Source organism: Tenrec ecaudatus, chromosome 3 (genome assembly GCF_050624435.1).
Source record: "Tenrec ecaudatus isolate mTenEca1 chromosome 3, mTenEca1.hap1, whole genome shotgun sequence".
NCBI lineage: Eukaryota > Metazoa > Chordata > Mammalia > Afrosoricida > Tenrecidae > Tenrec > Tenrec ecaudatus.
This window is the reverse complement of record NC_134532.1, coordinates 112780144-113063436: the sequence shown is the minus strand read 5'-3', so window position 1 is coordinate 113063436 and position 283293 is coordinate 112780144. Positions and strand designations below refer to the sequence as shown.

Here is a 283293-nt window from a genome sequence, read left to right as displayed (position 1 = left end):
GGGTCTGTGACTTTCTTCAAATACATGTTTGGCTGGGGGAGGGGGGGGAGACACGGATTCGTTTCAAAGCTTACAGTCCTTTTTGCCTGCTTTGCTTCCAAACGAACAAGGGGCAGTTGGTGTCCACGCTATATTGGCAGAGGGTCCAGAGGCCCTGCTTCCCTGGCTCCGAGGGATGGGGCAGCCTGGTTCCAGTCTCCATACCTGTGTCCCCGTCAGATAGAGCTTGTGACTGTGTTTGGGGGAGAAAGAGGGAACAGGGTCCATATTCATTCTCTGAAATGAGAGGAATGAATTCGGAAGGTCGTGCTTCCACTTACTGTCCTTAAAACACATTGAGCGACATGAACTGTCAAATAATCCAGTTTTGTGAATTATATGCACATTGGCTTTTCTAATAGCCTTCCCAACGAGATGAGGGCAGGATGCTGGTGCAGGACTGACTGCCGGCTGCAATATGGAGCAGAGTGGGGCCCTGGGCTTCAGGGCTGTCGGGGTGCTGGGGCTGGTTTGCATTGTGACTCTTCTTTCCGAGGCACTGGGACATGACACAGGGCTAAGAACTGAGTAGGTGGTGACAGCGACCCCTCTTGTGCGCTAAATGAGTATTTGTTTAAATCTCTACCTTTTCAGGTGTTTGCTCATACCAAGAGTATACATCCTTGAAACCTAATTTTAAATGCTTTATATTATTTGGCTAGAAAGTTCTGTTTTCATAAATGATTTTTTTATATAAGATTTTGGCTTTCTAATTAAAAAAAAAAAAAGCCTGTTTTCCCAAGACAGTCAAGTTCTGAGGAAATGGAACAGGGTCTTTGGAGGGTGGCTAGATACTGTGTCCCCTAAAGGAAGAATGTAAAGCCCTATGACTGTTGGGTTTGGGCTTTCCCTGCTGAGTTCTCTGTACTAAACAAAAGAAAAAACACTGTCCTGTAATGAGCCAACCTGTGGGGAACACTTGATTTCTGTGTTTCTTCCTACGCGCTTGCCTCTTTTTCTAAGATCCGGAAATCCCTCTACTCAGATGGGAGAAGGAAAAGAAAAAAAAAAAAAGCCCATCATGGTGAGAATCTACCATGAAGCAGGCACTTGAGGGTGGTTTGCTTTTTATTTAACTCTGCCCACCTGGGTCAGGTAGCTCTCAATAATCTCCTAGGACACAACGAAGAGCATTCAGAGTCAGAGAGTAAATGTGGGGCCAGGAACACAGGGCTGAACCCAGGGAGGTCCAAGACCATCATTCTCCCCTTGTGCTAAAAGATGTCCCTTGTGGAGAATTCTGGAAAAGAAGAAGTTCCTCTGATGATCTCTTATATAGGTTTCATGTTCCTTGGGGATCAGTTGAGGCTAAACCATGTATAGCCCACATTTAGAAAAATTTCTAACTGTAGTCTTTAATTTATAAATATTGTATATACTCGAGTATAAGCTAACCCAAATATCCACCAAGACACCTAATTTTACCACAAAAAACCATAAGAATGTGCTGGACAATCACTGAAGACAAGGGGTACACAAGCAAATATGCTGAAGAAAGCTGATGGTGCCCAGCTGTCGAAAGATATAGCATCTGAGATCTTAAAGGCCTGAAGATAAACAACTAGCCATCTAGCTGAGAAACTACAAAACCCACATGGAAGAAGCACACCAGCCTGTCCTGACTCGATTGACTTGATTGCTGAGGACAAAGAGGGTGCACAAGCAAATGTGGTGAAGAAAGCTGATGGTGCCTGGCTATCAAAAGACACAGTATCTGGGATCTTAACAGCTTGAAGAAAAATAGGCGGCCATCTAGCTGAGAAACAACAAAGCTTACATGGAAGAAGCACACAAGCCTGTGAGATCACTGGCATTGAAGGGGTCAGGTATTGGGCATCAAAGACCAAAAAAAAAAAAATCATAGCATTGTGAATGAGGGGGAGTGTGGAGTGGGGACCCAGGACCCATCTGTGAGAAATTGGACATCCCCTTGCAGAAGGGCCACAGGGAGGAGACGAGCCAGTCAGGGTGCAGTGTAGCAATGATGAAACATACAACTTTCCTCTAGTTCTTGAATGCTTCCTACCCCACACTATCATGATCCCAATTCTACCTTACAAATCCAGCTGGACCGGAGGATGTACACTGGTACAGCTAGGAACTGGAAACACAGGGAATCCAAGACAGATGAACCCCTCAGGACCAGTGGTGAGAGTGGTGATACCGGGAGGGTGGAGGGAAGGTGAAGGAGAAAGGGGGAACTGATTTCAAGGATCTACATATAACCTCCTCCCCAGGATGGACAGCAGAGAAGTGAGGGGAGATGTTGAGCAGTGTAAGATATGACAAAATAATTTATAAATTATCAATGGTTCATGGGGGAGGAGGGAGTAGGGAGGGAGGGGAAAAATGAGCTGATACCAAGGGCTCAAGTAGAAAGCAAATGTTTTGAGAATGATGAGGACAACAAACGTACAAATGTGCTTGACACAATGGATGGATGTATGGATTGTGATAAGAGTTCTATGAGCCCCCAATAAAATGATTTTTAAAACTTTGCTGGAAAAACTCAGCTTGTACATTAGTATATAGAGTGTTTCTCCTTGCATTGTTCAGACTTTATATTACTAGTTCTTTTATGGCTGTCATACAGACTGGGTGGATTCAAACAACAGAAATTTAATGTCTCCATTCTGGAGGCTAAAGATAATAATAATACAAAACCAAACTCACTGCCATTGAGTCAATTCCAACTCAAAGTGCCACCATAGGTCAAGGTAGAACTGCCCCTGTGAGTTTCCAAGACTAACTCTTTACAGAAGTAGAAAGCACCATCTTTTGCCCACAGAGTGGCTGGTGGTTTCAAACTACTGACCTTGCAGTTAGCAGCCCAACGTATAACCACTCCACCACCAGGGCTCCTTCTAGAGGTGAGAAGTCTTCCAAATCCAGCATAAGGGCTGAATAATGCTCGGCCTGAAGGCTCTAGGTTTCAGGTTCTCAACCTCCCTAATGCTGTGGCCCTTGAAATATGGTTCCTCATGTGGTGCCCCCCCCCCCCAACCATAGAATTATATTCGTTGCTGCTTCATAACTCTCATTCTGCTACTGTTATGAATCGGGTGACTCCCAAAGGGATCGCGACCCACAGATTGAGAACCACTGCTCTAGAAGATCTTTTGTGTCTCTTAGCTTCTGATAGCTGCAGGTGTTCTTTGGCTTGTGGCAGCATAACTCTAATCTCTGCTTCCATCCTCAAAGGAGGATCTCCGTACCCCTGCCCCCATATGTGGAAAGGACACCCCTCATAGTGGATTAGAATCCCCATCCTCTAAGCCGGCCTCATGTCAATTTGTAACATCTTTGAAGACCTTATGTCCAACAGGTTCACTATCACACATGCTGGGATTTCAAGACAACTCTGAGGAGGGAGAGATAGAATTTAATTCATATAACCCTATACATGATCTGTGGTGAATGAGCCAAAAGCCCATTACCCTCTCCATCCCTTACCCCTTCCACCTTCTCCAGGAGCCTCTGCCAAGGTCAATGGCCTGGTCATTCAGGGCCTGAAGGACAAATGAGCACAAGTACGTGCAAGTCTAGACAAAGTCATTGTATTTCCCTACTAACTAAGCTAGCCCCCAGATAGGAATGACCTGTCTGTGTAGTGGGGGAAGGGGGAGTCACAAAGATTGGGGTAACACCTTCCAGGGTTTTGAGATTCACTTCTAACAACAAGAGTTAAATTCAGAGTCAGACACAGGCTGTGCAGCAGCCTTCCCAAGAGACCTTGGAGCAAGTCTCCTGCTCTGACTATATATAATGCAATTTCCCAGAGCACCAGAGAGCAAATCCAAATGATGCGTACAGTCCCCGAGGAGAAGAACTTAAAAATAGGTACCTATTTTGCAAACGGCGCTTGCTCGGTAGGATTACTGGAATAAGCAAACGGACTTACGTTTCAGTTCAATCTAGGGTGCCATGATTTTGGACCTTTGGTTGAGATACCAATTTGGGATATTCAGTTGTCTTCTTTTGAGACGATAACGTCACGGACCTTCCCACAAGTCCCAGAAAAGTTCATACCTACAGAGAGTATGTGATGCAATTAGTGGGTGGCCAAAGGAACCCCGAAGCTCATCTGTGGTCCCACATTAAGAAACCTCTAAACCAAAAAAGCCAAACTTACTGCCATCAAGTCGAGTCTGACTCATGGCAACCCTATATGACCCTGTGCACAACAGAGCGAAACACTGCAGCACACCATCCTTACAATGATTCCTATGACAGAGCCCATTGTTGCAACCACTGTGTCCATCATCTCGTTGAGGGCCTTCCTCTCTTTCCCTGCCCCTCCTCTTGGCTGAGCATGATGTCCTTCTCCAGGCCCTGCTCTCTCCTCACAAGAGATCCAAAGTATGGAAGACCATGTCTGACCATCCTTGCCCCTAAGGAGCATTCTGGATGTACTTCTTCCAAGACAGTTGGTCTGTCCTTTCAGCAGTCGGGGTACTTTCCATATTCTCCAGCACCACAAGTGAAATGCATCAGTTCTTCCCCTTCCTTATTCAATGTCCACCTTTCACATGCATATGAGGCCATTGAAAACACTTTGGGCTGGGTCAGGCACACCTTAGTCCCTAAAGAAACATCCTTGTGTACAATACACTACTGAGGTCTTGTGCAGCTGATTTTACCTAATACAGCTCTTGCTATCTTGACTGCTGCTTCCATGAGCATTAATTGTAGATCTGAACAAGATAAAATCCTTGATACCTTCAATCTTTCCTCCATTTATTGTGTTGTTACCCATTGGTCCAGTTGTGAGGATTTTGATCTTTCCATTGAGTCATAAATTATGCTGAAGGCTGCAGTCCTTGAACTTCATCAGCAAGTGCTTCAAGGCCTTACTTCCAATTAGCAAGGTCATGTCACCTCTACATCACACGTCCTTAATAAGCCTACCTCCAATCCTGATGCCACATTCTTCATATAAACCAGCTTCTCAAAAAAATAAATAAACCAGCTTCTCTGATTTGCTCAGCACACAGATTGAACAAGGTTGCCACCATGGATTATAATACCTTTTTGTTTTAAATTAAATTCCAAGGAAGATGATTTCAGTGATAGAATAAAATTAGGGCTGAAACCCAGTCAGGTAACTAACTGTGAGCAATATAATCTTATTCTGTTAGGATGTAGTTTGCTCATATATAACTTCTCTTCCTTAATTCCACATTCAATTCTAGGTTCTTAGGCTCTGTAAAGACATGGCTTTCTGTTTACAAGAGTAAGCCTTCTGTTTAGTGATTCAAATAAATTCCTGAAGTTTGTTTTCAGGACTTCTGAAATTTTACAGATTAAATGTGTTAGGTTTCTCGGGTGGGTAGTACATCAGCTCTTGGCTTTGCACAAGAAAGAATTCATGCTGAAGCCTGGTTGGTAATCCAAGTGGTTTTTTTTAATAAAGAATGGATGAAGTTGCAGGTTTTACAGTCTCAAAAGAGTACACGCTATTTCAGGGAAGCATGCCAAACTGCGCGTAAGCCACCCTGGGGCTCACCACTGAGCACAGGCAACCTCATGGGACTGCGCGCCCCCACGTGGTGACCTGAAGCAGAGAGACCTCCGCATGGCTGAGTAGGCACAGGAGAATAGTCCAAGGGTAGAAGGCCCTAAGGGGCCAGCTATCCTGCCACCTAGGTATTAGCCTCTGGCTGGGGAGGCTTGGTTGATGGTATTGGTCGACCCCATTGGCTGAATTAAGCCCTCCAGGGTGAGTCATGAACTGAGTGCATCGCCTGCTGGCCCACCATGCCCTGGGGATGACACCCTTGCTCAGAGCAGCCAATGCACTGAGAGGGTTGTAGAGGACCACATTCCCTCTGACCCATAGCGCTATGGGAGACAGCACTGGGGATGCTGTGTGGACGTGCTCTGGGTCTGCCCCATGCACAGCGGTGTGAAACTCGAAGGGAGTGCAGCGGGGCAGCAAGGGGAAAATAATTAAGTCCCCAAGGAATCCTGAAAATTGACTTCTGCCTCGGGGGACAAGGCTTGGCACTTCATCAGACCTGATTGGAAAACACTCAGAAGGTCTCAGGAGACAGACCTGGATCTCTCTCTCTCTCTCTCTCTCTCTCTCTCTCTCTCTCTCTCTCTCTCTCTCTCTCTTTTCACCTTATGTCTATCTATATAAGATAATTAGGACAAAAAATCCCAAGGAGGGGACATGGGAGAGGAGGGGGTGGAGCAGGGGAGCAGAGAGCCAACAAGCTCAGGGATAAGGGAACAATAAGAGATATAAATTGATGCTGGAAAAAAATTGATGCCGAGGAGGGGCTATAATGCCTGTTGGAGTTTGATCAAGTGCAGTGCATCCAAGAGGAACTACTGAGAGCTGACTGGAAGGTGCGCATGACAGTGGGACAGGAGGAAGGGGAAAGGAAATAGAGGAAAGAAGGCAAAGGCTATTTATAGAGGCATAGCTATAGGCATGCATGGTACATATGTAAATATATTAATTTATAATGAAAGGGATAGAGGGCAATGATCATATATTTATAGGTTAAGTATTAAGGTAGCAGACAGACTTTGGGCCTCTACTCAAGGCCTCCCTAAACACAAGAACACTTTGTTCTAACAAGGGCACTCTTTGACACTCATCTTCCCAACATGATCAATGAAGACAAAATGGGTGCATAAGCAAATGTGGTGAAGAAAGTGGATGGTGCCCAGCTATCAAAAGATATAGCATCTTGGGTCTTAAAGGATTGAAGTTAAACAAGCAACCATTTATCAGAGAAGCAAATAAGCCCACATGGAAGAAGCACACTGGCCTGTGTGATCATGAAATGTTGACGGGATCAGGTATGAGGTATCAAAAGATCCAGAACAAATAATTATATCAACGTGAAAAAGGGATTGGAGTGGAGATCCAAAGCCCATCTGTAGACAATTGGACATCCCCCCACAGAAGGGTTACAAGGAAGGGACGATTCAACCAGGGTGCAGTATAGCACTGATGAAACACTATTTCTTTTCAGCTTCCTCCTGTCCCACTATCATTGGACACATCATTCCTCTAGTTCCTGAATGCTTCCTCCCCTCACTATCATGACCTAGTTTTACCTTACAAATACTGCTAGACTGGAGTACACACATTGGTACAGATAAGAGCTCTCACCATATGGAATTCAGGATAGATAAAATCCTCAGGAACAGTAGTATAAGTAGTGATATCATGAGGGTAGGGAGGTGGTGGGGGCAGGGGTGGGGAGGGAGAGAAAAGGGAAACCCATCACAAGGTTGGAGATATAGCCCACCCCCCCGGGGCACAAATAACAGAAATGTGGGTGAAGGTAGACAACGGACAGTGTAAGACACAAAATCACAATATTATATAATTGACCAAGGACTCATGAAGATGGGAGGGAGGGGAAAAAAGAGGAGCTGATACCAAGGGCTCAAGTAGGAAGAAAATGTTTTGGAAATGTTGATGGCAACATATGTACAAGTGTGCTTCATACAATTGAATGATGCTCTGTTATACAATTTGTAAGAACCCCCCAATAAAATGATTAATAAAAAATAAAATTTGAAGACCCTGTTAATATTTCTGGAAAACTGAAATTTGTACTGTTGCATATTAATAACTATCTAAGAATTTTCTCATGTGAGGATGTAACTAGATGCTTTGTTAAATTGAAATCTGTGCATTGGGTTTGAAGGTAGAGGGAAGGAACTGAAGCTACCAAAGAGAGGGGATTCAAGGAGAAGGGTCGAGGAGGGAATGAAGTAAACATAACTCAGTAGGTTTGGGAACTCTGAAACAACCTCTTATAGTGAATTTCTATTGTGATCCAAATTAATTTAGCATTCTGAGAAGACGGATATTAGCAAGTGGTAAGAAAGCAAAGAAAATTGCTAAACAGAAGGAAAAGAGATTGATAATAATAATACAGAATGAATTGGAAGTGTCGACTAGCCCCACTTAATGATTCTGTTGGACAGGAATTAAAATCACCTCTAATTGTCATCCCTTCCCTGGTTCTAACAGCCTTTACCACCTTATTTTGTGGAAGTCTTTTTGTGAATTAAATTATATGTAATATATAATATAATTATATATATAAAGGAATATTCTGTTACCAACAAATTTGAAAACCTACAAAAATGGAAACACATGACCTGCCCAAAGGCATGCAAATGGAAGTAAAAATTTCAACAGATTCATAATAAAAGAAGAAATTGAACAGGTCATTAAAGACACCCAACACTAACAACAACAAAAATTTTTACCATATGTGCAATAAAGAGCTGACACTAATTCTTCTCAAACTGACCCAAAATGTCATAAAGGGTGTAAAACTCTGGAATTAGTTTTTTGGAAGGAGCATAACCCTGAAATAGATGCCAAAATTCTAGCCATTAGAATTCAATAGCATGTCAATAATATCCTGGTCATAATATATCATGACCAGGTGAGATTCATATCAGGCATGCAAGGATGGCTCAACGTTAGAAAAACAATCCATGATCCACCCGACAAATAAAATGAAGGAAAAGAAACACATACTCACATCGTTAGATACAAAGAAGGAGTTTGACAAAATCCAGCACCCACCCACTCTTGATAAGCTTTTAAAATAAGAATGGGCAGAAATTCCACAACATAAGTAAGGGCATATAAACAAAACCAAAGGAGCCCTGGTGGCTTAGTGGGTTACAGGTTGGGCTGCTAGCTCTAAGGTCAGCAGTTTGACTCTACCAATGACTTTCCAGAAGAAAGTTGAGGCTTTCTGTTCCTATAAAGATTGACAGCCTCAAAAACCCAAAGTGGCAATTTTACTCTGTCCTCTGGGGTTAGTGATAGTCAGAATAGACTCAATGGCAGTGGGTGAGATATAAAAACCAATAAACAATTTTAGTCTCAATGGAAACGGAATGAAACATCTCCCTTGTGAGGTGAAGTCTTGCCATCCTCGCTTCCAAGAAGCATTCTGGCAGTACTTTTGCAAGAGTGGTCTGTTTGTTCTTTGGAATTCTGGGCTTTCACTATTCTTTTCTAGCACCTTAATTCATATTTCTCTCCCCCCCCTATTCAATGCCCAACTTTTACATACATATAAGGCCATTGAAAATACCATGACTTGGGTCAGGTGCACCCAACATCTCTGCTCTTAAGCACATTAAAGAGAGCGCGTGCAGCGGATGTACTCATTGCAATGCATAGTTTGATCTCTCGACTGCTGTTTCCATGACCACTGATGTGGTCCGAGCACGATGAAATCTTTGAAAACTTTAATCTTTTATCCATTTTCATGGTGTTTCCTATTGGTCAGCTGTGGGGATTTTGGTTTCTTTACATTGAGCCGCAAACCCCACTGAAGGCTATAATCCTTGATTTTCATCAGCAAGTGCTTCAAGTTCTCCTCATTTTCAGCAATCAAAGTTGTGTGATCTGCACATTAAAGGTTGCTAATAAGTTTCCTTCCAGTCCTGATACTGTGTTCTTCCTATAGTCCAGCTACTCTGATTACAGCTTACGATACAACCAGTACACACACCATTCCTTATTTGAAACCACACAGTGTGCCCTTGTTCTGCTTCTTGATCCATGTTCAAGTTCTGCCTGAGAACCATGAGTGCTCTGGAATTCTTATTATTCTCATTGCTTCTTCTGGCAGAACCATCAGTTCTTGAATCATGTGCATCTGTAAACATATGTTCATAATGAGAATGTGGAATGAAACTAGAAAAATTTCAAATAATCAAAAACGAAACACATAAGAATTGATATCCTATGCATGAGTGATCTGCAGTAGACTGGGATTGGCTATTCTGAGTTGGATGATCACAATGTTTACTATTCCTGGAAAGACAAATTCAAGAGGAATGGCATCACATTTATCATCAAAAAGAACATTTCAGGATAGATCTTAAAGCACAATACCTTCTGTGATAGGACAATGTTTACACAAGGAAATCCAGTTACTATGCATATTATTCAAATTTATTCACCAACCATTAATGCTACTGAGGAAGAAATCTACTAACTTCTTCAGCCTGCAATTGGTCAAACATGCAATCAAGATGCATTGATAATTATTGGTGTATGGAACTCAAAAGTAGGAATCAAAGAGGAAGGATAAAAGTTGGAAAATATGGTCTTGGTGATAGAAATGAAGCTGGAGATTGCATGATAGAATTTTGCAAGACCAATGACTTCGTTGTATTTCAATAACATAATTGATAACTATGTGGGCCAGTGGTACTGAAGAAACAATGGTGCTGAAGGAAGAAGTTCAAGCTACACTGAAAGCATTAGCCAAAAACAGGCTACAGTAATTGACAGAATACCAATTGAAAGGTTTCAACAAGCTGATGAAGCACTGGAAGCTCTCACTTGTCTCTGCCAAAAAAGTTGGAAGACTCCTACTTGAACTGACTGGAAGAGATCTATATTTGCACCAATTCCAAGTAAAGGTGACCCAACAGAATGCTCAAATTGTAGAACAATATCATTAATATCACATGCAAGGAAAATTTTGCCGAAGATATCCCAACAACTGTTACAGCAGTACATTGACTGGGAGCTACCAGAGATTCTGGCCAGATTCAAAAGAGGATTTGGAACAAGGAAAATCATTCGCTGATGTCAGATAGACCTTAGCTGAATGCAGAGAATACCAGAAAGATGTTTCCTTGTGTTTCATTGACTGTGCCGAGGCATTTGACTGTGCGGACCATTACAATCGACGGGTAGCCTTGCAAAGAATGGGAATTCCAGAACACTTCCTGTGCTCATGCAGAACATGTATACGTGGATCAAAAGGTATCTGTGAGAAAAGAACAAGAGACTATTTGGTTTGAAATTTTGAAAAGGTGTTCTTCAACCCATATGCGAGCAATGAATCAAAATCTAGTTTATAAGAAGAATGTGGCATCAGGATTGGAAGAAAGCTATTGACAACCTGAGATATGCAGATGGTACAACAGTGCTTGCTGACAGTATGGATAACTTGACAATGATCAAGGATTGCTGCCTTCAGTGTGGATTAGAACTCAATATAAAGGAGACCCAAATCTCCATAATTGGAGGAATAGGTGACATCATGATAAATGGAGACATGGTGGAAGTTGTCAAGGATTTTTGTCTTGCTTGGATCCACAATCAATGTTCATGGAAGCAGCAGTCAAGATATTAAGAGTTGTATTAGGTAAAATCACAAAGTTTTGAACATTGGACTTTGAGGTTTTGCCTCCCAATGAAACTTAGATTTTTCAGTGCCTCGCCTTCCTTGGTCACCTCTTCAGATGTATCATGATGCGGACATGCCACTGGAGAGGAAGAAGGTGGCTAATATGGAAGATGGCCAAGTGTACCAATTGGTCACCCGGGGCGTAATGGTTGAACGTGGTAAGCGAGTTGGTGTCCTGGCTGATCTCACAATCTCATCTTGGAAACGTTGGTAGGGGAATAACCATCGTGCCAACTTTTAGAGTTTAAAGTAACCCCAGTGAAAATTCTTGTGGCTGCAGCTTAGATTTAGGGAATGTTGATTAAAGGCTAGGCATTGTCCTCTTTCCTTCAGTCCTTCCTCTTGCTGCGATTGTTGTTGGCCTTTGAGTGATCTTGTCTTATGGTGACCTCATGGTGACCCAAAGGCTGTCCAGTCCCATGACTAGTTATAGACAGGTCTGTGGGGATCCACCGAGTTTTCAATGATTTTCGGAAGTGGTTTGCCACGTCTTTCTTCCTAACCTATCTTCATCTGCAAGCTCCTTTGAAACCTGTCCAGCATCATCGTACCAAGCAAGCTTCCACAGTCAGATGGATGAGCTGTATCTGCGATGCAGTGGCCACCATAGAGTTACCATTTCTATCCCAAGTTCACATGAGGAGCACAAAGGTTCAGAGAGGATATAAAGTATATAAAAATGTAGACACGGGGCAAAAGCAAAAAAAAATTAAATGACATAAACTTGATGAAAAGAAAAATGACTAATGGAAAGAAACTTAAGGAGAACAAAATTGACTAATGGAGCCGGGCAAGAAGACAGCATACATGACATTTCTAGGTCCTATTTCCCCTATGCTTTGCAGCCCCATTTTAAGTCATACGCCCTTGTCTGTTGCTGTTCATTGAGTGTGCAGGGGGAGGGTGTGGCGGTGGCCTGCCAAGCAATTATGACCCAGCTGGACAATTGTACTTTTGCTAATGGAGTAATGTGACACCACTCTTGACAGCAATGCAATAAGTATTTAAATAATGTGGGAATATTGTTACCAACAATCCGGGCCAAAGCCTAATGGAGTAAAGTAAGGGCTTTAGTAGCAGAGTGAATGATTTTAAATTATCACTGGGCCTTTCATTCAGTGGTTTTAAAAAAGTCTCCTGCTTACTTTTTTCAGTCGTCTCTACCTTTCCTACCACTATCGGGTGTGTTTTGTTTGTTTGGTTGGTTTGGCCAAACTTTTAAATTTAGTATTCAGTAGCTGTTTAACACATACTTTTAATGGTCTTAATGGGGCCGGTGGGGGGGGGGCAGGGAGTTGTTGGCAGGAAGCTCTTGCAGATCCCCCAGGACCTACTATCGTTTTATGTACCTATGGAAAATCAGGAAGTCTTCCTCTATCAGGCAAGAAAGCTGCAAAAGTCATTTGGGAAAATTCATCCCTAAAATGTAGCAGATAAGCTGAGTGGGTTCGTATTTAAGATAGCGTCTTGTTGAGGAGAGGCTGTTAGCTGAATGAAAATATGGGCAACTGTGGGCAACGTAAGTGCAATTCCATCCCGCATCATGCAAGAGGTGGCTTTTGTTTGCTTGCCTCTTGTTGCCATTGAGTTGGTTCAGACTCGGGTGGTCTTATGTATAACAGAATGAAATATAATCTGGTCCTTTGCCATCCTCACAATCTTTGATACATTTGAGCTCATTCTTGCAGGCATGAATCAAGCCATCTCAAAAAGGGTTTCCTCTATATTTTAATAGCCTTCTTTCTTACCAAACATAGCCTTTTCTGATACTGTTCCGAGTCAGCGAGTTGGTTCCAAGACATTGTAACCCTAGGCCGAGCAGAGGGCAATGCTGCCCGGCCCTGCACCATCATCACAGCTGTGTAGTTAAGCCCGTTGTTGCAGCCACTGTGGCAACACCTCCGGCTGAAGGTTCTCCTTGTTGCTGTCCCTCTACTTTACCGAGCTGGTGTCTGTCTCCAGGAACTAGTCCCTCCTGATAACATGTCCAAAGAACAGGGGAGGAAGTCTTGTCCCTTATGCAGAGCATTCTGATGGTACTTCATCCAAGACACATTTGCTTGTTCTTCATTCCCTATTCTTTGCCAATACTAGAATTTAAATGTGTCAATTCTTCCCTGTCTAGCTCGGGTATAGATATAAGGTCATTGAAAATGCCATGGCTTGGATCTGGTACAGCTTACTTATCAGAGTGACATCTTTGATTTTTACAATGTTAAAGTGGTCTTTGTGGGAGGAGATCTGCCCAAAGCAACATATCTTTTAGATGTCTGAGCTGTTGTTTCGTCTCCTTTTTCTTTTGTGTTTCTTTTTCTTTGATAAATTGCTGTTTCTTTAGGCATTATTGATTGATTGAAGTAGAATAAAATTCTTAACAACTTCAGTTTTTTTCACCATTTATCATAATGGTACTTTTTTATCCCATTGTGAGGATTTTAATTTTTTTAATTTGGCTATAATTCATAGTGAAGGTGATGCAATTTTAGATCTTAAGTGTTTCAAGTTACCTTAATTTTCAGCAAGTAAAGTTATGCCATTTGCCTCTCACAAGTTATAAATGAATCTTCCTTTAAATCCTGACACTATGAACTTCATGTAGCCTAGCTTCTCAGATTATTTATCAGCATACAGATTTAATAAGTAAGGTAAAAGATACGATGCTGCCACAATATTTTCCAGTTTTAAACCACTCAGTATCTGCTGGCTCTCTTCAAACCACTGCTTCTTGATCTATATTTAGGTTCCAAAACCAAACCCAGTATCTTCAAGTCAATGCCAACTCCCAGTGAGCCTATGGGACAGTGTACAACTGACCCACATGAGCACTGTCAAGTGTTCTGGAATTCCCATTCTCCATAATATTAGCCATAATTCCTTATGTTCCATCCATTGAAATATCATCATTAAAAATAAAACACAAGAAAACCTCTTTTTTGTTTCTCTGTATTCAGCCAAGATCCAGCTGCTACCAGCAAAGAGGCCCTTGATCTCACACCCCTTCTGAATCTAGCTTGATGCTCCCAGTTGATGTATGACTGCAATCACTTTTAAATTAGCTTTAGCCAAATATTGCTAGCAAGCACTATCAATGAGATCATGTTTCCACACCCCATTTGATCATTTGGTTTTGGAATGGGTTTAAATATAATTCTCTTCCAGGTAGTTGATGTGTCTTCCACATGCCTTAATATAGACTAGGAGTCAGCACTTCCAGGTAGGATCCATTTCTTTTAAAAGCATTGGGGGTTTAAGGTGCTGTTAATGTAAGGTGTCAATGGCTACTATTTTATTTTTAATATCATTTGATTGAGGGCTCTTCCAAATCTTATGACAATTGATCATTCAATTGAATTAAGCACACTTGTACATATGCTGCCACCAACATTTCCAGAACATTTTCTTTCTACTTGAGCCCTTGGTATCAGCTCCTCTTTGTCCCCCTCCATCCTCCACCCTCCCACCCTCATGATTCCTTGATCAATTATATATTACTGTTGTTATTTCGTGTCTTACACCATCCGTCGTCTCCCTTCACCCACATCTCCCTAGAGGATAGGCTATATATCCAACCTTGTGATGAGTTCCCCCTTTCTCCCCCACCCATCCCCCTACCCTTATGCTACTGCTACTCTCACTACTGTTCCTGAGGGTTTTATCTGTCCTGAATTCCATGTGCCAAAAACTCTTGTCTGTACCAAAGTGTGTACTCTAGTCTAGCCATATTTGTAAGGTAGGAACTGGTTCATGGTAGTGGTGGAGGGGGAGGAAGCATTCAGAAATTAGAGAAATGATGTGTTTCATTGATTCTACACTGCACCCTGGTTGAATCATGCCTTCCTTGTAACCCTTCTCTGGGGGAATGTCCAATTGTCTACAGATGGCCTTTGGATCTTTTGATTTCTGATACCTGATCCCGTCAACACCTCATGATCACTTCCATGTGGTCTTATTTGCTTCCATGCTAAATGGCTGCTTGCTTAACCTCAAGACTTTAAGACCCCAGATGCTATGTCTTTTCATTGCTGGGCACCATCCACTTTCTTCACCATATTTGCTTATGCACCCATTTTGTTTTCAGTGATCGATCGTGCAGGGAAGGTGAATATCAAAAAGTGCCAGGTTATTAGAACAAAGTGTTCTTGTGTTTAGGGAGGCCTTGAGTAGAGGCCCAAAGTTCATCTTCCATCTGCTATCTTAATTATTTAACATATAAATATATGTACATTGGCCTCTATACCTTTCATTATAAATTAATATATTTACATATATACATGCCTACAGCTATACCTCTATAAATAGCTTTTGCCTCCTACTTCTTTCCTCTATTTCCTTTCAATGGCTACTATTTTAGAGGACAAGACAAGCAGGCATGCTGAAGATCATAGCTGATAACTTGTTTAAAATGTATCATTCTGAATGCAGCTGACTCTGATCCTCCACGTAGCTGTGTCTTGAGCACCATATCTCTCTCTCATTTAGGATGGCTACCCTTAAGGAAATGCTGGTTGCATCCATGGCAGAAGAGGCGATGGTTCCAAACAAGCCCATCACTGTAGTTGGTAGTTGGTATTGGACAAGTTGGTATGGCATTTGCCATGAGCATTCTGGGAAAGTCTCTAGATGATGAACTTGTTCTTGTCGATGTTTTGGGAAATAAACTCAAAGGAAAAATGATGGATCTGCAGTGTGGGAGCTTATTTTTCAGACACCTAAAATCGTAGTGGCTTGAGATGACTGTGGTGGCCAATTCTCAGACTGTGGTGGTAACGGCAGGAGTTCGTCAGCAAGAGGGGGAGTCGTCTCAGTCTGGTGCACAGGCATGTTAATATCTTCAAATTCATTATTCCCCAGATCGTCAAGTACAGTCCCGACTGCGTCCTCATTGTGGTTTCCACCCCGTGGATAGTCTTACATACATTACCTGGACACTAAGTGGATTGCCCAAGCACCATGCAATTGGAAGAGGCTGTAGCCTGGATTCTGCTAGATTTTGATATCTTGTGGCTGAAAATCTTGGTATTCATCCCAGTAGCTGCCATTGGATGGATTTTGGGAGAACTTGGCAGTTCAGTAGTGGCCATGTGGAGCGGTGTGAGTGTGGCCAGGGTTTCTCTCCAGGAACTGAATCCTGAGATGGGGACAGACAAAATTGGAAGGAAGTGCATAAAATCATGGCAGAAAGTGCTTGCTAAGTCATCAAACCAATGGGATACCCCAACTGAGCTATTGGATTAAGTGTAGCTGATTTTATTGAACCAATGCTCAAAAATCTCTCCAAGATTCATCCAGTGTCAACAGTGGTGAAAGGGTAAGTGGCATTGAGAAGGAAGTCTCCCTGAGGCTCCCATGTATTCAGAATGCCCAGGGCTTCACCAGTGCTATCGCCCAGACACTGAAGGATGATGAGGTTGCTCAATTCAAGAAGAGCACAGACACTCTGTGGGACATGCACAAGGACCTAAGAGACCCATGATGCCTGAGTTCTGTGCCATAGAAATGAAAAACTACAATGGGATTGACACGTGCCTTTAGTTATTATCCTTGTACATGGATCACAGTTTGTTTTCCTCTTCCTAAATATGTTAATTTGGGCCCCAAAGATTAAAGCACATGCTTTACTTCAGGTTTATAGTATGAGCCCTTGGAAAATAAAATTAATTATTGTAGCATGAAAAAATTTTATAATTCTTTAATTTAGAAATTTAGTAAGAGAAAACTAACAAATGATGGTTACTTATTGAAGAGGTGAATGTGAATTTACAAGCTTAAAATACCTAATGAAAGGCTTGGCAAAAGTATTAGAATAAAGTGCACTTGAAATTAGCAAGTCACCATTCACCTTTACAGAAAAAACTAGAATGGATCATAAAACAAATAAAGAAGACTCACTATATTTGCATCACACTTTGGAAGGAAAGTATAGGGTTTATAATTGCTAGTGTGTAGACAACAGTTAAATTAGAAATCCAGAAATACACAGATTTGTCCATTATGATTGGCATATGAAACTGCCCGCTTAGTAGATAAAAAATGATTGAATATAAACATCTAATACAAAGGAGGGAGAGAAAAAACAAGAGAGGATCTGGCCTAGAGATCAAAAGACACCACTAACAGAAGATTCGGAAAACTGTATTCTATAACTCCATATTTAATAGCTCAAACCCAGCACTTCAGGTTGAGTTTAGTACTGGTAATAAGACTGTCACTCCTTCCCCACTTGATTAACTTTCTTTTTATATCACTAATAATGGAAATCCCCCCAACCGAATTATTGCTTATCTGTTCCTGTGTTAGATTCGCTTTGCTGAGGGCATGGGAAATAGGAGCAGCCTTGGTAGTGCGATGGGCTAAGCGTTGGACTGCTAACCAGAAAGGGTTGGCTGTTCAAATCCACCATCCAGTCTGCGCGAGAAAGAAGCGTCCTTAAAGATTACAGGTCTGGAAACGCTATGGAGCAATTCTACTGTGCCCTATATGGTCACTATGAGTTGGAATCATATTGGTTGCAGTGGGTTTGTTCGTTTGGTTTTAGACTTCTACCGAGTCCTAGGGATGCATCTGGCTGCTAAGCGCTGGATCCCGTGAAGGTTCACATTCTGCGAAACCCTAAGGAGCTATGCCACTGGGTTCTCTGGGATGGTTTTGATTCAGAGTAGACTCCAAGTAACGGGGGTTTTCTTCTCTCTTCTTGCCCTCGCTCCTCTTCCCCTTCACCCCTTCTCTTTTGCTACCGGAAACTCTACAGTCAACCCTTCTGGGAGAGGTGGTAGGCACCTCACCTTTCTTCTACTAGTGTTCGAGACCGAGTGACCCCTGGACACTGTTTACAGCTTTCGCTGCAGCACCAGGCATACTGTAGGCGATTTGTTTGTTAAACTGACTGACTCTAGGTAAGCTGGCGGCCCATCCGAGCGCAAGCTCTCTGTTGTTAGCATGTTTGAGCAACAGCGGTTGCAGGGTACAGCTGAACGCAGGAGACTATCTTCCCGAAAGTTCGCCCTGCTCCCCACACCCCTCCAGCCACGTCGAGGGCGAGTGCGGGCGGGTTTCGCCTGGCCGCCGCTGATTGGAGGAGGCGTGGTCTTCCACGGGGAGCGCAGCCAATCCGCGCCGCCTTCGCCGCTCCCTCCCAGCGCCGACCTTCCTCCGCTGGGTCGCCTGAGGCGGCTTTAAGAGGCGGGCGTCTTCCCGGGAGGGCCAGACGCTGGTGCCAAGGCCATGGCCGCCCCGGGACCGGCGCAGCGTCCTGCCGAGGACCTACCCTGGCCTCGGAGCCTCCTGCACGCCCCGCTGGGGCTGCTGCGGCTGGACCCGACCGGCGGCGCGCTGCTGCTGCTCGGGCTGGCAGCGCTGCTCGGCTGGAGCTGGCTGCGGCGGCACCGGGGGCCAGGCATGCCCCCCGGGCCCGCGCCCTGGCCCCTGGTGGGCAACTTGGGCTACGTCCTGCTGCCACCCTTCCTCCGGAGCCAGACCTGGGTCTTCCGCCAGATGAGGGCCGCAGGGCTGCAGCCCGGGACCCTGAGCCCGCATCTGTTGCTGACCCACCTGGCCCGCGTGTACGGCAACATCTTCAGCTTCTTCATCGGCCACCACCAGGTGCTGGTCCTCAGCGACTTCCACACGGTGCGCGAGGCGCTGGTCCAGCAGGCCGAGGTGTTCAGCGATCGCCCGCGGCTGCCGCTGGTCTCCATCATTACCAAGGAGAAGGGTGAGCGGAGCCTCGCAGCCGGCGCCCAGTGGGTCGCGGGGTGCGGGAGCGCGCGTCGAGCCGGAGGGGATCCAGGTGCGCTGGCGCCCTCGGTTAGCCGTCCCTGCCATCGGATGGGGCCGCGCCCTGCCTGCCTTACACCTGCACCCTGTGCCCGAAGGGTGTTGGAGGCGGCAGCTGGCGCCCAGCTCCCAGGTGCAGGAATGAATTCATGGCTTGTGCCGATTCCGAGGTCAGAATTCGAAGGAAACCCACCAGGACCTTTAGGGAAGATAATGGACAAAAGGGTTTGAAGCCAGGTGGCATCCTTATAGGGGTCCTTTCTCCTGTCCAGAGCTAGGCCTCGCTCTTCAGTGGGCCCTCACTGCCATCGGGTCGTTTCTGACTCATAGCGACCCTAATAGGGCAGGGTGGAACTGCCGCTGGGTTTCTGAGACTGACTCTTTTCAGTAGAATGCCTCATCTTCTTCCCACGCAGTGATGGAATTCTAATAATTTAACAACCGATTTGCTGCCCTAATGACTATTTTAAGTATTAAAAAAACGATATCCCATAGGCAGTTTATTATTTCATATACTTAATATGTAAACAAGAACAACAAAAGAGGGACCCTAGATTCTAAGAGTTTAAAAATATTAATAAAATAGTAAATAATACCAGACACCCCCTCAAAAAAATCAGTACAACTGTTATTTAAAATATTTTCATATTGATTCATGATTGGCATCCTCACTTGCAATAATTTTCACTTTTATCCAAGCATCATCAGCTATGTGATTTATCCTTAACCATTTTTTCCCTGTAGGAGGAGGAGCCATTCTAATTAGACTAATAGTCCTCTGATCTATTGGAAACAGCTGACTTCTCTGAGCATTTTCTGTTCATCTTTGAAAAAACCCTTTCTGCTTCTGCTGAACTTACAGCAGCTGTTTTGACAAGATTTTTAGCACTTTGAACACTTGCATAACTCAGTGTCTCATGGGAATTTGGGTTGACAAAGCTGAAATGGATGGCAGCGTGTCAGCTGGTTATTTGGCACTTTTTCTCTTTATGTTCTGTTTGTTTATGGAAGGAAGCAACACACAAGGCAATACATAGGTAGTATTTTATCAAAAGTAGAATAAGCTTTATGGAATGAATAAATATCACAAGCATAGTCCCATCTGCATTTTTATCCCTCTGGACGGAATGAACTTTACTACAGGAGCGTAGGAAACCCTGTGGCACAGCTGACCGTTAATGAAGAGCAAAGAATGTAAATTTGTGACTTCCACATTGTATGGCCACCGCCCACCTTATAGAGAACCCTGATTCTACAGGCAATTTTTTTCATGTTTTTAATCATTTTATTGGGGGCGCATACAACTCTTATCACAATCCATACATATATCAATTGTGTCAAGCACACTTGTACATTCATTACCCTCATCCACAGGACAATTTAACAACCCGTTCGCTGAACTCAACCAAAAATTAGGAACTGGTAGGAACCAGCTGAATCTCATCTCTCCTCATACGAGCTGCTGGTGGTGAGAACTGCTGAACTTGCAGTTAGCAACCTAACACATAACCCTCTGTGCCCAGGCTAGAGAATTCTGACCATTTGGGGTGACTCTCACCCACTAGTAGTATCCGTTTAAATGCCTTTTCCTCAAGGAAGCTTGTTGTTGTTGTCTTACTCCCCTTCAGATAGGTGAAGCACCCTTGTTAGAGCCGCTTTTCTTTCACTGCACCTATCAAAACTGGTTACCAACGAGTCACACATCATTCCTCCAGTTCATGAATGCTTCCTCTCCCCCCACTACCATGACCCAGTTCTATCTTATAAATCCGGCTAGACCAGAGGACACACATTGGTCTAGATAAGAGCTCTCAACACATGGAATTCATGACAGATACACCCCTAAGGACAGTAGTGGGAGTAGTGATATTATGAGAGTAAAGGGATGGTGGGGAAGGGGGAAAAATGGGGAACCCATCACAAGGTGGATATATAGCCCCCCCAGGGGATGAATAACAGAAATGTGGGTGAAGGCAGACAATGTAAGATAGGAAATAACAATATATAATTGATCAAGGATTCCCTAGGGTGTGGGGGGGGGAAGAGTGTACACCAAGGGCTCAAGTAGAAAATTTTTTCCGAAATGATGGCAACGTATGTACAAATATGCTTGATACAATCAATGTATGGAATGTCTTAAGAGCTGTAAGAGGCCCCAATAAAATGATTTTTGTAAAACCTAAAATACAAACGGAGGTGACATCATTTTGTAACCTTGGGCCTGCATGCATGTGGCTCAGGTGGGGGAGTGGGAGGAGCAGAGCTTGGCCCCGCCCAGCAGCTGGAGGAGGACCCTCGAGCTGATTCCGATGGCTAGGGACGAGTGGAACCGGCGCTGTGTGTCTCCAAGACTGTAGCTTTCTCCTACTGGAGGCTTACCAAAAACACAAAACAAAACTCACTGCCATCCAGTCAGTGCTGCCTCATAGCGACCTCTGTGGGTTTCCAAGACTGTAACTGTTGACCGGAGTAGAAAGCCTGGTGGTTTTGAACTGCTGATCATGCAGATCACAGCCCATTTCATAACCACCACACCACCAGAGCTGTGTGGAGGCTTAGAGGGGGCGAGTGATGAAATCTGTTTATTTTCCAGTGAGTGTTTGGAGTACTATGATTATTACTACTACTATTGGTTTAAAAACCTGATGCCAACCTCTGTCCTTACCAGATTCTGCAAAGGCTGTATCTCCATGGCACATTGCAGAGATAGGAAGTAGCAGAGTTTTAGGTGATAATTACATGTTGCACTCTACAGTGTGCCAGGACAGATAACGCCTCTGTTGTTCGAGGTGGCAGGCTCCGGGTGAAGACTGGCACCCAGGTCACAGGTTCCAAATTCTGTAACTCAGTTTGGATGATTGTGATGAAAGGACATAGTATTGCGACACTGACTCTAACAAAGGTGCCTGACCAACCTGAGGGGGGGGGGGGGAGCTTCCCTGAGGACAGGCATTTAAACTGATGCCACGTGTGGATGAGAATCACCAAGGGGAAGCATATCCCTCACCCTTTCCAAAATGGCCAGAATCCCCCAGCCTGGGCTCAGTGGGTTATGCATTAGGCTGCTAACCGCTACATCAGCAGTTCTCAACCTCAGCTGCTCATACGAGCAGTGATGGGTTTCAGCTGGCTCCCACTGGTTCCTGATTTTTTTTATTGTGCTTAACTTGTTAACCCCTGGATGCCCACTGCAGAGCACAGAGCAGGCGGTCAACGACTGGGTGTGTGCACGCACGCACGCACTTACTGCCCTCATGACAGCATCATTTGTGTTGCGTACCTGTCTCTTCCTCTAGGCTGCTTGAAGGTAGGAATTCAATTCTTTCAAGTGCTAACATCACAGTGCCCAACTCCTGACACAGCACATATTTATCAAAAGTTTCTTAATGGGCATGTAATCTGGTCAGGAATTCATAATAAGCCAGGCTCTTACTTAATAGTTGGATTCGCTGCTTGTTATTAGTTCTCACTTTGCTTTAAGAAAAGGTCCCTGGGTGGCATCAGCACTTTTGTGCTTGTCTGTTCAACCTACAGGTTGGCGCTTGAGCTCACCCAGCAGGGCTACGGAACTAAGGCTTGGCAGTCTGCTTCTGTGAGGATTACAGCTAAGCAAACACTCATGTTGGCCCCGTGTGCTCTTTAACACACGGGAATCAGCTTACCAGCAATGGGTTGGATTTTGGTAAGAAAAGAGCTGGGAGTCTGGGTCACTGGATTCTTCACCTTCTCAAGGGAAGCGCCTTGCCTAAGGAGCCGCAATGGTTAGGCAGTGCTGCTCTGAGATTCTGGTACAGGTGTGGTGAGTGAATGTGCTGTGTAGGAATTCGTGAGAGTTTAGGGGATGTTGTTGCTAGTTGCCATCGAGTTGGTTCCAACCCATGGCAGCCCAGAGCACAACACAGTGATCCATCGCCTGGGCCTGCACCGTCTTCACCATTGTACCTGCGCTAGATCCCATTGTTGCAGCCACTGGGCCATTCTATCTGGCTGAGGGCCTTCCTCCTCTTTGCTGCCCTTCACCTTTCCATACACGATGTCCTTCTCCCAGGACTGGTCTCTCCTGACGTCATGTCCACAATATGTAAGAAGTTTCCCCATCCTTGCCTCTACGGAGCTCTCTGACCATACTTCTTTCAGGACAGATTTGTTGGCTTTTAGAATAGTGAGTAGATTATCTGGATAGGACAGTGTAGATAATGGAGGAATCTTCTTTCAAGGAAGCTTTTTCACGTGCAAAGAATAAAAGGGAAGAATGTTCATTTCAAGATGCCCATCAGAAGGTGAAGAGCAGACATTGACTGGATGACAAGGGGTTCATATAGAAAAAGAATGGTGGTAGCAAATGTACAATTCTGCTGGGTGTGATTGAATTACGGGATGACTTGATATATGTATTAATCCCAATGAAAAAACGACTCTTCCTCAGCCTGAGAAAGAGAAGGCACGCTACCGAGCTTGGCAAGACCCTTGAGGGCACCTGGAATCGCCTTTGGCTACAGTTTCCAAATGCAAACGACGAGTTAATGAAATGGCTCAAAAACGGGACATGTAGACCACATGTTTACTTGTAGTTCATTGACTGTGCAAAGACATTAGACTGTGGATTTTAACAAACTATGGAGCACCCTGAGAAGAATGGGATTCTAGAAGACTCAGTCGTGCTCCTGTGGAACCTGCATCTGGATCAAGGGGCAGTTGTGCAAACAGTGGGAGGGAACACTGCATTGTTTGAAATCAAAGGTGGGCACCAAGGTTGCTTCCTCTCACCATGCCTGTTCAGTCTGAATGCTGAGCAAATAAATCATCAGGGAAGCTGGATTACATGAAGAAAACTGTGGCATCAGCACTGGAGGAAGCTTATTAACAACCCGCCATAGGCAGGCAGCACAACCTTGCTTGCTGAAAGTGAGGAAATGAAACGCTTGCTGATGAATTCAAGGATATTCCATGTGGATGACAGCTAAATGTAAAGAAGACCAAAATCAAAGCATGTCTTCGATGGTGCTCTTTGGTCTAGAGCAGGGATGTCAAACTGGCAGCCCACGGGCCGCATGGGGCCTCCAGGTAATTTTTTTTTTCCTCCAGGAAATGTTTTGTGGCCATGATGCTCTGAAATAAAATGAAAATAGAAAAAATTGTTATGAAGAAAATAGCCCTTAGGGGAGATCGAGGCAATACCTACCATACACACAATTCCCTGGTTAACCCTTTAACTACTGAAAACGAGTATACAGGTGACCAGTGCCTTTGCTGGGGGCCTGTGGAAATATCTAAATGCCTGACTTGGTTCTGGTGACATTTGGAAATTATGAATCTGCCACTCTCAGTGTCAAGTCATGTAAACAGATCCCAATAGTGAAAAGGTTGAAAAAAACGCTCTGGGTTGTGCTGTTATGAATCACACCTAGCGGCAGCACTGGTTAACATTTTTAGTGGGAAGCCATTACGATTGTGCATCAGTTTGTCAGCTGTCCAACATTTTGTGTTTTTTATTAGTTACTTTGTTATATTTTCTGGTCACAACATAAGAGGTAAGTGAAAACTAGTAGGAGGAAAGTGCTGGCAAATTTCGGGTAAAGGAGAATAATTTTAGTTGTATAAATACATTAAATAAATGTTTAGATAAAAGCAATTATATAGTGTTTTAATCACTCCATATTCATAAAGCCTCACTTCAAAATATAAATTTAACAAAATTTGTAAATGTGATGTGGCCCACGTGACTCGTGCCCGTTGCATCGAATGGCCCACATTTTAGTTGGGTTTGACACCCCGGTACAGAGCGGTGGTTCTCAACCTTCCTAATGTTGCCACCCTTTCATGCAGTTCCTCATGTTGTGGTGACCCCCCCAACCATAAAGTTATTTTTGTTGCTACTTCATAACTGTAATTTTACTACTGTTATGAATCAGGCGACCCCTGTGAAACAGTCGTTGGACCCCCTACCCCGCCCAAAGAGGTCATGACCCACAGGTTGAGAACCACTGGTGTAGAGGGTTATGCCTTAGGCTGCCGACCATAAGGCCAGCAGTTCAAAACCATCAGTCATTACATAGGAGAAAGATGAGGTTTTCTATCCTGTCAAGACTTAGTCCTGCAAACCCACAGGCACAAGTCTACCCTGTCCTATTAGGTCGCTTTGAGTCCGAATCAACTCGTCTACCCTGTCCTATTAGGTCGCTTTGAGTCCGAATCAACTCGTCTACCCTGTCCTATTAGGTCGCTTTGAGTCCGAATCAACTCGTCTACCCTGTCCTATTAGGTCGCTTTGAGTCCGAATCAACTCGTCTACCCTGTCCTATTAGGTCGCTTTGAGTCCGAATCAACTCGTCTACCCTGTCCTATTAGGTCGCTTTGAGTCCGAATCAACTCGTCTACCCTGTCCTATTAGGTCGCTTTGAGTCCGAATCAACTCGTCTACCCTGTCCTATTAGGTCGCTTTGAGTCCGAATCAACTCGTCTACCCTGTCCTATTAGGTCGCTTTGAGTCCGAATCAACTCGTCTACCCTGTCCTATTAGGTCGCTTTGAGTCCGAATCAACTCGTCTACCCTGTCCTATTAGGTCGCTTTGAGTCCGAATCAACTCGTCTACCCTGTCCTATTAGGTCGCTTTGAGTCCGAATCAACTCGTCTACCCTGTCCTATTAGGTCGCTTTGAGTCCGAATCAACTCGATGGTGAGTTTTGTTTCATTTCATGAACTTCCCACAGGTAGCCTGAGAAATCTAGTGTCCATTTCATGGCGGGTCCTGTTCAGTGGGATCAGGTGTTGCTCTCTCTCACCGTCCATTCTTGGTGTCTTTTTGCAGGAATTGTCTTTGCACATTATGGTCCAGTCTGGAGACAACAGAGAAAGTTCTCTCATGCAACTCTTCGCCATTTTGGTTTGGGGAAGCTTAGCTTGGAGCCCAAGATCATTGAGGAGTTCAAGTATGTGAAAGAGGAAATGCAAGAGCAGGGTGGAGACCCCTTCAACCCTTTCCCCCTTGTCAACAATGCCATCTCAAACATTATTTGCTCCTTGTGTTTGGGCCGGCGTTTTGACTACACCAACAGTGAGTTCAAGAAGATGCTTCATTTCATGTCGCGAGGGTTAGAAATCGCTCTGAACAGTCAGGTGCTCCTGGTCAACATCTGCTCCTGGCTGTATTACCTTCCCTTTGGACCCTTTAAGGAGCTGAGGCAGATTGAAAAGGACATCACCACTTTCCTTAAAAAAATCATCACAGATCATCGAGAGTCCCTGGATGTAGAGCACCCTCAGGACTTCATAGACATGTACCTTCTCCACATGGAAGAGGAAAAGAAAAATAATAGCAAGAGCAGCTTCAACGAAGATTACTTATTTTATATTCTTGGGGATCTCTTCATTGCTGGGACTGATACCACCACCAACTCTTTGCTTTGGTGCCTTCTGTATATGTCCCTGCACCCTGATGTACAAGGTAAAAACCAAAAACTTTTCCTTCCCTCATGGTAAAACCCAAGGCAGGATCAGCAACCTGGAGGATTCTGGGCTGAGCAGTGTGCGGCATCTTTAGGCTGGGAACTGAAATGGAAAGCCACTGCACTTCACAGGAAGTGGCAAGGCATTAGCAGGGAAACCCCACGTTTCTGGACAGCAAGGTGTCATCACTCACTTGCCCTGCTTTAAATAAGAATTCACAGGTGTGACTCTGGAGAACCCAGCTTTAGAAAGGGACACTGTAGAGCTGAAAGGCATCATAAGGACGATGGGAAGCCATTCGCCTGGTTTTGAAAATGGAGAACAGAAACCAAGAGCAGTGGTGTGACTGGCACAGGATCACATAGCTAGTTTCACCACTTCGTGCCAGTAGGTAGTGATTGGCCCTGCCGGTTCATGGTGGGTGAGTACAGGGAAGGATGATGTATGAGGGTGAATCCAAAAGTATTGCTACAAAACCACAGAAAGATTTAAGAATAAAAAATCAAAGTATGAAGCTATTGTTTTTCAATATACTCCTATCCTCGAGGGGTCTCGATCTATAGTTTCCATCTCACTAATTTTGCCTCAAAGAATTCTGCACTCTCTGGTTCACAGCATGTGAAAACAGCAGTCTGGCACCCCCAGAAAGCCAAACTCACTGTCATTTGGTCGTTTCCAACTCCGCGGCCCCATAGCACTGTCCCTATGGGTTCCAAGGTTGTAATGGTTTACAGGAATACTAAGCCTGTCAGTTTCTCTCTCTGAGTGAGTAGGGGTTTTGAACTGCTGACCTTGTGATTAGCAGGGCTAATTTGAACACCCTCAGAGTCCCAAATTGTCGTCTTGTTCAATGCTCTTTGGGAATAAAAAAATCTAAAGGGGCAAGATCAGGCTTTAGGATAGATGAGGCAAGTTTTCCCATCAAAATTCTCCTCCCACAGCCCTTGGGACCCTGGAACAATGAGCAGGTGCATTGGCACATTGGAGGGAAGAAAGGTTGCTTGATGCAATTTTCCTGGTTTCTTTCTCACCAATGCAATTAAAAAATATTTTTAACTTTATAATAAGCCCATGATTGTCCTTTGTCCTTTAATAAAATCTATCAGTATTATTCCCTTTGGAATTCTAAACAGACTCTAGAGCCTTCTAAGCTGACCTCTCTGTCTTGAAATTTAACTGGCCCAGTAGCTCCCTTTAGAAAGCCACTATTTTGAAGGGACCTCTTTTTGGAGATAGATGACTGAGACTAAAGCAAGTGTGTAACTGAGAAAACATGTCTGCAGCCATCCACCGATCATGGAGACAGGTGTAAACATGGTCAGTTTGGAATAAACCTGTGCGTGTGTAAAGGGGGACCCTCATGACAGCACTGTTGTGACTTACCCTTGTATTCATTTTTCATTGCCACTGTCACAAATCGCTGCTGAGCCAACCCGGATGTCGTATCTCACAGCTTGTTAGAAGTTTGGTACAAGTCCGGATGTTCGTAGAACTATTCCTTTCTGGGGCCTGTAGAGGGCAGTCTTTCCATTGCTGTTTCCAGTTCCTAAAGGTCACCCCAGTACTTGTGAGCTCGTGGTCCTTGACCTCGGTATTCCAAGCTAGCCGCGTTGCCCCTGTCAGACAATTCTAGTAGTCGTACCCCCCTCTGACTCCGATGCCACTGGAAGGTTCTCTGGTTTTAGAGACTGACCCGTGGCATGAGATTGGACCCATCTCATGGCCCTTCATTTAAACATACCTACCAAAACTCTTGCCGTGCAAAGGACAAGGTTATGTACATCTCCAAGGTGTCAAGATGCTGTCTGCCGCGGATGGCCTTGTGCCTCCCTAGATTACTTAACTGTAGATGACAACAAATTAACCCAACATTGATTTGCTTAAAATGGAAAGCATGTAGTCCCGCATACCCTGATAGCAACCCTCATTATCAAATACATTGCATTACCCTTCTATCATCTAAACTCAAATGTGACCTACCATCACTTCTAGCCTGTTCGTCACATCGACCAGCCTGGTACCCAGGGGGAGCAGCATACAGCAGCAGACTAAACACCAGAGAGATCTTTGGAATCACCTGGGCTATCACCCGTCCTCCCAGTCTGCTTAGGAAATCGATCAGTATTCATAGTAGAAACGATTTAGGGTGCTCTTGAGACTAGAAGGCTCTCTTATTCTTCTACAAACTCAGAGTGGCACCTAATGCCCGGGACTGGCTCTGTCCGCTTGGGTTATTTGAACCAAGCGTTATTTCCCATCATTCAGGCTGAATCAACCGACAGACAGACAGACACCGGCAACTTGCAGTGTTGTGCTTGGTGGTGATAAGGCAGCATGCACAGGATGGCAGTCGCAGCTCCGCTGGGTTTTCACCTGATTCTTTTTCTTTCAGAGAAGGTTCATGAAGAGATTCAGAGAGCCATTGGTCCCGACCGAGCCCCTTCGCTCACTGACAAGGTGCAGATGCCCTACACGGAGGCCACCATCATGGAGGTGCAGAGATTAACTGTGGTGGTGCCCTTCGCCATTCCTCACATGACGTCAGAGGAAACGGGCAAGTCCAGGTTCTTCCTCCTCCGACTGCGCCGAGGGAGCACAGCGCCCCCCTCCCGTGGCGATAGGGAGCACAGGGTGGGACGCTTGCTCAGCTCGAGCCAGCTGAGGGTTGCGCATTGCATTTTGGAGAAGCAAATGCGAGCCGAGGGAATGCGTCAGAGCTGAGCTGACGTTGCGTCGCTGCTTTGCCCCGTAAATAGCTCTCCTCGCCTTCAGAACACACACTGGCAAAACAAACTATGGGGCTGTTTGTTGGCAGAAATGACTCCAGGATTAACAAACACGGGTGCCTTCTGTTTGGAGGACAAAAGAGTTGGCCTAAATATGAAATTAAGGATTTGGGCTGGAACCGTTCCTACTCCAAGTTTCGTTCTTCTGTAGCGGAAGCATAAAGATTCTATAATTAGAAGAACCCAGCTTGGTCTGTGATCACATCTGCTCATGCCTTTGATATACGTCCAGCCGCCCAGCCTCCCTCCCTAGGAACCAAGGATTCATCCTCCTCAGGAGACGGCCCATTCTATTGTTGCTTGAACATTGTCTTAGGCAATGGCTTGGAAGAGGCTTTGGCTCTGGGAGCAGTTTCTTGGGGACAGAGTAGGTCGCACTGTGTACAGTAATGCTCGGGCGCTGTGTGCCAGCGGGAAGGAGGCAGTTTCCTTTTTTGTTGTTTTTCACCGCACTTTACTTTCCTTCCCATATTATTTGTGACCATAAAAAATGATGTTAAACTGCCAAAATAGCGGATGCAAGTATTAGGAATTTGAATCCTTAGGGAATGTTTTCCTGGAAAACATTATCACTTCTGTTTCAGGGTTGGTTTTTTTTTCAGTGTGCTGTTTCCATGGTAACTAGGTGGGAAGCCACTGCAAGGATGGTAGTATGAGAACCACTCTTCCCACAAGGCGGGTATTGGTAGATGGGCCCCGCCCACCACAGGGAGGTGTGGCCGGGTGCTTAACTGCACTCTGGGTGACACCAACCATGCACTCCATCTCAGGCTGGGTACCTATCGGAGCCCTGTGTGAGATTCCACTTGATAAGACCTTGCCCTTGTCCCCAAGGACCTGAGCCTTTAGTCTCAGTAAATTAAGGTGCTAGGTGTATAACTAGATTTTCTTGCCTTGTTTTCAGATGACAATGGTTAAACTATCCTGTGAGTTGAAATCCAGTTCGTGGCAGTGGCTTTGATTCTGGCTGACAGAGAACTACTGGTGAAATCCTGGTGACTGACCCTGTGGTGTTTGTCCATTTGTTTCAGTGCTCCAAGGATACACCATCCCTAAAGGCACAGTGGTTCTGCCCAACCTGTGGTCAATCCACAGAGACCCGGCCATCTGGGAGAAACCAGACGACTTCTGCCCCGGTCGCTTTCTGGACGATCAAGGACAACTTATTAAAACAGAAATCTTTATTCCCTTTGGCATAGGTCAGTTGCCTTTTTTTAATGAATACCATCGATAAAGCAGTAGAACTGAAAGAACCTTTTAGTATTTTATGTTTTAAAACTTGAGTCTATCTTGGCAGGCTGGCAAGAGCTAAATTATTTAGATAATGTAGGTCCATCACTGCATTATTTCAGATTTTAGAAGCAGAATGAACACAGATGGTTATCAATTCTTAAATATTACTAGAAATCTTTCTTTCTGAGTGGCCTGGTGATTTGGGGGACATTGTCAGACAACCGTGGACTTAGGAGTAACCTGTGACTTTTTTGCTGGGCTGATAGGTGAAAGTGTTTGTTCTCTAATCTTGCCAGTCCCTCTTTTAAGATGCCTACATCAGTGCTGGTATAGAGGGTTATGAGTTGGCTGGTAACTGCAAGGTTGGCAGTTTAAAACCACCAATTGCTCCGAGGAAGAAACATGAGGCTTTCTACTTCTATGAAAAGTTATAATATCGGAAACCCCTAAGGGCAATTCTACCCTGTCCTATAGGGTCACTGTGAGTTAGAATTAATAATAGGGTTATTTTGAGTTTGACATTAGGATAGTGGGGGTGTTTCTCTGGAAAAGGAGGTTCCAAAAATTCTTTCTCCCCCACCCCACTCCCCATACCCACACCTCAATCTTCCAGGGAAGGGCAAATAGAGGACAAGGAGAAACAGTATCAGCTGCCACATTTGATCTGGTCTCTAGTTCCTATGTGATTCCTGGGTCTCATCCTGTGTGGGATGAGGCTAGGTTTTTATGAGTAGGGATAAAAATGTGAACCTGTTACTCAGAAAAAATCCAGATGAGTATGTATGATGGGAGGTCATGTGGTCTATTTGGAATTTTTATTAAAACTATATTAATCTGTGGGTGAAAAACTAGGTTTTCTACCCTGTAGAGAGTTACAGTCTCAAACTCACAGGGGTGGTTCTACCCTGCCCTATGTAGGGCTGGCTATTTGAGTCGGCATCAACTCCATGGTGAGTTCGGTTTTGGTTTTACCTGCATTTAGACGTTCAAATGGAGACATTGCATGTAAATGTGCTACTTAAGGGGACAGGAGGAGGGAGCGCATTATAACCCTCTCTTGTGATCTTCCCTTTTAGGGAAGCGGGTGTGTATGGGAGAGCAACTGGCAAAGATGGAATTATTCCTGATGTTCGTCAGCCTAATGCAGAGCTTCACATTCAGCTTGCCTGAGGATTCCAAGCAGCCCCTCCTGATCGGAAGGTTCGGTCTGACTCTAGCCCCACATCCGTTCAATATCATTGCTTCAAAGAGATAGAAAAAGTCTCCCCAAGGAAATGGGGAACAGATCCTCATGCACCTGTCCCTTGGAACAGATTGTCCGTTTGCCTTTGACCATGACAATTCAGTGGATCTAGGTGAGACTCAAATTAAGGAGAGACTGAAAAGTGCAGTGTCCACCAGAGCGGTCACCGCCGAGGGTTCCTCCGCGGGCCACACCAGCCGCTGGATGAAGGCTTGCCTGTCATTTCAGAAACGGGGGCCCGAGCACTGTTCGGGAAGCGGGGGATCTGGATTAGCGCCCCAGTGGCTTCCGCCGATGAGCATTTCTTCTCTCTGTGCCTCAGTCATCCTCTCTGTAAAATGATGCTTACATCACTAGCCGCCTCTCCACCTCTCAGCACCGAGGGAGCACGCCTTGGACCCTCTCTGACCTTGCCGAGCACCACGAGGTTCTGAAAGGAGATTGCGAAGACTGCTCATGACCTGTGGGTGCACACGAGTCTGTTCCGCTTTGAATACTGGCTCAGTGCGGAACAACGGGGTTTGCATTTTCTGGTGGACTTGAAATGTGGAAATAACTGCGTGTTTTTACAACTGTGCTTTCTTAGTCCTCATCCTCAACGTGATTTTGATGCTTTTATTAAAATTTTAATAAATTGGCATGCCTCCTTCCCTGAAGTTTTTCTTTGTTTTCTGAATGGCTAAACATTCTCATTTACCCGATGTTCAGTCAGGAAGTGGAGGGGGCAGTCGATTTCCACAAAAAGGTGTGGTTGATTTGGCTCGGCTCACAACACACCATGTACCATCCGCTCAATGGCCCAGTCCATTGTAGAAGCCACTGGGCCTTCCAGTGTAGGAGTACTTGTCTTCAGACCATCAATAGGAAGGACTTTCATTGGCTGATTTTCTAACTAGATTTCCAGGTCTGTCTTCCTAGTCTCAGTCTGAATTCTATCCACCGTGAGCAACCCTGAAGGTATTTCCAGTGCAGCTGCATAGCTTCTAGCGGAACAGCACAAGAGTCGCCACGTTATGACAAACTGACAGATGGGTAGCAGCCAACAAAGATATACCATATATACTTGAGTATAAGCTGATCCGAATATCAGCTGATGCACCTAATTTTACCACAAAAACTGCATTAACCATGTGAGGGGGCTTCCTAAAGTTCAGTGAAAACTGCCACTCTCTCTCCCATTTTCTGTGAGCATTTTAAAGCCCCTTTGTCAACACAGTCTTTCGGGAGGAAGATGAGTTACAAGTCCACAAACCAATCCCGTCAGAACCCACTACTCAGAGGACTGGCTCATAGCCCAAGCTGCTTATTCCCCACTCTTGAAGGAAGCGATGGGTCCAGCCAAGCCTATTGTGACCAAGTCTTGAACGTGACTCCTCTCGTATACTGCATTTCAGTAAGAAGGTCTTTCTAATATCTAGACCCCCTTTGTTCTTACAGACAACCCACCCCCTCCGCCCCCTCTTAAGGAGCCCTGCTCTGACAGTGGGTTATTCATTGGCATGCTACCAACAAGGTTGTGCCAAGGAAAAAAGACTTTCTACTCTTCGGAAACCTAGAGGGGCAGTTCTACCTTGTCCTGTAGTGTCGCTATGGGTCAGAATCAACTCCACAGCAGTGAGTTTGTGTTTAAGTCGACTTCCTTCCTCCCCCCCCCGCCACCCCCGCACACACAGGTAACAGATCCCATTTACGTTCTCCATCCTCTGAGAGAAAAGCCTTTGGTGAGGGCCCCTCCCCTGCCAAAGTGGACTCCCTAGAGAACTCCCCAATCTTATCCCCCAACTTATTTCCCACCCAGTTCTCATTGCTATCTGCATTTGCTTTGTTCCTGAAGCCCTTTCCCCAGCCCTTCTCCCAGCCCCTGCCCACACAGGTGGAAAGGGTTGGTTCCCTTTGTTCAGCATCTTCAGGCCCAGGGCGGTGCCTTGCCCAGAGCAGCACTCAGTACACAGATCCGAGAAAGGGGAGTGAAGAGGCGAGGCCCTTGTGTAAGGACCTTGAAAGCTGGAGAGAGGCTACCACTAACAAACCTGCCACGGCTTCCTCTCTTCCTCAGAACACCGGAAGCGATAGCAGGTTACATGACAAGCTCAGATCTGCAGTTCTGCCACGTTTGTTTGGCATGCATATTGTGTTAGGTCAGGTTCCCTAGGGAAGCAAAACCAGGGATGCTTGTGTGTGTTGCATACAGAAAGATTTATATCAAGAAGTGGCCTACATGGTTGTAGAAATAGGTAAGTCCAGTCTGGTTCAAGTCAGGCTTCACCGGACTCGTGGAAGCTGATGAAGAGGAAGCAGGATGATGAGCAGAGAAGCACACGGGAGGCACAGGCTGGTGGATGAGGAGGTTGCTTGAATCCAAAATTAACTAAATGAATCCACTATTGGTAGTCTTATGGTTCCGGAGATCAACCAACGAAACAGCAGGAGATTAAGCAACCAGACGCAAGATCTAGCTCCCGCAGAAGGTGAAGGGCCAAAGAGGATTCAACTGCTGGGTCTCTCTCTTATACAAGACGTTTATGGCACCAAGGAGATAGCATCCTGCTGAGAAGCAACTGACAGCCCTTCGCCTTATCTAGAAGGAGCCCTGGTAGTGTAGTGGTCACAAATTGGGCTGCAATCCGCACAGTCACTAGTTCAAAACCACCAGCAGCTCTTGGGAGAACCCTATGTCAACAGTTACAGTCTCAGAAACCCACAGGGGGGTGACTATGAGTCAGCATTGACTCGATGGCAGAAGTGAGAACCCTTACCCAGAAGTGTCTAGTTGACAACCTCTACAGGCTTTATCACAATTGAAATGATATTTTGTATTCTTATCAGTTGTCCCCTTTGTATAAGTATTTGAATGCATCATCAGTTTTAACACACAGATGTTGTTATTAGCTGCACTTAAGTTGATTTTCACCTAAGAGTGACCTCATATTGACAGAGAACTGTTCCATAAGGGCTTCTGGCTGCAATCTTCACCAGGCCTGTGTCCTGCAGAAATGCTGGGTGGCTTCTAACTGCCAGCCTTTCAGGGGTAACAAAAGGAAAGAACAGGCTTGGTGTTTTCCAAGCTGAAAAAAAAGTGGGGGGAGGGGGAAATTCAAGCCACATGTTGCAATATTGAAAGAGTCTCTAGATTTAAAAAATATGGACTAACACATGAAACATCAAAAGAAGATAGAAGGAATCCAGAGTCATTGTACTCAAAAGACTAGAGTACAGGTCATAGCACGTGATCAAGAACCCATGGAGCTGAAAGAAGAATGCCAAGTTATCCTGAAAGCATTGGTGAAAAACAAGGCTCCAGGAATTGATGGAATATTGAGATGTTCCACCAAACATGCAAAGCTAGACACAGTTGCTTGACTCTGCCTAGAAAGTTGGAAGATCAGGTGAGATGACGGGAGGAGACTCATGGCTATGTCCATTCCAATGGTGTACATTTTCAAACTATCAATATCATATTCAAATAAAATTTTGTTGAAGATCATTCAAAAATGTTTTCAGTGCTAGATGGACAGTAGACCACTAGAAATTCAAGCTGGATTTCGCAGGAATATCATTGCTGATATCAGGTGGATCTTGGATGACAGCAGAGAATGTTAAAAGGATGTTTACTGGTGTTTTATTGACTATGAAAAGGCATAAGACTGGGTTGTTGTTAGGTGCCGTTGAGTCAGTTCTGAGCCAAAGCAACTGTGTGGGCCATAACAAACAATGGATAACATTGAGAGGAATGGGAATTGTGTTCATGTGGAACCTGTATGTAGACCAAGAGGCAGCCATTAGAACAGAGTAGTTTAAATTGGAAGTAGTTTAAAGTACGTAGCTTAAATTCAGTACAGGTGTGTATCAGGATTGTAACCTTTCACCATACTTATTCCTTCTGTATGCAGAGCAAATAATATGAGAAGCTTGACTCAGTGAAAACAAACATGGTGTCAGGATTTAAGGAAGAGTCCTTAAGAGCCGTTCATAAGTAGATGGCTCAATCTTGCCTCCTGAAAGTGAAGAGAACTTGAAGCATTTGCTGACATAGCTTAAAGACTCTTAGAGTTCAGTATGGATTACACCTCAACATGAATGAGGAAAACACAAATCTTCACATCTGGACCAATAAACATTGTGGTAAACAGAGAAAAGTTTGAAATTGCCAATGACTTCCTTTTACTTAGCTCTATAATCGGGACCCAAGAAAGCAAACATCATGAAACCAGATGACACACTGCGCTGAGCAAATCTGCTGCAGAAGACCTCATTGAAGTGTGCAACTGCCAAGCTGTTTCCTTGAGAACTAAAGTGCCCCTGGCCCAAGCCATGGTATTTGCAATCACCTCCTATTCGTGTAGAAGCTGGACAGCAAATACAGAAGAACCGATGCATTAGAGTTGAGATACTGGTGAAGAAGATTGAAAGTGCATGGCCTGTCAGAAGAATGCTCAAAGCTACATTCTTGGAAGAAATCAAAGATGGCGAAACTTTGTCTCATGTACTTTGGGCATGTTATCAGGAGAGGCCAGTCCCTCGAGAAGGACAGCATGCTTGGGTCAGTGAGGAAGAGGAAGACCTTCGGTGACACAGGGTGCGCAACAGTGGATTCAGACATAGCATTGAGTGTGAGGCTGGCACAGCCCAGAGCAGCGCTTCCTCCATGGCACAGAGGGCAGCAGTGAGTCCGCATGGACTCGAGGGTACCTATCAGTAATAAACAGTAGTAGTAGCCTTTCCTTATGGCATAGTTCCCTAAGGCATATTCTTATTAGAAACCACGGAAAGACGATCTTTGAGACAATCCTGCTAACTTGACCATGACTGTTATGTAGGAAGTGTCTTAAAAGGCCTCACGGAACATTCATGTTCCTCTGTGCCCAAGAGGACACTCTCCAGAAACAGAGTGATCTGCGTGTCTTCATGGATTGATTTGTTTATAATAAAATGTCTTCAGTAAATTATGTTTGGCCATCTTAATTCTTGTCACACTTTTGTAACATTTCTAAATATTGAAAGTTTGTTTTGACCCCTTCCTCATACGACGCCCAGTTTCCCAAGGTTTGAAGAAGGCGCCAATGGAATATAGCGACTAGTTTATTCGGAGCACCAAGGCATGCCTCAGCACATAGGAGACCACTGACCCAAATCTGGGCCCAGCAGGCGCTACTGTGAAGAGGCTTATGTTTTATAAAAGGAGCCCTGCCTGGTGGCATAGGGGTTATGTCGGTCTGCTAACCACAAGGTCAGTAGCTCAAAACCACCAGCTGCTCCTCAGGAGAAAGAAGAAACTTTCTGCTCATAAAAAATTACAGTCTGGGAAACCCACAGGGACAGTTCTACCCTGTCCTCCCATCCAACTCCTAGCAGATCTAACCCTGCTGAGCTTCTGGGATCAGACGAGCTGGGGAATGTTCCCGGTGATATGAACGTACACTATGCTGTCTTCTAGGGTCACTATGAATCAGAATGGAATAATGAAAATGAATTACATGGTATAAAGGGGTGTGCTTTTTTTTAAGGAAACATTTTTTAAAATAATTTTATTAGGGGCTTATACAACTCATCACAATCCATACACACATCAATTGTATAAAAGCACATCTGTACATTCATTGCCCTCATCATTCTCAAAACATTTGCTCTCCACATAAGCCCCTGGCATCAGCTCCTCACTTTTAACCCTCCTTCTCCGCCACCCTCTCCCTCATTGAACCCTTGATAATTTATAAATTATTATTTTGTCATATCTTACACTGTCTGACGTCCCCCTTCACCCACTTTTCTATTATCCATCCCCCAGGGATGAGGTTATATGTAGATCCCTATAATCGGTTCCCCCTTTTCACCCCACCTTCCCTCCATCCTCCCGGTATTGCCACTCTCACTACTGGTCCTTCAGGGCTCATCGACCTGGATTCCCTGTTTTTCTGGTTTAAAGAAACAGTTTTATTGGCATATGAGAGGGTAACCACCCCCCGCAATGGAATTTTTTTTCAAAGCTATGTGCTTAAATATTTTTCTAAAACAACCTTATCACCTTTAAACCTTCTCCGTTACCTTCAGGACATTTGTCAAATCTGTGATTCCATTCTTGGAAACATTTTTCAAACCCATCTGTGTGAATGGCTGACAGCACCTCCCTCGTTTTTTTCTTCACCTCTTCTATGTCATCAGATTGCTGTCCTTTCATGTCTCTTCATTCAGAGTGAGGTCAGGTGAATCCGGCGCATGGGGCAAGAGAGGAAGGCTGCTTTTTGCCATTAACTGGTGCACCCAGATGGCTGTGTGAGCAGGTGTACTGTGGTGGCGGCAAAACCAGTCCCCTGTCTGCCACAAATCGCACTCTGTTATGCAATCTTTTCAGAACCTCTAAATAGAAAGCTTGATTAAGTTCTGATCTGTTAGAAGCAACTCCAAATGGGCCACAAATCAACATTTTCATCTATTTGGGAAGTGGACAAAAATCTAGAACAAGGTTTGTCATCAATTGGCATTTCACCCTTTTTGAAACAAGAAGACCACTCATACACTTGAGTCTTTCCCATAGCACTGTCCTTGTAAGCTGTGTTCAACATCACAACAGTTCCTGTGGCATTTTTCCAGAGCAGGAAACAAAGTTTCATGGCCACACACTGTTCTCCTAAATTGGCCATCACAAAAACAAGGTTCAAGTGAAACTGTTTTTATGAAAAAATTCACTGTGACCAGAGAGAACCTTCCCAGATGACGCCACTGGGTGCACTAATTCTGAGTGAGTTTTTCAATGCCCACCTAGTGGGGAAAAATGTATACTATGATAGCTCCACTCTGACCAGCACAATTCTGGGTCTTTGGGGGTACCCTCTTGTATAACACTTATCCTGATGCATCTTCACAAATGAACATACCTGTGCAAACAACACACAACTCAAGAAAGGACATAATCAGCACCCTAGAAGTTCAAGTGGGACCTTCTCTACCAGCACCTACTTCTTCCCAGAAGCATAAATCAATCAAATAACAAAACTCACTGATATCGAGTTGATTACAACTCATAGCAACCCTGTAAGACAGACAAGAATTGCTCCTGTGAGTTTGCAAGACTGAAACTCTTTACAGGAATAGAAAGCCTCCTCTTTCTCCTGCGAGCTGCTGGTGGTGTCCAGTGTACAGCCCAATACATCCCAAGGGCTTCCAAGAAGCATAGCCTACAAGTTCTTCATTACACACCCTGTGGTGCTTTTTGGAGAGTAGAACATGTAGACCTGGACTGCTTGGGGGTCCAGTCAAATTCCATTCCCATTTGCTGTCAAGTTGATAGCATGCCAGGGATGTCAATGGCTGAGTGCTCAGAAGTAGATCACCAGGCCTTTCTTCCAAGGTACCTCTGGATGGCCTCAAACCTTCACTAGTTTCATTAGCAGCTGAGCAAGTTAACCATTTGCAGTACCCAGGGACTCAGTGGTCAAGTCACTGCCTTTAGATCTAATTCCTATTTATACAGAAACCTAGTTTCTGTTTCTAAGTTTAAACAGCAAAAACAAATAAGTGAAGACCATTCCTACACTCCTCCTGCCCTCCCCCACAGTCATTTCACTTATTTTTATAGCTTCCTCTCAGAATGTCTTTCTTTTTAAGTTATTTTACTGGGGGCTCATACAACTCTTATCATAATCCATTCATATATCAATTGCATAAAGCACATTTGTACATTAATTACCCCCATCATCAGAATGTCTTACATATGAATCATGCTATTGAGAGGAAATTCATTGTGAAGATATTATCTTTTTAAAATAACGACTCACTAAGCAGCGTTCTATCATGCCAGAGTACACAGATGCATCTGGACTCCGTGTCCTCCAGAGTGTACACAGTGTATTGTTGTCAGTGTATGAAGGAACAGAAAGACCTATTCAACAAACAGTGCTGGGAGCATGATGTACTTTGAAAACATCTTGCTGAAATAAGTCAACTGACTCCTGTACACCGTTACTATCTTGGAAACCCACAGGGGCAGGGACCTACTCTGTCCTAAAGGCTTGCAATGAGTCAGCCTGGACAGGATGGCAATCCATGAGTGAGGGGTGAGTGACAAAAGGTCAAAATCTGAATAATCTCATTCATGTGAGAAATCAAAATAGACAAATCCATAGAAAAAGAAGTTTCTTAGTGGTTACCAGGATTGGGAAGGAAAAGAAAAAGGAAGCCATTTTTCAGGAAGCATTGAGTTTCTGTTTTCAACTCAGTCACTGCCAGGGAGTCAATTCTGACACACAGTGACCCTGGAGGACAAAGTAGAACTGCCCCTGCAGGTTTCCCAGGCTGCCACTTTTGTCTAGAGGGCCATATTGTTCTCAATGCCCGCCTAGTGAGAAGAACGCATACTACGGTAGCTCTGCTCTGTAGGGTGACTAGTGATTTTGAACTGCTGTTCTTGGCTCACCGCTCATATCTTGGCAGATTCCCGCCTGATGGCCTCCCCCAGCTCTTTGTCAAATGGCACCCCCAGGTGCGCTGCAGGGTCATGCGGCAGTGGCTGGCATAGTGGGTGAAGCAGGCTTGGCCGTGAATCCATCAATGCATTGTAGATGCTGCAGTGGTGAGGGGTGCGTACAATGGAAAAGGTTCCCTCGACTTCTGAGGGATTCAAACGGCCCATGCGACAAGTTAAAACACCTGACTGCTCTTTCTCTTCATAGAGTGTGTGGCCCGCTGAGAGTCCATTGTTCTGCCTCCTTAGCACTGAACACAACTGAGGTTGTTAGTTTATTGTGCCAACCTGGCCAATAAAACACACGTGGGGTTCATTGAAGGACAGAGAGATAAATGACTTGGTGAGCCTCGCCTTTCTAGTTCTCGGGTCTCTTGCTTTGTGATGGTCGGACCAGGGTGCAGCTGCCTTAGCCAGTTCCCTGCTTTAGCTGGCAAGGCTCACTTCCTGCAAGACAATCCTGAGAAGTCACTTGAACCTACCCTGATGCAGCCCTGGGTGCTGGAGCAGCCAGGTGGAACAGCCAGGTGCTAGCGGTAAATGCTTACATGCTCACTGATTCGGCTTTCCTCCTGCAGTCGGCATCATAGTGTGTGCTTTGTGAGATGGAGGACTTTCTGGGCTGGTGTTGGGCATATGGCTTAATGTTGGACTTGTGGGGTTGGGCAGTGCTGGGTTGGGATGTTTTCTTGATGGACACTTAACCTTTACATAAAACTCTCTCTTATGTATGAGTTTCTGTGGATTTGTTTCTCTAATGTACCCAGAATAATACACCTGTAAACCAGGTCAAGCATGATGACCTCATTTGGAGATAAATGCTCATTGGAGGCCGGACACTCGCCCACTCCCCATGAGACATGCTTGCTAATAAGACACATGGAGCCACACTAGAGCCCTGGAGCTGAAGGAGCCATGTGGAGACCCCTGCCAGCACTGAGATACCTCTACCACCACTGGGTCTACAAGACTTTCCACCCACTGGTCTGTGATCTTCCTGCATTCGGCATCATTGCATGTGTTGCATGAGTCTGAAGAGGAATTTATAGACTGCTATTAGACATATGGACTAATATTGGATTTATGGACTTGGTCTGGACTCAATATTCAATTGTTCTTGTATATAAACCTCTTTCTCACACGTATGCATCTCTGGAGCTGTTTCTCTAGCCAACGCAGACTAGCACAGCCTCCTTCTCGAAAATGAGTTTTGAAAACAACCACCTGTTGTGTCAAGTTGATTCTGATCCCAGGTGCCCCCACAGGTGTCAGAGTCGCACTGCGGTCCTCAGGGGTTCTATAGCTCCATTTTCAAAAGCAGATCACTAGGTGTTTCTAGGAGCTCTGACTGGGTTATGCATTAGGCTACTAACCGGAAGGTCAGCAGTTCAAAATCACCTGCCACTCCATAGGAGAAAGGTGAGGCTTTCTATACCCCCAGGGCAAATTCTCCTCTGCTCTGCTTGCTATTGAGTCTGAATCAACTTGATGGCAGTGCGTGGGAGCAAGAGGTGCTCCTAAGATCCCCTAGGGTAGACTTGAATCCAACCTTTTGGGGAGCATCTATGTGTCGACTGTTTGTCCTACTTGGGGACCCCTAAAATTATACTCTAAAACCCAAACTAACCCAGAACCATCAAATCCCTCATGACTCTTAACCACCTCATAGCACGGAGTAGAACTGCTCCTTTAGTCTCAGACCCTGTAAACCTTTTGGGGAGCAGATGGCCTCATTGTTCTCCTGGGGGGCAGCTGGTGGATATGAACCACCGGCCTTGACACTAGCAGCTCAAAGTTTGTCCCACAACAATGGCAGGCAGGCTTTGTAAATGACAGACTTTAGAGATGAAAAATGGTAGAATTGGGATCATGATGGCGGGGGTGGGTTGGGGGAGGAAGCATTGAGGAACTAGAAGAAAGTTGTTCGTTTCATCGTTGCTACACTGCTTCCTGACTGGCTCATTTCTTCCCCGCTACCGCTCTGTAAGGGGATGGCCAGTTGCCTACAGATGGGCTTTGGGTCCCCAATCTGCACTCCCTTTCATTCACAATGATTTGATATTTTGTTCTGATGATGCCTGATACCTGCTCTCTTCGATACCTCATGATTGCACAGGCTGGTGTGCTACTTCCATGTGGGCTTTATTGCTTCTCAGCTAAATGGCCGCTTGTTTACCTTCAAGCCTTTAAGACCACAGATGCTATATCTTTTGATAGCCAGGCACCATGAGCTTTCTTCACCACATTTGCTTATGTACCCACTTTGTCTTCAGCGATCATGTTGGGAAGGTGAGCATGATGGAATTCCAGTTTAATAGAACAAAGTGTTCTTGCATTGAGGAAGTACTTGAGTGGAGGCCTAATGTCCATCTGCTACCTTAATACTAAGCCTATAAATATATGCACATATATCTATTTCCCCATCCTCATATATAAATATATTTACATATATACATGCCTGTATTTAGACCTCTATAAATGCCCTTTGCTTCCTAGCTCTTTCCTCTATTTCCTTTTCCTTTCCTCTTGTCTCACTATCATGTTCAGCCCTCATTTGGGTTTCAGTAATTCCTCTCCGTTATATTACCCTTGATCAAGCCCTACCAGGCCTCCCACACCCTCCTCACCACCGATTTGGATCACTTGTTGTTCCCTTGTCCCTGGATTTGTTAACACCACTTCCTTTACCCCCATCTCTCCCTCTCTCATAACCCCCAGAACCATTGGTCCCATTGATTTCTCCTCCAGATTATTCATCCAGCCTATCTTATTTAGACAGAGCTGCAGAGATAATAACATGCACAAAACAAGACAGAGCAAAACAAAGCAACAAGAGAAAACAAAACAACAACTACAAAAAGCCAAAGACAAAACAACAAGAAAGAAAACCCTCGTTAGTTCAAAGACTGTTTTTCGGCCTTTAGGGGTGTTTTCCGGTCAAGTCTGGCTAGACTAGAGGATGTACACTGGTACAGATAGGAACTGGAAACACAGGGAATCCAGGGCAGATGATCCCTTCAGGACCAGTGGTGAGAGTGGCGATACCGGCAGGGTAGAGGGAGGGTGGGGTGGAAAAGGGGAACCGATTACAAGGATCTACATATAACCTCCTCCCTGGGGGCTGGACAACAGAAAAGAGGGTGAAGGCAGACATCAGACAGTGTAAGATATGACAAAATAATAATTTATAAATTATCAAGGGTGCATGAGGGAGTGGGGAGCAGGGAGGGAGGGGGAAAATGAGGAGCTGATGCCAGGGGCTTAAGTGGAAAGCAACTGTTTTGAGAATGATGAGGGCAACAAATGTACAAATGTGCTTTACACAATTGATGTATGCATAATTGTGATAAGAGTTATATGAGCCCCTAAGAAAATGATTAAAAAAGAAGAAAAAAGAAGACCCCCCTCACCAAAAAAGAATAAAAAAGGGGGAGCTTAGTGATGATCTAATGTAGTCCCTAGCAGATATGGAAATGAAGGCGCCAAAAGTCAAATGAGCAGCATAGGACCTCTTAGTCCCCAACTAGAACCAATGCGTCTGATTCCACCACTTTGTCCAAGAGAACTGAGAGCTATGTGACAAATGTGAAGGCGCCAGACACTGTTAAAACTTTAAGATATGGAAGTTTATTTCAATAAAAAGCAATGCTTTGAAAAACAACAGCAACAACAAAAAGTTCTTTCAAATAACCAGGAGTTTCTTCCAGAGCTTCAAACCAGTTCATTCCAGTTGCCTCCCCCCCGCCCCTCCCCCACACTTCTCTCACCACCTCCTACTTCGTTCCACAGAGAAGTTGCCTTTCTGCCCCAGATATACTGAATCAGAATTTGTGTTTTAGCAAGATATGTAAGAATGATGTAAAGGTCTGAAGTTCAAATCCACCAGAGGCTCTGAAGAGAAATACGAGGTTCTCTGCTCCCATCAAGAGCTGCATTCTCAGGAACACTGCATAGCAAGTGAGAGTCCTGGGCACAGTGAGGTACGTGTTGGGCTGCTAACTGCAAGGTCAGGAGTTGGGAGCCACCAGCTGCTCCGTGGGAGAATGCACTGCAGTGTGTCTGTTTTTTTACTTGATTATTCATTTTATTGGGAACTCTTACAGATATCATAACATTCCACAGTTCAATTACATCAAGCAGTATTGTACAATTGCTACCACAATCCGTTTCCAAACTTTTTCTTTCTTCTTGAATAACTTGATATAGTTCCCCTTTATCTCCCCACCCCCTACCCCACAGGAACCCGCTTTCCCCACCCCTATAATCGTTGTTAGGGGTTTTTTTGTGTGTGCCATATCTTAGATGATCCAATACATCCATTCACATACAATTCTGTTAGTGGATCTATTCTCTTCTTCACCCCCTCTCTTCCCATACCCCCAGGGAACATTACTCCTGTTACTGTTTCTGAAGGGTTGTCTATCTTGACTTTCATGTACCAAAGAATCTGAAATATACAAATGAATATGCACAAATCTAGCATGATTAGTGAGGAAAAACAAATAAAGGCTATAATAGTGAGGGAGGACATATTAAAGGAATAGAGGATAGTGATGTGCTTCATCAGTGCTGTACCGCACTCTGGATTTATCGTCCCTTCTGTGTGACCCTTCTGAGAAGGACTGTCCAATTGTCTTACCAGTGGGTATGGGGTCTCTACTACATTCACACCCCTTCACATCAATTTGGTTGCTTGTTTTTTAATTTCTGATACCTCATCCCATTAACACCTCATGATCACACAGGCTGATGTGCTTCTTCCATGTGGGCTTTGTTGTTTCTCAGCTAGATGGCCACTTGTTTATCTTCAAGACTTTAGGACCCCAGGCACTATATCTTTTGATACCCAGGCATCATCAGTTTTCTTCACTATATTTGCTTATGCACACATTTGTCTTCAGTGATTCTGTGGGGAAGGTGAGCATCACAGAATGCCAGGTTATTAGAACAAAGTGTTCTTTTGTTGAGGGAGTACTTGAGTAGAGGCCCAATGTCCATCGGCTACCTTGATCCTTAAGACTTGTTTAACTGAGGATCATTTTAAGTAGAGGCCCAAAGTCCTTCTGCTTCCTTGTTTCATTTGCATATATATACATTATAAACAAATACACACTTATATATTTTTAATTTCCTCTTACCCCACTATTATGTTTATTCATCATTCACTTCGGAGTAATTCCTCTCAGATACAATTCCATTGATTAAATGACCAGAAAAGTTACACCTTCCTACTCATCAATTTTAGAACACTTACTACCTGCCATTATTGGCTCACCGCTCACATCTCTTGCCTCCCCTACTATGGCCCTAGGAACTGTTGAACCAGTCACTGTCTCAGTATGATTGCCTATCCTGCCTATCTTGCATAGATAAACAACAAAAAGAAAAAATAAATAATATAGAGATAGTCACAAGTCTAGCAGGGATCCTGACATTGAGTCAATGAATATCTGTCTGTTACATAGAGAGAGGACATATAAGCCATCAGGCTAGCCCCATTTCTTTCACAGTTACATATCCCAGGACCTGCTTACCTCATTCACCCTTTTAGTTTTCAGCATTTGTGTCCCCTAGGCGTGCATCCTAAACGTCCCCATTGCTATTTCTGCAGTCAGGATGGAGTGTTCTAGTCTGCCCCCCAACCCCCGCCAATACACATACACCCTTTATGCCTTTAGACTTTCAGTGGACCCCTTGTGAGTAACCCCCAACCAGTTCAGATGGGGTGCCAAGTGCTACCCCCACCCCCCAAGTCAGAAGTCTACAATCGGGATTCCCCAGGGGCTTTGTGGCTTCTCTCCGAGCACTGGTCTGTTGCACTCCCCTCTTGATTTGCCCCTGTGTGCCCGTCAGACCAGCTGCCCTGCCGAACTATCTTCAGGGCTGTCCTCTGCACTGCTTCTATTCAAAGAGAGGACATCACCTCTCAGACAGCAGCAGCCGAGCAGTCGTCTCTGGGAAGGAACTGCCCTGAGTAGGAACGTTGCCCTCAAGGATTAGCACTGTGCTGAGGTCTACTCTTGCCCTCCTTTTCCTGTGGCAATATAAACAATACCTTCCCTTTGGATTGGTTAGTGCCCTGACCTCCCATTGCCGTCTTTTTGCTTTAAAGACATATGAGATGAGAGGTGGGAAAAGGTGCCTTTCAGCATAGGTGCTTTCTGCATCCGTTTTTGATGACGTGTGAATCATTGGCTTTGGTCTGGCTCATGCCGGAATATCTGGCTCTCCTCCTGGGATTTGTGTGTTGTATGCATTTTCCCGTAGGCCTGTTTTGCTGTTTGGACTTATCTCTGTGGACTCATGCTGTACTTGACATTTTCGCTTGGCTAACTTCACTCAGCATAATATCCTCCAACCCTTTCCCTGAGATGAGGTGTTTCATCATTTTGCCAGTATTTTTAGGGGTGCATAATATTCCTTTTTTGTGTATATACCAGAGTTGTTTTTTTAATCCATTGATGGGAATTTAGGCTGTTTCCAATTTTTTGAGATTGTAAACTGTGCAGTGATGAACATTGGTCGCAGATGTCTGGCCTTGGTCAGTTTCCTATTTCTTCTGGGTGTATGCCCAACAGTGGAACTGCTGGGTCTTAGTGTAGCTTGATTGCCACCTGTTTTAGGTACTGCCAAATTGCTTTCCACAGTGGCTGTATGTGTCTGCAGGCTACCAGCAGTGAATGAGGGTTCCTATCTCACCACACCCCTACATTTGTTGCCTTCTGGGATTTTTCTCATCTGGCTATCCTTGTGGGTGTTAGGTAGGATCTCATTATAGTTTTGATTTGCATTTAAGTTTTGAGATGAGTCAGAATCAGCATTGGGTTTTGTTGGGTTAGGTTTAGGATTCCCCTGGGGTACAACAGTGAAACTATAGACTCTGAATGAATCAGGACGAACTGTATGAACCCTGCTTTCCCCTTGTTGTTTCCTTATTAGGTGCATGGCCTGCTAACACATGTGTGCCCACCAGAACGGCTCTACAGAGTTACCTAGGCTCATCTTCCCAGGAGTTCTCCTTCGCATCTCCTGCAGGTGTTTGAACCACCAACCTCATGGCTACTAGCTGAGCACTTACCCATCATACCATGGCTCCTAGGGCTTCTTCCTTCCCATGTACACACGAAAAAAAAATGGCTAAGAAAAGTTCTTTAAAATTAAACACAAACAACATCAGACTTTAGTAGAGGAGGGTTTTTACTCCTGTGAAAATTTGCCCTTTCGGAAGTCCACATGGGCAGTTCTACTCTCTCCTGTAAGGTCACTGTGAGTCAGAATTCGACTTGATGGCAGTGAGTTTGGTTTTCTGGGTTATGCACTGTGTACGTATGTGGCGATGGGGTAGGAGCAGGTGGCTTTGCTACCCCTGTACCTGGGGAGCCGCTCTGGCTGCGTGGTGCTTGCACGTTGGGCAGCTAACCGGAAGGTCAGCCGTTTGAAACTACCTGCTGTGAAGAATTTGAGTCTTATAAACCCAAAGGAGCAGTCCTACCTTGTCCTGTAGGGTGGCTATGCATTGTCATTGACTGGATGGCAGCGAGTGAGTGTACCTAGGGTAGACCTCAGAGATGCCCCGGAGATGGCTTCTGGGAAAAGCTCTTTATTGCTCTCTTGTGGAAGAAAAAAATACATCATTATTATTTTCAAATCAACAGTCTTACATTATTTATGGTTAAACTTGATGCGGAAGCATAAAAACCAAGGAAGAAGCAAGACTGTTTGCTAGTACAAGTTCAATGGATCAGATGGGGACAAAAGTCAAAGCAACTCAACATGATTTGAGCCTGGGCAAATGCGGCCGTGCGTGCTGACCCTCGGGGGGTGCCTTGCAGACTCAGCTTGGTTCTTCTCCAATGTGTTTTCTTGGAGTTGTACCTGATCTTATTACTGGTTTTCATTCGAATCCATTGGAAACTAGGCCGATTTGAATCCATTGGGGATGGGTCTTGAAAGTCTTAAGAGACGACATGGCCAAGTCAGAGCAACACCACACGCTGTATGGCGGAGACACTGAGAGAGTGAGAAGAGGACATTATTATTTTTGTAATTAACCATTCTAAAGATAAGAGTTGCAATGGAGTGTAACGAGAGTTTATATGGGCCTGAAATGGAATCAGTACAACTCAGCTGTATGAGTACATATTGTTTCAGAGCCAATTCATAAGAAACATAATTTAAGGAAATCAAAAGGACCCCCTTCCTTTTGGAAATTAGGCCATGAGGCATGTAGAAAGAAAGTCTCATGGGACCAGAAATTAAGCTGGTGAGTGTTGCTGGCTTGAAGGTATGGAAGCTGAGTATCAAACCAGACATAATGGGATAATGAGAGGGGACCAGGAGCATGGCAGACCTTAGACCCCAATCTCACTCCTATCAATAACTGGCCAGATGACCTCTCCAGACTTCAATCTCAGTTGCCAAAGGATTTGGAGGTGAACTCTTGGTCTCCTACTAGCTTCACGATTCCATTTTATTTCCACCCCTTCATTGAGCACCTGGGTTTTGTCCGGAACTAATAACCCAGTATCCCCTTGTCTGCCTCAACTTCTGCAGCTCCCAGATGAAAAGACTTAGGAAGTCTCCAGGCATCTCCCTCGTCCATGCCTGTCCTGCTTGTTAAAAAATACCAAACTTTTTAACAATTTGATTGATATATAACTCACATATCACACAATTCAATACTTTAACCATATTTAAGAGAATTGTACAATCATCACCACAATGCATTTAAGATCATTTTCTTCTTTCTTCTGCTCATTATTATTAGCTTCCAATTTACCCTCAGCCTCCCCAGCCATAACCCTGAGAAACTGCTAGTTTAGTTACTGTCTCTGTAGACTTGCCCATCCGGATTTCAAATAAAGATATATGTACAGAGATATATAAACATATGTGTATTAGATGTTTTGTAAACATATAGAAAACCCAATAATGATAATAAAAGAAGACAGAGACAACCCCCAAATGAAAGAATAACAGAAAATAATAAAAGCTAGAACAAACGTTACAAATAAGTCCACCGGGAAGAAGCACAGCAGCTTGGGTGATCCAAAGGTGATAATTACAGAGCTCGAATATGGTGAGAAAAGCATCAGAGCAAACATTATGAACACCCCATTTGTGGAGGGCCATGGGGGACAGTGAGGACCCCAAACCCACCTGCAGAGACTCTGGAGAGGCTGAGCCCCTGGCAGATCCGCTCTCACCACAGGCTAGTCTCTACCAGCCTTACTTACTATCAGGCAGAAACCATTGCGATCTTGATGCTGGATCTAAGTTGACATTGGCCAGTTGACCACCCTCTAGACTTGACCTGAATTTGTTCTGGGTACCAGTGTCTCTTACTGGTTCCATGACAGAAATTTCCTCCCTTCCCTTTTGAATGTTGATAGGGGTCTTTTCCTGCTTGCGCATTACTAGCATTTTTGTCTGTGTCCTATTGTGTTTCTACCCTTACCACCTCAGAGCAATTTTGCTTTCTATTGTTTTCTGGGTGGTCTCCCAGTTGTGAAGCACAGGAGGAGTGGAGGCATAATGATAATAATGGATACAAAGAGACTAGGGAATACAGGGGTGGGGCAGGGAGATAGGGAGGGAAAGGGGATTTGGGGAGTAACTAATGAAGATGGGAGTGGGGAGGGAGCACTAGAACCGATTGTGATTGCCTGAATCATCTTAGAGGCGATTTGACCATGAGTGAGAAGCAGTGTTCTAAAATTAATGTAGGGCTGATTGTCTAATTGTCCGTGACCTGATTGAACTATTGGATTGTATGATGTGCAAATTACTTGCAAATAAAACTGCGGGGGGGAAAAAGACTAGAACAAATTTTAAATGGGTTATAAGGGAAAATAAAACAAAGGTGCTAAGTTTTAATCTAACCTGCATTAGACCACTTTTCGATGCACTCTGTCGGATAGCAAGGCTGTTACATCCTGGGCAACAGGCAGAGGGGATTCGTCAGAGACTTAATCCCTGTGGCGGCTCTGCAAATAAATCCTGGCTACCGGAGAAACAACGCCGTATACTAGATGCTAGTTTGGAGCAAATACAGCCTCCTGGAGAACATTGCCCCAACCTTGCAACACGGTGCCAACAAGGCTGGGCTGTAACTGTGTCCCTGGAAACCCCTTCTCTCAGTCTGTCAAGCCAGCTCCTTCAGGATGGTGGGGGGGCATGCTAAGAGGAGTGGATCCCATGAGCCGGGGCCTTTGGCAGCACTTCATTTCCTGGGAAGTGAGTGGGCCCTGGCCTGGTGATTCTTCTTTAAGTTAAAGGAGACCAGACACCACCCCTATGTCACTCTTACTGTCTGTTTCTTGTGAAAGGATGTAAAGTCATGTTTCCCTAGGGTGATAAAGAATTCAACTGTGCTATCCTTGGTGGCCTGTGAGTTAGGCATTTGTCTGTTACTGCCAGGCCGACAGTTCAAGCCCAGCAGCCACTCTAGGGGAGAAAGACAAGGCTCTCTGCTTTCGCAAAGATTTGCAATGTCGGAAACCCTAGCTGGGGCGGCTATGTGTTGGCATGGACTTGAGACCAGGGGAGATGGTTTCTTTCTTTCTTTCTTTCTTTCTTTCTTTCTTTCTTTCTTTCTTTCTTTCTTTCTTTCTTTCTTTCTCTCTTTCTTTCTTTGATTATCCTCATGTGATAGATTTTGCTTTCTGAGGTCAGCACTTTGGGGAGCCTGTGTTCACGGAATCCCACAGTCATTAAAGCGGACGATGAAATAGTCCACTGTCCCCTCTGGGTGCGAACCTGGTGCTTGGGGCAGGAAAAACATTCTGTCTCCTTAGCAATCATACGTGCATTAACTCTGACCCAGATTGGAGAGTATGCCCACAACTCTGCATCAAGATTCGCCCAGCTGGACTGCACACCCCCACTTTCTTCACAAAGGAGTCTTTCATACGTGTTTGTCCCAGGTATGTAGTTACCACTCTGTTCCCAGGAGCCCTGGACTTCAGCCTCTCTAGAAGAAGCAGTGCCTCAGGGCTTTGCAACAGAGAGAGAGAGAGAGAGAGAGAGAGAGAGAGAGAGAGAGAGAGAGAGAGAGAGAGAGAGAGGTTTTCCTGGCAGGGGAGAGAATCTAGGTCCAAAGTAGATGGTGTTGAGGTGAGGGCTGGCCTGACAGGAGACCCAAGGAAGATCTGTAAAGTCTACTGTTTTCTGTTTTCGTTTTCTTAGCCTCAGGGGGTAAACTTGTTTATCAAGTTGTCCAGTATTTCAGGGATGTTAGAAATGTTGGTACGATATAAACCATTCTGAGGACAGACCTTAGTAGATCTATATGTATTATCTCCCCGGGCCCTTCTCAAACCAACGATAGATACTTCTTGGACATGCAAACCGTATGACGACTCCTTTGAGAACAACTGCTGGTCAAGGTTTTCAATGTCAACCTTTATTTTGCAGCAGTTAAGTTTTTGGTTACCTTTGGGTGCTAGTGAGTAAGTGCTGGACTGCTAAGCACAGGCAGGAAACTCAAGTCCACCAGCTGCCCTTAAGAGAAACATCCTCAAGGGCTGCGCTCGGTAAAGAGTTGCAGCCCTGGGAGCCCTGGATAGCTAGGGTCCCAGCGCACCAGAATGGGTTCATCGGCAGTGGGGTTTGTATGTGTGTGTGAAGCTTTGGGTTGGCCTTCCTGGGCTTTGCGGTTGTGTTATTGGAAGCAGTCACCACTTCAGGCTTTCTGCCCAGTTGCTCAACACCACAGGAGAGGCAGCAGGAACTTTGCACTCTTTCTCCAGGAAGCCAGAAACGATTAATCTCCCACAAATTGAAGGAAAATTGCAACTCACTCATCAGCCCTGCCGGTCTTCCCCCCACCCACTCCCAGCCCCGCAATCCATGTTCCACACTGCTAGCTGGAGCACAGTCTGACCTTGGGCCAGTGTGTCCCTCCCATGACAGAGCCAAGACTGTCTGCTCAGCTCCCTGCATGCTGACTTCATAAATCACAGTGGCCAGTGAGTCTTTGATCTTTGTCCTATTTTTGTTGGAGACAAAGGAGCTGCTGGGCTCTTTCCTTCTGCTGCCCTCTGATGCCACCATCACAGACAGTTCTGGGCTATTTATTTGTCGAGAGTACCAATGATCCACGCATGGGACAAATAACATTGAAAGCGGGCATGACTCCCTCCATTTCTGAGCCAGCTCTTTATTTTGGCCGCAGCACTCGCTGTCTGTGGGCTGGGTCGGTGATCCCCATCAGGCTTCCCAGAGAGAAATGAGGCACCGCTTCCAGAAAAGGGGAAGGTTCAAGTTAGGGGTCCCAGGCATTCTTCCAGGGCTCCTAAGAGCCCAAGGCCACTCTTGGGAAAAGCTGGCAGGCCTGGCAAAAAGAAGAAGGATTCTATTGTAACTGTCATCTGACAGGTAACGGGTAGGAGGAGGGACAAGAGGAGCCTCCTGCTTCTTCAGGAAACTGTCAACAAGAGACTCTTACTTGGAAAATACTGGAAAACTTTTGTCTCAACACTTCTTCCAATAACCAAGGTCACTGGAATCTGAGGAGGCTAAGTGTTTGCAGGTCTAACACCACCTGAGTGCCTGAGCCAGGATTTCTCTCTTTATAGCACACATGATATGGACTCCCTCTGTTTGAGAACGCTTAGACAATCCTGAAGTAGACTTTTAAGGATATTCCTATTTTCTAATATATATATATATATATATATATATATATATATATATATATATATATATATATATATATATATATATATGCTTTCTTGAGGAAAATAAGTCATACATCTAAAAAAGAGACCCTATTCAGGCATTCTGCTTTGCATAACATTGCAATTAGTAGATGTGACTTCATACTAGGTGCCCAAATCCACATTTGTCAAGTGGATTCAGACTCACAGTGACCCTATAGTCGAACTGCTTCATAGGTTTTCCCAATCTTCCTAGGGGCAGACAGCCTCATCTTTCTCCCATGAAGCAGCTGGTGGGTTAGAACTGCCAACCAAGTGGATAGTGATCTAATGCTTAACCCACCATGCTCGCCTTGTAAGAACCAAACTTGTAAGAACTAAAAGTTAAACCTAAACAGGCATCCTTGTATCCTACTCATCTACTTCCCTTGCTTTACCCAAAACTCCCGGCCATCAAGCTGTCGCTGGCTCATAGCAACCCTACAGGGCAGAGTGGATCTGCGCCTTTGGGTTTCTGAGATTTTGCATCTTTACAGGAGTAGACAGTCTCCTCTTTCTCCCTCTGAGAGTGCTGACTGTGTGGTTAGCTCACTGCATAACCTACTCCTTTCTAATTTCTCATTCTTTCCCCAATTGCAAGGCTTTGTGTTTCTGCCTTTGTTCGTGCTGCTTCCTCCACCCTAATTATTTTCTTCATAATTTTTCAAATTGTATAATTTTCCCTCTTTCTATTCCCATGGGGTTTGTGGATGGTTAAAAGCTAGACTCTACCAGGGAATGGTCTTTAATTATTTGGATATAATGCTCTCTCTACCTCCACAACCAGGTTGGCGCTCCTTAGCATGGGCCTGAGGCTGAGGGCACTCAGCGGCAGGGCTTCCCCCCGATTTCTATAGAATTACTGTAGTGGAGATCAAACGAAAGGGCCAGGGAACACAGACTTCACAAGGAGAATTAATTCTGTAGGAGAGACCAACACATTTGGTGGGTTTGTGGGTCTTCATTAAAATATTTTAAAATAAATTAATCAAAATGTTGCATTACAAAGATGCAGTCTGAAAAAACAACAATAACAACAAAAACCAAACTCACTGCTATCAAGTTGATGCTGACCCACAAGGACCCTGCAGGTCAGAGTAGCGCTGCCTGATGTGGGTTTCTGAGGCTGTAACACTTTACTGGAGTAGAAAGGTCCCTTTCTCCAGCACAGCTGCTGGTGGTTTCGAACTGCTGACCTTGCAGTTAGCAGCCCAACCAGTAACCACTTCACTACCAAAGCTTCTTATGATGCAGTAACTAGAAGAAAGCAGATTGTGCCTGGCTGTCCATCGGCATAGTGCCTGAGGGTCTTAAAGGCATCAAACAAGCAGCCATCTAAGCCAGGCATCAACTAAGTCCATACTAAGAAGCAACCCAGCCTGTGTGATCCAAAGATGACCTCAAAATCCAAATAGGACGAAGGGAAAGCATCAGAGTTTAAATTGTGAACACACAATTTGTTAAAGGTGATGGCGGGCAGTGGGAACCCAAAACCCATCTGCGGAGATTTAGCCAGGTGAAGCCTCTGGGAGATCCCCCCTAGGCCATCCGCAAGGTTCTTGAATAGCTTTACCACCACCATGGTACAAATATGATACTTGATAATGGGACCTCTCCCTTGACCCAACCTGACTTTGCCCTAGGCTCAAGCATTTCTCACTTGTTCCATGACAGAAATTTCTTCTCTGGCCATTTAAATATTGCCGGTGGTCGTTTCTTTCTTACTCTTTATTTGTACTTTTTATTTATTTATTTTTTTTCTTTCCATTTCATTTTATTTTATTTTTTTTAACAATTTATTTATTTGTACTTTTTAGCTTTATATAATTATTATTTTCTTCTTGCCGTTTCATTATTTATTTATTTTTCAATTGTTTCTGCCGGGTTTCCCGGTTTGTGAAGCACAGAAGGAGTGGATGCACAGAGACAGTAACAGATGCAAGGGTTTATCAGGGATGTGGGGGGGGTGGGTGGGTGAAGAAGATGAGGGGATTTGAGGAGCAAACCATGAATGCCAGGAGGGGGAGGAGAGCATCAGAACTGATTGTGCTGATGTATCCACAGCTCATTTAAAAAGTGATTGATATGAAAGTATATGACATGTGAATACTCTATCAAGAAAACTACTTTAAAAAAAAAGAAAAAGAGAAAAGATATCAAACTTGACCAAAGGTTACCAAGGGTGAAGGAGAAAGGGTTGTTGCTTACAGGGCACTGAGTTTGTGTTCATGGTGGTGGAAGTTCTACAACATGAAGAGCATAATCAATGTGCAGAAGTTGTGGAATTAGAGAATGTTTTTTGCTGTGTATATATTTCACAATTAGAAAAAATTACACCAATAACAATGAGTACAAGGAAGAAAATGTTCTAGGAAAAATGTGCTGATGATTGTACAACTCTTCTCGATATGATTGAATTATTGAACTGTCTGACATGTGGATGGTAAAAGTGTTAAAAAAGGAAAAGATATTCACTTTACTGCTGATTAGCAGTGATTTAATCTGTTTGTAAAAATATAATTACGGCTCTCAAATGATGGCTAAATTGTTGTGAGGGCAGGATTGGCACTTCCGGCTCAAAAGTTTGCCGATCCCCGGCCTAGTTGCTCGAAAGCCTTTCACTAGTCGGAGAAGCGTTCACCTCTAGGGTCAGGGGACACTCCGCATTCTCTGATCTTACTCCGTCCACCTGGACACCGCGCCCGTCTCACACATCTAGCTCTAACCGGGGCCTCAAGGTCATCTCCCCTTTCCCTTGGCCAGACCTTTTCTTGGAGCCGTGAGCAGGCGAAGTTCCCTTCCTTCTTAGCAGCAACAAGCAATACCCACCGGGCAGGACCCACACCACGCACATTTTGGATGCCGATCTCACAGTAGCCCAAAGCACAGATTTATTCCGGAGTGAGCATCGCTAGTCGATGGCAGGGAGTTTGCTGGGGTTTTGAGGAGTGGACAAACACCTTACACATCAACAACGTGCACTGCCCTATACAGGAGGTGCACGGCTCTTCCAAGGACCAGTTAGCACTCGGCCCCACTCAGGATCGCGAAGCCCCGAACACCAGCTCCTCGCCAGGCTGGCCGTCCGAAGCCGCTCCCGGGTAAGTCCCCGGTAAAGGGCCAGGGGACGCCAGGCTCGGGCGTTGGACCGCCCTCGTCCGTAGCCTCGGCCAATAGGCGGCGCGGGCCTCGAGTCCCCGCCCCCACGCGTGACGTCACAGTCTTTCGGCGCGCGGGCGGCTGGGCCGTGTGGGTCTCCGCCCCTTCGCCGTCCGTTCGCCGTAGATTCCTTCGCTGCTTCGGCCGTGTAGCCGCCGCTGCGCGATGGCGTTCGTGACCAGGCAGTTCGTGTCCTCCTCGTCCACCGCCTCGGCCACGGCGAAGAAGATCGTCTTCAAGCACGTGACCGTCATCGGCGGTGGACTTATGGGGGCCGGCATCGCCCAGGTGAGCCGCCCTGCGGGCCGCGCCGCCCGCCCCGCTGCCCACCCGCGGCGGAGGTGTGGGCCGAGCGGACACACCCCCACCGGACACCCGGGAGTTTTCACCCCGCCGCTGGCTCGTGTAGCTCAGCTGGCGAGTCAGGGCCTGTGAAGGCTCGGCCGTCTCCACCACTCCGCCAAAGGTTGGTGGGAGGTGTTGCTAAGAGCCCTTTGGAACCAGGCCTTGCAGACAGCCCCCCCCCCCCCCAACCTGCTGCTACCCGTAGCGATCCTGACAGGCCAGGCCGGAACGTCCTCATAGGGCTTCCGAGGCAGTAATCTCTTAGGGAAGCAGGCTTCCTTCCCCCCCTCCCGCCCCCCCAAGTTAGCAGCCGCCGCACTTAAGGGCGCTTTAACTGCTGCGTCACCAGGCCCCCCCTCCACCTTGTGCAGAGAGAAGCTAACATTCCACGTGCCCTCGCGGCGAGTTGCCTGGTTCAAACCGGAATTTTCTTCCTGAGACCCAGAATTCCTGCGTTACAACCTTTATACACTAATTTCTAAAACTGCCCGCAGTCTTTGGCCAGGCCGTCTGTCTTTCCCGTCTTTGCTGATTAACCTCCGCCTTGGTCGTATTTGATAGTCACTTAATCTACTCCCGTTCTTAGGTCCCTCCTCCGATTGCAGCTGCAGCGGCTGGAGGCAAGTTTGACTTTTGACCTGGTACCCTCTGTGCCAAAAACTCTGTGCCAGGCTTGGTGCTGCCAAGAGTAGGAGGGAGCTATGCGGAGGAGGGGCTTTCCCATTTCCAGAACTGTGACCCCTGTTCCAGGCTGGCTGCGCTTCAGTGTAGTCTGTTGTGTAGTTGACTGGGATACTGTAAAACTTGCATTTCGTTTATTTCTGAAGATGCACCACTCGAGAATCAAGATTTTAACTGGGCTGATTATATTCGAAGCATTTCAACCCCTTTGCAACGTGATTGCTGGGCAAAGGGCTGCTTTGCTAAGCTTTCTTGAGGGAGAGGCCTTAAATTCTGCCCTCTTAGTCGTGTGAGTTTAATTTTTCAGCATCTTTCCAACCAAGGGCTCACTTTTATGCTTGCCTTTTTTTAATAGTGCATCATTTTATTGGGGGTTCTTACAATAATCTATGCATCTATAGTGTCAAGGACATTTGTACACATGTTGCCATCATTTCCTTTCTATTTGAGCCCTTGGTATCAGCTCCTCTTTTCTCCCCTCCTCCTCATGTGAGTTTTTGATAATGTATAAATTATTTTTATATTTTACATCATCCTCTGCTGTCTCCCTTAATGCATGTTTCTGTTTTTCATACACTGTTGGGGGGTCAGAGCGGGGTTTGTATGTCGATCATTACCATCAGATTCCCCTTTCTCCTCCTACCTTCCCCCACCTCATGGTTTCGCTACTCAGTTCTGAGGGGTTTGTCTGTCCTGGATTCTGTATGTCAAGAGCTTTTATCTGTAGCAGTGTACATGCTCAGGTCTAACCTAATTTGTAAGATAGAACAGGGGTCATGATAGCTGTGAGGGAGAGGATTAAAGAACTAGAGGAATGTTGTGTGTTTCGTTGGTGCTATACTGCACCCTGGCTGGCTTGTCCCTTCCTTGTGACCCTTCTGTGAGTGGATGTCCAGTTGTCTACAGATGGGCTTTGGGTGTGGGTCTCCATTTCGACCCTCTTCATTCACATCAAAATGGTTGTTTGCTTTGGGTCTTCTTTTTTTATTTAAAGATAATTTTATTGGGGGTGCTTATAACAATCCATACATCAGTTGTATCAAGCATATTTGTACATATGTTGCCATCATTATTTTCTAGATATTTACTTTGTATTGAGTGTGTGGTATCAGCCCCTCTTTTTTCCCTCCCTCCCCACCCCCACCCTCATGACACCTTGATAAATTATAAATTATTATTTGCATATCTTACACTGACTGCTGTCTCCCTTCCCCCAAGGTTTCTGTTGTTCGTCCCCCTGGAGGGGTGTGTGTGTGTGGCTATGTGTCACTCATTGCAATCGGTTCCCCCTTTCTCCTGTCCTCCCCTCCTCTCTCCATCTTCCTCCTATGCTTTTGGTATCACTACTCCCATGACCGTTCCTGGATTCTGTGTGTTGTGGGCTCTTATCTCTTAGCTGTGTCTGTGCACATGCTCCGGTCTATCCCGAAGTGAAAGGCAGGACTGGGGTCATGATAGTGGCGGGTAAGGAAACCTCAAAGAACCAGAGGAATATTGTATGTTTCATCCCTTCCCTATGACCCCTCTGTGACAGATGGACTTTGGGTCTCTGTCCTGACTCCCCTCTTTCTCAATGTTTTTTTGGTTTGTTTTGGGTCTTCTGATGTCTGTCTGCTGACCCTTATAGACGTTTTCTGATTGGCTCTGATGAAGTGCCAAGCCCAGCCCCCCTCCCCCCAGTTCAAAGTCTATTTTCAGAATTCCTCAGGGACTTTGTTGCTTTGCTCCCTTCCTGTTAACTCTGGTATGTGGTGGGGTGGGGGTCACTCTGTCTCTGCTGCTGCCCCTGGTAGCCCTGTGGGTCAGTAAGGGTCCTTGTGTCTTGTGAGGCGGACCCTATGGTGCTCTCTGTGCATTGGCTGCTCCCAGTGGGAATGTCATCATGGAAGCTTGGTGGGTCTCTCCCCCCGCCCCTCCTCTCTCCCGTGGTCTGGGCAGACCTGCCACACTCCTCAGACTGTAACTTCAGTGCTGTCCTCTAGTGCATTCTTCTGGGGAAGGGGGTTGACATTGCTGGGATAGGGCCCAGCCCTGCACACCTCTCTGTTAGTTCACTGCTTCATGCCGGTATGGTGCCCTCCCTCAGGCCCTCTCTCCCTTTCCTGTGGAGACATAAAAATTACCCTCCCCGTGGCGGATAAGTGCCTATTACCCCCAATGCTTTGTCTTTCCCTCACTTTTTTTGGCCCCCCCCACTTTTCCCCTTATTTATGTTGGTGTGCTGTTTCATCATTGGGCTTGTTCTGCCCCTGTCTGTGTCTCTCCCTCAATCTGTAAATTATGTTTTAGGTTTTTATCCTGATCCCACTGTGTTGATTGGACCTATCTCAGTGGATTCACCTTTTAACTTTTAAATATGTAAATCTTTTCTTTCACTATTACGGGCAGCACCTAGGGTATGAATAAGATCTGTTCATCACTATACCTTTAGTTCAAATTTGTAGCTAAGTCAGAACCAGGTGCATGTGGTTCTTGTTCGGCCTTACTTCAGTGCAGTAAAGAAGGAGCCCTGATAGCGGAGGGGACAAGGGCAGCCGTTTAAACCACCAGCGGCAGAAAGAAGAGGCTTTTTACTCCTCTCTAGCGTTAGGCTCTCAGAAACGCACCAGGTGGTTCTGTCTTTTCCTGTAGGGTCGCTCTGAGTCAGAATCGAGTCTCCATCATCTATGCTATACGTAAGGTGGAGGAAGAAGCCGCTTTCACGGACAGACTCCGGACAGTAGGCTCGGGAGATCGTTTAGCTTGAGAGCACTTTTATCCCTCTATTTCACCAAAATCTCCCACATTGTGTGGGTGGACCTTGTGGGCAGGAATGGAATTTCTGTTTAAAAACACACAGCCTCTGAGGATCCTTGATGGTTCAGTCCTTAAAGGAACTCTCACCTAGGGCTCGTGGGAGAAACGCCCCCTGCTCTGCACCCATGAAGATTACAGCCTGCGAAAGCCCTCAAGGGCAATTCTCCTCCTGTCTCACAGGTTCACTCCACTCCAGCCAGGCCTCTAGCACCAACAACACACAATGGCTCAATAGCAAACAATCGCTCAGAGCCTAAGCTTGTACTGACAATAAGATATAGTGGGTGGTGTGCTTGAAGACATCAGTGGGAGAAGGTTAGAAACTGAGTAGAGAGCATTTACCTCAAGACTGCTGTAATACTGCATTCGCTGTTGACCTTTAAAAGAGGGTGACATTGCATGCAAAGGCACAGAGGTTGCTTTTGGAATCACAGGCACAAATTTCATTTTATTGCACTTGGCTGTATTTTGACTTATAGGTAGTTTGGGTTGTGTGTGTGTGTGTGTTTTACAAATTGAAAGTGTATGGCAAACCTGTTTCAAGCAGCTATACCAGCTCATTTTTTAACATCACGTGGTCACTGTGTATCTGCCACATTTTGCTGTTTCTTCGACTATTTCAAAATTTTCATAATGATAGCATACACTTGGTAGAATTATAGTGTAGTGTAAACATAACCTTAATATGCAAGGGCTCATAAAACAATGCAGAGGGCACCCATTGGGCCTCCTCTTGTTACCCGATTGCCCCTAAGCAGAGGTCAGACATGCCTCCACCCGTCATCCTCTATCCTCCATGACACCAACCCTTCCTCCCATGACACTCGATTTATATGCTGGGTTTGAAAATTCATTACAATGGCTACTCGGAACCCATAGACAATACAATTAAGAGTGTTTATTAGGAGAGTAAACAGGTTATCACATGTCAGGATCAGTAAACAGGTTACAGTCTTTGGTCCAGAGCAGCACTTCTCAGTGAGCATCCCAGTCTTTCCAGCCCTCAGCCTCTCAGCTCTGCCTCACAGGCTGACAGTCATGGTGCTGCTCCTCTGCTTGGCCCCCATGGTCTCCATGCCACAGCCTCTGGTGCCTCTGGGCTTGCCTTCTCCACATGAGACAGAGGTCTCAGGCGTGCCCGCCAGCGACTCTTCTGATGGTCCTGGCAGCTTTTGTGTGTCTGCGATGGCCCTAATACACAGAGCAATGGCTTTGATGGAGGTGTGGTTTTTGTCTTTCCGAAGAACTGTACTCTGAAGAGAACTAAGAGTGATAACGTAAGTCACCCTCTCCCGCCTTAGACCTGTTCACTAGCATAGCCAAGAATGCCCTCTAACGTGGTATCAAAGCCACAGGCATATAGCTAGAATTTGTAGAGCATCACAAAAGGGATTATGCTGAGTTTAACACCATTCATGTACTAACAGGAGTTCGGGTCGCACTGTTGGTTTCACTTTGGGCTATAGTCCGCAGTTCAAAACCACCAGCAACTCCGAGGGTGAAATGAGGCTGTTGAGACCAGTAACGATTTAAATTCTTGTTGTTAGGTGCCATCTAATCGGTTTTGACCAATAGCAGTCCTTTCAACAACAGAATGCAACACTGCGTTGGTACTGTGCCATCTTCACAATTGGTCCTGTGCCTGAGCTCATTGATGCAGCCACTGTGTCAATCCATCTCATTGAAGGTCTTGCACTTTTTCACTGCTCCTCCACTTTACCAAACATGATGTCCTTCTCCATGGACTGGTCTCTCCTGACAATATGTCCAGAAGTATGCAAGATGCTGCTGCTAAGGAGCAGCCCTCTGGCCTTAGTTTCTCTTGTATGGGTCCTTTTGTCCTTTTAGCAGTCCATGGTACTTTGAAAATTCTTTTGCATCACAATCCAAATGCATCTTTTCTTCTACAGTCTTCCTTATTCACTGCCCAACATATATATGCACGGGATGCAATGGAGACTGCCAGGGTTTGGGTCAGATGTGCCTTAGTCCTTAAAGTAACAGCCTTGCTCTTCAAGACTCTAAAGAGGTGTGTGAGCAGAGTTACCTAATGGAATACGTCTTTTGATCTCATGACTGCTGCTTCCATGAGCACTGACTGAATCAAAGTAAGACAAAGCCCCTGGCGACTTCAACATTCTCTCCATTTGTTAGCTTGCTTTCTCCTCATGAGGCCGCTTACTAGTCTGTTGTGAGGATTTGGGTCTTCCTTACGTTGAGTTGTCATTACATTGAGTTGTAAGCCTTACATTGAGATTATGACTAGAAGGGCCATAATAAGTGTCTACATCTCAACTAGGAAACCAAATATGCAATATTCACTTTAAAGCCGTGGTCCTAAGTGAACCCACAGTGTCTCCACACCTGTATAGGTGTGGTGTTGGAATGCGAAGAGATTGAGGAGAAACGATTGGCACTGATGTCAAAAGGAGCAGCAGTTCTGTCCTTACAGGACAGGGTTGAATCAGATGGACCTCAAGCATGGGAAGTTACAGGATCAGGGAAAAGATGAATTGACACAGTGGCTGCAGCAGCAGGGGGCTTGAGCTTAGCAATCAGCGGTTGTGAGAATGGCCGGCTGGCCAGGGCTTGGTTCTGTTACACACAGGCTTGCAGGGAGGCGTTATACAGCAACTGCAACAGTAACAGCCACGTCCGCCGACAGCCATCATCGTGTGTAGAGGAGCCATGCTTTCCTGGAAAGCATCTCTGTGTATCCCCTTCTGCTTGTGGGTTGGACTTGGCAGTTTGGATTCTTCATGCTGCTCTGCTGAGAACGCTCAGCAGAGCCCAGCTAGAGCAGCAGCTCTCAACCTGTGGGTCGCGACCCCTTTGAGGTTCGAACGACCGGTTCACTGGGGTCGCCCGATTCATAACAGCAGCAAAATGACAGTGATGAAGTAGCAACAAAACTAATGTTATGGTTGGGGGGTTCATCACCACATGAGGAACTGCATGAAAGGGTCGCGGGCGGCATGAGGAAGGTTGAGAACCACTGCTCTATAGGGTCGCTGTGCGTCAGTATCTCCTCCATGGCATTGAGTAAACACTCGCTTTGCTGCTTGAATGCCACTGACCAGTTAGTTGTGTTTACAGTGCAGATTGCTCCAACTCAGGGTAATGGTTATGAGTGTGGGCCCGAGTTGGACGTGGCCTGAATGCGGTGTGAATGCTGAGTATGTTAACCTGGGAGAGGTAGGTCTCCTCATCTCTAAAGTAGGAGTGATAGTAGTATTTGTAGGGATGCCGGGGGATTCACTAAATTAAGGCAGGTAAAGCAGGGTCATGGTCAGGCCACATGAGCTGGTTGCCTTGCTGATAATTGCCTTTTTTTGTTGTTCTTTTCTCTTGCCCTTTTATCACATCCACTCCCATTCCTGACTGCTGTGTCTCTCATATTGTTGAGAATAGAAACAACTGTATTCACTGTCATCCAGTGGTTGTCAACTCGGAGCGACCACATAGCACAGGGTATCACAGTCCCTGTGAGGTTCGAGACTGTAACTCTTTATAGGTTGGAAAGCCCTGTCTTTCTCCCATGGAGTGGCTGGTGGTTTTGATCTTCCAACCATGTGGATAGCAGCCCAATTTGTAACCAGTACGCCAGCAGGAGACTATTTGACTTGCTTGTTCGTTCCATCTCACTTCGTTTGGAATGGATGGTGCATTTGGGCCGGGGACCTCCGAAAAGAGGCAGGCACCTTTTATCTAAACCTCAGTAAGGCCTTAACCAAACACCTGAAGTTCATGCTGCTAATTCACATTTAGCTTCACTCCTTCAAACACTTGCTAAAGTAATTTTAATTTAAGTGAGAGGCAGTTCTGCACACAATTTTAATTTTCGAAGCGGCGGTAGCCATGCCGAGCCAGGGTGTAGGTAAAAATGTAAGCACATAGGGTCAAGGTCACTGAGTTGGCATCGACGTGATGGCAGTGGTTTGGTTTGAGGCCATTTGCGCATTTATATGGTTATTCATTTATCAACGAATTCCACCGTTTCAGACCAGCGCAGTCCTGCTTACAGTTGAGCATAGGTCATTTGTATGTTTGTATTACCCAGATGGATCTACTTTGCTTCTCATTTCTTACTTGTTTTACATAAATAAAAACCCCTGAGGCTGCAGGTTAGAGTTTTAAGTCAGGTTGACTTGTTCTCATGTGTGCTTGTCTGTTACACACGTCTGAGTTGGTTCTAATGACCACTGTATCTTAGGCCAGATAGACATGGAGGCTGGCACAGAAGCTTAGAGTTTTTAATGAACCGTGGGGAAAGCTTTTGATGTCTTATAAAGGAGGCAAAAAAGGAAGAACTTTTCTTTCTCCCTGGTCTTCAGAATGAATACTTGATAAACGTTGCCTTATCTCTTTTTTCTCCTATGGAGAGCCTGGAGCGCACTCCTCCAGTTACTGATGAGGAGGGTGTGCCTCCCTGGGAGGGGGATCCCCGGTAAACTTAGTCTTAGTGCACTACATCTTTATGAGGAAATAAGGAAGTCTGTGTCTTGCAGGGGGATATACTTATGTTTTCTCTCCCAAAGCTATTTTTGTGTGTGCCCCTCTTAAAAAGCAGAAAGTTGGCATTTCTTCTGGGGAGAGCAGCTTAGGCTGTGGAAACAATGGGGTGGCCATTCTAAGCTGTTCCTGTACTGTCTGCTGAGGACGTGCTCCTTCGCAGTGGTCAGTGCACTGAAGGCCTGCTTCTCTCTCTGTAGCTGCTGACTTTGCACCCCTCTGCCTCGCTCTGCCCTCAGTTCCACGTTTTCGGATGCTGAAGTGGAAGCATTATCAGAGTTGCTTTTCATTGTTTTGTTTTTGGCTCTATTCTTTGCCACGTGCTTCCGTGAGTTGGGAGCAGATAATCTGAGACGTTGGATTATGTGAAGAAGAATGCAGTATCCGGATTGGTGGAAGACTTATTAACAACCTGCAGTCTGCAAATGACACAACCTTGCTTGCTGAAAGTGGGGAGGATTTGAAGTACATACAAGCTGATGAAGATCAAGGTCTCCAGCTTGTAGTTAGCATTACAACTCAGTGTAAGCCAGATTAAAATGCTCACAACTGGACATTGGGTAACCAAGATAAATGGAGAAAAAAGTGCAGTTTCAAGGATTCTATCTGGGTTGGGTTTACAATCAGTGCTCCTGGAAGCAGCAGTCAAGAGATCAGAGGAAGAGTTGCATTGGGTAAATCTGCTTCATACGACTTCTTTAAAGTGTTGAAAAGCAAGGATGTTACGTGAGGACTAAGGTGCTCCTGCCCCAAGCCCATGGTATTTTCAGTTTCCTCACAAGGATGTGAAAGTTGGTCATTGAATAAGGAAGGCCACAGAAGAATTGATGCATTTGAATTACGTGGAGCAGAATAATGAAAGTGTTCTTCAAGTACTCCACGGACTGCACAAAGGACAAACAAGTCTTGGAAGAAGTCTGGCCATAGCGTTCCTTAGAAGCAAGGACGGTGAGACTTTTCCACTTGGGTTTTGTATATGTTAGCAGAGTCCAGCCTCTGCAGAAGAGTATCTTGCTGGATGAAGTGGAGGGGCAGCAAAAAATAAGAAAGACCCTCGGTGAGATGGATTAACACAGTGTCTTCAGCTTTGGCCTCAACCGTAACAATTGTGAAGATGACACAGGACCGTGTAGTGCTTTGTTCTTTTGTACATAGGGTCGTTCTGAGTTAGAACCCACTCACGGCAGCTAACACTAAGATTTGTGTTTGTCTGACAAGCAGTACGGTGGCCTGGAAGAAGTTTCAGGAGCACAGGAGATAGGCACAGTCACCTGCCTGTGAACGTGCTATTGAAGCCCACCAGTGGCCCCTTGGTAGAAAAATGAGGCTGTCTGTTCCCATCAAGATTTCCAGTGTCTGGGGTAGTCCTGCTCCTTCCACAAAGGATCACAATTTTGTCAGAATGTACTCGATGCCAGTGGGTTTTGTAAAAAAAAAATTTTGAAAAAAGAGGACCTGATGCAAAGGGCTTAAGTGGAGAGCAAATGCTTTGAAAATGATGAGGGCAAAGAATGTACAGACGTGCTTTACACAATTGATGTATATACGGATTGTGATAAGAGTTGTATGAGTTCCTAATAAAATGTTTAAAAATATTTTTTTAGAGCAACGGGGTTGGGGTAGGGTGTGATGTTTTTATTTCTAGGAGTTCCTACTCAAGAGTATGGGGTGCATCTGTTTGTCAAGAAGCGCTTACCTCATTTCCTAGGTTGTTGCTTAATTCTCTATTGGACCATTCTCTGATCTTACTTGATTTGCTGGGACAGTAGAACCATCTTCTATCAACAACATAGTAGTAGTTGTGTTTGGGGCAAATGTTGGAGATATGCCAATCCTAGACTGGAAGGCAAGAAATAAAGTCAGGGAGGTGTGTAACTCTTTGTAAGGCAGAAATGGTAGCCTGTCAGCTTTTGATTTCTCTCTGCCATGCTCTTGATCCAGCTTTACCCTCTACCTCTTCCCTTCTTGTCTGTGTCCCAGCATCTCTGCCTTAGATGCCTCGCTCTCCTGGGACCACAGGAAGTGCATTCTGCCTTCTCGTTTGTGTTGCCACCTTGCTGTGCTAGTTGTCCGTTGTTCTTAGTGAGCGACCTTCCCCTACAGAGAAGCAGAAGCAGCTGGCTCTGGAGCCCCTTGGCCTGATTTTGTGGTCCGGCCCTTCTAAAGATTTTAATACTAATTACATGGGTGATTGGAATTCATTTTCTCAGAGCTCCCCTCGCTTGCATTGCAATGAGTTCCTACTCATCGCCCAGTTAGACCAGAGCCTGGCATTCGAAAAGCACTCCAAATAAATGAGGTACTTTAGTCTGTTCAAGGCACGTTGCCATCTGCCATCTGACGTGACCATTAACTCTCCCTGCCGCTATGATACTTAGCACCAGAGGGGGAGCTGCTCTGGAAATTGGATCTCTCAGTTCCGGTCTGCTAACTGGAGATCTCAGAGGCTAAGATCATCACAGTTGTACCTGTACTACCGAACATGGGTCTTGCGTGGGAGAGATGTGCTTGTGAGCAAAATGATCTGTGGGTTTGGGACATCAGTATGGCTCTTTTGCTGGCCATCTGTTAAAACCTCAATTCATCATGTCCTGCTGGTTGTGGGTTAAGCATCCCAGCCCCCCAACCCACCCCCCTACATTGTAACTCTTGCAGCACTTTGAAGATGTGTCATGGTCAATGGCACTTCCATCCCGGGAAAGCTTTGTAGCTTTCCTCTCTGAGAAGTGCTTTCTTCTTCCTCTTTTGTCTTTCCTGGACCAGGGACTACTGCCTGAAATGTAAAAGCCTAGTATTTGGTGTCTTCTTCAAAAATGTAAGACATGGCCATATAATATAATATAATATAATATAATATAATATAATATAATATAATATAATATAATATAATATAATATAATATAATATAATATAATATAATATAATATAATATAATATAATATAATATAATATAATATAATATAATATAATATAATATAATATAATATAATATAATATAATATAATATAATATAATATAATATAATATAATATAATATAATATAATAGTAGGGGTTCCTGGAGGGATATGGTGGGGGAGAGAGGGATACTGCTGCTATCAAGGAGGTCACGAAAGTTTTGAAACTGACTGTGGTAGCAATTGTACAATATTGCTTGATGTGATTGAACTATGGAATGTTATGATATCTGTAAGAACTCCCAATAAAATGATTTAAATAAACAAAGCAAGATCCACTTTCAAACAATTTTTAAAATTAAAATACCACTTCAGCTGCAGTTTGGGTTTGTGTCTATCCAGAGAGTGTCCACCATGACCCATCCTTCAGGAATTCATAAGAAACGGAGGACACATGGCCAGCTAACCCCGTGGGGAGAGTAAAGTTATGTCACTACGTTACTGACAGCAGATGCTTCTTGACTTTCAAGTTTTGGAAAGACTTTTCATGTTTACAGTGGAGGCACCTTCTCTTCTGCTGTTTAGATGTACCGGGCACAGTACTAAAATCAGAGGCTAGCCACCAGATGTCCCTGTTTCAAGAACAAACCAGCTGGTCTTAGTGGTCCAACAAGTGCCCTTTTAGCTGGCTTAAGTGAGCGAATGCAGCTTGCGCCGATGTGACAGCAGAATTCAAAATACTGCACAAGCAGAGAGCCGTGAACCCTGGAAAATTGCCAGCCCCGAGCAAGCAGCTGATTGAGGACTCTGTTTTGTGGCTCTGCCTTTGGGAACCTAAGATGCGAGCCCTGGATTCAATGGCACTGAAGTTTTGGCGGGGGTGGGGTGGGGTTCCTGACTCAGGGCTTACTCTGGGGATTTAGAGGAAGACCAAATTCAAGTGTGGGTGGTTTGCACAACGTGGGCAGTTTTTTTCTTGAAATGTGTAGACGCAAACAGGAGGGATGCCCTTGCCCCTTTGGAGCTGTGTTGAGAAGAGGAGGGAGTGATCAGTTCTGGACCAGCTTGTATAATTCTCACGCCTCTTCTGTGCTGCTCACTTACGCTTCAGAGAAGCGGCATTAATCAGTTCTACATTCGTGGAAACATATCAACCCTACTTTTACCAGCTTGGCGTGTGTACTGGGAGGTCCAGGGCACCCACCACCTTTAATAAGTGTGCTGTTCTCTCGATCTATTTTTGTAGCTCCAAAGCACCCTGGTCTAAAAATATTTCAACTCTGGCGAAAGCTGCCTCTCGCTAAGCCTAGCAAGTCGGGGGCCGAGGAGGACGTAGTGAAATATTTTCCATTGCAGAGTTCTTGTCCTCAAGGTCTGACAGGGTGTGTAGGTCACTCTAATGCTAAACAAGAGTTTCTGAATTGGTTGGTTTAAATTAGGACCGGCCAGGAGGCCTGGCAGCAGAGTGGTTACCCGTTGGGCTGTTACCTGCAAGGTCAGCAGCTTGCAACCACGAGCTGCTCCTTAGGAGAAAGATGAGGCTTTCTACTTTCGTACAGAGTCAGTCTCGGAAACCCACGGGCAGTTCTCCCCTGCCGTACAGGATGGATGCCTACGAGTCAGAATCAACTCAGTGGCGGGGAATTTGGGAAGCAGTTTTAAATTATGCCTACCCACTCAAGCTGCAGCACCAGGAAGAGCCCTCCTTACTTATTGTGGAATTAACAGATGTCTGTCAGGGAGGCAGAACAAAAGGCCTTTGTGTGTGTCCTCTCCTCCTGACCCTCCAACTACCGTCTTCTTTCCAGAGAGTTGAGAGTGACTTGAGTAGTAGGATTGCATACTTGACAAAAATGAGTGTGTTTCATTGCCTTGCGTTTTCGACATAGGGCATTGTTTTCTGCATCAGAGGTCTTAAGCATATAAATAGTTCATAAGCATAAACAGAAGATCGTAAGACATGGATAGGTTCAGTGGTAACGGGTACACATGCGTATTGCAGCAGCAGAGTGGGAGTCACCTAACTTGGACCGAGGGGTCTTCAAGGCGCCTCCTAGAAGTGACACCCAGGCTCAGTAAATGCGGTGAAGATGGAGAATCAAGTAAAGGCTGGAAGGGCGAGGCAGCAGAAAGGCTGGGACCTGCAGGCCTCGGAGTGGTGGTGGAGCTCCATGCATCAGGCCACTGTGAGGGGTGGGCCCGAAGAGAAGGAGGGCCTTCCTGTGCCCTAGGTAGGAGCCTGGGTGTTTGTGGCCACAGTAATGTTGTTGGGCTGTAAGAAGTAACTTAGGAAGGTTTTATGTACAGCAGCGGTTCTCAACTTTCCTGATGTCGTGACCCTTAATACAGTTGCTCATGTGGTGGTGACCCTCCAAACCATAAAATTACTTCCGTTGCTACTTCATCACTGTCATTTTGCTACTGTTATGAGTCGGGTGACCCTGTGAAAGGTTCGTTCAACCCCCAAAGGGGTTGTGACCCACAGGTTGAGAACCGCTGCTGTAGCGTCTTTTAAAGAGCGCACTTGCGGACCTGATGTGCTCTTGAGTGAAACCTGCTTTCATTCCTGTTTCGTTTCTCTACATCATCAGGTGTGAGGTGTGTGTGGAGCCGCCTCTCACCTGGCTTGCAGTCTGCTTCCACTGGGAGGTGCAGAGACTGGGTCCGTCTGCCTCTGGCTCTGCCTGCAGCCCTCTCATAAAAGGTGTAAGCACATTCACAGGCTGAAGTAAATGACACATAAATCCATTTCTGAAATCACGGGAGGTCGTGCCCTATGAAGAGCATGGCCCTGCCTGGATCTTCTCTGTAGGCAGCTTATAGCGGTCTCTCTCCAGTCCCCATTATCAGTGGCCTGAATGGGAGACCAGAGGAATACAAGTCTAGGGAGTGGCTTTCTCTCCCTGTCAGCTCGGGGAGAAGGTTTTTGTCTCTTCTGTTTCTGCTTCCTCCTTCCTTGGAGATCTCCACATCTCTTGGCATCTGTCTTACCCCAGCTTTCCTCTGTTTGCTTGTTTAATCTTTTTTGTCTCTAAAGATAGTTCCTCAAAATAGACCTTACACCAATTCTGCCTCAGTAATGTAATAAAGACATTCCCCAATAGCATTATAACCACAGGCATGTTGTTACAGGTGCCACTGAGTCGGGTCTGACCCATAGCAGCCCTGTGCCCAACAGAAGGAAGCGCTGCGCCATCCTCACTATTGCTCCTGCGCTTGCGCTCATTGTTGCAGCCACTGTGTCCATCTCGGTGTCCATCTCGGTCTTCCTCTGCCCCTCCACGGTACCAAGCATGATACGAGGCTTACAGGTTAGGCTCTACAAAACCTGTTCTTGGAGGGCATACTTCAGTGTGTCATGTGTCTGTCATGTGCGTGTTGATGACATGAAGACTCCATGCCCTCTGAAAGGAGCCCTGGCGCTGCAGTGGTTCAGTGCTTGACTCTAGATAGACAGGTGGCCGGCTGGGACCCCACCAGGGGCTCGCAGGAGAAAAGACTCTGTGGTCTGCTCTCCGAAAAACTAACAGCTGGCGCTGCACCCAATATCTCACGTGCGCCGAATGTTGGGGTCTGGGGGAGGGGCGAGGTGATTGCTGCCCAGAGAGAGCAAAGGTCTGAACAGTCTAGATGAGGGAAACTGTGCACAAGGTCATGAGGCCCCCAAGGGTTTACAGAGACCCAGCAGCGTAAGCAGGTTGTGGCAGGGCCAGGAAAGACTCTCACAAAAGCCTAACTAGCAGCAGATTATTGCATCACAGTTGCAGGTGAGACAACAGATCGAGAATGGGACCGTGATTGCAACCACGTACATTATGCTAGACTGATGAGCGGACAAGACTGGTTCAGGACCCTCTGACCAAGATACGCAGGTGTGATATGACTGTCATGCCAGTACCCCAAAGTTGCAAGGCCACCCATCTCTGGCCTGGGGTCCATAAACTGAGGCTCGTGTGAGACACATGCCACTCTTTCAGTTTGTATGTATGGTTCTGATGCAAAATTGAAAAGTAAAATAAAACTATCATAGTTTCATTAGAAAAAAATGTAAAGTGCCATTACTCAGAGACGAATGTTTTCATTTGTTTGTGAGAATGCTTTAAATTGTGGTGAGGAGGCACAGGATAGCTCTGCCGTCTCAACAGTTTGCGATCCCCGGGCTAGAAGAATGGTTGTCATCTCCTTTTGAGCGAACTCTGCATTAAGGACAGGCTGTCCACATTGCTGGCTAACGGTCGGAAGGAGTCCGTGGAGGCTTAATCTGAAGGGGGCTCACGACTTGGGTTTTAGCCTTCACTCAGCTCTGCAGGAAGTCTTTTGCGAAGTGGGTGCTCAGCGTTTCGACCCTTAATACAACAGTCAGTAACACTTAATTTTGTATCTATCTTATACTGACCCACAAAAGGTGGATTTTCATTATGAGATAAACTAGCACAAAGTACATGATTTTTGTGGCTGTGGTGGCTTCACACAATGACCCTTCATGCTGGGTTCCTTTATGTGGAGATGGCCAGATTTCCACGTGTCCATCCATCTGCCCTCAGTTGGATGGACAGGCCGAGAATAACAAGAAAGTTTGGGTTCAGTTCGTTGAGGACCTTCCTTTTTTTCACTGCCCCTCTGCTTTACCAAGTGCTGCCAGTCCTTCTCCAGGGACAAGTCCAAAGTGTGTAAGGTGAGGTCTCCCCTTTCTTGTCTCTAAAGAGTACATTGGCCTACTTTCAAGACATGGCTTTGTCTTTTTAGCAATCCATGCTACTTTTGGTGTTCTTTGCCAGCGCCCCAGTTCAAATGCATCGATTCTTCTTCAGTCTTGTGTATTCAGTGTCTAACTTCCACCTGCACATGAGGCACCTGAAAAGACCACGACTTGAGTCAGGCCCACTATAGTCCTCCAAAAACATCCTGCTCTTCAGGAGGCTAAAGAGGTCGTGTGCAGAAGATTTGCCTGATGCAATGCATCTTTTGATCTCTTGACTGCTGCTTCCATGAACATTGACTGTGGATGCCAGCAAGATAAAATCCTTGACAACGTCAGTCTTTTCTCCCTGTATTTTGGTGTTACTGTTGGTCCAGTTGTGAGGATGTTGGTCTTCTTTACATTGAGTTGTAGTCCATATTGAAGACTAATCCTTGATCTTCGTCAGCAAGTGCTTCAAGCCTTCCTCACTTTGAGCAAGCAAAGTTGTGTCACGTGCATAATACAGATTGTGAATAAGCTTTCCTCCAGTTAAAGGTATATTATATAGGACTTCAATTTTGGGAAGAACTAAATTTATGTTTACATTTAGATGAATTTTTTTTATTGACATTGTCACCAAATCCAAGCACGTTACAGAAGAAAAGCATGAAAGAAGAGAAAAAAGGAAATAACTTCAAATGTTACGTTCTTGTCATTGCATCGTGAGTGCAAGTTGATTGTCTCCAGCACAGGTCACGGTCCTGTACTTTTCTAGCGGGATATAGAACACAGGTTTGAAAGTGGACAGTTTGGATTTTGGAGCCTGGTTTCACAGTGTAACTAGCTGCGAATGATCTTGGGCAAAGTGATCCAACCTCTCTAGCCTCTTTTCTTTTACAAATCTGGGATGATTTTGTAAAGTTTGATGATGATCTCAGGCAGGGGTATATGCTGGTTTGTGTGCCTGTTTTGCATGTGTAGACAGGCTGTGTCTCAAACTTCAGGCAGGAATGAGGTGTGGATATCCCTGGGCACCAGCCATGCTATGGGTACAAAGCTCATGTCTGATCAAGACGGATACATGAGACACAGTGTTGATAAAGTAAAAGTCATTTTTTAACCCAGCAAAAACAGGAAACGAAAACAACCAATTCTCAAAAGGGAACTGTTTACCTTTCCCCAGACTAGCCAAGTCCTAGATAGCTGGACAAGCATGCCCTGGCCCATGTGACATGCTGTGTTCACATCATTGCTGCCTCTGGCTTCCACCTTCCTGGGGACCTGCCTGGCTCTCAAAGCTCTGCTCTACTTCTGCATCTGACAGTTTCCTTGATGATAAACTCCCTGGACAGGTTCTCCCTTGCCCTGCTGCTGGCCCTTTCCAGGCCTTTGCCACTGGCTCCTGCTAAACTACCTGTAGCTGGACCGCCCAAGGGTCTTGATGATTCCTGCCACTCTGCTGCGGGGTGGGGGTGGGGGCGAGGAGTGGCGCCCCATGCCAGTATGGGACACCCTCCAGCTTCTGACATACACAGGCAAGCATTAGAATTCTTATAGTTTGTCAGGCAAATGGTTGGTGGCAGGAAGCTCTGTTGACAAGCTTCCTGTCTAAAGGTGCTAAGCTCCTTTCTGCACGGGCTGGTGAACCCACCACAGCTGCCACTTCTGTGCAGCAGCCTGACCAGTTCAGAGCCTGTCACTTACTGTGGGCCGACTGCTGCTATTTCTCCACCTTCAATGGTAACTGTCTTTTGGGCCTAGGGGAGTCTTAGTGCAGGGACCCTGGGTCCAAAGGACACATTCCTTGATGGCTGTAAAATCTGCTTAAAGCTCTGTGGGATTGGCCCTAATGTAAACAAAGCACTTATGGAATTCAAGGCCTTGCCCCCCCCGCCCCCCACCACCAACGTAACCATGAAGCAGCTATAGCGTTGGTGGGCTGTAAGTCAGTCAGCTCTACTGGTTGGATTTTCAAGCCAGTTGTTAGGTGCTGTTGAGTCATTCCAGCTCATAGTGACCCCTATCTATGTACAATAGAATGAATCTCGCAGTCTTAAGCTGTCTTCACAATTGCTAGGTTTTAACCCATTGTTGCAGCCTCTGTGTCAGAATCCTGTTGAGGAACTTCTTCTTGCTAACTTTCAATTTTACCAAGCAAGATATTTTTTCCAGGGATTGGTCTCATGATAACATGTCCAAAGTTCATGAGCTGAAGTCTTGGCATTCACCCTTCCAAGGAGCATTTCTGATTTCACTTGTTTTCAATACACATGTTTGTTCTGGCAGGCCTTGGTACTCTCAGTATTCTTTGCCAATATCATAGTTCAAGTGCGTGAACTCTCATCTAGTCTTCCTTATTTGTTATCTGACTTTCACATGGAGGCTATTGAAGATATTAGGGCTTGGGTCAGGTACACTGTATAGTAATTCGGAATAGTGTTTCGCAGTAATTCACAAAGGCTTTGCATAGTAATTCGCCAAGTCCTTGCATGATTGTGGCCAAGTCAGTCATTCTGTAGGAGCTGAAATGACCATATAACAATGACTCATTAAAAAAAATGACTCATTACTTGGCAAGAGGATTGTTGAGTTGATCAGAAATTGTATCAGTGAAAAGCATGTGCCCGGAACATAGTAGGTACACAGTACATAGCATCTCTTATTTTTGGTCCATTTCGCTTTGTTCTTTTTAAAGACTTAGGCTCTTTTTGTTAATGGAATATAAACTCCTTGAAGGAGGCTGCTACTTAAAAGCACTTCTGGCCCTCGGGGTTCTCAGGGGAAATAAGAAAAGCTCATTAATAATTCAGAAAGAAACCACTCCTTCTCTTCACTGCTCTGTGACTATCAATTCTTTTATTTTTTTAATAACTCATTTTATTGGTGGCTCTTACATATATTATAACAATCCATAAATCCATTATATCAAGCAGACACGTACAAGTGTTGGCATCAACAATTTTAAAATGTTATTTTTCTTCTTGAGCCCTTTGATATCATCTCCCCTTTATTCCCTCCCTCCCCTACACTATCATCCTGGAGAAACCTGTATATATTAATTATTGTCATTATTATTTATATATATATTTTATACCACCCATTCAATTCCTTGAGGTGTGTTATTCTGCCATCATTGCTATCCATTACCCCTTCCCCACTTACCTCCCCTTTCCCTTCCCCTACCCTCCTGGAATCATTACTCCCATTATTGTTTCCAAGGGGGGTTGTCTACCTTGAATTCCGTATATTAAAAGCTTTTGTTTGTACACTGCTAGCAGGATTGAGGTCATAATAGTTGGGGGAGGAAGGATTAAAGAACTAGAGGCATGTTGTTTGTTTCATCAGTGCTAAACTGCCCCCTGGATGTATTTTCTCTTCTGTGAAGCCCCTCTGCACAGGCATGCCCGGTTATCCCTGGGTGGGCTCTGGGTCTCTATTTTTACAAACCCTCTCCTTCACCTTAATGAGAGTGTTTATTTTTGAACTTTTGATGCCTGTTCTTGTCTACACCTCATGGTCACACAGGCTGGTGTGCTTCTCTGTGAGCTTTGTTGATTCCCTGCTAGATGGCTTCAAGCTATATCTTTTGATAGCCAGGCACCATCTGCTTTCTTCACCACATTTGCTTATACACCTAGTTTGTCTTCAGTGATTGTATTGGGGAGGTGGGCATTGCCCAGTGCCACATTATTAGAACAAAGTGTTCTTGCGTTGAGAGAATACTTAAGTAGAGGCCCAAAGTCCATCCACTACCTCACTGTATTGCCATATAAACATATGAACATCAGCCAATACCACTATTTTCATGTATTAATATATTTGCACATGTATATGTTTATATTTATACCTCTATAAATAATTTTGCTTCCTCTATTTCCTTTTACCTTTCTCCTGCCCTACTATCACACTCACTCCTCATTTGCCTCTCAGATAACCGTTGCTATACCCCCTTGCTGTTTATGTTAGATCCCTAGTTGTTCCCCTGTCCATGACTATTCGCTCACCGCTTCCTTTCTCCTCTCTACCCCACCCCCAAGACCAACATTGTTTTCTCCTTCTTTTGTCTGTCTTATAAACATAGAAAAAACAAAACAATGAAGACAAAATACAAACAAAAATACCCTATACATAATTTCAGGTCTGTTCGCTGACCTTTATGACCATCTTCCCACCAGTCTGGTGGGGGCTCTGGGTACTGCCCCTCCCAGTCTGGAGCTTATTTTCAGGATTCCTCAGGGGCTTTGTGACATTGTTGGTCTGTTATGTTCCCTTCTTGGTTCACCCCAGTGGGGGTGGGGATGTGTGTCAGACCAGACTCCCTCCCCATGCCGTGTCCCCAGTGTTGTCCTCTGTAGCGCTATGCTCCAGCGAGGGGACATCATGTCTTGAGCTGTTGTTGGCCTTACCGTCTTTTCTGTGCCTTAGCCGCTCCATTCAGGAATGTCATACTCAAGGCTTGGTGTGCCAGAATGGGGTCTAGTCTCTTCCTCTCTTTCCTTCTAGTTTGCTCCCATGTGGGCAGGACAGGCCAGCCCCTCTCCCCAGCCTGAGGCTTCAGTGTTCTCCTCTGTAGGGAGGGGGTTAGCATATCAGATTGGGGCCTCCCCCCCCCCCAGTCCTCTGTTAATAGTTTGCTGCCTGGGGTTAAGTTGCCCTCAAGGCTTGGTCTGCATTCTCACTCCCTTTCCTGTGGGGACATAAACAGTACCCTCCCTGTGGGTGGATTAGTGCCCCCCCCCTTTGTGTTGGGATGATGTATGCATCCTTGGCCTTGGTCTGCCCCCCATCCAAGTGCCTGTCCCTCAATCCGTAAATTATGTATGAAGTAGCTTTTCATCTGTACTCACTGTGCTGGTTGATCTCACCTCAGGGCTGGTTGGTACAGCATTTGCTGAAAGTAGAAATTCTGAGACTAATAATACTAATGGGACCCATGAATCTGATAGCAACAAGGAATCCAGTGACCAAACAGGCATTAACATTAGTGGATTTAAGAATAAAATTTCATATGTAGTACAAAGCTTAAAAGAATATGAGGGGTCCCCCACTATCATGATCCCAATTCTACCTTACAAATCTGGCTAGACCAGAGGATGTACATTGGTACAGATAGGAACTGGAAACACAGGGAATCCAGGGCAGATGACTCCTCCAGGACCAGTGGTGAGAGTGGCGATGCCTGGAGGGTGGAGGGAATGTGGGGTAGAAAGGGGGAACCGATTACAAGAATCTATGTATGGCCTCCTCCCTGGGGGATGGATAGCAGAGAAGAGAGCGGAAGGAGACATCGCACAGTGTACCATATGACAAAATAATAATTTATGAATTATGAAGGGTTCGTGAGGTAGGGGGGAGTGGGGAGGGAGGCAGAAAACGAGCAGCTGATATTATGGGCTCAAGTGGAAGGCAGATGTTTTGAGAATGATGATGGCAACAAATGGATGTATGTATGGATAGTGATAAGAATTGTATGAGCCCCCAATAGAATTATTTTTTTAATGGAATTAAAAGAGAATGGAATTTTTCCACACACACACACACACACACAAAGAATATGAGGGGAAGTGGTTGTTTTTGACGATTCTGAAGTGAAAGTTACTGAAGAGAAAGACATTTTGGATTCTCTTTCCCCATCTACGTCTCTTACATCTACTCCTTACTTGTTATTTCATAGGAAATTATAGAGCAAATGTTTTTTCCTATGTATATATATTTAATATATATTTAAGATAATATATATATTAAACAGGCCTGGACAAACATTGATAATGTTATTTACATAAAAAGTTTGGCTTAGCTTTTGAAGCTACTGGATATTACTGGTCTCTTTAGGTTTTCTATAGTGAAATTTGAATTACTGAAAACCTTGTACATTTTTAGCATTCAGTTTCTTTACTAGAGACTAGTGATGCATTCACTTTGGGGAGCAAACTTGTATAAGTTCCAAATGAATTATCTAAAATGGAAGCATTTAAAAACCTACCTTTTGTATTTGCTTTTAAAAATAAAGCGCTTGTATTTGTATTCTCCATATTTTGGAGTAATTATATGTTTATAGGTCCTGTGGTTTTCCGGCTAGGAGGCAAATTCAGTACATTTAGTTTTATAATAATATTGTGATGCCAAATCTTTAATGAACTTTATAAAAGGCACAGTCTAGAATATGTATCTACACAGTGGTGTTAATTTTGTACCTTGAATCACCTCGAAAATTGTCTCAGGAACCTGGATAGTCCTTGCCTATATCTTCAAAAGGATTTTATAAGTATTTATGAAGATGATTCTGTACTCCAGTAAAATCTTTTCAGGTCTGGACTAATTTGTATCTCTTCAGTTATTCTGCACAATCTGTATATAGTACATCAAATATAGAGGTATGACCTGAAATTTTAAAAAAGCCAGCCTGGCATGAGAATCGTGTAGCTTTGTGGTCTGGTGTGGATTGCATGGGGCAAGGGACAGGATGTCTGCATCTTGAGGCTTTCTCAGGTTCTGTGACCTGTTGAGACACACCAGTACCAGCCCTATGGAGTGGGCGAATAGAATCCAACCATTGCACAGAGATCCTGTGGGCATTATACTAAGTGTCTAATAGTTACCAGGTGTTCCTTCATTCCATTGTTCATCCATCCATTATTCAGCTGTTCACGAAGTACCGAATGGCTATTCTGGGGACAGGAGTAAGATTTGCAAAATGAATTAGGACATGGCTTCTGCCCTCCTTTTTTTTTTTTTTTTTTTAAGTTGAAAGTTGCTGTCCTTGTGTCTCTGCAGTCTGTCTGCAGAAAATGGTTACAAGGAATTTGAGTTGTTATTCTCGGAAGGTGGGTAAAATGACCCTGCTGCTCTAACTTGAAACCAGTCGATGTTGATCAGTAGCCTGTGTGTTGCTATGTGATAAACCATGAGCCGCACCACTGAGCTGCTCCAGGAAGAACTGTTTTAAGGGGAGGTGACATTTCTCTGCTCCCCTGTTTCCTTCATCCTCATGGAGGTTAGGCAGGGAGGCCGTTTGCTCTTTTAATCTGCATGCATGTGGAATATCCACACCCAAATAGGACTTTCCATTTCCCTTAAGCTTTCCTTGTGTGCTGAAAATCTGAAGTTGAAGTGTTTTTAAACTATACATACATACCTATGTATATTTGAAAGCCGCCACAGGTAACCAGTCAGAAAATACCATTGGTGCCTCTCATTAGACAAGAAATGCAAGTTCAAGCACTTGACTTCTGAACCAGACTCCAGAGTTGTCGAAACTGCTCTGATCAGCTGACTGACTGAAGTAGAGAGAACAGTGGAGCCAGGGTTCCTGCTGGTTCTTCCCAACCCCCAGGGCACCCTGGGAAAGGAGATGGGCGTTTCAAAACTCTCAATTAAGTTGGCCCTTCCGTGTACTTCTTGTGTCGTCTGGTTGTAATGAAAAAATGAACATCTCCTCACTTGGCCTCTTTGCCACGGTCATTTTGCACACGCACGTTGTTCTGCTGGAAGGTGGTCCAGAGAACCTAGAGTTGCTTTGACCCTTGTCTGCCTCAGTGTTAAGGCAGGCGGTGGGTGACTGAGCTGGCCCAGGGGCCTCCTCCTGGGCATGGGAAAGAACCAGAGGACTTTACTTCTTTATTTTTTAAAGATCATTTTATTGGGGGCTCTTACAGCTCTGATAACAACCCACACTTCAATCATATCAAGCATATTTGTACATACGTCGCCATCATTATTTCATAAACTTTTCTATTTGAACCCTTGGTATCAGCTCCTCTTTCTCCCCCCCTCACCCTCCTGACCTCCTTGATAAATTATTATTTTCATATCTTAGGATGATCGCTGTCTCTCCCCACAGTTTCTGTTGTTCATCCTGGTGTGTGGGGGTGAGGGTGAGGGGGTTATGTATTGATCATTGCGATTGATTCCCCCTTCCTACCCTCCTTTCCTTACCTTCCTCCTAACCTCCTGGTATCACTACTGCCATTTCTGTACCTAAGGAGTTTATGTGACCTGGATTCCTTGTGTCGTAAGCTCTTGTCTGTACCTGTAGATTTGATCAGGTCCAGGGTCATGACAGTGGGGGTGAGGAAACCTCAAGGAACCAGAGGAATATTGTGTGTTTCTTCAGTGCTATATTGCACCCTGGTTGACTCATCCCTTCCTTGTGACTCTTCTGTCAGGGGATGTCCCGTTGTCTACAGATGGGTTTTGGGTCTGCTCCGACCCCCTCATTCTCAACAATATGTTTGCACAGGCTGGTGTGTGTCTTCCATGTGGACTTGTTGTTTCTCTGCTAGATGGCTGCTTATTTATCTTCAAGCCTTTAAGACCCCAGATGCTATATCTTTTGATAGTTGGCCACCATCAGCTTTCTTCACCACATTTGCTTGTGCACCCATTTTGTCTTCAACTATGGTGCTGGGAGGGTACTTTAAACAGGAGTGGAGAGTTAACATTTAGGCAGAAAGTGTATGGTGTGTGTGTGCACGTGTTTGTGTGTGTGTGTATTTTGTTGTTGTTGTTAAATATATTCTGTGAGATCTGACCTTCAGTTTTGTCATAAATTCTTCATATGTACTGGAATTTTCCTAACTTCCTGACAAGCAGAAGACTGGTTAATACCTACTAGAAGTAGAGTGCAGGGAAGAGTGGAATGGGGATAAATTCTGGTGAGCTTATTTACTGAAAGATACAGGTCCACAGACTTCAACCCAGTGCTCCAAGGTCTGAATGCAACATGCCGGAATGGAGTAGGGAACCAGTGGAGAGGTCTGAGGGGCTGGCCCCAATCCCAACTATGTGGATACCTGCCCCTCCCCCCAGAAGAATTTATTTCAGAGGACAGCGCTGAATCTGCAGCTCTGGGGATGGACATGTCTGATTAGAGCACATGGGAGCAAATGAGGGGGAGGAAGAGAGTAGAGCACATCCTGGCCCACCAAGCCTTGAGGACGATATTCCCACTCAGAGCAGCCAATCCAAAGAGAAAACCACATGGCCGGCCCCACTATGAGACACAACATCCCTCAGTAACCTATAGCCCTGTAGGGTACAACACTAGACACACAGTGTGGGAATTCCGCCCCATCTGATCCTACCACAATGAGACAAAATACTAAGGGTGAGGAACAGACCACCAAGGGGAACAGGGCAACGAACTCCCCAGGGAATACCAAAAATAGACTTTGGGGCCAGGGCTTGGCGCCCCAACAGGCTCGACTAGAAAACACTCCTAAGCGCCAACAAACAGTCCTTGAACTAACTACAAACTTTTCTTTCTTGTTGTAGTTTTGTTTTTGTTGTTGTTTCGTTGCTTGGTTTTGCTCTATGTTGTTTTTGTGTATGTTATTATCTGTGCAGATCTTTCTAAGTAAGATAGACTGGATGAACAATCTGGAGGAGAAAACAACAGGAACAATACTTCCTGGGGGGCATGGGAGAGGGGGAGGTGGGGGAAAAGGTAGTGGTGTTAACAAACCCAGGGACAAGGGAACAACAAGTGATCTAAACTGGTGGTGAGGAGGGTGTAGGAGGGCCTGGTAGGGCGTGACCAAGGGCAATGTAACTGAGAATTACTGAAACCCTAATGAAGGCTGAACATGATAGTGGGACAAGAGGGAAGTCAAAGGAAATAGAGGAAAGAGCTAGGAGGTAAAGCATATATAGAGGTCTAAATAAAGGCATGTACATATGTAAATATATTCATATATGAGGATGTGAAAATAGATCTATGTGCATATATGTATAGCTTTAGTATTAAGGTAGCAGATGAACATTGGGCCTCCACTTAAGTACTCCCTCAATGCAAGAATACTTTGTTCTATTAAATGGCATTCCATGATGCTCACCTTCCCGACACAATCACTGAAGACAAAGTGGGTGCTTAAGCAAATGTGGTGAAGAAAGCTGATGGTGCCCGGCTATCAAAAGATATAGTGTCTGGGGTCTTAAAAGCTTGAAGGTAGACACGTGGCCATCTAGCTCAGAAGCAACAAAGCCCACACGGAAGAAGCTCACCAGCCTGTGCGATCAGGCGGTTTCGAAGGGATCAGGTATCAGGCATCAAAGAACAAAAAACCTTACCATAGTGAATGAGCGGGTGAGTGCAGAGTGGAGACCCAAAGCCCATCTGTAGGCAATTGGATATCCTCTTACAGAATGGGTAGCAGGGCGGAGAGGAGCCAGTCAAGGTGCAGTGTAGCAACAATGAAACATACACCTTTCCTCTAATTCTCAAATGCTTCCTCCCCAACCCCCACCCCAACTATCATGATTCCCAATTCTACATTACAAATCCAGCTAGACCAGATGGATGTACACTGGTATAGACAGGAGCTGGAAACACAGGGAATCCAGGGTGGGTGATACCTTCTGGATCATTGGTGAGAGAGGCAATACCGGGAGGGTGGAGAGTGGGGTGGAAAGGGGGAACCGATTACAAGAATCTACAACAGAAAAGTGAGTGAAGGGAGATGTCGGGCAGTGTAAGATATGACAAAACAAAAATTTATAAATTATCAAGGGTTCATGAGGGAAAGGGAAGCGGGGAGGGAGGGGAACCATGAGAAGCTGATACCAAGGGCTCAAGTAGAAAGCAAATGTTTTGAGAATGATGAGGGCAATTAATGTACAAATGTGCTTTACACAATTGATGTATGTATGTATTGTGATAAGAGTTGTATGAGCCCCTAATAAAATGATTAACATAAAAAAAAGATAGAGGTCTAGAGGAAAAAGAGCAGAGTAAAAATTACCCTGTCCTCCAAGGGGTGCTGCCTGTGGGCCATTGCTCCCCTGGGGCGCCCACCTCAAAGCTAGTCGGTTTCATCACCAGCTCCAGTAAGGGTTTGAGCTTGATTTTGGTTTCTGTGCTGGACATCCCTTGGACTACTCCGCATGTTTGGTGATTGTTAGGAGAACTCACTGCAGGCGGCATACAGTCACACTCACAGTTAGGACTTATTACAGCAAAAGTGGACAGAGCAAAATGAATGGAAGAACAAGCAGGTGAGCCAAGTTTAGTGGAGCCTGGCCCAAGCTTTCAGGAGCCCTCCCCAGTGGAGTCACATAGCCATCCACCTGTGTAAAGGCACGGTGTATGGAACCAGATAGCCTCATCTTTCTCCTGCAGAGCAGGCAGTGGTTTGAACCATCTACTTTGTGTCCATGTTTTACCCATAGCATGACCAGGGCTCATTAGCCACCTTATTTTTGGTTTTATTTTGTTTTTATAATTTTATTGGGGGCTTGTACAACTCTTACCATAATCCATACATTCATCCATTGTATCAAGCACATTTTTACATTTGTTGCCTTCATCGTTCTCAAAACATTTGCTTTCTACTTGAGCCCTTGGTATCAGAAGCCACCTTATTTGAAAAAAGAAAAGAAAAAAAGCGCTGCTGTCCAGTCAATGCTGACTCATAGCAACCGTACTTCACAGAGCTGAACTTCCCCTGTGAGTTGCCGAGGCTGTAAATAGTGGCCAGGGCAGAAAGCCTCATCTCCCATAGAGTGGCCGGTGAACTCGAACTGTTAACCTTGCGTTTAGTAGCCTAACTCATAACCCACTATGCCACCCTATAGGCCACGTTTAATTCCCCCTATAAAGAGTTGTGGCAACACATGTGGAGCATTGTCTGCTGAGAAGCCTTTCTAGGGACTCTGCTTGCATTTCTTACTGGGCGCTGCTCATGTCGACACCCAGACTCCAGAAGGTGTTTGCCAGAAAGCATGGTGTTTGCACAACCCCTTTCTGCACTATAATTGGGAGTGTTGGTGGCACTTCCAAAATCCAAATGTACAGATTCCAACCAAGGGCCAAGCTCTGACAGTTGGCCTTTCTAAGAAAAACAGTCTAGGCCTGCTATGCTCGTTTCTGCAGTTTCTAAGTTGGCCCCTGCTTTTTTACTTTGAGTGTATTGAAGGCTTAACTCTGTGTCAGGTGTTTTGAGTTGTCTGGCTTTGATGAACTTCTGTGTTGACATTTTGGAGACACGCTGACCTGGATTGGTGGGTACTCTGTCTCCGGTTACTGCTGCCTGAAATCATGGAGGGTTTCTGCTGGCGGGGGCCCCTTGCTGCTGGCCTCGGTCCTTTCTGCAGTTGTCCTGCCCAGTTGCCAGGCCTGCCTTTACTGGCAGGGCTTCCTTTTCTGTTGGTTCCCAAGTGGGCCCTGGTGCTGACTGCAATCTGAGGTTTTTGTGTTCTGTCCTGGAGGGGAGGTAGGGAGGGGGCTCCACTAGAGGAGGGTGGTTGCCATTCAAAGCCCATCTTACTGTTGGCAAAATGTGTCCCTAGGCATGCATCCCTTTGGGGCGTGAACTCTTTGCTTTGGGCCATGAGATGCACATTCTGTTTTTTCCCTCAGTTTCCTCTTTGTTTTAGTTGCTTGGCTTCAAATTTCTTACCTCTCAATGGTGGGATAGGACTATTTTTTTGCTCTGTCACCAGTCACTCTCTTTTTTATTGAGTCTCTTCATTCAGTTTAGTCAACCAGCCCCTGGCCTTTGCACTGCCAGTACCATATGGGTTCAGCAGGGGTTCTATGGAGGGCTTCTCAGACATGCCCCCCTTCCAGGATCTGAGCTTTGTGCTGGCCTCTTCAGTTATTTTTATTTGTACTAAGTCGCCTGTGTCCTCTTGCCTACGGCATGAATTGGTTTATCATTGCATCCTGCTTGGTGGTATATCCACTGAGCTAAGTGGATTATCCACTGAGCTAAGTGTAAGATCAGCAGTCTGAACCTATTAAGTTCTCTGCAAAGATAAACCGAGGCCAGGTGAGAGAGAAAGAAATGTGGAAGTTTATTCTGCGCTTCTTGGGGGGATTCACAGACTCCAGGAAGGAGTCAGAGAATCTAGCTGCCTGGGAGGACAGGGGGAGCAGAGAGGGAGAGAAAGAGACTGGAGCCCTGAATTCCCAGGCGAACTCCAAGGCCTGGGAACCCGAGAAGTTGCGCTTATCTGTGTGGAGATTGGGTTTTAAGCTGGTCAGGAGGGGAGGAGGGTGAAGCAATAAAGGGAGCAGATAGAAACTGAAGGTGGTTCAATAAAGAAGGAGGGGAGAGGATTTGCAGCTGCAGGGGGGGGGCCGGCTCTAGTGGGTCTCCTTCCATAAAACTTCCAAGGCAGGGTGGTGCTTTGATCATTCCTTTGGCTCTGAGGTATATGGCTCATTGCTCCGTGGCTCCCTGGAACTATCTGCCTTGGTCCTATAGGGGCAGGCAGGCTTTTCCTAATGTCTTCCAACGAGTACCTGACCCAACATCCCAGCCTTTTTGATGACACTTGGAGCGATGTTAGTGTATCTAACTGCTTTCTGCTGTAAGTGGGCGATGTAGGATTCAAGGCCAGAGTGTGCTGGGTCAGGCTCCATAGTCTGCAGGGGGTGTAAAAGAAGCTGATTGACAGTTAAGTTGTTTATGTCCCTTATTCTGTTCTAGAATCTGGAGCAATTTGAAAACAAGCAAACAAACAAAAACGGGTTATTAGTGACAAGAAACACATACCGCTAGTGGCTGAATGAAAGGAAGGATCCAGGTTAGGAGGGAATTTTGGAATTAAGAGAGTAGCAAGGGATTGTCTCCCCAGCAGTTTTGAAGATCTTCAGCCAATTTGGTGAGGGTCTCTGTGCTTTGTTCTACTAGTCCTGATTCATTATCATAATAACAGCACTCTTAGGAATGCTGCTCTTTTGGACCTATGGGTGGGGATTAACTGTGCTAATTCACACTAACCTTACAGGGTGAGCTGAGGAACTACAGTAACTGGAAAACAAGGTTCTGCTGTGGAAAATCCTACACATTTAATTTAAGTTCCATTGCACCAAAAGAATTGTCCGGGGTTGGAGAAAATCTGAGTATTAACGGTTATATTATATCTGAAAATTCCATGCAGAGAAAAGCCATCTACATTCTGATTTGTGGAGTAACAGACTAACTGTGGCTGGACATTGGGCAGTGACAAGAGGATGGGAGAGGGGTGAGGCTGTTTTGAATTAGTTAGGCTGTGGGAGACCGTGTCTGCTCTGTGGACTCCCTGTGTGACCGGGGAACTACCAGCTTGATGTCCTTCACATTTCCCACACTGTCATCCCTCTCTTACAATGAACACATTCATCTCTCCTTTCTCATCAACTTCTTGGCAAACAGCTTTCCATATACTTTCAAGTTTCTCTCACATTCTGGCACAGCCTGGCATTCTATAATAAGTTTCTGATGATTTGCAACTTATTCTGACCTTCTGAAACTTACTGTCTCCTTCTAAACTAAGCAATTATAGAATGTGAAAATTGTCTTACTTTTAACTGTCAGCAACGGGTTTATCAGGGTTTGGTAAACAGAGTGGTGGGGATTATAACAGCGTTTCCTGGAGTTTTTAAAAGGCCACTGTGACCACCTGAGGGGAGTCTAAAGGTCCACTGGGAGTCACCTTTACTGCACAGTACAATGGCTTAAGGGGGAAATTGGGGATCCAATGCCTGAAAACAAACAAACAAACCCACAAAGTCAAGAAAGGAAAGTATTTTCTCAGCCGATACTTTCAGTCATGGTTGGAGGTCCTTCATGACCTGGCATCTATTCAAAGTTAAACCCTGAGTGGTGGGGGTGAGGCACAGGCCTGAGTAGATAACAGCTAAGGAGATAATTGTGCCTTGGAGGGAGAGACTTTGTAATCTTTAGAAGCTAAGAACTTCTTCCATGTGGGCTTTGTTGCTTCTGAGCTAGATAGCCACTTTAAGACCCCAGATGCTATATCTTTTGGTAGCCGGGAACCATCAGCTTTCTTTACCACATTTGCTTATGCACCCACTTTGTCTTCAGCAATCGTGTCAGGAAGGTGAGCATGATGGAATGCCAGTTTAATAGAACAAAGTATTCTTATATTGAGGGAGACTTGAGTGGAGACCCAATGTCCATCTGCTACTTTATTACTAAACCTATAAATACATGCACATAGCACACCGGCCTGTGTGATCACAGGGTGTTGAAGGGATCAGGTATCAGGCATCAAAGTACAAAAAATCAAATCACTGTGAATGAGGGTGAGTGCAGAGTGAGACCCAAGACCCATCTGTAGGCAACTGGACATCCCCTCATAGAAGGGTTGCAGGGAGGAGAAGAGCCAGTCAGGGTGCAGTGTAACAGCAATGAAACAGACAACTTTCCTCTAGTTCCTAAATGCTTCCCCTCCACACTATCTTGATCCCAATTCTACCTTACAAATCCCGCTAGATCAGAGGATGTACAGCGGTACAGATAGGAACTGGAAACACAGGGAATCCAGGGCAGATGATCCCTTCAGGATCAGTGGTGAGAGAGGCAATACCAGGAGGGTGGAGTGGAAATGGGGAACATATTACAGGGATCTACATATAACCTCCTCCTTGGGGGATGGACAATAGAAAAGTAGGTGAAGGGAGATGTCGTACAGTATAAGATATGACAAAATAATAATAATTTATAAATTATCAAGGGTTCATGAGGGAGGGGTCATGGGGAGGGAGAGGGTAAAGGAGCTGGTCCCAAGGGCTCAAGTAGAAAGCAAATGTTTTGAGAATGATGATAGCAATAAATGTACAAATGTGCTTGACACATGGATGTATGTATGGATTGTGATAAGAGTTGTACTAGCCCCCAATAAAATGATAACAAAAGCAGCTAAGAACTTAAGGAGTTGAGCTATATTTGCCTTAGAACTGTCTTAAGAGGGGCTGCAGGTAAAGGGAAACAAATGCTGACAAACTGGGTCAAGGGGGATGGTGAAAAAGGCACCTTTTAAATGGAGGACAGAAAAATGGGTAGTGGAGGGGGGAATGTGGGACAAAAGAGTGTATGGGGATAACAGCTTCGTTACTGAGGCGCAGGTCCTGGAAGCGAAAGTACCCATTGGTTTCTTTACTGGTAAGGCGAGTGTTGCCGGGAGAGTGGGTAGGAGTAATGAGGTTGCTTGTAAGGAGGTGCTCTCTCGTGGCTTTTAGGCCTTTGCGATGTGTTACTGAAATGGATAAGTGAGGCTGAGATGGGAGAATTGACCCCTGGACACAATTAGGGTGCCTCCTAGCCACCCTCACTAAACTGGGGGTGATTCCAGACATTTGTCCAAAGCACCTCATCTTATTTTACTTAGTCAAGTGGCCCCAGTACAATTTGGATAACAGGTCTAAGTGGCCCACACGAGTGACTTTTGATTTCAGTATTTTTAACCAATCTAAGTAATTTCTGCCCAAGGACCAAGGGTGGTCCGAGGTTCCTTCTGTACATCCAGGCCTTCTTTTCTCTGCGCTTCTGTGCCTTTCTCTGTGTTTCCTGTTCCCCTATCCAAGTCCTCTTTGCTAGAGAAAATTCCTCCTCTCCTCCTGCTTCTGCCTCCCTTCTCATGCCCTACCTTTTCAGACCCACCTGTGCACCTCTCCTCACCCCCGACTCACCCCCCTCCCTATTCTGGCCACCTGGAGTCCCCCTAGTCTGCTTCTCTTAATCTGCCTGCCTCGCAGGAAGGATCCAAGTCTGCTCCCATAAAGGGCAGATCTACTCTGAATCAAAATCCACGTGATGGCAGTGACTTTGGTTTTTGCCCATAAAGTCACCCGTATTGGTAATCATGAGGCATCGATTTCTGGTGGCAGAGTGGTGGTTATGGGCTGCTTACGAACTGCAAGGTGGTGGTTTAACACCACCAGCTGCTCCTCAGAAGAAAGGACTTTCTACTCCCCTAAACAGAGGAAACTCACAGGGGCCCCAGTTCTACCCTCACCCATTTGGTCGCCATGAGTTGGCATCGGTTCGCAGAGAGTGAGTGACTGGCAGACTGGGATGAGGTAGGGACTTACTTGTCAAGCCCGGGCAGCTTTATTAAACATCCCCTACCCCCCAGGATTCCTCCCTCAGCCAGAGCCCTTGGGCTGAAGGGAGAGGAACTGCTCTTCCTCTCCTCTAAGTTGGCTGAGTGCCGCGTACTTGACTTTCACGAGAGCCTTCTCACAAAGTAGCCCTTGATGTCAGGAGTCTTTCTAGCATGATGCGTTGACGGTTTGTGGTCTCCCTGCTGCTGATGGGGGACTGTGGTGAGGCGGCATGGTGGGCCGGCTCTAAGGGAAGGAGGACAGTGGGAGACGGGGAGGGGCTCTATGCACGGGCTGCAGAGCATTTCATCCATGGCTGGTGTGGCAGAGGAACTGGGGGTGTCATTCCTGAGTTTCCATGGTGACACGTGCTTGGCTCCTGTGGGGCAGTGCAGGGAAGGGCCCAGAGTGTGGGCTCTAGAGCAGGACTGCCGGGGCTTGCCTCCCAGTGTGGTACTTCAGACGCTTCTCCACTTCCAATGGACATTTCTTGTCGAGCTCTTTTAATTTACATAAAGGTTCAGTTTTCAATTGATAATGTTGGTTATTATTAAGTTCACTCCTCAGCTTGGGATGGGATAGTGGGTAGAGTTCACATATCTGTTAGGCTGGGTTCTCTGGAGAATTAAAAGCAGAATGATTGTGTGTGTGTTTGTGTGTGTGTACATACACACAGCTATATAAGATGGACAGTGTTATACAGAGACAAAGATTTATGTCTAGAAAATGACACAGAAAGTAAGCAGGCAGGGGAAAGATTTATATCAAGAAAATGGCTCATACCATTACAGAAGTGGGCACGTCCAGTGTAGTCTCAAGACCAGGGGTCAGATGTTAAGCTGGAAACTTCTGACTCAAATAGCTTCTGGGGCAGATGAACCCAAGGTGAGCCAGGACCCTTACAGGCTGCAGAGGTGGATGACTCCAAAGTCAGGCTGGTGACTGGAGAGGTGAGTGAACCCAAAGTCAGGCTAGCTAGTCACATGACAAGTCCAAAGAACCAGAGGTTTACAAGCCAGGTGCGGGATCCAGACCCAGCAAAAACCAAACAAGCTTCCCCACAGTCCCCAGTTGTACAGGAATTGGGTTACACACCCTGGAGACTTCCGTTCAATTGCATCAAGGCTGTGGCCTGATTAAGGGGGTTGCACTGCACCCCAGCCCTTCCACAGCTGCTTGCCTGCTCATAGTAGATGCTCTTGTGGAGTTGATGACATTTTGTTTAGGTCACATGGCGGGGTTTACCGGGCCTCAACTGCCAAGTCACTGAGAATCTAATCTAGCCAAGTGAGCAGAAACCTGACTACCATAGTGTGGATTGTGAAACTCCCATACGGTTTCTTTCTTTCTTTTTTTTAAGACATATTTTATAAGATTTGTTCTTTTTATTCTAGGTTGCTGCAGCAACTGGCCACACAGTAGTGCTGGTAGACCAGTCAGAGGACATCCTGGCAAAATCCAAAAAGGGGATTGAGGAAAGCCTTAAGAAAGTGGCCAAGAAGAAGTTTGCAGACAACCCAAAGGTAAATTCTGTTCCTGATGCCCTTCGGGCCAGCCTTCTGCTGCACACATGCACAAAGACATTCTAGTCTTGTTGGCATAAAACTCATTTTCCTAAAGCCACAGAGCACTGCGATAGCAATCGTTAGACATTCTTCGGGGGCTTCTTAGAAAATGAGGAAAAGAGTTAACTATGGCTGGGCACAGTTTGAGGTTGAGGAGAATGTTTAACTCCTGTTGCCCAATGAGAACTTGAGATGGAATGCCAGGTTTTCAGTATGATGGAAAAGGGAGAAATAAAAAGATTTTTGTATTTGCAAACTAGAACATGATTAATAATAAACATCCTATTTACACAAAGGCTTTTGTTTGTCTAGACCATAGTGTGTAACACGTTGGGCTACTAACCAGGAAGTCAGTAGTTTGAAATCACCGGACCTGCAGCAGCCCATTGGAAGGAAAAAGAGGCTTTCTACTCCCATACAGGTTTACAGTGTCAGAAACAAATCTGGGCAGTTCTGCCCTGTCCTGTGGGGTTGCTGTGAGTCAGCACTACATGGCAGGAGCTTAGATCGTTTCTTTTGGAGAGAAGAAATCACAGGCTGAATCATTGTCTTTTCTCCGGAACACTCACAAGGTTGGGAACTCTGGCGTGCTGAGTCCTCTCATTCGATTGTCTACAGCACTTTAACTTCGTAATTAATAAGAAGTACTGGGGATTGCCACCTGTACCAGGGGCATTGTTCAATGAGGTGAAGTATCTGTCTGTTTCAACATGCCCACTTAGCAAGATTGTATTTATCTAGCGCTCTGTGCTGACCCCATGGTTATTGGATCACTTTGGCTGTGGCTAGTCTGAATTGAGATGTGCTGTATATATAAAGTAGACACCAAATTTCAAAGACTTGGTCCCCTCCAAAATGAACTATCTCAATTTCTATGCGGATTATATGTTGAAACATTAGTATCCTATATATTGAGGTAGCTAGATCAACTTGATCTTTCCTTTTGGCTTTTTAAAATGCAGCTAATCAGAACTTAAACTCACTGCCACCGTCTAGTCCGCGTCCTAGGGACCTTCCAGGGCAGGGTAGAACTGTCCCTGTGAGTGTCTGAGACTGTCACTCCCGACAGCAGTAGAATGCCCACTCTTTCTCCCTCGGAGCAGCTGCTGACCTTAGGATGATAGCCCACCTCATAACCCGTACACCGCCAGGGCTCCCAAGGGTAGCGAATAGAAAATATAACACGATAGACACGTTATGTTTCTCTTGAACATCTCTTGTGTAGTGTTGACTTTGGATGTCTTTGTGGATTATACATCTTTTGACCCCCTGGCATCTTGAAGTAAGCTGACAGGTGAGAGAGGCATGGCATCTGCTCATGCCTTGAGCAAGATCTGTTTGGGAAGCCTGGCATCACGAGAGGAAACGACGGGCTGTGGGCACTTTGAGCGCAGAGGCCATGTCTGCCTTGATTTTGAAACACCAGCTGCTCGTCCTTGATGGGCAATTACTGTTTGCTGGATCACTGAAGTTTGGCTTTATTACCCTGGTCAGCACCACTTTACAACAGATGGAGGTGCGGAGCTGAAGCTTTGCCCTGTTGTAGGAGGACACATTATAGACTTCATAGAAACTCTGAGAACAGATGTTGGTGGGCCAGTGTAGGTGCTCTGAACAAACAGGTAGGTCATTCAGTAATCAGAGCAGAGCTGACTAAGGCTTAAAGGTGGTCCTGACAGGGCAGTGCGGTAGCCAGCCGTTGGGATGGATGGTTTCCTGTCAGACATTGCTGCGGTACATTGAGATGTCATTGCCCCTAAGCAGAAAGGCAGAGGGTTTTCTTTCCCACGATTGTAGGGTGTCTGGGTATATGTTGGTCTCTCCCCATCCCTGTGCCAGCATGGCTTTCAGAAGAGGCCAGTGACTGCTCTCCTCTTCCTCCGCCCCTGCTGCAGGCTGCCGAAGAGTTTGTTGGGAAGACGCTGAACAGCATCTCGACCAGCACGGATGCTGCGTCTGTGGTCCATAGCACAGACCTGGTGGTGGAGGCCATCGTGGAGAACCTGAAGGTGAAGAACGAGCTCTTCGCCAGGCTGGACAAGTTCGCTGCTGAGTACGTGCCCCTTGGCGGGGTCCTTGCGTTTCGAGAAACTCCCAGGGCTTGGGCTTTTCTCCATCCCTGCCTTGGCCAGGGGGACCTTCTGCCACCCAGTCACTTCTCTTTCTGGGTTTTTGTTTACCGGTCTTTCCCCTCCGCCCTCTCACTCCTAATTTGCTCCTTGAGACATGGACTGCCCCAACATGGTCCATGTCCCTAAATGAGAGTGGACTTGCCTGCAGCAAAATGGAGGCATGAGCTCAGGGCCTGGTCCCACAAGAGGGAGCCGTGGCTTGTCTGTAGGTGTCTGCGGTGAGCCTCTGAGGGGTGGAACTGAAGGGAGGGCCGCTCCACCTGGACACACTCCCCTCTGCTCTGCTCTCACTATTCTAGGTTAGTTCCGAGCAGCCAGCATTAAAGAGACAGTGAATAACCAGGTCCTGGCAGAGGGAGGGATGGGAGAGCCCACCTCATGTCGGCCAGAAGCATAAGGGTTTGGGACTCAAGACCACGTGCCTGGTCAGTAAGCATGGACAAGCCTCAGGCCACCTCGGAGCCAGAGCCACTGGTGGGCTTGACTCTTGACTCTGGGCCATCGAGATGCCTGGCGGGTTTATTCATGGCCTTCTGTGGCGTGCTTGGACAGATGTGGCCTTCTTGGTTGGGACTGCAAGACTCCGATGACAGGACACGTAATGCTTTGGTAGCCACTGGGGAGCAGTGGTGAGTGAGGAGATAGCGAGCCTGCTGGCAGGCAAACCCTGTCCCGGGACCTGTGTGTCACTCTGGGGAGCGACTTCCACCCAGAACAGCATACACTCTTGATCAAGAGGTTGGCTCCCATGTCTCCAGGGAGCCCTCAGATTCCGGAGCAGCCACCACAGGGAAGGGCGTTTCTCCAAACAGCGTGACCTCTCTGCAGACACTGGTTACTCCCTTGTAGCCAGCCATAGGCTTGGGTCAGTGTGAGCGATGGAAGATGAAGGGCAGGAGGCTTGGTGTCCCAGGCCACCACTTCACTCTCTGGCTTTGGACACATCGTGTTGTCCTCCACCTTCCTGTTGCTGAGCTTCATCTGGTGTCCAGCGGAGGGATCTGGGTCGAGTGAGTTCCAAGACCTCCCTGGTGGAACACTCTGAGACCAGCTGATCTGTAAAATAGACTGTGGGTACGTATGACATGGGGTTGTTTAGAACACGTGATACAGACCACACTGCTGTGTGCCTACTGTGTGCACTTCACTATTCAAGACAGCCTGTAAGAGAGAGATGTGACGTGTGAATGCCATGCTGTGGATTGTGATCAAACTCTCAGCCTGCAGGCCCTCTCTGCTGCACTGGTCCCTCGGAATATCACCAGTTTTTGGAAGGACTAAGTTGATCTTAAATAGCTTTATTGAGATATACGTCCCCACCCCCTTGGTTCTTGTGGAAAGGGCCGCAGTGAACATTGGGTACAGTGTAGTTTGTAAGGGGCTTGTCGAGAAGCAAGCACACGAGGCTGAGGAAAAGCTCTGAACAGGAGACACAGCTGAGCACTTGGGTGAGCGCCGGTGCTCTGGAGTGGCGAGTGGGCTGGCGGGCCACACCCGAGGACCCAGGTCATCGTTCTGCAGAGTGCACTTTCCCACGCACGCCCTGGCTGCCCCTCGTTTGGCTGGCAGGTGCCTGCAGGTGTGGTCGACAAAGATGCTGATCTTGGCATTAACAGTTTATTTCCTTCCCCAAACCAAAGTCAAACTCAGCGCCATCAAGTTGATGCTGATTCATAGGGGCCATGTGGGGAAGGGTAGCACTGTCCCTGTGAGTTCTGAGACTGTAACTCTTCAGAGAGTGGGAAGCCCAGGCTTTGTCCAGCTGTCGCTGCAGCTGTGGGCTTTCTGTGTGTCCTGGGGGTGTGTGGACCTAACTGGTGTTACCAGCAGAGAAGCTTCAGGGTTACTGGCTGTAATGAGGGCGGTTTCTATCTGTTACCCCAGAGCAGGAATATCTGAAAGCTAGAAATCAGAAACCTTCACAATGGATCATTTTTCGAAAGTGGAAAAGCCTGGTTGGCCTTTGGGGAGGGGGGGAGGGTGGGGGTGTTGTTACAAAGAGGTCGGTGCCGCGGTGCACCAGAAGTGCTGGCTGACGCCGACGCTGACTGGGCTTCACCAAGTCTCCCCTTCACTTTCCCGAACACTCCTTCCTTTCCTGTTGTCTTCTGTCAGTTCTGACTCATAGCGACCCAATAGGCAGGATAGAACTACCCCAGTGCGCTTCTGAGACTGTAACTCTTTATGGGAGTAGAAATCCTTGTCTTTCTCTGACTAGTTTCAGGCAGCCAATGGTATATTGCTGGAGCCTCAGCAAGTTTAATGGTAATTAGCATTAGGTGAGTCTCTGTTTTTTTTACCCACAAGATGGCGCTATAGGAAAGCTGTGTGTAAAGATTAGCATAATGGGTTTCTAAGACCTCTTTACTGTTGTCTTAAATTTGGTTTCAAGCCGGGCAGTTCTTTTTAAATTCAAATTCTTAATGTAAAGCTATTTTACATTAAGAGATTTTGTGAGCAGAAGACATTAAACATGTATTATTCCTTCCTCCAAACTCCTGTGTACCCTTAACACTTCCCTTTTTGACAGTGTTCATTTTCTTCTGTTTTCATTTCAATCCCTGTTCTGTGGAAAAGTGAAGATTTCCACTTGGGGTAAGAGGTTTTCGTTCTTATTTACTCATCAGGGGTTTGCTTATAGGCTTTATTTTGGATGTCTGTGACGTATCTTTTCCTTCGTTAGTCTCCGTTGGAGGTTGGTGAACTCGTTTGATGAGTGCCCGGGACTCCAAGCCAAACCCGCCCCCAGGGAGTCGATTCTGATGCACAGGGACTGGACAGGGAAGTTTCGTGGCTGTACACCTGGATGGGAGCAAATTGCTTTCTGTTTCTCCAGGGTTTGAACCACCAACCTGGCAGTTCAGTGCCTAACTCATAGAGCTACCAGCAGACAGGGAGTGTTTTACTCCTTAAAGCCTAAGAGTTGTGCAGCCTGGTCATTTGGTCTCAGGCTCTTGAATGAAGAGAAAGAGGTGTCTTTCCCTTAGGGCCAGGACAACTGAGCAGTAAGCAGGCAAACGATGATGCTTCTAATCTCCCACCATCTTTCTCTCCACAGACATACAATTTTTGCCAGCAACACTTCCTCTTTGCAGATCACAAGCATAGCCAATGCCACCACCAGACAGGACCGATTTGCCGGGCTCCACTTCTTCAACCCAGTGCCCCTCATGAAGCTTGTGGAGGTCAGTGGGAGGGTCTGCTCGGGCACGGCTGCTTGCCTTCCTGCGTCCCCAGCCCTGCTTCTCGGAGTTGCACTGACCCTGCCTCCCAGGGACTGACTGCACCCGCTTGATGTCACTGGGGTGGGGTTGGGGGCAGAAGGCTCTCCTCGTGCTTGCATTTCCCGCATCACTGTCTGTCTGTCCTTTCAGAGTAAAACTCAATCTGCAGACAGGCCCTGTGTGTCGCCGGCCTGTGTGTGAGCGGCGCAGCCTGGACGACTGCTAGCATTTGCAGCCTACTGGCTGCAGAGGGGTGGGCGGGAGCAGCGGGAGAGACCGCTTGCCTGTGGAGATCACAGAGCTTGGCAGTGTCATGGTGGGTCAGTCAGCTCCAAGCTGGACATGGAATTCCCAGAGGCCTGGTTTTCTGAAGGAGCAGCTGTGCCCTCTACCTTTCTTGGGGTGAATTCTGGCCCCATGTCATGGTCTCTAGATGAGGTGTACCTTCTGTGTGTTGTGATCAAAACTAGTAAAAGCAACTCCTAAGAGCCTTGAACCACCTGACCCCAAACCAGAGTGAGGGGGGCAGAGGGCCAGAGGGAAGCTGACCCCCAGCCTTCCTGATGGGGCTGCTTCTGTCTGATTGCTGGAGGCTGGGTTATGAGGGAGATGGAGTCACAATAGACAATTTGCACCTGAAATGTGGCAACTTGCCTTTACAGGGGGTTAATTATAGGCTCTGAGGCACAGCCACTATTAAAGTAGCATTTGTTCTGAGGTTGGGGAGTTATTGCCATGCGAAGTGTGGGGGATGCTGCTGCCCATGTGGGTGCTGTGGAGCCAGCAAGCCTTTGAGGCTGGCCAAGGCGCCGGGAGCTTGGGGTGGAGACGGGGCCGGTTTCTCCTCCTGCAGCCCCTTTGCTCTGCTGTCATTCCTCCGCACCACCCACTGCACAAGCGTTTACTTCCGCCTTAACCACTGCACCTTCTCTCCAGAGACAGTCTGACCCATCTTGCAATTAAAATTGGTTTGTTCGACTCACGTTGCTCCTCAGCCTCTTCCATTTTACTCCTGTTCCCCTGGGCAACTTTTGAAGACAAGGAAGAGTGAAGGGGAGGCACACAGGGAAGAGAAGAAACCGCCTTGTCATTCAGTAGAAAAAAATGAACCAAGTGGAAGCATGGCGGTTTTCCCCTTTCCGCATCTAGGAGGAGGTGGATCCCTTTAGCTGCCACACTGCACACTGGGCTTCTCCTCCTTAGGTGCAGTTTTCAGAGACGCTTCAGATGCACACAAACACCGATGCCACTGCACAATGCTGCGAACTGTAGGAGGAGGCTGCACAAAGTGTGTGTGGGGAGGGGGAACGGGGGTCCCTTAATCCATTTGTCCCCAAACTCTCTGAAGGCCTCTCAGATGGGTAAGGTGAAGACAAAGTGGGTAGGTTTTTATCGGTTTTGTTGGCCCCGCATTGACCTGATGGTGTCGAGCACTTCGCGGACACCTTGGTTGTCAGTGACCTGGACTCAGCAAGGGCTGCCATGCTCTGGGGAAGCCTGCGCAAGTGCTCTGCTGCATGCGGCCCGTCCTGCTCGCACCCGCCCAGGCCGACTCAGGAACCCGGGGCCCGCGCCTTTACTGATGGCCGGGGGATGTTTGACTCGCCTGGCAGTTGGGACTGTCCAGGTCATCATCTGGCACACTGCTGCTTATTGAATGAATGTGGACAAACACGTGTCCCCTCTGGTTTCAAGACAAAACAGCCTTGCCCTACATGGCCGCTCACTCGTTGCCCTGGCTTGAGTTCTTTGATTCTGATGGCGGTTCTGCCCCACCTCTTGTGAACAAACTGGCACCGCTGTTGGACTGTGGAGCCCTGTCTGTGGTCCGTCTCATGAAGCTCCTCGTCTCCATCTTCACACACTCTCACACACACACACACACACACACACACACACACACCACCCTGTCAGCCTTGATTTTATACATTCTTCACTTCCTCATCACCTTAAGGTGGATATTTTGTATATAATTTGAGATCTCTACTTCTGTTCTGCAACTAACACTGTTTTTGCTGGGTAGGTCTTTCTGATTGATGTTGTCTGAAGCCCTTATTCTGAGGTGAGTGATTTGCTGACACACCATTCTCTGCTTTGCATTTGCAGGTCATTAAAACTCCCATGACCAGCCAGAAGACGTTTGAATCCCTGATAGACTTTAGCAAAACCCTGGGAAAGCATCCTGTTTCTTGCAAGGTAGAGTATGGGTAACGTGGGCAGGGGGTGGTCTTCCTTAGAGCCTGGTGGAATTACGTGAGCAAAAAACCCTGGCCACTGCATGCTTGTCAGCAGGCTCTGCTGAGTAAGCTCCATGGATGTCATCACCTGGTCTGCCAGCAGGGGAAGCTGGCTCCTCAGCCCCGTCACCGCCCCCACCCATGCCCATGCCCATGCCCATGCCCAAGGCAGTTAGGTGCTGCCCAGGGTTCCAGTGGAAAGGAAGAGGTGAAACTAGACTCTGGATCCTGGGTTTTGTTAGGTGATGATCAGCTATATTTCCACAAGTGACTTTGGTGTCCCCAGCCAGCAGCATTGGCTTCATTTGGGCCACTGGGAGCAGAGCCCTGTGTGGGCTCAGCCTGGAGGGTACATGCACCGTAGTGGGGAATTGAGGCTTGACTCAAGGGAAAGTGACTTACAGACGACGCGAAATGACGTTGGTGATGCTGTATCTCAGAGAGCGTTGCACGGTGCTTTTTCAGTAAGCAGGGCAGAGTGGAAAGGTGTGCTTGACCTCCAGCCATATTCTTTTATATACAATGAGATACCTGCTTATTGTATATAGAACCATCCTAGTTGTCTGAAGTGATAAGCTACTTATTTTGATTATTTTGAGTTTCTCTGTTAGCTTATTTCCTCTGCCAAAAACCTCAGACTCGCACCCCTATGGTCTGCAGTTCCCCTCGGGGGCAGTTGTGTCAAGAAAAGCCGTAGCTCCATAAGCCAGTCCTTTCTTTGCCTTTGGTCGTAAGCCTTGTTTGTCTGTTTACTTATGTACCAGGGAAAGGTACACCCAGCTCCAGTTGTTGTGACATGCACACTGTCGGACGCAATCTTTTCTGTCATGGTGCTTCTGCTCATGGCATCCTTTTGCTTGCTGAAACATTTCTCCTTTAGCTCGCAGTGCTGTATTTAAATCCCCAAACCACATTCGCTGCTGACCCTGTAGGTCAGAGCAGCGCTGCCCCTGTGAGTTTCTGAGACTGTACCGCTTTATGAGAGTAGACAGCTCCTCTTTGTTCTGCGCCTCACGCCACCCTGTTCCATCATTGGAATTGATCCCTGGGCGCCTCTCTCCAGTGATTCTGTTTCTCTGGGTTGCAAATAGAGCCCAGGGAGCTGTATTTTCACCAGATCCCTGGGTGATTCCAATAATCAGCCAAGTTTTAAATCCTAGGCACTAAGAAACCTGAGGATTCTTGGGAGTTCTGGCTAAGTTATTTAGGCTTTTAAATATTTTTAAAAAGTACAACTACCTAGAACAAAACTCCACACACTTTATCTGTATGTAACTACTCAGGACACTAAGTAATTCAAGCTTTGCAGTTCATTTTACTGCAAAAACAGCTGTCGGTGGGGCGTGGTTGTTTAGTTGTGCTCCACCAAAACTTTATTTGTAAAAACAGGATTTCCGTTTCCCAGCACCTGGTGAAGAAGAACGACATTGCTGTGCCCAGAACACGCGGCCTTTGTAGTGAGAGCTGCGGAAGGAGAGCACGGTGTCCAGCCTGCGCTCTGTACCCGCCGCCTGGGTTCTTACTGTGGGATGGGGGGCAGATCATGTGACCTTGCTGTGCCTCAGGACCCGAAGGCCCTGCATCATGACAATCTGAACCCACTGCCATGCGATCCATTCTGACTCACATCAACCCTGAGTACCGTTTTCAAGGCTGTAAACCTGGCCACAACCTCACCTTTCTCCCATGGAGCCAACTGGTGGTTTTAAACCAATGACCTTGCAATTAGCTGACAGGACTGTAGCACTTGGTTATTATGAGAAGTAGATTAATTAGTTTATGTAGTACTTAGAGCAGTGCCTTGCACATATTAAAATACTGAATAAATACATAAAAGATTATGAAAAAGGTAAGCCTTACCATTATACCAGTTGCATTCCTTGTAAAAAGGCTCTCCTTGGAACCGCTGTAATATATCAGTGCAGCCCTGGTGCTGCCATGGTTAGCTGCGTGACGAGTCACCGTCCTGGAAACCCCCAGGGCCACGGTGGGTCGGCCTCACCTCGATGGCAGTGGGTCGGTATTTTCTCTGGTATGTGTGTAGTTAGTGTACTACTGCGAGAGTGCCCCTTTCTCTGCAGCGTCATTTCTGAGGACAAAACCCTCACAGTGCTGTCAGAAACGCTACTTAATTTTAGCATTTCTTTCACTGCTGGTGGGTGTAAGCATGTGTGAGTGCCAGCGCTTCTTCAGTGAGGCCTGTGAGCTCTTGACTCGGGGCTGGTGGCTGTCGGAACGGCAGCCGGCCCTGCCTTTCCTATGCAGTGTGCTTCCCATTCTCGGCCATTCGACCCCGGGCTTCTCTAATTAGACGTTTGAAGCTAAAAAGCCGATTTCACTTCAGTTTTCAGTATCCAAAGTGGCCTTATTAATGTGTCTTGATTAAGTTGGCGAAGCCCATTGGTGCCCCTTCCCCGTGCTCTTGGGGAGGTGGAGGTGGAGGTCGGGACCGCTGGCAGCGAGTGTACTCACGGCCCTGTTTACAGAGTGCGGTCAGCCATCTGCTGGAGTCACCCAGGAGCTGGTCGTCTGGACTCACCTAAACAGCATACAAGGCCCGAAGGGTTCCTCACAGGCACCCAAAGGAGATCAGTAAAGCCCAGCAGCGCGTCCTCAGGAGAGGGGAGTAGGTGTCCTAGCGAGGAGGAGAGGGCAGTGGGTCGGGGTGGGATGGGGGGCTGCGGGGCGTGTTCCTGGTGCTGCCTGAAGGCTGTGGGTCTTAGGGGGTGTGCTGGGAAAGCAGCGTCTGCCTGGGTGCTCTGCCCCCGCTCGATCATGCTGGCCTGGACAGCAACGCACGCGAGACCAAGCAGGCCGAGGCCCGGAATGTCATTCTCCCCTGAGGTCTTGCTCAAGGTGGAGTGTTACTTTTTCTAGATTTCTAAAGGCGGGTCAGCGAGCAGAGAAGTAACAGGGCTGCTGTTTGCATGCCGCCGTGTGTGTGTGTGTGTGTGTGTGTGTGTGTGTGTGTGTGCCATTTGCATATTTGTCGGTGTGATCATGGCAAGAACGGATGAAGCCGATAGTAATGGCCCGATCCACAGAAGCGAGCTGGAGCGTCAGAGTGATGTGGTCAGCTCTGCCTGCCCTCGTGTCCACCCCTACCCCCTCCCATCTGCAGGAGGACCTTCTGGGTGTTTTCAGTTTGTTTAAGTGCTGTGGTTGTTGGTTAAATTGATCTATGAGATAGAAACAAGGCTGTATTGGTAATTTTAATACTACTAGCTTGATAACCGCAGGATACAAAAAAAGGGCCTTCACAGAGGAAAGCAGAAACCAAACTCCCTGCTCTCCAGTCAGTGCTGACTCATCGCGACCCAGGACAGGGCAGGCACCCCTGTGAGGCCCTGAGATGGTACAAGTCATGGGAGTAGAAAGCCCCGCCTGTCTCTGATGAACTAGATTGAACATTCACTCGGTTTATTTTTTTTCTTTCCTGAAACAGGACACTCCCGGGTTTATTGTCAACCGACTGCTGGTGCCATACCTCATGGAGGCAATCAGGCTGTATGAACGAGGTAGCTGCCTCAGCTCTGGGCTGCTGGGCAGGGCAGGGGGAGGGGCGGGATGGGGGCTATGGGAGAGGAGGGAGTGTGTGTGGTGTGGCTGAGTGAGCTCAGGCCTCACCCCTCTGGGCTCTGCCGCGCTGCCATTATGTCCCAGGGTTCCCTGGGCCATCTGTGAGAACTCTTGAGGCCCAGCCAGCCTCCATGTGTACACCCTGGGTCACCGCTTTTCCTTCAGGGTGCACTGCTCTGAAAGAAACAGCACTTTCAAACGGCTGACTAGGTGATCTTCAACACTGTAAGGTTCCGAGCCTAAACCTCGGTGAGTGTCTGCCGAGGGGTCCACAGCTGATAGAGTAGACAAGGCGTCCCCGCAGCCCTCTGCCCTGCCTCAGCCACACTGGAATGCTTCTTCCCTCCTGAGCCATAGCACCGGTTTACATCTGACACCGACAAGATGGTCCACAAAGACGAGCCTTGCTCCTTGTAGAAACACCAGGTCTGGGCATGGCCCAGGTCCACCACATGGCACCGTCCTTGTCCTCGGCCTTTCTACCTCGCTGGGCCCTGGGCAAAGCCTCCGGCCCCTTCCCACACTGGGACACCAAGCAGGCGTAATTGTCCTCAATTACTTCCTTCACCACTGGCTGGCTCCTGAGCATGTCCCTGTTGAGACACAATGTTTACACCCGCTCTTCCAGGGAGATGAAAGCACATTTGCTTTCTCAAAATCTGCTTTAAATATTAAAAACTCTGCTCTGTGGTTTATGGCAACAGTTGCCTCACTTTTACTCCAAGATCAAACCAGCACTTCTGTGTTTATCTATCAACAAACGCCTAATTACGCCTCAGAGGAAGTGTGAAGCATTTTGCCCTACCTTGAAAGGCTCTTTTGTTTTATTCCCACAATGACAATAAAATGCTACGCTTTAGAACGTAGCTTGCTGGTGATCCCCATCTCCATGATGTTTTCTCACTGGAACGCTGTCACTTTGGTATATTTTTACATGTGCCGAGCAGCCTACAGCTGGCCCAACGCCGCCCTCTTGTCCTCCGCTCCTTTGCCACAGCAGTGGCGCCTTTGTCGGCATCCTGTGCGGAACCCCTGGGAAGGGAGGCTGCCTGGCCCCACTGGGAAGTGCTCTGGGGCCCCTGTTGGCATTACTCTCAGGGTGGCCCCCCCCTCTGCTCCGCCCCCAAGGGCCAGTCGTGGGACTCTTTCCCAGTGCTCCACAGGAAACTCCACTTCCTCCCACAGCCCCCCAGCTGCCACCCAGCTGCGCCTAGGAGCCCTGGGGCAGTGGTTACATCCGCTGGTTGCTAACCGCCACCCAGCAGCTCAGAGCCCCAGGTGCTCTGGGAGAACAGCGGGCTTTCTACCCCCATGAAGAGTGACAGTGGCAGAAAGTCACAGCAGGCGGCCCTGTCCAAGGGTTGACTCGTGACTGTTTCCGTAGCTGCTCCGAGCATTACTTCCATTCTGAAGCGGGAGATTAATTTGGGCTCACCCTCTCGTTTTACGTCTGTCCCCTGGTCACTTTGGGTACATGTCTGCCATGCCTGCTTGGCGCTTTCATCCCCTCTTCCCCATGCCAGCCCAGCCATGTTAGCTTCCCCAGGCAGCAAAGGGAGTCGTGTTCCGGTCTCTGCCACCGTGTGGAGATGTTTTGGAGACATAGGCCACGCCGTGGACTCGCCTCCCACATGGGCAGCCCAGGTGGCCCGAGCCCCAGCAGCACGCGGAAACCCTGCAGGGGCTCGCACTGGCCTCTCCTCACTTAGCCTCTGCCACACTTCTGTCCCACACTGGTAATGCCTCCTGCTTGGCGTGTGGCTCTGTGGCGTGTGAGGGCATCCTTCCAGCCACGGCCCGGTCAGGTCTCCTGGATGCTGTGCGGCTGAGGACACCATGGGACCCTCCCTCTAGTGCTGCTCGCCAACTCCTGCAGTGACTGGTGGTCGCCTGGGGACCCTCGCCGCTGCCCTGAGTACCCGAGCCTCGTGGCTTCTGTGTTGTGCCTTCTGTTCGTCTCCTCACTCTGACTCAGAACAATTCTCTGCAGTTGGCGGCCTGGTTGGTCGTTAATTGCTTTTGTTCCTGTGGGTTCGAGCTCTCTTAAGACCTGTGAGTAAGCTGAGGCCTACAGTGGACGGCTGCTCTTGCCAGAGACACCCACTAGCATGGGTCTGCCCTTGGCCGGGTGGGGGGGGGGCGCTGTGGTTAGCTCTCCTCGGGGAGGCTGTGCTGGTGGCCGTCTCCCTGCCCAAGACATCGGCCATGGTTCTGGAGTGGCCAAGCAAACAGGACACTCTTGCCAGAGAACCACCTCCCTGCTCAGCCTCTGCCCCCGCCGCCATCACCACACGCCGTATTTCATCAGGCCCCACAGGAGTTTGCTCAGCGCTTCCCACCGGGCCCCTCCTCAGGCCCCCACCCTGCCGGTGCGTCTTCTGCCGGACGAGGTGCCATCTGGGGCCTCCTCGTGACACCCTAAAGGACCTCTCTGGCGGCATGTCCTAAGTGAAAGAAGTCCTGCGGCTCAGGGAGTTAGACAGTGGGATTAACCTGTTAGGGTTCAAGTCCGGCAGCCGCTCGGTGGGAGAAAGCTGCAGGCAAGCGGCTGTGTCCCCTTGCTGGTCACTAGCGTGTCCGTCCAGGTAGTGGGTGTGGTTGCCACGAATGGCTGGTAGGTGGTGCTGATGAGCCAGAGAGGTGGGAGCTGCCCCTCTTCCCATCCTGGCACCCGTGGAGAACAGAAAGCTCAGGGATGAAGCTTCTCTTTGTTGTGGGGTCCAGAGTTAGGGGACGCTGTCCCACCAACGTCTTAAGGCTGATGTGGGGTTCTGTGGGCGCGTGCTCTTTTTTTCTGAAGAGGCAGTCAGATTCCCAGGGAGTACTGAAAGAAATGTAGGCATTTAGTGCAAAGCACAGCACACGTCTAACCCATACTTGGCACCCTGATCTGCGTGTGTGCATTTTACTTCCCGATCGATGTTGCTATTGCTACTTTTAACAACTATTGTATGGTGCCCGGAACAAATATTTGACATTTACGCTGACTTTCAGGCTATTTAGATGTTTGAATGAGTTTGTCACCCTAGTTGGCATTTTTAATACAGTGGCCCTCACATGTATCTCCGAACCTGGGCCCGCAGCTTTGCCACTAGTGCAAGGATTGTCGCCACTCCCTGCATGTCGGCTTGAGTAAGTCAATTCCGTCATGCGGGGCCCTTCCCCAAGGAGCAAACCAGGTGAGAACAGACCATGTCGAGTGAGCCAATACAGGGCACGTGCTAGGCTGTGATCGGTGACCGGGAAGGAAAATAAAATCAAGTGGGGCAACAAGAGGCCTCACTGGAAGTTCCAGCAGTTTCTGTTACATATTTTATATACAAGGAGGCTTCAAAAAAGTTATGGAAAATAGAATTTAAAAAAAAGATGGGGGGTTTTTCCACGAACTATTTAGGCCCCGGTAGCCATCTCTATGGGTCACATACGTTTTGCCTATGAATGAGGCGATACTTGAGCAGAAGAGGAAGTCTGGGTTTGGGCCATGCACAGATCTGCGGGCAGAGTATTCCTCCCAAACATGGGAACTGGCTGGGGCCGAGCCAGGAGGGGGTGTTTTTGGATGTCAGCTCCAGCTCCTGGTGCAAACCCCTAGGAGACTTGGGGTCTAATGAAGCCCTCCGAGCAGACGCCATGGCTGCACTGGGGGCCACACCCCATACCTCTAGCCTTCTCGTAGGACCCTCCTCACCCTTGAGAACCCGCCGGCCTCAGTGGCAGGGGTCCCAGGGCACTCGGGGCAGCAGTCGGAGTCAGTGCTGCCCTGTGCTCACAGAAGCGCCGAATCTCATGGCTCTCCAGTACTTTCCAGGTGGAACATTTTGGTGTACCTGTCTTCAGCTGTCTGGTACCGAGAACACTTTAAAGGCTCGTCTTATTATTCTCTCCCTCCCTGCCTCTTCCTCTGCATGTGTTTCTTCTCTCTGCTCACTGCATGCTAGATAATAACAGCTCACGGATGACTAAAGTCCCTTAGAAGGTTCATGCTAAATTGGTAAAGCGGGACACCATTGACAGAACTCATATCCTGGCGAAATAGCCACATGGCAGCCGAACACCGGATACCCTAGCTTGTCGTGCATTCTTTCCAAAAATTGAGACTTTTAAAAAATGCCGCGGGACGTGGGAAAAATTATTAAAAATCGGGACGTCTGGTCACCTTATGCTAAGATTGCGAGTCATAAAGTATTGTTACTAGGGCTCCAGCTCCAACCTGCAGGTTGGTTCCCCGAACAAAACTGACTAAAGTCTTGGCAGTCAAAGGAAGGCCACAGGCAAGTTCGCTGGGGAACACGCTGCTCTCGGTCTGTATAGGGTGCTTGTGGGCTCAGTCAAACCAGTGGCTTCCAAGGGCATCTGCTAGACAGTTAAAGTCCAGTCAGAAAGGTCGGCTCACAGGGTTCTAGCAGCCATTTGGGGAGTTGCAAAGGGGGAATCCTAGAGGACACAGGATGACCCACGGCCTTCTTAGGAAGAAGCTTTTAGAAACTCGAAAGCCCAGTTGCTGAGAAAAGGGCCCAGAAAGTTGTGCTGAGGGCCTCTTCCCGTCAGGACAAATGCACTGCTTATTCTATAGGGCAGCCAGAGAGCCCCGGAGACTTTCACCGAGAAACCCGGGCCCAGCCCACCATTTTCCACCTCCTGTTGTTCCCGACGGCAAAGGAGCCTGAGCTGCCATGTTTCACTTGGTGTAAATCACGGAGTACAGAATTCTTCAGGGAAGAGCCATAGAAATCGTGCCTTTAGGAAGGTACTGACCCTAGAGCAGTGGTTCTCAACCTTCCTAACGCCGCAACCCTTTAATGCACTTCCTCGTGTGGTGGTGACCCCAAACCACAAAATTATTTTCGTTGCTACTCCATAACTGTAATTTTGCTACTATTATGAATCGGGTGACCCCTGGAAAAGGGTCGTTGGACTCCCAAAGGGGTTGTGACCGACAGATTGAGAACTGCTGCCCTAGATGGAGGAATGTGCCAAGAAACAATAGCTTCACATGTTGGTACTTTTGCTTAATAAAGGTTTTTACGATTTGATAATAAGTCTTTTTGATTTACCCTTATCGATACTCTTTCTTTTTTTACCCTGGCTGTCTTAACCAGCTCCTTTCCACCCTCATCAGAAGCAGTAGTTTGTCTCTTTTTAAAAAATCATTTACTGGGGGCTCATAGAGCTCTTATCACATTCCATACGTACGTCCATTGGGTCGAGCACATTTGTACATACGCTGCCATCATCTTTCTCAAAACTCTCCTGGCGCCCTTGGTACGGCTCCTTTCCCCACCTTCCATCCCCCATGAACCCTTATTCTTTGCGTTCTTAAGGCTTAAAACTCAAATCATTTTCAGGATCCTCTGGTTGACTAATTGGTATAGTACCAATAACTCTGCTCAGAAAATATAATTAGGCGGTATTTTAATTTCATTACCTTGAAATCCTTGGCATACATTCATATTTCATATGCTTTGAAAAATATGGTCTTTATAGATTATTTGAGTAATTCTTGCTCTTTGTATCTAAAGGTATGAAATTTTTAGGTACAAAATCCTACCTGAGTGCTTTGTCTCCCCTTTTAACTATTTAAGATGATTGGCCACTACTTTGTTTTGCAACAAAATTCTGTGTAGCCACTGATAGACTACACCCTGAAAATCTTTACAGAGACAGCCAGCCTTAGCTTTCTCCTGGGTAGCGGCTGGTGAGTTCAAACTCCTGACCTTCCAGTTAGCAGCCCAACACCCCAGTGCGTCACCAGGGGAATCGCTTTGGAAATTCCGTGACTCCTTTGCCTTGTACTTCAGAGATCAAGTCTTATGTAAGTCAGAAATCCTGACCACAGGACTTCTCTGAATGTGCCAACTACAATTCTCTAGTGGATATGGGAGGGACTGACATGATGGTTGGGAGTCATGGGAATGATGGTGGGGCCTCAATGCTGCCTTTCCTCCCAGGGGATGCGTCCAAGGAGGACATCGACACTGCCATGAAGCTGGGAGCTGGCTACCCTATGGGCCCTTTTGAACTGGTTGACTACGTTGGACTGGATACCACAAAGTTTATTGTGGATGGTAGGAATTGGAATTCTCCATTTTTCTTCTTTCTTGAGTAAGGTAGTATCTGTGAACTGTGAACTGTAACCCCACTGCCATTGAGTCAATGCTGACCTGGAGTAACCCTGTAGGACCGAGCAGAACTGCTCCCTGGGGTTTCCACGGCAGTCAGCCTCATCTTTCTCCAGCAGAGTGGCTCGTGGCTCTGCACTGTCGCCTGGCGGTTAGCAGCCCAACAAATAACCCACTAGGTCACCGGGACTACCGCCCTTTTACAAGGGAAATTCTAACAAGTCTAAGCAGACCATTCAGAATGTGCCTCTGTGCCTCCCTCGAATCAAGTGTCCCGGGAGTAGGCGGGCGAAGGACAGCTGTGATTGTGTTGGGCCCGGCCACAGAGTAGCAGCACTGAGGGAGCTAGCTCATCTCTTGTCAAGTGTCACAAAGCACCGGTGGCATTTCAGAGGGCTGGGACACGCGAGGCACTGAATCACGCGGGCATAAAGCGCCAGTGGTAGCAGCAGACTCAGATCTTAAACAGTGTTCTGGCAGTGACACGTGTCGCCGAAGAGTCCGACCAAGACACAACGGCTTCTCCATGGTGTGTTGGACCTTTGGCAAATGGGAATCTGACATTAGGGGTGCCTGAGCAGGGAGCCTCGAACCGCACCACCATGTGGCAGCAGCAGCCACCGTACCCATGGTGCGGCTGGGCCTGCCACGCCTGCCGGGTACTCCCACTGGAGACCTCAGTGGGCCCTACGGCGGACCTCTCAGTAGGTGCTCTGTGCTCCAGTCCCAGCAGACTCGCCATGGGAAGGCTGAGGCAGCCAATAACCCATGCTCCATCCTCTACCCTCTTCCTCCTCTTCACAGGGTGGCAAGAAATAGATTCAAAGAACCCCTTGTTTCAGCCCAGCCCGAAGTTGAATCAGCTGGTGGCAGAGAAGAAGTTCGGCAAGAAGACTGGAGAAGGGTTTTACAAATACAAATGATCGCCCCGGGAAGCACCCGCGGAAGCGTGTGCCAGCCAGCTGCCCGAGGGCCCGTGGGAACGCGCCATGGTCAGACGCTCCCGCACCGCCCCGCCTGCTCACTGCGCATTTTCATTGTAATCTTTCTGAAGTAATCATGTCCACTAGTTACAGGAGTAACAGATCCCTTCGTTGAGAATAATTCCCTTTTTTATTCTGGTCATTTTGGGGTTGTTCTGATAAAGCTTTGTACCCTTGGTGCCTTGGGACGGACATTTCTTTAGAATCTTTCCCTTTCGGTAAAGAATTGTCTGGTCTCCTTCCCTCGTCCAGGGAGAAGCCTTCCTCTGGGCCCCGGGCTGCCTTGAGGGGGAGTCCGGAGCCCTCGGGATGCCGTTTGCCTGTGACATGTGTCCTGTCTGAGAGCAGGGCGACCTACAGCCGCGGGCCTTGCCCTACCCCCGGGGCTTGACATGCGCCGTCGTGCCTGCTGGTACAAAGCCTCGTCCAGAGGCGGCTGGTGGGAGCACCTCCACGGGCTGGGTTTGCATGGGAGCCGCCTTCTCGGGCACTCACCCCTGCCATTGGATGACTGCTGTCTGTCTGCTCTGTTTTAACAAATCAGTGTATGCCACTCTGCCTACAAATTGGCTTTGATAAAATGTGATCTATAAAAATTGAAAATAAAATGTGTATGATTTTAATCTAAAGCTTCAGTGGTTATAAAACAAGGGTTGATCGTTGTGCCCATCTTTGGCTTGTCCTTTTGTCAAGTGTTGGCGGGCGGGGAGAGAGGGTGGGAGGAGCAACAGGGAAGGCGTTCCTGCATGGACCTGCCTGCCACGGTCTCGGCCAGCGTTCTCCCTAGTAAAGCAGTCCTAGGGCCCCACGAACGGGTTTTTAAGAGACCGCTGTGTTCTTCTGTGCCAGCAAAATCTAATAGTGTAACACGAGCTTCTTTTCATCATTGGCCTGGGAAAGGGCTAGCCCCTGGAAAGATGGCAGAACCATGAAGTCGAGGGGTCCTAGGTCACCACCTGTGTAGAAGTTGAGTCAACCTTAGAGCGAGGCTGTGACGAGAAAGTGGTGTACAAAGTTGTGGTTTCAGCCATCTCAGTCTAGAGCTGCAGACGGAACCGCCACCAACAGGGCATCCTGGTAAGATGACGGAGAATTTCCTTTCCTCTGTTTTCGGCTTGCTCAGGGGAGTGTACGGATATATATTTAACTTGAATCTAATTATAGCATAGCATCAAAGTGAACACGTTGCTCCCACACAGAGAACATGGGGGGTCATTCTGGGAAACTGGGGGGTCATTCTTCTAAAACGTTTCCTAATGAAGGAAGCACTGCGAAGCCACCAGCCTTTTCACTGATGAAGGTTACCCTGTGGGAGGCAGCACCCTGCTCACCCAGCAGAGGAGTGGCCTTCCACCGAGTACCGCCCGCTCTCCTACCAGAGCCCCTATAGGATGTGGTCCTTGTCCTGGAAACGGCCGGGCTCGCTCTTAACCACTGAAGTCCAAGAACTCGCTGGGCAGCCCAGTAGCCACACCTGCCAGGATGGGAGGGAGGGGTGCAGCAGCCTTCTTCTGATGGGTCTTAAGGCACACCTTGGACTTCCCTTCCCTCCCCAAAGTTAAAAAAGAAAGGCCGTCACATCTTTTTCTCCTTTTCAGAGTTTGTTTTCCAATGCCTCCCGTTTGGGATGCGGAGGACATTCTGAACATCTTTCTATAGAGAAGGGGACTTGGAAAGGTATGTAGGGAAATGAGAGTAAAGAGACTGGAGCGTGTCAAGGAGCTCTTTTGAAGGCCCCTCATCACGGAGGTGGGAGCGGCTTGCTCCATGCCTCTGGTCTCGGGCGAGCACTGCTGCTTCCCACAGGAACGCCGAGGATGGAAGGAATGCCTCTGGGTCATCCCGATTCCAAATCAGAGCAGCTGCGTTGGGAGCGGCTGCTCGGCCTCAGCCGGCAGCTGAAACGGAAGCTTCCTCCGAACTGCAGCGGGCGGGCGCCAGGTTTTCCTGTTCTGTGCTTTGGCCTCACTCTTGAGAAAGGAGGGTGAGCCCTGGCCCGTGCGGCTGCGCTCTGCTTCACTGCTGCCATCTGTCCTCCGTCCCCATTTTTCCTTCCTCACAAACCTCCAAGTACCAGGATGTACTCAGGAGGACACCTTGCCCCACTTCTCCTTCCGCTTAGTGGTATTGTTATTACCAAGATAGAAACAAAATTTTAATGAGGAAAAATAAAACCAAGCAATTTATGAAATACTGTATTGAATAAGGTTACATGGGCCACGGAGTATAGCTTTCACGTAGACTTCTATTACAGTTCCTTAAATAGAGTTCTCCAAAGAATTGCTTTAATATTAGGACTGAGCCCTGGTGGCGGAGTTACACGTGCTGCTAGCTGCCAGGTCAGCAGTTTGAAATCACCAGCCACTCTGCTCAGGAGAAAGACAGTTTCTACTCCCGTAAACAGTTACAGTCTCGGAAACCCACAGGAGCAGTTCCGCCTGTCCTAGCGGGTCGCTGTGAGTGCTCATCGACTCAGTGGCAGTGAGTTTTGACTTCTGATGAGGGTTTTTAAGGAGCCCTGGTGCAGTGTTCACACATTGGGTTGCCAACCACAAGATCTGCATTTCAAGCCCACCACCAGCTAGTTGGCTCCTTGGGAGAAAGACGGGGCTTTCTGTCTCCATGAATAGTTACAGTCTCGGAAACCCAGAGGCGGTTCTGGTCTGTCCTGTAAGGGCCCTGTGAGTCATGATCGACTCAGTGGCAGTGAGTTTGTTTTCACCTAACCCTTACCCTAACCCTTACCTTAACACTAACGCAAGCCCTCACCTGAACCCTCACCCTCAGTGAGTTTGGTTTTTGAGAGAGATATCTGGGTCCCTGGTAGCAGAGTGCGGATGTGCTAGGCAGCTAACCCCAAAGTCACAGAATTCAAAACGACCAGACCTTTTCTCCAAGGGAGGAAAATTAGTCTTCTATCCCCTATACAGATTTGCAGTCTGGGAAACCCTGGTGGTGTAATGTCTATGTGTCAGGCTGCTAACCCAAAGGTCGGTAGTTTGAAACCACCAGCTTGCTCCAAAGGAGAAACGGGAGGCCTTGTGCCCCTCTAAGTGCTGGTCGCAGACCCCACAGGGGCACTCCGGCCCTGCTCTGTGGGGGTCTAGGACTCGCCTGGAGCTCTCAGCAGTGCATGTTAGACTTCCCTGCTCGTAACTGACAGGGTCTGTCGTGGCTCGGACAATAACCCACAGTGATGATGTTGTCTCCCTCGGCGGTGAGGTCCGCTTTCCACACGTTTGAAGCAGCATCTGTCTCGTTCCACCTTGGTTTTAATGCGCTCTGTATTTCATCCCAAGTAGCCAGTTAATCAACCCAAAATAAGGTGTGGCGCTACTTTTACATAGCTGGCTTATAAACAAGTGATGGTAGATGCACAGTAGACTTTAAAATACCTGAGTCACAAGAGCATTGCTATGTTTTCCAAATCCATTTGTTGTGGAAATTATTTTAAAACCAGTCTTAATGTTTTATAATCACAGCTTTTGTCTTTATTTTAGCAACTTTTCCCAACACTTGCCATAATTAAATGAACCAAGGGCACTTCCTGCAAGACACAAAAATCACATCATTGATACTGATTTTATTGACTTCTTAATTTTAAATTTCTCTTAACTGTGGCTACTGCAGTATATTATTCTATCTAAGTGATTACTACTCCAGATGTAAACAGAGGTGGGTTCTAGTTCTCAGCTCAGAACTCTACAATGCAGGGGGTTGTTTCTCGTTCTGGATCTATCTGTTAAATTGGGCCTACTATTCTTTCATTGTGTTGCCGAAAACCACATGGCCGATTGTGTCCAACGTCCCTCCTCGGCGCGCAGCTAACGAGTTACAGTCCACGCTAACCTTTCACACCTGCGCGGAGCCGGCTGCAGATTGGGAACAGGCCCTGGTGTCTTTTAAAGGGCAATCTTCGAAGTTGAGCTGTTGGGCCACCAGGGCTGGAGGTGGGGTGTGTGTGTCTATGTGTGAGTGTCTGAGTGTGTGTGGCGGGGGAAGTGTGGAGAGAGAGCTGGAGCTCCCCACCCCACCACACAGCAACAGCCAGCACACAAGCCAGCAACAGCCATCTATGTAGAAGGAGGAACTTTATGTTAAAAAAAGCAATTTTACATTCAAGAAGGCTCCCCAACCCAGTCCAACTCAAGCCCGTAGATCCAGGCTAGCCGGGCCCAATGCCGGCTCACGGAGCTGCAGGCCGGTGACGCCAAAAGGCGCAGCAGGGCGGTCACAGGCTGGTTGGTGCCGAGTCTCCTGGATCCCAGGTGGATGGAAGCAGGGCAGGGTGCCAACAACTCGGGGGGGGGCGGGCACATGGGGCCACCCCTGGACAGATGGAGTCCCAGTGAAGTCCCAGCAGGGAGCAAGGTGAAGTGGCAGGCAGTTCCCAGAGGCCCTTGCTTTCCTACAAAGACCACACACCAAGAAGGTTTTCATCAAGCTACCGTTTGACAGGCTGGATTCTGCCTCTAGCCAGGAGCGCCCAGTCGGCAGTCATCCCGCCTCCGCACAGCTGCGCCTGAGCTCTTCCCGAACCTGGGCAGAGGTGCTATGTCTGAGACACATGCCGGGGTACCAGAACACTGGCGATCCGAAGGCTCACCAAGCGCAGGACCACGGGAGCTCGCCCTCCCTCCCGTGAATCGGGTTGCATGTGTGGGCAGTGGACGGAGTGGTTTAAGACCCCAGGGAAAAAGCGAGTACGTAAGAGAAGATCCCCCAGGGAGCAGGTGAACCCTTGCGTCCCTGACAGGATAGTCTGAAATGACACTAAGCAGAGTCTCCCTTTGCTGTAGGAGTCCCCACCAGGTCTCTTAATTAGTGATGGCAGACCAAGGAGTACAGAGCAGAATCACCCCAGGGCTGAAATGAATTCAAGGCTCTTGGCTCGTTGGCAAGGCGGCCGGGTGACCACGGCAGACGGAGGCATCGGCTTATCAAGGCAGGTTCCTTGCACGGCCTGCGTTCCTGAGGCAGAGGAGCCCGTGATATCTGGATGTGTGTGGGTCACCACGTGACATTCCTTCAGGTGCGCTTGCTGGAATATTCCAGCAGAAAGGGAGTCATTTCTCAAGCAACCAGGTGTGATAGAAAAAACTGGAATGAGAACTCTGCTTCCTGCTATCTCAAACAGCACTAGATGCAAACAACAAGGTTAGGAGAGAGAACCAAGAAAGTGACCCACACCGCTGCTGGCCAGGGAAGGAGTGGTTTCAAAGTGAAGTTAGGTGGCTGAGCCCAGTGCCCCAGGCCAGAGCCGTGCAGAGGCCGGAGCATGTGCTTCTGGGAAGGGGGTGGTCCAGAGTTCTGTTGTCCTCAGGGTGAGCCTTCCCTCCCGGGAAGGGCAAGGGCGAAGACCAAGCTTTCCTTCCACTGCGTGGATTTGTGGGAAAGCTCTTGTCTAGCCCTGCTCTGGTAGCATAGCGGTCACACAATGGGCCTCTAAACGCAAGGTCAGCAGTTCAAAATTACCAGCTGCTCCTTGGAAGAAAGATGGGGCTTTCTATTTCCGTGAAGAGTTAAGAGTCTGGGAAAGCCACAGCGGCTGTTCTACCCCGCCCTAAAGGGGCGCTGTGAATTGCATCAACTCGGTGGCAGTGAGTTTGGTTTTTGGTGCAGAGAGGTTTGCGCTCGTCCCTGTGATGTGAGGCCAGGAGAAAGGTGTGTCTGGTGCAGATGTGCTCAGGACGTCGGCTGAGGAGGCCCCCGCTTCACTGAGATGTGTTGCAAAAGTGAGGGACATAGAAACTTGTGTATACACACACATCCTGACTTGAGAACCAGGGCACAGGTATGTTCAAGAGAATGAGCTACCCTGTCAGCACATGGTCTCAGATGGGTTCTTGCCAGCAAGCAAGCCAGCATGGCGGCCTTCCAAGTCAGGCCTAAGGTAAGGTGATTATTAATGTCATGCCTTGATTTTCTCTGTTGTCCTCCCTTTCTTGTTACGTCTTGCATGTGAGTGGATAGGCAGTGGGGGAGGGCAGGCTGTCTCTCATTAGTACATTTAGTTTATGGCTTTTTAGAATTAAATCACAGCCAACCTAAATACACCAAGAGCCCTGGTGGTGTAGTGGTTAAGCAATTGGCTACAAACCTCAAGGTCAACAGTTCGAAACCACTCTAACCTATTTTGTAGCAGAAAGGTGAGGCTTTCTACTTCCATGAAGCGTTCCCAGCTGGGAAACCCACAGGGGCAATTCTACCCCTTCAGTTAGGGTCGCTATGAGTCAGAACTGACCTCTTGGAGGTAGTTTTCTTGGCTTGGAATCCTTAATGCTGGAGGTTGGTGAGAAGACAGCTATCTTATTCACATGATTGAATTTGCACACCCACCCCAACCCCCATGAGCCTGCACTACAGGGTCCTCTGTCCACCAGTTCAGGCGAAGGAGCCCTGAGGTGAAACAGTTAGGCACAGGCTGCTAAGAGGGTAGTGTGGGCGATGTGGTTTGATCCAGGGCTTTGAACCAATTATCTCATCTCAACCTATTCCCCACTGGAGAATTTGAATTTCCACAGTAGATATTAAATCTGAATAATACGGCCCCCTGCTAGGGCTTAATTAAGTACCCCAAACACAGGTTATATTGGAGCCACCCGGGAGCTTGTTCGAATACAGATTCAGATTTCATGCATGGAAGGTGGAAGTGTAGATTCCAGGAGGGGTCTCAAACTGGAATAACCCATTCCAAACCTTGGGTCCTTGGGAGAAAAGACCTGGTGATACATTCCCAGAAAGATGACTCGAAGCTGCCAGTGAGTGGACGGGACTCGCAGCGGCCCTGCCCGTAGAGCGTTCCCGAGGCTGCAGATCTTCACGGGAGCAGACAGCCTCATCTTTCTCCTGGAGAGCAGCTGATGCGCCTAGAGTGCGGAATCTCAGTTAGCAGCCCCGTACTCCCCAGACCATGCCTCCCCTGCAGGTCACAGCTCAGGAAACTGGACGGGTTCTGTCACATGAGGTCGCTTGGTCCCTGAGTTGGAATTGTCTCAGTGGCACACGCCAACAACCACTGGCTGCGGACCTTGCCCTGTAGTCTGAGAAGCCCTGTTCTCAGAGAACAGGCCGAAGGGGAGAGTAGAGACAGGCATCCCGGATAAGTGCAAGAATGAAAGTGAAGTTGATGTGCCTCATTCAGGCCCAAGGCTCATGAAACAGCCCAGTTTTTGCCAAGGCTTCCTGGGCAAGTTTGGAATTTTCTAGTGCCAGACATGGCCTAGCTGACCTGCATTGGGCTGCAGAGCTCGGCTGTCCCTCCTTGGGAGAAAGACGGGGCTTTCAATACTGGGAAAGAGTTACCGACTCAGACACTCACGCGGGGCAGTTCTACCCTGTCCTATAGGGTCTCTGTGAGTTGGCATCAACTCGAGGGCAGCAGCAGTCAGTTGGTTTTTTTTGTGTGTGTGAGGGCCAGACACAGAGAAGTGGCCAGTCCAGCTAATTAGAATCTCAGAAGTAGAGCAAGCTTAGCATAGGTCAGATGCCAGCACGTGCAAGCCAGGTGAGGCTTGTTACCAGGCACCTGGCTTTCGTGAGCACCGCATACCCTGGCTTTGTGAGACACCTGGAGAATCATGATGCGGAAAGATATCTCCAGACCTGGGCACAGAGGACAAGCTAGATTTCCATGCGGTTCCCCCTCTCCAACTGTGCAGGGTTCTCTGCATGCATTCACCGGGAAAGGAAGGTCTGCAACACCCAGGGCACTGTGGGGGCTCCGTTTGCCTTCTGTTGTCTCATACCATTATGTTGTCGGTGGGAGAAAAATCATGGGGCACAACAGTTGCCAGGGACTGCGCTGAGTACACATTCTGAGACAGAAGCAGAAGAGAAAATGAGGAATCTTTCCGTTCCAACCATGGCGACAGAGAGAGTGGGCAGTATTATCATTCCCATTCTTTGTATGTAATACTCGTTTTCCACATGGCAAACAATTTTCTGCCCATTTCTTCCACACTTTTAATGGAGATCCAAAAATGCAATCCATTTAACTGGCCCTATCTCGTGACTCTGACTCCTCCCACCCTCATCCCCCCCCCAAAAAACAACAACAACCCAACCAAACAAACAAACAATAAAAACCCAGACCCTTCCCCCTTTGTCTGTGTACTCCTTTGTTCTTGGGGCAAAAAATAGATTGGTTAGTCCTGGCTACCAACTATTTCCATGGGTAGAAAACGTCTGCTCTTATGTTTGTATGACAGCTTATGATCAAAGGCACTGGTGTGTGTAAACTGCATGCTGAAGGCTGAGCCTGAACCCCACTCGGAAGTTCTGATACTATTCTAGGCTCCACGTTGAATTGTAAAACCTGTCAGGTAAGTGTAGGACCACTCACCACAGGGCCAGTGCTTCATAGCCCCTTGGAGGGAGAAGGAAAAGGCCTATCTGCTCCTGTGAAGATTTCCAGTGTCTGAACCTCTATAGGGTCGGTGTGAGTCGGAACCAGCTTGAGGGCAGTGGCTTTGGTGGGCCTTTTCTCACAGTGATTCCTCTAACCTTGATGCTGACTTGATCTTACGTCCTAAGGGAGATGCCTGGCATTTTTCTCCGAGGCCCGGCAAGTGCAGCACACCACCAACTTTACCCAGAAGATCTTCACACTGGGCTCAAACAGATGGGGCAGCTTGTAGCTGAAGGGTCTTGATGCGCAATGTGTTAGTTCAGGTTGACTAGAGAAACAAATCCAGAGACACTCATAGATATCTAAGAAAGAACTTTATATAAAAGAGTAATTGTATATTAAGAAAGCATCCCAGTCCAGTCCATATCAAGTCCATAAGTGCAATACTAGCCCATATGTCTAATACAAGTCTAGACTCTTCAGACTCATGCAACACAATGACGCAGAATGCAGGAAGATCACAGGCCAGTGGGTGGAAAGTCTTGTGGATCCTGTGGCAGTGGAAGCATCTCAGCACTGGCATGGGTCTCCACGTGGCTCCTCCAGCTCCGGGCTCTGGCTCCATCAGCGTAGCTCCCTGTGGCTTTTCAACAGGAAAGGCAAGCAGAGAGAGAGTCTCTGGCCTCCAGTGAGCTATTTATCTCCTCATTGCCTCCAAATGAGGTCATCAAGCTGCGACCTGCTTGACAGGCTAAACTCCACCCCTTCACTCTTAATAGTCTCAAGTTGACACCAGATTATGTAGCTAGCACACACAGCATTGTCAGTAAAGCTCCACAGTAAGCCCCCAGTAACAGACATGCCTGACAGCAATTTGCACAGCAGGTCACTCAAGAAAGCCTGCTCCGGCCACTGTCCTGTGACCGCCTGGCAGTAAACGGAAGAGCAGGTAAACGTGCAGTTACACTCCCTCACCAGCCACATAATGCACACAATGTGGAAACACTCCTTTACCTCTTCATTCATTTTCCCACAAACTGTTCTCCATCTATTCCCCACTGATCCCTCTCTTCGATACCAGGTTTGGCTCCACTGCTTGTCTTTCAGCTGATTCAGATTTTAAAGCTGTTCACTCCCGTTCCATATGTACAAAAACCGCATCGGCCTCCTTGGCCAGAGGAGTGGCTGTCTTCATTGGGGACTCCGGACAGCTTCGTGGTGCGGGCCATCTCTATCCCCTAATGAAGTGCTTCAGTTTTTACTTCAACCAGACTCTGGGATGTTGTTCCACAGTGTATTCTCTGGCGATGGGCAATGAGAAAACATTTCCTACGCTGGACCAAATGTTTTCTAAAAAATAAAAATAAAAAAGAGAAAGCAGGGAGACGTGATTGCTGAGCACTGGTGTGTGCTTTCAATGCTGGTCACCCATTCACATCCTCGTCTGTGCAGGGTGAAGTTCACTGTGCCAGGGAGCAGTGTGCACAGGACCCAGGAGACGCCAACTTGACGCTGTGGGTTGCATTTGGCCTCTCCAAGCCTGGGACTTCCCGCTGGGCCGGCTTCCCTCCCTCTTAACACAGTGCTGGTTAGGGTCCAATGAGCCAGAGCCGGACTGGATGGCCATGAGTGAGTGTTTCTTAAAGTCCAACTTGGGATTCTGGAAGGGGGGGTGCCAAGACAGACACATGCGGATGGCAAGCAATCTTTTTTTTTTCCTCCTTTTTTCTTTTTTTACATTTTATTAGGGGCTCTTACAGCTCTTATCACAATCCATACATATACATACATCAATTGTATAAAGCACATCTGCACATTCCCTACCCCAATCATTCTCAAAGCATTTGCTCTCCACTTAAGCCCTTTGCATCAGGTCCTCTTTTTGGCAAGCAATCTTATAAACAATAAAAACCTGGCAAGGTCCCCAGGGAATGCTGAAGGTGGACTTTGGGGCCAAGGCGTGGTGCCCCAACAGACTGGACTGGAAAACACTCCTAAAGGCCAACAAATGATCCTTGAACTAACTACAAGCTTTTCTTTCTTGTGTTTTGTTCTTTGTCAGTGGTTTGTTGTTGTTTTGTTGTATACTTTTGCTTGGTTTGGCTCTGCCTTGTTTTTGTGTATGTCATTATCTCTGTAGGTGTATCTAAATAAGATAGGCTGGATGAACAATCAGGAGGAGAAAACAACAGGACTGACAGTTCCAGGGGGACATGGGAGAGGGGGAGGTGAGAAGAAAGAAGTGGTGTTAACAAATCCAGGGACAAAGGAACAAGTGATCCAAATCGGAGGTGAGGAGGTGTGGGAGGCATGATCAAGGGTAATGTAACCAAGAGGAATTGCTGAAGCCCAGGTGGGGACTGAGCATGATAGTGGGGCAGGTGGAAAGTGAAGGGAAATAGAGGAAAGAGCTGGGAGGCAAAGGGCATTTATAGAGGTCTAGAGAAAGACATGTACATATATAAATATATATATGAGAATGGGGTAATAGATCTATGTGTCTATATTTATAGGTTTAGTATTAAGGTAGCAGAAGGACATTGGGCCTCCACTCAAGTACTCCCTCAATGCAAGAATACTTTCTTCTATTAAATTGGCATTCTATAATGCTTACCTTTCCGACACAACTGCTGAAGACAAAATGGGTGAATAAGCAAATGTGGTGAAGAAAGCTGATGGTTCCTGGCTATCAAAAGAGATAGCATCTGGGGTTTTAAAGGCTTGAGGTAAACAAGCAGCCATATAGCTCAGAAGCAACAAAGCCCACATGGAAGAAGCACACCAGCCTGGTGATCAGGTGGTGTTGAAGGAATCAGAACAAAAAAACATCTTACCATAGTGAATGAAGGGGGGAGTGCAGAGTGGAGACCCAAAGCCCATTTGTCGGCCACTGGAGATCCCCTTGCAGAGGAGTCTAGGGTAGGAGATGAGTCAGTCAGGTGCGATGAAAAACACACCTATCCTTTAGTTCTTATATGTCCCCCCCCCAATATCATCCTAATTCTACCTTGCAAGTCTGGCTAGATCAGAGGATGTACACTGGTACAGATAGGAACCAGAAACACAGGGAATCCAGGGCGGATGATCCCTTCAGGACCAGTGGTGTGAGTGGCGATGCTGGGAGGGTAGAGGGAGAGTTAGTTGGAAAGAGGAAACCGATTACAAGGATCTACATGTGACCTCCAGGGGGGACGGACAACAGAAAAGTGGGTGAGGGAGTATGTCGGACAGAGCATGATATGACAAAATAATAATTTATAAATTATCACGGGGTTATGAGGGAGAGGGGAGTGGGGAGGGAGGGGAAAATGCGTAGCTGATGCCTGATGCCAGAGGCTTAAGTGGAGTGCAAATGTTTTGAGAATGATGAGGGCAATGAATGTGCAGATGTGCTTCACACAATTGATGTGTGTATGGATCGTGATGAGTTGTATGAGCCTCTAATAAAACAATAAATAAAAATCATTTCCAAGTGCACATTTATTTTATCATAGCCCATGGGCTGGTGCCCCATAGAAACATGGAATGTATGGATGATTTCTGTTTAATCCTAGTTGACTGCGACCCACAGAGGTGCCAATGACGTTAGCATTGCTTCATCAGTGCTAGGGCCAGTGAATAGTCACTTGTTTTGCTCACTGGCCCAATGCGAGGAAGTAAACCATCACTTTTAAGTTCTTCACATTGTAGCATAAATTATTTTAAAATCACCTATATCCCCAACTGTTTAAAATTCTAGTCTAAGTGATTTGTGGCCACTGGGTTGGTGCCCGCTTGCCCAGTTCTTCTCCCTCTGGGGCCCTCCCTGTTGTGCTCCCAGATATGTCGTCAACAAAGTCAGTGATCTCGTCGTCACAGCACCTCGTGTGGAAGCGTACCCTTTCCACTTTAGCTATTATAATGCTTAACCACAAATTTTAATTGCTATTTAAAGAAGAACACAAACACCCGCCTTTCTGTGGTCTCTCTGGGGTCTCCTCAGAAGTGGGGTTTACAGGGAAGATCTTTAAAGTCCCCGGTTTCCACCATATGGAAGATTATCCTGTAAACTACCAGTAAGTCCATGCACGGCGTTTGGGTTTCTCTGTTCTGTCTGGACCGTGAATGCTCCTTCAAGAGTTTTCCTCTTAAAAAGGAAGGTCACACTGGCCTTGCTCTGCTCACTGGCCCTCAGTTCCTGGTCTCCCATCCTGACCCAGAGATAGGCCAAAGTCCAGAGGGGCAAAGCACTGTGCTGGCCACAGCCATAACGACACTGAGTTATAACATGTAGCAGTTGTGGAAATGGAGTGTTTCATTGTATCTTTGCTGCAATTGGGGGGAGAGGAGGAACCTAGAATTGCATGAATAGGTGTACAAGGAAGAAGGAAATGGTCTGGAATTGAATGTGGTGATGGTTGTACAACTCTACTTGACATGACTGAATTATTGAATTATAGGGGCTTGTGGATGAAGTGCTAATAAAAGTTAAAAAACAAAACAAACTACAGCTGTAGTCGTGAGTTACCAGCAAGCCTAGCAACCAAATAAACAAAAGCCAGGAGGCACCCCACCCCCACCCCTGCGAAATGACCAGTGTGCCAGCTGTGATGTCAGAGAGCTCAGTGCCCAGAAGCTCCCCCAGCCTACTCTGGGCACCGCTGGGTTTGCAACTCACAGCTGGGCACAGAGCCAAGGCAGTCAGATCAAACAGAAGCGAAGCCCCAGGAGCATCCTACCCTCCCCCCCCCTCCCATTGCCTGGGCTGCTTTCCCTCTGGCCCCACCCCCACAGGGGACTCTGGCCTCTGGCGGATCTGCTGCCTGCAGGAAGCAGGAATTTGGTGGAATGGGCCAGGGATGGTCACTGGGCAGTGACATCAAAGTTAACTGGGGAAGTCATTCCAGAGGAAATACAGAAAAACACCAGTTTACAGAAGGGGCGCTGGCTCCCACAAGGGTTCTTTGACAAGCGGTGTCAGTCCATGCCTGTAGTCTTGGTGTGCGTGTCATAAAACACGGAGAACAGGAACCTAACGGGAAGAGGGGTCGCAAGAGCTTTGGTCAGTCTCCTTGTTGCAGTTTTTAATCATGTCTGTTTGGTTGGGTCCCTGAGTGGTGGCGTGCAAAGTTCAGCACCCGACTTTGGCCCAAAGGCTGGCTGGCAGCGGAACCCACCCGCAGGCTCTGTACAATGGACCCCCGGGGCCTGCTTCCCAAACCTGGCAACTTGGAAAACCCTGGGGGGGGAGGCAGCTTTCCCCTGCACAAGGGGTCACCCACCCTGCGCCTGCGCTGACTGGATGGTAACTCGCCCGGCGTCTCTCCGTGTGATTGGTCTCCACCCTGAGAGCCAGAAGAGCCGGCACCCCTTTACGAAGTCACACTCCCGGTTCACCCTGCACGGCATTCGGCTAGATTTCCAAGTTGACCTCGGAAAGAGACCACGGCGGCAGCTGAAAACGGTTTTAGCGACTTGGCGGGTATACATTAAGAAACCTCAGAGATAATTTTCAGATGAGGTTTTGGTCACAGCTGAATATAAAACCTCTGTAACAAGTAGGACCCCTGAACATAAATCGGCCTCATCCCGTCCCGTCCCAGTTCAAGTTCAGGACTAAATGAGGAGAAACTGGAGAGTTTCCAGAGGATAGTAATGAAAATGATTAAAGGACCAATGATGAAAGGTTCAAGGAATTGGGATTACTTAGCCTGAAGAAAAATCTGAGGGGTGATTTAATGGCAATCTTCAAGTACAGCATGGGAAGGGTTACTGCAGGGATGGCAGCCAGCTGTTGCCCAGCTGCGGGTCGAAGGAGGGAAACTGGAGTTCCAGAGAGAGCGTTCAGGTAGACTAACTCGCAGCAGTAGCAGTGGTTCTCCAACCAGCTCACGGTGGGATCTACCGCGAGAGCACCTGACAAGAAGGATGCCGCTTTTGCTAGCTCTGATCCCATCTCATTTCCTAATCAAGCAAAGCTATGGAAACGACAAACTCAAACACCGGCGCAAAGTGTTGCTTTGGCTTAACACCTTCCTTCTGCAGGGGTAGGGGGAACCAACCAACCAACCAATCCCTTCCCTCTGCCCAGGGGCATGGTTTCGGAAGGCTGGGTTGAGGACAAACATGCGGTCAAGGGAGAAAGTACCTGGGCAGGGACTCTAGTGAGCATCGTGAGGGCGGCAGCGGACCTGGAAATGATCAGGAAAGGAGAATCCTGACCACCTGCCTCTTCTCTTTCCCCTCACCCTCGTGTATACTTACTCTCCGGGCAGAGGAAGATGCCAGGCCACTCAATGACACTGAGGCTTTGCAGTAGGACAGGGAGAGGCAAAGGGTTTCCCTTCACAACAGGTCGTGGTCTCGGCCTTCTCCAGAGAAGGTCTAAGGTGCTCCGGCTGGCGGCCTGCGGGGCTGCTCGGCGCCATCCCGCCTGGCCCGAGGTCTGTGGATTTGGTCCCCCATGACTGAGGTTCAGATGGTCAGGAATGACACGCTTACTTCATACAATGACCTTTTTTTCCCCTCCTTTTTAATATTTTATTACAAAGCTTCTTTTAAAAAATGCTCAGCACGTTAACTCAAACTGGAATGACAAACGTGTTAGATGACAGTTTGGGGCAAAGGCTATGCCTTGTTATCTTTAAAAAAAGAAAAAAGAAAAGAATGGGCACATCAATGCTTATTTCAACAACTGGCATTAAATCCCACTAATCGGCTAATAAAACAAATACAAATACAGAACATTTAAAGGAATAACAATTCAAGTGCTGGGCTTTTTACAACAAGGGGGTGAGAGGAAAGAAATGGAAATTCAATGCAAACCAATCTGCTGGAAGGTTCTGTTAAGGTTTACTTAAAAAAAAAAACACACACAAAAAAAACAGAAGACGATGACGGTGACTGCTACCAACAGCCTGGGTTTGGCTGTCACAATTTCTGCGGCTCCACAGAACACCTCCAGAGGAGGAGCCAGGCCACTGCTTGGTTTACAGGAAATTCACAGAGAAGGCATCTCTCAGAAAAAGTGGGCTTCTGTCACTCTGTTCTCCTTTCCAATGCTTCCGCCACCTCTGACTTGTTATTTCAATGTTCCGAGCGAGCAAAATATACAAGACAAATGAAAACTACCAAGCGTAAGTTAAAACAAAAAATTCAAGTTAAAAAGAAAAAAAAGAAAGGAGAAGCAAACATACAGACTGATCCTTCTGCGCTCTTAAATAAAGCTTTAGGAGAGAGGCAGAGGCAGGAGAAAACCGAGGGGAGGAGAACGGAGTCCCTCCGCTGGGATGCTGGCGAGCGAGCGAGCAGGTGGACGGACTCCAGGTGTTGACGGCAGGCAGCCGCGGCCAGGTGACTGTCCTTGCCCAAGGGTTACAGGTATAAATGCAGGCGGCTCTGGGAGGTTCCCGGCAGAGGTGGGGGACGGAGGCTTCCCAGCGGACCCAGGGCCTGCCAGCTTTCGGTGTGCTTTCTAATGTTCTTTGTAAGAAAAAACATTTTTTTTCAACGTTTGATTTTGGAACTTGGCTCTTGCAGGAGACGAAAGGGGGTTGGCAGTGATTGTCTGTGGATCGGTGGCGTCTCTAGCAGCGACCTCGGGACGTGGGTGGGGTCAATCCTCCTTTGAGGTCGGCTGGGCAAGCCGTGCAGACAGTCAGGGTTTTCAACAAGCTTCCATCTCCAGAAGGGGTCCTGGGGTGGCCGCCTTGGCTTTGCACGTTGGGAATGAGTTCCGTTTTCCACCTCGGGAAGGAACAGAGGACATGCTGTTAATAGGGCTTTGTCACAGACCTGGGAAAGACCTCGTGCCTGTGACACACAGCACAGGCCTTGAGGTCACGGCCCGCCCCATGGTAGTCTCAAATCCTCAGAATACCTGACACAAGAAGCCAAACTCAGTGCCCAGTATATGCATATGCCTGTACAGGATTGTGATGGGAAGTAGATTTAACACGTTGGGTCATGATGAAAACAAAACAGGAAAGAGATGTTTGAAAGACACCAGTAGTAATGGCCCAATACAAGTTGCAAGGAGGGTCATGCATGAATGAACAGCTAGACAATGGTCTGTTTAGATTGCTTGTTCTCTTCAGTCCACTGTGGGGCACCATTGTCTGCATGTACCCAAGACCGCGACAGCCCAGTGCCCAAGCCACCAGCGCACTTGCTCTGCTCGCTCCCGCAGCCCGAGATAGGAAGGGGAGACTCTCCAGTTCTCAAGACTTCTTCCCGCCCAGCAACCTCAGCCTGGAAATGGGCACGCAGTTACCTCCTTTTCCAGACAGACAGACACAATGGGCGCTTTCAGGCACAGGACAGTGGGGATAGCGCAAACCCGGGCGGCGTTTTGTCCTGTCGTACTTAAGTTCGCTATAACGCGAAGGCATCTAGCAACAACACCGACAATGACAAAAGCACGGCTAGTTGCCGGCTAGAGCCCTGCTGGCATCATGGTAATACGTTTGGCAGCAGTTCAAAATCACCGGCTGCTTCTCGGGAGAAAGACGAGGCTTTCGACGCCTGTCCGAGAGATACCGCCTCCGACACCCACTGGGGCAGTTCTAGCCTGTCTTGCAGGGTGGCTAGGAGTAAGATGGTAGTGTGTTTGGTTTGCTTCAGGGAGTTGCTGGCCGGTCGGTGCCGGCTTGCAGTGACCCCGCGAACAGCCAACGGAACCCGACCCGGGTCCTGCGCCATCTTCAGGCGCGATGGTTGAGCTCATTATTGCGGCCAAGGGCCTTTTGAAGTAAATGTTACTGATTATTAATGATGCTCATGGAATTAAAATTAAAAAAAAAATCCCTTAGTCCTCAAAGCTTAAGGATCTGGAATTTGTGAAAGATGGATCGAAACTCAATGGAGAACGATGGGACTAAGCCAACCTCAAGGAAGAGAACTTGGAGGGGTTTGGCTCCTTCGGTGGGGGCTCAGCCCAGAGAGCATCTCTCCTTTGACTGCAGACCAGGCTCAAGGCAGCCCCTGACTAGGATCCCCCTCCCCCGCAAATTCTGTGCTTGGGGCTGTGGTGTCTTTGTTGCCAGCAGGAATCTCATTTGATCCTTGCAGGAGCTAACCAGGCTCGGACACCTTTTCTATTTAAGTGGAAAGAGAAATTAGAGGAAAAATAGAAGGAAGCCGTGAAAGAATTCAAATACGCAAGGCCCGCAGTTTGAAACCACCGGAAGAAGACGAGGCTTCCTACTTGTGTTAAAGAGTTACCGTCTCAGAAAGGCACAGGGGCAGTGCTGCCCTGTCCCATCGGGCTGCCACGGGAGGTTTGGTTTTGCTGAGGTGCTGGCCACCAACCTAGCAACCCCATGAAAATAAAATCTCTGTACAGCGAGTTACCGCCCACAAAGGGCATTTCACAGAAGCGTGTTGTGGGAATGGTGACAATTCCCGCCTCACAGACCAGGCTCAAAGTACCGGACATATGGGACTTCAAAGGCCTGAACGTGCTAGCTGGTGTCACCGTTGAAACTGGCCCCAAAGCTGCACCTGCCTGTGACCAGGGAGGGAGAGGGGCTGTGGTCCAGCCGCCGGCGCTGGCTAGAGACCGTATCAACCCCCACCCTGCTGCTGAGGTCACAGGAAGACCCGAGCCACGGGGTGCTGGGACCCTCTGACTGAAGAGGGGTGCCAACTCCTTAGCACAGGAAGATCAAGAAAGGGCCCGCCTTCCTGAGAAGCAAGGAGCCGGGAAAGGGTGGGGTACCCCACAGATGCCTGTTTCCAGGGGGCGTCCGCAGCACTGCTTGTCAAAGGCCGGTCCAGCTTGCTCTTCCGGGAAAGGTTTCCTCTCTGCTCTAGGACAACATCCATCGTCCTGCTGGGAATGGCCAAGAAACCCAGGGCAAGGGAGTCACTGTTGCCGGGGGACCAGAGCCCCACCCCAGAGTGGGAGTTGTTAGGGCGGGTGGGAGCACGCAGGCGGGCCTGGTGCCTGAAGGATCCCAACTGCCCTGTAAGGCTAACTTTGACCCTTGGGAGAGGGAGACAACCTTTGGGGCTGCCGTGCCCCATTCTCCACTCACAGCAGCCCCCACTTCCAGCTCTCCAAGTCCTTCGGAGCTGAGCTGGGGCACAAACAAGTGAAAGTGGGGGCCCAGAGGTGGGCCCGTTTACCACAAGGGCGGCATCCAACCTGGGGGAACGACAGGGAGCGACTTCTTTTTACAATCTCTATTTTGCTGTTTTTATAACTGCCCCCCCTCCCCCACCTCCTAGAAAACCTGGTGTCTGGGCATCTGCTCTCACCAGGGCCTAACCACGCCCCACTGGGGTATGCTCCCCCATTGCTCCGCAGGACAGTGTAAGCAGCATTTCAATCCTTCACCAGGCTGCTCCTTGAAAATACAGACACGGGTGGGGGTGGGAGGGTGAGAAGAGGGAGGGGTCCAGGGAGAGGTCCCCTTAGCCCCAGTCCTCTTCCAATGGGAGGCAGGGTGCGCCTTCCGGGGTTGCTGCCGAGATGGATGAAACAGGTCAAATCAAGATTCTTTTCAAGAAACCACAGGCATGAGGCTCCGGAGACGGGAGACTTCCCACATCTAAGGACTCACTGGGGGGCTGCGGCTGCGGCTCTGCCAGGCCAGGCGAGCCCCGGCAAAGCCCCCTCCACCCGGGCGGCGGGCAATCAAAGCCGGCAATTACCGCTCCGCCTGTGGCTCCGCTTCAAAGGCACGGGGCGCAGCCCAGCCTGCTGATGCCAGGGCTCGGGCTCCCTGCCTGCGCGCCGGCCGGTGGGCGGCACCGCGTGGGCCCTTAGCACCGGGTCCCAGGGCGCAGAAGGACCTTCCTCTCCGCCTCCACTCCGGCCCGGACCCTCGCCTTTCTCACCGAGTAAACCCGGAGCGGTACCAAATCAGCCGCCTGTCCAGGGGCCCTGTGGGGCACGGCCAAGTCCTGGGCTGCGGTGGAGCGCAGCAGGGGTTCGGTGCAGAAAGAGGGCAGCTTAGAAACCCCTGGGGGGCAGTTCTGCTGTCACAGGGGTTGCTGTGCATCAGAATCCCCCCCCCCCTTCCCTTTCAGGGCTCCCCAGAACCACCCCATTGTGGAGCCAGCGACCCAAACGGACCCCAGGAGAGCCCGATACAAGGTAAAGGGGAGTCTAAGTCAGTCCCAATACACCTGTGTCTGGGACTCTGGGCAGTGGACTCCAGGTGCCAAGAGAAACCGTGGAGATGAAAAGACTCCGCCCCTGCCCTCTCCACTCAGCCAGGAGTCTTGGCAGGAGGGGCCAAGGCACAGCGCCCACCATTGACCTGAGGAACAGAGGATGGGGCGGGTGGGGAAGCAACCTAGGGCAAGTAGCCCAGGACGCCACCCTGGCCCAGCCGGCACTCGGGAAGCAAGCCAGGGCCGACGACTCACTGGTGTCCAGGTGGCGAGCTAGTGCGCTACAGGTGAGGCTGCTAACCACACGCTGATGATCACCGGTTCCGAACCACCAGCCGCTCCTTGGGACCAAGGGGAGGCTTTCTCCTCCTGGATAGCTTTACTGTTTCAAAAAACCCGCAGGGGCTTCCCTGTTTTATGGGGTCGCCATGAGCACCCCATCCGGATGTAGAGTGGGTGAGAATTGGAGTAAAAGCCCATTCCCTTCTTCTTCTTCCCTCCCACTCTTAAATGTAAGGAGCAACAAAACAAAACAAAACAACCACAAAAAAATCCCCACCAAATGTTTCCAGCGATGACAGGACATTTGAGGGGGGAACATGAGAGATTAGTTTTGTGAGAGGTGAAAACAGACACAAGATGTTAATTGCAAAAAATTGCCTTACAGCCCGGAACACACCTCCCGCCAATTGCCTTCCTCCGCCAATTGCCTTCCGTGTTTTCTGCTTTTTTCTCTCTGCCTTGGGGCAAACTGACTAAACTGTGATTCCAGGGCACGAACTCTACTCTTACACAATGTCACACGTGCGCCTGCCTGCTAGGAAGGAGGGAAGCAGAGACTCCCCAGCTGGAAACAAGGGCCACCCTGTGGTTTCAGAGAGGAGCTCCGAGGGCGGGGGTCAGCGTGACCGGCAGAGCTGCCCGCCCCCCCCCCCCCTTCAGCTGGCCCTGTCTGCTCGCAGCTGGTGAGAGGGATAGGAGGAAGGCAGAGGGCTCTGGACAGTTGACAGCGCTGGGCAGTGAGACGCGGCCACCGCACACATTCTTCACGAAGCTGTGTTTCCCAGTGGTGGACAAGGAAATGGAGGCAGTGGGTGGTTTAATTACCTTTGATCCCAACCACATGCTCTCTGCAGCAGCAAACCTCCCCTCCCACCCCCAAACTCACTGCCGTGGAGTCAATGCCGACTCACAGTGACCCTATGCAGCAAGGTAGAACTGTCACTCTTTATTCGAGTAGAAAGCCCCACCTTTCTCCTGAGCAGCAAATCTCAGGGACGCGCGAATTACCATTCATCTCTCTCTCCTTACTTCCTTCCACTCATCAGGTCAACTCGTTTCCTCCCCTCTGACCACTAGCCCACAAGCCCCTTTATCACTGTGCCGGCAGGTGGTCCAGACGGACACCACCACAGCTGCCCAGGACACTGTAACGCATTTGAAAGCAGGATGAGTGAGAACAAATTCTCCAACTCTGAGACCAGGCCTTCAGAGGCCATTTTCTCTTCCTCGGCCATATCTGAGAAAAATTAAACGGTGGTTGGGAAAATTAGCCGAGTCTTATCAACACAGTTACACTTATTCTCCAGTAGTGCCAGTGGACAAGCCTCTGAGGTCTGGGGCAGGAAAGGAGATCCCCAGAATCCAAGGGAGGGAGGGAGGAAACAAGAGCTCAGAAGGGTCCCTGCGCTGTCCTGGGGCTCAGGCTGCCCCGGGACAGGGTCTGCTGCCTGGCTACGACTCCTGAATCTGGGTGGGTTCCTGCCCTGGAGTTGATTAAGCTCTTCAATGAATGAAAAATTAAGATCAGCTAAATCAGTCTTCAGCAATATCGAGATGACTCTTAACAGGCCTGCCAACGATGAAAAAGTGTTCCAGGGGCTTTTTGGCTGACAGCCGTGGCTCTTGGTGTCTCCTTTGTGAGGATATATGGGAGGACCTGGGAGAGCCGGAACCTGACCGGATGGTCTCCTTTTCTCAGGTCTCACAGGTTTTGGCCTTGGACAGGGGCAGCCGCTTCCCTTGTCCTTTCAGCGGGAAAGACTAGGCTTTTCTTTCTCTGCCGTGTTAGCTTCCGCTGTATGCAGGTCCTGGCTTTTGCAGATTTTACTACTTGTGTAGGTTCTGACCTCTGCAGGTTTTCCTATGCATCGGAATGGTCAGTGTCCTACCCACTGGGCCCTTACTACTCTCCGCTGCAAAGATGAAAGAGACCTTCTTGAGCGAAGTCATGTCCTAAGAGGGAATCCCGAAACTCCCCTGTAGGTTCTGCGTCTGGAAATGCCTCACAAAGACAATGACTCAGTCGATCCAGCCAAAGCACCCACCTCCCAAGTCCTTTATCCAGTTCACGTTTCTCACAATTTAATGCAAGTTTGGTTACATTAAAAATGCCGTTGACCTTCAAAATGCTTTCTCCACCCCCCCCCCTTTTCAAACCCAGTCTTTCCACTGTGCACGTGTTTGCATACAGTTTAAAAACAACCCACCAACCCACCAAACCCACCGCCAGAGTCCATTCCGACTCACAGAGACTGGAGAACAGGGCTTCCAATAAGTCTCCCCGGGCCAGGCAGCCCCATCTTTCCCCCTCCACACAGCTGGTGGACTTGCAGCAAGCATCTACTGTGGACCTGGCAGCCAGGTATAGGGAAGTGACAAGGCCTTATGGGCCGGGCACAGTGTCTCAGGTTCGGTTTGAACCCTGGCTCCATCAGTGACTTCTTAGGTTACCATGGGAACATTCCCGGTCAGGACCAAAGGCTCCATGCATTTCCCTCATCTGTGAAAAGGAGATGAGCCACTTTTAGGGCAGAGACTCGGTGGAGGGGAGGAGAGGCAGGTCACGTGAGCGAAGGTCTTGGCACTGCAAGGGCACAATACAAACGAACTACTGCAGTGACCTCGATAAGCAGGTTCAGGTTAGAGGTGAGAGCCCGACTCTGCCGCTGCTCCACGTCTCAGGCCCAGGACAAGCTACTACGCTTCCTCGTTCCTCAACCAGGATGAGCCCTATCCTTGTGCAGGTACCATGGCGAGGGGGGGAAGCAAACCTATGTGGGGGCAGATATTAAAGCCCCCGGGATCGTCTGTGGTGCGGACATGCGAGGGCCATTTCCCCATTCCAACTTCACACGCCGTGTTGGGGGTAGCCCACAGGCACCGAGCTACACATGGAAAGGCATACCAACCAGCACTGTACGGAATACCGAAGACACTCTTGTAATAAAGTCTCAAAACAAGCAAACGAAAGCCCGTAGAGAAAAGTTAACTCCCCCTCCACATGTGTTACCACGATCCCGGAGCACACGCTTCAAATTTCAGGCAAGACGCAAGCGAAAACATAAGCAGTGAAGCAGTACTAAGTACAGTGCCCCAGCCCCACGCCACCGATTTTGTCAGAAAGAAGAAAGCCACTTTGCTAAGGTTTGGGGGCAGTTCCACACGGCATTGCCTCACTCTCGGGCTATGAAAACATAGCCAAGGAGAGACAAGTTCAAGGCCCTCAGGCAGAGAGGAATTCTCGCACAAAATAACACTTCTCTTCGTAAGAGCGCTTGAGGTAAAGGGGTTATACGAGGGGTACCCCCAAACTCGGAATTTTACCCCAAAAGCTATGTATTTGACATTTTATACCAAACCACTTCATCACCCTCAAAGTACTCTCCATCACACTTAATAACATTCTTCAAATCTGCGATTCCATTCTTGGAAGCATTTTTCAACCTCATCTGTTTGCATGGCTGAGAGCGCCTCCCTCGTTTTCTTCTTCACCTCTTCTCCGACATCAGCTCGCTGTCCTTTTATGCTCTCTGCGCTCTCTGAAGTAGCACTGAGAGAGGTCAGGTGAGTCAGGTGTGTGGGGCAAGAGAGGCATGTTATTTTGGGCCAACAGCTGGTGCACTGAGATGGTTGTGTGAGCCAGGTGCATTGTCACGGTGGCAAAACCAGGCCCCTGTCTGCCACGAATCAGGCCTTTGACCACTGCCCCCCACTGTCACATCATCTTTTCAGAACCTCTCAATGGAAAGCTTAACAGTGTGACCTGGTGGAACAAACTCCAAATGCACTACGAGCCGAGACTCCCATCTATTCGGGAAGTTGACAGACATCCAGAATGAGGTTCATCATTAATCAACTTGAGTTTTTCCCATAGCGCTGTCCTTGTCAGCTGTGTGCTACATCCCAACAGTTTCTGTGGCCCGCTTCCCGAGCAGGAAATGGAATTTCACAGCCGCACACTTAAATCGGCCATCACACAAAACAAGTTTCGAGCCAAACTGTTTTTACGGAAAATAATTCACTGTGACCAGAGAGTACCTTCCTAGGTGCCACCACGGGGTGCATTAACAGAGCGAGTTGCTAAAAAAAGGTGTTCTATGGAAGTACGAAAGCTTTGCCCAGGGGAGCTTTTCTGTCGAGTACCCCGTTTTTTATGCACTGTAGAATAACGGCATGACATGAAGAAATCTTTCCATTCTTTTCAGGGTACTCTGTGGAAGAGATGGCTGCACCCAAGAGTTCAACAACAAAACCCAAATGACGTTTTGATAAAGAGGCTCAACCTGTAGTTCTCACACAGTGGTCATCCTTTCTCCCGAATTGCGAGCAGTTCTGGGCAGCTCAACGGAAAACACCTTCTACTGAACAAACACCAGGCCCAATCCAGGTTCTTTTTCATTCTTCAGACTACTCAGTGGGATTGTCTCCACGAACTATCTTCATGAACGATACTAACCAACACACATCTCACGAAGTGTTTTCACGAGCCTCGTGAACTTCCCCGCCAACTGCCTTTCCCCACCGAGTCCGTGCAGCGGTACTGGCTCAGTCTCGCTAGTCAAGGACCCCATGGCCCGTTTCTGCTTCCCCAGGCAGCTTAAGCACAATCCTACGTCTCTGATCATTACGGAGGGACAAAGAAAACTGATGGGGAGGATACTGCAGCAGCGACTTTAAAGCTCTCACCATATACACGGGTGCTGACAGACTACGGAAAGTACCCCGACTGTCAAGCAGGGAGAACAAACCTGTCCTGGAAGGCATACAGCCAGAATGCTCCTTATAGGCAACGAGGGAGAGACTTTCTCTCATTTACTTTGGGCGTGTTGTCCGGAGAGACCAGTCCATGGAGAAGGACGTCATGGTAACATGGAGGGGCAGCAAAGACGGAAGACTCTTGGGGAGCTGGATTGACCCGGTGGCTGCGACAATGGTATCCGGTAGAGGAACCACTTTGAGATGGGCGCAGGACCGGGCGGTGTTTCCTTCTGCTGCACACAGGTCACGAAGAAGCTGAACCTCCTGGAGGGCACCTGCCGCCACCACCAGCCGCCCCACGTGTGGTCCTCGCTCACGTTCTTCATTAGCGCTGCCGAAGCAAGCACCACCCCTTAACCTAACAGGCCCCAACAGTCAGCTATGACTAAGCTCGTGGGTCCCAGCTGGGCTTCTGCCTCGCCCCCTCTTGACTATCCCAACTCCAACCCCAAGGGGACGGCAGGGAGTCATGTTGCACCATGTGATGCCTCCTAGAGATTATTATGGATTATTTACCATACAGATGTCCTACCCACGCCAGGCCAACCAGAGTGCCTTTTCCGAAATTTGAAAGCATCGTCCTCTCTTTGGGAGACAGCAAGCTTGGGCTCGGTACATGGGAATCAAAGGAAGTCCATGAGGTGGGCGGCTTCCCAGGGGACCTCTCGCTAGGATTCTCTTCAAGCCCCAAACACAATTGGCTTGGGTTCCACAGGGTGCATCTGAATACTTGAAAACACATTTCCTGACGAGCGCCCAACAGATCTGCCCACCGGCGAGGACCCTGATAGAATGGGGGCGGACAGCAGAGAGAACTCAGACAATGCGGCAGGTGAGGCCAGCGGGGAGTCCAAGACTCCCTGAATTTACTGCCCGAGGCCATCTCTAAACCTTGAATGAAAACTGTTTCCCGAGGTTGCCTTGCAGCCTGGCACACAAAATAAAGGACATTAGCCACAAATACGGTGACCCATGGGAGTCCTGACAGTGTCGTGGTTAGGAGTTGGGCTGGGACCCACAAGGTCAACCGTTCAAAACCGTCAGCTGCCCCAGGGGAGAACGGTGGGGCTTGCTACTCCTGTCAATAGTCAGCTCAGACACTCAGAGGGCAGCTCTAGCCTGTCCTTCAGGGTCACTACGAGTTAGAACTGACTCGATGACAGCAAATGTGTGTTTTCTTTTTTTTCCTTTCTTTTTTTGGGGGGGGGGAGAGGGGGTTGTGGTTATCCATAAAAAACCATCTAGGTAAGACCAAAAGGTCCACAATTACTCTAGAATAAAGCTGCGAAGATGAGTGGGCGGGGAAGTGAGCACAGGACCACTCAAGCTTCGTTAAAGAGAGTGGTGACGCACGGGGAAAGCACGCTTAGCTCACGCCACTGGACAATCTGTACAGACGCTTCGTTCATGGTGTCAACTTTCACCCAACACACAAACAGGCACACACACTTCCCCTCCTGCTGATGCGCTTGAGCAAAAGGCCTACGAAGACATCGAAAAGTCTGTGGAAGAATTCTATTCTCTCTTTATCCCATTTCCCCACAGACGTTTGGAAGCCCCTTCGTGTGTGTACGCGCATGAACCATCCTGAAGAAATGGTGGGTGAGGCGTGACCCTGCAGTCCACACCTCAGCCACCCTTCTGTCACTTATGCAGCCGCTTCTTTTTAAGACAACAGGACCACCCTGACCTTGCTGTCAGGTGATGGCCGAAGCTTCGTGAGTATTCCTCCTAGGGCACATGGTAGACAAGTGTGACCCCATGTCTAGTTCCCTTCAAGTACTTGGTCTCACGTGCTTTGGACGTGCTGTCGGGAGAAACCAGTCCCTGGAGAAGGCCGTCATGTTCGGTAGGGAAAGAGGGCGGTCCTCAACAAGGTGGACTGGCCCAGTGGCTGCAGCAATGGGCTCAGGCATGGGAACAATGGTGAGGATGGCGCAGGGCGGGGCAGTTTCGTTCTGCCGTGCACGGGGTCACTGTGCCATCAGCAACTTGATGACACCCTAACAACAACGGGTTTCATTAATCTGTGACACGTTTTTCAAAAAGGGGGCGGGAGGAGGACATCGGAACATCCGGGGACGGCCCCGCTGGGAAGCCTGCGCTAGGCCATTATGGCTTCCGTGTCTGGGCAGTGGGAGCTGGCAGGCCTAGACGAAACAAGGAATGCACCGCCAGGTCTAAGTACTGGGCTACATGGTAGCCAGGTGGGCACCCAAAGGCTTCACTCAAACGGCCAACACAGGCCGAGCTCGGAGGCAGGTGTTGAGGAGGGTGCTGACCTTGGGCCCCGTGCAAGCTGGACCTCCTGTTGGTGCCAGGAGCTATCCAAATCTCCTCAATCTGACCCACCACCCACAAGTTTCCTTGCGTCTTCTGTTGGCTTGGTAATGACCCTAGGTCAGGGGCTTTCTAAGTTTGTTACAGAAAGTCCCTCAAAATGTTATGAAATAATAAAAGCCCAGTTGCCAGAGTTTCACTGTCTGAGCATTCCAAGTTTTAATTTTTTAACTCTAAAATTCTACGTAAGCACTAAGATTTCACTAGCTGCCAGCAACTGCCTTTTCATTTGGTATTTTTACAAATAGCTTGGCTTTGTTGACTACCAACACATGTCAACCCCGGAGCCTACCGATTCTTAAGGTGTTCTTAGAGGAAAATGCTCACCTTGGGATTCAGGTAAGGCTCCCAGAAGACCTGGGGATCCAGTCCAATCACTGGTCCAGTTTCTATTCCCAACTCTGTACCTGGCTAGTCCTGGGAGGTTAAGCTAACAGAGCATGAGACCAAACTCAATGCCATCGATTCCATTCTCATTCCTCATGACCCTACATAACAGGGTGGAACTGCCCCTGTGGGGGTTCCACACTGAAACTCTTTACAGGAGAACAAAGTTCAGTCTTCCTCCTGAAGGATGATTGGTGGTTTTGAACTGGTGACCTTGCAGATTGCTGCTCAATGTGTAACTACAGAGGCACCAGGGCTCCTGAGCTAGTGGAGAGAAGGAAGGGCAGTCTCAGGAGTCAGGCCCATCTGTGGGACTAAATGTCATGATGCAGCTGGGTCAAGTAGAGTCCCTGAAGAGGGTCGCTGGGCAGCGGGGTCACAAAATCCAAGAGCATTAAGTCCCTATCCTGAATGTCTCTAAAGGCCTTAAACCACCAGCAGGAGCCCTGGTGGTGGAGCTGTTATGCACTGGGCTGCAATTCACATGGTGAACAGTTCAAAGCCACCAGTAGCTCAGCAGGAGCAAGGCTAAGCTTTCTTGCTCCTGTAAAGAGTGAGTTTGGGAAACCTACAGGGGCAGTTCTACCCTGTTGTGTAGGGTCACTAGGAGTGAGAATTGACTCAATGGCAGGGAGTTTAGTTTTGGGGGGGTCTACAACCAGCTGGAAACATGCATTCTTAAAGATGTAAGTCCAAGACCTATGGGGCAAATGATAAATGCGCTTGGCTGCTGACTGAAAAAGTGGAAGATTTGAGCCTCCCCAGAGGCCCGTCAGATAAAGACACCCGTGTTCTACTTCTCAAAGAGCTGCCACTGAACTCCAGGGGAGGACAGGCAGGAGAACAGTTCTGTCCTGCTGCACACGGGCCACCAGGAGTTGGATTCAACTCAATGGCACCTTGCTGTTGTTGATCCACACAACTTTTTCCCCCATGCCATCTTTGGGCCACGGGGAGACGGAGGTTAACATTTTTTATGGAATAAGAAACACACTTTAGTCATTTCAGGAAGTTGCTGAAAGGCTGGGGCATGGTGGCGCAGGGGTGAAGCGCCTGGCTGCTCACTCACCAGAAGGTGAGCAGTGGGATGGAGTGTGTGTCTGCTGTGTCGGGCGGGGCTAGCTTGGGTCCCCGACGTGTGTGTTCCTATGTCATCATGTACTGAGCCACAGACTATTTTTTCAAAAGATAGTGCCCCCCCACTTTTGAAATAGCTCTTTGACATTTTATGATCAAAGTGAGTACAGTTAAAAATAGCTAAAATATCTTTCCCCCCCCAGATGTAATTTTAAGGTGGTGAGGTTTGGTTTTTATTTTTAATAAAAAGTGACTAAATAAACCAATTGGTAAATTTGTTTTTTCGCTAGTAAATTCGTAGTGGTAATTTTCACTAGCTTTCCAGGGCTGTTTTTTTTGGGTTTCTTTCTTCTTTCTCCAACTCCATAGGAATCTTGAATTAAGTCAGGAAGAAACCGTTCAACATTTGATGATAATCTCTGATCTCTGACAGACTTTCCAGATGTAATATATTCCAAAATACCAAGGTGGGCACAAACACAGTGCCAGCCAACCCAAGAACACCCTCATTGAGTCGGCGACGCGTGTTAACTCAAGTGTTGTCTACCACGCCCTCCCTCCCTCAGGCTGAGGCTCTTCTTGTCTGGTGGCCCAGCGGGTGAGGGATCCGCTCTGTGAGCTGGTCTGGGCCCCTCGAGAGCGATGTGGCGGCCTGAGTGTAAAGATGGAAGACATCACTAGAAACCTTGTGGGGACAGTTTACTCTGTTCTACAGTCACTGAGTCGAATCTACTGGAAAGGGTTTGCTTCGTCCCCTTGACTGTCACATAGTGTCTGAAGGCATCTCCTTCCCAGCACCTAACCTATTGAAATTCCCCCCAGTCTGCCTGCCCCTCCTTCATCTGTGAACTCCCCCAGGGCAGTACTGCGTCTCCAGTTTAAGCAAATACCTCCAACTGCTACCTCCCCTACTTGTGGAGCTGTGGTGGTCCTCAGCGAATGTGGGCAGAGGGAGTAAGGATCCGCCTGGTGTTGATGGTGCTGGCCTTCCGGAAGGCAGCAGCCTCAGTCTTGGGCCCGGGCCCCCAGCATTCTCACAGTGACAAGTTAGTTAAAAAAACCCAGAAAGGCCAGGGATGAATTTGACTTTCTCTCCCCAAGACCTCATGGCTGGGGAAGCATCTCCTAGACGGGAAGTGGCTTTTATGGATCCCGTTTGCAATCACCCTGAGGCTGCTGCACAGCTGTGACTCTGGACCAGGGCTCACGTCTGTCTGCTTAAACCTGCCCCAACCAGAGCAGAAGTGGAAAGTCCCAGGAGCGAACCGCCGAGTCATTTCCCACGGAGAAACGGACGCGGTCCATGAAAGCCCTTTATTTTCTACGGTGCAGAAGCACAAAGATTGCGAGGCTGGCCTTTTTAGCCTTCAGGGGGAAGCATCTTCCCTCCGCAGGGCCTTCTCTGACACTTCAGGGCAGGGCGGCAGTCCCTACTGGAGCTCTCCAGCACAGGAGATACACCCATGCAAGTCGGGCGCAAAGAACGAGTGAATTAAGGACTTTCTTTAAAGACACACAGGTGGTGTTACATTTCACTGTGCCCTTGAGAGGGATCAACCCTGTGGGGGAGGGAAATCCCTGCACTTCGGAAGGAAGGTCTCTTCTCGGCCCAGGCGCTTGGTGAAGTGAGGAACGTGGGGGCAAGACCCAGGCTAGCGAACACACTGCCCCTTCCTCTTTATACAGAGCAGAATCGGGCTGATAACGGCTATGGGAGAGGTTACACCGCACGTTTTGTGGACGGATTCTAAGAACGTAGTTGACCTACTCTAATGAATAGCTCTCCTTCAGCTTGTTTCTAAGACAAAGTCCGAGCTGGTGGGGCTGTGTGTGGTCTGACAGATAGAGAACCAGCCCAGCTCCTCCATGGAGAACGGACGCCCCCTGCCACCCCTCCATCAGAGGGAATGCTCCTGAAGACCCCAGATGTGAACGTTTGCGGCACAGCCTGAGAATCAAAGAGCCTCTAGCTAGTTGTCTACATTTCAAACACTGCCCCACACTCGGAGTGCACACCCGGAGACTGTCCGTCATTAAGGGCACCGAGATGCTCAGCCAACTCCAGGCACAGGGGACACGCTGACAGCCTTTAAACAGAGCCTAGCAGTTCACTGTCAAGACCCGGTGTAAACAGAGGACGCGAGCAGATGGATGAAGGTTGGTCCTCAGCCCCCGGCACATCCAGGGCTCTGCCCCCTCTGCCCCCACCCCATCCCCAGGTCAGACGTGTTGCCATACTGCATGATGGATGAAGAAAAGCTCAGCATTCTGTTTTCCCCACCCCTTCATCTTTTTACTGATGGATGAGGGGAGGGAGAGGGTTTACGGAGCAGATCATCATTTTCCGAGGACTCATCGCAAACCTGATGACGCTCTTCCTGCCCACGTGCCATCCTTCATCCCACTTCCTGTTCCCATCCCTTCGTCTCTCCCCATGCTCCGAATGCTGTCCTTGGGTAAATGTTGTCCTGTTGAACTTGAAATGGTTGGTTACTCTACAGTGGGGGCGGCTTCAGTTCCAGACCTCAAGGCTGACAAAGGGACATAGTTGGAGGGAGGGGGGCTCCCACAGCCTCTGTGCAACCAGCCAAGCCTGGTCGAAACAGGACAACATTCTTTGAACAAAACAAAGGCGACTACAAACACTGCCTGGCATGGCTGGTGCCTAGAAATCCTCCTACAACGCTGTCCAGGCTTCAGAGGGTGGGGTCCCTGTTCCCGACACACAAACCCGGAGGCCAGCTCCGCCCGAGGAGGTCTTCAATGACTAGCCATCCAGTTTCATGATGCGTGGACGTAGTCCGTAATGGTCTCTCCCCAGCCCCCTGCAGGAGAGGATGGTCTTCTTTCCACCTGGGGAAAAGCTGGCCGAGAGTTGCTTTGAGGTGATGAAACCAACACTTGTGGGATTGTTTCACGTGGCCACCGAGTGAAGAAGGGGGCGGTGCTTGTGACACCCCCAGCTGAGTGGCAGAGGCCAGGCTGAGCTATGAAGGCCGGTGTGAATATGCTCCGTTGACCGATGAGGAAAATCAAAGTTCAGAAGCTGGAAGCAGGCTGCACAGGCCAACGAACTCCAAACACAGATCTGCGCCCTGCGCCGTTCAGAGAGGGTCGGTGGAGATTCCCGCTCCGAAATGAAGGGCTTGTGAGGTTGGAGTCCAGCTAAACGATCTCCAGGCGAAGAACTCCTCTCTGAAGAAACCTGCACCCAGGAGGCTTTCCAGGCACCCGAAGCACCTCCATCCCTTGGGGGACGGGGACTGAGAGTGATTCTGTCTGGCCCGGACACAGGACCTGCCAGGGCTTGGGTGGAGGTAAGAAGAGGCGGAGAAACAGAGTGACCACAGGCGAAGCTGTGAGGGAGGACAGCAGAGAGGCCTTCGCAGGCTAAGTGACTGGCCCGTAGGCGGTGACCAAGGCCTGGCCTAGTCTTACTTTGGGATGTGACAAAATCAGTGTGCACTTTAACACACCCCTCCTGGAGGCAAGGCGGAGGATGAACTGGCAGGAAGCACGTGTGCAGGCAGGAGAAGGGCCTGTCAGCCACAGCAGGATCCACAAGGAGAGCTTTAAAACCGGAGCTTGGGCTGAGGTTGCCCGAATGGCGCAGAGGGGAGACACTCAGGGCTGGTCGGCCCCGCAGGGCTCATCAGCCACGCTGTGCCTGGGTTCCTGACAGAGTCCAGGTGACGGGGCCTCCTCCAAGAACAGTGACTAGGGGACGAAGTAGACACACTGTGGATTCAGAGCTTAGCGAAGACCCAGCCTCAATTTAGGAACATCAGTGGTCCTGTGGTCCGACTTCAAAGGACAGTGGGCAGAAACAGCATCGATATGTCTCTTCAATATCGGAGTGGGGGCCACCGAAGGCTACCAGTACAGAGAAATACTTGACAGTACAAATGCCGGTCATCAAAGCAGTGTCCTTGCCATAGTTTATAACAATAACGAAAATAGGAAACTATCCAGCGTCTGTCTCTCTCAGTGGAATTACTTTCTCCACTCAGCTCTCCGTTACAAAGAGTTTCTGCAGAGCTCTCCCTGGGAGCCCCTGGGGCTAGACCGTGTTCCACAAACCTACCCCCAGGCTCTAGGAGCAAGCCGGCCTCTGCTTACTGCTTTAATCCTTTTTTGGTTTCAAGTGGGCAGATTTGGTGCTGACCCGCCAGGAATGGAGAAGGGGAAAATGTGAAACAAAAAGCAACACTTGGGAAAAGGGCGGGGTGAAAGAGGGCAGGGCAAAGGGAAGAGAGCCGAGATGAGATGAAGGCACGCTAAGGTGCAACTATGCAGCAGGTCTGAAAACCAGATCAATTTTGGCGAAGCGTTCCTCGTCACAGGGCGGGCGGGGCTGGGTGTGCTGACGCACACAAGCGCCTCTCATTACATGACTCATGTCAGCAGCAGGACCAGAGGGTGGTTCTTACCATGTTTCAGATGTAGGCAGCTGTCATTCTTGGACCTGTACCTGCAGAAAATTGTGTCTTTAACAATTTTTTACTGAAGAGGGGTTTTGTACATTCCAAATATGTAGCAGCTACAACACCATATGGGCTCTTCTGCTGCTACTTTGTTTTACGGTTCTTATACCAGGAATTTCTATTTGTGCAGTACAAAGGGGTGGTCTTTGTTTCCCACAAAAGGAAAAAAGAGTGAGAGAGAGAGAGATAAATTGGATCTCACTGATGTTCTTAGTTAAGCTATGAGAGAGAGAAATCCTATCATCCGGTTTCACATCTATAAAATATATTTAAAAATCCATACCACAGAAAAGGTTCTCCCAGGGATCAAAGTGTTAGTGTATATCGTTGTGGTTTTAAAAAAAGAAGATATTTTAAAAGAGTTACGCAGGTAGGAAGAAAGGAGATGTGTATGAGAGAACAGACAACAGAAGCGGAAAAACAGTCAAAGCGCAGTTACCAAGCAGGCTTTGCGAGCACAGCGTTTGGGGAAGGAGTCTTTAGTTGTGCCCTTGTGCAGCCCCAAAAGGACAGATCTTTTGACAGCTGTTTCAGGGGCTTTCAGGGAGCCAAGCCAAGCTGAATTGGTGCGCGCGCGCACACACACACACACACACACACGACAGGCAGCAAGAACAGCAGTGTGTAAAAGACGCAGACCCCACTGAAGGGTGTTTGTCAGGAGCACAAGAATCAATGGGAAGGTCATAAGGTGCCTACCTGATGTAGACTCCTGTAGTTTCTCCCTCTTCCTCTTCTTTTTCTTACCCTGGAAGAAGACAGACACAGTGTCATGTGGCAGACCGACGGCATAGGGAACCCAATGAGGAAGTGACAAGGAGGGGGTGATGGTGCAGGCAGGCCGTCAGTGGAGAGAAAGACTCAACCCTGCCCCCGAGCATCTCTCATCTAGAAGCAGAGTCAGATCCAGGATGTGGATCCCGCTCTAAAGGAGGGCAAGTGTGCGTCAGCGTTTCAAGCTTGGGCAGAAACCAGACTCCTCTGAATGACCCCTTTCACTCAAACTCATGACCCAGCACCGAGCCCATTGTCCCCGAGTTACTTGTGACGCACAGTGACCAGGTCAGGCCTACGAGAACTGCTCCCCAGAGTTTCTGAGGCTGTCAGTAGTTACAGGAGCAGACAGCCTCATCTTTCTACCGTGGAGTCCGTGGTGGGCTAGGACTTCTGGCCTTGTGGTTAGCCGCACTATGCACCATCCACTATTCGTGAAGCCAGTGTTAAACTAAGCATCAGGTTCGCGCTGTCCTTTAAGAGCATCTCCCCGGAGCACAGGGCCCGTACAGTGAATTTACCTATGAGTATAAACTAACAACAGTTCCTGAAGGGGCAGAGAGCCAAGATGAACAGCGACGGAACAACCCTGTGCAGACACAAAGGTGACCCCACGTGACGTCTGGGGCCAGTTATTGAGCTCTTCATGCAGACTTTGCGGATGTATGTATGTATGTATGTATGTATGTATGTATGTATGTATGTATGGATGGATGGATGTATGGATGTATGGATGGATGTATGGATGTATGGATGTATGTCTGTCTGGGCATGCCTATTGCCGCCCCAAAGAAGTATTTTGAGAAATAACATGAGGGATAAGAGAATCCCTCAGAGCAAGAGAAAGAAAGGAAACCCACCGGTCCGTCTCCCTTGGTGACCTCGGCCTGCACGATGTCCTGTTTCCGACCATCAGTCCTGGCCTCGCTAGGACCCTGCCATCTAAAAAGCTGCAGCCACTCAATGCGGCATTCCTTTTCCTGCCACCATACTTAACCTTCACTTTCGGGGGTGTTCAGGTTAGACCTCCCTCACTGTGAGCTCCCCTGAACAATGAAAAGTTCCCTATATTTACTGGTAACTCGTGGACCCCATGTGACCACAGGCAAGAGATAGGGGATGAGCTAGATAGAACCCGAAGAAACGACAGATCATTTTTGAGAGTCATTTCTGGTGATTAAGGACCTTGGCTTCTAAAACAGACCCACCAGCAACAGGCTCTGCATATGCAAATTTACAATGCATTTCACAACTCTTATCAGTGACACCCTGTCAAATGTCAGCTCAATTTATCGTGCTCTAACTTTCTTTTGCTATTCTCTCCCCTCCCCCGGCCCCCGCCATAATTAACTTTCCCTTAAAAGCAGCCTTAATAACCGTAGGGGAACGGTCAATGGTCAGCCTGGGTTAGGACAGCATCTGCTAGCTTCTCGGATGGAGCAAGTGCGGTCCCCACCCAGTGCTCCGAGGGGTTTCATGCGTCTGGAGTCTTCTCCTTCACTCTCCCGCCTCGGCACTACTACACCTGTCTCGAGTGTCTTTTGTCCAACACACTGCTCAACTCACTCTGTTTCCCCTCCCCTTCAGGTAGACCTGGGTCTGCGCCTCCATGCTCCGCCCTCACCCTGAGCTTGCGCTCAGAATGGAACACTTCACAGGCGCTTTCGTGAACTGCAGCCCGGAGCCCCTGGCCAGCCAGCTGGCTGCTGGTCACAGTGCCTCCTGAGCACTCTGCCTTCACTACGTGGCCCATGACGAGGCCACAACAGGCACGCAGCCCCCACCCGTGGCACGATGCATGACACCCTGCCGGGCATACGCTAGACACCAGCTGTAAACCAGGGTCTCCAAAGATCCCCTATTTGTGATGGAAGGAAAGACCCAAGTCGCTTGGATTTATTCCGATCAACTTACACAGAAACCAAAATCCCTATGTACTGAGCAAAGGCAACTTTTAAGTATTAAAATGACGTATGATATAGATTACTGGGGGGCAGTAAGTATCACTTTGAAAGCTCTGCTAGCCCACTGGCCTCACCCAAGAAAACAGATGCATTGTTGATGTATCAAGACTCTACCTTTGGGCCCTTTATAAGAACAAATTAAAGTCGTAAAATGTACGATACATAGAATACAGTATTTCAAGGTAAGTTACAGAGACAGGCATTTCATATGAACTCAGGTGGATGAGGGTAGCACCCTGGCACAAAGTGCCTTACTTTTATATGCATCACCCTTCTCCTGAGCTGTTATTTTAATACCGGCATTTTTAAGCTAAAATGCTATCAACTGAGCAAATGAGTTTGGAGCCTTCATGGCATCATGCTTCGCCCCAACATCCGGGATAAACCTCCACCTAACCACTGCCACCGGGCTCGTTCAGCCTGATGGCAGCCCTTCCCAGGGTCTCCAAGGAGTACATCCTTACGAGAGCAGACAGCCTCATCTTTTTCCAGTGGAGGGGCTGGTGGGTTTGAACCGCCATCCTCGGGATTAGTAGTCCAACATCTAAAATGTCCATGACGTGCTCCATTGCCACACGATGCAGTAGGACCAGGGCTTTATGTACGCAATCAAATTCACCTATTTTCCACCTTGGTATTGCTAACCAGCCTTTTGTTTCACTTCCACATCAGTCTCCTCCTTTGTCTCTCGAGGCTGCTATTCCTCATGTTCGTGTTGCTGCATTTGGGAGCAGGGGTGCACTGCCCAGCGATATTTTCCAGAGGAGATTAAGTGGACAGGTCACATAAAAAAGGCACATGATATGCGATAGGACGCTGCTGCCTGCGGGTCAATGCCCCGTACATGGCCAGCATTTGAGATCGAGTTACTATAGGACCTAGAAAGGGCAGAACACGGGCATTTACGATGCCTGTCGAGGTACAGATTGGACAGTACTGACCAGTGGACACTTGGCAGAGGTAAGTACTTCATACAAGACACTCAGTTCCACTATCTGCATCCTGTTCTCTGATCTAGATTTCTGAACTAGATTTCTGAAAAGCCCATGACCTCTCCATTCCCTTCTCCCATGAAGGGCTTGAGGACCCCGCTCAACCCCCAAGACCGCAGGGGACCCTGAACATCGCTCCAGTCAGACATTGCCCAAACAGAGGTCAGACAGGCTGTGACTGTATTCATAGGCTCATTTAGATTATTAACGATACACAACAAATCTGAATGTTCCCTTTCTTATGAGGGGGGATCTTAAAACCAAGCGGTGAAAAAAAACCTCCTGTAAAGATCAGGCAGAGTCAATCTTTTGTAAATAAAGTTACATTCCACTTTCTTTCCCTGAAACAACGTCTCTGTCTTCAGAGCAGGACTGGTTCCTTTAGGTAAGGGCTTCAGTAGGCAATGCTAAGCGTGCCCACACCCACCGCCCAGCTATGCTGTGGTGCCGGTCAGAGAAGGGCTCTCAGTGCCTCCACCAGGCAGACCACGTCCACCCGAGATCCGTGGCTGGGTCTGCGAGAAGGCCCGCAAAGAAGAGGGTGCTTTGGGGACCCTTCACGTGGGGATGGATCCTGCCCATTGAAAGGGGCACCTCACAGACTTGCATCTTGGCAGGTGGTCATCCCTGCCAAGGACAGAGATGCCCAGGGGAGGGAGACAATGCTCCAGCGGAAGCACACTTCTCTGCAAGGCAGTGGGATCCCCTCGGCAGGAGGAAAGCTAGACTTTGAAGTGAGGCTGAAGTGGGTCTCAGTCGCAGCTTTGCTACCTAACAGCACGGGCAAACTACCTTGTCTGTCACAGTGGTTACGAGTTGGCCTGTGGATCTCAAGGCCGGCAGTCTGAAACCACCAGCTGCTCCTCTGGAGAACGATGGGGACTTTCTATTCCTGCAGCGAGTCAGAGTTTTACCCGCAGGAGCACTTGGACCCTGTCCTATGAGTTGGCATTGACTGGATGACCATGAATCTGGTTTTGGTGTGGTTGGGACCCCAGTTTCCTCATCTGGAAAATGTATGCCCCAACACTGTTCTAAGGGTTAGAACACAACACATGAAACACTGAAGGCAGAGTTCCTGAGACTCAACGTAGGGTAAACTCAGTGCACTGCCAGGGGGCCGGTCCCGCCACAGAGAGACTGCAGGTCGGCTCTCCAGGACTGCGCATCTACAGAGGACCAGTCGGTTCTTTCTTCTCAGAGGAGCTGACGGGTCTGAACTGATGACCTCATAGTGAGTAGCCCAACACTTTGCTCATAGCACCAAGAGGGCTCTCTTTCAGCATTCGGTCTCAAAAACTCACGGGCATTGAGTCGATTCCAGTTCGCAGTGACCCTCTAGGGCAGAGCTGGCCGCTTGGCTTTCAGACACGTTAAACCTTTACCGGAGTAGACAGTCCCGTCTTTCTTCCATGGAGTAGCTGGTGGGTTCAAACTGCTGGCGTTGTGGCCTGCAGTTCACTGCCCCACCTGGGCTCCTCTAGCACACGGTAGCTGTTATTCCAACAAGCAAGGCAGCCCCTGGGAGGGGGCCTGGGCTGCTGCGCACACAGCGCTGACAGACCGCAGGGCCAGCACTTCCTGTTTCAGTTGTACCTCACACCTAAGCTCAAAGCCCTGAGTGGTAACGGGACTTCATTTTCAGAGCAAAGTGTGCGTCCCGTTCCTAGCATTAGGCTTGGCGGTGCGGGGTTCGGAAGGTGCTGCCTGCAGTCTTCCCAGTCTCTCTCAGGAACTGAAGCCTCACAGTAGCTTCAACGTGGTGGCCTGAGGTTACATTGCATGTCGACCCTCTCCTCCTTCAGGGGGACCATTCCACTCAAATGAGGACTCTCCTAACTGGCATTTTGGGCTGCTAACCACAAGGTTAACAGTTCAAGACTGCCAGTCACTCCGCGGGAGAAAGACAAGGCTTGCTACTCCCCCAAACAGTTACAGACTTAAGAATTGACAGGGGCAGTTAGTTCTATTCTGTCCTATAAGGGGGTCACTATGAGTCAGAATGGATTTGAGGGTGGTACATTTTTTCTTAAATTGGCTTTTCCCATGTCGGTCTCACGGGGAACATGAGAATGATCTTCCAATGCTGAAACTGTTCCGAAGGTTAGATAGTCAAAGTGATTCCCCGGTACAAACTATGGCATTTTTGTGTGATTACCCTTTTTCAGAAGTATCCTTTGGTATGTCAGGACTACCATTAATCAGGCGCTCAACCACTCTACTAGCAAAATAGCTGAAGAACTATAAATGATGAGATTAGTTCCAACCAATAAAATGAACACAGTCTGAAATGTAATGATAGCTATTACATTTAAGAAACTACATAAGAAATATCATGGCACACTAACACGGAATAAAAATCTTTCTTTACCCGCTCCTGACTTGTCTCTGGCGAAACACCTGACTGGAATGCTTTGCTTATCAGGATTACAGCGCACCCTTCTAGAAAGCCATGTGACAGTATTTCCCAAGAGCTTGAATTATTTTACCCTTTAACTTAGTAATTCTACTACCATTAACTTAACCTACAGAAGTAATCATCTCAAGTACAGAAAAATACATGTTTTGTGCTCAGATATATTTGCTGTGAGATTATGAAAAAAAAAAAAACACACCAGAAAATAGCCTAAGTGTCTGTGAGCAAGAAAAAACGGTGAAGTACTTTTATGACATTCCCTGAATAGACTACGGTGTCCACATTAAACTGGATTATTTACAAATACTATGCCATAAAGAGAAAAAGCGGACATTATAAATAATAAATTGTCACTATCAATAATGAAAGCCGACAGCGTTGAGGCAGGGTAGGAACTAAAGGCCCCAGACTGTAACTCTTTATAGGAGCAGAAAACCTCCTCTTTCTCCCGAGGATCAGCTGGTGGTTTTGAACTGCTGACCTTGCAGTCAGCAGCACCACTACCCCATCACAGCTCCTTTCAACCCATGGAGACCCAGCACCAGCTTTCCGACGCTGTCCATCTTCACAGAGAGACTCCTCTTTTCGACGAGGATGTGTATGTGCAAACACATTTACATTCAAGCTACACAGAATTTTTAAAAACCCACATGCATGGAAGAAATACTGAGAGGGAAACAAAACCATATCCAGTACTACTAATGCTGTTATATTATGGCCTTTGGTGTGTGTGTGGTTCTTAAATCTTTTCACCGGTATTGTAATGATAACGTGAGTAGTTTAATGTAACAAATGAGCTTTGAGAGAACTTACCATCTATACCAACAACAAAAACCAGATGATAGTGCAAAACTTGTATGAGGCAATAAACATAGTCTCGCAAACTTTTCTCGCTGAATGCATTCATTCTCAAAAGCAGCATAAGCCGCCCGTCCCACATTTCCTTCCCGAAGGCAGCAGGGAAGGAGGAGTCAAAGAGGGGGGCGGCTGCCACACAGAGGGACTTACATAATTGTCTCTTGCAGACCAGCCTGGGTAAAGCTGCATGTGTAGCTGTCTCTCTTTCCGCGCTAATTCATAGTATTTAGCCTGCTCTTCACGGGACAGGGCATGCCACTGAAACAAAAGAGGGGAGGCGGGGGAAGAAGTATCAAACAAAGGTAAACAAAGGAGCAACCGTGTGACGGAGGGCCTGCTTCAAGCACGAGAAATGAAGCTATGCAGCGCCGCAGCTTTGATTTATTTTGCAGTCAGTGGCAGGCAACCACGGCCTGCAGAAGGGAGTCTGGTGGCCACCCTGAAATTCAAACCTCGGTTTCTGTATCCTGTTCTCCGGTGTCACAGGAAACACATCAAAGCCCAACAACGCATCCCGAGTAACATGATCTCGTCACCCACCCGTGCTCCTTTCCAGTACAAATGAGAAGGAGCCCTCACTGGCGAACCTCAACACCCAAGCGTCCCCCTTTCTTCTGAGCTTGCAGCACATTCTGCTGGCCGGTGTTTATGCACCAGATGTTCATTTCCAGATGTCTTTTCTCACACAGACGCACAATCTCCTCCCGTGGGCACTCTCTCGTGGGGTGCTGTGAAGTGCGTGAGAGCCACCATGTTAATGAGCTAGCATCGTTAAGACTGCTGGTAGAGCAAGACCTCCGATGTCAGCCGGCCTCCGGCCCCTTCTCCGCTTGGCACACGGACGTGAACTCCAGCCACCGGGAGCAGGCTGGAGACACTGCACGACCACATGGCTGGCGTACTTGACAGCTGACCAGCCTTCAACGGACCGACAGGAGCACGTTAGCCTTGTTTATTTTGTCATCTGTAACTGGACACACTTTGGTCCCCATTAGGAATAATGTAACTGCTGATGTCCTTCAAACTCCCTCCCCACTGCCCCTTTGTTTAACTGGAGTGGGGTGGGGTGTGTGTGCGTCCAATCGCTCATCTATATCATCCTCTGTAGCAAAAGAGCATATTGGGGCAAGCTCCCCCTTTCAGGTTTTAAGAGGCTTACGGTTTGCTCGCTGCTTTGCATACATTTACACAGGACTTGCCCTCCTCCACCCCCCCCCCCCCCGCCCAGTTTCAAGTCTGCTGCGACATCCTAGGATCTTCCAGTAGACCCATGGAGGTTGGAGGGGGGATGGCAAGGCTCTGGGGGGCCCACTGGCTATGAAGTCATCACTCAGAAGGCAGCAGCTGGACAAAGGAGAAATACCCCCCCCCCCCCCCGCACCATCTCTCTGACTTCAGTGGTACAAAGACAAGGCGTACTACCCCTCTAAAGAGTTGCAGTCTCGGAAACTCTTGGTGGGGCAGTTTCTGAGTGGGGGCGGGGGCAGTCTGACCCTGTCCTGTATGGTCACTATATGAGTTGTGTTTTGGGGGTGGCAGCCCTGGCCAGCCCCACCTCAGCCTGAGCTTCACTGGATCGGTGTCACCCAGGGCAGGCATTCATGCCAAGCTCTGGTAACCTCTGTGGGTGGGGCTAGCTGGCAGCCACCCAATCCCCTTCTCTTTAGTGTCCCAGGTGACCCCACATGGGGGCTTCCCATCACCCCCCCTACCTCTCGAATGGACTAAGGTAGTGACTAGACTGTCTGCCTGCCCCAAGGTGGGGGCAGTGGGGAGGGTGAATGAAGGTAGGAGACAGGAGAGGATGGTGGCAACAAGTGGAGCTGGCTCTTCCACCGATGCCCTGGTCTTGGTGGCCCCTCCTCCACAGTGGCAGCAGGACCCTGGGATCACTTTGGTGTTGCCCCAGTGGTGCAGCAGGTGCAGCGCTGGGTGGGTGTGCCCCGGAAGGAGCCTCCGTGTGCCCGTGCTCCAGCACCGCGTGTGGAGCTGCTCTCTCTCCATGTCCTTCCCAGCCAAGGCTGGGGAACCTCAGACGTGAGCTTGCTGGTTTACAAAACAGGATTTATTGTTGTTGTTATTTTGAACACAGTATTTAAAAAATGTGGGTGGGCCAGGAAGGGAAGGCAGGTGGCACAAGAAAAAGACTCTCACAGAGGAGCGAGGTGCCTGCTGCTTCGTCACCGACACCCTGCAGGTCCGGAACTGAACTCTACCCTGTGACTCCCCAGTGGGAGTCACAATGACCAACAACAGTGGATACTCCCCCTCCTCAGCACAGACGACCACTTCCCATCCTAAGGGGAGCCTGCGCCCGGGGATGGCGCTCCCAGCAGCGAGGGAGGAGAGGAGGCAGACCAGCGTACCAGGGGCCATGTTTGAGGAGAACGTTGTTCCCCTGGCAACTGTGGATCCATGCCGAGAACTTTCAGGTCTAAGGACTCTGTTGAATGAAAACCGTATTTGCTCCGCACACTCTCACCCAAATCACACTTAAGAAGCCAAAAAGGGAAAAAAGAAGCCTGTTTCATCGCAGGGCTCTGACAGAGCTGAAGGCAAGTCAGTGGATCATCTTTGGTTAGTGAAAGGAGTTGTGGGGGAGGGTGATGGGAACACAGCACAGAACCCTAAGAAAGGGCCCTGAGACTCACAAAGTTCCTTGTACTGGGGAGTAACCACAAGGGGGTGGGCTGGATGCAGGGGCTGCAGCAGGAGCCAGCAGCTGAAAGGCTGGCTCCTACCTCACCAACCAGCACACCATATCAGGCTGAAGAGCTCGTGCCTGGGGCCAGCTTGCCCATTAGGGACTCATCCCGCACTGGTGCTCAATGAGATGGCCAGAGACAACAGAGTCTTTTCCAAAGGAAGCCAGCAAAGAAGATAAGAAAAGAGGAAATGAAGTTTTTCTTTTTAAAAACATTATTTATGCCTTCTTTTGACAGATAAAACCCATGACTCCACTGCCAGTCAGGGGATTCTGGCCCATCAGGTAGGGTGGTGGAGCTCCGAAGTCCTTCGGGCATGGAGAGTCTCCTCTCTCGTGGCTGGTGGCTTTGCTGTTCCCACAGCGCCCCTAGGCCTCCTGACCAATGGGCTCCCTGCTCTATACTCCCATTGCCATTGGACCGAGGACCCTGTAGGACAGGGCAGAACCGCCCCAGGGGGTTTCCAAGGCTGGAATCTGTACAGGGGCAGATGGGCCCCTTCCCAACACAACGCTTTGTTTTATGACGATATCATCTACAGTTATGTAGTATGTGGAAGTTCTGAAATTTGCTGGGACAACGCAAATTCATAAATACAAGGTGGCTCCCACAACAGGTGTGAAAGGGTGGGTTCTAGCATCGATTCAACCCATCAGGTGTTTTCCCGTTAAAGCCGCAAGTTTAAGTTCACGAGAAGATCCCAACTCACAAGACGAGCAAGGAGCTGGTATGAAATGCAGGGCAACCTCCACAATGCACCTGCATTTCAACGGTTGTTTGGTTCCGCTGTTGATGTGTCTACCAACTTGTAACTGAGTCTTGACAGCTGAGCTATTTCCAACATGCACAACCAGTTCACGATAAAAGTCTGTAGATAAAATGCTGGCGCTGATGTTGTCCTTAAAAAAAAAGTCTCATACAGACTAGAGATGAGCTATCTTTAAAAGACTTTCTGAACACAATTGAATAAAAGCCCCCTTTAAAAGACTCCTTTGTTTGCTGCAAAATGAAGGGTTAATTTTTAAAAAAATCATATTTTGTTGTCCAGGCGCCATCAAGTTGTAGGGGAAATATCCATTTATAGGAAGCTTATACAGTCTCAAGGTAATATGTGTGTGTGTGTGTACACACACATGCACACGAAAACAAGTCTCCACTGAGTGGACACCTGGCTAATAGCTTAGAAAGTCTGAAAAGTGAATAGGCTGATTTAAAAATAAGTTCTGTTACCCTTACTATTTACAGCAGAAATTAAGAAAACGTAGGCTGACTCATTGTGAATGGGCTTTTCTAAGCTAGAGGTACAGTAAAGATGAATTAAAGTGTATAAAAAGAAAAAGGAGAAAAAAAAGTTCTGGGATGGACTTACGATCCACCCTTAAAAATGCTAATTATCCCAATGTAGAAACTTCATGATTTTAAAGCCAGGGACTTTAAAGAACCAGCAAGGACTGCCCAGCTAGAGGGAGTTATGAAGGGACAGAAAACCTGATCTCAATCAAAGATCTCAGAGACCTATAAACAGAAACAGGTGTCCAAATCAAAGACAGAGAGAGGACCCCCCCCCCCCACCCCAAATGAGAACCATCCTTCCGGACGGACGTCTGCTCCGATCTGGGGCCGTTCAGCGAGCAGAGAAAGTCGCCACTGCAAGGAAGCATGCCTTAAAACTTGGAAGCCGAGCCCGGGATCCCGAACTCTCTCCCGAGCAGGAGTGATTCCCGCCGGAGAGCTGGAGGGCCTTTATCTCGGCCATGATGGCAGCACCCAGGAAACCCCCAAGGACTGTTTGCACGTGCAGAAATAAAAAATGTCAACCCTGCTTTTCCCTGGGCGGCTTCTTTTAAAGGGTCAGGGAAAATGAGCATCAGCCCCCAAGCTTTTGTGGAGGAGCGCTTCAAAGATGATGGGCATCGCTCTTCCGCTCTGATCTGGCTTGGGAATCGTTGTAATTATGGTTATTAAGTGTTTAAGAATCCGCAGGGAGATAAGAGCACTCTGCTCACAAGACACACACACACACAAGAAAGAAAGAAAAAAGAAAGAAAGAAAGAAAGAAAGAAAGAAAGAAAGAAAGAAAGAAAGAAAGAAAGAAAGAAAGAAAGAAAAAGCTATCATCTTACCACCACACCCTAGCCTGGGACCCCGGTGTCTCGCAGATTGGAAATGGCTCCGTTCTTTCAGGTGCTCCGGTTGATAATGCAAGGAGGCTGGTCTCCCTCTGGACGAGAGGGACTGGCGGCCGCCGGAGTATCTTTGGCTATGCCGTTCACAGTCTCTAGGTCTCTAACCAACCGGCTCAAGGTGATCGCCGTCCACAAGGGCTAAGGAGGGTCCTCTAGCTGGCACAATGTTAGGAGACCTTCCTTGCCTTCGTGGTCACGGGCCCACTTTACAGGGACCCCAGGATGAGGCAGGCAGTTAAACCACTCGCCAAAGCGTTGGGGGCTGGGGGCTGACTACACAGAGCCCCTGGGGAGGAAAGCCGGGGGCGTTAGTTTCCAGCCCCAGGGAGAGCAGTGCTGCTCAGCTCACGTGGCTCACGAGTCCCAGTTGACTGGATGCAAGGGGTTAACACACATGTCACATTGCTGTGGCTAGTTAGGTGCCATCGAGTCGGTTCTGACCCACGACGACACCCTATGCGCAACTGAGGTAGCTTATTGTGCCAACCTGGCCGATAAACACAGGTGGGATTAATTGAAGGGCGGAGGGATAAATGGCTGGGTGAGCCTCGCCTTTCCAGTTCTTGGGTCTCTTGCTCTGTGATGGTCGGACCAGGGTGCAGCTGTCTTAGTAGTTCCCTGCTTCAACTTGCAAGGGTGACTTCCTGCAAGACATCCCCGAGGAGAAGCCACATGGACCTACCCCAATACAGCCCTGGGTGCTGGAGCAGCCCTGTGGAGACCCCTGCCAGCACTAAGATGTTTACACATTCACTGACTCGGCTTTCCTCCTGCAGTGGGCATCATTGGATGTGTTTACTGAGATGGAGGAGGACTTTATTGATTGGTGTCGGAGATATGGGTAAGGGTTTAATGTAGAACTTGTGGGCTTGGGCGGCGCTGGGTTGGGATGTTTTCTTGATGCGCACTTAACCTTTACATAAAACTCTCTCTTATACATGAGTTGCTGTGGATTTGTTTCTCTGAAGTACCCAGACTGACACAGCAACCGAGCGAGACACCGCCTGGGGTGCCACGTTTAAGTGTAGATCCCTCGGGTGTGAATGAAAGACATCAGGGCAAAGTCAAATAGAGCACCTCCAAAATCCAAATGTCGCTACAGGGAACAGTGAATTTACAGCAGAATCATTCAATTCCCTTTTGGCCACTTTTTTGAGCCACCTAACTGAAACCATTCCAAGCCTGGGAAAAAGGGGGAAAAAAAGTTCCTAGAAAGCCAACTACCCGTCTGGTTAGGACGTGGTTGGCTAAGAAAACCCTTGCCAGTCGATGCACGCAAAGCCCAGTGCCGCCGGGTCCGTGCTCGGTGCAGAGGAGGAGGATCTCGGCATCATGGAAAGAAGAAAGCAGAGACCAGGAGCAAACAGGACACCCCTTTAAGGATCGCAGACTGAAGACTTCGCTGGCCCCAGTAAAGTTCTTCCACTTAGGCCCTCGGGGCGGAGCACTGGCTGCTTTCTTGGGAGTGGCCGCCTGTTTGCTAGGGCTCATCCGGAAGCCTGGGTGGCTCCCCAAAGGCCTTCCTGCAGCTCCCCCACTAGGCTGCGGAGAGCTCTCCCGGCGTCACTGTACGCCCACCCGACGGCCAGCAGCTGCTCTCCGCTCAGGTCTCAGTGTGCAGTGTCCAGGATGCTCCCCTCGCCATTCGTTCCTACAGAAGTTTGCTCTTCCAGCCACGCAGGGGATCACAGCTTCAGCCACACGTTTTCAGAATCGTTCTTCACCTGGTAGTCAACATCCCGGCACTACACTTCACACTGCAGGAAGTCGAGAACCGAATCCACGGCAGTTGGCAATTGCGACCCGGCATCTAGCACAGTGCCAGGCACACACAGATACTCAACAGCTACTACCACTTTCAAGAAGGCCCCGAGCTGTGTTTACTTTTCACTCCATTGTGGAGCTCGCCCCAAGGCGACCGCCCTGTTGCCCACTACCCTCTGTTTCACGCCGTTGTGCCCGGCAGTCACGCCGACGTTTCCAATGACACGGACGTTACACCCATGCTGGAGACACAGTTAACTCTGTCTAGATTTCAGTGAAGCAGCAAGCGCCAAAGCACCACACGCTCATAAACATTCCCGCTACTTACCCTTCTGCCGAGAATCTGGTTGATCGCTGCACTTTCCTTCAGAGTACACTCTGCCACGACGTTTGCTCTCATTTCTTTCATGTATAACATGAAAGCATTCAGAGGTTTCTTAATGTGAGGTCTTTTTGGCTCCTGCTCCTTTCTCTGTTCATGCTGGGGCTTCCTAAAAGGTGGCGTGGCGGGAGGAAGGGAGAGAGAAACAGAGCATTGGTTGAGGACACTAGTAAACTCACATGCCATCCAGTTTGAGGAGCAATGCTTGGTGTTGGTGAAACAAGGGGGTGCATCCAGCAAGCCGAACCCAAAGGGCATTCTATGTACTCCATGATGCCCCAGGAAGAGACGCTGCGCTTTATACGCAAAGTCTGCCTATGACTCCAGAAGCATTGAAACACGAAATGGAAACGGATCTGGTTTGTAAAAAAAATGCTCCACCTGGCGCCTTGAGGCCAAGTTCCAATGCTCGTGGTCCGTAACTACCTTGAGGTCCTGGGAGAAGCTAAGGAAACTTTCTAATCTCTTCCCCCACACAATTGGTGTGCATGTTCTGGGACGCTCAAATGCTGTCTGCCACAAATGACAATCCATCCTCCCCATGTGATGCCCAATCCTGTGATTCAGATAAAGCTCAAGGCTTAATGTCCTCAGGGACTTGACTCCTGCAATAAACACCCGGTGACAATCTTGGCTCCACAGGGAAGCTCAAGCTTTGCCCCCTTTCCTTGACTTCTGGGCTCTTTGAAATCCCAAGTCATTGTAAAACCACATGCCCAGTAGGAGATGCTGGAACCTTCCATGTCGAGTACAAACAGGTGTGCCCAGTAACCTTGGCAGTAAATGTTAAACAGCCCAAGGTGAGTCTGCCTCTGCTCTAAAAGAGGTTTCCTCCACACCTGAGGAGGTTCCGGGCATCATGGAGGTCGGTCTCTGCTCCTTTCCAATCTCAGAAGCAAAATCTGGGCATGGGGAGCAAAGCTGAATAATGCCCACAGGGGCTGGGCTTTCAAGGTGCAACTGCAACCCAGGCCCAGCCAGGAGGCAGCAGCCACGGCAGTGCCTGCGGTGCTCCCAGGTGAAGGCAAGCCCGCCCTTACACGTGCATTAGGTCGCTGTCCGTGTGCGGGTGCTCCTGCTTGACCTGCGGCGTTACAATCGCTGGGTGAGGGATGCCGGTTGCGTGGGGACCAGGAGGACCAGGAATCATATGATGGGAAAACCTGACAGGAAAGAGAACAACAAACAGAACAACATGTACTACGGCTACTGTAGCAAAGGCTCCACAGAACTCCCAACCAACCTACTCACTGCTGCTGGCAAAATGTGAACACACATCTCTTTCTATGCAGCGTTATCAGCTCTAAATGACGGTGGGAGGATAATTTTTTTTAACTCTCTGTTACCAGGTGGATATTATAATTACTCCTTGTACAACAGGTTTTGTGGTTTTGTTTGAACATACACAGTTGCCGAATATGACATTTTCCTGAGAAGGTTCTGGGCCCCAGAATTTAAAAAAAAACATTAAAAAAGATCCCCCCAAAAGGAGGACTCGTTTTTTCTTGCTAAGCGATTTTCAAGCGACTGTTTTGGCAACAGGCGTGATGGGCATAGCGCTCAGGAAGGCTCTCTTTGTGAAGATGGAGGGTGGTTTCAAATTGGAAGCTCAACATCCCGCCTCTGCTCGTGAGCAAGACATTGCCTGGAGCGCTTTCTCGTGTGGTTGGGTGGGTTCTTCTGCGTGATTATTGAGTGCCACTCCGGAAGGACAGGGCAGACCTTCCCATGGGGTTCCCAGAGCACACAGTCAGGCCTTTTCTCCCACAGAGCCCCGCTGGTGGGTTCGAACTGCCGCCTTTCGTTCAGCAGCGGGGCCTTCACCGTTGTGTTACTGGGGCTCCTTTCAGAAGGAAGTGATTCAAAAAGCAAGCGACAGGGAGATCTACATTCTTCCAGTCAAGGCCTGGCTCCGTGAAGATCATTCAGTGTTAACTCTCTCATACAGAAAGAGAGGTCTCAGAGACCTGGCCTTCCAAAAAAACAAAAAATGAAACAAAACTGAGAACCCCCGTGAAGGGAAAGGTCTAATGAAAAGAAAGGCCACCATTCTGCATCAGGGTGAAAACTATGCCCAACGGAGAGAAGCGAGTCCCCCTGGTAGGCTAGGAGAGTGTGACAATCATCTCCAAATAGCCACCAGCAGCCAACACAAAGGAGGGGCGCAGGCACGCAAGAGAAATAAAATAAATAAAGACAGGACTTTCAATAGTGCTTCGGGTAAATTTGACTCTCTCTCTCTCTTTTTTATTTGCTTTTCAAACTGCTTTAAAGTAAACACTGGGTTTGGGAAGAACACCACCACTGGCCTTTCATCCCAGCCGAAACAACTAACTCCTTCACATGTGAAGGAAAAGAGATTCCGCTGGAATACACTTTCAGGGGCCAAAAACATCCACACAAACACTGAACGATTAAGGAGGGACGATTAAAAACAAAGCCAATAGCTGATTAAATGATGATGTTGTATTGCCACTCTGAGTGCTGTTCTCAAAGACCCGTGATGCTGGTCGCTCGGCAGCAGGAACTCACGCCCCCAGAGTTCTGACAATGCTGTAAAATAAGGGAGAAAACCCACTTTGGGGGTTGGGGGGGAGGACATTTATTTTGTCACCCCTCAGTCGTGAGACTGACAAGTCCTGAGCCGACGACGTGTACGTCTCAAGGCACATTCGTGATAGGCGGTCATTCACCACGAGGGACACTGCAAGTGTCCTGCCTGCCCCCAAGGTAAAGGTTCACGATCTGTCCATCCCGCCCAGCACGCCCCAGCGCCGTGATGCTCACTCCCTTGGGAAAACGAAAAGGCACGTTGAACACACAGATGATAGGTCGCACGTGTGTGTAACATCAAGCACAGGGCACAGAAGCCGTCCTTTCCAGAAGCAAAGCATTACACAGAGCAGCCTCACGTGTGGCGTGGCAGGCCTCACAGAGCTTCGCTTGCACGAATGCGTCCACAACACAGGGCCTGATTCACACACTAGGGCCCACACCCCTGTGGCCTGACCGCTTGGGAGCAAGGTTTGGTTCCTCTCACCCAGGAAGGCTCTAGAATACCTAGGCATTTTCAACCACCTTTACGTTACACGGAGAATCCTTTCCTCAGAGGGTACCAAATAATTACAGAAATCAGAGCGACTCTGTGTGTGTGTGTGTATGCGTGTGTGTGTCCAGTTTGTCCCATCTCCAATATATTTTGAATCAAGCAAGCTTTTTTTTATAAATGCCCACCTGCAGGACATTTCAAATCCCACCATCAAATGGCAAGGGGGGGGGGCTCTTGGAGGCAAATGAGTCCTCTAGCATGCTTCCTTCCTCAGTGGGTGGGCAAGTCGGGCCAGGTATGGCTGGTCCCCAGGGGCTCCAACCCAGGAAGCCCTGCGAGCCCTAGTGTGGGAGCCAGGCGCCGCACTGCACAGACAGACACGAGCCTGAGGTCTGCACCCTCCTAGCCGACCGAGAGGCAAGCAGAGGCACGCAAGATGCAAGCGTGAGAAGACCGCCGTGTCCTCCAGTGCCCCGCGTTTCCACCTCCACCTACCTGGACATGGAAGTGTCGACTGACAGTGAGGATGGGTAGGGTTGCCTGAATCCACCCGTGATGGGATATACAGGCTGACCTTGCCTGAGGTCACAGAAGAAAGGAACCCATCAATGACAAAAAACACGAGTTACCAGCCAGCAATAAGGGTTTGATTGTGGGAGGGGGGGGGGGTAGGCATTTAAATAGAATCTGTGGGCGCACACTACCCACCACAGAATTTCTTCAGTTAACGTCACTGTGACCCTTCATCCTTTAACCCATTCGGCACGTCCTTTGCCTTGAAGAAAATGCCCCCGCCCCGCCCCCCCCTTCATGGCACACCAGTCCATGGATAGCTTGCTCCTACGCCCTCCCCCTGGCCCAACCCTACGAATGCCCAGCCCTGTGCACTGGGCACAGCAGGCACTTCATACTGATTATAACACAACCCTGAGCTTGGTGAAACAATTCCCTTTGAAGAAGCTTAGTGAATTCACTGATCAGAATCTTGCAAAAATTTTAGGGGCGGGGAGAGAGAAGGAGATGAACATGTGAATTTAAGTTTGCATTCAAATGAATGAACAGGTTTAAAACATCGCCCTTTCCCTCCTCCTATACCCACGTTGAGAGAGAAGTGAAACACCAGCTCCTGGCAGTCCTTGTCCCTCCACCCTGAGACCCCTCTTTCTCCAGGTCTCCCCTCATCTCACACGATTCCCTGGACACAGCTTCTATGCCCAGCAGCCACGGGTGAAGCGGCACAGGATTACTACCCCTGCGTGGCTACACTGAGACAGAAGAACCGATGGAGGTTTGACCCTATGTGCCTAATCCCTGCATTCCATACAGAACTGCTGCCCGAGAGACCTGGTGCTAGCGACAGGAGTGGAGACAGGGAGACGCCGGGAAAACAGGGGATTCCAGTGGCCATTCATTGCTGACGGAATGAGGAAATGCATGGAAGTAGAGGTAAAGGTAAGGGGATTGGCTAGTGGAGTGGGGCTGCGGTGGAAGACAGAGCACCAGATGGAGAAAGGGGAAAAACATGTGCTGGCCTCGAAGCACCATTCTCCAGGAAGTGAGAGAGGGTGGGCAGGGGAACGGAGGAGAGGGGCCGGGGCGGGAGGGGGAGTTGTGTGTGCTAACCGTAAAATGCTAAAAATAGGCCACACAGTAGAAAGGTTTTCTTTTCTTCCCCAAATTGCCCTTTCCTTATACCTCTATCGTTAGAAACAGAAAATCACAGGCAGCAGCAAGAAGTGTTTTGAAATGAACTCAAATGCAAAATAATTCATGATTAACAAAAAACTTCCCATTTTCAATCCCTCCCCAGTTAGTTGTCTGCCCTTCCCCTCTCAAGTCTATTCCTAAGACCAGGTAGCTGGTTCCTTGTGTTTAAGATTATGTTCCCCAAATTATAAACTGTTCATTAACAACAGCAACTATAAAAAGTAGAACCACACAGCTCTAACGGTGTACGTTACAAGCAAAGTAAATGCCCCACAGACTACAAATTGACCCCATAAAACGGCTGGTTTCAAAGCCCATTCTGCAGTCATTTTCTACACATATTAGCCAACCAATTCAACCCATTTCCAAGTCTATCTTTAAATATATATATGTGTATATATATATGTATATATATATATAACCTATATGATATCAAGTTGGCACCTCGCTTGCTGATGCAGGATTGGTTCAGCTCGCTTAAGTGTTACTATGCCTAAAACATAACCTCCCTGAAGGGAAAGTGGAAGCAGGTATGCCCGAGTGCCTGGCAGAAGGTGGCAGGAAGGATCTTACCAGCCAAGTGGTGGGGTGATCTGTCCGACGCCACCCGGCGACAGGGGATAAAAAGAGGGGATATCAGGAGCTGCAGGATGTCTGGACATGCCTATAAAACAAAAAGAACACACAACAAAGACAAAAGCGGTACAGCTTTCAGGCCCACAGGACGTTTGGTCACAGAGCAGGAGAAAAACGAGGAGAGCGCTTCTGCGCCAGCAACACTCCACAGGTCTAGAAAGAAACAGCATCCAGTCACTGGGTCCATTTCTCAGACGGCCAGCTTTCCCCAAAGCATCGACAGCTGAGAATTTGTTAAGTGGGACTTTGGATCGTGTTATCTTGAGAAAGAGTCCGTAGGCGGCCTCTTGATGACTATCACCAAGGTCGACTTGCCAATGGGCATTTCTTTGGCCCCGACCTGTCCCCCCCGTTGCGGATGGTGGGCGCCGTTTCTGTGGAGAACGTGAGCCTATTGTGCTCAGCGTGGGAGATGGCAGCGCTTCCGAAGAAGCCAGCCTGCTAGGAAGCTCAAAGATTAGGTAAATTGCCACTTGCAAATTTTCATCGGTTCCCTTATGGACGCAGAGATCTGGGAAATGTGATACCTCGGAGGATCAGAGATTAATTAGGAATCATGTTCATCCTCCTAATGGTCACCCTTGATATGATTCATCGGGTCCCTGTCTGCCTCTTCAGCTCCAACTAAGCTCTTCATCTAGTCGAGTCCTCTGGGCACCAAGGTCAAGTGTTCTGCATTAGCGGTCATCCACAGAAAAGGAGCGCCCCAAACTGTGTCCTGAGCGCACGCTCCCTGGAATGGTGCAAACCACCTCAAGATGATTCCGAGTCCTTGTCCCCAAGGGCGTCCTTTTGTTTCTACCTGACCTTAGGCAAGGGGAGGGAGAAAAGGAGCCAGAGGTGATGTGAATATAATCATTTAGACGTCATGTCTAAATTAGTGCTTCTTTACACAGCGTACCATGGCTTCACCGGCCATTTCCCTATCCAAACACACTTTCCAAGGTACCACCCTGCTGAACAGGTCACTCGGCGCTTGTAAACCCACTCAGCATGTGAGTACATGTCGAGTTAGGCGAGTACCTGGAAGAGGCGACAAATACACTCTGACTTTCTGTGATTATCTGTGAATGTCATTTAGACCTCCAAGGATGTAGAAGGCCCCCAACATACGGGAATGCCTTCAGTGAGGTAAGGGAGGTGGGCGGTACTGTGAATCTAGGGCCAAACTATTTCTAAACTCGCACTGAAAGCAGGTCATATGAAAGGTCTTCACCACCTTCCAATCGCCCATTCAAGAGTTCACGTGAGGTCATGTTGTGATTTTTTTTCTTTTTTAAGAGAACAGTCTCAAATCTTCCTTTTCCAATTTTTCCTAGACCTGTTCTTTTTGTCTCCAACCCAACTTACTGCTGCCTTCCCAATTTTGACCGAAGGTCACCCTACAGGATAAGTTCAAGCGCCTCACAGAACTTCTAAGGCTGTTTATCTCCACATCTTTCTCCCGCAGAGCGGCTGGTGGAATAGAACCACCAAGTGCTCTAACCGCGGCACCATGAGGGTCACTTTCTCTTTGTCGCAGTGCCCCTAAGTCATATACACTGTCAGAATTCTCTGTCCTTTTGGATCTGGGGGTGGGGTTCAGAGTAAAGGGGTGATGGGAAGAATTCTGGTACTTTCCGAACTACCTGGGGGCTTTGCAATTTGTTCCTAATTTTCTGATCTCACCCCAAGACTCAGATTCCTCATTAACTGGGAGGTCTCTTAACTGTGTGGCCTTAAGTTTTCTGCCTGTGGGTTCAGGTTTGAAGAGGAAACCAGATGGACTCAGACAAGCTTGAGAAGCGCAGAGGACATCGGAATGCTTCATGACACTAACTTACAAACCACCATCAGGACCGAGGTTGGTCGTGCCAAGTTGTCTCTGACTCAGACGAAATGAAATGTGGCCAGTCCACCTCCACGGCCCCTGGGGCGTGCAGTTCCGTGGTCGCTGTCTCTGTGTATTCGGGGTGCTTTCCAATCTAGGGAACTGAGCTTCTATCGCTCTGATCAGAGAAGACTCTGCTGTGGTCCGCACATTCCCGCCGACTAGCTCTGGAAGTAAGTTGCCAGGCCTTTCTTCTTGGTCTGTAGAAATCCGGGTGCTGTGTTGGAACCGATCCTCCGTGCATACCCCTTTGGATCTTTCACAGAGTGCCCGCTCAGGGTAACATGCACACCACCACAGTCTGGTCCACAGATGGGGGATGGTTTAGAAACCAGAGACCACTTGAATGACTCCTGTTCATTCCTCTGTTTTGCAGTTGTGGAAATGATGAAGGTCTCCACAGGCCGAGTGACAGTCTAAGCCTCCGTTGGGGGCACATACGTTGAAGTACAGTAATTTGACCACGGGGGTACAGAGAGGCAACTTGCTTGCCGTCACAGCGCGTGTCATTAAACGACCCCTTATGACCTTGGCTCAGTACTCTAGCTCCTAAGAAGCACACTTATAGCAGAGTGTACGATGATTCAATAGAACAACAATAATTTAAAAAACCAACAAAACAAGCTAGCACTTGCAGCATGCCAGGATCTATAACCCAGTTGTGGTGCAGTGGACTCCTAGCCACCTAGAATCTTCCAGGACTGCTATTTTGGAAGTTGGTCAGTAGGTCTGGGTAGACTAGAACCTCCAACCTCTTGGTGGGCATCCAAGTGCATCCACGGATTGCCCCAAATTTGATTATGGCTATTGAAATGCGACTTCTCTTCCAACCGCTCCTCCCTCACGCAGCTTTCCCTGCCACTTTTAGCCCTCAGAATTCTCTTTCTCCTTTGAGCCTATGATATTTTATTTGCATTTTTAACATGGTGCTTGGGATGGTTTCCATTTTCTTTTATAGTCAGTCTGTGCAAATGATTTCCTGCGGGAGTTTATGTACTGTTCGCAACATTAGAAGAGAGAGCCCATGAGTTGCCGAGCCACCCAGGGAACCAGACTTGTCTCCAGAAGGTGCTCTCTGCAGTCATTTTAGAACAAGTGAATCACACAACTCAAATCAACCCACGCCCTAAGCCGGGTCGGTCTTGCAATCTATTCTAAAGCAAGCACAGGGTGATGAGGGGAGCAGAAAATGCTTGCGTTTCCCCTAGTGTCTCCCTGTTTTACGGCCTGACATTGAGTGCCCCTCCACCAGCTACCATGGGACAGAAGACACGTCCCACATCATTCCTTCAACTCCTTATGTACTGACCGAATACCAACGGAAGCCAGAGGCCATGCTCAGCATAGGTCCGGCGTTCAGTGTTCTTAAACTTTTATAGTAAATTACAGAAACTTGGATAAAACCCCTCCAGAGTCAGGCTGTGTGGGCTAATGTAGCGATTCCTGCCACTCGTGCATTATGTGTCTTTGAAGAAGTCACTTGATGGTTATCGTCTGGTGAAATCAGAGTCACAGAGGAGGGGTGTTGTGAGGAAATGTAATTCAGAAGAGGACGTGTCCTGTAACTGTTTGCTGTTTTGGGGCTAGTGAAGAATATTCAAACTAATCCGTCTCGGAAGAAGTATACACAGAATGCTCCTTAGAGGCAAGGGGGGTCAGCCTTTGTCTCGTGTACTCCAGTCCCTGGAGAAGGACATCAAGCTTGGTAACGTGGAGGGGCAGTGAAGAGAGGAAGCCCTCAAGGAGACAGACAGCACAGCGGCTGCATCAATGGGCTCAGAGGTAAGAACAGCTGGGAGGAAGACGCAGGACTGGGCAGAGCTTCACTCTTGCTGTTCGCCCATTGCCATGAATCAGAACTGAGTCCAGGCACCAAACAACAACCTAAGGATAAAAGGGATGCTCTCTAGATGTACATAGGGCCCTAAACCCTGACTGATACCAAGTACAATTAAAACAGAAGTTTCACCTACTTTCCATTTCCTTTAGCACACCCAGAGAGAAAGACTAAACCAAACCTGCTACTTACAGGAGGAGAGCCCGGTCTTTCTCCTTTGAGGCCGCTGGTGGTTTTGAACGCATAACCACGATGCCACCAGAGAGAAAGGGGGGTGGGTGGAAATGAGTGTGTGCCCTAACCGGGAGAGGAATGTAAGATCGTGTAAATATCAGGACAGAAGAGAGCAGCTTCAATCACACAACTCCAGGTCATGCCCACACGTTCCTTCTCTGCAGAATTTGTGTTCGTTTATCTGTTTTTTTAATTTGCGTGAGATGCAATGATATTCATTAGCGTTAGAAAGGGAAAACGAGGTAGGGTAGCAGTTCAACAGTGAAGGGTGGAGCTAAAGAGAAAACGTCTGCATCACAGACAAGTGTTTCTTTTGAACATCCACGGTCCTAGAATTCTTCAGAAAAGAACCCACTGAGCCGTGGTACAGCCTTCTCTGCAATGAGCTAGTGCTTCAGGTGCTCAGGATAGGGCCAGCACCGATGTAGTGTGCACTGCAAGACTGTCAGTTAAACTGATATCTATGTTTAATCATCATCTAGATCTTGCGTCTTGAGCTCGGACTCCAGTCAGAGATGGGGACCCACAGGTCAAGACTCCCTCCCTCAGGACTCCCCACGCAGAACGCAAAGACACCGAGTGACTTGCTGTGACCGAGACTACATCTTTGATCTCCCCTCACACTCAGCCTTCTTCTGAAGATCCATATCCTTGTTTCTTTTCCATGAATCTATAATGCTGTCTTTCGACTTTCTTATTCTTTGGAGGCCCCTTATCAATGCAAGCAGGGCCAGGGCAGGACTTCCCATGAAGAATAAGCCCAGGGCAAACCTGGGAGCTTCAGGTGATGCTTAGCTTTTATAAAATTTATCCAAAAGTCGGGAGTGACTGGACCACAACTGGGTTGTTTTGGGTGTGGTTGAGAAAGGATCCTTGAACTCCAGCCCCACCCCCACCCCTACCCCAAATCCCCAAACCATGCTCACTGGCATCGATTCCAATTCATGGTGGTCCTATTGGCAGGCTAGAGCTGCCAAGCGTTTCCGAGACTGGAACTCTTCAGGAGTAGAAAGCCCCATCTTTGTCCCATGGTGGGGCTGGTCGCTTCAAACTCGGTGGAGTGATTTGTTTCAATGCACGGGTGGCGCAGCAGTGAAAGCGCTAGGCCACTATATCAAAGGTCGGCTGTTTGAACTGAGTAGTGTGCTCCACAGGAGAAAGATGAGGCTGCCTGCTTCCAACAGACTGACAGCCTGGGAAAACCTATGGAGCAGGTCAACTTGGTCCTGCTGGGTCCCTAAGATGATGCAGAGGAGCATGCTTCAGTTCCTGATGCTGTGCTTTAAACAGAGGTAGTTTTATGCATTAACCAAAGCATGTACTATGTAAATGGCAAATTAAAAGAGAAGGGGGGGGAAATCCACAATGGAGATATAACTGGATGGCCAAAAGAACGCACAAAAGGCTAAAAGAGACCATCTGCCATGCAATCCTTTCCTATGTCTCTGCTAAGTTCTTTCTCATCTCTGTCCACGCCTCACATCCGCTGCAACAAGTGGGCACTGGCCCGGCCACAGAGGGCTGTGCATTTTGTGTATCTGTACAGCAAGCTGGTCTGTATGGTAGACCATAGATTCCAGAAAAAAAAAATTTTTTAGGGCTGTTACTTTGATTGAGTATGACCCGTCTATGCTTTCCTTCTGTCTTCTCATTCTACAAGGCAAGACAAGCACCGACAGGTTCCTGTGGGTTTGCAGAGAACTGCTGTCAATTACTCTTGCTCTCTTACACACGTGCTAGGACCCACTCCATGCATTGAGCCCAGATAGTGGCCGGGTCACTTGGCTGCCACAGGGGGGGCTGGCTGAGGGGCCTGGCACTTTGTTCCGGGAGAGGGTAGGGCTGGGGCTGCAGGAACGCTCACCTTGCTTGGCGTTGACATCGGATGGGATGTGTGACGGGTGTGATCCTGGAGAAAAATGCTCGTCGCTGTAAGTGATGAGGGGGGTGAGAGGGTGGACCGCATGGGACGGCTGCACCACGGGCACTTTATTGGACTGCAAAGTAACAGCAAAGTCAACAGTTAGTGAGGAGGCCCCGCTCTCCTGTCCTCCCCCAACAGGAAGGAAAAACCCGCCCATCTCGGGGGGTGGGCAACGCACCCCACTGTGGTGCACAGATGAAGCCACAGCACTGTCCCAGGGCGGACAGTCCGCACACACATGGCTGTCCTGCTGTACTAAAAGACCACTGCTTATCAAGCCCCGCGGCCGGTCAGACAGACAGAAGCTGTGGACCCACGTGTTCGCACTCCCTTTTGCACTGTCTCCTCAGGTCAAAGAGTCGCTGGAGCCGAAATCATAAAGGTTTTAGAAGCTTTTTTATGCATCAAGCCTGGCTAACATTAAAACCCAACCCAAACCAACCAACCAAGCTCACTTCCGCCGAGGCAATTCCGACTCTTAGCAACCCCTACCGTGCTGGGTAGATCTGTCCTGGCGCGTTTCCTAGACTGTAACTCGTATTTCTCCCTGACATATCAAGGGCTCAAGCAGAAAGCAAATGTTTTGAGAATGGTGATGGCAACAAATGTACACACGTGCTCGGCGCGATGGATGGATGGAGTGTGCTAAGAGTTGTACGAGCCCCCAATAAAATGATTTTAAACAAGAAAGAGGTACCAAAGATTGTTTCACGCACAAATGAATGCATTTATGTGGAAATAAAGGAGTTCTGGTGGCGTTAGGCTGTGATGTACAAGGTCAGCAGTTCGAAACTACCCATCACTCTTCGGGAGAAAGACGAGGCCTTTCTATTCCTGTAGAGTGGCCGTCTCAGAGCCTCACAGGGGCAGTTCTACCCTGTCCTATGACAGCGGTTCTCAACTTGTGGGCCACGACCCCTTTGGGAATGGAATGATCCTTTCACAGGAGTCACCTGATACATAACAGTAGCAAAATTACAGCTACAAAGTAGCAACGAAAATAATGTTACGGCTGGGGGGTCACCACTACATGAGGAACTCTATGAAAGGGCCATGGCATGGGGAAGGTTGAGAACCTCTGTGCTATGGAGTAGCTAGGAGCTGGCATCAACACAATGGCCGGGAGCTGGGTTTCAGTTCTTTCGGGTCAACAAACCAACACACAGGAATTTGCTGCACATCAGTAACCCCCTGGAACATAAATTCATAATTCCATTGCTGGATATTTTCAGAAACATTTCACTCTATTCCCCCTCCCCAAGTACTTATTATCAACTAGTTTGATCAATTAGACACAACTATCCAGACGAACACTGTCAAGGATTTCATTTTGCTTGGATCCACAATCAATGCTGACGGAAGCAGCCATGAAGAGATCATAGGATTTCTTGCAGTGGACACCGGTCTGCTTCCTAAGCCCTCTTTGAAATGCTGAAAAGCAAGGATGCCACTTCTGAGACTCAGGTGCCAGCTGACCCAAACCATGGTGTTTCCCACCACCTCTTCTGCATGTGAAGGTTGGTCAATGAATAAAGACGACGGAAGAAGAATCGACTCATTTTCAGGATAGCGTTGGCTAAAAATTATCAAAGTACCACAGACTTCCAGAAGAACAAAACACATCCGTCTTGAAAAATGCACACACAGAATGCTCCTTAGACGTGTGGCGTGAGGATAGGAAACTTTCTGCCATGCTACCAGGAAGAAACCTGTCCCTGTAAGTAGAGTAAATAAAGTGCCAGCGGAAAGAAGACCCTAGATGACTGGATGGATTGACACGGTGGCTTCAGCAATGGTCTCAGACGGCACATCGATTGTGAGCACAGTGCAGGACCGCACGGTGTTTTCTTCTCTTGTACTGCTGTGCATCTGGAATGGATTCAATGGCTCCCAGTACTAGCATCCATTACGTGCCAGCCCCTACTCAGGTCAACCTCTGGTTCTTTACTTCTGGACAGCTGCACTGATGAAAAGCGATTTCCAATCTTCAGTTTAACTCCCAAAACCAAACTCACCACCATCGAGTCAATGCTGACTTACAGTGAGGGACCTGTGGGCTTCTGAGACTGTCACTGTTTATGGGAGTAGAAAGTGCAGTCTTTCTCCCTTGAAGCTGCTGGTGGTTTTGAACTGCCGACCAGGAGGATCACAACCCAACTTGTAACCAGGACACACACCACCAGAGTTCCCTTCCATTCAACTAGGTAATAAGAAATATGGCCCATCTAAACTGCTACAATGGGTTACAATTTTCAGCTTCAACCAGACTCTATGCTTACACTTGTTCAAAAAGGATGTTTGTTATTTAAGCTGGAAATCTAAAAAAACCAAAAATATTGAAAGGTTCAGTCTACTAACTTGGGCTACATTAATTGAGAATCTGATTGGGTGAATTTTGATTGAGCGAATCTGGAGTTTGTCTTTTCAAGGAAATGATTGCTGAGTAAATAAAAAATGTAAACAAGATTCAGGCAGGTCTAACCTAATTAAGCGGATCATTTTTTAAACAGCTCAACATGCACAAGTACATACCCCAAAAGAAAGGAAAACCTCACAAGTGTATATATGCAAAAGATGTTTTTAATTTTACACTCATTTATTAATTACAGCAGTCTGGGCAGCTCTTGGCTTGAAATCACGGTGCAGCAGTCCTGGGGCACGGTGTGTTCCTCATGGGACTGCTAAGCCAAAGGTGAGCAGTTTGAAACCACCAGCCTCTCCATGGGAGCAAGACAAGGCTTTCTACTCCCGTGAAGCTTTCCAGTCTCCCAAACGCACAGGGGCAGCTCTACCCTGTCCTCTAGGGTGCTATGGATCGCCTGGACTGGATGGCAGTGAGTTACTGTCTACACAGTAGACAGGAGTAATGATCACTAGCCAACCGAAGGGACTGCCTATGATCTTCTGTTTCACTAGTTCAGACATGCCTTCCCCACAATTAGTTTGAATTAGTGAAAATTAGTTTGAATTAGTGAAACTTTTTTAACTTACAAAAATGAAATGTGCTGAATCCATTTCTCCAGGAGCAAATGTCTATATATATATATATATATATATATATATATATATATATATATATATATATATATATATATATATATATATATATTTTTCATTGTGGAAATGTCTGAAAAACTGTGAGATATACACTGCTCAAAACATAGGTATCTGTATGACATGGTTGAAGAGCCCTGCTGACACAGGTGTGTATGGTAGCGACCTATGACACATGCACTGACTTTCCATTTGCTGTATGTTTTACCAAAAGCATATGGCATCCAATAGTATAGAACTACCACCATCTCCAAGTGACTCTTTACTCGACTTAATTCTCTTTATAACCTATCATTACAAGCAACACGAAAAAGAAACTTATGGGGAAGGATCGGGGAAAAGAAAGCCAGGGAGAAAAAAAATCAGATTTTTTTTTTTTGGTACCATGATGTCATTTCCATATTAGCTTTCCCCTGTTTTAGAATTATCAGCTCCACGCTCTCATAGCAAACTTGCACAGCTGACATATAGCCCTTGGCATGTATTAACTCGAGCACCATTATCAAAGGCACCCGGTTTTCCTCTGTGCACCTCAGCGCAGATAACTACGCATATAAATGCACAGAAGGACACAAAGCGTTTTGACTCTCTTTAGGTGTTGGCGATGCAGTTCACCCCATGCCCAAGCCAAGCTTTTGGACACAGGGATGGAAGAGTGGGGGTGCGGGGAGAAGGACATTCTTTTTATAAACCCACTTCGAAATGGAAATAAAACCTCTCAAGCCAGGATGCTAAAACGAACATATCGCGCCAGGATGCTAAAACGAACATATCGCAACTGCAGAGAAGCTGTGCCCCCCTCCCGAGTTTCGTTTCAGAATTCTCAGAGGAAGTATAATTGCCAAACAGACCACAAAAGATCCTTTCTTGGGGTAGTTAGAAAGAGAGCAGAGGGGAAGAAATCTTCTGGAAATATGCATACATAGAGAGGTGCATATATTTTTTGCATGCCTTTCTTGTTTCCAGAGCACCACCTTAAGGAACTTGCATTAGCAGGCAGCATCTTCTTAATGTCTGACCTATCCCTCCAGTCATACGGCTCAGAATCTGGTGCCATGAATTTTTGCTAAATTATGTATCCTTGCTCTCCTCTTAATTTTACGGTTTTCAACACAGATTTGCTTTCCTGTGGGAAGGAGATAAGGAGCCGAGGATTTTAATTTAAGCTCTGGCCTTGTCTTACAGTTTGCAAGACGGATAGCAAACGTAGCACTAGTAGGTATGTTCAAGCCAGCCAGGATCATGCCCATTCTTGTGGCCACATAATGACAGCAGTATGGAATCTCACTAATACGTGTGAGCAGAATTCTAAGGGTGGGCTGCCGCCACCTGGCTGCCTTCTCACCCACGTATGGAAACGGAACGGGCTGGGGCCCATTTGCCTCTCGGATGCTCAGCTGCACAACCATCCATCCTGGACTCCCTTCCCTCGTGGCGTAACGATTACATGTTGGGCTGCTAACCAAAAGGTCAGGGGTTCTGAGCCACCAGCTGGAAGAAAGGCGAGGCTCCCTCCTTCTGAAAGTGACAGTCTTGGGAATGCACAGGGGCATTCGGCCTGTCCTTTTCCTTACAGGGTCGCTGTGAGTTGGCACCGACTTGATCGCAGTGAGCTTCTTCTCAACATTGGGGGGGGGGTTCCTGCCCTTTGGTACCACCTGGGACTCGAGGCGAGAGCCTTGGCACTGCTACCCTGGCTACGCTTTAAGGTCGATGACAAAAGGACCATTGTGCATCTTAGGTCCTATGGTCTCCAAACAACACCATCATGGTGGATTTGGACACAGGGAATACAGAGGGGGCAGTGTGATTAACTGACGGCCTCAAACCTCTGTACACAAGTTTATGTAACCACATCGTAGGTGCACAGATAGATACACAGCACAAAGAGGCCATAACAAGTTCAAGGAAAATGTCTCTTTTCTTCTAATCCAAGTTTCCCATGAACTTTTGAGCGCCCCCCCCACCCCAATATTTACTCACACTTCCTCAAAGGAACTCACTGCCATCGAGTGGATCCCGACCCAGAGTGACCCTTTCAGACAGGGCAGAACTGCTCCGGTGGGTTTCTCAGACTGTAACTCTTTATGGTCCTAGAAAGCCTCGTCCTTCTCCCCCAGAATGGCTGGTGGTTTCCAACTACTGACCTTGTGGTTAGTCTAAAGCATAACCACTGCACCAACAGGGCTCCTGGCAGCCTGCAGCTGTCCCAGATTCTCTGTTCTTGCTGCTATCTTGGAAGTGGCTGTAAGCAGCAGCAGAGCCAGGCTCCCAACCCTGGTGTTCTTGTTCCTAATTCACATCCGTTCATCACAGGCTGCGTTTACCGGCCAGGTGAGCAAAGGGGCAGCAATAAAGATCCAACAAGAACAGGGTCTGGGGAAAGGCGTAGGAAACATCAAGGGGCAATTCTGAAGGGGCAGCTCTGCCACTGCCCTAAACACTCACACAGGGCTGCTCAGCTCAGGGGAAGTCTGGGGGAAACGCCAGGATGGGTGATGGGATTCACAAGGCACATAATTGCCACTAACACTTTGATAGGGCTCATTGTGGGCTCGGCCCTTCACCCTCACAACAGCCTTTGAGGCAGGCAGGCACTATTCCAGGTGTGGAAATAGACACACGGGGACGTGAAAGGGCTCCCCAGCTAGTAAGTGGCAAAGCCTGAGCCCTGGTGGTGTGTTACTTAAACACCGGGCTGCTATCCTCCAGGTCTGTGGTTTGAAACTACCAGCCACTTTCTGGTCCCATAAAGAGTTAGTCTGGGAAGCCCCCAGGGGCAGTTCTCCCCTGTCCTAGAGGGTTGGTATCGACTCAAAGGCAGTGAGCTTGGTTTTGGTTTGGAAGTAGCAAAGCCAGAATTCATAGATAGGACATCTGGCTCTAAAGGCAAGTCTGTGCACCACTCGCTGAAGAGTCCACCCGGTTCATCAAATCGTGGACACTGACCAGTTGACCGTCTGGGCCACACCTGACAGTTGGTGACAGCCATGTGATGGCCGCAGTCTGACGCAGGCACAGGAGTCCGTCAGACAAGGTGGCGGCTCAAAGCTGAGCAGTTGGAGCCACAGAGACTCTCAACCGGGGCCTCTGTCTCCTGGATTGGACACCATTCCAGGGAGACCGCCTGGCTGCCATCCAGGCTGGTCCCTGCAGGTCAGGCCCTCCTCGGCATCACAGCCAATAAAACCCAAACCTCCTGTGGGCACGAAGTGGGTGCCACTTAGGGGTTCTGAGAGCCACCCCCAAAGCAGCATTCCCAGAAATGAACCACCCACCACTGGCAGAAACTCAGATCCACCCTGAAAGTTGTGAGCCACCCGAGAATGTGGTGCTGGCCAAGGCTAAGACATGGTTGGGCGCCTTCCTGGGCCAAGGCCATGGGCCTGCTGGTAAACGCAGTAACGGGGGGAGGGGGGAGGGAAGAGCCTGCTGGCCTGGGAGCTAGTCCTCATTGTGCACATCTGCAGATGCCCACAGCACAGGAGCAGGCTGTGCACAAAGCCTCGAGGTCCACTGCAGTTGGCTGCGCGTTGTATCGATACTCCCTCCCGAGAATACACTGGAATCCAGGGCCCTTTTAACCCCCCACCGATTTACTGATTGAGATGAAGGACTGCATGTGGCCCTCAGAGTTAAACTGGCATTTTACTTTTCATTAGACTCTTTCCAAAGGGCTGGTGCTCGAGAACTAGACAGCTGCCTGTGCTTTTAATACCGTGTCTCCCTTCTCTGCTGACAAGTTGACCGTCTCGGCCCTTCCCACAAAGGGGAGCCGATTTAATTTCCTCCAACAGGAGATGGAGATTGCGGTAGCAACCTACAAGTCATTCCCTCTGGCAATCCCATGCGGCAGGGCCGCTGCCCCAGAGTTTGCGGGCTGTCACCTCCATCCAGGCTCATGGGCTGCAGTGTCACTGGCTGGATAGCCGTCGAGTGCGACGTGGGGACCTGAAATCAAGAGCCCGGTGACACTGCTGGCTGCGTGTTGAACTGCTAAGCAGCTACGAGTTCGGTGGTTCCACCCACCGGTCTCTGTGGGGAAAGACGGGCCAATCTGCTCCCATCCAGACTGGGAGCCCCGGAACCCTCGATGGGGCTGTGAGTGGGAAAGGTCTCGAAGGCCGTGCGTGGAGGCGCCTTACCTCGGCCTCAAAAATCCCAGTCCTGGAGATCTTTGCTGAGATACTCCCAAGCTGAACTGCTGAGTCACGGTGGCGGAGACAGACTGATGCCTTTGCTTTTTGCAGAATGACAAGGCTCAGGGTCTGAAGGCCTCCCCGCAGGAAGTGGAAAATTCTAGTTTGCAAATGGTAACAATTTCATGAGCCCACCTCTAGAAGCACCAGGCGGCCTGGAGACCTTCCCCATCTTTGCACACCTAGAATAGCCCCCTCCGAGAGAACGGCGCACGGGAGAGGGGAAGGCAGAGGCATTCCGTGCGTGAGCCCCGGTGGTGCAGTGGGTGACGCCTTGCCTCGCTAACCGCCAGGTCAGCAGTTGGAGATCACCAGCCCCTCCACAGGAGACAGCTGAGGCGTTCTCCTCCCATGGATGACAGTCTCAGAAACCCACCGGGGCAGTTTTACTGGGTCCTACAGGATCACTATGAGTTGACAGACGTGGGTTTTTGGAGTGTTGGATACTCAGTAAGTGCCTGTGGCCAGAGGAGGGCTTTGACGTGTGTTGGCACCAATTCACATACTTGAGCATTATTACCTCCATATTTATAGATGGCAACGCTGCGTCCTTCTGGACACAGTGCTAAGTAATAATTAGTCAAGAGCGCAGTTGTGCCGGTACTGGTTTGATACCAAAGTTTCGGCCCTTTCCGCATCACACCGCTCAGTACTTAGCTCCTCCCCACCGCTCTGTCCCGAACCACTCTGCCATGTGAGGGGGGACTGCTGTGGGCTCGGCAAGGCAGCCTCTGGACAGGAGCAACTAACCATCGGAGGAAGACAACGGCAAACAAATGGCTAGCTAGAAAAGGGTGCTTGAAGCAGAGGCTAGGAAGGCACCCACGATGTGCCAAGTGCACTAGAAGGCGATCTGGGTTCACTGCCTTGTTTAACCCAGAAATAACACCCACGTTGGGTACGATGGCGCCTTTTTTACCAAGGAGAAGGAGGGAAGGCAAGCCATTTATACAAGGTCACACAGCTGCGGTTGCTAAGAAACAGCTAGGATGTTAATCCAAGGCTGGGAGACGCCAAAGACCATGGTTGATATTCCATGGATCCAAAAACTGGCATTCCCAGCATCCTCTGGGTGCCAAGAAGAGGAGTCAAATAGCAATCCGGGGTGCGGGGGCATTGGAGGCACACTAGTCCAATCTCAACCAGTCAAATGCCATTCCATCCATATACACGTTATGGTTTTTATGAAATCTCAGTTTTCCTCTGCATAAAATGGGCGTCATACTATCCCACAGGATTAAAGTGAGGGTGAATGGGTAATGCCAATAAAGCACCTCACTCTGGTCCTGGCATAGAATGCATACATGCCCATGAATATTTGTGGGGCGGGCACAGAGAAGGGTTAAAGAGAGCCAGTGGATGAATCACTCAGTTCAGGTTCCTCATCTCTCAGGTACAGTAAGTTTTAAAGTTTAGACTTAATTCTCTCAGGCCAACCCCCCACCAAATTCCCCCTTCCCTACCTAGCGTTTGTCTATCAGATAGTCCTTCTGTGGGCGCTGGTGTGCTGAATGCTATGCCACAGGGATTTCCAACACCAGCAGGCTCACCCAGAGGGCAGAGGGGTCAGCAAACTTTAGACCAAGAACAGATTCTGGAGAAGCAGTCCCCGAAACCTGTGGACTCATCCGACCCTGCCCGCCACTACAGTCCTCGTGAGCAGGAGATGGTGCCAGAAGATGAGCCCTCAGGGGAACAGAAATCTTCAAAGGGCAGCTTGAGAAGACAAAGTAATAAATTATAATAAGATGTGCAAAGACCTGCAGTCAGTAAGCCAAAAAGGAAAACCACACTTAGCTTATCTTACAGTGAAAAAGTTCAAGAAAAAAAAATTCAAGCTTTGAGTTGCACCAGTGAAAAATTCTATGGGTAAAATATTGAATGATGCAGAAAACATCAACAGAATATGGGAAGAACATAGAGCCCTGTACCAAAGAGAACTAGTCAACACCCCACCGTTACAGGGGCTAGCATATGAAAAAGAAGCAATGGCGCTGAAGGAAGAAGTCCAAGCTGCACTGAAAGCACTAGCCTAAAACAAGGCTCCGTGATCGATGGAATACCAACGGAAATGTTTCGACCGGCTGATGAGGCGCTGGGAGCACTCACTCATCTATGCCAGGGAATTTGGAAGACACCTACTTGGTCAACTGACTGGAGAAGATTCACATTTGTACTCATCGTGAAGAAAGGTGACCCAACAGAACGCCCAAATTACAGAGCAATGTCAACGATACAGAGCAGAATCGCATGCTGGAGGTCATCCAAGAGATGTGGCAGCAGGACACTGAGCAGGCACTTCCAGGAGCTCAGCCGATTCAGAAGAGGCCCCGGAACAAGGGAGAGCACTCTGATGTTAGGTGGATCTTGGTTCAAAGCAGAGGATCCAAGAAAGAGGTTTACTTGTGTTTCATTGGCTATGCAAAGGCATTCAATTGCGTGTCTCATAACAAACTATGGATAACTTTGGGAAGAATGGGAATTCCAGAACGATTCCTTGTGCTCATGAGGAACCTCGACATGGACCACGCAGCAGGTGTGTGACCAGAACAAGGGAACACTGCATGGTTTAAAACCAAGAAAGGTGTGCAACAGGGCCGTATCTCCTCCTCATACTTATTCAATGTGTATGCTGAACATATCACCAGAGAAGCTCCATTGCATGAGGAAGAATGTGGTATCAGGATTGGCGGAAGGCTCATTGACAACCTGTGATATGCACATGACACAACCTTGCTTGCGGACAATGAGGATCTGAGGCACTTGCTGTTGAAGGTCAAAGATTGCAGCCTGCAGTATAGACTACAACTCGGTGCAAAAATAACAAAAATTCACGCAACCAGACCAATAGGTAACATCATGTTAAATGGAGAAAAGGTTGAATTTGTCAAGGATTTCTGTCTTGCTTGGATTCACAATCAATGCTCATGGAAGCAGCAGTCAAGAGATCAAAGGACACATCATGTTGGGCAAATCTGCTGCACGAGAGCTCTTTAACGTGCTGAGAAGCAAAGGCATTACTTTGAGGACTAAGGTGTGCCTGACCCCAAGCCAGATCGAAGCCATGGTATTTCCACGGCCTCATATGCATGCGAAAGCTGCACAATGAACAAGGAAGACAGACGAAGAACAGATGCCTGGGCGAAGAACACTGAAGGTACCCCATGGACTGCCAAAGAACAAACAGATCTGCCTTGGCGGAATACAGCCAGGATGCTCCTTTGGAGGCGCAGATGGGGAGACTTCATCTCACAGACTTTGGACATATTATCAGGAGAGACCAGTCCCTGGAAAATGATAACATGCTTAATAAAGTGGAGGGGCCCTAGAGGAACCGGATTGACACTGTAGCTGCACCAATGGGCTCAAAAGTAAGAGCAATTGTGAGACTGGCTCAGGACCAGCTGGTGTTTCCCTTCATTGTACACGGGAGAGCTATGTGTCAAAATCGACATTTGGCTGTCTTAACAACAACGTGCCTACAATCCAATAACCTTCCTCTCATCAGTATTTGCTTAATCTTCTCCCATCTCTTAGGATCCACCGTAAAGACACGCATGCTTGAAGCATTGAAGCATTAATAATTTTGTGGTGCCGGCATTACTGTAACACATATTTTTGTATGTTAGCTTTAGGTCCTCTATTAGAGTATAATTAATAGGTAGTACAGTCTGTGTTTACTCGTGTAAGGTACTGTTACAGTCTTAAAATTATTGAGACTCTCAATGAACTTGTTTATGTAAGTTTTAACTACAAATATTTATTATATCAGAAGTTAAACTGGGATATATAAATATTTACATTAAAATACCTACTGTCACCTCTTACCTAACACAAATAACCCATTTTTATTAAAATAGCCATTTTCCCAAGCAGGCATCTAAGTGAGATGTCAACTAAGTCCACATGGAAGAAGTACACCAACATCAGTGACCAAAGGATTTGTAAATTAAATCATCTGAAACCTATAGAGGAAATAGTATCAGAACCTAAATTGTGAGATTTTGGTTTACAAAAGGCTATGGGTGGAAAGTGGAAGCCCATGATTCATTCGTGAGAACCGCACAGGAAATAAGTCTCTAGCGGTCTCCCTCCATCCTTAAGAGAGGGATGGGAAGAAACTGGTTACCAAAGAGAGTGCATTGGAGAGATGACTACAGGAGATCAAAATGACCAACCTGACTTGAAAGGATAAATACTTGTCAGGTGATCCCCTTCTCTGGTACACATTGGGCCTGATCTGGTCGCCAACATTTTCTGAGGTTTGTTTTTGTTTTCCATATTGGGGGTTATCTCAGATGTGTTTTGTCATTGGGGGTCACCCTCTTGAGTTGTTGCTATATGTATTTGAAACCCAGGATTGATAAAACTATTGAGAGCACAAGTAAGGGTTTCTGGGATGTACAGTGGGGAGTGGGGGGAGGGAACTGCTATCAAGGAGTTCAAGAGGGAAGAGCGTGTTTTGAAACTGATTGTGGTAGCAATGGTGCAATACTGCTTGATGTGATTTGACTACAGAATGTTAGGATATCTGTCTTAGCTCCCAATGAAATGGTTTTGAAAATAAATTACAGTGATTATAACCTTTAAAAGAAGAGATGGCTATCAGGTGTCAAAGAACAAAAAATCCGATCATTGTGAATGAGGGGGAGTGCTGAGTGGGAACCCAAAGCCCTTTTGTAGGCAACTGGACAGCCCCTTATGGAAGGGTTTTGGGGAGGGGACGAGCCAGTCAGGGTGCAGTGTAGTATCGATGAAACATACAACTTTCCTCTAGTTCCTAAATGTTTTCCCCATTATCATGATCCCAAGTCTACCTTACAAATCTGGCTAGACCAGAGGATGTACACTGGTACAGATAGGAACTGGAAACACAGGGCATCCAGGATGGATGATCCCTTCAGGACAAGTGTTGAGAGGGGTGATATCGGGAGGGAGGGTGGAGGGAAGATGGGGTGGAAACAGGGAACCGATTACAAGGATCTACATATAACCTCCTCTCTGGGGGACGGACAACAGGAAAGTGGGTGAAAGGGACATGTTGGACAGTGTATGATATGACAAATAATTTATAAATTATCAAGGATTCATGAATGATGGGGGAATGGGAAGGAAGGAGGGGGGAAATGACGGCTAATTCCAGGGGCTTATGTGGAGAGCAAATGTGTTGACAATGATGAGGGTAATGAATGTACAAATGTGCTATATACAATTGATGTATGTATGGATTGTGATAAGATTTTTACGAGCCCTATATAATTGATGTATGTATATGAATTGTGATAAGAGCTGTATGAGCCCCCAATGAAAAAAAAAGAGATGGTAGAGCTCCCAATCAAAGTATTTTTTTTTAAAAAAAGAAGAGATGGCATTTGAATGTCTCATGCTCATGAATGTCTTGCTATTGCTATGAAAGATCATAGGGGGGGGTGGTTCAGTGTATTACCTTAAAGCCTAAAAAAGAAGAAAAAAAGCTTTCTAATGGTCCCCCAAAATTAATTAATGAGTGGTACTGTTTAAATCTTAATGAAATAATTTTATTTTACTTATTTTTTTAAGCAAATGTCTTTAGTGTTTGGGTTCACAGGAGACCCAGGTTCTCCTCTGTTTTTACAGTCACTTCATTATGAACATTACTTTTGGTTGAGGCTTCCTAGGGCGGCTCACAGGGTTAAGTACTCCACTATTGTCCAAAAGGTTGGCAGTGTGAAACCACCTGGAGGTTGCTTGGAAGACAGGCACCTTATAATCTGCTTCTGAAAAGCCACAGCCTTAATGGGTAAAATGTGCGGCAAATAGTGTAGAGCACAGGTCTCGTCTACATCCCGGGAGCTGCCGTGGCCATAAGAACAACATCCATGGAAGCACATGAAGAAAATCCAGCCTCACACAGATGTGAGAGGGCAAGTCAAAAGGCATCCCTACCGGATCATAGAACTGTGTCCTACAAAAATGTCAAACCGTGAAGCGATTGTCTCTCGATAGAACCTCCAGCTCGGTCTGGACACGTCTGAAAGCCTTGTTTTCTTCTCCTAACCCTGCTCCAAAGAAGTCGTGCTCTTGGATTTCTACCACGTCCAAAGAGTAGTTTGGGCATCCTTGGGGGCCCAAATTGTGCTCTTAAAATGTACCTTGGGCTTGGGGAACAAAAAGCAGTCTGAAGGGGCAAGATCAATGACATAACCCAGAAGGGGTCAACCTTTCTCGTGAAATCCTCAGCGGACAGCCCTTGCTCAGCAGGCACGTCACTATGATGGGAAACATGACTTGGCACACCGTTACTAGTCTTTTTCTCACCAGTATCGTTTCCCATTTTCTTAAAACGCCTTCCTAAGAAGTAAGTCCCCTGGGACAGCTCTGTGCTCTTTGAGACCACTGATTACTATTTCCATTTTGGACTTCCAGATGCAGTCCCCATAACCCTGGGAGCCGACACCTCTGCCTTGAATTTCACTGGGCCAGCAGATCGCCTCAGAACCCACTGTTTAATTTGGATCTGGTTCTGAAGGAATCCCAGCAAAACTACCACAAGTGCATTCCCGCGAGAACGTGTCGGCCGCCACCCACTGATTGCAGAGACGGGTGTGAAAACGTCGTGTTTACAATAAACTTGTGCACATATGGCCTGGCAGCTAATAACAGTACTTTATCGACTTATCCTCATTAGGTTGGGAAGGAGAATTATTTTGAAAAGGTTCTGTTTTGATCAGATCAACGGTGGCTCTTCTTGAACCCTACCCCAGAACTTGACAAGTACACATTTCCTAAAGGTTAGATGTGATGCAGAGTATGTAACTGCATCATCAAAACCCACTGATCTACCTTGAGCTCCGAATTTACGCTGCATGACTTTGTAAAGTGCTGCATCGATCATTTAGAAAGTGTTCATTCACTTAGCTGGTATGTTTCCTTACAGAACACCAAGGTCATATTTATTACTGTCATTGATCTCCTCATAAAAGCTCACAGGATTTGACAAGCCAGCAAGCTCATAGCAGTATATAACTGGGTTTCTAACACTCCTTTTTTTTTTTTAATTGAAAGCTCAAATTGTATCATTGACAACAAACGCTATCATTTGTGTCCCCTGAAGTGGCAGACTCAAATACCAAATTCTGAATAACCATAGCGTGATATCACACACACACACACAAACACACACACTGAAACAAAACCCAACCTAAACGCGATGCCATCGAGTCACGCCAAGCACCTGTGGGTTTCCAAGACTTGGAAACTGAGTGTTTACAGGAGTAGAAAGCCCAGTCTTTCTCTCTCGGAGCTGCTGGTGGTTTTGAACTGCCAAACATGAGGATCACAGCCCAAGACATAACCACACCGATACCAGGGCTCATCAGAGATATATTAGAATTAATAATTTTACTGCTTTACCAAGGATCTTTGTAAATAAGCCACTTTACTGCGTGCTCTTATAGCTCATAGCCGTCCGCGCATCCACTGCCTCAAGCACATCTGTACACATGTTGCCATCATCATTTTCTGAACATTTTTTTTCTACTTGAGTTCTTGGTATCAGCTCCTTTTTTATCTCTTTCCTCCCCTCCCCCCTTGTGAACCCTAGATAAATGATAAATTATTGCTATTTTCATATCTTGCATCATCCGCTGTCTCCCTTCACCCACGTTTCTGGGGTTCGTCCCCCTGGGTGATACTACTGTATCACCATCCTGTACCACTGTGTTCCTACTGTTGGTTGGCATTGCTTCTTACTACGCAGATGTTGTACCTTAGGGTCTGAGCCCCAGAATCTAGCACAAGGCTTGAAAAGTGGAGAGAATCACTATTACTTCTGATGATCTGAATGAGTCTAAGGAGTCAAGCCGTTGAAAGAAAGAAGTAAGGCCCTTATATTTAAGCCGTTTGGTGGTACAACAGGTGCCACTGTGACGTAGTGGTTACGAGTTGGGCTGCGCTGCAATCCACAAGGTCTGCAGTTCAAAACCACCAGCCACTCCGCTAGAGAGGAGACAAGGACAAAAGATGGGGCTTTCTACTCCCATAAACAATTACAGGCTGGGAAACCACGGAGCCAGTTCTATCCTGTCTATATGGTTGCGATGAGTCAGCATCCACGCGATGGCAGCGAGTGACTAGTCAGACCCATCCCGAGTGTCTCCTTTTCCTACACGTAACAGTGAGCGTGGCACAGGGAGATGGCGGTGGTGGCGCAGCTGGGCTTGCATCAAAAGGTCAGGGCACAACTTCCATCTCTTAAGGCAAAGGCGATCCACTTAATGTTCCCATTTTTCCTCTCCTTTTTGAAGTCCCCGTCAATTACTCTTTTGCAGATGAGAGTGAAGCGCTAGTGCAAACGTTATCACGTGGTGTTGTAAACACCCTGCTGACACCATGAAGACCTGGGGTTTGGCTTTCCGACCTTCTTCTGCTCTTCCTCCTCCTCTTTGAACCCAGAGGCGATCACGTTATGAGGGTGTGTGTGTGCACACTCATATATTTCAGCACCGACAGGAGCGACGGTCCAGAGGGGCAGGAACAAGACTAAGGATGAGCACATCTTCCCCTCGCCTCCCGCCAAGCTTAGGGAAGTCCGTGCTGCACTGTCTCACATTAGCTAGACGGGATTTAGTCGAAGCACCTGGGCAATGACTAAACAAGAACTGAGGTTTCAAAGACATTTCTTTTGGGGGGAAAAATCTAAACCTGAAAGGAGCTTTGGCTTTCTCTCTAACTTTAACACTCAGCATGTCAGATTTTAGACAATCAACTGTATTTTAAGCAAATTCTTAGCAAACCCATTATTGCACATTGAAGTACAACTCTTACACCCTTAGGAGTGTATCATCTTAAGCAGTACTTTAATGACTTATCTCTACAGTTAAAAGATTGCAGTTGTCAAGAATTTTGTCTTGCTTGGACCCACAATCAAGACTCATGGAAGCACCAGCCCAGAGACCAAATGATGCATTGTGCTGGGTCAGTCTGCGCACAAGACCTCTTACATGTTTGCAGAGCAAGATGTCACTCTGAGAGCTCGGGTATGGCTGAGCCAAGTCACAGTATTTTCATTCACCTCATATGTGCATGAAAGCCGAGCACTGAAAATGGAAGACAGACGAAGAACCGATGCCTTGTCGAAGAATACTGACCAAACCAAACCAAAACAACAACATGGACTGCCAAAAGAACTAAGAAATCTGCTGTACAAGTACAGCCAGAGTGGTCCTTAGAAGTGAGACTGGAGAGACTTCATGATCTCACTTACTCTGGACATACTTTCAGGAGAGACTTAGTCCTGGGAAAGGGCAAGTCCAATCAAAAACACTCACTGCCACTGAGGCGATTCCAACTCACAGCGATCCTGTAGGACAGGGCAGAACTGCTCCTGTGGGTTTCCAAAACTGTAATTTTCCAGGGGATTAGAAAACCTCATATTTTCCCCCAACACAGCAGCTGGTGGTTTCAAACTTCGGACCTTGTGGTTAGCAACCCAACACCTAACCAATACGCCACAGGGTATGTCACAGTGGGCAGCGAGGGAGAGGAAGGCTGCTGAGGAGATGGATTCCCACAATGGTTTCAGTAAACACCCTGGCGGGAACAACAGACTCAAACATAACACCAGTTGTGAGGATGGGACAGGGCTGAGCTTCGTTTCATTCTGCTGTCCATAGTACGGCCGATATGGGTCACAATGGGCTAGCTGCACCTGACAACACTAACACCGCCACCACCTCCACCACCACCTCCACCTCCACCACCTCCACCACCACCACCACCACCACCACCACCACCACCACCACCACCACTACCACCACCTCCACCTCCACCACCACCACCACCACCACCTCCACCTCCACCACCACCACCACCACCACCACCACGAGTGACTAACCCAAACTGAATTGCTGCTGAGTCAATTTCAACCCGGTGATCCCATAGGGCGGAGTAGATCTGCCCCTGAAACTCCAAGGCTGTACAGTTTCAGAAAGGCTAGTTGGTTCACAGGGGCTAGTTGGTTCCAACCACCAGGCTACTGGCTCACAACCAAGTGCTAAGCCACTGCACCTGTGGGTGACTAAAGAGTCTTATAATCCTCTTACCACTCCTTTATCACTAATGACTGGAGAAATGTTTTATGAAATGAGGGTCGATGGGAAAGGGACGACAAAAGATTAGCGTCCAAGTCATAACCTGAAATGCAGACTGAGGAAGACAAGAGAGAGGACATTCACCAAATATTTACAGCACCCCCGGAACTATGAGCGATGCTCTTATGCTTGTGATCAAATTGATCCCTTCATTTTCAAATGACGAAACTGCGCCTCTGAGGGGCGAGGCTCTGGCCAAGATCGCACAGGCTAACTTAGTAGGTGAAGCTGGGATTAAGGACAGATCTGTTTTCATCCCAAACAGTTGACCAACTGAAAAGAAATAGTGAGGAAGAGAAATCATTAATTCGGGAAACCCAAAGGAAACTAATACGTTTGGGTAACTGGAGTCTTTAAAGAGCGAGTGGAAGTGAAGTTAGAAAGCTGAGAAAAGACCAGACAGAATGAAAGGGAAAATGACTTCTAATTACATAAAGCTGCAACATCCTATGACTTGATTGATTTCACAACACCTTCGCCACACCCTAAGTCCTCTAAGTGCTCCATTTAATTTTCCTGTTAATGCCACTTAAGATTGCCCTTTGAAAATTACTCATGTAATTGAAGATAAGCAAAAAGCCGCACAAAGCAGGTTTGAGACTCATGGGGACTATGCGGGTAGCTGGTTCGGAGGTAGAACAAAGGGTTGAGAAGGAAGGGAAAGTGAGGTCTCCAGGTTCTGAGGAGGAGGGCTAGAGGGGAGAAGACACGGACCTGGACTACTAGTTGTAGGGCAGTTTGAGTTTTACAGAACACATATGCCGATGTAGAACTTTACAGGGAGAGGGCAGGGACGTAGAACAAGCCAACACTGGCCCCTAACCTCTTCTGGATCACAGACGGTGACAATCTTACCCCCAACCCTGATCTTCCATCATTGGGCAGGGGTGAGGGGGTGGGACAGTGGGACAGGGAGGACAGGTGACAGGGTGGTCCACAAAACCAAACCCCATTGTCATCACGTCAATTCTAACTCATCATGTTCCTATAGTACAGAGTAAAACTGGCCCATAGAGTTTCTAAGACTGTAAATCGTTACAGAAGCAGACTGCCGCGTCCTTCTACCTTGGAGCAGGGTTGAACCACTGACCACTCTATTAGCAGTTGAGTGCTCTAACCACACAGCCCCTTTCCTTCCCCCAGTGGTACTGCTCTATTCCCACTGCCAGAGGGCTGGACAATCTCCCCAGGATGTGCAGAATACACAGTGGGGAAAAGAAGGCGTGGGGCCCGGAGCGGGGGAAGACTCTAGTCTAGAGTCCCTGAAATGGGGAAGCTGGGTGGATCCTGCATGGGGCTGCAGCCAGGCTAGCCCCCCAGCCCCCTTGTTCATACTCCTGCTCAGACGACAAATGGGGGAGGTAAAATTCAAAAGACCCAGACTTAACGATATTCTATTGCAAACTAGCCTCCTACAGGTAACTGAAAACAACTATGGTAAAAGTACTGTCTTTATTTTAGCTTATATAAAACAGATTCTGATTGGAAGATTTCGAATTCTCTTAATGATCAGCAATGGGTTTTCAGACAGGTTAGGAGGCTGGAAGTCCGAATCCAGGGTACTCGTTCCTACTCCGGTGGGGTTGGGGAAGGGCTGGGTCTCCTTTCACCACCTGTGTGTTCAGCCGTCCTGGGAGACCCCCAGGGCGAGACCCCCAGGGAAAGAGCCGTGACTCCCCCTTCTCACTTCTCAGCTCACTGCCATTAGGTCAACCCCGCGGGACCTGGTAGGAATGCCCCTGGGACTTTCCAAGACTGTCCGTCTTTAAGGAGGGAGCTTTCTCGAATGGCTGGTGGTTTTGAACGGCTGACCGTGTGTTTCCCAGCCCAATACATGGCCCACTTGGCCACCAGGGCTCCTATGGGTCCCAAAAAACTTAAATGACATGTGTGACAGCCAGGTGCCGTTGTTCTCAGGTAGCTGAGCTCTAAAGATTAAGTATGTGGGTGTCGGGGAGCCCTGGTGGCTAGGGAGTGGCACACTGGGCCATAATCGAAAGGTCAGCAGTTGGACAGCCCCAGCTGCTCCGCAGGAGCGAGATGAGGTCTACTCCTCCTGGAAATATACATGCATGCAAGATCGCCCCTGTCCCTTTCATCTCTTCCACTGGATGTGAACAATAACACAAACCCCCAGAAAGATTTGTCAACAACAAGAGTGCCCTTTGTGGACGAAGACGCCCAAAATCAGAAAATGCTCACAAGTCCAAGATCAAAGGCGGATTCCCGGTGAAACTTGCAGTTAAACGTTCGATTTCAAGCGCCACAACTAACCACCGGTGACGCGGAGAGGGTTTTCTGGTGCCCGACCGAGCCCCAAAGGGTTCCGATGGTGGATATTTTGGAGCAAGATCACAGGTCTGTCTTTCTTCTGAGAACCTTCCAGGTGGCTTCTCACCAGCCACACGTGGGGTAGTAGCTGCGTGTTACCTGCACCACCCAGCAACCCCTCCAGGCGAACCAAGCTTATGTACTTAAATCAAAGGATTTTACATGACCTGCAGTACATAATGATTGCAGTAAAATTTTATGGTAGAAAACATATATAAGCTTTAGTTATCGTTTACAGGTGAAAATCACCTATGAATAAATGGCTTCTTGCACAACTTCTTTAGCCTGGCAGCCCAGATTAAATTTTAAAATACTACGACAAGTTATTGATGAACTCATCCCTCGACAGGTAAGGATTTCACATCAAAGCACATTGCCTGGGACCGAAAGCAACACAGGTATCACTATTCATAGGATGTACTCATTTACAGCAAGGGAAGAATAATCTTTCACTTCGAATTGAAAAATAAATCTTGCCATGAGATGGAAATTGAGGTAGAAAGCTTGAAATGCAAAGAAAATGCATTAAGGTAATGTATAACGCAAAAATTTTTAAATGTAATTTTACACATTTTTATTCATCTTAACCCAAACAGATCAAGGTAGAGGAGAAAATTTTCCTTGAAAATACTATTTAACAAAGAGAAAGCAAAATGCAGACACTCAAAGATTCCCAATTCAATTCATATACAAGGCGGCTTCAAAAACTCAGCAGAAAACTAGGACTAAAGACGCAATGCGTGCATTTTTTCGCACGGAAAAAGAAATAAATGTGCGCTCAGTGAAAACTCTCCTAGCAAGGATGACAACAGCCCTCCCCTGCTGGTGAGAAAGGTCTTTTGGTGCCGGCTATCTAGCGTCCAGAACAGCCTCTGCTAGTTTAAAGGCGTGTTTCCTCACAAGCAACCATCTAAGTGAAGCATCAACTAAGTCCCCGTGGAAGGAACACGCAACCTCCGTGCACCAAGTGTGGTAAGTGATACAGTCCCAACGAGCAGGAGGGACTGGGCTCTGAGCTTCGACTGCGACCGTGGAAGCAGGGTCCCCACGTTGAGGACGTCTCCAGTGAATTCCCGCTGCCTGAAGAGCAGGGACGTGAATGGCCTGGCCCTCACGTCCAGCACACTGCAGAGGGGAGGTCTGCAGATGCAGTTGGGGGAAACGTTAACATCACATCATTTGATCGCCCTTTTGACCTTTTAAAATTTGCCCTAGTTTTTACATTGCTCTCTTTTTCCCAGAGGCTTTCCTGTTTTACTTCGTTAAGTTGCTTGATTTTCCCCCTTGGAATGTTTTCCTGTGTCTGAAACCCAGGAGCTGGCGAAATGGCTCCTTGGAGGCCCGGTGGGGAGGGTTGGGCAAACGGGGAGCTAGTAACGAGGAGACAAGCAAGAAGACAATGCTCTAAAACTGGTTGTGGTGGTGATGATTGTATAACTTTTAAATATGACTAAACTATCAAGTTGTATGACATGTTAATTATATGTCAATAAAATGATTTTAAGACATCAAAGAGAAACCTCATTTTGGACCCTTTAATCTGAGTGGGACATTTCTGAATTTTACTTTGCATTTCTACCTTTTTTGGGGGGAAGAACATTCAGATGCACTTCAGGTATTATACGATATCGAATGTGTGATCTCTATGTCCGTCTATAATTTCAAAGAGAAATTGAACTTATTCTGGCTTGTGCTCGTCTTCGAGATTGCTCACTGCTGTGCTTTCAGAACATTTGGAGTAGCCTGAAACTGGCCCTGTTGGGATTATTTACACCAGGGGAATTGGCAGATGTGAAAAAGCCTCCCCGCTGTCTTTGGCTGTGAACAACACTGGCACATAGGAACTCCCTTCCTAAATTACTTGGTGAAATAAACTTTATACTTACCTTGTTCCTCTTTATTTGACAAGCAACAGGATCATAATCTTGATCCTGGTCTGAAACGGGTCCAGAATAAGGAGCTTTCAAAGATTATCCCCCGGTATGATCTAGGATGGCCTGACTCATAGCCTACTTCCTGGTAGCCCTGGTGGGATCAGCAGTCATTGGTAATTAATTACTCTGCTTGGTCCCTTGCCAATTCCTCTGAGCCCAAACAGCATTAGCAATGAGTCACGGAAGAGGAGAGGAGGAGGCACGGTCTGGAGAAGAGATTTACAGCGGCACCACAGGCCTGTCTTTTCTTGAGTACTCTCATTCGACCTCCAGAAGATGCTGGCTATAATTACTGATTTCAAAAGTTATTTAAAAGAAATAAATGTAACATTTAAAAAAACCCTGACCAAGTAATTAAGACTATTTCACATGTGCATTGAAGGGCAGGCTGACCCATCTTTCAACAGGCGGGCAGTGTATCGGAGTATAACTCTCCAGGTCAACTGCACAGCTGCCAGCCGGGCCTGTGGTCCTTCAGTAGCCCACGCTCAGGACTCACGAGGCAAGTTCTCTCTAGAGAATAGGAGAATCGCCTTACAGATGCCTGAGCATTCTGACGCTGAGCAGCAATAACTTAGGGCCGATTCAAGAACCTTCTTCCGATCCTCTATTCTTTGCTTTCACATGCTTTTTTGCCCGGGCTTCTATATCAGAGTGGGGGTAGGGAGTGGACACTGTTCTCTGACAAATAACAACACACAGGGTTTATGTTGTTGTTGTTATTCACACAATTTTATTAGGACCAAATTCAGACATCATGCCATTCCATAGCTCAATCATATCAAGCACTGTTGTACAATCGCTACCACTGTTTCCAAACATTTTATTCCTCTTTGAACTGGATATCAGTTTCCCCTAACCTCCTTCCCCCTCCCTTCTCCCCAGCAGTACACCCCAGGAGCCCTGGTTCTAGCTACTATCTCTATAGATTCATCTATCCTGGGTGTCCTAACAAAAAAATACCTAACAGAGCATCAAAAACAGTGTCCACAATGATCAAATACAACAGAGTAAAAAAGTCCAACATGAAAAAACCCACAGAAAATATTAAAGACCAGATCAAGCACAAACAGTATCAAAAGGAAATCAAATGACAAGGTTTTAACCGTACAAGTCAATTTATTGTTGTTATCTACTACAGTCATCTCTGCAAGACTCCCTGCCTGATTGCCAGGTTATTCCCCAACCCCTCCATTAAGGGGCGAGGGAAGTAACTGGAGACTTATTTCCTGCGTAGATCCTGCAAATGAATCTTGGGCTTCTGCTGTCATCCAGACCCAGAATCTCACAATCTAAGCTTTGATACCATTCCCTCCTTCAGATTTGGATATCATTTACAATCTTTGGATCACGGATGTTGGTGTACTTCTTCCAAGTGGGCTTAGTTGACCAGTTTTTAAGACCCCTGACACTATTCTCTCTGATAGCCAGGCACCATCTAATTTCTTCATCATTCTGTGCGGCAGCACCCTATCTCCTTTGTTCCCTTCATGAAGGAGACTATCAAGCAGAGTCACGTCGTAAGAACTAGTTGTTCTTAGATGGGAGCTAGGATCAAGTGCGAGCCCCAAATCCATTTCTGAATCTGTCTTCGTGTGCCTCTGGTTAACCTTAGTGACATCCTTTTTATTTTATAGTAGAGACTCTTGTGGATCATCTCCCTGGAGCACAAGGACCTCCTGTTAAGAGTGTTATTGATTAGCCGATGGTAACAACTTTGAAACCCTACTGAGAAAGGTTGATTGAACAAGTGTAGGCTAACTGCAAATCCCAACACATGGATTATTGACGTGCACAGAATGAACCCTTACATGACTGGATGCTATTCACACAAACAATGGGAGTCGGCGGTCAGGCAAAACTTGCAATGATATTCACTGACAGTGTTAGACACATGTCTGCCAGAGTAATACCTACTTTAATACAACAATTCGGGCACGGAGGTACTAATTAAATGTTCATCTGCCTACCAACCGTTCAATGTTCTTGGCATAGCTGTCTTCTGCTTCTTGATACACCATGTAGTTCAGTCCTCAGATTACACCTATGTTTGAGGTGAAGCCTAGTTCACTAATAGTGTGGAGCACACTGGGGTTTAAAACAGAAGAGTTGGATATTATTCTTGACCCGACTTGCTCTCTGTTGTATGAACTGAGGCAGCTGACTTAATTCTTGCCAGCTCTCAGATGCTTTGTTAAATAAGCATCATATCCTCCCCTTGAATACTGTAAGGATCAAATGGGATCGCGTGTGGAAAAGCACAATGCAAGTGGTGAAACACTATGTAAATAAAATATTAATTCCACATTGGAAAAACAGAACGGTTACCTCCATTTTCCTACACTGAGAAAGTTATCACCTGCGCTGACATGCATGACTTTGGTGAATGCTAATATTTACTAAAAATGTTAACAATGGCCTCAGAGACTCCCCTCAATCACCATGCTTCGAAACGATGTGCAGTCCCTAGGTCTCTGCTTATCTCTACAAAGGCAAGGGTCAGGTGAGAAGGTTTCCGTAGTAAGGATGCACATACGCTACAACGCACTGAGGTGTTTGAGGGATACCGGTCTCAGTGTACGCATTCAGTTGGTGCTCCCCGAGAATGCCAATATCCCAATGATGTTTGAGTGGAGGCGGATAGCTAGATAACCGTCTGATAAGGTAATTCCAGGAGTCCTGGTGGTGAAGTGGGTTAAGCGAAGGGCTACTAGCCCCAAATGCAGCAGTGGAAAGCCAGTAGCAGTTCCTTTAAAAAAAGAAGACACTGGTGGCTCCAGTAGAGTCACCACCTGGGAAACCCAATGGAACATTTGGATTTAAAAAAAAAAAATACTTTCTTGTGTTTTTAATTTATTTTGTATTTATTTATTGAATTTTAAAAATCATTTTATTGGAAACTGTTACAGTTATTATAACAATCCATGATTCAATTATACCAAGCATAATTTCACAATGGCTGCCACCATCATTTTCAAAACATTTTCTTTCTTCTCCAACTCATTAATATCAGCTCCTCTTTATCCCCTTCCCTCCCACAACCAACACTCCAGGACCCCTTATTATATTATATTATATTATATTACATTATATTATATTATATTACATTATATAGTTATTATTTTGCCATATCTCACACCTTCCAATGTATATGTTTGTTTTCATTTATTTACTTTTAAACTTTTTCATTGTAAATTGGGTAATACATCTATATCACCACCACCCAATTTAAGAAATCTATATCTACATTTTAATGCTAGTATGAAAAGTGGCAATAAGCACACAGGAGGACCAAGACACAACACAAGAGACGAGGAGCCGTGAAACCCAGCCGCGTTTGCTTTAAGAAGGCACGGTACCCACAGCCCAGCAGGGTGCGAGAAGGGCCTACGTCAATGTGAGCAGGGGCAACCACGAGAAGCTTTTGGGTCAGGCGGGCTGGACTGTGGCCATCCACACGTGGCCCTCTCATCAAGCGGTCTGAGGTTATGAGGCCCAATGCTGTAATATTTTGTAGTCCTAGCATGTATGGAAGGCATTTTGAGAAGCAAAACGAAGAACCTTGTACGGTCACTGACTGACTACTTATATACACCAGCAGTTCTCAACCTGTGGATTGCAACTCTTGGGGGGTTGGATGAGTCTTTCACAGGGGTCGCCCAATTCATAACAGTAGCAAAATTGCAGTTATGCTGTACCAACAAAAATAATTTTATGGTTGGGGGAGGGTCACCACAACACAAGGAACCGTATTAAAGGGTCACGGCATTCGGAAGGTTGAGAACCACTGACTTAGATGAACATTTTCTTTTCCTAATCAGTTTTTAATATGGACTGAGGCCACACTACTAATGGTGGGTGTGGTAGTTGCAGAATTTCATGTCAACTTGATAACTAAGGAGGAAGGGTTGGGGTCTAGCCTGTCAATCGGGTCACAGTCTGGTGACTTCTCCTTGTGGGCGTGGCTTTCTCATGAGGATTCTGGGAACGTTCTCTCTTGATTCTGCCATCTGGCGAGGAGGGCCCTGTCTCGCTCTCTTTGAGCTACACATTCCTGTTGACAAGCCACATGAAGCCGTGTTGGTCGCAGTCAGGGCCCTGGAGACGTGTCCGCCATCACTGGACCCACAGGACTTTTGAGGTCTGTGATCTGTCTGCATTTGGCATCATCCCATGTGCTCATGAGTCTGAAGAGGAATTCATGGGCTAATATCAAACTTGGGGACTTGATCTGGGCTGGGATGTTTTACTGATGCATAATCACTTCTTGATATAAAGTCCTCTCTTATACATATCACGACTGTGCTCCGATTTGTTTCTCTAGGCAACCCGGACTAACACAGTGGGTTAGAGGACAGTGGGCACTGGTAATTGGGGAAGGAGCATCAGCTATGCCTGTAGGATAGATGCCAAGCAGAGAGTGGGCGCATTCTAATGGCCATTGTCTGCCTCCTGGATTTCTGAACCCCTAACCCGATTTCTCGCAGGGAAAGGCCCTGAAAGGCTGTGCCTCACCTCGAGGTGAGGTGGGGTCATCCCTGCCAGAAGCCCACTCAAATGGCTGTTCCCTTCCTCCAGCAGAGACCAAACCACTGTGCAGACTCCCACCCCGAGAAATTGGCTAAACCCATATTGTCAAACCTGTGACCAGGGAAGTGCTACTCCCCTGTCTTAGAACAAGGCCAGGGGGCTCACAGCATAGACACGGAGACGCTACCCCCAATGCTCCAGCTCAGCGAGTGAGCAGTTGTCCCATGGGGCCCAGGCCTGTGAAATGTATGCTTGCATGGCTGTGCGAAACGTGGAAGAAGGATCACCCCTTTTTCCTGGAGTCTGGGCTTCAAGTGTCCTCTAAGAATTTTATTCCAAAGAAAACACCCTGTCAGAGGCCGGCTTGGTCTAGCTATGAGTTAAGTCGTGGCCAGGAAAGGCTTAGCCAGAGCCCTTGGGTGGGCAGGAATGAGACACAGCCTCTAACCAAGACAGCCAACTTTTTATTCTTTCACCAAGAGTTTTCATCTTAGGTGGATCTTACCATCACCCTGTAAGGCAGGTGTTAGTAATATCCCACATGTTTCTGGCACGGACAAGAAAGCCCAGAAGAATCCGAACTCACACAGTAAGGAGAACAACTGGCCCCAATCCTCTTTTGATATACACCAAATCTAGATGTGCCCCTTTCTGGGTCTGTGGCCCTGCTCACAACCTTGGTCTCAAACGTTGACCAGTGTTGCCCCAAGGGCTCAGAGGCAGGAGAGAGAAATGCCAGCAGGCAGTGCATAGCTAGCTTCCTCCTTTCCTCTGAAAATGCTATCAAAGTTATTAACACCCGTGTCGCTGTGTGAAGCGTGGTTACGACCCGATCTGTATCGGAAGGGTAAGGCCAGAGTGCTCCTTAGAGGCAAGGATGGCAAGACTTGGTCTTATGTACTTAGGACATTGTTAGGAGAGACCAGTCCCTGCAGAAGGACATCACGTTTGGTAAAGTGGTAAAGAGACAGAGAGGAAGGCCCTCAGTGAGCTGGATTGACACCATGGCTGCATCAACGGGCTCGGGCAGCAGAACTGTGAGGATGGCACTGGACCACGCAGCGTTTCCTTCTGTTGGGCACTGGGTCACTATGGATTGGAGCAGACATGATGGCACCTAACTTCCAATATCCTATCATCACGCCGATCAATAGTGTAACCCACAAACTCCCACGAGGCTTGCTGAGAGGTACACAGAATCGCAACAAAGGTAGTGAGCTCCCATTCGACTTAGGGACCCCCCACCATTCCAGTGTCCGTAGAACAAAGCCTCGTCTACAGCTGGAGAGTGAGCCTAGGTACCTATGTTTTCCAGCGTATGTTAGTAGTGAGTTGTGTTAGTTAGCTGTGCGGATCTCTTTGGATCTCTCAAGTCTTCCAGCCTATTTTTCAATCGTCGGGATATCTGCTCAGTCTTTATCGCTAATTGTCGCACATTCTCGGACAATCATGAAACCTTATTTCATCAGACGTTGAATATATACTCAATTCTTTCTCTTTTTTTTAAATGTAGGGGCTTCATCTTCTCCACCTACCCTATTTATAATGTAATATAGCCCACTGCTATATGCAGGGTTTCTGAGACGATACAGCTGGACCAAAGCAGCCAACTTCACCTGACCCCTATGGATCAGTGGTGGGTTTGAACCAGAGACAGTTCAGTAGCAGCCCAATGGCAACCCCCAAAGCCAACCCACTGCCTCTGAGTGAATTCTGACTCTCAGGAACCCTGTAGGGCAGAGTCCAAATGATCCGTAGGGTTTCTGAGACTGTAAATCTTTACAGGAGCAGACAGACGGCCTCCTTGTTCTCCTGTGGAGCAGCTGGCGGGTTCAAACTGCAGACCTTGTGATCAGAGGCCCAACTCTGAACTCACTCTATAGCACCTGGGCACCTGACAGTGCCCCAGCCTTCTTAACATGTAACTAGAGCGACCGCATACTTTTTGTTGTTCACAGCTTCATTTTTTTTCTCCTCAGCTTATTACTACTTAAGGCATGCTCTGTCTAACCACATAGGCTCCACTCCTAAATGTAGGCACAAGAATTGCAAACGGAGGTTCACACCCAAACTTGGACATTACGTACATCCATGAAAATGGCCCCAAAGTAGAAATCACTCAAGTGCCCATCTACTGATGGATAACCGAAGGGTCATTTATGCACAAGATATTACGCAGTCCCACAAAAGCGTGACGTACTGCTGCACGCATGTGCTACCCCAAGAACGAACACGGACAACGTGACAGACAACAGCAAGTCCAGCTCGTGTCCTGCCACATACTGCACGATCCTCTTGACAGGAATGCCCGGGTCAGGCCCACTCACTCGGAAAGCTGATTCAGGGCTGCCTAGGGCTGGGAGCAGAAGGGCTGGGGATTGGTAGCCAAAGGTACAGAGTTCCTCCTTTTGGGAATGACGGGAGTGTTCTACAGTTAAGAGAGTTGTGATAATTATGTACCACAGTGAACATACTAAAAACACACTGCCCTGTACACTTTTAAAAAGTGAATTTTGTCCCAGATGGATTACATCTTTATTTAAAAAAAAAAAAGGCTAAAGTAACAAGAGCTGATTTGGAATCGACTCAGGATTTGTTTTAAAGGAGCACTGGTAGTGTGGTTAGGTTAAGCGGTACATTTCTAATGGAAAGGTGGGTGGTTCGAACCCACCAGCCACTCCACAGGGGGGAAATGAGGCAGTCTGTTTCCATATGGATTTGCGGCCTTGGGAAGCCTCCTGAGCAGGTTCCGCTCTGTCCGACAGGGCTGTGATGATTGAGGCTCAACAGCAGTGAACTTAGTAAAGGCCAATCTTACTTAATATATGGGGGAAGTCTAGATGAAATGTTACTGTGCGTGTGGAATTTTACATGGAGGGAGGGCAGAGGAACCTCACTCAGCAGGCTTAGGCCAGGATTGTACAAAACCAAAGCGACATGGCCCACAGCAGAAGCCTGACAGCGTGTGTGCACTTAGGGACACGGAGACCAGGGTGTTGTAATGGGGAGGCATCGAGGGGCTAGGCCCCAACTCTATTCCCCACCTCCCCACGCAGTTCCTGGGCCCGTTCTTGCCCCTTCCCAGGAACAATGCCCGATGAGGTATCTAGTTGGCTCTCTGCTAGTCCTATCAGTCCACTGCCAGCTGGGAACTGGAAGGGTGACTTTCAGGTGTTCTCTCACCTGCTAGGAGGTGGTTAGGGTGTGGCAAGGTGCCTGGGAATGGGCACTGTAGCCATGACTCTCTTGAAGCCCGCTCTCCCCCAACCGCCAGGGAGACAGAAGGGCCGAGTGGATGGGCTGCGGCGCACACACCTGTAAACTCTGGGTTGCAGGCATCACCGGAAGGGCATTCTACTGGCCCAGTCACTACTTCACCAATAACCTACACTCTACATTTTAAGCCCGAGTATTACCCACTATGATTTCTTATGTTTCCTAGCTCGTTCTTTCTTTCAACTTAGAAAAGCAAGAGATCCCTCTTCACTTCTGAAGAGGACTATCGGAACGGTAGTAAAAAAGTTAAATGCCACTCAATTGCAAGACTTGGCGTTTTGACCTTACGGATCGCCATTTTCTCAATTGGTTTGGAAAAGGCGCTTCAACAAGTATCCAATCATGGTTCTGACCGATGCAGATGACAACTTGAAGTCTCCTGTCTCGTTTCTCTGTTAAAGATTCTAGTCAAATGCTTGCAACAGCGGGGATGATTGACTCATTCCCACGTAAAGTCTGCATCAGGACGTGTGTCAGCCTCCTGCCATAGGACAGTGCAAGATGATTCCGGCACTTGTGATAAATATTTTATCTCCAACGGAAGGAGGAAAGCTGCCACTTCAAAGTGCTCAAATGCGAAGCGGTTTTATTAATTTGGAAGTGTGGAACTGGAGGGGTCCCCCAGGGCTCAGTCAGGTCTCCCTGGCCTCAGATTAAGAAAGTACTGTCCAGGAAGGTTAGGCATCTCCCCAAAGACAGGCAGCGGGCTGGTCACCTCAGGTCAAGCTCCAGCCTGCTCATCCCTAACGCAGGGCTCTAGCTATATTAAGCACAGTACACGACTACCAACCCGATCCACTCCATTTGGTCCCCTCCAGTTCCATCAACAACGAGGTGAGCATGTACAACACTCAGGGGCTGGTCCCAGGATGCATGGTGGGGTGGTGGTGGCAAGATAAAAACCTCACCCCTGTTCTCAAGGAGCCTAACCTCCCCTAAAGGGGGTGAGACCTACAGGTGCATAGAACAATGAGGTGTCATACTGAAAACAGAACTGGGTCAATCCGGACATGAGCAAGCCCAGCAGGAGGTAGGAGGATAGAGGGGTGGTGTTGAGAGCCAGAAAGAGCACAAGAGGCCTGAGTGTGCGTGTGTGTGTGTGTGTGTGAGAGAGAGAGAGAGAGAGAGAGAGAGAAAGAGAGAGACCCAACAGGTTGGCTGGTCATTTGACACCGATTGGAACATACTCAAACCCCTCACACCTCACAAGCCTCTCAAGATAAAACAGGGCCCACTGACTTTGGTGAAAAGGCAGGAGCTGGACCGCTATTTAAACAGCCTACCCCTCTGCCCCTCACCATGACTTTCGTCATTCTTTTTTTTTCTTCTTACTTTTATTGGGGGCTCTTACATCTCTTATCACAATCCATACATACATCCGGTGTGTCACACACATTTGCCGCCATCATCATTTTCAAAGCATTCTCTTCCAACTTGAGCCCCTGATATCAACTCCCCATTTCTCTCCTACCTTCCCCATCCTTCCTCCCTCGAGAACCCTTGATAAGTTATAGATTATTATTTTCATCCTCCATCATGCCTCACCCATTTTTCCGTTATTCATCCCCCTGGAAGGGGTTCTAGGTTGATCCTTGTGATCCATTTCTCCTTTCTCCCCCCACCTTCCCCTAATCCTCCTGGTATATCTACTCTCATTGTTGGCTCTGAGGGGTTAACCTATTCTGGATTCCCTGTGTTGCGGGCTCTTGTCTGTAGCAGTGTGTGTGTTCTGGTCTAATCCAATTTGGGAGGTAGAACAGAGGTCATGATAGTGGGGCAAAGGAAGCACCAAAGAACTAGAGGAAAGTTGTGTGTTTCATCGGTGCTATACTGCACCCTGACTGGCTCATCTCTTCCCTGTGACCCCTCTGTGAGGGGATGTCCAATTGTCTAGAGATGGGCATTGGATCTCCACTCAATGCCCCATCTCTGATTCACACTGAGTATGATTTTGTTATGAATCTTAGATGTCCGATATCTGATCCTATCGACATCTCGTGGTCACACAAGCTGGTATACTTCTTCCATGTGGGCTTGTTGCTTCTGAGCTAGATGGCTGCTTGTTTACCTTCAGGCCTTTAAGATCCCAGACATTTTATCTTTTGATAGCCAGGCACCATCAGCTTTCTTCACCACATTTGCATTCTTATTCTAAGTTAATGTACAGACTTGTACCCTGAAAGAAGGGCAGGTCATTGACCTCTGCTGACAATCGTGATGATTGATGGGTTTTATGGGCAAAGGGAGAAAATTTTTAAAAATGTTTAAAAGATGGAACAGATTTAGCAGCTTTAGTTCTGGGATAAGTGGAATTTCACATAATGTCTACAAACAGACGACAAAATGAAACAGCAACCCTGGAGATAGAAGCTCAGAAGTGTTAGCCGGATGCTAACTTGTGAGATGACAGGTGGCATCGTGGGCTATCATTTAAGCTGCCAACTTCAAGGTCAGCAGTTGGAACCCAACAGTTGCTCCCAGGTAGACGAGGCTTTCTGCCCTGGTAAAGGTTTAAAGCGGGGCAGGAAACTTTTTTCTTGGCCAAGGGTTTTGAGGATATTTATGACACCATTCTCGGGCCATAAAGAACTAGCAACTTAAAATACAGCCTGTTCTATCTGTTTCAACATTTCATTAACTCACGCTGAATGTGATGGCTGGGACGGCTTCTCCTTGGTGCCACCTGTGATGCTGGCTGGTGTGGATGAGTCCCGGGGCTTTACACTTTCCCACCCTGTGATTCCAAGTCTAGGAACTCCAAAGGGTCTCTGCTCTTCTCGGTCCCACGGAGTCACTCTGCGTCTGGTGTCTTGGTCTTGCAGGCCTCTATGGTTTGCAAAGTTTCTGTCGATGTCATAGTTTATCTTTACAGTCAGGGACAAACGGGTTTACTCTCTCCACCCAGACACTGCAGGTGTGACTTGGACATCCTTGTGCAGCAGATATAGAATCCTTTGAACTTCATTGTGAGTAGGCACCTGAACTTTTTAGTTACTTAAATTACTGAAATGTCATTGCTTTTATCAAATAATTATACACACACAATGTTTAAAATTCATCAAATGAAAAAATAGGGATGTCATGTCCTCGATCATGATGAATCCAGTAGCCCAACTTCACCTCTCACCCCCACCCGCTTTCTCTGCCATTTCCTCGTTATCCATAAGGAACTGGGATGCAACAAGCCTAGGACAGGCACCGAACTTGCGGGGCCAAGGACAACAAGCCAGAGTAAGCCCAGGTAGCAGGACTCCGACACATCGGATGGAGCCAGGCATTCAGAGAGCTGAGGCCGGTGGAGCCATAGAGCGGCGAAAACATGCTCCCTTTGACTCAAGAGAGGGTGAAACGTTGTAATGAGGTCCAGCCATCAATCTGGTCATCCTGGGACATGCATAGCTGCAAGGGAACTCCTCTGAGCCTGTGGCTCCAGTCTGAGTGAGCTTCCACGTGGAGCTTTCCTCTCCAGCCTGCTTGTCTGGTCCGTGATAGCCTTCAGGTGCTCTGCAGGAGACGGCTGCTCTGTCACAACTGGCTAACACCGTGCAGCTGATGGTAAGGCCTGGGTGTGTCATCGCCTTATCTACCATCAGTCTGTCTCAGGGCACCGCGATTTCTAACTTTCAGCTTCTCTGGCTTTGACTCACTCACTCCAGCTGTAACCCTTTCTCCTGGCAACCTCACCTGCGTAAGAGGTGCGGCACTCTTTTCTGGACTCAGTTCCTCCTCCCCATTTCCCCCAGAGGAAAGTAGCGGCACGCATGAGAGCTGGCGCTTTCCTTCTGAAGGTGTCCCACAGACTCTCATGAGACGTGGAGATCTCCAGGGACCCTGGGACTCTGGACACTTCCGTCAAAACAGGAGCAGTCACTCGGCCAGGAGAAACTGACGTGAGTGAGTGAATAAGGTCGCCTCTATCTTCCAGTCTCATCAGATCGTTTCCATGTGGTAGCAGACAGGTTCGCCCATGAAACCAACCCTAAACCAGCCACTTCTCAATTCCCTTATTTGTCAGTGACACGCCCACAGGGCTGGGATTCACAGGACACGTCACTCACACCTAAGCAGCAAGCAGGTGCTTCCTACTGAGCTTCACGTTCCTCTCTCTCCTCCCCCGCACCCTGCATCCCCATCAGCCGTTTAAATCCTATCTGTTAAGAATCTGGATCGGAGAGTTTACCAAGAATGAGAGCGGACTTGTGCGTGCTTCTCACGGTCCACCTGCCACCAGAAATGCGGGGCTGGGGTCCAGACCGAGCATCACATTCAGAGGGGCTCTCCCGTGTCCCCCAGCTTAGCAAGCAAACGTAAATGTGAGGGAGGAACGTGCATTTCTACTTAGGGATGTCGCTTTGATAACAAAGGGGGCCTGGCAGACAAAGGATAACTTGCTCGATCTGCTGGAAGCTCCTTGTCTGCTGTGGCTGTGCTACTCTGTAAGCATGTTTGAGCTAGCACCTGCGTAGATGAACTAATTAAAATGGAAGGAAGAAGAAACAAAAATCCACGGCTCGTACGGCCACCAACTACCATGCCCGAGTGTTTTCTCCTGGGCGCTTCCTCAGTACTCAATTTGTTTCAATTACAACCGTCAAAGCTAAATGCCAGTGATTTGCTGGAGGCTGTAATCAGCCAGAAACGCCTTTCAAAATGAAGCAGGGGCAAGCTGTCTTCCAATCTAGGAAGGTGACTGAGCAGACACTAGAGCCAGACTGCCTGAGTTCGAACATCATGTCTGCTACTTAGCAGCAGGGGGTGACCTCTGACAAGAGGCTGGATCTCCACACACCCCAGTTTCCTCATTGGTGACACGGGGATCAAAGCAGGCCCTTGTCTGAAGAACTGTATTATGAGTTGTGGCGCACGCTGACTCGAATCACCACACACACCCCGCCATGTGCAATGGGACAAATCAAAATGCTACCCAGTCCTTGCAGTCAGTCCCCATTACTGGTTTCAGACTGAACCGTGGTGGCCCACAGGGTTTTCTGTGACTGGTTTCCAGAAGGGGACCACCAAGCCTTTCCTCCGCCCATCCATCTTAATCTGGAAGTTTTAGTGCTGAAATCGGTTGGGCATGATAGCAAGCCTTCTTGAAAGACGGCAGTGGTTGTGTGTGAGGTGCACTGACCAGGGTTCAAACCTGTGCCCCCCTCACTAAAGGTCAGGATTCTACCCTTGACCCTCACTGCCCCAGGATGAGCAGCACCTGTGCCAATCAATACCTGCCAACTGCTTGGGACAGTGCTCGGCCCTTGGAAAGTACTATGTGAGCGTTATAAAAATGAATCAACAAATGTATGTCAAGTGTTTGCACAGGAAAGAAAGGCAAGGCGAAGAATCGATGAGTCTGAATTACTGTGCTGGCTGAGCATCCTGCAGGTAGCACGGGGCCGCCAGAAGAGCACTCAGATCTGTCTGGGAAGAAGGACCGTCAGGGTGTTCCGTAGAGGCAAGTGTGGCGAGCCTCCATCCTGTGTGTTTGCGACATGTTGTCAGGAGAGACCGGACCCTGGAGGACGGCACCATGGCGAAGACCCTCAAGCCAGATGGACTGACACAGTGGCTGCGGCGAAGGGCGGTGCAGGACCTGGCGGCGTGCCTGTGGTCAGAACCCACTCACCTGACGACAGCCACAGCGCATGTGGCACGGTGCCCAATAGGACTCGATAGCCCGACCGCCGTCCAACCCCACATTTTGATCTCAGAGAACAGGAGCCCCGACATCCAGGCTCCCGAAGACGAAGATGGCAGGGTGGCCTTAGACATACAGAGACTGGAAGAATCCAGGCAACTTCTTGTCTGTAAGCTCTCGGGGATTGGGGGTAGGGGGTGGAAGCGGGCGCATCAGGTCCACAGAAATATGCACACAGCTGTCCCGCCCCATAATTACACAGAAGTCACCACCCCTCGGAGAACACAAGATTCTTTTGAAGTTCACCAGAGCTTTACCAATACAAATTACTTTCTTCCCGTGTTTCAGGCAATTATCACCTCCACTGTCTAGCGGGGGAGGGGCACAGGAGGAAAGCGGAGAGAGGATTAGAATTGCTTCTCCTGTGGGTGGCTTCCCCCTCCCCAGCCAGAGCAGGGAGGGGGAGTTGGGGGACCAAAGGCAGGGGTGTTGTTGGCTCAATAGTTTCCCAGGCAGAAAATGAACTGGCTCCCAACGAGACTTAATTGTGAAATGTTCCCCGTTTTCCCCTGGCCCTGCTCTTCTGAGCACCGCGACAGGCGGATCACCAAATTGAATCGTTTCCTTGTGGGGCATGCGTTTCACTTTCCCCCATTCACATGTTATTTGTACTCTCAAGCCTCTGTCGTCAGGGCTTCTTGCACGCGTCGGGCAGCTCAGGCATTCACTATCCTTCCGACTTAATGGCTTCAACGTGTCCCTGGGGACACAACTGCCTGTCTGCCGCCCAGAAGGTTGCTAACAGGAGGCTTAATAAATTGTCTTTGAGACTGAACTTGTGCCAATGCCGTTGGTTTAGAAAAGCAAACAAAGCCACACGAATAGAGACAGACAGACGAATCACCGCTCCTCATTCCATCGCCCTGCCTGCCGGCTCTGTCGGCCGCCACACCTCTCAAGCACCTTCCAGGCTCCCTCCTGCTGAGACCGCGTGGATGGGCTCAAGCATGGGAACCGCAGTGAGGATGGAGCAGGACCGGGTCAAGGGCGGCTAAGAACAATACAACAGAGTATTGTTGTTCTGGTTTGGCCAACACCCTCAGACCTGGGGTCACACCATGACTTCACCCCCTTTGTCATGCTTGTCTATCCGCATAACCTCTCCTCCTCAACCGAAAAAGTGTGGATAATCATGTTCACTTTACAGTGCTTTCAAGGACCCAAGCAGTGTATGAGTTTGGAGCTACTCACTGCAAGGCTGGAGGTTCAAACCTACCAGTTGCCCCTCAGGAGGAAGATGAGGCTTTCTGGGCCCATAAAGATTGACGGCCTCTGAAAACGTAAGGAGCAGTCCTACGCTATGTGTAGGAATCCACTCAACAGCAGTGGGGTTATAGTGCTGTCACCAACCAATCAGTCACCATGGAACTGACTGATGGTGACTCCATGTGTGTGACCACAGAACAGCGTTCCACTGGGTTTCAATGGCGGATATTTCGGGAGGAAGTCACGAAGCTTTCCACCTCAGGAGCCTCTGTTATTGTATGTTGTTAGGTGCCATCCAGTCTGATCCGACCCATGACGACCCCATGCACCATGGAAGGAAACACTGCCTGCTCCTGTACCATCCTCACAATGGTTCTTAGGAGCCTCTAGTCTAGGTGGATTCAAACCATTCATCTTTCAATTAGCAGCCGAGTACCTTAACTGTGCCACCAAAGGGGTAGCACCCAGGGTATGTGCTACGGTGAAGGTCACAGATGTACACGCAGAACTCACAGCCTTCAGTAGCTGCTCAACAAGCCCCTGGCAAACCTTCATGTTGTTTCAGACCTTGGATGAGTCCTACCGCCATCACCTCAGAAACCCGTCCACACACTCTCGGCTCCTCTTAGTGTTAACTAATGGCATGAAATGAGCATTAACTTGGCAGAAAGAAGGGTCATTGTTCTGTAGGACGATCTAGCTAATAACTTGGCAAAGGGGAGAAGATAATTCCCCGCAAACAGCACACAGGACTAATCATCATCTAACCCCAGGCTCAGATTCCCATAAGAAGCCCCGAACACAGAAACATGTGAGAGTCAACAGGAAGATGGGCAGCTTACACCTGGTGATGACCTCAAGAGGACCTTCCAACTCCTCTGAGGCAAGTGACGATCATCCCTCTGGAGGTGCCTCCCTATCCGGACTTGAGCGTCTCTGCCTTCCTTCCACTGCACTATTTTCTCTGAAGGGACCTCCGGTGAGGATGACTGCACAAGAGCTATTTTTTTCATACTGCCTCTCAGCACAGTGGGTGGACCTGGAACCAACTGTTCTTCATGATCACAGGGTTTCTTCAGGTAGGTGGGGGAGTGGGTTCCATGCTGGCTGCTAACTGTAGGGTCAGCAGTTCAAGATCACCAACCGCTCCACAAGAGGAACATGAGGCTTTCTGCTCCTGTGCTAGTTATGTAATCTTGTGTCAATTTGAGACTATTAAGAGCGAAGGGGTGGAACCCAGCCTGTCAAACAGGTCACAGCCGGGTGCCTCCTTGTGGGCGTGGCCTTCTGATGAGGAGTCTGGGAACTTCCTCTCTTTGTCCCTGGAGGAGGACTGCACACTGTCTATACTACACATTCCTGTTGACATGCCACCTGGAGCCACACTGATGACAGCCTGAGCCCCAGGGAAGCATCCACTGCCATTGGATCCACCAGAATTTGCACCCACCAGCCTATGATCTTCCTACATTTTGCATCATTGCATGAGCTGTGTGAATCTGAAGTGTGATTTATGGATTAGTATTGGACTTATGGGCTATTATCAAACTTATAGACTTGACCTTGACTGGGCTGCGGTGTTTTCTTAACATAGAATTACTCTTTGAAATAAAGCCCTCTCTTTCACACGTATGGGTGTCACTAGATTTGTTTCTCTCATCAACCTTGACTAATGTAGCTTCTATAAAGACTTATAACATTCGAATTAACTTGATGGCTGCGAGTTTGAGTATATGGGGTGGGATCAGGATCAGGATCAGGAAGCACCTAGACAGAGTCTCCCTTCTTCCATGGATGACGGCTCTCTCAGGTCCTCTCAGCCCTGCTCTGGGCCCTCTGCCCTGCTTGGTGAAGGGTTCAAGCTTGATAGCTCTTCTAAGAAGCAGCTTTCAAAAACACCACCTGCAGAGTGTACCTGGGAACCAAGTTGCTGCTTGCAGGGGAAGAGATGGAGGGAAGCGGGAGAAGGCTCCAAGAGCAGGGCCCTTCCCTCTACAGCCCTCACGCCAACTCACAACGCTGGCTACCATGGGTCCCTGTCGGGCGTAGTAAGGGCAGGGAGCGTGAGAAGGAACAGTTGAAGACCAGCCAACAAAGGGCTGGCATACAAAGGACAGTGGTGGGATGGGTCCAGCCCTGTGCTTGAGGTGGGCTATTGCCTTTGCATTACGGTTGAGGAAGAAGACGAAAAGGATTGTGGGCCGCCAGGAGAACCAACACATCTGTCTTGGAAGAACGTGCAACCAGAAGCAAAGATGTCCTGACTTGGTCTCGCTTACTGTGGGCACGGTTATCCGTGAGACCAGTCCCTGGAAAAGGATGAAGTGGAGAGTCGGTACAGCAGAGGAAGATGGACAGCCACTGTGGCCGCCATCAGGGGCTCTAACATAACCACCATTGCGAGGGCGGGGAAGGGCCGAGCGGGGTCCCACTCTGTTGTTGCTATGGGTCAGCACAGACTGGACAGGGACACCTCACCAGCAAACGGACCAACATGGGCACCACATCTTCCCACTGGGAAAATCAAGACCCGGCCGACTTCCTCCTTTAGAGGTTAACGGCTGAAGCGGTGGGAATAACCAAAGAACTGGACTTTTGTAAACAAAGCGGGGCAGACAACTACAGGAAAGCCGTGGTGCTGCCCTGTTAGTTCGTTCATACTAGAAAGCTGCATCAGCCCCAGCCCACCTACACCTGGCACGTCGGCAGTGGTCAGGGCTTCCCAGACGCCTGACTCTGGAAAACCAGTTCTGTGAGCCTTCAGTGGTCTGTGTGGTCAGGAGGGTCCAAGAAGACCAATGGCGGCACACGCAGCGCCTGGGTGAGCGGGAAGCGCCTCACTTTGGGCCCTAGCCCTGTGGAAAGCATGCTGATGCGGACTCCCCACAGCCAAGGAGAACATGTGTTCCTTCAACTAGCACCGGGCCCCCCACCGCTCATGGCCCGCGGCCACCAGGCAGCGGGTTATGGGGATGTGTCTGCATCCAGAGGCCAGGGTGGGAACCTCCTCCATTCTTTCGCTTGATCGTACAGCCATGGGCAAATTACCCATCCTCTCCGGGCCTCTGGTTCTCACTTGACCCAGGAGGACCATGAAAACAGTACCGATGGAGAGCTGTTATGGATTAAGTGAGCGACCAGTAGGCTCCTGTCTCAGAGCAGTGGAACACATGGTTTCTTTGTCGACCGGGTGAAACGCAGGGAACGCCAGCTGCACAGGTACCGAGTGTCATGCACTTACAGGCAGGATCTAGGAAAAACGGCTTAGCATGAGTTCGACTCACAAGGCAGGGCTCCTTGTAAACCGAAACCCCCTTTTCAGAAAAGCCCTCTCAGAGAAGGCAGAATCGAGCCAGGGTCTCACTCCACAAGGTACAGCCTGATCTGTCCCTGCCACATCCCCCGAGATGCCCAGAGGCTGAGCAGTGCCTTCAGGGGCGCCTCTTGGGAGGGATGCTGGAGGAGGTGGGAGTCCTGGGATGGAAACCCGGTGCCGCCCGTTTCTGAGCTGTAAGCCCTAGAACGCTATCCAAAGTTAAGATGTTATTAAAGTGAAGAATAACACTATGATTAACTAATGACCCCCATGGAAACCATTCCCTTTGTTGAACACCGTACAGTTCAGCAGTGGAGAATGCATTAAGCCCGTAAACCCACTAACCCAGATTTCTCAAGGTGGAGAGGAACACTGGGTGGGTGGAGCAAGCACGTTTTGGTGAAAGTGGCCAGGAGCCCAGGAGATCACTCATTGGTGGTTGTCCTGGCCCTGGGCCAAGGTGGAGGGGGCAGGGCTTTGAGTAAGGGGGAGGAGAGCTTGCAGATGTGGGGGGAGGGCGGAGGGGCGGGCAGCAGAACTCTGCACCAACCCAAGCCAAGGCATCATCTCATTGTTGTGGGGGCGGAGGGGGAAATGGGGACCCAAGCCAGAGAGCACCCCCACCTGCCGCAAGCCTGCTGCCCATACAGTCAGACTCACCTAAAACATCCTGTTTTTGCCCCAGATGACAGGCACCCAAGGCTGAGGTCTGTGACTGTGGGCTTCTCAAAACACCAAAAACACAAGCCTGCTCTTCCAAGAATTCAACAGGCTCTCTTTACAACGGCAAGAAAAGCAAACGTGAAAACAAGCAGCCTGCGGGTGGAGAGAGAGAAGGGGCCATGGGGACGACGACGGGGTCTGTGGCTATTTGGGCCACGCAAGGCGGCCAGCAGGCACCACGGCGAGGCGAACTAACTAAGGGGTCCTTGTGGATAAGAGTTGACTCCAAGTTCAAAGTTGGTTTGCTCTGATCTCAACCCTGAAAGATTTAGCTCCGCACCTTAAAACTCATTAAAAAGAACCAAAGCGTGTAAAAAGCAACTGCCATCTGTGAAAAGGAAGCCTAAAATAATGGAAACGAATTAATTTAAGACCACATGTATCCTTGTCTAAAGGCAAGTATTAAAAAAATAGTGAGGATTTGAGTCTAATTGTAGCTAGGTCTTCTCCTGAAGTCTGGGCTGACCACTCCCATACACAGTTTCAGTCTGGGAAACCCACAGGGGTTGCTCAGAGTCAGCACTGACCCCACGGCAGTGAGTGAGCCAAAGAGGGGGCCCAGGCCCCTGGCAGCATGTCATGCTTACATGATGGGTGGCTAACCTCAAGGTACGAAGTTCTAAACCACCATGTGCTCTGCTGGAGAAAGATGGGCTCTCTCTCCCGTAAAGAGATAAAATCTCAGAAGCTCACGGGGCAGTTCTACCCTGTCCTGTAAGGTAGACTCCTGCCCTCTCCTACTAGGAGTCTGCATTGACCCAATGACAGTGAGGAGGGAGGGCGTGGGGGGAGTTGGTAGCTAAGGACCCCTGGTGGCATACTGGGTGATGCTTTAGACTGCTAACCATAAGGTTAGTAGTTTGAATCCACCAGCCGCTCTGCAGGAGAAAGACGAGTCTTTCCACTCCCCTAAAGCAGTTCTGCTGACCTGTCCTGTGCACCAGCACTGAATCAATGGTAGTGAGCTTGTCTTTTTGGATTTTAAGTGCATTCAAACTTTGTGCTCTTTCGTATCCTCTATTATTTAGCGATTATTTAACAAGAAAGATAAAGGAAAAGACTGCCCTCCTCCTCCCAGAGGTTCTTTCTTCCTTTATTGGTAACTCAGTTGTTAAGTGAACAAAACAACTAAGTATTTACAGAATCAAGGAATCTGAAAATCAAGCCAAAGTAGAGGACCGGGCTTGCCTACATGGCAGTCATAATGGGCATTTTCTATGCAAAGAGCCACACAAATGTTATCAACACCAGCATGAACACAGATAGAAGCAGCCACGTCACTACAGAGGGCCCGAGAGAGCGCTGGAGTTTTCCTCACTGTATTTTGCCAAGCCTCTCTCTCGTGCTTCTGGGTGGGTTTGAACTGCCAACCTTTAGGTTGGCAGCTGAGCACAAGCTAGGTGTGCTGCTCAGAGACCTCCAACAATAACATGCAACACAGCAGGTGGAAAAACATCCGACCAGAAAATAAGTTATTGCAGAAACAAACACTCTCACCCCGCTGGGCAAGGGCTGTGTATTAAAAAGGTGAGGGAAGCGAGCAGAGGCTTGTGGGTAATGTGGTAAGCAGTTTGGGGAAAGGGCCCCAAAAATATGAAAATATGAGCCTTCTCTAGAACCTGTGAACATAATTTTGGTGCACACAAGCAGGTAGGCCCAAGGAGCTGAAACTCACTGTCATCAAGCCATTTCTGACTCCTAGAGGCAAAAGGGTGGGACATCACTGCCCCCGTGAGTTTCTGAGACTGTGACTCTTTACTGGAGTACAAAGTCCAGTCTTTCTTTTGAGATGCAGTTGGTTGTTTGGACTGCTGGCCTCGGAGTTAGCAGTCTGACATTAACCACTGTGTTAGACCGGGCTGACTAGAGAAACAAATCCAAGGACACTTGCATGTGTGTAAGAAAGCACTGTATGCCCGGCTATCAAAAGATTCAGCGTCTGGGGTCTTAAACGCAAATAAGCGGCCATCTAGGTCAAAAGCAACAAAGTCCACATGGAAGAAGCACACCAACACACCTGTGTGATCATGAGGTGTGGAAGGGATCAGGTATCCGGCATCAAAGAACAAAAAAATCATATCTTTGTCAATGAGGGGAAGTGCGGGGTAGGGACCCAAAGCCCATCTGTAGGCAACTGGACATCCCCTTATGGAAGGGTTGCAGGGAGGAGATGAGCCAGTCAGGGTGCAGTGTAGCAACAATGAAACATACAATTTTCCTCCAGTTCCTAAATGCTTCCTCCCTACCCCCTACCTCCACCATCATGATCCCAATTCTACCTTATAAATCTGGCTAGACCAGAGGATGTACACTGGTACAGATAGGCACTGGAAACATGGGGAATCCAGGACAGATGATCCCTTCAGGACCAGTGGTGAGAGTGGCGATACCGGGAAGGTGGAGTAGAAAGGGGGAACTGATTACAGGGATCTACATATAACCTCCTCACTGGGGGACAGACAACAGAAAAGTAGGTGAAGGGAGATATCAGACTGTAAGATATAACAAAATAATAATTTATAAATTTTCAAGGGTTCATGAGGGAGTGGTGAGGGATGGGGAAAATGAGGAGTTGATGCCAGGGACTTACGTGGAGAGCAAATGTTTTGAGAATGATGAGGGCAATGAATGTACAAATGTGCTTTATACAATTGATGTATGTATGGATTGTGAGAGAGTTGTATGAGCCCCCAATAAAATGATTAATAAAAAAGAAAGTACTTTATAACAAAGAGTAATTGTGCATTAAGAAAATGTCCCAGCTAGTCCACAAGTCCAATATTAGTCCATAAATCCCTCTTCAGACTCACATAGACACCTGCAATGATCAACATGCAGGAAGATCACATGCCGAGTGGGTGGAAAGTCTTGTGGATCCAGTGGCGGTGGAAGCATCTCAGCATTTTCGCAGGTCTCAGGGTGGCTCCACATGGCTTGTCAACAGGAAAGTGAAGCAGAGAGAGTGTGTGTGACCCACCCTCCAGGGAGAAAGACAGAGGAGGCAGGCCATGGAAAGCCATTTATCTTGGTAGCTCTCCAATCAAGCTGCAACCTGACTGACAGGCTAAACTCTGCCCACATGTTCCTGCAGAAGCCATGTTGGCAGAGAAAAATGACCTCTCACAACCACTATGCCCACCAGGGATAGGCAGAGGACTTAATATTTGTGGCTGGAGCCCTGAAGAAGAATCATTTAAAGGACGAGGAAAACACCTGTGCTTGGGAAAAGGCTTAAAAGGGAGGTTAAGACCCCAGGCCCCAGTGGTGACCACTGTCCCAACCCAAATCCACTGCCATGCAGTGAATTCTGACTCAGCGACCCAAAAGGACTGTGTAGGGCATTCCCTAGGGTCCGTAAAGCCTCACCTCTCTCCCGTGGAGCAGCTGGTGGGTTTGAACTGCAGACCTATTGGTTAGCAGCGCAGTGCTTAGTCCACTGCACCACCAAGGATCCTTGTACCACTGCCAGAGGATGTCGGGTTCTATCAAAAGGAAGCAGGTCTGCATTGCTTGAGAAACTTCAGAGCAGTGGTTCTCAGCCTTCCTCATGCCGCGACCCTTGAATACAGTTCCTCGTGTTGTGGTGACCCCCCAACTATAAAATTATTTTCGTTGCTACTTCATAACTGTAATTTTGCTACTGTTATGAATCAGGTGACCTTTGTGAAAGGGTCGTTCGACCCCCAAATGTGTCCCAACCCACAGGCTGAGAACTGCTGTTCCAGAGCCTTAGTGCTCTTTGGGCTGGGTGAGGGCTAGGGCCAGCATGCAGGGGAAGAAAGCACTGAGCCATGTTTCCACCGCTCAGTCATGGATAACCTATGGTCTAAGTAGAGGCAGAATTTCAATGTCTCCTGTGCACACGCGCATGCATGTACAGATGGAGATGTGCCAGCCATATAGATAAATAGCTAGATTGCACATATATGCAAACACACACATGTAAACCCATATACACACACACAAATATTCATAATGATACATCCCTCTGCTGGAGACAAAGTCTCTACTGGCCATGCAAAACCTAATGCTCTATACCAGAAATCAACCGTCCAGATAGATCAAACCAATAGGCACAGCCTAGTTAGTGTTCATGACACTGTGAAGGTGAGAACAGGAGAAGTAAAAACGATGTGAGAACCAGACGAAGAGAAATAACTGGTGGGAGCCCTGGTGGCACAGTGGCCGATACGCTAGGCTGCTAACCTCAAGGGCAGCAGTTCGAAACCACCAGCTGCTCTGTGAGAGATCGATGAGAATTTCTACCCCTGTGAAGAGTTACCATCTCCCAACTCCCCAGGGACAGTTTTTCTCTGTCTTACAGGGGTCGACTTGATAGCAGTGAGTTCATGGTGAGACTTGACGGCACTGTGGGTTAGGCGTTGGGCCGCTAACTGCAAGATCAGAGGTACAAATCCACCATGGGAGGAAGGTAAAGCTGTCTGCTATTGATTCATTAAGATGAACAGTTTCAGAAGCCCCAGGTAGAGCTGCTGTCAGAATGGACTCTGGCAATAGGTGCTTGGGTTGGGTTGGGTTGGGTTGGTAAGGCCATGTCATTCTTTTTCCTTTATAACACTGAGAACGTCTCTATTTAAATAGTGCTTTGAAAAACACTATTCACTTTGATAAGACATTGGTCTTTCTAGAGTGTTTCATTTCACTTTACTAAGACATTGGTCTTTCTAGAAACAATTGGCTAACAACCTAAGGACTGGTCCTTGAGCTCTGTGTTCAAAGTAAATTAGCAAATGATGCCACAGGACAGATGACTGTTTCCAAAGCAACAGGACACAGCTGAGGACGCAACCGATCAAACTGAATATGGGCACAAAAGAAAGCAAGGACAGTCTGGTTGCAGACACCCCGGAGACGAATGTAACCCCTCGGTGTTTGGGGTCAAAAGAATCAGTTAATGGAAAACATTGCTAAAGGCTCTTAACACTCACAATAGGAAATCAGCGGGGCACTGACTTACCAACCACGAAACTGAGGCCCAGCGAGGTTAAAAAGCCCACTTACAGCAGCGGTTCTCAACCTGTGGGCCGCGACCTCTTTGGGGGTGGGGTGGGTTGAATGACCCTTTCACAGAGGATCTGATTCATAACAGTAGCAAATGACAGTTATAAAGTAGCAATGAAAATAATTTTATGGTTGGGGGGGGGGTGTCACCACCACAGAAGGAACTGTATTAAAGGGCCACGGCATTAGGAAGGTTGAGAACCACTGCCTTACAGCGCACACCACACAGCCCCACAAGCAGCTCTAAGCAGGTCTGGGGTCTGAAGGCCGCTGGCCAGGCGTGCCCTCTCTTCTTTCTCCCATGCATTAGGCGCAGTAATGGAAAAGCTATTTTGGAGGGGAACTGAAGAAAAAGACAGATGGTTTCATTTCCAAAGGCAGCTGTGGTCACACCCAGGGAAGACTTCGACGCTTGGGTAAAATAAACAACACTACCTGCTAGCCAAAGTTGGCGTAAAGATTGGGATTCGGATCTGAGTCATGTCAAGAGTGAGGGGGCCTGCTGACAGGAGGGCGAATCAACAGATTGGGCAGAGGGTGTCATTTGCATTGACCTGAGTACCCCAAGTCATCCTCACCGGGTATAAATGCAGGAGCCCTGGCGCCACATCAGGTTGCCTGTTGGGCGGCTAACTGCAAGGGCCAGCAGTTTGAAACCAGCAGCTGCTCCGCGGGAGAAACAAAAAGCTTCCTACTTCCACCCAGAGTGACAGTCGCACAACCCACAGGGGCAGGTCTACCTTGTCTGACAGTCTACAAGGTGGCATTGATTGGGGGGCAGTGAGTGGGTGGTAAATGCAGGTTGAAATAGCTGGCCTCTAGTACTTTTTAGCAAAGTGTGCGTGGAAGCCGCCTGATTCTGGGGCCAGGCCAGCCTGGGTCTGAATCTTGGCTTTGCCTGACTGACTGGGTGGAAGTAGCTCCGGTCACTTCCCTGAGTCTCAATCCCCTGTGAAGTACGGATAGCAGTGGGGAGCACCCCATAAATGGAGTACAGTCAGAGAGCGCTGAGAAAGTGCTGGCTGTGCAGGAAGCGGTGTGTGGGTGCTCACAGACAAAGGAGTGTTCTCATTCCAAAGCCTCCAGCCCTCAGGCCTGAGGTGGCCGGCCACTCCTTAGGAGCACAGGTGCCTGGCACTCGCCGGCATCTCAGGCCCACAGTCCTCCTTTCTCTGAAGACACCAACTTTCTCCTCTGAAAGGCAATTTAGTTTCTTGCTTGTATAAAATTTAAAAAATAATAAAAATCCGTTTTTGTTTCTTCTTAGAATTCACATTTTCCAAAACACTTGGGAAACTCAAATAAAAATTACTTGATACTGCCACCCAGAAAAATAAACAGAACTGTAACACACAACTGTAACACAGATCAATTTCTTTCCAGTTCGTGTGTGTGTGGCTGCCTGTCCGTCTGCCTCTTTCGCTACACATGTTATCAGTGTGGATGTGTGTGTGTGTAAACTCTGCCGCTGAGTCAAGCCGCCATGCATGTATGTGTTGTTTATGGATCTGTAGGGACAGCTGTGCATACATACATATATTTAAAACATTTTTTCCAAATTTTTAAATGTTTAATCACCTAGTGTTTTAGTCAGTGTGTGTGATATCTCCCCCTGAGACTGTGTATCCTGTAACACTGTTTTCAATGGTTTGCTATCATTTCCTGCTTATTAACATTTTCGTGCCCAAAAGTGAGCTCCGCTAAGCTGTCCCCACCTGAGACACATCCCCCAATGAAACAAAAGTGTACAAAGGAGAGACTCTGATAGGGAACCCAAACAGGTGTTTCTTCTCAGCTCCGCTGAGCGCCAACACGCAGAAATGACTTCTAGATAAGCCCCTGTCTCCACTGCTGTGCAGGCACGGCTGAGGAGCAAAGAAAATTAAAAGGCTGGGGGAAGGAGCCACTCTGGGCCCCAGCCAAGTGTAGGCGCTCCCGGAATGTCTGACCTTTCCCAGGGCGCTTTGATGAGGCAGCCGCCCCTCTGTGCAGTAACTGACTGCAGGGATGAGGTCCAGGAGGAAAGGGTGGTGGAGGTGGGGAGGAGGGACAGGCATCTTGACAAGCCCCTCCAAGAAGTAGCTCCCCAATTTCCCCATCAGGTGACTCAGATAGACTGTCCAGCTGGATGCACTTTAGAGATCACCTACCAACTCCCCATTTTGGAGATAAGGAACTCTGCAGCTCCGAAAGATAACAGGACTTAATTAGCACTTGTGAAATACAACTTAGTATTAGCAGTGACAACAGTCACAATTACTGCCACACCCAGCAGGACACTAAAGCTTTAATCCCAGCAGCAGCCTGGAGAGACCCCCTCGGCTCTCATGATCCCATTTGGGGGTTGCGGGGGGAGGTAGGCTGGGTTAGGACCACAAAATAGTTGTGCCAGATTCCACTGCTAGTAGGTGGTTGGGGTAGGAGTCAGGTGTAGGTCTGACACTCAAGTGCAGACTCCTCCTAAAATGGATGGAAAGAGTGAATACTTACTTGGATTCCCATGGTCATGTCTTTAAAAAGATGAGCTGGTTGGTTAAAAAAAAAATGAAACAAAAACCCAATTCAATGTCATCACGAAAGTTGTACACCTTTACACAAGCTAGAAAGCCTCATCTTTTCTGCCTCAGAGCAGCCCAGTGGTTTTGGACCTCGCCGCCAGGGCTCCTGAGCAGACTGGAAGTCACTGCTAATTTAGAAGATGGTGAAGAGATGCTGCTGTCCTCTCACTGGGCATCTTTCAGAAAACCCATCTGAACTTCTGCATTTGCTGGTTGATTCCAACTCATAGGCACACCCCCCCTGCAGGGCAAGGTAGAACCGGCCCTGTGGGTTTCTGCCAGCGCCAAGCCTGGGCCTTCTCCTGCAGCACAGCTGGTGGTTTCAAACTGCTGACCCTGAGGTTATCACACACACACACACACACACACACACACACACACACACACACACACACACACACACACACAGCACCACTCCTGCAAGGGCACAACAGTGGTCTACAAAGATGCCGCAGATGGATTACCTGGTAGTCAAGGCCCACAACTTTCCTTTGAAGAGTGATTTTGATAATGGCTTGCGTGTGATCGTTAGGCTCGATGTGCACTGTCAATCGCCATGCTTTAGTAGAACTGGCCAGGAGAGAGAATCCGTGGGCACCCAATGGTGACCACGTGACAAGGCATTTCTTCTAAATTGCCACGTAAGGCCACTTCAGGTTTGAAAAGGCCGTAGGCCAGGGACTCTCCCAAGTATATAATTAGGATTCTGTTAGATGATCATCAGGTGGAAGACAAAGATTTCAAATGGTCTGTTGGCTTGTTTTTCTTTTTAAGGAGCACTCAGGGTGAGTCACGTCAGCAGTGGAAGAAAACAGCTGTTGCAGGAGGAGGCCCGTGCTGTCCTGGCTTAGTGGATAAAATGTGCTGAATCCCAGAGACTTAATTAGATCAATCTTGACTCATTTTCTCTAATGAGACAGAGTCACACACCAGGGCCCACTTCAGGGTTGTGTTTTGCATACATTTGTTATGGACCAATCCGTTCTAAGACAGATACTTTTTTCTGGTGGAAGCAGAAACGTTAAAACTATTTCAAGTTTTCAAACGCAGGAATTGCTGTGTCTATGGGACACCATGCTTACAGAAAAGCTATGTCTCACGGCACGGAGCCCTGGTGAAGTAGTAGGTTACGGGATGGGGCTGTTAACAGCCAGGTCAGCAGCTCGAAACCACCAGCCACTACTTGGGGGAAAAGATGAGGCTTTCTACTCCCATAAAGATGTACAGTCTTGGAAACCCATAGGGAAGTTCTACCTGGTCCTATAAGGTCGCAGTGACTCTATGGCAGTGAAGGTTGAGATCAAAGATTTTCCAGTGATTTATATCAAAGAGGGAGGGGGAGGAACATATTGTTAAAAGGAGGAATTTATTTGGTTTACTTTCCTATCACGTTTTGCCATAGCGCACAGATCAAATTCAACTTGAACACAGACTTAGCAGTGTGAATGGTTCCTTCTTGCACATGCAAACATGAAAAACGGACTCCACTCTTTCTTGGCCCCATCTCCCAGCATTGCGCTCTGTGGAATTCTGAGGTCTAAAGGCTAAGAGGAAAGGGGGTGAACGCAGCCTTGGCCGCAGACATGAAGGCCAGCTCCCACGTGTGAGGTAAAACGTTCGACAGCAGATTGCTGAAAAATCACAGACTGAGGGGGAGAAAAGCAAGCCTTTGGGTGTGACGTCATTTGTCCTGAATATTTTCTCTGTTAAGATGGAGAAATTTGCTGTTACTTTCCCCTGTCATATAGGATTAGCCCATTTCAAGTCCGATCTGCTTTGAAAGGCCAGATCCGGAATACTGTTCTGCTTTAAAAAGACAAGTAAAGGGCACCCCTGGTTCTCAGTTCCCAAGGTTCATTCGAGAAAGTCCCGTGTCTGTTTTATCTACGGGGCAGGGCTCCGACTTGTTGTTGCCATCACTGTTGGGGGGTTTGCTGCTGTTAGTTGCCTTGCAGTGGCTCCTGACTCACGTGCAGTCAGGTGCCTCAGGTACCAGGAAAGGACAAAACCCCACCACGCCGTCCTGGGCCACCCTCGCATCTGTTGCTACTGCCGAGCCCCTCATTGCAGCCACGGTGCCAATTCACCTCGCTGAGAGGGCTGAGAGGCTTCCTCATTTTCGCTGCTCCGTCACTTAAGCAAGCATTGAAGTCCTTTTCAGGTTCAAGGTGCCGACAGTGCCACCTGAGACAATTCACGGTCATGTACAAATGACACTGAGAAGCACCACCCTTTGAAAGAAGCCCCACTTGTTTCAGGTTACAAAAGAGACCCCCAACACCAACGATCATTGAAGGGGGATATGTATGAAGTCTGAGACAGGAAAAGACAGAACAAAGACAGTCTGAGGGAGATGATTAGCGAGAGGTTGTAATGGTGTCTAAAGGCTTACAGAGAAAGAAGGCAACAGGAAGACAGAGGACCCAGTCCCGGAAGCATGACTGGTGCTCAAGGCATCACAGTTGCAGGTGAGACTACAAAAATGGGACCAGGATTGGAACACGTGCCTTATGGAAGCCAGAGCAGTTCACAAGATTGGCCCATGGCCTTCTGACTAAGACTGTCAGGACACGCATGGCCCCTGACTAAGGCTTCCCGAGGGAAGACCACCCACCCCTCTGTGGCTCGTTAGGGGGATGGCTGTAGCCCACTTTCTAATCTGCTCTGCCTAAGGACAAGACAGATTCTCATTCCTGGTTAAAGGTCACAAGGAATTCAATGGAGGCTTGATCCTTGTTGGGATCTGCAAATGAATTTTGGGGGGTTAAGCGTCATCCGCAGCTCTCCACAAACCGAATGTTCACAATTTAAGCTCTAATACATAGGGCAATACTCCTCCCACCCCACACCCCCCAACACGATGAAAGGTTTTAAGTCTGCCAATTCCAGGATTACGCTGTGGTGCGGCTTCATATTAGCAGTCGTCGTTGCATAAAAGGAAGACAGAAAAGCCACATCCGTATCTGTTTGGTCTGTAAGGGCAGTGGGGTGGCTGCACAATCATCACAAAACTAGTCATAACCTGTGGATCAGAATGTAAAGCTCTTAGATCGGGGGTGGACGCACAACTTCAGTCGCTTTTTGTTTTTGTGTTTCTCTTGGCTGGTGTTTTGTTTACAGCAGTGGTCCTCCCCCAGAGTCCAGTGGCCTCGGCCATGTTCTGAGGCATTCTCCCGCTTCTCCACGACGGAAGCTCCTTGTTAAACAGGCCAAATATGAGTGTCTTAGAAATGCAAAAAAATATATTTTTATATGCACATATGCGAGGCCAATTTTAGACTCTTGACAGTAATGGGAATCGGAAACACAACGAATGTTTTTAGTAAGAGTTCAGAAGTTGGATTTAGTTAACTGTGTCAAACTCTCTCGTCAAAAATGATCACCAATGTTCCGAACCAGGGTCTAAAGGAATGAATTTGGGTTTGCCCGTCCTGCTTTGGTAAACATACAAAGGCATGCTGGAGGCAAAGGACGAGGAAGAAGAATTAGGATGAGTCATAACTGGAATCACCCTAATTTACAATAAACTAAAGTTCATGGTTTCTCAGCCTACTAGTTGCCCTGCTTTTTTATTCTTTTTTTTACTTTGATTAAAAATGTTGAGTGAGATTCCTTTACTCCGCTGATCATCAGTGGGGTGTGCGCGGCTCCAGAGTAGGGACTAGTCAAACAATGGCAGTCCTTGTACTTAAGAAGTAGGGGCTGAGAAGTTAGAGGGCAGGGGCCTGACTAAAACACTACTGGGTAACTAAGACCAAGTGGTGGTTTCTCAGAGAGGGCTGCTCAGGAGAGGTGATGTAGGTAGGTTAAAAGCTGATCTTTCAGACTGAGATGGACTAGAAAGAAGGAACTGGAGATGGATGCTGGGGGGAAAATGGGCCAGTGAAAGCTGAATGGGAAGTAGTAAACATGGTCTGAGGCAGGTGCCATAAAATGAGTCCCTCAGGTTGCACGACAATCACAACATGATGGGAGCAGAGCGGCCTCTTCAAAAAAGAGCTGACTTTCAGGATGTGGACGGAGCAACGCTTTCATGACCTTTACTGCATGATGATGTGGCATGATACAAAATGAGGTGGGGGGGGGAACAGACAAGAAGCCTAAAGACATCCATGAATAATTGAAACATGGAGTGTAGAAAGTAAAATTAAATACAACAGCAACAACAACTGGTGAGCCGAAATGAACCGATAGGAGACCTTTCGAAATGGGCAATGACAGACAGAATACCGAGAAATGGAGCTGCATTCTTCATCTGAAAGACCATTGCAAGTTCTATCCTGAAGTATAATGCTGTCAGTGATATTGCCACAGGAAAACCATTAATACAACAACAATTTACATTTACCTACCAACCATGAAATCCCCCCTCTCCAAAAAAGATGAAGAAATTCAAGAATTCTACCAACTTCTTCAGTCTGAATATTCATTGATCTGACCTATGCTGTCAAGAGGCAATGCTAATCCCTGGTGACTGGAGCATTAATACTGGAACCAAAGAAGAAGGGTTGATAGATGGAAAATATGATCTTGGCGATAGGCATGATCTTAGAGAATGTATGATAAAAGTTTGCGAGACCAATCAGTGACTTATGCATCGCAATGCCTTCTCATGGTGACATGGATAGTGACTATACATGCAGACCTCACTGGATGGAATGCATAGGAGTCAATCCACTAGAAGAGGAAAGCCTTAGGTATTGCTATTCTTTCGTACAGGTGCATGTTTATTCCAAACAAAATGTGCCTAAACAGGTCTCTGTGGCCAGTGGACAGCTGCAGACAAGTTCTCCCCTGGACACGCTTATTCTCTCCAGGGTACTTTTTGTGTCATGAAACAAAACGATGTGGAGGTTAGGACTAATACCAAATCTGTAACCACATTCAAATGATAATCTTCCCAAATCACTGAAGCCCTGCATCACGTTTACAGGCATGCTGCCCCACGCGAAACGCAAGTTTTCAGCTGGTGCGAGCATTTTAGGAAATCTGTGAAGACCTCAAATATGCGCCAAGAGAAGGAAGACCAACAACCTTGGCCTTAAAAAAAAGACACGATGATTAAAATCCAGAAAGTGCTGGAGCAGACCATAGATCTCGCGCTGATGCTATTGTTACTGAAGGCAGGCCCTCCATGGTTCAACAGTTTCAATCTTGAAAGCAGAGAGCTTTCAGTTTGATGGGTGCTAAAAGCACTGCATGAAACTCGGCTCAAAGAGCTGTTCCTTCAGGCTTTTAAACCAGATTGAAGCAAATGAAGAAGATTGTATGCATTGGATCCTAACTGGGCACAAGACTTAGATTTTCCAATGGGATCCCCAAGTTACTTAAATTCAGGGTGGAGAAGTTATCTCAGAAGGTTATGGGGCCTTTCGGGATTCTAAAAGGGGAATCTTGACCCCAACCCCCCCACCGCTCCAAACTTTTTTCCCCAAGGGCCCAAAGATGATCATGGGTGTCTTATTAGGAAGACGTCTTAAAAATCCTGCAAACAGCATTGGTTAGAAAATGGTCAGTTAAGTTGGACTGAGGAATTTTTCCACCCATCATGGCAATTCAACTGCTCATTCCTCAGGATCGCCCAAGTAATCCAAGACATTTCCCTGGGAAACATTACCCCATCCACCTGAAAGCCCTGACCTTCAGCCTTCAGAGTTCTGGACACTCCCCGCAATCAAAGAGCACGGAAAATAAAGGTCCTGACTCAAAGATGTGGTATAAATCCAAGAGAACACAGTTATTCAAGATGGACCAGATAGTGGGAAACACCAACTTTAAGGAATGAGGAAATGTGGGAAAACAAAAGTTTTACATGTGGATGGTTTCATTTAATAGAAGTTTGCGGTGTCTTCTTCTAGCAATACTTTTTATCTTACCCTTGTGTATCTGTGGCTAGGGACTATGGAGAAGTTTGATACCACCAATCAGAACAAGGCCAGGGGCTGATTGTATATATGTACTTGTTCATATCTAAGTGTAAATAGAAGCTGAAAAAAATAAAATCCAGGAAAACTAAAGTAAAATCTTCCCTATATTTCACCTGAGAGGCCCTCTCAAGAATAGATTTAATGCATTACATGATAATGACCAAAGACCATACAGGAAAAAACAAACAAAAAGTCATTAAGAAGACAGGAAAGAAAAGATAAAAATGAATCTTAAAAGAGACTCTGAAACTTATTCTTGAACTTAGCATAGCTCAAGGGAAAGGGAGAAATGATGGGGTGAAAGAGCTGAACAGAAGATCTGAAGGGGTGGCTTCAGAACACAAAGAAAAGTATGATCATGAAATGAGCAAGTACCTGGAGTTTGACATATTCTGCATTTGTCAAACTGAAAGAGCTAAAGAAGAAAAATCCAAGGCCCGAGTCGCAGTATGGAAAGATTTTCGGAGCAAAAGATTGAATGACGTTCAAAAACTCAAAACCAAACTCCCTGCCATCAATTCTGACTCCTAGTGATCCTATAGGACAGAACAGAACTGCCCCTTTGGTTTTCCAGGACTTTAAATCATTATGGCAGCAGACAGCCTCATCTTGCTCTTGAAGAGTGGACTGGTGGATTTGAACTACTGGCTTTATGGTTAGCAGCTCAAGGCACAGGCATAACACCACCAAAGTTCCTTTACTGAATGACAAACGAATCATCATAAGAAGGTGGAAGGACTACATAAGTCTGCACTGGTATATACTGTATTGGTATACCCTGGTATGTATTGGTAATAACTGGCGGATGATCAATTATTTCAGGAGGGAGCATAATATCAAAAACAGATGGGACTGAAGGAATAGGCCCAAGTTGCATTAAAGGCATCAGTGAAAATCACAGCTCCACATATTGACAGAGCACCAAGTGAGATCTTTCAGCAAATGGATGCAGTTGTAGAAGCTCTTCCTCCTGGAGGCCAAGGAATATGGAAGACATCTACCTAGCCTCCCGAGACATTCCCATCCATGCTCACTCCACAGAAAGGTGGCCCAAGAGAATGCAGACACTAACAAGCATCATCGGTAACATCGCATTAATTACGCCAAAGTGAAATTCAAATGACTGCATCAGTACACTGACAAGAAACTGCTAGAAATTATAGCTGGATTTCAAAGAGGGTGTGAAATGAGGTCTATCATCCCCAGTGTCAAATGAAACTTGGTTGAAAGCAGAGAATACCAGAAAGATGTTTTATTGCAAAGTGGAATCACAACAACTTGTTGATTACACTTCAAAAGACTGAGAATTCCAGAACACGTAGTTGCACGCATGCAGAACCTGTACGGTGCCTTGCTTGAACAGAACAAGAGGACACTGCGTGGTAAAGGTGTGTGTGTGGGGGGGGGCTATCACTTTTCATCATATTCACTCCAATTCTTTGTTTGTTTGTTTTTCACTCCAATTCTTATGATGCTGAGCTACTCATCTGACAGGATGGCTGCTGTAAGGGAGATCGTAGCACCAGGATTGGAGTAAGACCCAACCACAATATGCAGGTGGCACAGTCTTGCTTGCTGAAACTGAAAAAGATTTGATACCCAATCTAATGATAATAAATGATATGCCCTTCAACATGGATTACACCTCATCACGCAGAAAACAAAACTCCTCACAACCAGACCAGGAAGCAGCAGCAGGTAAAGGGCGAAAAATAGGAAAGGTGTTCAGGATTTCATTTTACTTGGGTCTATAATCAAGCGTCCAAGGAAGCATCAGTCAGGAAGTCAAAGGACATATTGCACTGGGCACATCTGATGCCAGACATGCCTTTAAAGTGTTATAACGCAAAGATGTCACTGCGAAACTCAAGAGACACCTCTTCCGTGCCATGATGTGGAAGATGAACAATGAATAAGAAAGAGCAAAGAAGAGCTGTTATATAAGGATCATGGTGCTGGACAAGAATATTGCAAATACTAGGGACTGCCTCAAGAACAAACCAGTCTGTCTTGGAAAAAGTACAGCCAGATGTTCCATACAAGTGGGAGGGCAAGATTTCATCTTTGTCCTTGTGACACAGCATCAATCCCATCCATTCCCAGACCTGAAGGGTGCAAAGAGCCATAGTCTCAAGGTTCCATCAACTGCTAACAGACCGGCAAGCCCTGTCTCTTTTCTTTTTGTAATGAGTTTTAACTTTGCTCTGCGTTTTCTCCCACTCCATCCGACACTTTCTAATGTGAGCTCTTTCAAAGCTGTTAGTGGTGGCAGTTGGGAAACATCTAGTGTTTCTGGATGTGAGGTCATAACGGCTGCTAACCGTGTCATCCATTCATTCACTGCACTTATTTGTCCCATGCACCTTCGATTTTCTTCACTCGTCAGAGAGAGAGAGAGACCAGTTGCTGCACCTTAGATGGGAGCTAACTAGCTGTTTAAGATCCCACTTAATACTCACTGTGTTAGCTCGGGTGGACACTCATGTGTATAAGAAAGAGCTCTACATAACAGAGCAATTGAATACTGAGAAAACATCCCAGCCCAGTCCAGATCAAGTCCACAAGTCTGATACTAGCCCATATGTCTGAAACCAATGTATAAAGACAGGGGTCCCTACGTGGCTCCTCTAGCTCCCAGGCCACGGGCTCTATCAGTGTAGCACCATGTGTTTTGCCAGTAGGGCGTCTCTCAGGGAGCGAGCTGCGAGAGCATGTATGTGTCTCCCACCTCCAAGGAGGAATACAGGAATTCCCTGAATCCTCAGGAGAAGGCCATGCCCACACAGAGGTCTCATTGGCTATGACCTGATTGACAAGCTAGACTCCACCCCTTCACTCTTAATCCTCTCAAACTGACAAACGGTTAGATAACTACTACACCCACCAAAATAGGATCCAGAACATTGTCTTGGTGGACTATGCTACACCAATTGACCTTGATGTCCCCTCAGACCATGACACCAAGCCCCCAGGCCCAGTGGCTCATTCTCTGAGGTGACGGTCATGGCTAAGAAGTTTTGGTTTTCCTAATAACGTTGGCCCCTGCATTATGTTCCATGGAGTTTTCATGGTTGAATTTTAGGAAGCACATTGTCGCCCTTGTATTTTAAAAGAACCAAAACAACCACAACAGCATTAAAACAAAAGTGGATTCAAACTTCCAACCTTTCAGTTGACAGCATAATAAATAAACATTGAGTAGAATCTGTCTCATAGAGAACTCTATAGGTCCAGACAGAACTGCCCCTGTGGCTTTCCCAGGCTGTAACTCTTTATGGGAGTAGAAAACCTCATCTTTCTCGAGCTCAGCAGCTGGTGGTTTCAAACTACTGACTTTGTAGTTAGCAGCCCAACAGTTTAACGGGAACCCAGTGATGTTTCCACCTCCCAGGAGTACCCCATTTCATCGATTTACGCAGAAGGTTTATTATATGGTATAGTAGCATTCTTGCTACTGTAGGAACCATGGGTTTGACGAATACAAAATGGTAGAAACAACTTATAAATAATAAAGACTGATTGCAGGGGAGAGAAACGGATGTTTGGAGGGCCAGGCAAAAAAAGAGCTAGGTCAAAAATACGGTGACCCAGCTTCTTCTCTGTGGGGTGTGTGATGGCCATTTCCATCCCCCAAGTCCTGGTCTTTAAATCTCCAGCCATGAGCAGTTTGCTAATGCAACACACACGATTAAGAATGTTCTCATACATGTGACTGCTGGAAAAGCAGTGAATGAGTTAGGTGTCTTTTGTAGGAGAGATGATCAGGGATCACACTTTCAAAAACACATGCGCACAAGGCCTTTTGAAAAGTGGCCCATTTCACCTGTTAGGGAGGACAGGCTGGTGGTGTGGGGTGTGTATGTGTGTGTGTGTGTGTGTGTGTGTGAGAGAGAGAGAGAGAGAGAGAGAGAGAGATTCTCACAAAACTGCTGCTAATGGAGGCAGGGCCCTCACAAGCATCTTTATACCCTTGGTACTCTGAGTTAGGAATTCAAGGGAAACAACAAAAATCTGAATATAATAGAATAAGAATGCCTAAGTATCCCTGTGTACCTTGTCAACAAAGTATTTAAATGTCGTTTTACAAAACTGTAGCCAAAAAAGGCTTGGCAAGGAATCAGTCAGTCACTGGTATAAAGTCAAGGTGGATTAAAATTCTCAAGAGAGAAAAAGAGAGAGAGAGAATAGGACTTTTCTTTTATACCGAGAAACTAATAATGACGGAAAGGCAAAGAGCTGGAAAGGCTTGGAGACTTTTCCCTTGCCCTTCGGAAAGACATAAATCGATGGCAGACTAACGGAATCCTTTTCTAGATTGTGAAATCCGCTCATTGTAAGTAGAAAATAGATATACTGAGCTCCAACACCCACACTTACTGACATTATGTAAAAACCCATCTGTAGGATTAGCATACTCATAAAAAGTGTGAGCAAGGATGAAAGATCATGAATAAAGAGGGGAGTTATTTATTAGACTGATAAGGGCTGTGTGTGAATGAGCTCATTTCTGTTGTTGCTTCAACATAGATTAAAAACATTTTCTTTTTTTAAAAGGAAAAGACACTCATAAAAATGCCTATCCTATGTAGTTGTTTGTAGCAACCAAATAAACTTTATCACAGATAAAAGAAGAACGCATGACTAAAACTATTAAATCATTAGCCAGAACGTTTCACTTGGAAAAATGATCCCCAAGAGCGTCTCTGGGCACTGGCCTCATCATCCTCCCCTTTCCCACTCCTCAAAGAGGCAGATTCCCTTTCTTTGTGACTGACTCCCTCCAATTCCTCACATTCCCAAACCTGCTGCTTCTAAGGGAAAAAGAAAGGAAGGGGACACAGAGAACCATGTGGCCTGGAGCACCTGGGCAGGATTCCGGCCACCTCTAAGCCCTTTCTGATTGAATGTCATTCTGGTCAGTTCAAAGTTATTTCTACCATAAAGTGTAAACTAGTTAACCTACTCGCTCTACAGAGACTGAAAAAACAAAAACCAAAACCACCCTTTCCATTTCCAAGAACCAGTGGCCAATTTAGAGTGCCCGCTTGGCTTCTCTTAGCATTCCTGGAACACTCGAACTCCATAGAAAATTATAATTTTAGGAAGGGAAAAATATCTTCGAAACATAGTTTCTCTAAGCCTCGGAGTCCTAATTTTCTTCCTGTAAGGAGCTGCCTCCATTTCGAAAACCGCGTTCCAGAAAGGATTGTCCCCCGTGAAGAGAGACAGGAGAGAGGAGAGCAATGCAAGGGCGACCACACTTGTCTGGTGTCTGAGAAGGCCGAAAGAGCAAGGGGATCTTGCCCTGAGGTTAAACAACAACAACAACACGCACACGCACGCACACACACACTAGCCCATCCATGGCTGTTCTCCTTTAAATCTTAGCAATGGCAAACATTCCTAATTAATTTAGGTCGTTCCTTGGCATTTGATTGTTTAGCGAAGTGAAAAACATGTCTAGTTTCTCTTTTATGAGCAAAACCTGGCCCAAAAATCCTAGATAACGAAACGTGATAGAAATCGTAGACATGTACTGGGGCAGAAGCACTAGGAGTCGCACTGTGCATTCTTGGAACAATTTTCTTAGAAAGCCTGAAGTACCAATAATAAATGATGCCTATTTAGGAAGGAAGCCTGGTCCTCTTACACCATGTGGCGGGCACCAATGCTATTTACGGAGTGAATAGTAACCAAGGCACTCAAGAGTGATCCCATTTTCCATTTCTTTTCTTCCATCACATCAAGTTCAATGATCACTAACAGAAAATAGTACTTCATACACTTTCCTTTGAGTTTCAGAGTGCGCTGAAATAGTCCTTCCCAGCTCTTCTTTCAGACAAGGACTTTCAGAGCGGCAGCTGGGATTTATGTTTACAAGAGGAGCCAGACTCCATTATGCAGACTGTTTGTATGTTGCTGCTGGGGGCCTTCGAGGCGGTTCTGAGTCACGGCAACCTTAGGCAAAACAGAAGAAAACGCCGCCCAGTCGTGCACCGTCCTCCCACCCTTTGCTTTGTCTGAACCCACTGTCCAGCCACTGTGTCCATCCATCTCGTGTAGGGCCTTCTTTTTCAATGACACTCCACCTTTCCTGGGGACTGGTCTCTCTTGACAACCTGTTCAAAACATGTGAGATGGAGTCTCCGCATCCTCGCTTCTAAGGGGCATTCTGGCTGTACGTCTTCCAACAGGTTTGCTTGTTCTCTGGCAGTCCATGGGACTGTCAACATTCTTGGCCAACACCATAATTTCAAAGACATCGACTCTTCTGGGGCCTTCTTTATTCATTGTCCAACTTCCACGTGCATACTGAGATGACTAAAGAGACCATGGCTTATGATAGGTGTAGCTTAATTTCCAAAGTGACATCTTGGAGTTTAAATATTTTGAAGACATCTTTTATAGCACATTTTCCCAGTTCAAATACATTATTTGGTTTCCTGCCAGCTGCTTCCATGGGTAGTGACTGAAATCCTTGACAATTTCAATATTTTCTCTGTTCTTTCCTTGCTGTGCTATCAGCTCCATCAGTTCACCAAAAGGCTTTCCAGTTGATTTGCTACTGTGTGAAAATCACACGTTTCCTTCCTTAATTTCCCCAAGTTGCTTCCTCGCTCTTTCTTGCTCTTCCCTAACCAGAGAAGAAACCGGGAGATGTGTAAGCAGTCACACATCACCATCTTGTGTGTTCGGACAACACCCCACCACGGGCACATCAGTGTTCCCAGGTTATAACACAGTAGAGAAATCCCAACTGGAGAACAGAACATCGTAAATGCAACAACTTGCTGCACAGAGCACAGGTCTCCCACGGCTCTTCTATGCAAAGCGATTGCACTGTCACTCGTGTAATGATCCCGCAGCGCATGCATATAGAACGCAAGGGCACGTGCAAGCAATTGCACTGAAGTGCAAAGCAATGGCACCGCCGCGTCTAACGAGACAGCGCACAAACAGTGCAAGGGGATGTCAAAAGTTCTGCTTACTGGTGTTCCAGCTGACACACGCACGAATCCCTCCAGGAAAAATGCGTCTGAACACTTCTCTGTGCTCAGGGGATGGCTGCAGACAAGTTCTCTCAGTCATATGCTTTTCTTAGTCCTCATAGGGTGCCTTCAGAAACGGGTCCGCCCAAAACAATGGCTTCCAAGGGAATATGCTGGGTCCCCTGGGCGCCAGGCAGAGAGGACAGCTCAGAGGGTCACAACTACTCCCGGGGGATTTCAAAGGTGGCAATCTTGATGGATTTTCTCGAAGAGCACAGGACCATCATGGGGCTTATGATGAAGAAGTTTTCTGAAAAGTGATAACTGCATTGGTGGAAGAGGGCAGAGGTGTCGCTGGAGAATTCCTACCATCAGGACTATGCATCTGCTCATTCTTCAAGGGAACCAAGGGTGGTCCTAGGAGAATTTCATTGAGAAATCTTACTTCATCACCTGTATAGTCCTCATCTTGCCCCTTCAGACTTTTTGTTCCCTAAGCCCCCCAAAAAGATTGCAAGGGAGCTTGGTTTGAATTTCAACAAGGTGTCAACTGAAGACCATTCAGAAGTGCATGGATTCAGATGGAGTTTTATGCCGAGAGCTGGCTACAGAAGCATAAGGATTTCTCTGTAGCGGTACATATGTTTTGGTATTCATTAATAAACACCTATGAAGACACTGTACTATATTTTCTACTCAAAATAGTTTACCATATAATAGTGAATGTTTTGCCTCATAGGCAGCAATACCCAGACTGATGTATTGCACGTCTCTTGCTTCCAGTAATCTCTCTGTTCAATTTTCTTTCAAAACATCACCACGAAGTGGATCTGGGCCCCCAGACACAGCAGGCTAAGTGCCAGTGGTCTCAGCAGCAAAAGACAAAGAGCATTGGGACGTGAAACAAAAAGGCAATCAACCACACCCTTGAGGTTGAAGCTACCGCTTGAGGTCTTAAGTAAGCTGCACTCAACAAACCTCGAAAACAAAGAGAAAGCTCTTCAAGTTGAAAGTTGGGCTCCACTGGACGCTGTAAGGCTAACAACAACAAAAAGCGAGAGGGGCCTATGCAAATGTGGAGAAATTGCTAAGGACCTCGGTTAGTTGAAGACCAAACATAAAGTGGAACCCCTTCTCAGCAGGTTAAGATCTCTGCTAAGGCACAGAGCTTGTTGGAGCTCCCTGATAGGGGCCAGCCTGCCATATGGGGTTCACAGCACATCCAACTCACGGACCATCCTCTCCCACAGATCGGACATCAGGTGAGGCACGCTTGTACTCGGGTTCACCTGAGACAGAGTCAAAGCATCACCTGGTACAAATGTGGGGCTATCTAGAGAGAGCTTCATTAAAACCACTCAGCAGTATCCAGCCACAGGGACACACACACACACACACACACACACACACACACACACACAACTCTACCAAAAAACTCACTTCTGCACCTCATTAGACTTAAGTTCAGCCAAAGGAAAGACATTTGGAAGCATTTGAAAAGTCCAGCAACAAGCAACCCGCTGCCATGGATGGAGTTGATGGTGACTCACAGCAACCCAGTAGGACAGGGAACAGAATTACTCCTTTGAGTTTCCAAGACTGCACTTGGTGAAGGCCGTAGAGAGCCCTGTCTTTCTCCTGGGAGGCCGCCGGTGGTGTAGAACTGTAGACCTTGTGGATCAGAGTCCAACGTGTAAGCACTACACCAGCGCTCTCTCAAGCATCCACAATACCCATAAAGTGCCTAAGTGGTATAAAGAGGTGCTGGATCAGGACCAAACAATTAGCCTTGGATCGGGATATTCTTCTAGTGCAAGCCAATATGTGCTACTAGTCACAATTCCCGGGTCTACAGCACCATGAGTTCTTCGGGGAGATAAATAAAACTCAGAAATGTTTGACAGCTTAAAAATCTTGGATCAAATCCTGCCCTACACATTTTCTCATAAAGTGTCAAGCATGTCTTATTTTAAAAAATGTTTTCAAATTTAAAATGTATACAAAAAAGTTCTCAGCAAGAAAAACGTGTCGGGTGTCAGTTGGATGGCAGTGAGTTTGGGTTTTCTTTGGTGCGTGTTCAGGATATGATAGAAAAATGAGACTGGATTTTACCTAAAAAAAGACCAAAAGCCCACAATAATGCTGTGTGACGTCTTCCTAGCTCAGTAAATGCACAGGAGCATGGTGCTAGGGTTCAGGTCCACACCAAGTGCAAGTGTTTATTGATGAGTTGGATGGAGATCTAATTAGACAATGGGGTTGACCGATTCAGGGTCCAAATGCATATGTGCCTCTTCAAGGAAGATTTAATTCGGTAAGGATAAATCAGGGGGACACCTGATTGGAGATTGAAGACAATCCCCTTAACCAGGAAGGCAATCCCATTCTGTACCCCATTCCCCAAACGTCACCCTTATCAGCAAACACACTTCCTGATGAACCTCCTCTCTTTACCCTTCACCAACTCCCTAGAACTCCCCTCTTCTCCTCTCCAAGGGCACGCCCTCCTCTGTGTACCCTTCACCAACTCCCTAGAACTCCCCTCTTCTCCTTGCCAGGGCACGCCCTCCTCTGTGTACCCTTCACCAACTCCCTAGAACTCCCCTCTTCTCCTCTCCAAGGGCACACCCTCTGGTTAAGTGCCGTTCAGCTGCTAACGGAAAGGTGGTCACTCAAAGCCCACCCAGAAGCACGTACTACCAAGTAGGCCTAGCAACCTGTTTCTAAACACCCCATGGAGCAATTCTACCCTGCACACACGGGGCGCTGCGAGTCAGACTGGACAAGATGGCGGTAAACTTCAAGAACATTCCTCGCCCAGGTTTTGGAGTCTAGAGTCCCTATGGAGACAGCAGCATGGCCCACCTCCCAATCACACTGAGCTAGGAGGTCCTAGAGGACTAACCTGGGAGCCCCCGCCCCTCTGGCTGTTCTTCCATCAGGAAAAGTATTCACACATGCTTCCTGAACCGGCATGTATTGGAATTCGGCTGGAGGGCTTCAAGAAACACAAACCTCGGGGTCTCACCCACCGAGTTCACAGAGCGGGACAGGGGTAGGAGCAAGAATGCGCAGTTCTTACAAGTGCCCTGGGGAAGCGGGCCCTGCTGACCCCGAGACAACCAACACCCCTGAAACCTTCAGCATTTGGTCAATGGCCCGAGTCAGAGTTTTATCATGCACCTTCTATTCAGAATTTAGAAACTCCACAGAGGCTGCTGCATGCCAGACCCACGCAATAAACACACAATGCAACAAAAGGCTCCTCCCCTCACTGGCATAGCATCCCGTTTAGCTGATGTCCTCATTCCCTGAATGAGTGGGCGCTCACCCTGATGGAGAAAGCTCTATTGAATCCCATTCACCAAGGGCCTGACACACAGTATCCCACCCCCAACCATTTTATTGGCAAGTAATTTACATATCATATAATTCAACAGTTCAATCATTCAATCGTATCACGAAGAACTGTACAATCATCCCCACACCAATTCTAGAACATTGGCGCTCCCCCATGGTCAAATAGCCTCTAAGATGATTCATACAATCACAATCCATTTCAGTGCTCCCTCCCCACTCCTGTCTTCATTAGTTACTCCCGAAATCCCCCTTCACTCCCTATCTCCCCACCCTCACCCCTGTATTCCCTACATCGCTTTGTATCTGTTATCATTATTGCTCCACTCCAGCTGTGCTTCATAGCTGGGAGACCCAACAGAAAATAGAAATGAACCTGCACTACGGCAGTAAGGGTAGAAGCGTAATAGGGTAATAGGGTACAGAAAAAAATACTAATAATGCACAAGAAGGAAAGAACCCCAACAGTAATCAAAAAGCCACGGAAGGAATTCCTGTCATGGAACCCGTAAGAGATACTTGCACCCAGAACAAATTCAGGTCAAGTCTAGAGGGTGGTCAACTGGCCAATGTCAGCTTAGATCCACCATCATCAAGTTTGCATGGGCTCTGCCTGATAGTAAGGCTGTGCGAGACTCTTGCCTGTGGCTAGAGCGGATCTGCTAGTGGCTCAGTCTCACCCGAGACTCTGCTGATGGTTTGGGGGATCCCACAACCCCCACAGCCGTCACAATTTGGGGGTTCATAATTTTGCTCTGATGCCTTTCTCCTCACTGCATTTGAGTTTTATAATTGTCATCTTTGCATCACCCAAGCTGGTGTGCTTCTTCTGTGTGGACCCAGTTGACCCCTTGCTTAGCTGGCTGCTTGTTTCAATAAATGCCTTCAAGACCCCAGACACTACTCTGCTTGAGAGCCGGGCACCACCTACTTTCTTCACCACACTGTGCTATAGCACCTGTATCTTCAGTGATCATTTCTTGAAGGTGAGTGTGTGGCAGGGCTATGATGTAAGAACTGATTGTTCTTAGGTTGGGGTTAGGATTTAGTGTGAGCCCAAAACCCATTCCAGGGTCTATGCCTTTATTTTATTTATTTTTTGTTTAATTAACTTGTTGTAGTTTGGGAGCTCATTCATATGTCATAATCGTTCCATAGTTCAATCACGTCAAACCTAATTGCTAAAGTAAGTGAATGGAGGGTAAGTTGGGAGGCCCAGTCTTCTCCTCACTAAACTCTACTGACAACACTCCTAACCACAGCACCACGACAGCCACACTGATCTCTACCACGGAGATGCCTGTGCCTGTGTGTCATCATATGAGAACACAGTCCCATGTAGCTGTTAATTAAGGCCAACAGCTGTCTTTATCAAGCCTTAAGTCCACCAGTCCTTATGTAAAAATCCTTTGGCCAGATGTTCTGTAACGTAATTTGTTTTTTAAAGGTTTTTGGAAAGAAAGATGGCACACATAGTGTATACCACATATTATCCCCAGTGAGGTCCAGGGTAACATTGTATAATCAAACACATCCAGAATTTTGCTTTGTTTCGTTTTCAATAACACCTATGAATATTCATGTTTAATGGGATAAAGCCTGTCGACAATGAACTAGGCTTCGGTTTTACCATTACATTTCCCAGTAAAGGATCGCAGACCTGCATCTGTGGATGCACACAGTCAGTCTTCCGCTCCCACGTCAGGAAGCCCTTCAACTCTCTGTAGGCGGCTATCAGTCCTCGACATCATCCATGATGCCTCTCCTTCGTGCCACCATTCTAGCAAACGACCAACTCCAGGGAATGAAAGAAGGCCAGCAAACAGGCGGGGTTCTCACCTGGAGCAAGCAGCCTTGATTTAGACGTGTCAAGTTCTAACGCAAAGTAACACAGGGCAGAGGAGAAGCGGCACAGGAAAAGAACAGGCATTCGGTGTGAGCTCCGAGAAGACTGGCGAAGTCGATGGCAAGAGATCATTGCTTCAGGTACTCCAAGACCTCTAAGTGAAGGATTCAACTTGATGTGTGTCTACGACCCAGGAAGGAAGGAGGGGAGAAGGGAGGAGGAGTAAACAGGGAGGGAGGACTCAGCTGTTGGGGAGGAGTGGTTCGGTGACAGACTTCTCATTGCCACCACGAGGAGACCTCGGGTCCACTCTCCAGCACTCTTCCTCACAGAGCACTCCATCCATCCATGGAGGCATGCATGTGGCTGTGAGACTGAACAGGTGTCAGCAGAGCTTACAGACCAAGAGGGTCCAGGCATAAAGGCCTGGTGATCCCGCTTCTGACAATCAACCCTTTGGACAAGAACTGACCACGAGGCAGGCACAGGAGATGTGCTTTCCCTGTGCAATGATCACCAGAAGTCAAAGGCCACCTGGTAGCAGTTAACAGAGGACTTGGTGACCACAACACCACGTGTTAGGCACCGATGATTTACATACATGGCTTTCAATCCTTACAGCCTGTGGCAGTTACATAATCTCCTGTCAACTTGAGAAAAGGGGTGGAGTCTAGCCTGTTAATCATTTGGAGACATGACGGAGATAAACAGCTCACAGGAGGCCAGACCCACTCTCTCAGCCTTCCCTTTCCTGATGCTGAGTCACTCAGAGAGCTGGAGGAGACAAGTGGAGACCTGTGCCACTGTTGAGATGTTTCACTTGCCACTGGATCCACAAGGCCTTCTACCCACTGGCCTGTGATCTTCCTGCATTCAGCATCGTTGCATGTGCTGCGTTAAAATCTAAAGGAATTTATGGACTAGTATCTGACATATGGGCTAACATCAGACATCTGGACTAGGTTGGAATGTTTTCTCAATAGACAATTACTGTTTGATATAAAGTTCTCTCTTCCACACATACAAGTCTTCTTTAGTCGACCCGGACTAACACACAACCATTCTAGGAAGTAGGCGCCAGCATCATCATTTCAGACATAAGGAAATTAAGAACCTGGTAAGGAAATTGCTCAAGGTCACAGAGCAAGCGGAAAACAGACAGAGGATCCTTATTTAATTGCAAAGTCTAAGCAGAATCTTTCCACTATACCCAAGGAGGGTTGATAAGCAGAGCTCAGTACACCCCGACTCTACACATTTTAATCAATTACTTTAAAGAAGCTGCAGAGCCTGCTGTTCAAATTCCCGCAGGGCAAGAAAATGGGGAAGATAACAAAATACTGCATCACTAGACCCAAAATGGCCTACAATGGCTAAGAATAACCAAGTGACATTAAGAAGGGGGTTTTACTGCTTATTGACTGATGTACAACTTGGAAAGGTGATGGGCCCACACGCCACCAAGCTGAAGAAGGACAAGGGTTTCCTGTTGCCCCAAAACTTATTTTGTGTGCAAGGGGGGCGTTACCCAGACTCCCACACTTCTGGCTACATTCACAGATCTCTTATGTCCCGAAAAAGGGGAGCTATACATTAGCCTCACGTTGGAGCAATCAGTCCCAATCTGATCTAATGGGAACAGTTCAAACCTCAAAAGTCTATGACACTCACACAGAACATGCAATTCCGGAGGCAAGGCATGGGGCAAAAACAGCAACGATTCAGAAACAGAGGCTTGGGGAGAGCCAAGAATATTGGTTTAATCTCAAAAGAGTGACAAATGAAATGGCAGGAGGGAGACAAACACACATCCTAGAGATGGTGCCTACAGTGCTGGGTGGGATGGGTGGGGAATTCTGCCAGAGGTCTGCACCTCACCTCGGCCTGTGCCTGTGTCTCCCAGCCCGTCTGCTGGGGAAGACAGCCTCTCAGGTCGGCCCCTTGGTCACCAGCCATGTTACAGGCATAGAATGGGGCTGGTCGGAAGCAACGCCCCCGCTTTGTCTGTGAAGAGACTCCAACAGTGGGAATTTGGGAGCAAGTAGGCTGGCTGAGTGACACTTCAATGCATGCCGGCAGGAGAGTTATTTTTAGGCAAGCAAAGACTTGTAAGCCTCCTCCTGCCCTCCAGTGTAGGTAATTAAGCTCCTTGGGGCCATCCCCTCCCCCCTCCCCCTCCTAGAGCCTGCAATCACTCTTGCGTCCTCCCACTCAAGGCCAGAGTTCCAAGGCACTTTGCCTCCTTGGCTTCGTCTCCACCCCCAAATCGGAACCGTTGGTGAAAGGGAATGTGCCATGAGGTGCATCCTTTTACAACTCCATGAGTTGACTCCCTCCTTATGCCCAGTCCTCACAGAAAATCCCTCACCGGGTTCATTATCCAGCAGGCTGGGGGAACAAACCAAGGGGTCCCCTCTGACCAGGCAGCAGCCAAGGCTGCTCAAAGGCAGGCTACTGGGGGGACCTGAAAAGAAGTCATTACCTCCTTCAAGGGTTATGATTCCAGATGGGGAGAAAACAATGACAGCAATCTATTGGAAGTGTGAGGAGAGAGCATAATCGGGGAGAGGGGGAGAGAGGAGAAGGAGAGAGAGAGGGAGAGAGAGGAGAAGGAGAGAGAGAGGGAGAGAGAGGAGAAGGAGAGAGAGAGGGAGAGAGAGGAGAAGGAGAGAGAGAGGGAGAGAGAGGAGAAGGAGAGAGAGGGAGAGAGAGGAGAAGGAGAGAGAGAGGGAGAGAGGAGAAGGAGAGAGAGAGGGAGAGAGAGGAGAAGGAGAGAGAGGGGGCAGAAGGAGAGCACAAACTCTGAACTGAACAGGAAAATAATTTCCAGAAGACATTTTTGAATTGAAAATTTTAAAATGATGAAGTGTGGTTCACCTGTTCACAGGTACACAAGCAAACACAAAGCTTCGCGATGAACTCTCACTGATCGTTTCCGAGAGGTGTTACACGCCTTAGCATTTTCATGATCGCCCCCGCTACTTTGTGCCCATAGATAGCGCCCCAATCTTCAAACTTCAGTTCAACTTAAACTTAAGCAAGCACTCTAAAATAAGAGAATTCTCTTTTAAAAATGTGATGTTACATAAATGTATACTTAAAATAAATTATACCCTCTTGGTCTCAGATTACACAGAATATTGTCCGTTCAAAGACGTCTCGTGAGAGAATGCACACCTCCTTAAGTTTCCATTGGACTTTATTTATGTCAAGGCATGCTTACGAAGCCCAGGTTTGGACACGCCACCCAACTCTGGACATACACACACTCAGCAAGACACACGCCACAAGTGCCAGAAGCTTTACCTCCCAGGGGTCTTAAAACTACAGCGCCAGGCTCCCGAGTTGCATGTCTTCTAAAGCAAGCTACTCAACTGCCAGTGGCATCCTTGAATCAGTTAATAAGCTCACATAAGGTCTTTTGTCCTTCATTCCGCGTCACCCAGAGTTGGAATGCACTTCATGGGAGGGGGCTTCTTGGGCTCGGTCGTCCAGGTAAGGCTACGTTTTAATGCTTTATTTTGTTCTTATCTTTCAGAAACACTTGTAGGTGTGATTGCTTGTTTTTAGCTAATGCTCTAAATCCACGTTACCAAGAGCATCAAGAGAGAGGGCTTCCAGTAATTTTTATAAGGCGTCTAAATAGGTACGCTGTTGTGATGATATTAGGTGTCATTCAGTTATACCGACTCACAGCAACCTTACCCGCAACGTGCAGTGAACAGACACTCCCTGGGCCTGCGCCAGCCTCACTGCAATGTCATATTTTGAGCCCGTGTCGCCGCCCGCTGGGTCAGTCTGTCTCCTTGAGGGTCGTCTTCTTTTCCATTGACCTTCCACCTTACCAAGCAGGTTGTCCTTCTCCGGGGACTGGTCTCGCCTGACATGTCTAAAGTCTTGCTATACTCTATTCTAGGAAGCCGTCAGTCTGACTGTACTTCTTCCAAGACAGACATCTCTCAATATTCTTCACCAACACTACAATTGAGATGCATCAACCCTTTGGTCTTCCATATGCTCATCAGAGAAGACAGGTGGGTGGTCACTTAAACCTGAAGCGGTACAGGAACAGGATACGCTGTGCCTTCCTTTAAAATTCTGACCAGCTGCCTGGTCATGACTGCTGGGGTCACAGCAGTTTAACACAGACTCTAAATTTCTCCTGGCTTGTCAAAAAGTCAGTCTTTTTCTTTATGTCACAGATTCTTGCATGAGCTTTCATCCACGTTAACCGAAACGCATTCTGCTGTGCCCTCTGGCGTAGGTCAGAAGTTTGAAACCACCAGCTACTACACAGGAGAAAGACAAGGCTTTCCAAAACCTCCTGTGACCAGTTACCAGCTTGGAACGTCCTGGGGCGGGGGCAGTTCTGCCCTCTTCAGGATCTGGTTGCTATGAGTCAGAATGGACTCTGTGGCAATGAGTCTGGTGTTCTGAGTTTCTCCTATGTGAGCTATGCTTCAGGCCATACAGAATGCTGAGGTTAAGCACAGTGAAATCGTTTGCAATAAACAGGTTAGTGATTCATAGTCAACTTTTCTTTCTTTCTTTTTTTTTGGAGGGGGAAGGTGTACTAAAACACAGCACGCAACACCAAAGTTGGAGATTTACTATTGAAAGCACAAAGCCCGAGTCATATTTTGAGGCTCGTACGGTTATCTCCACACTGCAACTTGGTTTTGTTCAGCTGGAGTTTGACTGTGATGCGCTCTGCCCCCAATGAGCGAGGAGAGGGCACATAGTAAAAGCAGGCTTGAGGGTTGCTTGCCTGAGTGGCTGGAGGCTGGCGCATGGGCGGGCAAGAGGAGAAAGGTCTGAATAAAGGAAGGGAGCCTGCTGGCTGCTGGGCTGCCCGAGGTCTAATTGTACTCCCAAAAGACTCTCAGCCTCAAACACCCTGCCACCTAGCCGATGCCAACTCACAGGGACCCTACAGGACAGGGCAGAACTGTCCTGGTGGGTTTCTGAGCCTGTAGATCATCCCAGGAGGAGAAAGCCTGGTCTTTCTCTCACAGAGTGGTTTCCAACTGTCTACCTTGTGGTTAGCAGCCCAATGCCAACAGACCTCCCATAATCTATCCACCTAACTGTTGCCTGTCTTATTGACCATGTCCCCGCGCACTGTATATTCAAAATATGTCTAGGCCGGCTTTCCATCTCACCATTTCAAAAGCCAGTGAACTAGCTGATAACCAGGGCTCAAGTAGAAAGAAAATGTTTTGAAAATGATGATGGCAACATATGTTTAAGTGGGCTTCACTGCAATTGAATTATGGATTGCTATAAGATCCGTAAGAGTCCCAATGAAACGATTAATAAAAAATTTTTTTAAAGCCAGTGAACTAGACAAGCATAAGTTTTGTAATAAGAACTTAATTATTTCCTATTATAGTATCTCCAACTAAGTATGTATCTTATACTAAAATATACCATGCACGCAGCTTTAAGATAGACATTTTCCTTCTAAAGCAATATCCATTTTTTTAGTATATTACAAAAGCTGAAGGGCGGGGGGGGGAGATGATTATCCCCTCCCTTAAATTCCAAATTACCGGTATTGGAGAGCTTAGCAAGTTATGGCAATGTATTTCCCTTGGGTATTTATGTAGTCTTGAGGACCGTCAGAGCACAACCTCTCCCTCCTGCTTCTTCAGTAGACACCGCAGGCCCAGATGGGACACGCTGGGTCAGTTCCGCACTGCCCTGCACACACTCAGGCTCCTCTCTGGGAAAGGTTCAAAGGTGAAAATTCAGAGATCCTAAACACATAAATAAATGAGGATGAGCCCATTTCAAAGAGTTGGCAGCACCCTATAAATGTCTTAAGGCGTGTGGAACAGATCTGCTCTCTTCTCACACAGTAAGGGTTAGAGTCCTGACAGCGCAGTGGTTAGGCGTTGGGCTGCGATCCACGTGGTCGGCAGTTTGAAACCTCAGGAGCAAGACTGGGCTTTCTACTCCCATAAACAGAGTCTTGAAAAACCCACAGGAGGTCAGTCACTATGAGTCAGCATTGACTGGTTGGCAGTGGGTTTTGTTATTATTTTGGTTTTTTTTGTTAACAATCACTATTCTAGCTAGCTTTTCTTTCCGATCCTGAACGTGAAGTACAAAAGTCAGCATTCGATTCCGGGCGTACACTAGCCCACGGGTAGTTACTATGATTAACTCCCATTACACAGATAAGGCAATTGAGGATGAGAAAGCTTAAGCAACTTGCTCCAAGTCCCACAGTCATTAAGTGGCAGAGCTGAGATTCAGGTCTAGGCAGTCTGATTCCCGAGTTTCATCCGCACAGGTCGGGCTGCCTGATGGTTTGGCCGGCATCAGGAGGAAACAACGTGCAGACGTTTCTGTTAGGAGCAGCAGTCTGGCGGGAACAAGGGCTGAGAGGGTCTGTCTTGAAGAATGTCTGTGCTTGGCAGAGATGCTTTATCTGGAATGGTTGCGGGTCTTTCTGGAGGCTGTGGAAGTTGGAATCCCTCCCTTCCCCCCAGCCTCCGCCTTTGGAGCTGCCCCTGCTTGTATGGCGCGTTTTTAGAGTCAGAACTTGGGACTGGGCATGTGAGGCATTCACAGCTTCTTCCACAGGGGCCAGAAGAGAGCTGGGTGAGACATGCCTCTTAAGCGCCACCGACACCATCTTGCCCTCATTTCCGCCTCGGCCTTCTTTCCTTGCATGTAAACACGAAGCCACTTATAACAACATCCTCTAAGGAGCCTGGAAGGATAACAAGAAGGGATTAAGGATAGGAAATGGGAGCGAGAGGCTGGAGTGGAAATGCTAGCCGCACTGGGCCTGAAGGAGAGGCAGAGGACAAAGACTAAAAATACAGGCTGAGGCTCCCCACGATAGCTCCATCAATCAGAGGCGAGCTCTTCAAGGCCCACAGCAGGACTGCTACGCCCCCGTGTTCATAGGAAAGGGCCTTCACTAATCGTTTACAAGGAGTTAGCCTTTACATGGGTAGAAATGGCCGTGGCAGGTTTCCTGCTCTTGAACTCTGCAGCAGGGGCCAGAAGTTGCAGCCAGCCCATGTCCCTGTGTCTGTGTGTCCATGTGTGTGGGAGGGGTTGTTTTCCATGTGACTTTGATTTAATTTCCAAAACAGTGAGTCATCTCATGTATGCAAATGAAAGCTATGATGGCTTTACTCAAACGATTAACTATCGTTTATATATAGAACATTAGCTTCCTTAAACAGCAGGGGAACTGGCCCTGCAAATGCCAAGCTACAGATCCCTTTTCTCCACAGAAACCTGGAATCCCGGGAGGCTGTGGAATGTGGCCCCCTGCAGTGGTTTGGGAGCCTGTCCCCAGGGTGACAGAAGCCCAGGCACACACACGCACACGCACACACACACACACACACACACACACACACACACACACAAGGAGCTGGAGGGGAAGATGGATCAGGGTGAAATCTACCAGAGACTTTCAGGGAAGCCCCTGACACCACTGGACCTTCGGCAAGCTCGGCAAAGGGGAGAGCAAACAGATCCCCTCCTCGCATACATATACACATGTTCAAAAGTAAGCACATACATGTTCAAAAGTAAGCCTTTCCCGCCCACCCCCTTCTCTCCTGTCCTCTGAATCAATTCCCGTACATACTGGCCCATGTACCCAAATGCTCCCGAGAGTTTAAAGTTAATCTCCAGAAATTGCTGGAAGAGCCCATGAGAAAAAAGATTTCCTAACGCCAGAGAAAGAAAGAAAGAAAGAAGGAATTGGGGGAGAGAGGGATGAGAAGACCCTTTTCCAGCTTCCCTCTGAAAACTGACTTCAAGAAAAGAATCCACAGCTATAAAAATCTGCCTCAATCTCCGTGTAAATCGATACAGCTTTCAATACCCGGTTAAAAATATAGATACAAAATAAAAGCACGACTCCCCTCAAATTTATACTCAAAATATCAAGGGATGAATCCAAACCCCTAATTTGCTGTTGAAGTCTGTGGCAAGTTTTATACCTTGAGTGAAATGCAGCCTAATCCCTATGCGGTTACGTTTAAGAGGGGAAGGGGAAAAGCAACTTGATTGAAGCCAATGCTGCTCCCGGCAGCCCCGGGGCAGCCTGGATCCAGTTGGAGAAGCACCGGCAACCCTAAAACTTTTTGATAAGATAAAAATTCATTGATGTTGGCTCACAGGAGGCCCGCACGGCCCTGCACTTGTCCTCAGTGGTTCCTCGCCGTTTGGGCTCCTTACCCCTCCCTGCTTTAGCATAACTTTATTTTCCCTTTTATCTTTAGATAACTGCACCCAGGGACCGGAGGGGATTGATTCTTTTTTTTTTTTTTTTGGTTGTTTTGACTTATTGTTTGAAGATCTGTAACTCAAAGCAGCTCTCACGCCTCTGATGTCTAAGCTGGAGCAGCATAGAAGGTAAGCCAGGGCCCGGGCATCACACTGAGCGGCAGCAATGCCATTTCTATAATCAGCCATCTAGGTTTTCATCTTATTTTGCCTTTTTTTTTCTCTTCCTGTCATGTCGTTCCTCTCCCCCTGCACCCCCACCCCGAACCCATCCCCTCTCAGCCTGACTAGCAGGCAAGGCGCAAAGTCACTGCTACAGCTTTTGTGAGGTGACAAGAGCCAGCCAGTTACAGTAAAAATAAACGCCCCGACGGGGTTGCGTGATACTGGGGCTCTGAGATTAAATATGCCTCCATGTTTGAAGCAAAAAAAGTTATTTCTTACAAAGGAGGGAAAAGAAGAAAAATAGGAGGAGGGGAAGGGGTGCTGCCTTTATTCACAGGGGAAGGAAACTTCCAGGCATTTCATCAGGCTCCGTTCAGAGAAGGAACCATTGGAAGCAAGGGGAGATGGGATAGCTGAGAAAAGCCACGTCCCCAGGGCTTTTACATCAAAAGCATACAGGCACGTCCCCGCCGCCCCCTCTCACGGTTCTAAAGCCGAGTAAGCTCCCAAAGCAAAACTGCTGTTCTTGAACCGGAGGGTGTGGTAGAGGCAGAAGGCTTGACACTTGGTTGTATTTTCACCAGTTCTGGCTGCGGCAGTATCACCTACTCCAAATTAGCAAATTTAGGCTCGCTGTCTCTGGCTCTGGCTCTCTCGCTCTCTCTCTCTCTCCCCGCCCCCCCCCCCATGTCACCCTTCCTCGTGTCTTTAGGATGATGTCTGTCCTTCCTTCGGCTAAGACGGAACTCCCATGTGGAGTGCACCCACAGACGCATGGACAAGAGTTTTGCGGGGGTCTGGTTCCCTGAAGTTGTTCGGCTTCCCGAAATATGGCTACATATGCAAACATTATCTCCCAATTGTAACCTCATTTTCTGCTCTGCTGGACAGCGTGACCAGCATTTGTCACCGCGCCTCCCCCGCCCGCCGCAGCGTTCGGACGTCTGTAATTGTCATCGAGATGTGGCATGTCAGCGGGACTCCCAGTGTTCTCTGCTCCCCCGTCCCCACACAGTCACTCAGGTAACAAACCCGTAATCTCGTCCTGTTTTCATGATGGTTGAATTACACATAATTGTTTCTGCACAGTGATTGATTTCTGCCTGAATAGAGACCTCTGCCTTTTTTCAATGCGAGCGAGTGGCAGCCAAGCCTCTCCATCTAGGAGGAGGCAGCAGCCTTTGAAGAGATCAAAGCCAAGGCCGCAAGCAGTTGTGCGCCCTGGGAATACGGAGAGCCTTTATGCTCTCAACCCCATTTCCAGCATCATGTTGGACAGCAGCTGCATTGCATTCTGCCAGCATTCTTAATGCTTTTAGTATTGACTCTGACATCACCGATAGCTGTTTGAAAGTAACAAAAGCAGAAAGATGACTTATTTTCACAACTCTGTAATTGGAACATGCAAAGATGGGGGTGGGGGAAGCATGGGTGAGGGGGAGGGAAGGACATTTGCTTTTAATTTAAAGCAGCACAAAAGAAAGCCCAGAACCAAAAAGAGAAAGAAAGAAAATTATATAAGTTTCCACAAATGAAAAACACGTTTTTCGTATGGAAAAACCAGCAGGGGCATTTTATAACTCAGACCACACAAAATGAACTGATGGCTAACTACACACTTTTTTGAGACGATAGGGTAAAAGGAAAATGATGGGGTAAGTGATTCCAATTGGGAATTCTGACAGGCATTTTGGCCGACGACTGTGTGGACCACTGAGGCAAGGTGAGCCGGTGCCCTGTCCCCCCACCTCACCTGCCACCTTTTCATCAACTATGCAGAGTTGATATGTGCATGTGTGTGTGCATACGTGCTCGCAAACTGCTCCACAGGCTTATTTGGAAGACGGTAAATGCAGACAGCCACTATCCACAAGAAAAGAGCAGAGATGTCAGAGGATGGGTTCCATCAGAGGATGGGTTCCATCGGGGTCCAGACACCTCGACTGAAGTCGCTCCCCTGCAATTATCCATTGAGATTTGAATCCAAACCTAAAACCACGCAGGCGCAGCAGTCACCTGAAACGCACGAACACCAGCATGCTCCTCTTTCTGAACACGGCAAACAAGAGTGAAGCGCCCTCCGAGTTTGAAGTCAAGTTGCCGGCATTTTTGTCGCAAGGATTAGGTACTTGGTGTAAAAAAGAAGACTCCGTCATCGCCTTTAAAGCCAACCCAGTAATGGAGCAGGGCCACGAGGAATCCTTCGGCCACGCCTCTAGTGTTCTGTCGGGTACACGGATGGTGCACAAGGCCAGCTCCACGCCCCCCGCTAGCACCCAACCGTCTGATGGCTACTTCCAAGGCCTAGAACGATGTTGAAAAATTAGACTTCGTTCTCTGCAGAACCGTGTTCTCCATGCCTCGAAATATAATGAAATGGCAGGGCGGGAGGACGGGGAGGACAGGGCGGTGGGGGATCCTTTAAAAGAATGTGCAAAACTAAATGCGCCTCCTTTGTGAAGGTCCGCCCCCGCCCCCGCCCCAGCCCCACCCCTGCTTCACAGGGCTTTAATATTGTTTATGGAGGTGGCGCCCACAGATGCAGTCTAGTCTTCGAAGCCCAAGAAGTTCTGAACCTTCCTGACATCGGAGAAATGACTAGGAAATAACTGCCTCCTTTCATTGCGAACAACGTCGCTCAGTTCTCAAACACCAAGCAACTGGTGCACAAAAGCTGCCTTTGTCTCTTTGAGAGGATTTTGGGTCAACAGGCCTGGTTATAAGGTACAGAACTATAACTTTCCTTTGAACATTGCTCGTCAGAAATGACGCCGGGCTGGGAAACCCTTTCCGCAGCCTGCCTGCCTCAGTTTACTGCATGGCGCTGATTTCAGCACCCGGTGTTTGTTTGTTTGCTGAGCTTTGTTTTGGGCGGGGGAGGCACTGAAAGCGTGCTTTTACAGCCCACCCAAGGTAACTGCAGCAAGAAAACGTGAATACTGTTTCCACGTCTAGATTGCCACCCCCACTCCCATCACCCCACCCCACACCCTGGGAAAATTCCCTCTTTCCTTAATTTTACCATTTTTCAGAGAACGCCAGAAATAAGTTCCAATGTTATTAAATCTTTTTCTCCAGGTCATATTCCTAGCAGGCTTATCACATTTTCCATATCCCAGAGCCCCGATCTGATTCCAGATTACCAGGCAAAAACCCGATTCCTTCAAGATTCCATCATTAGGTGTCTCCAGCAAAGTGACAAGTCAAACAGCCCCGGGACACAGGCAGGCATCTCCTTCATTCTGAGGGGAAAGTCAATACATGGCTAACTGGCCACCCCAGGACTCCCGTTTGTAAACACGTGTTTGTTCGAGAAACCTGAATGAAATTCGCATTTAAGAACGGTAGGCACCTGAAAACCAGAAGAGACAATACAACCCTGTGGGCTCTGCCACCAACCTGAGACACTATGGTGGCTGTGCAGAGACAAACATACAGTGGACAGAGGGAAACTCAGTGGGCTCAGAGGCTGTGGGGGTGGGGCACACACTCTCCTAAGTACCCCTCAACAAAAAACAAAACAAAAAAAAAAACAAATGAAAAACTGCCATGCCTGAAAAGGTTGGTGACAAGTCTGTAATACTACACAGGAGACTTGTCACCTAGCATAATCTACAGGCTGGTCTATTTATTTTTCCCTTCTGGAAGGAATACAACCTCTTGCAGCGTTGGGGCTGGGGGGGGGGCGGATATGTGGGTGCTGCCCTCTGAAAAGAAAAAAGAAGAGGCGCCGGGGAGGCAAGGCAAGGGTGGGGAGCAGGACTAACAGGCACCCAGCGCCCAGGTCTGAGAGCCCTCCAGAGGTACACCACTGAAATCGCTTCAAACAAGCAAGCATTTCTTCTTCAAGCCTTTAAGTCATCAGATTCCATGCTTTCCCTTCGAGAAACCATCCTGGTGTTTATTAATCCCTCCCTCTGAAGGAATTCTTCCAAGCTGAATTCTGTCAACAATGCAAGCCCGTCTCCTTGGGTTCTTTCTTCGGGGAATGCCAATGCTGACCCCGGGCTGGTGGTGTTCAAGATGCGGTTTCACGTTGTTCTCCGGTCTCCCGCACATCAGAGAACCAGCTTATCAGGCACGTCCTTCTGTGGACTGGCAACGAGTCCTGGCCACTGAGAGCCGTAAGAACATGTCGAGGATTGGATGGCGCCCAGGTCCCCACAGGCTCGTTTCAGGCTGAGAACGGCCGCGCACAGCACACGGCTTTCTTTTCAAGCGGTTTCATCACTTGCACACACAGGACATTTTTGGGTTTAAAATAGCAAGGGCTCGAGCGCAGACATCTAATCTCGGGGAAAGGAAGGCAGCAGCATTCCCACACAGCTGCTAGAGGGCACGGCCACGACAGGGGTCAGCGGGAGACACCACAAGGTCAGCGGGAAGCACAAACTCGGCCACTTGAGGGTGAAGCTCAGCCTCAGTCCACAGCCCTGCAAGGCACGAGGCCAGGTGGCTCTGAGGCATCTAGAAATAGCCTATCTATCTGACACACAGAACTGGCCGATCCACCATGTTCGTGAATGCTGCGTGTTCGCCATTGGAACCAACCCTGCCTATTTCAGAAGGCACAAAACAGCCAGCCGGTCACAAGTATTTTATTGGACCAAACAGGAATAGAGACCACGGTGACAACGTTTGTCGGCCATAATCCAAAGAGCACAGAGATTATCCATTGGGGAGCGGCCAGGGTGGGGGTGGGGGTGGCGGAGTTGGTGGGGGACTGCAGAAACTTCCGTGTGGTTTTACAATTCCGTGTATTTTTTAAATTTCAAGCTTGGCAAAAATATGTAACATTCAGATTGTCACGGGGTCCCTGTTCGCTCAGTATGTCAGCGGGCTGATGGTTTAAGACAGTGCTGGATACTGCAGGCACCAGCACAGATCAAGAAAAGGCCAACACCAGTGCTTTTGGAGGCGGCCTGAGAGCTCGAATCTGAAAGGAGATGCAAACAGACACGACCAGAAATAACACCTCCAAACCCAAACTCACCCCCACCGAGTCCATTCAGACGCACTGTGACCCTCTAGGGCAGGGTAGAACTGGCCCCCGGGGTTTCTGGGGCTTCCGCACTTCACAGGAGCACAGGCTCTCACGCAGAACACCTGGTGGCTGTGACTTGTCCAGAAATTACATGAGATAAGGATCGGTGACATTCAGCCTTGCCGGAGGGCATTATACCATGCCCGAGGCATTAAAGAATTATGCCATTCAGAAGTATACAATCCACAAATACTTCTATCCCAAACCCAAACTCACTGCCACCGAGTCAATTCTGACTCCTAGCAACCCTGCAAGACAGGGTGGAACTGCCTGTGTGTGCTTCCGAGGCTGTCAGCTCTTTAAGGGAATAGAAAGCTTCCTCTTCTCCTGAGGAGAGCCTGGTGGTTTCGAACTGCTGACCTTGTGGTGATCAGCCCAACGTGTCACCAAGTCATAATCTTAGACACTTAGCTAATTTTTTTGAACTGATGGGGATCCGAAATAAAAATAAATGAATAAATGAACAAATCACACCGCTTACTTATAGAACCTATCAACCTGCCAACTGACTTTTTCTTTCCTTTCCCCAGTTAGACTCAATCAACTCCTTTGCCCCCTGTGCTGGTGCCTTGGGAAACGACCGCCCTGCTGGACGTAAAGCAAGGTCGGTTGTGAAAGCCAGAGCGGGGAATCTTGATGCACACGCTACTCCATGGCTGAATCCTGGTCCCAACAAGAGTATCCACTCCGTGAAAACGGGCATTGGATGACGACTGGAAGGCAGGGATCCTTAGGAACACAGATGGAGCTGGAGAAGTGGAGGAGGGCTGAAGTGGGTATGGGTCGCTTCCGAGAACAAACCTTCCAGGAACAGCAAACCATTCAGAACCCAGCGAAATTACTCACTAACCCCAAACCATAGCCACCGAGTCCCTTCTGACTCACCGTGGCCCGACAGGGCAGACATGACTGCCCCTCTGGGTTTCTGAGACATATGGGAGCAGAAAGCCTTATCTTTCTCCCAAGGGGTGGCTAGTGGCTTTGAATTGCCTACGTTGTGGTTAGCGGCCTAACACGTAACCACTACACTAGGGTTTCTTGACGTGACTCATTAGATAGATGCCCAGTCTTACTTAGAGTCTAGTCTAAGTCTTCACGTTTATTGCCCTGGGAAAGTTAGCAATGAACAACCTAAAGCCTTCCTTGGTGACCAAGGGGCTTTGCGTTGCGTTGCTAACCGTAAGGTCAGCAGTTTGAAACCAGCAGCCGAGCTGCTCTGACGAGGCTTTCTACTCCTGTCAGGAGCTGCAGTCTGAGAAACCCACAGGGGCAGTTCGACTCTGTCCTAAAGGGTGGCTGTGAGTCTGCACCTCCTGGATGGCAGTGAATCTGAGTTTGTGTTTGAGAGTCTGACAACACCGGTCTGCGGTCAGCCTTCTACCCTTTCTCATCCCACTGACTTGTTATCCCCCTACAGCTGAAAAAAGTCTTTTGCACAAGCACTAAGGTCAATGCTGACCAAACAACTCCAACAGAGTAATGCAAGCGTGTTTCCATCTCTGAGCCGGCTCAAACACCTGGCACCAGGGAGCACAGAGGCCACGAAACAGAGAGCAAGGGCATTTATTCAAAGTCTCCTCCATGTACTCTGCTTCTGTCCGTGCAGAGTTTCCCAGTGCGGGCAGCACCAAACCAAGTAAGTTTGGAAACCTGTACTTTAGTGCATCCAGTCAGCAAAACCAAAGCTCACTGCCATAGATTCTGACCTCCTGTGCCAGAGAGAAATCGCTCCGTAGGGTTCTCTTCCTTGTGATCTGAAGAGAGGAACTGAACCCTCATGGCAGGCGCTGGCCATTCTGATCCACGTACCCACCACAATGTTCAGGGAGGCGGACCACCAGGCCTTTCTTTCATAGCACCTCATGGTGGACTTGAACCGCCGGCCATTAGAGTCGCAGTCAAGTGAAATTATTGGCTTGGGCCACTCAAGGGAGTGGAGGGACTGGGTTCAAAGACATGTGGCAAGTACATGCTGCCAATATTGTTTTTCTCACCATGACATAGTCAACAAGAAAACCATAATATTTTGCATGGCTCCTGGCCAGGACTTATTAGACAAACAAACACAATAACAAAACCAAGATTTAAAATAAACCGAAATAAACATCTCAGATGTCTGTGGATCAGAAGCCGTCTTCTCCTTATGGCTTGGTGCCCTCAGTCCTCTAGCCACTATAAAGAGGCTTCGCCCCCCGTTCATCACTGATACGCATCCTCAGAGGGGGCATTTCTATATATATATATATTTTATTGATAACATGCACTTCCATAATTAAATCGCCTTTAAAAAGAGTTGCATATACATCATCACAATCTGTTCTCCCACATTCATTATTTGCTCCCCAATTCCCTTACCCTCCTAACCCCCGTCCGGATACACCATTGCATCAACTGTTGTCTCCCTATCTAGTGGGCTATGTGTTGGCCTGCTAACTGCAAGGTCCCAAGCTCGAACCCACAAAGCGCTCTTCAAGAGAGAGATGAAGTTTTCTGCATTTGAAAGAGATTTGCAGCCTCAGAAATCCCGGGGCAGGTCTATCCTGCCCTACAAGGCGTGTAGGAGTCAGAATCAACTCAATTGACGGCAGCTGAGTGAGCTCTGTCTTGACACTGTATCCCAGCAGGAGAGTGACTTCTATAAAGGATTCTGATGAACTATTTCCTGTGTGTAATAACAAAGCAACTTCATTTTTAAAAATTATTATGCTATGCTTCCAACTCGCTTTAGGACGCCCGGAAATGCCTCAAGGAGCTTAAACGTAAGTCAGAAAGAGAAAGGCTAGAGTGATTTCCCCCATGGCAGGGCTGCTCAGCAGCCCAGTCTGAGTTTGGGATTCAGGCATCGAATACCCAGCGTGTGTGCTCCGAGCCATGGCCCGACATCAATACATGGGGACCTCGTGTGCATTCAGGAGATGCTGTCGGCCTCGTTCCAACTGTCGTCAAGTTTGACAACAACCGTTTGAGATGTGGTTAAAGAGAACACCGTGAGAATGCCAAGATCACGGGTTCTGGTCATGGTGCTAATGACATCATGACTCGCACCATCGACACAAACCCGTGCCTCCTAGTCATCAGCCATGTTTGCACCCTTGCCCATTGAGAACGCCTGCAAACACCTCTGACTGCCGCGGAAGGATCACGTGGTATGCATGCCATCGTCGTTGTTGTCATTTTTACGTACTTCTTGAACACTTTTCCTGACTTCTCACCAGGGCCATCTACACTACCACATATTTTTTTAAGCAAAGCAAAAAAAAAAGGGGGGGGGGGAGAAAATACCTTCCACCATAATTAGAATGGGAAGTTGGTGAAGAAAAGTGGCACGTCTACCAAAGCTACCACCCTCCAGATGGACTCTCCACGGCCGTGGGCTCCAGGATGACCCTGCGAGCCCGCCTGCCCTGGACTGCTGGGGCTGGTACTAGCGCTAGGGTTCTGGCCTCACCCCACATTCAGTCCCTCTCCCCCGATAAACCGTAAGCCCGCTGTGCGCAGTGATCTTGTCCGCATGGCAGCTGATTTCCAGAGACACTCCGCACACGAGGTCGTCGGGAAGAAACTCCCCCAAGGAGCGTTTGGGAAACCCATGATCAACCACTCACTCCTGTCGAGGGGATCCACCTCCTAGCCACTCAACAGGACAGGGTAGACTATGTTTCCCAGGCTGTCACTCTTTACAGGAGTAGAAAGCCCCATTTTGGTTTTTTTTTGGTTTTTTTTTTTTTTAGGAATGGCTGGCTAATGGTTTCAAACTGCTGGCCTTGAGGTTAGCAGTCCAGCTCGTAAGCCCCATGCTCCGAGATCCTCACTCATGAGGGGTTGTGCCGACATAAAGAAGCACTTCATGTAGGTACGCCTGTCTGCCTTCCTCCAGGACACTCCCTGACGCCTCAGCGTCAGATGCTCTGAGCCCACTGTTTCAACAGATAGCTTCTTCTCATATGCGAAAGGGAACAATAAAACACTCTTTCTGGTTCTTGCGGTCTCCACTCTCCTGGCAAAGGTCAAAAGAGCTATCCCAGAATCTGCTTTCCTGAGATAAAGATGTCAGATTGATCCAAGCTTAATCCTGGAAAAATGTGCTCAGGTATTGAGCATCCAGGTTCTTACACTAAATACTCAAAGTGTGTAGTGATGAAGCAGCAGTAAAAAATTAACCACCATTTTGTCATGGGAGAGTGTTGAGTCAGTATTTGAAGAGAATATCTGGACATACTATTTTTTATATTAATCAGTTACTACGCCTCTAAGAAAGACACGTATAAGAAGTATTGATGCATTTGAATTGCGGTGCTGGAGAAAAACATGGAAAGTACCATAGACTGCTAAAAGGACAGACAAATCTGTCTCAGAAGAATTAAGGCCAGGGTGTTTCTTAGAGGGAAGACTCATGAGACCTCGTCTCACATGCTTTGCACATGCTGTCAGGAGAGACCAGTCCCTGGAGAAGGACAGCATGCTTGGTACAGTGGAGGGACAGTGACAGAGAGGAGGGCCCCCCACAAGATAGATGGACACAGTGGCTGCAGCAATGGTCTCAAGCACAGAAACAATTGTGAGGATGGCACAGGACCGGGCAGTGTGTCATTCGGAGTGCATATGGATCTGAAACGATTCTCGATGGCACCAAACAACAACAACAACAGGTTTACATTATTAATTGCTGTATATTAATGGTTAATAAGGCTTTACTTATTAAAAAAGAAAAATCCCAAACCAAATCCACTGCCATCAATTCAATTCCAACTCTGAGAGACCGTATGGAACGGCGTACTACACTGTCGGGTTCATGAGATTGTAACTCTTCATGGGAACAGACAGCCTCTTCGGCCTTTTATCGAGAGGCTCCCGAGTTTGAACTGCCTACCTTGTAGTTGTTAAAAGCACAATGCCTACCCGATAGTGTCACCAGGGCTCCCTTTATATATAAAAAGCTCTCATAAATCACTAAGAAAAAGATGTCTAAAACAATGCACATAAACAAAAATAGATTGTAGGTAAATGCATCTTTTAAAAATGTTTTCATTGTAGCATTGTTTAAAACATGCAACAAGAGCAAAAACTCGTTAAGGTCCATAATAGAGAGTCAAATCAATGAAGTGAGCTATTCATACAATTGGATATTATCCAGCGATTACACCTGATAACACAGACCTAGATAGCCCGTGAGCAGATGAGCAGCGACAACATATCTTTAATGGGGACAAACAGAAACAGGTGCCAGCAGTAGTAACCAACCACGTAAACCCACTTGCTTCTACTACAGGTACAGACGCAGAAAGAAAACGTCCTATGTCTATCAGAACGAAACCATTATACCTCAATGATAGGAACTCAAGTGCTTTTGATTTTAGCTGTTTTCATGGGTCTTCCCCTAACTTTTTGGGGTGAAAGGGGAGGGCATTATTTTTAAACAACCAACTATCAAAAGAAAAAAAAAGACGTTTCCTTTTGAGAGAAAAAAGAGGTCGTTCCTAGTAAGTGACTTAATAAGAAAAGTTTCCTCACTTTTTAAAAGAAACTCGCTGTTGCAATTTCTCAGGAATGATCACAACTCCAGTTAACTTTAAACTAATTTCCCTTCCTTAACCTAATATAACAATACCACAAAAATCACCACTAACGACTCCTGAAAATGAAATACACCACATCTTAATTGCTTGTTGTGCAAGTGACAGTCCTTGGCAGCTGATTTTTGCCTCTTAAGTGCTCCGTTCAGATGGAATAGGGAGGTGACCTCACTTTCCAAAGGGATTCCAAGAATCATGAGCATTTTTCCACACAACTATTGGATTAATGGATTTAAACCTTAAGAGCTGGGGGTGCTGACCCACTGGACATGAACAGCAGGGGCTCCTACACAATCCAGACACAAATCACAATGTGTCTGAGCCCTCCAAAGAGCAGGAGTTTCCTGGGAAATTTTTTTTTCAGACCACATTGAGCAATTATATGATTATACACTTAATGGACCTGAAGACAATTGTATGTATTCTTAAAACCTGTCATTTAAGCCAGCAAGAAAACCTGTTTATACTGTTTAATAAGACATAGGGATAACAGGCTTTTAACCCTCAAATTCAGTTAATAAACACTGTCCGTGGAGCCATCTCAATGTCCTTTTGAGGGAGGTACCAGTTCTTTACTTGGATCTCAACTCCAGTGGCATAGTGCTTATGAGGTGGGCTGTTAACCAGAAGTCAGCAGTTAGAAACCACCAGCCACCCTGAGGGAGCACGACAAGGCTTTCTACTCCCATCAAGAGTTACAGTCTCATATTGAATGAAGGGGGAAGTGCAGAGTGGAGACCCAAGGCCCAAGTGTCGGCCAATGGAGATCCCCTCATAGAGGGGTTTAGGAGAGGAGATGGGTCAGTCAGGGTGTGAGGTAGTACCAATGAAGAACACAGCTTTCCCCCAGATCCTGGATGCTTCCTCCCCGCAACTACCATGATCCGAATTCTGCCTTGCAGGGCTGGATAGGGCAGAGGTTGTACACTGGTACATATGGGGGCTGGAGGCACAGGGAATCCAGGGTGGATGATACCTTCGGGACCAAGGGTGTGAGGGGCGATGCTGGGAGAGTGGAGGGTGAGTGGGTTGGAAAGGGGGAACTGATTACAAGGATCCACATGTGACCTCCTCCCTGGGAGATGGACAGCAGAGAAGGAGGGAAGGGAGACTCCGGATAGGGCAAGATATGACAAAATAACAATGTATAAATTACCAAGGGCACATGAGAGGGGGGGCGGCGAGGGAGGGGAAAAAAAAAGAGGACCTGATGCAAAGGGCTTAAGTGGAGAGCAAATGCTTTGAGAATGATTGGGGCAGGGAATGTATGGATGTGCTTTATACAATTGATGTATGTATATGTATGGATTGTGATAAGAGTTGTATGAGCCCCTAATAAAATGTTTTAAAAAAAGAGTTACAGTCTCGGAAACCCAGCGAGACAGTTCTACCTGGTCCTTCAGGGTGGCTATCAACTTCTAGGCAGTGAGTGTGTTGTTTTAGAGCTTTGAATTCAAGGAGTCCTGGTGGCATAGTGGGTTACCCATTTGGCTGTGATCTATCTGCCAGGTTAGCATTTCGAAACCACCACCTGCTCAATGGGAAGGAAAGGGAGGCTGTGTACCCTCCATAAGATGTAGTCTCAGAAATCCACAGGGCAGGTTCGACTCTGTCCTGGACAGTTGCCAAGAGTCAGAATCGACCCATAGACCAGAAGAGAGCTTCAGAATCCAAACGCTTTGCTAAACTTTGGGTGTGTTGACAATTAAAAAAGTCCTCAGTGCCTCCGATTTTCATTGTACTCAGTTCACCCCACAGTGTTTTAACGAGAAAACTGCAAATGAAGTAGACTTATTAAATACGAGTACTTTATTAACACTGACATATCTCTTAATGCCCCAAATTAGTGGGCTATGTGTTGGGCTGCTAACCCCAAGGTTATTAGTTCAAAACCACCACAAAGTACTTCTCAAGAGAACCATGAGCCTTTCCACTGCAGTAAAGAGTTTGTCTCAGAAACCCACAAAGGCCTTTCGAACCCTGTCCTATAGGGTCACTGTGAGTCAGAACTGACTCGATGACAGTGTGTTTGCTTTTGAGTTTGATTTCTTACAACCATAGGGGCATCTGATCAAAGCACAGACAGGTAGCTTCCTAGGTCAGTGAATTCAGCTTGTGAGGCATTGCTGACCTCAACCAACCATGACCAAAAGTACGTGCATCAAGTACAATGCTCGCTCCAAGATCTTGCTTCCGCCTTTGCCTTCTTAGTCTAAAAGTAACAGCACAAGATGAGCCCTGGGCAAAACTCACCTATGTCCCCAAACCTAAATCCACTGTTTTCCTGAATACTGTCCCCAGGTCATGGGGCTAGAGCAGTTCCGCTCTCTCCCCCACCCCATGCCCTCATCCTGCATCTAACTGGTAGACTTTCTAGCAGGTCCCTAACAGCTGTTACTGCCAGAAGTGACGTTAAAGAGATCTACAATGTCACAGCCATTTTATCCTCACAGGAATAAAATCACCTCTCAGTGGGTGTAGCAGTAATGGGAAAGCTCAAGTTGCTACAAAAAGGGTCCTGGGCTGGGGGAGGCGGGGAGCGGGATTTGAAAACTTGGTTTCCCAGCTAGTGGCTATCAGTGAGCTACCTACTTTACCCAACCTTCCATTTCGTGACCTGTCGTCCGGTGCGCCATAACCACCTTTAATGTCCCCTCTGGGCTCGAATGTCTGGACTCCGTGTGTGCCTCAGGTTTTTACCTAAGGATGTGAACGGCATCTACACCTCACAGGGTTGTTGGGAAGATTTCACGAGCTAATACAAACCAAGTGCCCACAACAGTACCTGGACCATGGGCCTCTAAACGGACGCCTCATCCCTGGGCTTTATAACGGATGCTCTGATGAATAAGCTCGGCTGCTGCTGTGTGGTTCAGTTTGTCTGTGTGTCCGTAAGCCTGCCCACTGAACGACGGACGGGCAAACAGCCTGTGTGGAGAGGGCTCGACGCGGCTGACAGCTTAAATTCTTGCTTCTCTTCACACTGGCAACACTTGGGAGAGTCACCCGCTCAAGGCCAAGTAGTGTAACAGATTCTGGGCAACAGAGCATGCTCCCTTCTACTTAATGGAAGGAACACGGGCACGGGGACACATCGGTGACATCGGGACACATCGGTGACATCGGGACACATCGGTGACATCGGGACACATGGCAGCAGAGCTATGGGGAAGGTCACTTGGTGGGAACCCACAGACAGCACAGAGCAGTTTGTCTTAAGGGTCAGGGAGATCAGAAAGAGCTACACAGCGGTACCTGCCCAGGATGAACAAGGATGAACTGTGCTTTGGGGCTGCCTATGGGTCCCTCTCAGAGGAGGGATCCAGGCATTGGACGGGGGGAGGGGAGAGGGGGGAGGAAGGTTTATATAGCGACTAAAGCTCGAGAAGACGGCCTTGGAAAGAAGGCTTTGTGATGTGAGTCAGGAAAGGTATCTGGAACATCATCTTCGGGGAAGGGTGATGAAAGGCCAGATGGTTCCCGACTATGGAGGCCTTTGAACGTAACCGAATGCGGATTGTACCCCGCCGCCGTCAGTGATGTGCGTTTGTCAGATCATGCTGGTGGTAGCCTAGAGAAGCAGTCAAAAGTGAGCCAGGTGGCCGCTGTCTGGAGGAGGGCCCGAACAGGCTGGGTGTAGAGAGGTGAGCTTTGGGGTCCAAGGGCCTGGCTCTGCCTTCAGGATCCTCCACGGCTTCTAGCTGGGAGCCACTGGTATCCTCCGAGTCTCAGGTGCCTTCCCTGACACCAGGGACCCTTTCCTGTGTGGGTCTTTTCCAAACGTGGGGCAAGCCTCAACAAAGGAGGTGGTTTGAGTTCAGAGGCATCAAACCACCTGCAGCTTCTGATTCAGGCCCTTAGAGAAGAGGCCCGGGCATCTCTATTTTTTTGACCAGAACGGCCCTAACTCTGATGCAGGTCGTGACGCCCCTACCAAAAACCTCCATGCTACTGACCAGGCCTCCGTGCTCTAACAGGTAGATAGAGAGGGGGACCAGTCTATGCCACACTCAAGAAACTCAAGATCAGACAGAGCAAGTAAGAGGCTACACAGCACACAGGCAGTCAGTGGTAGGCAGAGCCCTACTCTCTGCTCCCTTTTCTTGGGTGGCCAATCAGTAGAGCCGTCTGCTCTCTTGGTCGGAGCTATAGCCCTTTCCACAACCCAGCCCTCCACTCACTCCTCCACAAAGGAGGAAGGAGGCCGGCTCAGCTTTGGTGGCGCCCAAGAAGAAACTACAGGCAAGGATGGGTCTTCTCTTTGGGGTTAGTGCTATGCTGTGGAAGGCACCAACCTCCACCCGCCCACCCCCACCCCCCCACCCCAGGGGAGTCCTGTGGCGTGGTGGTGTAGCTCAATCAGAGGAAGCCAATCTCCAAGCCACCTTCTCTACTCCTGCCTTACTAATAGTAAGAATGACGATATCTGGCTTTCCGTGTCTGCCTGCCTTCCTGTCAGTCACTGAGTCTTCAGTAGAAGACGAGGCAGTCAGGGTGCAGTACAGCACCGATGAAACATACAGCTTTCCTCTAGTTCTTTAATGTTTCTTCAATGTTTCCTCCACCCCCCTCACGACCCCAACTCTACCTTACAAATCTGGCTAGACCAGAGCACGTCCATGGGTACAGATAAGAGCTGGAAACACAGGGAATCCAGGGCAGATAAACCCCTCAGGACCAAAATTGAGAGTAGCCACACCAGGAGGGGAAGGGGAAGGTGGGGGGAGAAAGGGGGAACAGTTCACAATGATCGACCTATAGCAAAGTGAAGTCTAACCAACACTGCCTAAATGAGTAAGTGTTGGTATGTGCTTTTCCGTAAATACCACTCCCACCCCCACCCCCCAAAAAAGCCAAACTGACTGCCATCCAGTCAGTGCTGACTAAGAATGACTCACTGTGCATTTCCAGGAGTAGAAAGTCCATGTTTTCTCCCAAGGCATGGCTGGTGGTGGTTTCAAACCACTGACCATGAGGATCACAACCCAGTGAGTAACCACTCTGCCACCATAGCACCTCAATGTGAAGACAGCTATCTTTTAATTAAAAGGCACAAGCCCGAGGCCTTCAAAGAAGTGCCCTGACTCTGCAATTCATTAAATCACGGAAGGTTACTGCTGCCTCGAGGGAGGGGCTCCTTATCTTTAACATGGAGATTATATTCCCCACCCCACAGTTTTCTTATTAGAATTAAATTAAATAACTATGTAAATCGCCTAGCACAATATCTTGTACTAGGTAGCAGTTCAAAATAAGTTAATTGCTTTCCCTTTTCCCTTTCACACACCAAAATGAAATCCTTGAATTTTAATTTCATGTTTTTAATGTCTGTTTTAAAACACACACACCAATAAGCAAAATCCCATTCCAGCAATGGTCGGGAGACCTGGTTATTATAACTAACTCTACTATCGTGATCGGAGTGGATGCCCCCAAAGTCTAGTAAATGCCAATTTTTTGCATCACTACTTTTGTCTTAAGACATATATCTATCTATCTATCTATCTATCTATCTATCTATCTATCTATCTATCTATCTATAAATTCCTGATGTGTTATAGTCTAAGTCTAAAGCATTTAAGATTACAGCACCTTTTCTCCTTAGCCTGGTGAGCCACAGTGGCCGGCTAGTGGCTGTCATGTCTGTTATCAGTTGCTGTACAGGCAATTCCGACTTGGGTGACCACAACGTGTTGCCGAGCAAAGTTGGGCCCCAAAGGAGTTTCCATGGCTGTGACCTATCAGAAGCAGATCGCCTGGCCTTTCTTCCAATGAGGGGCTGGATGAAATCAAACCAGCAACCTTCCGGCTAGGAGCCCAGCCACTTCACCATGTGCACCATCCCAGGGACTCCAAGCTCATGGTATCGGGTTCAGGACTGAGAACTCCTGGACAGAGGGAGTCCACTCACGCCGCTTTCTGTGGAACCTTCACGTTTTGGTGGGGGGAGAGCGGGCCGAGGGGTGGGGGGGACGTGCAATCCTGAAAGGATGGCAGGTGCAGGGTTCCCACCAGGCTGGAGAAATGCTTGGTTTCTTCTTGCTGCCAGTCAGTGCCTGATCCTGGGTGCCTAGGGGTCAAGAAACTTAGAAGGGTTGAAACTAGGAGAAAAGGAGAAGGGGAGAAATGGCGGCCATGGTCACATGGCACCTGTATTTCCTGTCTGTAGTTTTTGGAGGAGTCCTAGGGAGAAAGATAGGGCTTTCTATTCCCGCGAAGAGCTGCTGTCTGGGAAACCTACAGGGGCCGTTCTACTCTGTCCTGTAGGGTCGCAATGAGTCGGCATCAACTCAATGACAATGGCTTTGGCTTTTTGGTTTGGTGGCGTAGTGGTTACACATGGGGCTGCTAACCACAAGGTCAGCAGTTTAAAACCACCAGCCGCTCTGCCAGTGAAAGATGAGGCTTTCTAGGCAGTGAAAGGTTAGCTTCGGAAACCCACAGTTCTACCTATCCTCCATACAAGGTCACTATGAGTCAGCCTGGGCTCCCTGTAGACAATGTGGAAAGTGTGGAATACAATTTTGGCAGCGGGTGTGGCAGTCACGTCATCCCTTGCCAACGTGGAGTCTAGCCTGTCAATCAGGTCATAGGATTCTGTGAACTCCCGTTTTCTCCCTGGGAGGTGGATCACACATTCTCCCTGTGAGACATTCCTGTTGACAAGCCACATGGAGCCATGCTGATGGAGTCAGAGCCCTGGAACTGGAGAAGCCCCATGGAGTTCCCATGCCAGCACTGAGATGCTTCTATCACCAGTGGATCCACAAGACTTTGTGCTCACTGGTCTGTCTTCCTGAACTTGGGGTCATTGCATGTGTTGTGGGAGTCTGAAGAGGAATTTATAGACTGGTATTGGATATATGGACTAATATCAGACTGACGGACTTGATCTGGACTGGGCTGTTTTCTTAATATACAGTTATTCTTTCAAATAGAGCTCTTTCTTTTACACATGAGTGTCAAGAATTTGTTTCTCTAATCAACCCAGACTAACACAGTGGGAGAAAGAAATCTCCCAGCAACTAAAAAGTAAAGGAAAACCAAACTCCCCTAGCCCAAACTGAAGCCCTGTACCCGACAGCCCACCAGGAGGCAAGGGTTATCTGGAAATGCCATCATGCCTTATCAAGGACGGGAAGACCATGAGAGGCCCATCCAATGTTATTAGAAAAGAGGGGAACTTTTTAGCCAACTACTGCTCATTCCCTCACCCATCTCATACCCACCCTTAGCAGAGTCCTGCGGTGCCCAAGACAAGAATCAGGCGCTCCTTGCATGGCGTTCGGGAGGGGAAGCGAGCCCCGTCACAGGAAATCCAGGCCTGGGAGAGGCGTCAGGACACCCCTGGGAAGTTCCCTTCAGGCGGCACTTCCCAAAGGTTAAGGCAAGGTCCTTTACTCAGCGCCCAAGGCCGCATCCAAGAAAACAAGGAGTATCTCCGCCCAGACACGCAGGCTCCCCGGGCCCAGCCAAGCACACCAGCGGCTGCAGCATGCCCAGCAGCCAGACCCGAGGGCACGGCACGGCACGGCACGGCCTTACACAGCTTAGGCACGAGCTCCACTGTCCTGGCTAGAAAACCGAGGGCTTGGGCAGGTTTGGGTCCATCGAACCTTCCCTTCAAGGTTGGCAAGCCAGATGTATTGTTTTATAATGCCCCTTTGTACATGGGGGTGGGCGGGTGGGTGGGAGGGAACCGTTGCTGCTGTTAGCTGCCACTGTGCCAGCCCACTCCACCCCCTCCCACCGTCTGCACTCATAGTGGCCCCTCAGTTACAGAATAAAAAACTGGTCCGTGGGGTTTTCTTGGCTGTGATCTATACAGAAGCCAATACTAAGCACCAACCTTCTGCTTAGCGGTTGACCGCAAACCCCTTGCATGGCTCAGATTCCCTGATATTATGATATGCCAAGCTGACAGAGGGCAAATACCTTACCCTGCGCTTCTGGACTTGCGACCAGACCCTGGGTCTGGTACCTCCCCACCTCCAAAGGCTCAGTCTTCCCCACAGACTACCTACCTCCACTTAATGAACCTTCCCAAGTTTTGTTCTCCAGATAACAAAATGGTGTAATCAAGCTGCCAACTGCATTCAGAAAGAACCAAATCTCCAAAAAATTCAAACTCATTGCTATTGAGTCAGTACTGACTCAGAGTGACCCTACACGACTGCGTAGACCTTCAGAGCCTTTAACTCCTTACGGGGGTAGAAGGCCTCTTCTCTCACCCGTGGAGCGGCTGGTGGTTTTGAACTATTGGCCTTGAGGTTAGCAGTCCATTGCATAACCATGACCCCACCACGAGACCTGCTTAGGCCAAACGCAAACCAAACTTGCTGCCATCGAGTTGATGCTGATTCACAGCCACCCTGTGGTAGAATCTATGGGGTCCCGAGACTGCAATTCTATGGGCGTGGAAAACCTCCATCCAATCGTTCAACACCTAAAGACACAGTAAAGGTTACTGGGACGGAAAATAGTCCTTTCAATCCGAGAGAAAATGAGAAATAATTGAAATGCATTAACTACAGGCTACTGAAACATACTTGAAGATGGTTTTCCATTTGTGACTACACCATGTGTATCTTGAACCTAATCAAGAGCCAAGTACTGATCCTCATCCTTCCTCACGGAGGGCCATGCCGTTCTTCTTCACTCTGGCAGGGAGCTCCCCGCAGCTGACTGTTTTGAGCTGTTACCTGGAAACACAACGTCCTCGCCGCAGCTGACTTCCTCTCTAAGGACGCCAACCAAACCAAACGCTCCCTTTTCATTGACATGACAAATCATAGAAAAAGCCAAGCAATCAAATACCAAGAAATTCACTTAGCGGGTACTTCCCAGGCTTGCTTTTCACCTAGCATTCAGGTAGCTAAAAACAGACCATTTAGAAATATCCAAAAACATAGCATAAAGCGCTTCTTGTACATTCTTATTAAGACAGCATATTCACTGAGTGGTCTGTGCTAGGCTGAGTGTACCTGTCTCATGGTAGCTGACAGTTTTCATTGAAAGGTTATTTTATTGGGGGGGCGGGTTTCAAGTGAAATAACATAAAAACACCTTAGTATGTTAGACTAAAATTTTCTCTTTCTTTCTTCATTACATTTTATGGGGGGGGGCTCTTACAAATCTTATAACAATCTATCACTCAACTGTACTAAGCACACTTGTACATCTTCTACCATCAACATTTCCAAAACATTTTCTTTCTACTTGAGCCCTTGGTGTCAGCTCCTCTTTTTTCCCCTCCCTCTCTCGTCCTCCCTCCCTCACGATCCTTAATCAATTATTATTCTTGCGATTTCGTGTCTTACACTGTCTGTTGTTTCCCTCCAACCACCTTTCTGTTATTCGTCCCTCTGCGTGAGAACTGTATATCCAACCTTTCTCCCCCTTTCCCTTCCGTGTCCCCACCATGCCCCCTACCCTCATGATATCACTACTTCCACTGTTGTTCCTGAAGTTTTATCTGTCCTGAATTCCATGTGTCGAGAGCTCTTATCTGTACCAATGTGTGTATTCCAGTTTAGTCAGATTTGTCAGGTAGAACTGGGTCATGGTGGCAGTGAGGAGGAAGCATTCAGGAAACAGAGAATGATATGTGCTTCGTCAGTGGTATACTGTACTCTGGTTGAATCATCCCTTCCTTGTAACCCTTCTGTGGGGGGATGTCTAACTGTCGACAGATGGACTTTGGGTCTCCATTCCAACCCCCCACCCTCTTTCACATTGATATAATGGTTTGTTTTGGATCTTTTGATACCTGATCCCATGTACACCTCATGATAAAACAGGCTGGTGTGCTTCTTCCATGTGGGTTTATTTGCTTCCCTGCTAGATGGCTGCTTGTGCAACATCAAGCCTTTAAGACCCAGATGCTCTATCTTTTGATAGCCAGGCACCATCCACTTTATTTACAACATTTGCTTATGCACCCATTTTGTCTTCAGCAATCGTGTCGAGAAGGTATGAAGGAGTACCAGGTCACTAGAACAAAGTGTTCTTGTGTGTAGAGAGGTCTTCAATAGAGGCACAGAGTCCGTCGGCTATCTCAATACTTAACAGATAAAAATATAGGTACATTGGCCCCTATACCTTTCATTGTAAATTAATATATTTACATATACACATGCCTGTAACTTTACCTCTATTAAGTAGCTTTTACTTTCTGCTTCTTTCCTCCATTTCCTTTCACCTTCCTCCTGTCCTACTATCATGTTCACCTTCCAGTTGGCTCTCAGTAATTCCTCTTGGATACACTGCACTTGATCAAACACCACCAGGCACACTTTCTGCACAGTGTCTCCAGTGTTGTCCCCCATAGTGCTGTTGGTCAGTGAGGGTTATGTCCTATCTCCTGGTGGGTTGGCCCTATGGACCTCTTTGTGCATCGGCTTCTCTAAGCAGCGATGTTGTCCCTGGGGCTTGGTGGTTGGGGTGGTTCGCTCTCTCTGTTAGTTCTCACCCCCATGTGGTCTGGACAGACCCACCACTCTCCCCAGGCTAAGTCTTCAGTGCTTGTCTTCTGTATGATGTTTTTCTGAGGAGGGGCTCAACATAGCTTGGGTTGGAGATTTAAAATTGTTTTGGGGATTGTTACATGCCGAAGATCATAGCAATAATAAAAGCAAATGAAAGCCACACTGGAGGCATTCCATATTTTCTGCAAAGATTCCACGTACCTTCTCTTTAAGTCCCTCCACCCCACCCCACCCCACCCCCCTCTAGTATTTTGTATAAGCACACTAGGAAACTTTTCTTTTTTTTTTAACAGTAACATGTGGCGGGGGGGGGGGGGGGGGGGGGCGGAAATCGGCATAGCTGGTACCTGCCTATGAGACTACGTTGCAGAGGGCCGGAGCAGTAGGCCAACAAACAGAACCCACAGCCATTGAATCGAACCTAACTCATGGAGACACTGTATAGGGTATTACGAGGCTGTAAATCTTTATGGGAGCAGATAGCCTCAACTTTCTATCTTGGAGCACTTAGTAGGTTTGAACTGATGGCCTATAGTTAGCAGTCCAACACTTCCCCTCTGGCACCACCAGGGGTCCTACGCACAGAAGGCACGTGTTATTTGCATAAAAGCACAGTCCTCTTTCTATACTGCAGAGCCTTCCCTCCATCGCTTCCTTCATCCGACATTTCTCTAGGTTGGGGAGCAGTAGGCATCACTTTAAAAAGTGAATGCAACATCAACAGATTACCCCAAGATCAAGGCTTCATCCCGCAACACTGCAGTTCACGTTCCATGAGAGATGGACTGCAGGCATTTTCACCTGTGGAGGCACAGCCAGACATATATGGTCGTACACTCACATGTCTCTTGAAGAGAAACACAAAACACATTTCTAGGCCCTGTATGCTAGAGCATCTCTGCCCTGTTCCCCTCTCGATGAGGGGAAGGGCACCCAAACTCCCGTGTGCAATGACATGCCTTTACAATGTTCCCCAGACGGACGCAAGGCTTCCCTTCTGAGCGCTGTAAGTGCTCTAGATAGAGCAAGTGGGTGACTCCAGCAAGTGTAAAGGTGAAGCTACAGTGGGTAGGGTGTGTGAGCGGACTGTTTTATGAGGATTTTTAATACTCTATATAGCCTTTGATATTTAGATAGCCTTTGATCCAAAGACCTAACTCACTGCTATCCAGTCAATGCCAACTTATAGTGACCCTGAAGGACAGGGTTGAACTGTCCCTGTGAGTTTCCCAAACTGAAACTCTACCAGAATAGAATGCCCATGTTTCTCCTGAAGATCAGCTGGTGGTTTTGAACTGCTGATCTTGAAGTCAATAGCTGAATGTATAACCACCACACCACCAGGGCTCCTACTAGCTTTTGATAGCCTCTGCAAATCTCAGGGTTCCAGACTACCAGGAGTCCGTGCGCTGCAGTGGTCATGAGTTTGGCTAAGAATTCAAAGGCGAGAGGTTGGAAAATTAAATTGAAAACCCAATGGGGCAAGTCTACTCTGTCCTAGGGGGTCATTATGGGTCAGAGTCAACTCTACAGCAAAGAGTTGGATTTCTGTTGCTCCTTTGTTTGCTTCTTGACCAGAATATTAGACGTTCTGAGTTAGCCATCTCTACTCCTTGTCCAGTCTTCTGAGGAACAAGCTTTGGGCTGCTAACCATAAAGTCAGCAGTTCAAACCCGTGGAAGAAAGTTGAGGCTGTTTGCTCCCATGAAGTTCTATAGCTTTGGGAGCCCTGGGGTTTGCTGTGAATCAAAATCAATTCGATGGCAGTGGATGGGGATGGACGGTCCAGTCCTATGCTCAGTTTTCCCCCTTCATTTTGGTAAGTTCATGCCCTACACGCTGATCTTTGTTCTTGGCTTCTAAGGCATTTCTTTAAAGACTTTGAGCCTCCACAGCTTGGAGATGATTGGGGCATTTACGCCCAATGGGACCAAAGGATTAAGAGCCCAGTCTACAGCTCCTAGACTGTGACATCATCTTTAAAACACAATTCCTAATTTTTTTAAATGACCACAGGACCTATGTTATAATTTTTAAATTACGTAAATGAAATCCAAATGGCTGCCTTTTCCCAACGAACAAGTTGGTGACTAGAATATTAGCTCTCAGACTCAGTGTGACATAATCCCTTGCACCACACCTTTAAGGGGGGGGGCTTTGAAGAGGTGAGGTTTTAAATCAACAATTCTTTTAAAAAGGAGAAGAAAAAAACCTCACGTCTCACGACTGCAGCACCTGCAGGACCCTGGGCGACGGAGAGCTTCCTGGAATAACGCACACAGACTGTGTGGGCACATTCTCTCTCTTGATGCCGTGTCTTACTCCAGAATGACAAAAAAACCAGAGTGGCAGAGAACCCACATCATACTCGTGCTACATAAACGGACGAGAGAGCAGTCACAGAGGATGAAGTGACCCCATAGCCTAGGGATATCTAGAGAGCAGACATCTAAACTGGCTCTGCTTAAAGATTCAAAAAGGTTTGTCAAAAAACGAATAAACCAACCCCCAAAACAAAGGGACAAAAAGACAGAGAAAAAGAGGGAGGACTCAGAGCCGCAAAAATTGTGAGTGTGATTCAAGCAAAGCACTCGGGCGCTGTCAGTTCAAGTGCAGACAGAGAGCCCCTTTGTGAGGCGCTGCCTACCTCAGTCCTAGTAAGCCACATGTGTCTCTGAGCACAAGGGAGACTGCCTTGAAATAATGGGATGAATGAGAAAAAATCCAGAGCCTGTGTGGAACATAGGGGTCGGGGGGAGGCAAGTGTACTTCAAAGAGCAAGATTTTCAGTTGGGCAGCTAGATGGTCTTGGTTGAGTGACTGCTTGGGTGTTCTCATTTTTATGAATGAACAAGAAAACGCAATGGCCAATTCCAGAAGTAAACAGCCGAAGAACCATCCTCTACCTGCCCTCCAATTGTGCAAGGGCAACACTGGCTCCCACAGGGTCCCCTGAGGTTGAGCCCCTTGAATAGGTGCAATTTGTCCATAACCTGGAGGTGGCAATAGCTCCCAAGAGATCCTCCCCCACGTGGCAGAGCAGCACCATGAATAAATAATACGTTAAACAAGCAAGGAGCTGGAGGGGGTGATGGGTGTGAGGAGTGTCTGAAAATTCTTACCACCCATCCTTTTGATACCTAGATTCAAATTTGACATAGGAAGCCTTTAAAAAGCAAACTTTTTAAAAATTGTAGACTTGCTATACTTACTAGAGGAAACTAAACCTGCTGGGCTCCAAAAAGTACGCAAATGAGATCAGAAAACTTCCAAACAATTTATTAGCAAGTCATATTCCGTAGTTGCTTGCAGTGAAATCTCCCAACACTCGGCCTGAAAAATTCTGCTTGAAAGGTAAGCCGTATGCCCCTTCTGTCCCTAATTTAGGGATGATTTCAGTAACAGCTGTCAAGGCTCTGCCTCACATGATGCACAGCGGAGTTCAGAAGCTCACTGATTAGACTGACCCACCTCAGTTCCTTCACTTGAGCTGTGAGTGATAGGGGGGTGGGGTGGTGGTGGAGGTTTACGTCAAAGTTACTATGTATATAAATATATCCATCACCAACAGACATCCTAAGAAGATGATTTCCTCCTTTATGGTACCAACGGAAGAAACTAAGTTGCTTAAAATAATAATAGCAATTTAAAAAATTAAAAAGAACCCCTGAGACCTTTTCATATGGATGTTTGTTGGGGACAAAAAACAAACAAAACAAAGCTGAAATGGGAACACACTAGCCTTCCTTTCCCACCCCAAAGATCCATTCTAAGAAAGAGCACAATGTAACCAAAACAATGAAGCGAACACTGCAGGCTGGCCAGGTGTTACTGTGGTTTGGTGAGGACCCGGAGCTCCATTGCAACTCTGGCTGGGGCTTCCTGCAGGGGGTGGGTTGCATTTCTCCCCTCAGCTTCTGAAGAGGTGCTTCTCATTCAGAGGTGTTAAACATTTGGGTAGCATGAGGGACAAATGGGAGTTTGGCACCTAAGATGAATACCCCTGGTGCATTACACTCAAGGCAGCGTTCCCTCCTGGCACTGCCAGCCAGGTTCACTCTTCACACCGCCATCAGGCACACAAGTGCCAGGGCTGCGGCGAGGACCTGCAGCCCTCTTTTTGTCTTCTAAGACTTCACCAATGGCCTCCAGGGAGCTTCATAAATAAGGCTCAGAGCAAGCCAGGTTGGAGAGTATGTGCTTAATAAACTCTCCAGGGACTGTGCTCTGAAATATTAAACAGGCTTCTTCATCTTCTTCCTCTCTGGGCATTGAAGAGCCACTCAGGCCAAGGTGCATTCTGTGCCTGAAGAACTCACTTTGACATGGACGAGTTACAGGCGCTTTCCTCTTTGGCCCAATCTAGCTGAACTAAGATTTCAGACTTAACATTCTGGGAGAGGCCTCTGGGTCTCAGCGGGCACACCTTCTGTAAGGACCCCTGTCCTGGAAGGACATAATCTGAACATAGGCCTGGATCAAAGAAAGTGGATCTCCCTCTCTGAATATAGTCCTTAGGTCAAGGCGACACGGTCAAGGCGACACAGACCTGTCTCTCAGTGCTCATTTTGGAGGGAGAAGTCCGAGTGAATTGTTCAAAGGAGCTTCCAGTGGAAACGTTTCTGCAGGCCAATTGCCCAGTTAGCATCCTCAGCATCACCTACCCAACAACCAAACTCACTGCAGTGGGGTGGATTCCAAGAGATAACTACAAATGGCAGACCCTGGGCTATCCAGTCCTGCCGCCAGGCAACAGATGTGAGAAAACAGCAGTTGTTTTGTAATGCAAATCCAAGGCACAGGCAAGCCTCCTGGACTCTCTCACCCAGTGCAAATGGTCAACCAGCTCCTGACACCCCACAAGAAAGCCCATCCGGATAGATGTCAGAAACATGAGTGCACGCAGTGCACACTCAGTGCTGTTGAAGACAAGAGTTCAAGAGCAGGAACGCAGAAGTGTGGTTAGGGGTGAAGAAGAGAGGCTGCCTTCCGGTTAAAGTGTTTTTGATCTCAGACACATTACCAACAGCTGTTCTGTATTAAAAACCAAGGATTGCAACTCACTTGAATTGGACCCTTACAAAAAAATGACACTGCCTTGTGGTTACAACGGAAAAGCTTCTGGAATTGTGCAAACTGTGGAGTATCAAAAACGTGCCTAAAATAAACACACTCTACAATGTAGCAGGATAAAAGCGCAAGAGCAGATAACAGGGTGAAGTAACTGTTTCTTAACCACACCCCTTTCTTCAGCTCTACACCCACCAACACTTATCCTGGCCGCAAGTCTTTCCTAAACAATGAATGACTGCTTAATTCACAGACCTCAAAATTTTCATACATACACTAACAATGAATACCTTCCATTCTATGAGCATTTCAAAATGATTAGTATTCTTTAGAATGGAAGCCTGGAGGGCCCTGTGGCAGAAGGCTGGCTTTAAGAGGTCTCGTCTACATTCTCAGAGATGCTTTACAAACATCAGTACTTGCACATGGATTTTAAAATACAGCTACTTTATATTGTTTTGAAGGAAGCCATGGCTGATCTCGCTAAGGAATAAATTCCCCAAATACATACTGTGCACATAGTCCAAGAATTATATTTATTTTCTATAGCTACCAAGCCAGAGGTTATAATTTGATTTGTCAGAATGACTGTATGTTCTAAAAAGCCTGTACACTGTAAACAGCTTACTTACAAGGGTCAAAAAAGCTAAATAGAATCTGCTTCCTTCCAATTAAATCCAGGATGAACATAACACTCACTGCATTTGGCATCTTCAGTTACTCCTGAGCTAAAACATTCTCTTCCTCTCAAACACACACGACAAAAAACCAAAATGGAGCAACAAGACTATCTATTCAATTACAAAAGATATCTTTTATGCATTTGTGTAATATAGAGATGCCCCCTCCCCCAATTTTAAAACTGAAAAGCATTCATTTGGGTGGTGTTTAAATACTAACATATATTTGGTTTTTTAACTTCTTTCACCTTTCATGTAGGAGAGCCAATATATACTACACAAACATCTCTTAACATTATGCATTTGAAAGGCCTTTAAAAACACTTTGTGAAATAAATGCCTGTCTCCAACGCAAGGTCTCCCCAGATCAATTTGAGCTGCTGTCTGCAATGTTTTTTAAAATCCATTCTCGATCTGAAAGGTCAACATTGTAGACAAATCATAGCAATAACTTCTGGATCACAGTGCCCACACAACGTGGCTGTGATCTTTCATATTCCCAGCATTCCAGCAATTGAGGGCTATGGGTAATCAAGACATACAAGGACGGTGTTAAGAATTGTATGAGCCCCCAATCAAATGATTATTTAAAAACATTTTTAAAAGACATTAACAAAGATGCTTGCTTGCTGATAATTATTGATTGTGATCCGCTAATTTAGAGCATCATCTTGCTCCTAGATGTTATCCACTAAGGATGGATGACAGTACTGTCCTCAGATGTAGTGTCACGGGTATTTTCAGCTGGTGAATGCAAGCATAGGGGAACATGTCAGCAACATGGATTTGATCCTCAGAAGCACCAGTGAGAGGGAATCCCTGATTAGTGCCCAAGACCCATCCACATGTCGGGGCGTGAGGGTGGATCAGTGAAAATCCACCCCCATCACTGGTGGATTGGATGACTCTCAGGCCCTTGGGAAAACAACCCCAGCACCGACACATTTCACACAGGACCCTAAGTTTCCCTTCAGCTGTTTATCTAACTTTTATAAACGAGATGAGAGAAATATATCAAGTAGCGTCCCTAAAAATCTCAATGGGTTACATTTTCAGAACTTTAAAAGCTAAAGTGAAAGCAGGCGACAAAGAAATCATCCTCATTAGGAGCGATCTTCTAGTGATGTTCTCTCAACAATTTCAAGTAAAAGCAGCTCCCCCCACCCACCCAGCACAGGTTAAAGGAACAATAGTGAACAGAAAGCCATTTCCAAGGCCTCGGTAGAAGCTAAGGCAGTTTAGCTTTTTCTCAAAATCAGAATCTCAGTGGCTCATGGGCAGCAAAACCTCACCCATACTTAGTTAACCAGACCATTAAATCAAATTTTCCTTGTCACCCTAAAAAGCACGGTGCTCACAAAACCACGGATTTGTGCATTTTAATGCCATTGGATTTCACGGTAACTCATAATCTGCTATTGATTAATCCTAACCAATAAACCAAAAACTAAAATTCCAAGGGCCGGACACCAAAGGTAGCACACTATTTCAAGGCAGCAATTCATCGTACCAGCACTTACTAAGCAATGGTCAGTGGTGTTTAATGAAAGCGTCTCCGATGTTTTTGAAAAACAGAGTCTGCCAAAATACAAACTAATTTGCACGTCTGCCATCATTTGCAACATCAGCATGTTACTCACGGTTCTTGGGATGGGTGGAGAAAGGGATCCATTGGACATGTAAGGGTCGTTATTCATATTTGGCATCATTATGTACCCGGAGTAACCCGAGTAGGAGGGTCCCTTGTAGAGGCCTCCATCTGGATGTTTTCCTGTGAGAGTTCAAAGAGCAATCAAGGATATGTCAACTCACCTCTTCCATGTCACTGTCTCCTCTCATCTAAAAAGCTAATCGTTCTAAGAACATCAGACCATAAGAAAAAAGATGTGTTTACAAAATATTGTAACTGAATTACCATGATCTATTTTAGATTGACAGTATTTATTCTCCTAAATGGCTTAGCAGTGAACCAGATGTCTTAAAAACATGTGGTTCAATTTACTTCCACTACTGACTGGTGTTTTTACAAAAATAAGTGTTAGCCATCTAACTGGATTTATTCTAGCACTAACAAACTAGACTAAAACATACGGAAACATGAAAGAATACACACAAACCTGGAGCTATAATATAAATATATCCGGCTGTCTTTCTCTCTCTCTCTCTCTTACACATGCACACGCACACACACACACACACACACACACATATTTTCACATTATAGGCAATTTAAAATATTCTACCTGGACCTTTAGACTCTGAAAGAATTATTTTACTAAAGAGGGAGGGAGTGAGCTTTACCCAGTGTTTGGGCAACTACCCAAACGCATGAAGGATTAATTTTTGGTGGCTTAATTTTATGTGCTACACTCACATTATAAAGCAATTCGTGTGTGTTCAGTATATAGATTTTGCCTTCTTAATCTGTGTAACTATATAAGCCGAGAAGGACTGCTCGCTCTTCCTTCTCCTCCTCATTGACATAGCTTTACAAATGAACATCTGACTCTGGTCAGGCCACTTTTAAATCATTACAGGAGAAGAAAAATGCAGACTGGTTGTCAAGGGAATCCTACAAAATACTTGACTCTGAAATAAAATTCCTTAAGTCAATGTAAATATGTGTGTATATGTATATATTTTAAAGTTTGAGCAAGGAGTAGAAATGGGGAGACGGTCCCATTTTCATATTTGATATGCCTAATTCCTAACCATAAGAATAAAACAATTTTTTTTACAGGCTAAGTTCTGCCTTGCTAAAATAAAAGCCTTGGGCAGTCTGCATGTGCACTCAGCTCACTCCCTTTTCACAGCAACAAGAAACACCAGTCCTGCCAAAGAGACTCCATTCTACCCTATCTTTACTTTAACATACATCAGTGTAGGCTGTCAAGTTTCACAACAGACAGAAAACATACTAAAAGCCCACACTATTCTGAACCTAAGCTAAAATGAGGAACAGAAGATCCAGAACTCTTAACTTCTTCCAAGACATGTTTTTAAACGATACAAAGATTACATTAGAGATTAAGGCACGGAGTTCCCTGCGTTTTCTTTCCAATCTGGTTAAAACAGTAGGCCATAGTGTTATCGCACCTGGCCTTGGTTTCTTGAACTCAAAAAAAAAATTTTTTTTAAGTAGCAAAGCGCAAATTATTTTAAGTAGCAAAGCACAAATTATTTGGGTTCAGTGACATCGTCAGCTGAAGTGGAATCCATCGTCAATCCCTTACCTTCATCAGGATGGTCTCTGGCCTTGTCATGGTAGGACTCCTGAGAGGTTTGAGCTTGTCTGGCCACCTAGTAGGACGAATCCCCACCCCCAAAAGAAAAATCACCTTAGCGTTTCTGGCAATAATACAACGAATGTGTTTCCACCGGTAACTTAAAGGAGGCTGCTTAGGCTCAACCACTCCACCCACTTTACTAGAGGGTTAGGCTAGGTTGAATAGTAGGCAGTCATTGGCCTTTTAAAATTCCACTTCTATTTTGAAAGGCTATTATCTACCCAGGATTAGAAAGTGGAGAAATAACAACAAAATGCTAGCAAGACAGAGAATTTGGGAGATTGGCCCACATACTGTTCTACCTGCTGTTTCCTAAAACACCACAGGAAGGCTACCTGGAGGCCTGACATAATGGAAGTTTGATGTAATGGGTGTTGATGGTTCTGAGGGCCCACGTTTGCTTCCGTCAAAGCTAATTAAAAGTGGGATGAAGTATTATTTTGCTACTGAAAATGACATTCTAAACATAACTACTCTAACCACTCACACAGGAGGTCCAGGGAGCATTGCCCTCAATGCTGCCCCTAACCCAAGCTCTCCACCCACCATATTTGGCTGTGTGCAGGCTTACATGAAAACAAACACCCCAAATTGTTTTGTGGTTAAAAGGAGAAAATTAGAATCAGGTTACAGACATCTACAAGGTAATACCACTAAGATTACTTCTGGTAACCACCATCCATCCACCAGACAACCACGTGCAAATCAGCGGTGTTACCCCATTCGCCATCCTCCTGCCTGGGCCCACTTGCCACTGCCAGCAAAGATTTAACAAAGCCGGAATACCCAGGAAGTCGGCTTCAAGCCCTGGGCCCTTCTTTTCAGACCACAGAAGTGTGGGAAAATTTGTGGTCGGTGGCAAAAAGTATTTCTGAACTCAGGAATGGCGAGCAAAATGGGTAGAGGGGCAGCAGGCTGGTCTTTAAACCTGAGGGTTTGGCAAAATGCACCTGAAGATTTTGGAAGTTATGGGATCCCTCTTCTCATATACGGACTCCCAGGGATCTGTACCCCCCAGTTCATAAACAGTCACAAGCCTTTCCAGGCAGGGTCGCATGCACCCTGGTCGCCCGGAACTTCCCATAAATTGGCAGCTCTGTTGCCTCCTTTGAATGCAGACCCCCCCCCCACCGCGTTTTCCAAAATGTGTACTCACCCCTGCCATTTGGATAGAACAGGTAACTGAGGTGTTCTTACACATGTTGCTTAAAACCTCAAATTTCCCCGCCCCCCAAACCACAAGCTCTTTTTTGGGGCTGAAGGATGCCATTTAAGGAAAAAGGGTATACCCTCCAAGTTTCAGGGGGGGAGGCGGCGCGTTGTTAAAAAACGTTTGGGTGTCGAATCTTCTACCGGATTTCCTCCAAAGGTTTCGCAGTTGTTGAAGCAGGGTGGCCAATGGAGTGTCGGGTATCAGGGTCCATCCGCCCCCACCCTCGACTGGCGCGCTCCGCGTGGCCCGAAATAGCCCCGCCGCCCGCGGGCAGGCTCAGGGCTTTCTCTCGCCGGCACCCACGTGTCTCTATTTACTCTACTCGGGTTACCCGCGCTATCGCCCCCACCGGGCCCAGAGATCTGAAAAAGTGCCAGCCACCCGGCGGTGCGCCTCGCCTTGGCTTCCGCCGCATCTCTGCTTTTGGCCCTCGCCTTCCGACTGTGTAGATGGCTGGTCTGATTCAGGCCCAAAGGAAACCTAACCCCAAGCAGAAACTTTTTTTTTAAGTGATGGGGGCTGGAGAAAAGTAGCGGTCGCGCAGCCCCCCTCTGGTGGCTCGCTCAGGCCTGGGGCGCTGGGGCCCGGGGGCCACAGAGTCCCCGCGCCGCCCCCTCGCGCCCCTCGGTCGGCCGCTCCGCGGCGGTTGGAACGGCCCCGCCCGCCCCCCTTCCTCTTCGCTCCGCGGGGCGCCACCTAAGCTTTCGGGTGCTGGAAAGCGCCCCAGCAAAGACGGCGCCCCGGAGAGGTAAAGGGGGCACTCTGCTTCCCGTCCTTTAGAAAACTTTCAGCAATGGGGTTCGGGCATCCTTGCTGGACTCCATCGCCCTCCCTCACCTCCCCCACCCCCAAAGGTCCAGAGGGAAAACGCCATGGGTTACAGGGCGCCTTTCCCGGGCCGCGAGCCAAGGGCTCGCCCACGGAACTCCTACCTGGTTCCACTCGGGGCTACTTTCCCAGCACGCGTCCCCGCGCCACCAACGCGCACACAAAAGGGGAACGTTGCCCAGGGCGCCCCCACTGCCCACTCCCAACGCGGGGGCTCCGGCGGGCTGGTCCGCTCAGGCGGCCCCGCGCCTTCGCCCCAGCCAGCGCCTTCCTCCCGGGACCCCGCCGCGCTCCTGCGGGCTTGGCGCGGCGGCCCGCTCACCTCGTGCCCATTGCTGGCCGGGATGATTTCGGACTCGTTGACCAGGGAGGACTTGATGTCCGCCAAGTCTCCTTCCTCTTCGGGGTGACTGATCTCCGCGAAGATCTTTTCCTTCTGGGGGTCACCCTCGTCCTTGAAGGGGATCATCTCGTCCGTGGCGCAGAGTTCCGGGTCCCCCCCGCCGCCGCCTCCCCCGGAGAGCTGGGGCATTCCGGCCACTGGACAATCTTCGCTCCGCTGGGGGAGCACCCGCGGCGACAGCCGAAAAGAGAGGGGCTCAACGACAAGGGGGGAGGGAAGGGAAGGAGTGGGAAGGGCGCGCGAGGGAGGAAGGAGCAGCCGAGGGGCCAGCGGATGCGGGGCCGCCAGCCGGAGAAGCTGCGGCGGCGCTGGAGCCCCGGCGGCTGCCCGCGCCTTCCCGCCTGGAGGCCCGAGCGCAGCGGGCGGAGAGGGCGGCCGCGGCCGGCGCCTCTGGGGCGTCTGCGCGCCGCGCGCTAGGCTCGTCCGCCCGGACCAGGCGGCCACCCCGCGCCCCCCGCGTCGCCGGGGTCTGCGCGCGGGGCCCGCTGGTTCTGCCCGAGGGTCGCCTCGCCGAAGGACTGGGGGGGCTCCGACTGCGCGTGTCACGGCGCACAGCTCTCCGCCGAGTCTTCCAGAGACGCCGACTTGGGAGTTTGTTTTCCAAGCAAAGAGAAGGGAGTTCAGACAAAAAGCCTCCGCGTGTCCCTGCGGCGGCGAGGCGCCGGGAGAATCCGAAGATAACGCAACGTCCACGTTCTGGAGGCGTAAGAAAGAAAAGAGCGACTCGGGTTGGAGGTGTCCGTTTTAGAGCTGCTTATTTCCTTCCCTTTCGCTTCGGTTTTCCTCCTCGAGGCACTCACAATCTACTGGAGGGGGAGGAGAAAGTGGGGGGCGGAGTAGGAGGGGAAGAGAAAGAAGTTTGCCAAGAGGAAAGTTTGGGCCGGCGAGCACTGGGGCGCGGCGGTGGAGAGCGCGGCGGGGTCTCGCTGCCCAAAACTTCGGCCCGAGTTCTAGCCGACAAACACGCACTGGCACACACACGCACACACACAGCCCGGCTCCTCTTTGTTCCCGGCTGGAGTTTCCCAGCCGGGCTCGCTGGGTTTCTTGCCGCTCTCCACGCCTCCGCAGGGCCCACTCTGTCAAAGCAAGTAACTGCGTCCCTCGGGTTGGTTCGGCAGAGGAGGCCCGGAGCTTGGCCGCGTGCGGGGCTCCGGGCGCGTCCCGGCTCCTGGGCTCCAGAGCTCGCTGCCCGGGTGGCTCCCCCGCGCCCTGCCCCGCAGGTGAGCGGCTGCGCCTCCCCACCGCTTCTCCTCCCGCGCCTCGCCGGCGCTGAAAAGCTACCCACATGCGTCGCTTCTCCTCCCCCTCCCCTCCCCCGCCGCCAGCTCTTCTTGGCTGCCCTCTCCGAAGGGGGGTGGAGGAGGGAGGTGCGAGAAGGAGGTGGTGATTGAGTCCCCCCCCCCCCTTTGCCCCAGAGCCTGTAGGACGAGTCCTAGTTTGGGTGGGTGTGTGTTTGAGCGCGCGCGTGCGTGTGTGCGTGTGCGTGTGCGTGTGCGTGTGTGTGTAGGGATGGGTCAGGCAACTTAGAGAGGAAAGGAAGAATAGGGTGCTACTTGTAACCCACTTAGAGACGCACTTTGTCTGCGTGAAATTGACAAACTCCACCCGAGTGGCTTAACTTCATCATCTAAGTATCTCTTCCCTCGCGCCCCCCCCTCCACCCACTCCTCTTCCCCTGCCAATTTCAACCCCCACCTCCTTTCCGCCTTCCTCTCTCCCTCCCGCTCTCTGGCAGGGGGAGGAAGATGAAAGAGAAGCCGCCGCCGCTGTGATGGACACCACATTGATAGATGCTCTGACAGGGGGGATGAGGGGGAATCTGGGACCGAGAGAAGGAAAAGGGGAAAAATAGCAGACATTGCTCAACTAATAAGGGGGCACGAAAGCAAAAAGGACAGGGAAAGGAGACTTGTGGTTTATCACATATACGCTATTTGGAGGCGAGAGAGGAAACGCCTGCAACAACAAAATCTTCAGGCTTACCGAGAAGAATAAACACGAGAATAAGGAACCGAAAAAGATTGGTTCTTAATGATCGTTTTTTAAAACAATATTTCTGTCATTAAGTCCTCGCCACGGGAAATTCAGAGTTACGCCGGATCCGTGCTGGGGTTTCGAAGATGCACGTCTGTGTGTGTATGTGAACCTCTCATGGAATGAAATGACGCCCCCATGGGGGGGGGGGGTTGGGGGGCGGGCGGAGAAAAGGCAAAAGGACCCGGGAGAGCAAGTTTATGTAGAAGAGGGGGTGGGGGCCGTCTCTGACACCTTGGGTGGCACAGCTTAGAGATTCACATCCTAACCCAGCCTCACAAAACTCTGCAGCCTCCACCCCAGCTTTGGTGCATTTTGTATAAAGACAGGACTTTTGAGGCGATGTTTTGTGAAAGTTTCAGGGAAGAGCGAAGTTGAAGTTTGAAAACAGGTTATATTTTGTCTGTAGGCTCCCAAACCTCCTCAGTTAAAAATCCAGGCGAAATTATTATAGCCAACACAGTAGCCATCTGTAAAACCTCAGAACAGTAAACAGGGGGTAGGGAGAAATGTGTCTCCATCCATCTCCCTTGAATTGAAAATGAGGACCACACTGCAGGAATGAGACATCAACTCTGTTCCGTGGAATGGCCAGGCAAACTCCCCGCCTCTTTTCCTAAGGGGCACTACAAGCGGCTGGACATGGGAGTCAGTACTCTAAAGGAGCACTTAAAACTTCACTCACTGGTAACTACTTCGCGGACCGACGTGGGAGTGGGATTTTTACTACCGAAACAGCACTCTTTCAAACTTTTTTTTTAAGTTCAGTTGGTCCCATACAGCATGTAAAGTCTACCTGGGGGATTAGAGTAAAAATAAAGGGGCTAGTCATGGAAGCCAGAAGAATAAAACATCAACACCACCAACCCCCTTTTTAATGGCTGACAGTGCTGTGGTTAGAGGAGAAAAACAAAGAATATTCCTGTACAGTGTGCCTGGAAGGCAATGCTAGAGAGGTCTGGAAGAAACCCCCTTTTGGTTCTTTTGGGTGATGGTGATATCAACTGCCCTTAAAGTGATGGGTGTGAGTCGAATTCTCTAGAAATGGGAACAAGTAGCTATGCCAGAGATCTAGAAACCCTCCCCCCTGTTCTGAAAGAAATATGGGGAGACAACGTCTGAAACCCTCCCACAACTGCATCCATTTACCGGTAGGGAAAGACCTGGAAAATAACACTGAGCCCAAACCAGCCGGAGTGGACGTTCATTTTCACCCAACTGTCCAGGATGAGGGGGAGGGAGTATGGGGGACGGGGGTGAGCCCACAGAATAGCCAGAAGGCATTTTCTGAAGCCTAGGAAAGCTTGAATGATACTCCTGTATCCCACCCCCCTGTTTAAGTGTCAGCAGCTAATTCGAATCCCATTTTCTCCTTCCTGTGAATTGTGTGGGCTCCCAGAGCCATTTGGAGCTCAGCTCCAGGTGTCCTGGAGATTAGAAACTAAAGATGAGACTTTTGGGAACAATAACTAGTGGGGATTGTTTACCAGAGAGGCCGAGGGTTGGTGGCTGCGTCTAGCAGTTTGCTGTAACCTCTGGAAACATTGTTTCTAACGAAATCACCCGACGCCCGGCTTCTCTGGGCGACAGTAGGTCCTCTCCTCTTCACGCGTGGCGTCGGCTGGTTGCTTTAGGATTGCTGTAACCTTTCTGATGGGCTACACTTTAAAAACAATCTTCACTAGGTACCGCAGACCCCAAAAGGTTAAAACTGCCTCTGGGAGCGAGTTGACATTTCTACGTGGAGTCAATTTCTTTGGTGGCAAAAGCATGTGTGTGGGGGGGGGGCGGGTGGAGGGGGGCGAAGGAGGGACCAGGTAATGGTCCCTCTCCCTACAGGTTTGGTGTAGTCCTTGTCTGAGGAAACTTCTGTCCCCGGGAGGTCTCTTCTAATTCGTGCGGGGGGGGGGGGTTGATATTAGCATATGCAGCCTCCCCGGGTGCCAATAGTGGGATCTTCAGGTCCGGGGTGTGGTGGGTGTGGCGCGGGATCAACACCGCCACCGCCCCCTTGGGGTGTTGAGGCAGTTTGTGCTGTGAACTCGTGCAAACGACTAGAGGGTGGCGGTTGCAGGTTCACTCCTCCAGGATGTGGGTTTCAGGGGGCGTTTGGATGTGATTTAATTCCGACCGTGAAACAATTGCTAGGGGCTGGCTGGATTTGCTGTTGGTTTTTCCTCTCCTGGTGGCTTTGGTTAGTTTGTGTGGGTTTAGTTTGGGAGTGAACAGCGATTTGTTTTATATCAACACTTCCTTCAGCACTGGGCGTCTTCGCGGGCGCTGCGCGTGGTGGGAGGGGGACAGGGGAAGAGAAATGGGGGAGCGGAGACAGGCCTCGAAGCTCACAGGAACCAGGACCCAGGCGCCGCCGTCCCCCACCCCGCCCCAGGGGCCGGGGAACCGGGATAGTGGCCCACACCAAAAGACCCCTCCCGCTGGCAATTTTTGCTGCCAAATCAGTGAAGTCTGCTACAGAGACTCAAGTGAATCCTTAATTACAGGGACCAGAGAAAAGCGCAGGGTCCTTCAGAGTCCTCTCCGCCCCCTCGGTCCTAACCCCCTTCCCCGGCTCCGGGTCATCCCCTTTGTGTGGGCTGGAATCTCTCCCAGACAGGACTTTGGTGGGATCCAGACGGAGGGAGGTGGCGGGTTCCTACGGAATAGGATGCTCGGGAGAGACGTGAGAAGGGGACGGACTAGAAGAACGCATGCGATCTCAGAGGCGGACCTCAGACGCCCTCTGTTTGTCCCCCAGCCCCACACGCACGGGGAGACTGAAGTGGGGGCTTCTTCAGATTAGCGGGATTTCGCCAGAAGGGAGAAAAGGGTGGGGAGGGGCGAGGGAAATGGCAGTTTGTGTCCCAAGGGCGCTTCCGCCGCTTGTCTCCTCCAAAGACAAACAAACACAAACCCTCACCCCGCCGGGGAAGCAGAGAACTCATGGGACCTTGAAAATGTCGTTCCCCCATCCGGCCGCCTGCGACCGCCGGGCTTCGGCAAGGCTGGCGCCCTTCGCTCGGTGTGGCCGCGCGCGGCTGGAGCGAGCGGGGTCCGTGGGTTGAGGGCGCCGCACCCGCCGGCCCCTCGCGCCCTCCCCTGGCGTCCTTCGTGCGGGTGCGGGGACGGAACGCGGCGCCCCCGCCTCGCTGCGGAGGGCCCCAGGCCCGATCCTCGAGGGGGCCGCACTCCCCGCTCGGCTGCCTCTCACTGCACTCTGGGGGCTCGGTCGAACACCCGGCGGCCCGGGGGGAGAGAGCGCGCACGGGAACCATTGGGAAAGAGCCTCGCCATGCGCCTCGTGGCGCGGATCCGCGACGGGAACCACCACGAGCCCCTAAGCGGGAACCCGAGCCGCGGGGACTGTGTCCGCGGTGGTTACAGGCAGCGCCCAGGAACGGGTGTCAAGACGCTAAGGGTGCTTCCCAGCAGGGACTGACACGGAGGTGGGAGCTGGAATGCATTTGCGGGTCACCAGACCCCTGGCCTAGTGGCCCTGACGTGAAATTCTCTCTCTTTTCTGAAAACTTTCTCAGGAGCTTTAACGTGGCTGGAGGGCCGGCCTCTGGAGGACAGCAGCCACCAAGGAGAGGGAGCACACCCCTACTTCCATGGCCGGTGCTTGCTCTGCGCGGGGTCCTCCCACGACCCCCCAGGGCTGGGGGCGCGCACTGGGCCGGCGGCGCGGACCCGCCGCCCGCGCCGAGCCGCGCCTTATATAGGCGGAGGGCGGCGCCTGCGCGGGGCCGGCGCGGCGGCGCGGCCTTTGAAGTCTCGGCGGCTGCCTCTTTCATCCTTTCTTTTTTTCCCTTGCAGGCCCCTTTGTGTGACTAAATTTGGCAAGGATGTGGAGCCCAGCCAGTCTTTCCACGTGTGCTCCCAGCTCCCAGCTGAGAAGGCCAAGGGTTCTCTTCCGGGTAAGGAGACAGGGAGAAAGATCAAAAAGAGTTTGGGGAGCCTGGGTCTGAAATGTGAATTGAAAATAAAAATCAAGCCTGGACCCAGTCCAGCTCCTAAAGCAAAACCAACCCTCAGCAGAGGCCTTCTCGCTGTGGTTCTCTTTCCCTCTGCCCTCTTTCCGCCTCCCTTTCACCAAAACCACCCTGAGCACATGGAACAAACTGAAAGGAACATAGGGAAACGGTTTCTCCAGATTTTGTTTTGCAGTAATTTTATTAGGGAAAATGGCTTGTTCATAATTACCATTATGTGAAGCCAAATTTCTTCAGCCATAAATAAGTATTGTCTTATTGCTGCATGCTTCTAGCTTTCTTCTGCGGCCACATTTGAGGAGAGTTGGCTGACGCAACACGTGCACATGTCCCAGGTGTGCACCTGAACCGTGGACCAGAGGGGGGAGGGGAATCCCTAGAAATTTGATTCTGAAAAACCAATATTAGTTGTTGTTGCTTTGTATCAAAACACTCACTATTTATTCACAACTGCTTTCTGAGTTTGAAATCCTCTTACCTATTACAGATTGTGGAGATCACGTCCAATAACCCAAACTGAAAACCTCACTGCCACCTGTTAACCCCGACGCATAGTGACCTTATAGGACAGAGAAGAACTGGTCCTGTGGGTTTGCAAGACAGTAACTCTTTACAGAATAAGAAAGCCTCATCTTTCTCCAGCAGAGAAGCTAGTGGTTTCAAACTCCTGACCTTGTGGCGGTTAGCAGTCCAACTGGGACATCTACTGTACCAGTAGGGCACTTAAGCCACAAATGTGTGTATCTCTGGGGTGGAAAAATGGTAAAATCCCCTCTTGAAAAGTCTCCTTTAAGTGGTGCTCTCTTGATTTCAAGGCAGCCAATCTAAAAAGATAGCTTTAAAGTAGCATAATGTGCAAGTCAGGAATCCGGAGCTGGTCCTGACCTTTGCCATTTCTTCCCAACTTACCAGTGACTTCAGACAAACCATTCAACCTCTCCCAGACCCATTTTCTCCACAACACTGTGGTATGACAATCACCCACATGACAAGATTCTTATAAGAACTGAGTGAGGTGATGCATGTGAGCATATGTGTGCAGATGTACAGTATTATTATTATTCCCTAAAACAATCGAAAACCAGACAAACAAACAAAAGATCCTCATCAAACGAACAAACCAACCAACAAACCATGGTAGCGAAGGTACAGCAATGCTTGGCATGACTGAACTATTGAAGGTTAGGATGTCTGGATTGTGTCCTAATGAAATAATTTGGAGGCGAAAAATAACCAAAAGGACAACAAAAGAAAGACACCAAGTTATATTAAGACCATGCCTGTGTCCCCAGGCTGAGTTCTTTCCCTGAGCCTGGGTTTTAAATGCTGGTGATAAGTCTGAATTTTAAAAAAAGAAAAGAAAAGAAAGACACCAAGCAGTTGCCTTGCAGTTAGAATCTCCTTATGGTGATATCGTCAGTGCCAGAACAGAACTGTGATCCATCACTTTTCCAGTGGGATTCAGATTTCTCCTGTGGTGCCTCTGGGTGGATCGAAGCCCCTAGAATCTCCAACCTTTTGGTTGTTTGTAAATTGCCAAACACTAAGGGATATGGGGCACTCCTATGGCACTAGAAACCCTTACCGAAAGAGCAAATGGGGATGGTTTCCCTGCTCAGTGCCCACTGCCGTGCCATCTTCACATTGCAACAGGTATGTTATGAAGGTCATTAAAATCACTTCTGTGAGTGAGTGAGTGAGTGAGTGAGTGAGTGAGTGAGTGAGTGCGTGCTGTGGGAGACAAATGATCTCATGGTAAAAGAGGGACTTCTTAACACTGTTTCTGATGGGCTCATAACAAGTCAGTGGCTATAGAAAGATGACACTTTGAAACGTTAACGTGTGTGAGGCCAATGAGATAAGTGATGGAGCTCCAGCACAGTGAGAGCAGTGTGGTGGTCTGTCACGGACAAGGGTACAGAGTCACCGAGACCTTGATGAAGCAGAAGTATGAATGCGAAGCTGTTGCCACTCGCTGTGCTGCGTGTAGGTCTGTGTCCTGCTGAGGGCTCTGTTTTCCATCTGTGACCCTTCTCCAAGGAAGTCTGTGCTTTCCCATTGATACCACACCCAAATGGGATTTGGGCATCCTTGAGGGATTCAAATCCATGTTCCTTTCCAATGCCCGTTGAATTTGGGGAACAAAAAGAAGTCTGAATGGGCAAGATGAGGGCTATGGGGTGAATGGGGACAGCTTTCCCAGTGCAGGTCTCCTGGGACAGCCCTTACGATCCTTGAAGAATGCCTTGGTTGTCACGATGGGAAAAACACAGACAAAAAACCCTCCGTGCAGTTTACCTAGTCGTAGTCACACCAATCCATTGTTCAGTTTTCTTAAAACTTCTTCCTAGAAAGCCCCTTGATCATCCTGCTTCTCTCAAGAAAAGCTACCAAGACCACCCCTTTGCAAGTCCCAAAACATTCACCATGGCTTTCTGAGTGGACCCCTCAGCCTTGAATCCAACTGCCCCAGCAGACCCACTTGGAAGTCACCATTTCCATTGGACCATTTGCTAGAAGGCACCTACTGAGCCCAAGACAAGTGCAATCCTGAGAACACTCATCTGTAGCCACCCACTGGTCTCAGAGACATGCTTCAACATGCTTTGTTTGGAATAAACCCATGCATGTATGAACTGGAGCCATAGTTGTAACACTTTTCCCTTACTCGTACGCCTAAAATAGGAGGACCAACCGTAGCTATAAGGACCAAGGGAATGGATGATAAAGGGACACAAGAGGTATTTCTGGGGACTGTGTAAATCCCACCAGAATCTACGTATTAGAACAGCATGTGTTTTCTTATCTCAGGTTTGAGGCATCTTCAAGTTTACAATGCAGCAAAGATGCGGGCCATAGCTGGCGGGGAAGTGACAGAGGCAGCCCAGTCTCAGGACAATAAACTGTGTGCGCCTAAGGTAAGCCCACCGATGGAATCCTCTTCTCTATTCATCCTCCCAGTATAGACCTTTCCATGGGACCTGTCCCCTGTCCCTGTCTCCTGCCCATTCACCTCGGTCTGGGACTGTCCCAGATGCAGACTCCTCCAGAGTCTCCTGCCATCAACAACACTCAACTTTTGTAAGGAGTGTTGGATGGGCACTGTAGCATTGTGTGTGGGGTGTGTGTGTGTGTGATGGGGGTGGGGGGAATGCACTTAAACCACTAGGAAGGCCCCTGCTGCTGATAAAAAGTACAGCTGGCCTCAACTGTCCTTGCTCTGAAGCAGACACTGGTCAATTTCATTTTTCCCTTTAACTCTTCTTTAGAAGTGTGCCTATTTTGAAATGTATTCTTGGTCAACACAAGAACAAGAGCCAAGACCCTCTGGATCATCTCTTGCTTTGTGAGTACAATGGAAAGGCCTGGAAAATCCTCAAGGAAAACCTTGGGCCCTGCACTCAGAAAATAAGTTTTCCAAAGGAGGAGGCAAGGCTAAGGGATTTGCTTATTTTTATTAATC

At 48.0% G+C, this 283293-nt stretch overlaps 3 protein-coding genes and 2 pseudogenes across 7 annotated transcripts; 4 read left to right on the top strand and 1 right to left on the bottom strand.

The window, feature by feature from the left end:
- Window positions 1-15726: 15726 nt before the first annotated feature.
- Window positions 15727-16719, top strand: LOC142442335 (L-lactate dehydrogenase B chain-like; annotated as a pseudogene).
- A 1695-nt stretch (window positions 16720-18414) lies between these two features.
- On the top strand, window positions 18415-32366 carry CYP2U1 (cytochrome P450 family 2 subfamily U member 1). The gene is made up of 5 exons (XM_075543943.1): window positions 18415-18957; window positions 25829-26464; window positions 28859-29020; window positions 30284-30451; window positions 31562-32366. Exons 1-5 carry the CDS (start codon window positions 18468-18470, stop codon window positions 31738-31740), a joined length of 1635 nt encoding a protein of 544 aa, XP_075400058.1. The 5' UTR covers window positions 18415-18467; the 3' UTR covers window positions 31741-32366.
- A 23760-nt stretch (window positions 32367-56126) lies between these two features.
- Window positions 56127-109246, top strand: HADH (hydroxyacyl-CoA dehydrogenase). Its single transcript, XM_075543942.1, has 8 exons — window positions 56127-56331; window positions 90179-90307; window positions 92245-92402; window positions 95540-95666; window positions 97812-97901; window positions 101388-101460; window positions 107470-107586; window positions 108445-109246. Exons 1-8 carry the CDS (start codon window positions 56209-56211, stop codon window positions 108561-108563), a joined length of 936 nt encoding a protein of 311 aa, XP_075400057.1. The 5' UTR covers window positions 56127-56208; the 3' UTR covers window positions 108564-109246.
- A 14248-nt stretch (window positions 109247-123494) lies between these two features.
- LEF1 (lymphoid enhancer binding factor 1) lies at window positions 123495-273933 on the bottom strand. Of its 5 annotated transcripts, none has more exons than XM_075544849.1 (11): window positions 273724-273933; window positions 271307-271373; window positions 269714-269844; window positions 166640-166772; window positions 160772-160862; window positions 158987-159070; window positions 156483-156605; window positions 155389-155551; window positions 148556-148663; window positions 142101-142149; window positions 123495-124698 (listed from the first exon to the last, which is right to left on the bottom strand). In XM_075544849.1, exons 1-11 carry the CDS (start codon window positions 273931-273933, stop codon window positions 124619-124621), a joined length of 1239 nt encoding a protein of 412 aa, XP_075400964.1. In that variant the 3' UTR covers window positions 123495-124618. The 5 variants fall into 5 exon arrangements, with proteins under 5 accessions (XP_075400964.1, XP_075400968.1, XP_075400967.1 ...); XM_075544852.1 differs by lacking the exon at window positions 123495-124698 and adding an exon at window positions 141354-141388 and having other exon boundaries at window positions 271307-271365; window positions 273716-273933; XM_075544850.1 differs by lacking the exon at window positions 123495-124698 and adding an exon at window positions 141354-141388.
- A 7139-nt stretch (window positions 273934-281072) lies between these two features.
- LOC142444082 (small nucleolar RNA SNORA72) lies at window positions 281073-281168 on the top strand (annotated as a pseudogene).
- The last annotated feature ends 2125 nt before the right edge of the window (window positions 281169-283293 follow it).

Bases quoted from the DNA above. Each gene is read 5' to 3' on its own strand.
- CYP2U1 (XM_075543943.1), top strand. From the start codon at position 18,468: ATGGCCGCCCCGGGACCGGCGCAGCGTCCTGCCGAGGACCTACCCTGG. The intron at 18,958-25,828 runs GTGAGCGGAGCC...GTCTTTTTGCAG, and splicing joins CATCATTACCAAGGAGAAGG to GAATTGTCTTTGCACATTAT. The intron at 29,021-30,283 runs GCAAGTCCAGGT...CATTTGTTTCAG, and splicing joins CATGACGTCAGAGGAAACGG to TGCTCCAAGGATACACCATC.
- HADH (XM_075543942.1), top strand. From the start codon at position 56,209: ATGGCGTTCGTGACCAGGCAGTTCGTGTCCTCCTCGTCCACCGCCTCG. The intron at 56,332-90,178 runs GTGAGCCGCCCT...TTTTTATTCTAG, and splicing joins TGGGGGCCGGCATCGCCCAG to GTTGCTGCAGCAACTGGCCA. The intron at 97,902-101,387 runs GTAGAGTATGGG...TTCCTGAAACAG, and splicing joins AGCATCCTGTTTCTTGCAAG to GACACTCCCGGGTTTATTGT.
- LEF1 (XM_075544849.1), bottom strand. From the start codon at position 273,933: ATGCCCCAGCTCTCCGGGGGAGGCGGCGGCGGGGGGGACCCGGAACTC. The intron at 271,374-273,723 runs GTGAGCGGGCCG...TCGTCCTACTAG, and splicing joins CGGCCAGCAATGGGCACGAG to GTGGCCAGACAAGCTCAAAC. The intron at 124,699-142,100 runs GTAGGCACCTTA...TTCCTTCCCGAG, and splicing joins ACTACAGGAGTCTACATCAG to GTGGAAAACGGAACTCATTC.